Source organism: Tursiops truncatus, chromosome 2, assembly GCF_011762595.2.
Source record: "Tursiops truncatus isolate mTurTru1 chromosome 2, mTurTru1.mat.Y, whole genome shotgun sequence".
NCBI classification, from domain to species: domain Eukaryota; kingdom Metazoa; phylum Chordata; class Mammalia; order Artiodactyla; family Delphinidae; genus Tursiops; species Tursiops truncatus.
The window spans coordinates 334,158-570,574 of NC_047035.1; the positions used below are offsets into that span (position 1 = coordinate 334,158).

The 236,417-nt window shown below is 53.3% G+C and overlaps 1 protein-coding gene, 3 long non-coding RNA genes, 1 pseudogene and 5 gene segments (V, D, J or C); 9 read left to right on the forward strand and 1 right to left on the reverse strand.

The window, feature by feature from the left end:
• Positions 1-10,059: 10,059 nt before the first annotated feature.
• LOC141277910 (uncharacterized) lies at positions 10,060-10,348 on the forward strand. Its single transcript, XR_012329782.1, has 2 exons — positions 10,060-10,199; positions 10,284-10,348. It is a non-coding gene; the product is annotated as an uncharacterized lncRNA (long non-coding RNA).
• A 13,501-nt stretch (positions 10,349-23,849) lies between these two features.
• LOC141277912 (uncharacterized) lies at positions 23,850-24,100 on the forward strand. Its single transcript, XR_012329783.1, has 2 exons — positions 23,850-23,951; positions 24,036-24,100. It is a non-coding gene; the product is annotated as an uncharacterized lncRNA (long non-coding RNA).
• Positions 24,101-39,072: 14,972 nt separating this feature from the next.
• Positions 39,073-39,792, forward strand: LOC101331421 (eukaryotic translation initiation factor 3 subunit J-like; annotated as a pseudogene).
• Positions 39,793-41,600: 1,808 nt separating this feature from the next.
• LOC117310772 (uncharacterized) lies at positions 41,601-64,967 on the reverse strand. Its single transcript, XR_012329784.1, has 4 exons — positions 64,883-64,967; positions 64,068-64,487; positions 44,790-53,594; positions 41,601-43,608 (listed from the first exon to the last, which is right to left on the reverse strand). It is a non-coding gene; the product is annotated as an uncharacterized lncRNA (long non-coding RNA).
• Positions 64,968-96,757: 31,790 nt separating this feature from the next.
• Positions 96,758-224,734, forward strand: LOC101323839 (Ig alpha-1 chain C region; the record flags this gene model as incomplete). Its single annotated transcript, XM_073801787.1, has 4 exons — positions 96,758-97,004; positions 223,301-223,600; positions 223,794-224,120; positions 224,289-224,734. Coding segments are annotated over 4 exons (1,269 nt in total), but the record flags the coding sequence as incomplete, so codon positions are not given.
• On the forward strand, positions 97,422-210,226 carry LOC117311207 (immunoglobulin heavy constant epsilon-like). The segment is given in 6 exon segments: positions 97,422-97,490; positions 97,942-98,005; positions 208,534-208,833; positions 208,958-209,281; positions 209,371-209,694; positions 209,766-210,226. Coding segments are annotated over 6 exon segments (1,431 nt in total).
• On the forward strand, positions 98,477-108,541 carry LOC141278126 (immunoglobulin heavy constant mu-like). The segment is given in 8 exon segments: positions 98,477-98,484; positions 98,536-98,591; positions 104,117-104,440; positions 104,514-104,849; positions 105,092-105,409; positions 105,571-105,903; positions 108,073-108,188; positions 108,273-108,541. Coding segments are annotated over 8 exon segments (1,500 nt in total).
• Positions 109,744-120,532, forward strand: LOC141277911 (immunoglobulin heavy constant delta-like). The segment is given in 8 exon segments: positions 109,744-110,373; positions 112,355-112,672; positions 112,841-112,924; positions 114,454-114,519; positions 114,812-115,135; positions 115,324-115,656; positions 119,866-120,008; positions 120,235-120,532. Coding segments are annotated over 5 exon segments (840 nt in total).
• Positions 145,285-155,741, forward strand: LOC101337871 (Ig gamma chain C region-like). The segment is given in 7 exon segments: positions 145,285-145,380; positions 147,957-148,075; positions 153,822-153,895; positions 153,997-154,290; positions 154,622-154,708; positions 154,851-155,180; positions 155,265-155,741. Coding segments are annotated over 7 exon segments (1,335 nt in total).
• Positions 182,563-192,572, forward strand: LOC117311206 (immunoglobulin heavy constant gamma 4-like). The segment is given in 9 exon segments: positions 182,563-182,666; positions 183,203-183,344; positions 183,790-183,850; positions 187,589-187,882; positions 188,214-188,258; positions 188,394-188,723; positions 188,808-189,134; positions 190,576-190,709; positions 191,516-192,572. Coding segments are annotated over 9 exon segments (1,521 nt in total).
• Positions 224,735-236,417: the final 11,683 nt, after the last annotated feature.

Here is a 236,417-nt window from a genome sequence, read left to right on the forward strand (position 1 = left end):
AAGGACCTAGAAGAACTAAAAGATGAAACAAGCAACGAATGAACAACACAATAAATGAAATTAAAAATACTCTAGATGGGATCAATAGCAGAATAACTGAGGCAGAAGAACGGATAATTGACCTGGAAGATAAAATAGTGGAAATAACTACTGCAGAGCAGAATAAAGAAAAAAGAATGAAAAAGAATGAGGACAGTCTCAGAGACCTCTGGGACAACATAAATGCACCAACATTCGAATTATAGGGGTTCCAGAAGAAGAAGAGAAAAAGAAAGGGACTGAGAAAATATTTGAAGAGATTATAGTTGAAAACTTCCCTAATATGGGAAAGGAAATAGTTAATCAAGTCCAGGAAGCACAGAGAGTCCCATACAGGATAAATACAAGGAGAAATACGCCAAGACACATATTAATCAAACTGTCAAAAATAAATACAAAGAAAGCATATTAAAAGCAGCAAGGGAAAAAACAACAAATAACACATAAGGAATCCCCATAAGGTTAACAGCTGATCTTTCAGCAGAAACCCTACAAGCCAGAAGGGAGTGGCAGGACATACTGAAAGTGATGAAGGAGAAAAACCTGCACCAAGACTACTCTACCCAGCAAGGATCTCATTCAGATTTGATGGAGAAATTAAAACCTTTACAGACAAGCAAAAGCTGAGAGAGTTCAGCACCACCAAACCAGCTTTACAACAAATGCTAAAGGATCTTCTCTAGGCAAGAAACACAAGAGAAGGAAAAGACCTATAATAACGAACCCAAAACAATAAGAAAATGGGAATAGGAACATACATATCGATAATTACCTTAAATGTAAATGGACTAAATGCTCCCACCAAAAGACACAGATTAGCTGAATGGATACAAAAACAAGACCCTACATATGCTGTCTACAAGAGACCCACTTCAGACCTAGAGACACAAACAGACTAAAAGTAAGGGGATGGAAAAAGATATTCCATGCAAATGGGAACAAAAGAAAGCTGGAGTAGCAATTCTCATATCAGACAAAATAGACTTTAAAATAAGGACTATTAAAGAGACAAAGAAGGACACTACATAATGATCAAGGGATCGATCCAAGAAGAAGATATAACAATTGTAAATATTTATGCACCCAACATAGGAGCACCTCAATACATAAGGCAAATACTAACAGCCATAAAAGGGAAATTGACAGTAACACATCATAGTAGGGGACTTAAACACCCCACTTTCACCCATGGACAGATCATCCAAAATGAAAATAAATAAGGAAACACAAGCTTTAAATGATACATTAAACAAGATGGACTTAATTGATATTATAGGACACTCCATCCAAAAACAACAGAATACACATTTTTCTCAAGTGCTCACGGAACATTCTCCAGGATAGATCATATCTTGGGTCACAAATCAAGCCTTGGCAAATTTAAGAAAATTGAAATTGTATCAAGTATCTTTTCTGACCACAACGACATGAGACTAGATATCAATTACAGGAAAAGATCTGTAAAAAATACAAACACATGGAGGCTAAACAATACACTACTTAATAATGAAGTGATCACTGAAAATCAAAGAGGAAATCAAAAAATACCTAGAAACAAATGACAATGGAGACACAACGACCCAAAACCTGTGGGATGCAGCAAAAGCAGTTCTAAGGGGAAGTTTATAGCAATACAAGCCCACCTTAAGAAGCAGGAAACATCTAGAATAAACAACCTAACCTTGCACCTCACGCAATTAGAGAAAGAAGAAACAAAAAAACCCCAAAGCTAGCAGAAGGAAAGAAATCATAAAAATCAGATCAGAAATAAATGAAAAAAGAAATGAAGGAAACAATAGCAAAGATCAATGAAACTAAAAGCTGGTTCTTTGAGAAGATAAACAAAATAGATAAACCACTAGCCAGACTTATCAAGAAAAAAAGGGAGAAGACTCAAATCAATAGAATTAGAAATGAAAAAGGAGAGGTAACAACTGACACTGCAGAAATAAAAGAGATCATGAGAGATTACTACAAGCAACTCTATGCCAATAAAATGGACAATCTGGAAGAAATGGACAAATTCTTAGAAATGCACAACCTGCCAAGACTGAATCAGGAAGAAATAGAAAATATGAACAGACCAATCACAAGCACTGAAATTGAAACTGTGATTAAAAATCTTCCAACAAAGAAAAGCCCAGGACCAGATGGCTTCACAGGCGAATTCTATCAAACATTTAGAGAAGAGCTAACACCTATCCTTCTCAAACTCTTCCAAAATATAGCAGAGGGAGGAACACTCCCAAACTCATTCTACGAGGCCACCATCACCTTGATACCAAAACGAGCAAGGATGTCACAAAGAAAGAAAACTACAGACCAATATCACTGATGAACATAGATGCAAAAATCCTCAACAAAATACTAGCAAACAGAATCCAACAGCACATTAAAAGGATCATACACCATGATCAGGTGGGTTTGTTCCAGGAATGCAAGGATTCTTCAATATACGCAAATCTATCAATGTGATAAACCATATTAACAAACTGAAGGAGAAAAACCATATGATCATCTCAATAGATGCAGAGAAAGCTTTTGACAAAATTCAACACCCATTTATGATAAAAACCCTGCAGAAAGTAGGCATAGAGGGAACTTTCCTCAACATAATAAAGGCCATATACGACAAGCCCACAGCAAACATCATCCTCAATGGTGAAAAACTGAAAGCATTTCCACTAAGATCAGGAACAAGACAAGGGGGCCCACTCTCACCACTCTTATTCAACATAGTTTTGGAAGTTTTAGCCACAGCAATCAGAGAAGAGAAGGAAATAAAAGGAATCCAAATCGGAAAAGAAGAAGTAAAGCTGTCACTGTTTGCAGATGACATGATCCTATACATAGAGAATCCTAAAGATGCTACCAGAAAACTACTAGAGCTAATCAATGAATTTGGTAAAGTAGCAGGATACAAAATTAATGCACAGAAATCTCTGGCATTCCTATATACTAATGATGAAAAATCTGAAAGTGAAATCAAGAAAAACACTCCCATTTACCATTGCAACCAAAAAGAATAAAATATCTAGGAATAAACCTACCTAAGGAGACAAAAGACCTGTATGCAGAAAACTATAAGACACTGATGAAAGAAATTAAAGATGATTACAAATAGATGGAGACATATACCATGTTCTTGGATTGGAAGAATCAACATTGTGAAAATGACTCTACTACCCAAAGCAATCTATAGATTCAATGCCATCCCTATCAAACTACCACTGGCATTTTTCACAGAACTAGAACAAAAAATTTCGCAATTTGTATGGAAACACAAAAGACCCCGAATAGCCAAAGCAATCTTGAGAACAAAAAAAGGAACTGGAGGAATCAGGCTCCCTGACTTCAGACTATACTACAAAGCTACAGTTATCAAGACAGTATGGTACTGGCACAAAAACAGAAAGATAGATCAATGGAACAGGATAGAAAGCCCAGAGATAAACCCATGCACATATGGACACCTTATCTTTGATAAAGGTGGCAGGAATGTACAGTGGAAAAGGACAGCCTCTTCAATAAATGGTGCTGGGAAAACTGGACAGGTACATGTAAAAGAATGAAATTAGAACACTCCCTAACACCATACACAAAAATAAGCTCAAAATGGATTAAGGACCTCAAATATAAGCCAGAAACTATCAAACTATTAGAGGAAAACATAGGCAGAACACTCTATGACATAAATCACAGCAAGATTCTTTCTGACCCACCCCCTAGAGTAATGGAAATAAAAACAAAAATAAACAAATGGGACCTAATGAAACTTCAAAGCTTTTGCACAGCAAAGGAAACCATAAACAAGACCAAAAGACAACCCTCAGAATGGGAGAAAATATTTGCAAATGAAGCAACTGACAAAGGATTAATCTCCAAAATTTACAAGCAGCTCATGCAGCTCAATAACAAAAAAAACAAACAACCCAATCCAAAATGGGCAGAAGACCTAAATAGACATTTCTCCCAAAGAAGATATACAGACTGCCAACAAACACATGAAAGAATGCTCAACATCATTAATCATTAGAGAAATGCAAATCAAAACTACAATGAGATATCATCTCACACCAGTCAGAATGGCCATCATCAATAAATCTAGAAACAATAAATGCTGGAGAGGGTTGGAGAAAGGGAAACCCTCTTGCACTGCTGTGGGAATGTGAATTGGTTCAGCCACTATGGAGAACAGTATGGAGGTTCCTTAAAAAACTACAAATAGAACTACCATATGACCCAGCAATCCCACTACTGGGCATATACCCTGAGGAAAACGAAATTCAAAAAGAGTCATGTAACAAAATGTTCATCGCAGCTCTATTTACAATAGCCCGGAGATGGAAACAACCTAAGTGCCCATCATCGGATGAATGGATAAAGAAGATGTGGCACATATATACAATGGAATATTACTCAGCCATAAAAGAAACGAAATTGAGCTATTTGTAATGAGGTGGATAGACCTAGAGTCTGTCAACACAGTGAAGTAAGTCAGAAAGAAAAAGACAAATACAGTATGCTAACACATATATATGGAATTTAAGAAAAAAAAGTTCATGAAGAACCTAGGGGTAAGGCAGGAATAAAGACGCAGACCTCCTAGAGAACCGGACTTGAGGTTATGGGGAGGGGGGAAGGGTGAGCTGTGACGGGGCGAGAGAGAGTCATGGACATATACACACTAACAAACGTAGTAAGGTAGATAGCTAGTGGGAAGCAGCCGCATGGCACAGGGATATTGGCTCGGTGCTCTGTGACAGCCTGGAGTGGTGGGATAGGGAGGGTGGGAGGGAGGGAGACGCAAGAGGGAAGAGATATGGGAACATATGTATATGTATAACTGATTCACTTTGTTATAAAGCAGAAACTAACACACCATTGTAAAGTAATTATACCCCAATAAAGATGTTAAAAAATAAATAAATAAATAAATAAATAAATAAATAGACCCATGTCAAAACTATCCCAACAGATGTATTAAACAGTTGAACATACTCTTCCCTCCTCATTGTGGTATCTCAGCCCTGCCCTACTGTAGACAGCTGTCCCTGCCAGGATGCTGCCTGTTGACTTGCTGCTAACCTCTTGCATGAGAAGCATAAATATGCCGAGCAGCTCCGGATCCTCAGGGGGTCGCTGGGGAAAGATGCCAGTTAGAGGGGACGTGGGTGGGGGTGTTTCTACATGTGCCTCCTTGCTTCCAGGCCCAGTAGAATCCCTATACGCTTAGATCATACCTGCATCCTCCTTCTACTGCGCAGATTATTTTATGTAAAATATTCATCGTCAAAGCTATTACCAATAGACAAGTAGTTGGTAGGGAATGGTTGTAGTCAGGTGGATAATAACATGAATTTTCAAAAACGGCTGAAAACCAGTCTATGCTCCTTTCTTCACCACAGCTTCTCAAGGGAGCACTAAAATGCAGAAAATCACACATGTTCTCATTCCAGGAAAAGTCCTGCAGACCTACAGGCAGGCCCACCTCTTGTCCAGGAACCCCTGCAGGGGCAGCCAGGCCCAGGGTGAGAAGCCCAGGCCTGGATAGGAGGTCTCACTGTGTCCTGATGTGTGCTCTCCAGCACATCACCTAACAAATCCAGGCAGCTGTTTAGCTTCACGTCTGTTAGATGCAGCTGAACTGCCACCTGCAGCACATGCTTGGTGTGAAAATGGAGAAACAAAATAATAAAAGTTGCTCTGAGTATTGGGGCCCAGGGTAGGCCACCCCAAAGTGCACCTCCGTTGTATATTGATTGTTGTGAATTAAAGTGACTTAAGAAAGCGCCAAGACAGAGAGACAGTCCGACCTTCCTTTCTGTCCCCCTGAAGCAAGAAATTAATCTCTCACGTGAAAGGTGCTCTCCCTGCATCTGGAAGGAGGAGGACACCCTCATCACCAGAGATGGGAATTTGGGCCTGGAAGCCTCTATGAACAAACCATGTTCCTTCTTTAATGCACCACCCCGCCCCCAAACTCTGCTTAGGTTCTACTAATTGGGCACCAATAACATACATTTCTTTGTCCTGTCAATTCCTCAGAAGTATGGCATCTTTCTCTAACTATACAAAAGCTGCCTGCTTTGGTCACTTCTAGATCCATTTCGATGACACATCCATGCACATGATTAAAAGTTATTTTATATCCTGTCAATCTGTCTTTGTTAGTTTTATTATGAGTCCAGCCTCAGGAACTCAAGAGGGGCAGAGGAAGAGATTTCCCTCCTGACATGTCCAAGTTGTCTTCTGTTCAGCCTCACGCTGTACAACATCTTAGGATCCTCAGTCCTCACGGCTACTGTCACTCTGCTGACATCACCTTGCCAGGTGTGTTTTTCTGGCATCTATTTTCTGCATTTTCCATCTCACCATTCGATATTTCTTCCAAATCGGCGTGAGATTTCAGTGTCCATTGTCTGGATGTACAAAGTTTATTAGTCATTTCCCTATGAAAGGACCTCTTGGTCTTTTCCAAATTTTGGCAGATATGAATAATTCTCAGTGAGCATCGTGTGCAGGGTTCTCTCTGGACTAAAGTCTTATTGTCTTTCAGATACGTACAAAGGAGCACTACTGCTGAAACATAGATACGGGTATGTTTAGTATTGCAGGAAGCCCCTAAAATGTCTCCCAGGTGCACCCTGTTCTGCATCCCCACCAGCTGTGAATGGACCCCCTGCTGCTTCACATCCTGCAGGTGTTTAAGGTTCTCAGAGTCCTGATCTGATCCACTCTTGTAAGTTTTCAGGGATATGTCCTTGTTCGGAATGCCACTTCCCTGTGACATATGTTCTCCCACAGCCTTATTTGCAAACTCTTTGTCTTTTTGGTCAGGTGTCTGTTTAAGGATTTTAGCCATTTTTTAATCCTTTTGTTTCTTTCTTATTGTTGAGTTTAAGGCTTCTTGGAACATATTAGATAACACTCAGATATACTGGATATGTCTTTTGCAAATATTTTCTCCCAATCTCTAGCTTACCTCTGGGTAAATTTCAAATGTGTTTTTTTATGCTTCTCAAATATTACTTGTTGTGTTTCTATTACAATGAAAAGTGAAGTTAAACTTTCACTTCCTAAGCCATGGGAACTTCATGTGGGAACATATCACACTACACTCAACGTCTCATTCAGATACCACAAGGAGGGAATGAGAAAACAGAGGAGGGACTTCTTCAGAGATGCTCTTCTGGTAAAGAGAAATGTACCAACGTACCCTCCTTCCTGTGTTGCTGGTGAGAACTGTGCTGCGTGTCCACAGAGACACAGATCCTTGATGAGAGAGTGAGATTTCATCAGTTAGAATGACGGTTTCCTAACAATAAATTTTACCCGTGATGGATCTCAGTTTATGAATGACTGTAACTTGAATGATTCAATGGATTTAGCAATGGTTGAAAACAAAATCAATAACTTGAATTATTATTATTAATTTTAATTTATGTTGCCCCAGAGAAGAGTTTGACAATTACAATTTCAGTAACACATTTCCATAATTTTTACTTATGCCTGTTAAAATTTAGACAACATATTGTTTCATAATGAATGTTTCATCTACATCCCTCACATTTGAAACTGGATTCCAAGTGGACCTAGAAAATGAAATGTGAGGACAGCGAATGTCCCCACATTCAGTAACGTCTAAGGCAACAAATCAAACATCACACGAGGACGCTGCTGATTTCCAACTATAGTTCCCGCTTCTTCTTTGCCCAATGATTCAGGAAAGCTACTAAATGACCTAAACCCTCTGGTCCCAATGTTGCTGAAGCTCACACCTCATTCTGAGCTTATCCCCTCAAGAGTTTATAAGGTAAAACACAGAGACCATCAGAAGGACCTGTCCACAAGGTCCCCAAGAAGCCACCACCATCAGCCCTTCTCCCTCCCATCACGATGGTCAGGCCCTCTTGATGTGACCATCACTGGTAACCTGCAGAGCAAGATGACTGAAATCTCCCCACTACATTTCCCATCACCCACTGGGCATCTCTAATAGATATTCCCTCAAGCATTATCATATGATCCAGTCTCCAGACATAATTTCCTCCAATTATCTCCACAAAGGAAAAATAACTTTTTTAGTTCTGGTGACCTAACACATTTTTCCTATGGTTAAATGGACCCTAACAACACATCCCCACCCACTGAAACATAAAGACACCTGTTATATATCCTTCTATGTTAACACGAATTTGGATGGATCTCCTCTAATCCACCAGCTCAAGAAGGGCAGGTCAGATGCTAGGGCATCTGTACAAATGCAGGCCCTTCTTCCACCTGCTGAATAATGGGCTCATCTGGTTCCAGGTTTTAGATGCCATCGCTTCCGCTCCCCTATCCCACAGCGTATCAGCTCAATTTTCAGGTCCTGACAAAAGGGTCCAGACTTGTCCTGTGATTCTTGCCCATATCACTGTGGTTGGCTCTCCTATTATCAACATTCAAGCAGGCTGATTCTTTAGTATTTAATTTACTCTGCAAATATTATTGGAAAAGCTACAAGAAGTATAGTACTGTGTTCATGAAAGAGTATGGAGTAAATATCTTCTCACAGACGGCAGGCTCGACACCAGTCAGTGTACAGAAGAAATCACTGGGGTGAGAGAGAGGTGACCTGCCCCAGACCCACAGGTGTGGCCTCTCAGTGCAGGAGTGGAACCAGGGCTACATGTACAGGGTGTCAGTCAGAGATGGGGACTCACATTGGTCTTCCTGGTTCCCAGAAGAATTAACATCACTGATGACACTCATGTCAAAATCCAACACCCCTGGCAACCCCACTATAAATGTCAGACATACCATTACCATCGTGATCCCCAATTTACATCCTTGCAGACTGAAATGCAGTGGTGAGGCCAGATCCTCAGTGCCCACAGTGAAATGGGATGGAGCTGTGTTCTGCTCTCCAGCACCATTTACTGATGTGACCTCAGGCACAGTCCCAGGACTCACTGACCCAGGGACTCTGGAGAGCTGCTCTCAGGTGGACTTTTCAAAGGAACCCATTTCTGGAGGTGGGGCTTTCCTTTGACTATGACGCCCTCATACTCGGCAAGCCATTCACTGTGTAAGTTTACTTCCAAGAATCATGCATGTTCTCTTACCCAGTGCAGAGGGAAATGTGTTCCCTGAGCTCCAATGTCACTGGCTGTGACAGAGATAGAAATGAACACTTCTAGAAGGAGTGAGTCTGTGCACTGTGACCAGGTCAACTGCCCAGCATGTTGGAGTCCTGAGGAGCATCCAGGAGCTGTCTGTTCTTAGGCCTTGCTAGCCCTGGGGATTCCTCAACATCCACCCGCAAGGAGGGAGCTCTGAATTTCGCGGTGTTCCTGCAGACACTCAGCTGTGCACTGTAAACAGGCAGGTCAGGCTTCAGACCACGTCAGCAGTGCTGGGATCCATGACCATCTCAGCAAGAATGACTACCTTGCCCACAAAATAAACTGTGTGTATAGTTGTTAAGAGTAAATCCACCTCCAGAGCAAGTCTTGATAATATTTAAACTGTTTCAGGTGAAGAAATGTTCACCCAAATTAAGGGAAACACGAAGTCCATTGTGAATTATGATAAACATTTAATTTTACCTGACTTTGTCTGAATTCAATGTCATTATGACATGTATGGTTTGTCTCAAGTACTTGCGCATCCAGGAAATAAACAGGAGGTAATGCAGAAAGGAAAAAGCAAGAGTCTGCGTCTGACATCTTGGAGGACCCAGAATGTGTGATGGGTATTTATGTGAAATGTATGCCTCCACGGGACTAAAGTCTATCCCCAAACCTGCCGTTAATCCTTGAGCACAGCTGACTTCCTGACTAGCCCTTCAGCATCATTTCATTCCTGGACACAGAGACCCCAGGCACAGGGAGGGGACGCCAGGTGGGGGCTGAGTTCTCTGAGGGCACAGTCAGCACCCTCCTCAGGTGGAGCCCCAGAGACTGGGACCTCCCTTCACTACTTTCCGATTTTTATAGCCTGGTCCCTCCCGTATGCAAACATCCCCTTATGTCACAAGGTAAAAACAAAGTACCTGTTCACTTAAATTCGGGTTTCTCCTCATGATTGAAGAGAATTTCTGGGCTTCAGGAATCTCATCTGCAAGAAGATGAATCCACTGTGGTTCTTCCTCTTCCTGGTGTCAGCTCCCAGAGGTGAGTGTCTCAGGGGTTCACACGTGAACACATGGGGAAGCTGCATCTGAGCCCATGAGTCACCGTGGTTCTCTCTGTCCACAGGTGTCCTGTCCCAGGTGCAGCTGCAGGAGTCGGGACCCAGCCTGGTGAAGCCCTCACAGACCCTCTCCCTCACCTGCACTGTCTCTGGATTCTCATTAACCAGCAGTGCTGTAGCCTGGGTCCGGCAGGCTCCAGGAAAGGGGCTGGAGTGGGTTGGGATGATATATGGTGGTGGAAGTGCATATTATAACCCAACTCTTAAGTCCCGGCTCAGCATCACCAGGGACACCTCCAAGAGCCAAGTCTACTTATCGCTGAGCAGCCTGACAACTGAGGACACAGCCGTGTATTACTGTGCGAGAGACACAGTGAGGGGAAGTCAGTGTGAGCCCAGACACGAACCTCCCTGCACAGAGGCCCGTAACCACCAGGGGACGCAGAGGACCCACGAAGTGCAGGGCTGAGGCCTGGGGCAGCAGCAGATAAGGGCTGGGAGGAAATTCTTGTTAGAACTTGTGCTTTCCTCTTCCTGCCCAGGATCTCCACCAGAGACCCTGTTCTGTATCCTAATGTTTCATTGTTGTGGATTTTGCGGAGTCTGGAAAATTTTGTGTGCATGTACTTATTTTCTTAATTTTTATTTTTATTATAGTTGTGTATATATATATTCATATGCACAGACACATTTAATACTCAAGAATTAAGGTTGTTTTTCATTTCTTTATTTACCTTTTTCTCAAGGAGCTCAGAACAACCCTGCTGCTCACCATAATGTTCAATTTCGCCTGAAGCTCGTGAAACGTGTAAATATCCTGAGAGTGCACATGAGACTTTTAAACAGTATCAATTGTTGTTTTGCTTTTGTAGATGTGGAAGGAGAGACACACCGTCCTACTTTCAGGCAACCTGCACAAGCATTCTGAATTCTGCAGCAGGCAGTGTTACAGACTCTAACGCCAGAGTGCTCCAACACTGCACGTGCAATTATCCTCGTTATTCACAGATTCCAAATCTGCAAATTCATCTACTTCTAGCTTTTATGAGCACCCAAAATAAATACTGTCAATTTTGTGGTCATTCACGGACATTAACAACGTGGCCGGTTGTTTGAATCCCCCAACACACTCATACACACATAAACACACACACACACACACGCGCACACACACACACACACACACACACACACACACACACACACAGACACACATTCCCAGCTGAGGTCAGTCAAGGTGATGCTCTCTTTTCTTGTTTCAACTCCCGTCATGTAATTGAGCACTTTCTGGGGTCAAATTAGTGCCATGCTTTTCACATTTCTGTGATTCTTGGCGATTGTTTAAAGTAGTCCCAGGCATAGGGCTGAGGAACAGTCTAGTGTCCCTACGCACAAACGGCTGTGAGTGGACTTAGGGAAAATGTACATGAGACATCAGCTTCATTCAGGCCTGCCTTATATGGCCATGGGTGGTGAAATGATACTCACGTCTCCAATATGCAGCTCACCCAAAACCTGAAGACAAAATCGCTGCTGCATATGGGCTGCAGCCTTGGAAACTTGCCTTAATTCCAAATAGAGCCTGGCAAGTGGGGGCTTATGGTCAAAAATCCGGTGGGGTGGAGTGCACTCGAAATTATGAACAGAAGAATTAGAAGCCAAGGGGATTCTGGTTACATAGACTCAAAAGGATTCTTGCTAAAGGGAGACCAGGGTGGTCAGATACCGTGTGGGTGATAGGAGGTTTGATGGCTTTGATCAAATACTGCGGGTGATCAGAGTTCAAGGGTAGGGGATTCTCATTATTCTCACTTAGCAGGGCTCTTGACAAAACCTGGCCATGCACATATAAACACAGAAGCCCACAGGTCAAGACTACTTGAGAAGAGAATTACAAGGAGCCTGTTGGCTAAGGGGTGGTCAGGGGTCTTTGTCACACTTAAGAAGAGGAATAATGAACATACAAGTAAACCAGGGATGCACACAGACACACAGAGAAAAGACCATCTGAGGACTCAGTGAGAAGACGTCCATCTGTGAGCAAAGGAGAAAGGCCTGAGAAGGACCCAAACCTGCTGACACCATGACCTTAGACTTCTTGCCTCCAGGTCTGAGAGGAATCCATTGCTGTTGTTTAATCCACCCAGTCTGTTATTCTGTAAAGGCCACACTAGCCAACGAGTACACCTATAATATAGACGCAGATAGACATATATGGAAATGTAAGTATCGTATTGGAAAAGAAACATCACCCATTCTTCAGAGGTGACATGAAGCGGTGTCCACCCTGGATCTCAGCCAGCACCCTCCTCCACAGCCCTAGAGAAGGACCAGCCGGGACCATCTTTATATGGAGACGTGCTTCCACCTGCACATCACACCCAGGCTCAAGGGGAAAGCACAGCATCTGTGCTACTCAGAGTCAGGGTTCTAATCTTCACTGACATAGCTCTCTGAAAGTCAAAGCATTGATCAAAATGAACATGAAAATCTTCTGGTCATTCCTCCTCTTGCGGGCATCGCTCAGCTGTGAGCATCTCCTGGGTCTGAGGAAGGTGGAGTTATGGGGTGACATCTCTGAAGTGGGTGTCTCATTCTTTCTACTTCCCCAGGTGTCGTGTGCCAGGTGCCGGTGCAAGAATCGGGCCCAGGACTATGGAAGACCCTCTCCCTTACCCGCTCAGTCTCTGGATTCTCCATCACAAACAGTGCTGGCTGCTGGGACTGGATCCCTCAGCCCCCAGGGAAAGGGCTGAGGTCACTGGGGTGCTTTGGTTCTGGGAATAGCACAGCATACAAGATGTCTCTCCAGAAATGACTCTCCACCTCCAGAGACAGCTCACAAATTCAGTTTTCCCTGCAGCTCAGCTCCGTGATGACCTAGGACACAGCCCTGAGTTACTGTTCCAGTTGGTTCAGTGAGAAGTCAGGATGAGTCCAGACACGACCCTCCCTGCAGGGGGCGCTCCAACCACCAGTGGGCGCTCAGGGTCATCTGGAAACAAGAGGACCCATTTCAGGGCAGGTGCAGAGGTTGGGATGGAGGATTTCTCTCTCAGAAGCTGTGGTTTCTCCACTGGATCATTGCCACCCCTGGAAGCCTCATCCACAGTGATTCCAGGGAATTTTCTTGTCTCTAAACTTGAGACGTTTTTCATGGATTCAGGCTTGTCTGTCTTTCCCCATCTATCTTTGGAAGAGCTGCACAGATATATTTCTTCTTGAGACCTTTACTTGAAGATTAGGTTACTACTTTCTGTTATTAGTTGTCAAGTTTTTAATCGTTTAATGACATAAATAATTTTTACTGTTGAACTTTAAATCTGCTTTCCAGCATCAGATGGATTTCCAATTCCTCTCATCCTGACAACCTCTCCAGTCCTGTCTGATGCAATGCCTTTCACTTGAATAGTATGAGTCATGTTGATATTCGGAAATTGATGTCCATACAGCACTGCAGGCATTTTCTGCTCAGGGGACCTTTGGAAATGTCGGGACACAGGCTGGGCTGTAACATGTGGGCTTTGTTTCCTGTACCTTGTCATCTAGTGTGGACATTGATATTAGATAATTAGATAAAACAGAGAGATAGATAAAACGGAACAGAAACTAGTATATCCTAATTGTATGGAAAATAACCGTAAAAACTGACTACATAACCCATATTTAGGGAGTGGTAAAGGCTCGAAGGTGTAAAAATGATACAAGAAGCCGTATGAAGTTATTTGTATTAACGTAAATATTTTTAACTCTTTTGAAAATTCTTTTCTAGCTCACTCCTCAATCCCATGGTGAGTGTCTGGTTTTCTCTCTAAGAAATTGACAAATATCTTCCAATTGGCAGCCACTGGCATCCTTCCAGCAAGCGGATGAGGGCGTTTCACTCTACATCATCCCCAGTATTTTAATTTTTTTTTATTTTGTGCTTTCACTGTTGTAATAAGTGAGTAGCAGTATTTCATCGTCATGTTATTTTATGTTTCCTTAATGAAGAATCCTTTTAAAACCTTTATCTCTTCTATGTGTAGGTATCTTCAAATCACTGTACATTATTTTCATTATTTATTGCTGTCGTTGAGCTGTGAATTTGCTGTATATTCATGATACAAGTCTATATGATATGATACTAGAAAGCACATTCTCCAAGTCTGTGCCTAATTCCCTTATCAGTGAAGTTATTGCTACTGTTGCTATCGTTGTTTTCAGAACAGAATTTTTAATGGATACAGAAAAATTACAAATTTATATGATGAATGATGTTTGGTGTGTTATATCTAAAAATTCATCATGTAACTCAAGGGCACCCATAATTTCTGCCAGGTCCATACTCCAGGCCACTTTCAGGGATGGAGGGTTAAGTTCACCTTCTTGAAGGGAGGATGACCATCATGAGGTACCTGAAGTTATTCCTTAAGGGAGATTTATCCTACCTTCCCCATTAGATATATTTATTCAGTCTCTTTATATGAGTCTAGGTATTTGTTTCATAACTTGTGTTAAGGTTATATACTAAGGCATTTTCTTTGCTTCTGTAACTGTGACCACTTGTCAGCCATGAGGAGCTCTTTCAGATTGTCTCTTGTATCCACTTTACGGGCCCCCATCCATTTGTGTGAAGACTTCCTTACTTTCTGGTGCTACAAGAATCTGCAGGATAATCATGTGTATTCTCTTCTCTGGCCCTAGAATTAGCCATGCCTCAGCTGAGTTGTGGATCCTTTTCTGGAGACTAGTAATAGGAATCAGAAGATTGGGTATTAGGATACTAATGCTGGTGTCCTGTCTACTGGGAGCATTGGCTCTAGACCCTATAAGCTAAAAGACCTTGGAAATATATCTGTGTGCACTACTCCATGTATACACACACACGTCTGCAACTAGCTCTGTATCTCACCTTCTGACCTGTGTTAAGGTAAATGTGAGACAATTCTTACATCTCCAATCCTAGAGCAACATCACATGGTTGAATCTAGACTTTCCACCTTGCTTGTCTGTTCCTTTCCACCCAACAGTAAGAAACCTGTCTCCACCAATGCCATCCAGCTACTAATTGTTCAATTCCACATGCACGGTAGTAACTGAATGCTTAGCCTGACTCCTGATGGAAATACCATTATCCACCAGGCTCTACTGCTTACGTGCAGTGGCTTAGAACTTAGCCTTCAGACTCCACTCATTTCCAAAGTCATTTAGGTCAAAACCTATTTTCCCACCTCTTCAGCCATGTTAATTCATAGATTCACTATGATATTAGGTATCATGTATACAGTGTGCGTCGTTCCATCCTTCAGTCTCTGAACTTCTAAATGAAATTTATATTTATATTAAAAAGGTTCTCCTCTTACTGTATATATTTTGACAAATTCATAGTGCAATGATTCCACTACTGCAATTTCATTGAGAAGAATTTCACTATCCTTAAATATTGTCCATGTTTCACTTACCAAAAACCTTCTCCCAAATTCCTGCTAAATGCTCATCTGATTGGCTAATATATAGACCTGCCTTTTCCCAAATGTGAAATAGGGGAAATTGAACGTCTTCAGACCGATTTTTTAATTAGCAATATGCATTTAGGATTCCCTCATGTCCTTTCATGGTATAATAGTTTAATATTTACATTGCTGAAAACAATTCCACAGCATGGATACGTCACGCATTGTTTACGTACTAATTTTTGGAAGAACGTATTTGTGGCTTCCAATTTTTCTCAATTGTAAATAAAGAGACCACAATAATTCATGGGCAGTCAATGATGGAGCTCTACGTATCAAGACACTTATGTAAATATTATGAGCATGACTCCTGGGATCTTACATTACGCTCTGTCTAGGTGTGTGAGTGACTGCGCGGAGGAAGGGCTCTGATGCAGAGACCACTCAGCTGACCCAGGCATCGTACTGAAAGGAAGTCAGAGCCCAAGCAATGTCCACACGAGGTGGACCCAAGGCCAGCCCTCAGACCTGGCCGAGCCCCCAGCCTACAGTCAGGGTCACCCTTTCTTACACGTGAGTGTGCATCACAGGAGCAGGTCCTGTAGCTGAACTTGAGCCTTTCACAGCGACCCTGCATCGGGCAGGGTGGGCTTCTCCTCCAGTCCCTCCCTAAGCAGAGACAGTGAACAAAATAAAGAGCTGCTGTCAGTAGAAACTGTCAGGGGTTGTGGCAGGGTTTTGTCCGTCATTCAGCACCTGGAACATAATTATTCATTCCCCCGTGTGATCCTATTCCATATGTGGTAAGTATATGGCACAGTGGGACTGGATGAGGGGACAAAGGTCACACTGTGAGCGGAGATGCTATGAAACAGTGCAGATCCAAGTCCAGGGCCAAGGTCCTCCTCCCCAGGATGCAGGAGGACCTAAGAGCTCAGGCAGGAATCCTGCGCTGTCCCAGGTAGGAAGACACACCTGTGTGGATAGAGAGGTAACACCATCTGACTCACACTTTAGCAGGACCACGCTGACACTGGCGAGGTAGTTACTTAGGAGACGTTGGGACACTATTACACCCTAACCATACTCGACCATAAAGCATCCATTTCTAGTTTAATCTTGTAGTAGTTTTTATTCCATTCAGCAGCCTATGACAGGATTAACATTCTTATTCTTTGTTATTCTGTGAGCATTTGTCTCCCTCCAAGATTTAAATTTGCTGCTGTCTTCGTTCTATAATTATCTGATATATTGGTGAGATTTTGATAATGTGCAACTTGCCCCATTTTGAGGCTGTTTTAAGAACATTAAATAAGAAGCATTTTCTCAGCTTCTCATCTCTCTGCGTCTCCAAGACGAGTATCAGCTTTATCGTAACACCCAGACACTGGAAAGAGTTCCAATATCACACATCAGCTTAATAAATAATCCAATCATGCTATGATCATTCTTTCAATGCAACCTGTTATTAAAACCAAGGATTCTTGATGCACACAAAAACATGAGAGTATTCACAAATATTTGGGCTGACTAAAATAAGGCATAACAATAAATATATATATATATATATTTGTTTTCAAAATATGTTATGTTCCGATTTTTATAAATTCTAGAAAATGACAAGTAACCTGCAGTAACAAGGGAAGATCAACGGTGATGTGGGGACAGGATGGAAGATAAGAAGGGACAGGAAGGAGGAAACCCAGAAACTACTGAAAATAATGAGCGGAATTGATTTGTTCTCTCCTGATAATGCTGATGGCTCCGTCAGTATTCATCAGAGTGTTCATTCTGAGTGTGTGCGCTTTGTTACATGTCAAGAACCTCAATAAAGTAATTACAAATGAAGAAATGAATGACTTGGGAGGGAAGGAGTGAAGGGAAGATACTGAAACATAAGAGACTCTTGAAAATACTTCTCATCAACGCTGACCCCCTCCATATATTTTAGGTAAACACGAGAAGAGAGCAAAGTCATCATGACCTCATTACAGGAGGGGGATCTGCAAACCTCACCCGGAAACTCCAAATCTGTCCTCTAGTAGGTTCCAGGGAGCAGCCTGGCCCAGAGCTCAGGAGCAGATGCTGGATCTAACGGTCACCCCATGTTTCTCCTTGGACACTACACACACCCTCCATTACTCTGGGTGTAGTTTACACCTCTAACATGAGGGTAACAATGACAGCTACATCACGGGATGTGAGTGCATATGTAAGATGACATATGCCTCCTAAGGGTTTACTCTGGAACAATCACACAATGAAAGTTATATTTCCCAGTTGCTATCAACACCACAAAATCCAAGACTCTCACACCTGCTCTGAGACCCTGCCCTTTCTGAGGACATTCAACGACATAGCCTCTTATATACTAGAAGGTCATGCAAATAGGGTCCTTCCTCTGCTGATATAAAGCAGCCCCAGCCCTGACCCTGCAGCTCTGGGAGAGGAGCTCCAGCCCGGGATTTCCACGTGCCCAATTCGGGGTTCAGGACAGAACACTCACCATGGACTTTGGGCTGAGCTGGGTTGTCCTTGTGGCTATTTTACAAGGTAATTTATGGAGAGCAAGAGACACTGAGGATGTGAGTGGATGTGAGTGAGGGAATCAATGGATGTGTGACAGTCTCCTGACCAGGATGTCTCTGTGTTTGCAGGTGTCCAGTGTGAGGTGCAGCTGGTGGAGTCTGGGGGAGGCTTGGTGAAGCCTGGGGCGTCTCTGAGACTTTCCTGTGCCGCCTCTGGATTTACTTTTGATGATTATGCCATGAGCTGGGTCCGCCAGGCTCCAGGGAAGGGGCTGGAGTGGATCTCAGCTATTAGTTGGGATGGTGGTAGCACATACTATGCAAACTCTGTGAAGGGCCGATTCACCATCTCCAGAGACAACTCCAAGAACACGCTGTATCTGCAAATGAACAGCCTGAGATCTGAGGACACGGCCGTGTATTACTGTGCGAAAGATACACAGTGAGGGGAAGTCAGTGTGAGCCCAGACACAAACCTCCTTGCAGGGAGACAGGAGGGGGGATGCAGGGGGCACTCAGGACATACAAGTGTGTGGTTCAGCCCCAGGAGCAGGTGCAGATGGTAGTTAAGGGCTGCTTTCCTCTAAGGGTCTGGGGTTTCCTCTCCATATAGCAGTTTTCCCTGGGGAACCTCTCTGTACTCATCCATGGTTCTTCAGTTACACATTAAGTCTCTCAATTAGAAAGACTTTTCGAAATAGGGGAATAAATGTCATATATGAAAGGCAGAGACTTAAATTTATATGTTCAGGTTTTCCCTTGTCTAACTCTTGTCTAAATTGACCCGTTTCAAAATGATTCCAGCTGATGTGTAAAGAGTTAAACATATTCTTCCTTCCTCATTGTGGTATCTCAGCCCTGCCCTACTGTAGACAGCTGTCCCTGCCAGGATGCTGACTGTTGACTTGCTGCTAACCTCTTGCATGAGAAGCATAAGTGCGCTGAGCAGCCCCGGATCCTCAGGGGGTCGCTGGGAAAGATGCCAGTTAGAGGGACGTGGGTGGGGGTGTTTCTACATGTGTGCCTTGCTTCCAGGGCCAATAGAATCCCTATACGCTTAGATCATACCTGCATCCTGTTCTACTGCGCAGTTTATTTTATGTGAAATATTCATCGTCACAGCTATTACCAATAGACACATATGTAGTTGGTCGGGAAAGTTTACAGTCAGGTGGATAATAACATGAATTTTCACAAGCTGCTGAAAATAGATCTATTCTCCTTTCTTCACCACAGCATCTTACGTGAGCGCAAAAATGAAGGAAAATCACTCAGGTTCTCATTCCACGAAGAGTCCTGCAGACCTACAGGCAGGCCCACCTCTGTCCAGGAACCTTTGCAGGGGAGGCCAGATCCAGGGTGGAGAAGCCCAGGCCTCGACAGGAGGTCTCACTGTGTCCTGATGTGTGCTCTCCAGCACATCACGTGCCAATTCCAGGCTGCAGTTTAGCTTCACATCTGTAGGATTCAAGTAAATCATTACCTACATCACATGCTTGGTGTGCATATGTAGAAACAAAATAATAAAAGAGACCCTGAGTGTTGGCCCCCAGGGTAGGTCACCCGAAAATATGCCTCAAAGTGACTTAAGACAGAGCCAGTGCAGAGGGACATTCTGACCTTCCTCCCTGTCACCCTGAAGCCAGAAATAAACCTCCCATGTGAAAGGTGCTCTCCCAACATCTAGGCGTGGAAATGAAATCGTCCTTCATCTCATGCTTTCCACCTGCCATTTTTCTGTGGAAAAATATTTAGCCAAAGAATAAGTTTAATCAGAGAAGCGAGCAAATGCAGAAAGAAGGGAAAACTGTCCAACAAGACTAAATAATTATAGTTTGCTCATTAAGCAAATCAAGGACCTTTAGTTCCTCCTCAAGGGCTGCAGATAATATTCTTGTCCATGTCTCATGAGCCGTCTTATAGATACTGAAACTCCCACCAGGAGGAAGAAGTGAACTCCATGATGACCAGACTGTAGCCATGACATAAGCTGCCACAATTGCAAGAACTGGCCTCAAAGAAATGGGAACAAACCGACCCTGGACCTGAAGATTAACTCTACTTAAAACAATCAAGAGGAGGCTGATCAGACCACCACATGACCAACTGCAAGACGACTGTCACAGCTGACTCTGCCGTTTCTGCCCGTAGCCCCTCCTTCTGCCTATAAAAGCCCTTTCCCACAGATGCTCAGTGCGGGGTGGCCTTTGGAGAGAAGTCTGTCCCCCACCCCCGGGTGCAGCCAAAATAAAGCAAACTTTCCTTTCACCAACTTTGCCTCTTTATTGGCCTTTCAGCACCGAGCAGCCGGACGCTGCTTTCCTTTGCACGGGGACACTCTTATCACCAGGCATGGGGAATTCAGGCCTGGAAGCGTCTATGAACAAACCTTGTTCCTTCTTTTTTTTTTTTTTTTTTTTTTTTGCGGTACGCAGGCCTCTCACTGCTGTGGCCTCTCCTGCTGCGGAGCACAGGCTCCGGACGCGCAGGCTCAGCGGCCATGGCTCACGGCCCCAGCCGCTCCGCGGCATGTGGGATCTTCCCAGACTGGGGCACGAACCTGTGACCCCTGCATCGGCAGGCGGACTCCCAACCACTGCGCCACCAGGGAAGCCCAGAGCTCCGTTTTGTTAAAAGGCCCAGGGTGACTTCTTATTTTGGCAGGACCTGTTCTGAGGAGTGGCTGGAATCTTTGCATTATTGTCATCTTGTCTAGAAGACTGCTGTGTTCTAGAGAGAACACACTAAACAAGTTGGTTAAAAGAAGGCAGGGGTCAAAGATCAGTAAAAGAATTTTTGTAACCAGGGGCCCAAGTAGGAGTAAGAACCAGGTTATGTTTCAGAACATTTTTTGATGGTGGTCCAAGTACTGTCAACGCTTGGGTTACCCTGTCCAAAGTTAGAATGACCATATCGTAAAATAAATTTTACCCGTGACGGATCTGAGTTTATGAATGATTGTAACTCGAAACATTCAATGGATTTAGCAACGTTAAAAACACAATCAATACCTTGAATTTTTATTATTGATTTTAATATATTTTGCCCCAGAGAAGAGTTTGACAATTACAATTTCAGTAACACATTTCCGTAATTTTGACTTATAGCTCTTAAAAATTAGATACCACATTGTTTCATAATAAATGTTTCATCTACATCCCTCACATTTGAAACTGGATACCAAGTGGATCTAGAAGACGTAATGTGAGGACAGCGAATGTCTCTACATTCAGTAACATCTAAGGCAACAAACCTAACATCACATGAGGACGCCACTGATTTCCAAGTATAGTTCCTGCTTCTTCATTGCTCAATGATTCCAGCAAAGGTACAAAATGACCTAAACCATCTGGTCTCAATGTTCCTGAAGTCCACACCTCATTCTGAGCTTATACCCTCAAGATTTTATAAGGGAAAACACAGAGACCATCAGAAGGACCTGTCCACGTGGCCCCCATGAACCCACCACCATCAGCCCTTCTTCCTCCCATCACGATGGTCAGGCCCTTTTTCTGTGACCATCACTGGTAACCTGCAGAGCAATATGACTTAAGTCTCCCCACTTCATTTCCCATCATTTCCCATTTCCCATCACTGGGCGTCTCTAATGGATATTCCTTCCAGCATTACCATATGATCTGGTCTCCAGACATAATTCCTTCCAATTAGCTCCACAAAGGAAAAATAACTTTTTTTTAGTCCGGGTGCCCTAACACATTTTTCCTAGGGTTAAATAGACCCTAACAACACATCCCCACCCACTGAAACATAAAGACACCTGCTATATATCCTTCTATGTTAACATGAATTTGGCTGGATCTCCTCTAATCCACCAGCTCAAGAAGGGCAGGTCAGATGCTCGGGCATCTGTACAAATGCAGGCCCTTCTTCCACCTGCTGAATAATGGGCCCACCTGGTTCTAGGTTTTAGATGCCATCCCTTCCGCTCCCCTATCCCACAGCGTATCAGCTCAATTTTCAGGTCCTGACAACAGGGTCCAGACTTGTCCTGTGATTCTTCCCCATATCACTGTGGTTGGCTCTCCTATTATCAACATTCAAGGAGGCAGATTCTTTAGAATTTAATTTACTCTGCAAATATTATTGGAAAAGCTAGAAGAAGTATCGTACTCGGTTCATGAAATTATATGGAGTAAATATCTTCTCATAGACAGCAGGCTCGACATCAGTCAGTGTACAGGTGAAATCAGTGGGCTGAGGGAGAGCTGACCTGCACCAGACCCAAGGTGTGACCTCTCAGGGCAGGAGTGGAGCCAGGGCTACATGTACAGGGTGTCAGTCAGAGATGGGGACTCACATTGGTCTTTCTGGTTCCCAGGAGAGATAACATCACTCATGACACTCATGTCAACATTCAGCACCCCTGGCAACCCCACTATAAATTTCAGACATACCATTACCATCGTGATCCCCAGTTTACATCCTTGCAGACTGAAATGCAGATGGTGAGGCCACATCCTCAGTGCCCACAGTGAGATGCGACGGAACTGTGCTCTGCTCTCCAGCACCACTTACTGATGTGACCTCAGGCACAGTCCCAGGACTCACTGACCCAGGGACTCGGGAGAGCTGCTCTCAGGTGGACTTTTCAATGGAACCTGCTTCCTGAGGTGAGGACTTTCCTTTGACCATGACACCCTCATACTCTGCAAGCCATTCACTGTGAAGGTTTACTTCCAAGAATCATGCATGTTCTCTCACCCAGTGCAGTGGGAACTGTGTTCCCTGAGCTCCAATGTCACTGGCTGTGACAGAGTTAGAAATGAACACTTCTAGAAGGAGTGAGTCTGTGCACTGTGACCAGATCACCTGCCCAGCATGTTGGAGTCCTGAGGAGCTTCCAGGAGCTGTCTGTTCTAGACCTTGCTAGCCCTGGGGATTCCTCTACGTCCACCCGCAAGGAAGGGGCCCTGAAGCTCGCGGTGTTCCTGCAGACACTCAGTTGTGCACAGGAAACACGCAGCTCAGGCTACAGGCCATGTCAGCAGTGCTGGGATCCATGACCATCTCAGCAAGAATGACTACCTTATCCACAAAACACACTGTGTGTTTAGTTGTTAAGAGTAAATCCACCTCCAGAGCAACTCCTGATAATATTTAAACTGTTTCAGGTGAAGAAATGCTCACCCAAGTTAAGGGGAAAATGAGCTCTGTTGTAAATTATGATAAACATTTAATTTTACCTGACTTTGTCTGAATTCAATGTCATTATTACATGTATGGTTTGTCTCAAATACTTGCGCATCCAGGAAATAAACAGGAGGTAATGCAGAAAGGAAAAAGCAAGAGTCTGCGTCTGACATCTTGGAGGACCCAGAATGTGTGATGGGTATTTATGTGAAATGTATGCCTCCACGGGACTAAAGTCTATCCCCAAACCTGCCGTTAATCCTTGAGCACAGCTGACTTCCTGACTAGCCCTTCAGCATCATTTCATTCCTGGACACAGAGTCCCCAGGCACAGGGAGGGGACCCCAGGTGGGGCTGAGTTCTCTGAAGGCACAGTCAGCACCCTCCTCAGGTGGAGCCCCAGAGACTGGGACCTCCCTTCACTACTTTCCGATTTTTATAGCCTGGTCCCTCCCGTATGCAAACATTCCCTTATGTCACAAGGTAAAAACAAAGTACCTGTTCACTTAAATTCGGGTTTCTCCTCATGATTGAAGAGAATTTCTGGGCTTCAGGAATCTCATCTGCAAGAAGATGAATCCACTGTGGTTCTTCCTCTTCCTGGTGTCAGCTCCCAGAGGTGAGTTTCTCAGGGATTCAGACGTGAACACATGGGGAAGCTGCATCTGAGCCCATGAGTCACCGTGGTTCTCTCTGTCCACAGGTGTCCTGTCCCAGGTGCAGCTGCAGGAGTCGGGACCCAGCCTGGTGAAGCCCTCACAGACCCTCTCCCTCACCTGCACTGTCTCTGGATTCTCATTAAGCAGCTATGCTGTATCCTGGGTCCGACAGCCTCCAGGAAAGGGGCTGGAGTGGGTTGGTGTGATGGGTAGTGGTGGAAGCGCATATTATAACCCAACTCTTAAGTCCCGGCTCAGCATCACCAGGGACACCTCCAAGAGCCAAGTCTACTTATCGCTGAGCAGCCTGACAACTGAGGACACAGCCGTGTATTACTGTGCGAAAGACACAGTGAGGGGAAGTCAGTGTGAGCCCAGACACAAACCTCCCTGCACGGAGGTCCGTTACCACGAGGGGGCGTGCAGGATCCAACAAGTACAGGGCTGAGGCCTGTGGCAGGTGCAGAGAGGGGCTGGGAGGGAATTCTTGTTAGAACCTGTACTTTCCCCTTCCAGCCCAGGACCTCTACCAGAGACCCTGTTCTGTATCCTAATGTTTCATTGCTGTGGATTATGAAGTGTCTAGAAAGTTTTGTGTGCATGTACATATTTGCTTAATTTTTATTTTTATTATAGTTGTGTATATATATTCATATGCACAGACAAATATAATACTCAAGAGTTAAGGTTGTTTATCATTTCTTTATCTTTTTCTCAAAGGAGCTCAGAACAACCCTGTGGCTCACCATAATGTTCAATTTCAGCCTGAAGTTTGTGAAACGTGTAAATATCCTGACAATGCACATGAGATTTTTAAACCGTATTAATTGTTGATTTGTTTTTGTAGATGTGGAAGGAAGAGACACACCGTCCTGCTTTCAGGCAACCTGCACAAGCATTCTGAAGTCTGCAGCAGGCAGTGTTACAGACTCTAACGCCAGAGTGCTCCAATACTGCACGTGCAATTATCCTCGTTACTCACAGATTCCATAACTGCAAATTCACCTACTTCTGGCTTCTATGAGCACCCCAAAATAAATACTGTCATTTTGTGATCATTCACGGACATTAAGAATGTGGCTGGTTGTTTGAATCAGGCAACACACATGCACACACACACACACACACACACACACACACACACATTCCCAGCTGAGGTCAGTCATGGTGATGCTCTCTTTTCTTGTTTCAACTCCCGTCATGTAATTGAGAACTTTCTGGTGTCAAATTAGTGTCATGCTTTTCACATTTCTGTGATTCTTGGCGATTGTTTAAAGTAGTCCCAGGCATAGGGCTGAGGAACAGTCTAGTGTCCCTACGCACAAATGGCTGTGAGTGGACTTAGGGAAAATATACATGAGACATCAGCTTCATTCAGGCATGATTACATGGCCATGGGCTGTGGGATTGATATTCATGTATCCAATATAAATCTCATGCAGAACATGAAGACAAAACTCACTGCTGCATATGGGATGCAGCTTTGGAAACTTGGCCTTATTCCAAATACAGCACTTCAAGTGGGGGCTTATGGCCAAGAAAAGGGTGAGGTGGAGTGGACTGGAAATTATTAAGAGAAGAAATACAGGCTAAGGGAGACCTTAAGCTGTATTTACATAGACTCAAAAGGATTTTTGCCAAAGGCTGACCAGGGTGGTCCGATACCATGTGGGTGATAGGAGGTTTGATGGCTTTGGTCAAATACTGCGGGTGATCAGAGTTCAAGGGTAGGAGATTCTCATTATTCTCACTTAGCAGGGCTCTTGACAAAACCTGGCCATGCACATATAACCACAGAAGCCCACAGGTCAAGACTAGCTGAGAAGAGAATTACAAGCAGCCTGTTAGCTAAGGGGTGGTCAAGGGTCTTTGTCACACTTAAGAAGAGTAATAATGAACATACAAGTAAACCAGGGATGCACACAGACACACAGAGAAAAGACCATCGGAGGACTCAGTGAGAAGAGGTCCACCTGCAAGCAAAGGAGAAAGGCCTGAGAAGGACCCAAACCTGCTGACACCGTGACCTTAGACTTCTTGCCTCCAGGCCTGAGAGGACTCCATTGCTGTTGTTTAAGCTGCACAAACTGTTTTTCTGTAATGACCACATTAGCGGATTATACACAACTGATATAGACGCAGATAGACATACATGGAAATGTAAGTATCGTATTGGAAAAGAAACATCACTCATCCTCCAGGGATGACTTAATGATCATCCTCAGAAAGACGTGTAAGTGTCCAGTTTAACATTCTTTAGAATTCATAATAGAGTGCGGAATGATTTCTGGATAAATTAATGTCAGAAGTATTTCTTCATGAGACTTTTATTTGAAATTTAGGTCACTACCTACTCTTATTAGTTGTCAAGTTTTTAATTGTTTAAAGACATAAGTGATTCTTCTGTTGAACTTCAAATCTACTTCCAGCTTCAGATGGATTTCCAAGTTCTTTCAGCGTGAAAAATCTCCCCAGTCCTGTTTGATGCAATACCTTTCACTGCAATAGTATGAGTATTGTTTATATTTGGAATTTGTTGTCCATATAACACTGGAGTCATTTTCTTCCCTAGAGGACATTTGGAAATATCTGGACACGGGTTGGACTGTAACATTTGGGCTGTGCTCTCAGTACCTAGTTATCTAGTGGGTAAAGTCCATCCGTGCTGACACACATCCTACAATGCACACAACATTATGAGCCACATGCAAGTCCCCAGTAAAAATGGAGAGAATAACTCTTTTATCAAGGGAAAAGTGAGGTCGAAAGGGCCATAGAGAACTGAGTCCATGGTTTCTCTTTGGCTGAGTTCTTGCCAGAAAATTAGAGGTAAACTTTCTTCTTCTTGTTGGATTCTGAGATCGTCAAAGGGCATGAGAACCTCCCTTCTGTTAACCCAATTTTATTTGAGTTTTCTCTTCATTATTATTATTATTGTTGTCATTGTTTTTATTTTACTTTTTCCACTTTTTTTACAACTATCTTCTAATTTTAATCGGAGTTAAAGGTTGGACTAGACAATAACATTTGGAACCAATTAAATATAATTTTACCATTTTCTCTCCATGACTTGTTATAATTATCCCACCATGAGATAATGAATGTTATTGCAAAGAAAAGCTTATTTTTTACTTTCTAAATTTTATTGTTTTAATTAGTTATTTTTATTGAAGAATATTTGATTTATAATGGGTTAGTTTCAGGTGTACAGCAAACTGATTCAGTTATATATATATATATATATATATATATATATATATATATATATATTACAAAATATTATTACAAAATATTGTTACTTATTGCAAAATATTGAGAATGGTACCCTGTGATATATAGTAGGTCCTTGTTGATTATTTTATACATAGTAGTGTGTTTATGTTAATCCCAAATTCCTAATTTATCCCTCCCTCTCACCTTTCCCCTTTGGTAGCCATGAATTTTATTTTGAAGTCTCTGAGTCTGTGTCTGTTTTATAAATAAGTTCATTTATATCATTTTTTTAGAATCCATATATAAGTGATTTCACATGTTATTTGTCTTTCTCCATCTGACTTGCTAAACCTAGTATAATAATCTCTAAGTCTATCCACGTTGCTGCAAATGGCACTATTTCATTCTTTTTTTATGTCTGAGTAATATTCCATTGTAGGCATGCACCATATCTTCTTTATCCATTCATCTGTCAATGGACATTTAGGTTGCTTCCATGTTCTGGATATTGTAAATACTGCTGCAGTAAAAATTGGGGTGCATGTATCTTTTCGAATTATATTTTACTCTGTGTATATTCACAGAAGTGGGATTGCTGGATCATATGGTAGCTCTATTTTTACTTCTTTAAGGAACGTATATACTGTCCACCACAGTGGCTGTAGCTATTTACATTCCCACCGACAGTGTAGGAGGGTTCTTTTTCTACACACCACCTGCAGCATTTATTATTTGTAGCCGTTTTGATGACAGCTATTCTAACTGGTCTGAGGTGATGCCTCATTGTAGTTTTGATTTGCATTTCTCTAATAATTAACGATGCTGAGCATTATTTCATGTACATTTTGGCCATCTGTATATCTTCTTTAGAGAAATGTCTATTAAGTTTTCTGCCCATTTTTTGATTGTATTGTTTGTTTTTCTGATATTGAGCCTTATGATCTGTTTGTATACTTTGGAGATTAATCCCTTGGTTGTTGCATTGTTTGCAAATATTTTCTTCCATTCAGTAGATTTTCTTTTTTTTTCTTTCAATTTCCTTTGCTGTGCAAAAGCTTTTAACTTTAATTAGGTCCCAATTGTTTATTTTTGGTTTTATTGCCATTACTCTAGGAGACAAATGCAAAAAGATATGGCAGTTATGTCAAAGGATGTCTGCCAACGTTTTCTTCTGTTTCATAGTATGCATTTATACAATGGATACTATAAAACTCTTAGTATCCATTTATATATATTTATAGTACACATTTAGATATTTAATCCCTTTTGAGTTTGTTTTTGTGTATCGTGTTAGAGAATGTTCTAATTTCTTTCTTTTACATGAAGCTGCCAATTTCACATCACCACTTATTGAAGAGACTGTCTTTTCTCCATTGTATATTCTTGCTTCCTTTGTCATTGATTAATTGACCATATGTGTGTGGGTTTATCTCTGGACTTTTTATCCTGTTTCATTGAACTATATTTCTGTTGTTGTGCCAGTACCACACTCTTTTGATGACTGTAGTTCTGTAGTATAATCTAAAGCTAGGGAGCCTGATCCCTCTAGCTCCAATTAGCTTTCTCAATATTTCTTTGGCTATTTATTTGGGGTCTTTTGTGGTCCCATAGAAATTTTTTTTTAAATTTCTTCTAGTTCTTTGATAAATGTTAGTGGTAATCTGATTGGGATTGCATTTAATCTGTAGAATATGTTGCGTAGTATCCTCATTTGACAATATTGATTATTCCAATCAAAGAACATAGTATATCTTTCCATCTGTTTGTGTCATTTTTTATTTCTTTCAGCACCATCTTATAAATTTCAGAGTACAGACCTTTTCCCTCCTTAGGTAGGTTTATTCCTAGGTGTTTTTTTTTTCATGCCATAGTAAATGGAATTGTTTCCTTAATTTCACTTTCTGATCTTTGTTTTTAATGGGTAGAAATGCAACAGATTTCTGTGTATTAATTCAGTATCCTGCAACTTTACCAAATTCATTGAGAGTTCTAGTAGTTTTCTGGTAGCACCTTTAGGATTTTCTATGTATAGTATCCTGTCATCTGAAAACAGTGACAGTTTTACTTCTTTTCCAATTTGGATTTTTTTAAATTTCTTTTTCTTCTCTGATTGCCATGGCTAGGACCTCCAAAACTATGTTGAATAAGAGTGGTGAGAGTGGTCATTCTTGTCTTTTTCCTGATCTTAGTGGAAATGCTTTCAGTTTTTCACCATTGAGAATGATGTTTGCTGTGGGTTTGTCATATATGGCCTTTATTATGTTGAGGTAAATTGCCCATTTTCTGGAGTGTTTTTATCATAAATGGGTGTTGACATATACATGGAATCTAAAAAAAAAAATGGTCATGAAGAACCTAGGGGCAAGATGGGAATAAAGACACAGACCTACCGGAGAATGACTTGAGGATACGGGGAGGGGGAAGGGTAAGGTAGGACAAAGTGAGAGGGTGGCATGGACATATATACACTACCAAACGTAAAATAGATAGCTAGTGGGAAGCAGCCATGTAGCACGGGGAGATCAGCTCGGTGCTTTGTGACCACCTAGAGGGGTGAGATAGGGAGGGTGGGAGGGAGGGAGACACAACAGGGAAGAGATATGGGGACATATGTATATGTATAACTGATTCACTTTGTTATAAAGCAGAAACTAACACACCATTGTAAAGCAATTATATTCCAATAAATGTGTTTAATAAATAAATAAAATATGTGTTGAATTTTGTCAAAAGCTTTCTCTGCATTGATTGAGATGATCATATGGTTTTTATTCCTTAATTTGTTAATATGGTGCATCACATTGATTGATTTGTGTATATTGAAGAATACTTGCATTCCTGTGACAAACCCCACTTGATCATGGTGTATGATTCTTTTAATGTGTTGATGGATTCTGTTTGCTAGTATTCTGTTGAGGATTTTTGCATCTATGTTCATCAGTGATATTCGTCTGTAATTTTCTTTTTCTGTGATATTTTTGTATGGTTTTGGTATCAGGGTGATGGTGGCCTCGCAGAACCAATTTGGAAGTGTTCCTCCCTCTGCTATATTTTGGAAGAGTTTGAGAAGGATAGGTGTTAGCTCTTCTCAAAATGTTTGATAGAGTTTACCTGTGCAGCCATCGTGTCCTGGAATTTTGTTTGTTGGAAGATTTTTAATTACAGTTTCATTACTTGTGTTAGATCTGTTTATATTTTCTAATTTTTCAGGTCAGTCTTGGAAAATTGTTTGTTTCTGTGCTGTCTGTTGTGATTTCTCCTGTCTCATTTCTAATTTTATTGATTTGTGTCCTCTCCCTTTTTTTCTTGATGAGTCTGGCTAAATATTTATCAATTTTGTTTATTTCCTCAAAGAACCAACTTTTGGTTTCACTGATCTATGCTATTGTTTTCTTCATCTGTATTGCACATATTTCTGCTCTGATATTTATTATTTCTTTCCTTCTACTTACTTTGGTTTTCTTTGTTCTTTTTTCTTTAATTGCATTAAGTGCAAAGTTAGGTTGTTTACTTGAGATTTCTCTTGTTTCTTGAGGTAAGATTGTATTGCTATAAACTGATGAAAGAAATCAAAGACGACACAAACAGACGGAGAGATATACCATGTTCTTGGACTGGAAGAATCAATATTGTCAAAATGACTATACTACCCCAAGCAATCTACAGATTTAATGTAATCTCTAGTAAATTACTGAGGGCATTTTTCAAAAATTAGAACAAAACATTTTACAATCGGTATGGAAACACAAAAGACTCTGAATAGCCAAAGCGATCTTTAGAAACAAAAATGGAGCCAGAAGAATTAGCTTCCTGACTTCAGACTATACTACAAAGCTACAATGATCAAAACAGTATGGTACTGAGCACAAAAACAGAAATATAGATAAATGGAACAGGATAGAAAGCCCAGAGATAAACCCTCGCACCTATGGACACCTAATCTATGACAAAGTAGACAAGAATATACAGTGGAGAAAAGACAGTCTCTTCAATAAGTGGTGTTGGGAAAATTGGACAGCTACAGGCAAAAGAATGAAAGTGGAACACTCCCTAACACTGTATACAATAATAAACTCAAAATGGATCAAAGACCTAAATGTCAGGCCAGATACTATCAAACTCTTAGAGGAAAACATAGGCAGAACACACTTTGACATAAATCACAGCAAGATATTTTTTGATCCACATCCTAGAGTAATGAAAATTAAACAAAAATAAGCAAATGAGACCTCTTTAAACTTAAAAGACTTTGCAGAGCAAAGGAAACCATGAAAGAAACGAAAAGACAACCCAAAGAATGGGTTGAGAAAATATTTGCAAATGAAGCACCCGACAAGGAATTCATCTCCAAAATATTCAAACAGGCTTGTGCACCTCAATATTCAAAAAAAAAAATGCAAACGACCTAAATAAATAATGGGTGGAAGATCTACGTAAACTTTTATCTAAAAAAGACATACAAATGACCAAAAGTCACATGAAAAAAATGCTCAACATCACTAATTATTAGAGAAATGCAGATCAAATCTACAATGAGGTATCACCTCACAAAGGTCAGAATGGCTGTCTTCGCAAATCTACAAACAATAAAGGCTGGAGAGGGTGTGGAGAAAAGGGAACCCTCCTACACTCTTGGTGGGAATGTAAATTGATACAGTGACTAAGGAGAACAGGATGGAGGTTCCTTAAAGAACGAAAAATAGAATTACCATATGACCCAACAATCCCAGTCCTGGGCATATACTGAGAGAAAACCATAACTCAGAAAGATACATGCTCCCCAATATTCATTGCAGCACTATTTACAATAGCCAGGACATGGAAGCCACCTAAATGTCCATCAACAGAAGAATGGATAAAGAAGATGCGGTACATATATACAATGGAATATTGCTCAGCCATATAAAGGAACAAAATAATGCCATTTGCAGCAACATGGGTGGACATAGAGATTGTCATACTAAGTGAAGTAAGTCAGACAGAGAAAGCCAAGTATCACATGAAATCACTTATACGTGGAATCTAAAAAGAACAAAACAAAACAAAACAGGGTACATATGAATTTATTTACAAAACCAAAGTAGAATCATGGAAGTAGAAACAAATTTATGGTTACCAGGGATTAAGTGGGGGAGGGATAAATTGTGAGATTGGGATTGACATATACACACTACTATATATAAAATAGATAACTAATATGAACCTGATGTATAGCACAGGGAACTCTACTCAATAGTCTGTAATGGCCTATATGGGAAAAGAATCAAAAAAAAAAAAAAGAAAGAAAGAAAAGAGTGTATGTATATATATGTATAACTGATTCACTTGGTTGTACACGTGAAACTAATATAACATTGTAAATCAACTATATTCCAATAAAAATTAAACAAAAAATAGTGTAATCACTAATTCCGATTAGCAGCTATTCAAAAGTGAAATAAAAAACTAAGTTGCCATTATGGATATATAACCATCTGAGTCCTTAGAAAAATATAATGACAAATATATGTAAGTACATAATAATAGTAATAATAACAACAACAATAAAGTCATAAGAGATTTTGAGCTCTTAGTCAAACATTTTGGGTGGAAACTGTCCACTCTCTAAGGTCATCAGCGGGTTCTGAAGGTCATCAGCGGGTTCTGAAGGTCATCAGCTGGTTCTCAAGGTCATCAGCGGGTTCTGAAGGTCATCAGCGGGTTCTGAAGGTCTTACATCAGCAGTTTTCTAGCAAAGATCAGAGCTTCTACAACATCCCTGAGAATCTTCAGTTTGAGGGGCTCACCTGGGGAGCCTTCCAATTGTGTGGAATTATGAATTGATTCCTTAGTTACTGTGATCAGTTCAGTGTTTTTTTCCCCAAAAATACACATGCTGAAACCCAATGCCCAACATGATGGTATTGGGAGAAGTGCCCTTGGGGAAGGGCTTAGGTCGGGAGGGTGGAGACCTTCTGAGTGGGACCAGTGCCTTGTAAAGAGGACAGGGAAGCCCCCTGTCCCATGGCACCAGGGGAGGCATCAGGGAACAGTCAGCCATCTGGGTAGCAGTTTCTCTCCAGGAATCATGTCTTCCAGACCCTGATCTTGGACTTCTCAGACTACAGAAATATGAGAAATAAATGTCTATGGTTATAACCCACCCAGTCTATGGTACTTTGTTTGTGGTGCCAAATGGACTAAGGCAGCTGTGAAACAAATACCCAAATGTCCACACTCAGGAGGTTCACAGCTGTGTTTGTTGTTAAGAGTACCTGATATGGTCCCTCAATGAGGTTCAAGGGCAGTTTTTCTCTGATGTCTCTTTCAATAGATAAAATTAACTGGTTGAATATCCTAGAAGGCTATTGATTAGATGTAGTGAGCAGGCAGCCTTTGTCTTGGTGCCAGGAGTGGATGTTATACATGAATCCTTTCCATTATCTTGTGTGTCTGACTGCAATAGGGCAGGGATGGTATTGCAGGGACATGTCTCTAAATGCGTGGTCCTTCCAGTTACCACCTCACAGGGCGAAAATTGATTTTTCTTTGAGGTAGTTGATAATGATGTCACTAGTGCTGAGGGGGGGACCTTTGGCCAAGTTTTGGAAATTTTGGATAATTTTAATTTAAGGAGCTACTTTTCAACCTTTCCAGAAGACTGTGGATGGTGATGACTGTGTAGTACTGAGTCATAGTGACACCTTACAGGGTTGTTTTGTAAAGATTCCTGTAAGGTGAGCACCTCAGTCACTCGGTATGAATGTTGCTACACCACAAGTGGAACACAAATTCAAGAATCATTCTATGAACTCTAAGGGCTGTAGCCTTCTGGCAAGGAATTACTTCAAGAAAGCCAGAAATTAGACATAAAATAAATAAAATATATTCAAATTCCAGACTCTGGAGGCTGAGTTAAATCCATCTCAGTGCGTTCAAAGGGCCCTAGAGGGTTGTCTCTGTGTGCCTCCTTTACAGTTCCACAGGATTTCGTTGTTGGCTGCTTACACAGAACTGAGAAATTACCTTAGTTGTATTTTTTATGATTTTTGTGGGGTTTTTTGTTTGTTTGTTTTTAGTTTCCACATGTGTTGATTTAAGATAGTCACCAGTTTGTCTGTACTGAATTCATACTCCTTCAGATGGGGCATGTACCCACCACCTCTGACTCAAGAGGGGACTGGAACCCACTGTCATCTGATTGAAACAGCTAACCTGGTGTCTGGACTCTCTGGAGATCGGGTTCTATTGTCCCATCTCAGAAAGAATTCAGCCAGCGGCAAAGCTATAGGCAAAGTCTGAGTTAATTAGCATAGGATGCTTGTGAGAGACACAAGTGGGCAGCCAAGCCCAGAGAACAAAGAGGGCCACATTTTTTTTTTTTTTTTTTTTTTTTTTTTTTGCGGTACGCGGGCCACTCACTGTTGTGGCCTCTCCCATTGGGGAGCACAGGCTCCATATGCGCAGGTTCAGCAGCCATGGCTCACAGGCCCAGCCGCTCCACGGCATGTGGGATCTTCCCGGACCGGGGCACGAACCCTTGTCCTCTGCATCGGCAGGCGGACTCTCAACCACTGCGCCACCAGGGAAGCCCGAGGGCCACATTTTTATAATCAATGAAAAAGTGGGAGGGGTGAAGAAAACCTTCTTTGTCATTGTTGGGTAGACATCAAGTCTTACATCACCAATTCCTCCTTTAACCCTGTATGGTTTAACCCGGAAGGTCATGACACTATTTAAATCATATGTATATTAGCAGAAGGGCGGCAACATATACTAAAAATGGTAATTCATCTCAGGTTTCTGTAAAATGTCCCCTCTCACTTATATTTCTGTCCTGGCTACATGCAGACATGCTACTCTTCAAGGATTATTAACTCCCTGCCTTCATGTAACAAGATTCCGACCACACGTCTATTGTCTTGTGCTTTAACTATCAGGATTTGTGGCTTGAGTGTGTCTGGCACTTGGATGCGCCTGGTCTTCCTTCTGGGTAGAGCAGATTGTTGCTTGGTTACTGGATTCTTTTCTTGAGTGGTCATTAGCTTACAGACGTCTCCCAAACTCCTATAATTCCCTTTCTGTCTTTAATCCCCTCGTGAGATTTCTAAACTAATTGTTCAAGTACCCTACTCTATGCCTATCAGTACCATGTAGAGAAGATTAACAGAGAAGTTTAACTTATATTTATTTGAAAATATCCGATGTCACAAAATGTGAGATTGCAGATTACCTGAATGAAGTTGCTAACTCGAATTTTTCTATTATTTTTTACATAAAATCAATTTCTTATTTAAGACTGTATATCTTATGACTTTCTTGGATGCCTCCAGAATTTTTTTTTTTTTTTTTTTTTTTTTTTTCCACACTGCATGGCTTGTGGGATCTTAGTTCCCCAACCAGGAATCAAACCCAGGCCCTCGGCAGTGAGAGCGCAGGGTCCTAACCACTGAACCACCAGGGAATTCCCAGAGATTTATTTTTCAGGGTCTAGAAAAGTGAGAACAAGATTAAGGCCACTCTTGGGTAAATGATCTGCTACAGGATTATCTACAGCTTTCATAGTATCTAATTTTGCACTGCCTTCCCCTTTATATGCCAAGTCTCTAGGGTGTAGGCCTGTCTAAAAGTTCCTTACCCTGTTGTTCATCTGATGATGTTTCCAGCAGATGTGAGAGGACACCCTGCTTTGTTTTCAAAACAATCCAATACCTTGCGCTACTCCCCAAACCTATGTGTTTATTCTCTGGTCTTCGCCAATTGACAAGCTCTAGTAACCGCAGTAACTGCTATCATTTGGGTGGACTTTACATCAGATAGAGGAATATCTTCTAAAGCAAAGACTTTGCTAGTAATACTAATTCCTGGTTAATAATCTCAGTTTTAATGTTGAGGTATGGTCCATGAAAACATTACACCAGGTCAAGGTTATCGGTGAGAGAGCCTAACACATCTAAGGAATGTACAGAATTTTCCCTGCTGAAGATGAAACCATTGTGAGCACCATCTTGGTGGTCAGCCATGTCTCATGACTGTCTAATGCAACAAACGCTGACTTTGAGCTCAGTGGAACTTAGTGATTTTCAATTCACTTTTTATCTTAATGGCTTTAGATAATTATGTGAGGCTATTTCAGCAGATAGTGTAGGAAGACAGATTGAACTGAGTAAACAATGAGGAAAATCACAAACGAATGAAACAAGAGCCCAGATGTGAGTGTTTCCAGGCTTGGGAGATTCAACAGTTCATGTACCCAGAGAGGGGGTTTGAACAATCTTCCACATGGAACACGCACATGTCAGCTTCACCCCCAGTTGACCCACACCCCATATGGAGGTGGTGACAGCATTCCCAAGGCCACATGCAGACATGGAAAGGGACTGGGGGTAGGGGGATGACTCCTCCCCTAAATTAGCCCCTCGGGAACCAGGGGTGCCCCATGAGACACTCTCTCCTGCCTTCTGAGTAGAACTTTGTCACCAGGGACATGACCCAGCTCACCTATTGTACTTTTTGAATTCCAGCCTTTTGGGGAGAGGTTTGGAATCTGAGACTTTTATGTAAGAGTCTTGCTGTGACCTTCATCCCTGTCTTCCTATGTTCAGTTATGTCTGTCCAGGATCCTCTCACACTTAGTGACATTAGATTCCTCCTTTTACTAACAGGTCAAAGATGACCTCTGCTGGTACTTCTGGTTTCTGCATCAACAGGTAACACGTTTGGAAATGGTCATTTCCGTCCTTAAAGCAAGAAAATTCTGAATAAACTGAATACGAATAATCTCCCTGAACCTAACAGAGTCCTGACATTGCAGGGGAAACCCCCACCCCAAAACTAGAGAGGTGGGCATGTCCAGAATCCAGGTGAGATCTGCCCACCTGGAAGAGAAGCTGCTGGGGGAGCACCTATTGTTGAATAATTATGCAAGTCTGCAGGACCAGGGTGGACCAGTGTGAGGATGAAAATTTCTGGGGTCCACACTCCATAATTTGTGGGATTTAACCCCAGAAACATCCAAGTGCTCACAGTAAGGGTCCATATTTATCCCTTCATGACATCTGATAGAGGGAAGCAAAGACTAACAACCAAGAAATACTGAAACATACCCAGAACTTCCATCAGGCAGACCCTCCAGAGGAAGAACTATTCCACAAGCTTCTCCTAGGAGGTGAGTAGGAATTCTTGTCCTCTCCAGACCCAGGGAGGGGGCACAGCTATCAGGTTAAGAGATTAAAAAGGAATAGACAGGGGACACTGCAGCCTGGGAGGGAGTAGCGGCAGGGGATGAGCCACAACACTGGAGACCCTTATGGAGGTGGCAGCCCAGACTCAGTTCCACTGAACCACAGGTATTAAGCCTTAACAATGTAGAAAGCCCCCTCCTCACACATGACCCCCACCTCAGTGTCCTGGCAGTGGATTAACACCGAAAGATGCACGATGTGCAGACTCTCTCTGGGGAGGGGAACTAGTGATGCACCGAGACCACATCCAGGACACCAGAGCACTGGGGCTTCGGTACCTGCAGCTGGAGACCAGGCTCAGAGCACCTCACTCCTGGACCTCAGATTCCATTCTCTCTTGTGCCCTGATGGTCATGGCCAAAACCTCTGTCCTGCTCTTGGGTATTTGATATGTTCAGGAATACCTATGAAGACTTCACCAGAGACTCAGAACCAGAAAGGGAAGCAGGTTTGTCACAGGGACTTGGTGGAGTGGACGTGGTTGACTAAGTAGTGGGCCTGTCTCCCCATCAGATGCCAGGTCCTGAGGTCCTCGGGGCAGGTGGTCAGGAGGGGAGGTGACCAGCAGGATGGAGCCCAAGGATGGAGGCACCTGTGGCCGTCCTGGTGAAGAGGTGCCCTGCCAGGGTACAACTCACACAGCCGACCTAGCTCACCTGCCCAGCGCTGCCTCCTCGTGCAGGTGACCCCACAGGTGAGCATCACCTGAGCCGGGTGACAGGGGCTCTGCCTTCTCCTCCTTCGACCTCTCAGGGGTCTCCCCTCCACAGGTGCTGTCACTAGGGGACCCCCAGCTGCACTGCTTTGAGTTGTCCAGGGGGTGACTGAACTGGTTTCTGACAATGTGGGGCAAAGCCTGGTCCCTTCTTATGGGGCCCCTGCAGGGTTCCAGGTGCTGCAGAAACAGGCAAGCCCAATGTGTGTGCACCTTTCTTTGTCTACTTGCATTTGTTCTGTTTGTCAAGTCAAGTCACACACCTAGGCTTAGTGCCAGTGGGAGGGGCACAGCCCCTGTGCTAGATTCAGGGAAGAAAGACAAATTTGGGATCATTGCTGCCAACATCAGGCTGTGTGTGTGTGTGTGTGTGTGTGTGTGTGTGTGTGTGTTATTGGAATAGTAGAGGGTGAGTGGGCATTGAGCCCCATGATTTCTATGCTCAGCTATTCTCTGACATAATATTAGACCATAGGAGCCTCCAGGAGATGAGAGGCCCCCAAAGTCCTTGAGAGTGTCTGGACTCACTATAAGTGTCAACTGCATCAGTGCATCCACAGATCCAGGGAAGGGGCTCCCTGGTGTTTTCATAAAATGCTTGTTTGGGGTCTCCCTACGGAGTATGTGGATTTATTGAGGCTATTTCTAGAGATGATTAAAAATAATATGTTGTCTCTAAAAGAATATTCTGAAGGCAGAAAACAGCCATTTAATACTGGACTAGAGACGCTGGAAGGTAACTGCCCTGTGAGCCCAGGCAGGATCCTCCCCTGCAGGGTATGCGCTGGGCTGCAGGGGGCGCTCAGAACCACCCAGCACAGGGCTGCAGCCCAGGCGCGGGCGCAGAGGGGACGGGGGAGGGGTTTGCTCTCAAAGGCTGAGTCTCCTCTTTTCAATTAAAACAATAATTAGGCTCACACCCGGCTTGAGATGGCGGCGGCGGCGGCGGCGGGGGACTCCGACTCCTGGGACGCGGACACGTTCTCCGTGGAAGACCCGGTGCGGAAGGTGGGGGGCGGCGGCACCGCCGGCGGGGACCACTCGGAAGGCGAGGACGAGGACGAGGACGTCAAGTTAGAAGAACCTGGAGAACCTAGAGTGCTAACACCAGAGCAATTAGCAGATAAACTGCGGCTAAAGAAATTACAGGAAGAGTCAGACCTCGAAGTAGCGAAAGAAACTTTTGGTGTTAATAATACAGTTTATGGAATAGATGCTATGAACCCATCTTCAAGAGATGCCTTCACAGAGTTTGGAACGTTACAAAAAGATAAAATTGCACAATATGAAAAATCACTATATTATGCCAGTTTTTTGGAAGCCTTAGTTTGAGATGTGTGTATTTCATTGGAAATTGATGACTTGAAAAAGATTACCAATTCATTGACTGTACTTTGCAGTGGAAAACAGAAGCAAGAAAAGCAAAGCCAAAAAGCAGAAGAAAGGCGTGGTGCCCAGAGGGGGATTAAAGGCTACCATGAAAGACGGTCTGGCAGATCATGGTGGTTATGATGGAGGTTATGTACAAGACTATGAAGACTTCATGTGACATTTTATCTTCTCCTGGTGTCTTCTTTCACTTGCCCACAATCCCTTCAACATGTAGCACAACTTCCTTTCCTTTCAGTTCTGCCAAATGCTACAATCAGAAGTGCGGTATCTTTTGTGCTGGTTATTTAACCCCTTGACACTTAGGTGCTAACGTGCAAATGAGGGAGCTTGGAACTTGCTGCCAAGGGGTTAAAATTGGGAACCTCCATTGCTACTAAATCATAGTTTAAAAACACAGACCTAATAATGTTGTTGCTGCTATCTGATTCCATAGCAGCAGTCACTAAATTGGAAACAAAAGTTGCAACATGACAAAAAATTGTGTAGTATTTACCAGCACCATTCAGTAATACAGCCTTAACCATACCTCCTTGAACTACTTCATAACTTGTCAAGAAAAGCAGTCTGCTGCAAGGGCATGGGGTGTGCACCTAGTATTAAAATTGCTTTGTCTTAAAATTGAGCGTGAGAATATTAAAAATATATTGTGAAGAAGACTGCTTATCTCAGAGTGAAGATACTGCGGCTGAAAAGCACGAGTTTGATACTTAAAAATTAAATGACCAAAACCCTCCAACTTTGAAGCTGAAGAAGATAAACCTCTCCATTATTGCATTACCAAGTTGTGGAATCTCTTGGACGCATAGACTGTCTAGTTTCTATTTATCAGACTGTTCTACTGATGGAGTGCTTCAGATGGGGGAGGGAAGCTCCTCACCTGCTTTGTTTGCCTGATTTCAGTGTCTGAGAAACAAATCTCCTTTGTTCTCCGAGGCTGCAGTGGATAAGCTTTAATAGGGTTTTGGCATTTCCTTTCCTTTATAAAACGTGTTCAGCAAACTGCGCCACGTAACTACAGTTTGGTAAATTGTTATGTTAACAATTATGACATCCGCAATGTTTTTTTGTTTCGTTTTGTTTTTAACATAATTGGTTTACAATGGTGTGTTAGTTTCTGCTTTATAACAAAGTGAATCAGTTATACATATACATATGTTCCCATATCTCTTCCCTCTTGCGTCTCCCTCCCTCCCACCCTCCCTATTGGTATGCGGGCCTCTCACTGTCGTGGCCTCTCCCGTTGCGGAGCACAGGCTCCGGACGCGCAGGCTCAGCGGCCATGGCTCACGGGACCAGCCGCTCCGCGGCATGTGGGATCTTCCCGGCCCGGGGCACGAACCCGTGTCCCCTGCATCGGCAGGCAGACTCTCAACCACCGCGCCACCAGGGAAGCCCTGCAATGTTTTATAAAGCAACTAGTTTAATAAAGTCACTATTGTGAGGACTTAAATTTTGTGTTACCTCCTAAGAGATATTTTTGGAGAGTATAGAACAAAGCTTTTGGGACTAGAGTTCTCTGTATATTTATAAAGCCTGATCAGTGCTTGATGAGTAGACGCAGTTTTAAAACAAAAATGCTTTGCGAGGCCCTTAATAGTGTCTCCCGAGAGCAACGACGGTACGGGGCTGCCTCCCTCTTCTTGTTTATTTGGGGAAATTGCTTGGTTGTGTAGATACTAAGGCCTAATTAAGTACCTAGAAGAACTATTTATTTGGAGTAATTGAGCTTGTAACTCAGGTTGTGGCTGTAAGCAGAGATTGGGTGATCTTCTCTGTTATATATTTTCTTTTAAGCAATTTAACCAAATCTGTGGCTGGAGTCTTATTTTGAAACTGCCACAGAATAAAAAGTAGGGACAGAGCAAAAAATGTTTTAAATTTCTCTTACACAGGAAGTAGGAGCCTCAGTCAAAGCTCTGTAGACCACTAAGTGGAAGACAGGACCATCTAAATGATTTGAGGAATTAACCGAAAGCAGTGACTACACAGCAATAATTACAGCCAATAAAGATTGTTTTAAGGCAGACAAGGGCTAAGATTTCCTTAGCAGTAATAACGACATACACTGAATTTAAAATCTATTTTATTATACAGGTCAGTTTCTAATAAATGGAAATGTATCATCTGTTCCTTAGCTATGTAAATAATATTAAACTCCTTTGAAACTGGGGGAAGAAAACAATAATTAGTAGGACAAGGACTGCTGAAGTGTTTAATATTGGGTCCTATTGAAAACACTTACCTAACTCAATAAGACAATGAGAAGCAGGGCTTCAAGATATGTATGTATGTGTGTGTGTGTGTGTTTGTTTGCCTGTTTACCCAGTGGTTGCAGATTTTGGGGACACACTGATTCCAGAAATAGGATATTCAGACATGAAAGCCCAGAACAGGTTCAGGCGTCTGTGCCATTCAAAGGCTGGTTCACAATGAGGACCTTGTCCTAAGTGGGCGGGTCCCTCAGTGGGAGGAGCTCTGCCTGTACAGTGTTTACGAACATGGCAGGAGATGCATGTCCTCAAACGAGGGTGAGGATGTGGACTCTCAGCCTCCCACTAAGCATGGTTTAGGGGTCATCAGTCTGCTTCTTGTAAGATGGTCCATGTATTAAATACAAAATTTTCAGCTTCATGAATATGCAAATGAGCTGGTGTGTCCTAGGTTAAATATGGATGTTCCGAGCCCTGAGAACATCATCTAACAACCACACCCCTTCCTCCACAAGAACCCCAAGAGCACATCCCTCACCATGGACTGGGGCTGGAGAGTCCTCTTCCTGGTCACAGTGGCTACAGGTAAGGGGCTCCCTGGTCTCTGGGTTGAGGAGGGATCTAGGATCAGTGAAGGGACGTTCCACCTACTTCTGTCTCTTGTCCACGGCTGTCCACTCCCAGGTCCAGCTGGTGCAGTCTGGGGCTGAGCTGAGGACCTGGGGTATCAGGGAAGGTCTCCTGCAAGGTTTCTGGATATGCCTTCACCAGCTACGCTATGATCTGGCTGCCACATGCCCCTCAACAAGGGCTTGAGTGGATGGACAAATCTCCCCTAACGATGGTGACACAGGCTATGCACTATAGTTGAAGGGCAGAGAAGCCTTGACTGTGGACACTTCCACCAGCACAGCCGACATGGAGCTGAGCAGTCTGAGATCTGAGGACACAGCCATGTCTTACTATGCAAACATACAATGTGATAACCTGTATCCTGAGTGTTTCAGAAGCCTGAGGGACAGGGCAGCTGTGCTGGGACTGAGGAAACACAGGGATGATTGGATTAAAGCCTTCCAGAGAAAACGGGGTTAGAAACATGTGTTTACTGGTATAGGAGGGATGTTCCGTACAATAAACACCCTAAGCAAAATTTAGGGACTGCGGAGAAGCTCGAGTGAATAACGCAGGTACGAGCCTTTCCAGGAGGCTGTTGTGTGGACCTGAGTCTTTAAGTGACTTGGGGACCTAGCTGAGAGCAAACTGCTCCACCCCATGGGCAGTCCAGGTTTGTCTCCATGGAGAAGCGCTAACACGTGTTGCAGGTGCTTTAGCCACATTACACGCCCAGCCATGAGCGAGCGCTCCTGTGGCCCAGGTCCTCACCAGAGCCTGGTGCGTCCATGTTCTGCGTTCCAGCCTCTCAGCATGCAGTGGTACCTCACAGTTGTTGCAGCTTGCGGTCCCTGATGACATGTGACATGGCGCACCTTTCCAAGTGCTTATTTGCCATCTGTCCATCTTTCTTGGTGAGTTCAGAAATTCGGTCCACTTTTAATTGGCTTGCTTACTTTCTTTGGTTCAGTTATGAGTGTTCGTGTGCATTCACAGCACAAGTTCTTACCAAATATGCTATTTGAAAATATATTTTTCCAGTCTGTGGCTTGCCATTAGATTCCCTTAACAGGGGCTTTCAGAGAACAAATGTTTTTCATTGTGATGCTTTCTAATGTATCAATTCTTTCCCATGGATCGTGCTTTCGGTCTTATGTCTAAAAACTTGTTGACAAATTTAAGGACACCCAGAAGTTCTCCTAAGTTTCTGAGTGCAGGCCACCCTCAACGGGCAGGGTCGATGCTCCTTAACCTTGAAATGGAAGAATGGGGAACATGGAATTAGGTGGGATTCTTCTCTGGGGGAGATTGGTCTCTTCTCCTCCACATGCTTTATTCCTTCAATCATTTATTAATATCTGTATGGACTCTTGGATATTTATTCTGCACTTTGAATTAAAACTAAACAGAAGGGAGAGACCTTCAAGACGGCGGAGGAGTAAGACGCGGAGATCACCTTCCTCCCCACAGATACACCAGAAATACATCTACACGTGGAACAACTCCTACAGAACACCTACTGAACGCTGGCAGAAGACCTCCCAAAAGGCAAGAAACTTCCCACGTACCTGGGTAGGGCAAAAGGAAAAAGAATAAACAGAGACAAAAGAATAGGGACGGGCCCTGCACCAGTGGGAGGGAGCTGTGAAGGAGGAAAGGTTTCCACACACTAGAAGCCCCTTCGCGGGTGGAGACTGCGGGTGGCGGAGGGGGAGAGCTTCGAAGCCGCGGAGGAGAGCGCAGCAACAGGGGTGCGGAGGGCAAAGCGGAGAGATTCCCGCCCAGAGGATCTGCGCCGACCGGCACTCACCAGCCCGAGAGGCTTGTCTGCTCACCCGCCGGAGCGGGCGGGGCTGGGAGTTGAGGCTCGGGCTTCGGTCGGAGCGCAGGGAGAGGACTGGGGTTGGCGGCGTGAACACAGCCTGAAGGGTTTAGTGCGCCACGGCTAGCCGGGAGGGAGTCTGGGAAAATGTCTGGACCTGCCGAAGAGGCAAGTGACTTTTTCTTCCCTCTTTGTCTCCTGGGGCGTGAGGAGAGGAGATTAAGAGCGCCGCTTAAAGGAGCTCCAGAGACGGCGCGAGCTGCGGCTAACAGCGCGGACCCCAGAGACGGGCGGGAGACGCTAAGGCCGCTGCTGCCGCCACCAAGGGGCCTGTGTGCGAGCACAGGTCACTCTCCACACCTCCCTTCCGGGGAGCCTGTGCAGCCCGCCACTGCCAGGGTCCCGGGATCCAGGGACAACTTCCCCAGAAGAACGCACCGCGTGCCTCAGGCTGGTGCAACGTCACGCCGGCCTCTGCCGCCGCAGGCCCGCCCCGCCTCCATGCCCCTCCCTCCCTCCCCCCGGGCCTGAGTGAGCCGGAGCCCCCAAATCAGCGCCTCCTTTAACCCCGTCCTGTCTGAGCGAAGAACAGACGCCCTCAGGTGACCTACATGCAGAGGCGGGGCCAAATCCAAAGCTGATCCCTGGGAGCTGTGTGAACAAAGAAGAGAAAGGGAAATCCCTCCCAGCAGCCTCAGGAGCAGCGGATTAAATCTCCACAATCACCTTGATGTACCTGCATCTGTGGAATACATGAATAGACAAAGAACCACCCCTAATTAAGGAGGTGGCCTTTGGCAGCAACTGTACACATGGGGTTTGCTTTCTGCATCTAATTCCTTTCGGTTTTATGTTTATCTTAGTTTACTAGTTAGAGTTTATTATCATTGGTAGATTTGTTTATTGATTTGGTTGATCTCTTCCTTTTTATATATATAGATAGATAGATAGATTTTTTTTTCCTTTTTCTCTTTTTGTGAGTCTGTATCTGAATGCTTCTTTGTGTGACTTTATCTGTATAGCTTTGCTTTTACCATTTTCCCAGGGTTCTGTCTGTCCATTTTTGCTTGTTTGTTTTTTGGGCGTTTTTTTTGTATAGTTTTTAGCGCTTGTTATCATTGGTGTATTTGTGTTTTGGCTTGGTTGCTCTCTTCTTTCTTTCTTTTATTATTACTTTTTAATTTTTTAAATAATTTTTCTAATTTTTTATTTTAATAACTTTATTCTATTCTATTTGATTTTTTTCTTTCTTTCTTTCTTTCTTTCTCCCTGTTCTTCTGAGCTGTGTGTCTGACAGGTTCTTGGTGCTCCGGCCTAGTGTCAGGCCTGTGCCTCTAAGGTGGGAGAGCCGAGTTCAGGACATTGGTCCACCAGAGACCTTCCGGCTCCACATAATATCAAATGGAGAAACCTCTCCCAGAGATCTGCATCTCAACTCTAAGACCCAGCTCCACTCAATGACCATCAAGCTGCAGTCCTGGATGCCCCATGCGAAACAACTAGCAAGACAGGAACACAACTGCACCCATTAGCAGAGAGGCTGCCTAAAATTATAATAAGGTCACAGACACCCCAAAACACACCACTGGATGTGATCCTGCCCACCAGAAAGACAAGATTCAGCCTCATCCACCACAACACAGGCACCAGTCCCCTCCACCAGGAAGCCTACACAGTTCACTGAAACAACCTTAGCCACTGGGGCAGACACAAAAAACACTGGAAACTACAAACCTGTAGCCTGCAAAAAGGAGACCCCAAACACAGTAAGTTAACCAAAATGAGAAGACAGAGAAACACACATTAGATGAAGGAGCAAGGCAAAACCCCACCAGACCTAACAAATGAAGAGGTAATAGGCAGTCTACCTGAAAAAGAATTCAGAGTGATGATAGTAAAGATGATTCAAAATCTTGGAAATAGAATGGAGAAAATACAAGAAAAGTTTAATAAGGACCTAGAAGAACTAAAGAGCAAACAAACAATGATGAACAAACAATAAATAAAATTGAAAATTCTCTAAAAGGAATCAGTAGCAGAATAATTGAGGCAGAAGAACAGATAAGTGAGCTGGAAGCCAAAATAGTGGAAATAACTACTGCAGAGCAGAATAAAGAAAAAAGAATGAAAAGAATCGAGGACAGTCTCAGAGACCTCTAGAAAAACATTAAACACACCAACATTCGAATTATAGGGGTCCCAGAAGAAGAGAAAAAGAAAGGGACTGAGAAAATATTTGAAGAGATTATAGTTGAAAACTTCCCTAATATGGGAAAGGAAAGAGTCAAACAAGTCCAGGAAGTGCAGAGTGTCCCACACAGGATAAATCCAAGGAGAAACATGCCAAGACATATTAAATAAACTATCAAAAATTAAATACAAAGAAAAAATATTAAAAGCAGCAAGGGAAAAACAACAAATAACATACATGGGAATCCCCGTAAGGTTAACAGCTGATCTTTCAGCAGAAACTCTGCAAGCCAGAAGGGAGTGGCAGGACATATTTAAAGTGATGAAAAGGAAAAACCTACAACCAAGATTACTCTACCCAGCAAAGATCTCATTCAGATTTGATGGAGAAATTAAAACCTTTACAGACAAGCAAAAGCTAAGAGAACTCAGCACCACCAAAGCAGCTTTACAAAAAAATGGTAAAGGCAATCCTCTACACAGGAAACACAAGAGGAAGAAAAGACCTAAAACAACAAACCCAAAACAATGAAGAAAATGGTAATAGGAACATATGTATTGATAACTACCTTAAATGTAAATGGATCAAATGCTCCAACCAAAAGACACAGACTGGCTGAATGGATACAAAAACAAGACCCATATATATCCTGTCTACAAGAAACCCACTTCAGACCTAGGGACACATACAGACTGAAAGTGAGGGGCTGAAGGAAGATATTCCATGCAAATGGAAATCAAAAGAAAGCTGAAGTAGCAATTCTCATATCAGACAAAACAGACTTTAAATTAAAAACTATTACAAGAGACAAAGAAGGACATAACATAATCATCAAGGGATCAGTCCAAAAGAAGATATAACAATTGTAAATATTTATGCCCCCAACAGAGGAGCACCTCAATACTTAAGTGCTAACAGCCATAAAAGGGGAAATCAACAGTAACACAATCATAGTAGGGGACTTTAACACCCCACTTTCACCAATGGACAAGTCATCTAAAATGAAAATAAATAAGGAAACACAAACTTTAAATATACATTAAACAATATGGACTTAATTGATATTTATACGACATTCCATCCAGAAACAACAGAATACACATTTTTCTCAAGTGCTCATGGAACATTCCCCAGGATAGATCATATCTTGGGTCACAAATCAAGCCTTGGTAAATTTAACAAAATTGAAATCCTATGAAGTATCTTTTCCAACAAGAACACTATGAGACTAGATATCAATTATAGGAAAAAACATCTGTAAAAAATACAGATACATGGAAGCGAAACAATACACTACTAAATTAGCAAGAGATCACTGAGGAAATCAAAGAGGAAATCAAAAAATACCTAGGAACAAATGACAATGAAAACACGACAACCCAAAACCTATGGGATGCAGCAAAAGCAGTTCTAAGAGTGAAGTTTAGAGCAATACAATCTTACCTCAAGAAACATCTCAAATAAAAAACCTAACCTTACACCTAAAGCAATTAGAGATAGAAGAACAAAAAAACCCCCTAAGTTAGCAGAAGGAAAGAGATCATAAAGATCAGAGGAGAAATAAATGAAAAAGAAATGAAGGAAACAATAGCAAAGATCAGTAAAACTAAAAGCTGGTTCTTTGAGAAGATAAACAAAATTGATAAACCATTAGCCAGACTCACCAAGAAAAAAAGCGAGAAGACTCAAATCAATAGAATTAGAATTGAAAAAAGAGAAGTAACAACTGACACTGCAGAAATACAAAGGATCATGACAGATTACTACAAGCAACTATATGTCAATAAAATGTAAAACCTGGAAGAAATGGACAAATTATTAGAAAAGCAAAACCTTCCGAGACTGAACGAGGAAGAAATAAAATATATAAACAGACCAATCACAAGCATTGAAATTGAGACTGTGATTAAAAATCTTCCAACAAACAAAAGCCCAGGACCAGATGGCTTCACAGGCGAATTCTATCAAATGTTTAGAGAAGAGCTAATATCAATCCTTTTCAAACTCTTCCAAAATATAGCAGAGGGAGGAACACTCCCAAACTCATTCTACGAGGCCACCATCACCCTGATACCAAAACCAGACAAGATGTCACAAAGAAAGAAAACTACAGGCCAATATCACTGATGAACATAGATGCAAAAATCCTCAACAAAATACTAGCAAACAGAATCCAACAGCACATTGAAAGGATCATACACCATGATCAAGTGGAGTTTATCCCAGGAATGCAAGGATTCTTCAATATATGCAAATCAATCAATGTGATACACCATATTAACAAATTGAAGAAGAAAAACCATATGTTCATCTCAATAGATGCAGAAAAACTTTTGACAAAATTCAACACCCATTTATGATAAAACCCTCCAGAATGTAGGCATGGGGAAACTTACCTCAACATAATAAAGGCCATATATGACAAACCCACATCAAACATCATTCTCTATGGTGAAACACTGAAACCATTTCCTCTAAGATCAAGAACGAGACAAGGTTGTCCACTCTCACCACTATTATTCAACATAGTTTTGGAAGTTTTAGCCTCAGCAATCAGAGACGAAAAAGAAATAAAAGGAACCCAAATTGGAAAAGAAGAACTAAAGCTGTCACTGTTTGCAGGTGACATGATACTATACATAGAGAATCCTAAAGATGCTACCAGAAAACTACTAGAGCTAATCAATGAATTTGGTAAAGTAGCAGGGTACAAAATTAATGCACAGAAATCTCTTGTATTTCTATACACTAATGATGAAAAATCTGAAAGAGAAATTAAGGAAACACTCCCATTTACCACTGCAAAAAAAAGAATAAAATACCTAGGAATAAACCTACCTAAGGAGACAAAAGACTTGTATGCAGAAAACTATAAGACACTGATGAAAGAAATTAAAGATGATACAAACAGATGGAGAATCATGAATCAAATGAGTTGGAAGAATCAACATTGTGAAAATGACTCTACTACCCAAAGCAATCTACAGATTCAATGCAATCCCTATCAAATTACCAATGGCATTTTTCACAGAACTAGAATAAAAAATTTCACAATTTGTATGAAAACACAAAAGACCCTGAATAGCCAAACAATCTTGAGAAAGAAAAACGGAGCTGGAGGAATCAGGCTCCCAGACTTCAGACTATACTACAAAGCTACAGTAATCAAGACAGTATGGTATTGGCACAAAAATGGAAATATAGATCAATGGCACAGGATAGAAAGCCCAGAGATAAACCCCCGCACCTATAGTCACCTTATCTTTGATAAAGGAGGCAAAATATACAATGGAGAAAAGACAGCCTCTTCAATAAGTGGTGCTGAGAAAACTAGACAGCTACATGTAAAAGAATGAAATTAGAACACTCCCTAACACCATACACAAAAATAAGCTCAAAATGAATTAGAGATCTAAATGTAAGGCCGGACACTGTAAAATCTTAGAGGAAAACATAGGCAGAACACTCTATGACATACATCACAGCAAGATCCTTTTTGACCCACCTCCTACAGAAATGGAAATAAAAACAAAAATAAACAAATGGGACCTAATGAAACTTTAAAAAGTATTTGCACAGCAAAGGAAACCATAAACAAGACCAAAAAACAACCTCAGAATGGGAGAAAATATTTGCAAATGAAGCAACTGACAAAGGATTAATCTCCAAAATTTACAGGTAGCTCATGCAGCTCAATATCAAAAAAAAACAAGCAACCCAACCCAAAAATGGGCAGAAGACCTAAATAGACATTTCTCCAAGGAAGATATACAGACTGCCAACAGACACATGAAAGGATGCTCAACATCACTAATCATCAGAGAAATGCAAATCAAAACTACAATAAGGTATCACCTCACAACAGTCAGAATGGCCATCATCAAATCATCTACAAACAGCAAATGCTGGAGAGGGTGTGGAGAAAAGGGAACCCTCCTGCACTGTTGGTGAGAATGTAAATTGATACAGCCACTATGGAGAACAGTATGGACGTTCCTTAAAAAACTAAAAATAACTACCATAGACCCAGCAATCCCACTACTGGGCATATACCCTGAAAAAACTGTAATTCAAAAAGAGTCATGTACCACAATGTCATTGCAGCTCTATTTAAAATAGCCAGGACATGGAAGCAACCTATGTGTCCATCGACAGATGAATGGATAAAGAAGAAGTTGCACATATATACAATGGGATATTACTCAGCCATAAAAAGAAACGAAATTGAGTTATTTGTAGTAAGATGGATGGACCTAGAGTCTGTCATACAGAGTGAAGTAAGTCAGAAAGAGAAAGACAAATACCGTATGCTAACACATATATATGGAATCTAAAAAAAAGTTCTGAAGCACCTAGGGGCAGGACAAGAATAAAGATGCAGATGTAGAGAATGGACTTGTGGACATGGGAAGGGGGAAGGGTAAGCTGGGACGAAGTGAGAGAGTACCATTGACATATATACACTACCAAATGTAAAATAGATAGCTAGTGGGAAGCAGCCGCATAGCACAGGGAGATCATCTCGGTGCTTTGTGACCACCTAGAGGGGTGGGATAGGGAGGGTGGGAGGGAGACGCAAGAGGGGGGGGATATGGGGATATATGAATATTTATAGCTTATTCACTTTGTTATACAGCAGAAACTAACACACCATTGTAAAGCAATTATACTCCAATAAAGATGTTAAAAAAATAAAATTAAATTAAGAACTTGAGTAGTGTTAAAAAAAATTAAACACGACATTTTAATTTTGTTCCAATTTTTCCAGTCTTAGCCTGAAGCTGGCTAAACTTTGGGGTTGGCTCCTGTATCCTTTTGAAATTCCTCTGTGGTTTTGTGTTTTGGAAGATTCTTTAGGTTGTGGAACTGTGTACAAAAGATGCCCTAGCCTTGTCTTGCATGCTCCTTCTCCAAGCCCTGGAATTAGCCTTTTCTCTAATGAATTCTGTTTTCTTTGGTCATGGAATGTTATCAGAAACCAGGAGTTTGGTGATAGGTGTGCTCAACCTACTGGGCTATCATTACTTCTATGATGGCTTAGCTGACAGAGCAAGGAAATGCGTGTGTCCCGCCCCAGGTACACACAGGTGTCTACCAGTATTTCTGAACCGAGTCTTCTCTACCTATATGCAACTAAACTTGAGAACACAGCGGTGTGTCCAGCCCTAGCCCAAAGCCTCACGGACCTCTCTAGCCTTCCTCCCTGTCGTCTGGAACCTCTGGCCCAACAGCGAGAAGCCCGTACCAGGTGCCTCCCGGTACCTAGTGGTTGGGTCCCAGGATGCACATGCGGTGGTTCCGAGCAGTCAGCACGTGTCCACGTGGACACACTGAGGTCAGCATGGCAGCCCCAACAGACGCTCATCTACCATCACCCTTGCAAGCTCATGCGTTTGGAAAGTTACCTAGGATGCCACCGCCAGTACACTGTATCAAAATGTGTAATGTCAGTAGACAGGTTTTACAGTCTGTATTCCATCCTGAGATTCAGGATCTCCTAAATGATGTTTTAAATGGATGCGTTAAGGTTCACTCTTTATGCCATAAAGCTCTATGGCTTCTGACAAAGGCATCGTGTCGTGGGCCCACCGTTGCATATCATACAGAATAGTTTCACCCCCTTAAAAATCACCTGTGCTTCACCTGTTCAACACCCTTCCCCCAATTCCTGGATCCACTGACAGCATTATCTTAATTATAGTTTTGCCCTTTCCAGAGTGGCTTATAAATGAAGTCATACAGTATGTGGCCCTTTAAAACTGGATTCTTTCACTTGGCCATATGCATTTAAGGTTCATTCACACCATCCAGGGACACTCCAGAAAGGAAATGAAGAAAGTATTCCATTTAAAGTTGCATCTAAAAGAATTAAATGCCTAGGAATAAATTTAACGAAGGAGAGGAGAGACACATACACTGAAAACTACAAAACACAAAACATGAAAGGAAATTAAAGACACCCTAAATAAATGTAAAGACATCTGTGTTCACAGATAGAAAACTTTTTCATATTGTAGGGTGACAAGACTCCCCACAATAGTCATCCATATCTTCAGTGAGGGGTCGGAAGCCACTGCTTAAAGGGGGCAGGGCTTGCTTTCGGGGTGATGGGAGGGTTTGGGAACTAGAGAGAAGAGCACAGCATTGTGACACTAGATGCTATTCAGCTGCTCGGTGTAAAATGGTTAATTTCATGGTATGTGAAGTTCCCATCCATTAAAAAAAAAAAAGATTCATGGATGACTCTTCAGGTTCGACAGCTCATTCTTCCAGCACTCGAGAGTGTCCCCGTGCGTGTGTGGACCACAGAGAGCCCATTCATCCCCTGTGAAGGGACAGCTTCCTGCTTCCAGTTTCAGCCATTATGAATGAAGCTACTGCAAGCATTTGTGTGCAGCTCTGTGTGGACGTGGATTTTCAGTTCAGTCAGGTAGATACCTAGAAGCATGATTGCCGTTCGTAGTGTAAAACTACGTTAGCTTTATATGAAAATGTCGCACTGCCTTCCGAGGTGACTGTATCAACCTTCATTCCACCAGCCATGACGAGCTTTTCCATTGTCCTCCATACTGGTCAACAGTGGGCGTTGTGAGACTGGCGGATTTTAGCCATTCTAATAAGCCAGCAGCAGCGGGACTGGGGGTGGGCGGAGCTATCGAGGAGGGTCTGGATTTTCTCTGGTCCTGATGCTCTCAGACATGTTGACTCCAGGCCTGTGGGGACGGACCCTCACTCTCCTGAAAGGCCACTGCACCGTGACCCTTCACGGAAGGGGAGTGGGCCCACATAGAGCACAGGTTACAAGCACGGGGTTCCAGACCCTCCCGCTGAAGTCCAGCTCTTTCATGCATACGCCAGAGTGGACCGAGAGGCCCTTCCCGCCACAAAGGCCCCCTATCATGGTCCCAGGACAATCTCTGTCACCTCAATAGCAGCCCAGGGGGGAGGACAGAAGGATTACGAAGTCCCCTCTGCCTGAGGCACCTGCACGGAGCAGCCGCCCGAACTTCGGCAACTTGGGCGCGGGGCTGGTGCAGCATGCAGTGTCCATGGAGGCTGCACTGTCCTCATGTGCTGTGCTGCTGAAGCCGAAGGAGCTGGCTGGGGGTGGGGGTCCCCAGAGACCCTCACCCTCCTCTGCTCCAGCTCTGCCAGTGTCCAGAGAAAGGTTGGAGGTCAGGGGGCAGTGGGGCAGCATGGCCCACCCTGGCTTGCAGATTTGAACCTGTTAAAGAAAAAATGATTTGTGACACTTGTTGAAGATGGTAAGACAGACCTTATTCCAGGGAGAACATCACGACAGGTGGAGGGGCCACGCAATAGGGGTCCTGAGTGGGACCAGCTCCACATACAGCTTGGGCAGGTGGATACTGACAGCCAAGAAGCTGGTGGGGGTTGGTGGGTGGAAAGTTACTAAGAGGAAGCATCAGGGTAGTGGGCTCTGGCTAAACCGACCTCACAGGATTCCTGCTGAAGGTGAGACAGGGTGCTTGAACATGACCTGGGGGTGTCAGGGGCTGATGAACCTGGTCAGGTAGGAAGGTGATCAGATACTGATGTTGGGCAATTCCGATTGAGCTGACTCAGCAAGATTCCTGCCAAAATTGTACCATGTGGAAAGGAAGTCCAGAACAAGAATGCCGAAAGGAAGTCCAGTCCAGAATGTGGAAAGGAAGTCCAGAACCAGGCCCAGTTGAAAAAGAGCTCAGGGGACCCTGCGTGGAGTTTTGTGGAGGAGACAGTCTTTGTCAGCTCTCAGCTCTATGGCCAGTGGTTTCTGGCCCTGTGTCCCTTGGTGACAATCCCAGGGAGGGAGGGAGAGCCCAGAGGGCACAATCCCTGCCCAGGCAGCTGGCACCCCGTCTGAGAGGTCCCCTGAGAAATAGCCCCTGTCCCCCGAGTGGCCGCTCAGAGTCAGGCTGGGCGTGCCCCCCACATAGGTCACTTTGGATGATCTTGAGGCGAAGGTGATGGAGAACCAGCAGAGGCGGGGACAGCTCTTGACCCCCCCCCAACTGTCTAAACACAGAGCATCCCATCCCATGTTTGCAAATGATATTCAGTTATAAAAGAAATGCAGGTTTGTAAAGCCACCTCCGTACCAAGTGGAGAGCTTCTCAGGAGACAGCACCCGTTGCCCAGCAGACTCTGCCCCAGAGACAAGGCTTCGGCACATCTCCCGCCTCACCTCCCCAGAACCACTCCCCACCCAGAAGCCTTTTCCTTTAGCAGAGGGTGAGACCTCAGCCTCAGTGTCCTGGCTGCCTCTGCAAGGCTCATTTCTGTGTGAAACTCCCACACGTGGGTTGTGAATGGCCATTCACCCTCTAACCCCTCTTTGCACAGAGAGAAGGGGCATGTTCTAGGGCTTGTGCAAGTCTCTGTGCAGACTTTTCTTTAAAAAAAAAACTTTTTATTTTATATTGGAGTACAGTTGATTAACAATGTTGTGTTAGTTGGTGGGAACATAAATTGTAGCCACTATGGAGAACAGTATGAAGATTCCTTAAGAAACTAAAAATAGAGCTACCATAGGACGCAGAAATCCCACTCCTGGGCATATACCTGGAGAAAAACGTGGTCCGAAAGGATATATTCACCTCAATGTTCATTGCAGTGCTGTTTGCAATGGCCAAGACATGGAAGCAACCTCAATGTCCATCGAGAGAAGAATGTGCAGACTTTTCAAGGGCTGCATGGAAACCCGAGGTCCCGGGGCACTGAAATCATTTAATTTCTGCTGAGCCAGAAACCTTGTCTCCGATATAAAGAGGAAAATCCAGAGACTGCTCTTGCACGGTCAGGACAATCTCCCAGTGATACTATAGATGCTCTCACGCAAGTCTTTCCAAATAGCTTGCAGGGGAAGAAGAGGGAATAGGGCTTACAACTTGAGTCTCTGCAGAAACAGAGGTGTGACACTTGGATTAAGTCCAAGCCTATCCTCTTCTCTCAATAACCAGAGAGCCTCCCAAGCCCTCCAAAAGTACGCAGGTACTGTGAAAGCCAGAACATCGAAAAAACAATTGTCCTGCGTTCCGTCCTCATATGAGAATGCAAACTTGAAAATCAGTCTCCCTAGACACCAGCTCCTTCAGAGGGTCCATTTCTGCTCCTGAGGGACAATTTCCCACCAGTTGACAGGGGCAGCTGGTCCTCAGTTGCACCCCAGAACCCACCATCAAACTTGAAATAGAGGATTGGGAACTGGACGTCTTGACTGAGGGACCACGCCATGCGATCAGAGGACTTGTCTCTACCTGACACCTCTGGCTCCGATCCGGCTGTCGGGGTCTCTCGACCTGCAGATCTCAGCCACCCGGTACCGATCGGCCTTCTGAACACCCATCCCTACTTTGTAGCCCAGCAATCCTTGTAGGTAGACCTGTGCCGTGTAAATCAAATGCCGTCACACGGAAGGAGAAGAAAGCCCTCGTTCCTACTGTCCTTGAAGGAGACGCCCGCCTGGTCTCCGGCCTCACGGGTAGGCGGTGCCGGCGGCTGCGGAGCGCGGAGCCCAGCACACGCTGCCTGCACCGGGCCAGCCCCTCTCTGTGCAGAGCCAGGACGCGAACCCTGGCGACGCTTTCACAGCCGTGTTCTCGTCTTGACTTCCTCACCCGGTAACACCCCCGCCTGCCACCAAACACAGAGGGGGACTGAGCCAGACGGAATCACATCGTAAGGGCCCTGTACTCTCTTGCCGCGCCTCCCATCTCGAGACCCCCTCCAGGCGCCGTCCGCACCTCAGTTCCTGCTGCCGCAGCGAGCGGGCTTCCGGGAACAGCCCTGCGCGCTCGCCTTCGCTCCCGCGGCCCCAACGCGCAAGCTGCCTTCGCACTGGCGTTGGGAGCAAGACGGTCCCCACGGACTGGTCCACCTCCGGGTACCGGGGGTCCTGTCAATAGCGTACAGACCCTCGAAGCCGACTTAGACTCTGCAGCTTCCCCCAGGGTTCCACTCTCAGTCGGCGTGTGGCTGACAAGTTCCCCGGAACCAGACTGGGCAGGGTGGTCCTGGAGACCCCCTCCTTCTCCTGGGTCTCCAGCTGAAGGAGGCCATGAGCCCCTGGATCTGCCCTTCAGCAGGTGAGAACAGCTGGTACCTAGTAGGACACGGGGTGTCTCCGGGCACTCAAAGGCTCGCCCCAAGGCCTTGAGTCAATTTCGTCCTTCCCTGTCCCCACGAGAAAGCAGCCTTGTTGAGCTCTAGGGCTGGCTGGCTACTGCACCCGGGCCCCCTCCCTCTGCTGCTGTTGCCGATCTCCGGTACGCCCCACCCGAGACGCCCCCTCGGAGTCTCTTTCCTGACCCTCGAGGCTCTAACCCGCTCTGAAGCCTGAACCCCGGCAGGGTCCACACCCCAGCTCTCAGCTTACGCTTAAGGCTTGCCTTTCTGCATTGCCATGAAAATGAGGGCGTGGCCGCAGGTGTCCTGGGACAACCTCCGCCTCTCGGTATGTCCTGCGTCTCCCTCCCCACGTCCGTTAGGCCCGTGGCATCGGGCGGACCCTCTGCTAGCACCTCCACGACCACTGCCGTGAGCGGCCAGGCCTGGACCCTCCCCCGAGGCCGCCCCGCTCCCCTCTGTGCCCCCCACTCTGTGCCCGCTCCTGGGCAACGCCTCCCACGCCCACCTCTGCTCTCGGGGCGGGTGACCCAGGAGCAAGCCCCCCTGGCCCACGCCTCCATCCTCTTAGGTCCCCTTCACCCTCTTGATCCGCGACTCCCATCCCTACTGGGGAGAGAGACCCAGCCCCTTCCACAGGGCTCCTTGCAGCCACAGAAAGGGTCTCTCGGACACGCCTCCGTCAACCCCGACTTCTCTTTTGCAACCGCTAATGTAAACAACATTTGGGGGAAACATAATAGCCGGTTACGCAGGCCACAGGTCCCCACATGCACGTTCTCAGCACGCTCTCTGCCCCAGACCCCGAGCTCCCAGCCCTGGGGCTCACGCATTGGCAGAGGGAAGGCGACCACTGTTTACAGTCGCTGCAGACGTGCCTTTGGAGTCTGCCCTGCTGTGGGCCCATCCGGAAACCCCACGGGGCCCTGGCCTCTGCTGGTTCTCCTATCGCCCATGGGCGTGTGATGGCTGCCCTGTTACAGGCTGTTCAGCTCCTGCTAATGTTACTACAGTTCCCTCTCCAGCACATACTCGGGAGGCTGACACTGAGTCTCTAGGGGCCCAAGGAGCCGACAGGGCTGCTAAACACACAGCCAAGAATGGACCCCTATCCTTTCCCACCCAGTTCCAGAACCTGCCCGTATCCCTGACGGAGAGCACTGGTGAGCAGGCAGCTTCCCCACACGCTGAAAAGACAAGGGCGTACGTTCAGAAGGGTGGAAACAACGATCAGACGCATTACACCTGAGCCGAGGGTCTTCCTGTGGCTCCCTGTCTTCTGACGTTGTGTCTGGCACTTATCCTGAGCGTGGGGGACCCGTGCAAATGAGGAAGACAAAGAAGCTGTAAGACAGGGGGCTCTGCCTGGCACCCACAAATGATCACTGTCCACAAACCCCGGGCCACACTCTTTGCCAACACATGGCGTGTGAATCTGAGCACATCACTGCAGGAAGCCAGCCTGCATCAGGGAGCCCTCCTGGGCCTGCCCTGGCCCTGCGGCACTCCAGCTGGATCTCATAGACTGGCTCCAGCTTTATCCAAGACTCCCACCTTTGGGGGACGCTCTGATGCTGAGGGCCTGGACCGCGTGCCATCCAACTAACATGCGATGCCACGACGTGGTAAAGAAATGCACAACTGAGATTATTCCTTGACGGATTGGATCAGACCCAGGAATCATCCTACAGCAGAGATAAACCACTTGCTTCCATAAACTCTGGGGTACTCATTGGAACGTCCTACGCTACCATCCTCCATCATCAGGGTGACTGCAGCATTGCCATCTAGACCTAAAAGGGACTCAAGGAAACATCTGTCAAGAAAGTGGACTTAGGTCTTCCCTGGTGGCGCAGTGGTTGAGAGTCCGCCTGCCGATGCAGGGGACACGGGTTCGTGCCCTGGTCTGGGAAGATCCCACATGCCATGGAGCAGCTGGGCCCGTGAGCCATGGCCGCTGAGCCTGCGCGTCCAGAGCCTGTGCTCCGCAACGGGAGAGGCCACGGCAGTGAGAGGCCCGCGTACTGCAAAAAAATAAATAAATAAATATAAACAAGAAAGTGGACTTACATGGCCAGAATCACTGCCCTTGGCCCTTAAAAAAGTAAGGCTCCAAAGACGGAACATGGATCAACCCCCTTTGACATCGTTTTTCCAAAGGATTCTCTAAACCTTCACTCCTGGGTTCAGTGAACTTTATGGGGACTTAGGTGAACAAGCTGATGCTGTGAGTAGCCACATACAACGACTAACTCGTGTTGTCCTGAAGCAAATACTCTGCCAGGCATTTCTCCATCAAAGATGGATTTCTTCGGGATCAGCAGACAATTGCAATTTGGGGTCTGCAACCCCAGGGAGACAGGTTCAAGTCCGCAGGCGGCAAGGAAGGGCGAACTCTTTCGTGGAGGGGAAAGGAAGTCAGGAGGCCGGTAGCGTAGCTACCGTAGCTCACCCCTCAGCCCTGGTAACCAGCACGCTACTCTCTGCTTCTGCAGGTTGGATGTTTTCTGATCCCAGGTACGAGCGAGGTCTGCAGGATATGTCCTTCTCTGTCTGACCTATTTCACAAAGTATAATGCCCTCGGGGTCCATCCATGCTGTCGCAAACGGTAATACTTCCTTTTCACCGATGGAGAAGCTTCCATTGTGTGTGTCGACGTATTTTAATTCATCTTTATTCACTCATCGACAGAGACAAATTGTTTCGGTGCCTTGGCTATTGAGAACACTGTTGCAATGACTGTGGGGTGCTGACACCTCTTGTAGATGCTGGCTTCATCATCTTCACACATATACCCAGGAGCGGGCTTGCTAGATACTGAGAGGCTTTTAAGTTTACTTTTGGGAGGAGTCGCCCTATTGCTTGCAGCCCACTAGCATCTGCCACCTCTCCTCGTTTTGCTGACAGCCGTGCTAACAGGTGAGGTTCCCCCGATGCTGACTGATGTTGAGCACTTATTCATGTCCTGTTGGCCAACTGCCTGTCTTCTTTGGAAAGGTGTCTATTCGAGTCCTCTGCCTGCCTCTTTTGGAATAGCATCCCTTGTTTGCTTGTTTTGCTTTTGAGGAGTATGTCTTCTCTATTATATTTTGCATAGTAACCTCTTGTCAGACATATTTTTTGCAAATACTTTTCCCCATTCTGTAGGTTGCCTTTTTGTTTTGCTGATTCCCCCTTTGGCTGTGCAGAAGCTTTCTGTTTTGAGGCAGTCCCACTTGTTGGTATTTGCTTCTGTGGCTTACGCTTTTGGTGTCATGTCCGATGGCTTCACTGGTGAATTCCAGCAACATTTGAAGAGAATGAACGCCAAACCTCCTCAGACTCTTCCAAAAAATTGGAAAGGAGAGAACAGTCCCAAACTCATTTTATAAGCTGAGGGTACTCCAAGGAAACTGCTGATCAGTAGCCCCGATGAACACAGATGCAACAATTAACAAAACACCAGCAAACTGAATTCCACAGTACCTTAAAGATATTATACACTGTGACCAAATGGGATTGATTCCTGAGATGAAGAGATAGTTCAGCGTGTGGAAATCAACGAATGTAATACACCACATGAATAAAACTAAAGTCGAAAATCACATGACCGTTTCAATAGATGCAGAGAAAATGTTTGACAAAAGTTAACATTCCTTCACTATAAGAACACTCACCAAATTGGGTACAGAAGGAAAATACCTCAACAAAGTAAGGGGCGTACAAGACACAACCACAGCTAAGATCATACTCAATACTGAAAGGTTGAAAGCTTTTCCTCTAAGATCAGCTTCAAGACAGGGGTACCCACTCTCACCACCCCTATTCAACAGAGTATTGGGATTCAGTATCCCACAATCAGGCAACCAGACAAGAAAAAGAAATAAAAGGCATCCAGATTGGAAAGGAAGAAGTGAAACTGTTTCTGTTTGCTGACGGCACGAGCTTGCATGTAGAAAGTCCTAAAGACTCCAGCAAAGAAATACTGGAATGAATAAATGACATAATTAAAGCTTTGGGGCAAAAAAATAATCTACATACAAAAATTGGTTGCGTTTCTGTACACTCACAATGAACTTCCTAAGAAAGAATGAAAGAAAATCATTACTTTTACAGTAATATCAAAAACAATAAAACCCTTAGGAATAAACTTAATCAAGAAGTAAAACATCTAGATGCTGAAAACTATAAAACATTGAGGAGAGAACCTGAAGAAGACGCAAAAAAGTGGAGAGACACCCCACATTCATAAGTGTGAAGAGTCGGTACTCTCGTAACATCCTTACTACATAAAGCCATCTATGGATTCAATGTCATCCCTGTCCAAATTCCAGTGGGATTTTCAACAATGTCCAAAAAATTCCTAGCATTTGTACAGACCACAACGCCCCCCAAATAGCCAAAGCAATCTTGAGAAGGAACAAAATGCGAGGCATCACAGTTTTCAATTTCAAACTTACTACAAAGCTCAACTAATCAGAACAGTATGGTACTGCTATAAAAACAGACACAGACCAATGGAACAGAATGGAGAGCTCAGAAATACACCCACATATATATGGTCAGTGAATACTGGACAAGAACGTCAAGAATACTCAGTGTGGAAAGAATATTCCCTTGAACGAATGGTGTTGGGAAAACTGATATCCACTTCTCAGAGAATGAAATTAAATTAAATTAAACCCCTCTCTTACTCCATTCACGACAGTTAATTAAGGACTTAGGCATAGACTGGAAACACTCTCCTAGAAACACACAGGAGGAAAGTTCCTGGTTATCTTGGTGTAGGTTTTTTGGACACTGTTGGCCACAGACCGCAGGACCTGGAGAGTCGTCCGTCCAGACCCAGCAGAGGCTCTGTCATCCACACTCCGAGCCTGAACACACTGTGAACCCTGCCCTGGACTCCAGACACCTCTGCCCACTGTCCTGCTCCATCCCTGGCCAGAGCCAGCTCTAACCATCTGCCCGCACTACCATCTTCACATCACAGCCTCCATTCTTCCATGGAGACCTGGCTCGGTGGGCAGCTGGTGGGCGACCTTGTGCTGGGTCCTTCGCTGCCTGTGCCCAGCCTGTGGAATAATTAATCACCATAGCAATCACGGCTCCATGGGGATTCATGGTGAGGACCCAACAAAGTGACCCACAGGCACTGGGCGTGGTGTCCAGCCTGCACCGAGCACTCAGCCACGCAAGCCGTTCTTTTTAAATTACTGCCACCACATTCCCCACCCTGAGCATCCTTCGTCTGTTGCACCTGACATAACCCAAAGCTTCGGAAGCTGTGCACCCACCCCCAAGAGGGTCCATGCCTGTGGAGCCAAAGCCCAGCCTTGGGATTCACCCCAGCAGTCGCACCCCTCTAGCAGGACACAGGAGGACACAGCACACATCTTCAAGCTGGGGTCGACCTGCTCCTCTGGTCTTGCTTCACTGCGGTCCACAAGGCGGTGCTTCACCAGGCAGCCAGCAGCCAGCAGCCTGTCCATCCACCTGTGTCTACAGTGCTGTCCCTGAGACTCCGCCCCCGCTCCTGGGCTCTCCCGCCCCTCCCCCACCCACCCCCACCCAGCCCCCGCGCCCACTCCCACCCAGCAGGCTCTGCTCCTGGTGCCCTGGACACAGTGCGTGCTGGGAGGACCAAGCAGGCACAGAGCACAGTTGCTAGCACAGCACACTGACAGCGTCAATGACGTCTCCCGGAGCGTTCCTTTTCTAGCAATAAAACTTAACAAAAGCGACTCAGGAAGAAGTGGAAATCGTAATTAGAGCGCTAACCCTCAGGAAAGCATTCAGATTATCGGGTGTGTGACTACCTGCACAGGCCACTCCAGGCCCAGGTGGCTTTGGGGTGAGCTTTCAGACTTTCACAAAACTGGCCTCAGCCACGTGTATGAACCCTGCTCCAACGCCCCCAAAAGGAGGAACACGGGCTGGTTTACAGACCGGCCAATAGCCAGAGGTCATAAACGCAATTCTAGGAAGCTGAATTCTGTCCGGTTCATTGAACAGACTCAGACCAGACGTTAGGAACCACGTCTAGCTCATCCCAGCATTCAGGCAAATGATGGCCTGCAATCTTCCCAACGGAAAGTCCCCATCAGACAGAAGCCCTGCGGGCCCACGTGGACACCATGGGGGTCGCCCCTCTCCTCTCCACACTTGAGGTGACCCTGAAAAGTTGATGAGATAAATTTTGTATTTTAGACAGGGCAGGAAGACTTAAGCATGGTGTGTTCCCGACCCGTACTAGGCCCTCCACGAATGTGTGCATCTGCGTCACACCGTAGCCAGAGGTCCTCAAAGGCGGGCCTGCCTGCCCCCCGTAGAGACTGATTTTTCCTTTCTTCTGACGCTGGCAGTGCAACTTCGTAAGGAATAGCGTTCCTTCCCAGCTCTGTAGGGGTCACGGTGACCCGCTGCCCACTTTGTACGTGCTTCCCTGGGCTGTGCCTCCTTGGGGACCTTTATGTAAAATGCCGCATGTCATTCTGACGTACGATCCTTTGTCTCGAACATGTGCGTGACTGTGCCTTCCACTCCGAGCGAGCAGGGCCGTCCTCAGAGCGTCTGAGGATCTGCTTCCCCAGTGAGAATCCTCAGTTGGCTTGAATGAAGTTCCCTTTTTTCTTCTTAACTTGATAATTCCTTGAATTTTCATTGACAAAGTCCAGAGAACAACTCGGAGCCCCCCAGCTCTGAGCCCCACGGCCCATCGGGAGACACCCGGGCTCTGCTCCCCGAGGCCCCCCAGCTCTGAGCCCCACGGCCCATCGGGAGACACCCGGGCTCTGCTCCCCGAGGCCCCCCAGCTCTGAGCTCCACGGCCCATCGGGAGACACCCGGGCTCTGCTCCCCGAGGCCCCCCAGCTCTGAGCTCCACGGCCCATCGGGAGACACCCGGGCTCTGCTCCCCGAGGCCCCCCAGCTCTGAGCTCCACGGCCCATCGGGAGACACCCGGGCTCTGCTCCCCGAGGCCCCCCAGCTCTGAGCTCCACGGCCCATCTGGGAGACACCCGGGCTCTGCTCCCCGAGGCCCCCCAGCCAGCTGGGCAGAGGGGGCAGCTCACACCCTAGAGACGGCAGGTGGGACGATGACCCCGTGTCCATGTCTCGAGGACAGCTGGTGACACAGAACTCCCAGGGAGAGCCCGGAGCAGCTGTGGCCGTGGCAGCAAAGTCAGGTTCAGTCAGGCCCGGTTCAGGCCGGAGGCTCCCGGCGGGCCACCTTCTCCCGACGCCACCCACTGCGGGCGTGAGTGCCGAACCCCGACCTCACAGCATCACCTCCGAACCCCAGGAGAAAGCTGGCGACACTGTGCACCCAAGAGGAGGTTCTTTCCAAAGGGTCAGCCTGCCGGGCTGGGTTCCTGGTCAGTCCCTGACCTGCAGCCCCACACGATGCACGGGCGTCCTGAGTGCCTGCGGGCAGCAAACACAGGAGCCCACGTGGATGCTGGGCCGCGTCCAGCACATCCAGGGCCTAGCTCCCCCGCCCCCGCCCCAGACGTGAGGTCCCCGCCCCCTTGCAGCCTCACAGCACACCGACTCCCAGGTCTCACCGCAGGCAGAGAGCCCTAACTCACCACTGGCCCATCTCCTCGCGGCTCCCAGGGGCCCGCAGTGAGCAGCAGCTGCACTTCGCCCTCTGACTCCTTGACTCGCCCACCAGCGGCCACGCTGCTTTCCCGCCTGGAGCTCCCCAGCTGCCCCATGGAAATGAGAGGCAGAAGAGCGGGCGCCCAGCTCCTCGATCCTGCTGGCTGCTCGGTAAGCACAGCCGCTGGGAGGACCCGGCTCCTAACCAGGTGTGTCCCCCCCCGCCCCGAGAATGCAGGGGCGGCCCGGCACCAGTGGCAGAGAGCCTGGTGTTGAGATGCCTCTGTCATGCTTCCGCTGCACTGCATACCCACAGGGGTTGTCTGTCAGTGGTCCTGGCCGTGACCTTCCCCCAGAAGCGCTGGAGGCTCAGCCTTGCCAGTCCTCAGCTGCCCAACGCCCCTCAGCTGCAGAGAGAAACACGGAGCCCTCTGTGAGGGCGGAGTCCTGACCCATCCCTGCATCCTTGCCGGCTGGCGGGCACAGCAGCCTCATCGCATCTGCACGGCCACCCTTCCTGGTCCCTCACCAAAGCCCCTGGAGCCCCACCCCTGCTCTCCTGTGACACACTGGTCACCTCTGCTCACAGTGGGTGGACCCAGCTCTCCCCTGCTGTCAAGAGTGACTGAATAAAGGCCGTTTCCACCACTTTCACATTAAAGGCCGATGGACAGCAGCTGCATGAACGGCTGGCCGGGACAGTGAACGCGGAGCCCATGCTGTTGAGACCCCTCACAGGCCGGCCCTCAGGCCGAGCCCAGCCTGCCGTGGCTCAAAGGCTGCAGGCCAGGCCCTGACTCACCTGGACGTCCAGCCTCCTGGGGGGGCAGGTGCCCTCGTCAGGGGCCGTGAGGAACCCCAAGGAGGAAGAGCACCTCTCACTCGGAGCTGGGGGACAGCACTGCGGAAGGCTGATCTCCAGAGACACCCCAACCGACCGCGGAAACACCCACGTCACACCCGGGGAGGGGCCCCCGCGGCAGGTGCTGAGAGGCGGAGGGGGGACCACTCCATGCGCCCACAGACGGCAGACAGCCTCTCACATCCAGTCAGCTGTCCCTGGGCCCCAGTCGACCGACAGATGTCACAGGTTTGACCCCGAACCATCGGCAGCTTCCAGCAGATGCGAGACAAGGGCAAGGGGAGGCCAGACCCTCACTGGTCACACCGAGGACAGAGAAGCTCTCTGAGGGGGGCCCAGAGAGCAGGACGGACACAACCAGAGCACCCCTGAGCCAGGCAGACTGGCGGCCACATGGACCACGGTGGCCAGCAGGGTCGCCTGGGCTGGAGAGGGGGTGCCATGCAGGTTTGGGTCAGACCCTGCCCCCTGCTCACCCCCCAAACCCACCGGAAACGCAGGGTCCCCTCCTCAGAGCCGGCCCGAGCCAGCAAGGGCAGCCCCGGACACACGGCCGCGGGGGGAGGATTCTGAGGGGCGCGTGTCACCGTGATGGTACTGTAGTAGCGGTGACTGCTACACCCGCAGTGACACGGCCCTTGTCCGAAAGCCCCACCTGCACTCGCTCACAGGAAGTGGAGCTTGGCGCTGCGCCCCAGCGCCTGACCGGGAAGTCTCACCCATGGGGTCCGAAGGCAGAGGTGAAGGACACCGAGCAAGACGGAGGGGGTGGGGTGCGAGGGAGGGGGCTCAGCCTCGCTTCGTGCGGGAGTGCATGCGCAGACCCGGCCGGAGAGCACGGCAGGGGCACGGGAGGGGCACAGGAAGGGCACGGCAGGGGCACGGGAGGGGCACGGCAGGGGCACGGGAGGGCGGCCGTGAGGACAAAACACCTGCACGCTCTCCCTCCTCGGCGGTTACCACCTGCAGACACTGCCTGCATAAGGGGGGTTTAAACTGATGCAAATGTATTCTTAAAACTCAACGCCTAACGGTGCTGGAAATAGCACCAAGTCCGGGACCTGCAGCTTCTGCCCACTTCGGGGCCGGGGCCTGGGGCTCAGCCCACTACCAGGGGACACGGGAAGGGCCTGGGGCTCGGCCCACCTGCTGAGGCCCCTGAGCAGAGGCACCGCCGAGGCCCCTTATGTGGGGTCACCAAGGTCCAGATGAGGCAGCAGTTGCAGAGAGCACCCCCGGGGCCTGAGACTTAGGATGCCAGCAGGGCAGGGGTGCCAGTAAAGGGCCAGCCCTCCAGCCCCGGCCCCGGCCCCAGGCCCGGGCACCCCCAGCAGGTGGTGCTGGCACCCTCTCGATGCCCCTTGGTACTGAGGTGGGACCAGGTACAGAGCAGCGTCCACATTCCAGAGGGGACACCGCAGAACTCGCCAGAGCTTTCAGGCCTGGTGGCGATCAGTCACCCCTAGTCACCCCGGAATGGATGCCCAGAGGCCACTGACTCGGCCGTGCTCCAAGGCCTGGAGATGTGAGGACTCAGAAGGGATGCGTGGACTCAGGGAAGGAGGGCCCTGGGCCACCGCAGTGAATGTCTTCCCCCAGGAGCTCTGGACGCCCCGGTGGTCAGGGCAGGGGGAAGTGGGGCCCGAGAGGAGAGGCCACTGGGCACCCCTACACACCTGCTCTAGGTCCTGCTGCAACCAAAAGGCCTGAAGCTGCTCAGAGTTGCATCTGGGGACAGGCAGGCACACCTCGGACCCGGAGCCCCAGGGTTGGCGGCAGCAGGAACGACCCCTGTTTTGCTCCTGGCCTTCCTGGCAGGGAGTGGAGGGGGAGGCACCTGCTGGCCCCAGGGTTACCAAGGGCCCCAAGGTGACCCATACACCGTGTGCAGACAATTTGTCAACCCAGGAGACCGTCACAATGGGTTTGGCTTCCAAACCAGACGCTGACACCAGCTCACTCAGCAGGGCCCTGCCTCAGAGCCTCAGGATAGAGCTGGGCGTGGTCACTGACCACCGACGGGAGAGGCCTCCCACGTGCTCCCAGCAGGACACGTGCAGCGGCAAGACCGTCCCACAGCTTTCCGGGCCCCTGCTTCCACCTGACAGCCCCCCCGCCCGGCCCCCGGCAGCAGGGATTGGGAGAGGGTCTGTGGCACTGTGGTATAGCTACTGCTCGGGGTATTACTGTTATACCCACAGCATCACAGCACCCATCAGAAACCCCGCTGGGGAGCCCGAGCCATGGCCCTGTCCCCAGGATTTTGAATGGGGCCACATCACCATGGGTACCACGGCGACCACAGAGAAACAGCCTGTAACACAAACCCACTGGGGCGGAAGCACAGGGAAGGCCCCCAGCACCGCGCCCCCCTCACGCCACAGGCGGACTAGTCACCATCCCCTGGCTCCCATCCAAGCCCATCAGACCATGAAGCCACCCAGGTCTCAGCCAGACACGCTCCAAGGACTGCGACCCCGCTGGCCCTCCCAACACCAAGAAGGTCTCTCAAGGCCACTGTCCTGGCATCCGGCCAACAGCTTGGGCGCTTCCTCCCTGAGTCACCTGGGGGCCACAGCTGGAGACACAAAGACCCCACTCTGCAAGGACCCTGTGAGCCCCCAAGTCTGGGCAGGCGTGTCACAAGGGAGGGGCTGGCCTGGTGAGCTGGCACTGCCCCTGCCACTCAGAGACTGGGCCTCCTGGCCACACCACCTATGCCCACAGCACTGTGCGCCAACCTGCCCCACACCCCACTGCAGCCCACATCCGCACCACCTGCACCCCACTGCAGCCCACTCTCCACATGTTGCTCCGAGCAGGCTGGGCGCCCTGCCCTGTGGATACAGGAATATGGGCAGGGTCTCTCCCCTTCGGGGGCAGCTGATTGAATTTGGTTTTGGAGCCATTTCTTCCAGGAGAGTGGACCCACCTGCCCATGTCCCTGGGACTGGCCCGGCTAAACTGTCTACCCAGAGCCCAGCAGTGCTCCTGGCCTGGCACCTCCCCCTGCGGCCCACCCAGGACCCTCGCTGCACACGGGCACACAAGAAGCCCTCCAGAGGGGTCACCTCCCAGACACCCTCCCCCGCCCGTGCTCAGCCAGATTCAGGTGCAGACCACGAGCCTGTGTGAGACACCTGCAGGAGAGAGGCCGGCCCCCCACGAGCCTGCGTGAGACACCTGAGGAGAGGGGCCAGCCCCCCGCGAGCCTGTGTGAGACACCTGAGGAGAGGGGCCAGCCCCCCGCAAGCCTGTGTGAGACACCTGAGGAGAGGGGCCAGCCCCCTGCGAGCCTGCGTGAGACACCTGAGGAGAGGGGCCAGCCCCCCACAAGCCTGCGTGAGACACCTGAGGAGAGGAACCAGCCCCCCGCGAGCCTGTGTGAGACACCTGAGGAGAGGGGCCAGCCCCCAGGGCAGCCCCTCAGCCCAGTGCACCTGGACCCCTAAAAGGACTTGGGGTGCCCCCACTCCCGTGCGCCCACTCCACAGAGGCTTGCTTCTGCCCACGCCTTCAGTGGGGGGCACCGCGTCCTTCCTGGGGAGACGATGCAGACCACCCCCCGACCACGCTTGCAGGGGGTGCGGGTGGGAGGATGTGCTGGGCACCAGTGGAGACAGCCTGCCGGACACCTGCATCCGGGGCCTCCAGCAGGGAAGGGCCTGTGACCACAAGCAGGGCTTTTTGCCGAGGTCCCTGCTACTGTGATACTATGACGGATACCACAGCGACAGACGGGGCAGCAAAAACCCGCTGGTCGGGACAGCCGGGCCTCAAGGCCCAAGGGTCACAGCCCAGGCCTTCAGTGTCCAGCGCCACTCCTGGCTGGCTTGGCCCACGGGCCTGTGTCCAGGCACGGCAGCCGGAGGCTTCAAAGGGCTCTAGGCGACTACACTGACCCACAGAGCCACAAGCCCAGAGCCCAGCCAGCTGGCAGAAGCCCCCTGACTATCAACACCCGCACCCAAAGGAACCAGGAAGGACAGAGCTCACACCGGGCAAACCATCAGGTCAAGTTCCCAGTAGGCAGGACCCTAGATACCCTCCTGACTCTGCTGGGAGCTCAGAGAAACTGACAGGAGTGGACGCTGGAGCTGGGCCTGTACTCAGTTGCCTAGGAGCTCGCTGGTGAGCACAGTGGGTAGGGTTCAGGGCAGGTGGGAGCACCTTCCAGCCTGCTGCTGGTCCCGAGGCAGGTGGGTCCGCTTCCTGGCCTGGCCCAAGGGGGGTCCAGGGGCCTCTCCCTGGGAGCGGGGCTGTACAGGCTGCTAGTGTAGCCGAGTGTCTCCTGAGATCACGGCCAGGAGGTGCGCTGCACCGGAAGCCCGCCCAGAGCGAGCAGCCTCTGGGGAGAGCCCCTCGGAGGAGCCGGCCCACCTGCGTTTCCCTCTGAGCCCACAGCACGGCTGCCCGCCTGACCCCACAGGCCCTGCCAGGGCGCTTAAGCTGGGCTGGCCTCCCCACCCGCCAGGTTCCTGGTGCAGGGCGCTGTCCAGGGCCGCCCCTGCTCTGGGCCTCTGCTGCATTTCCTGCGGTCCCCCGGCCCATCCGCTGCAGGCTCTACGTCCAGGCTTCCCCAGTACGGCACCTCCGGCCTGCCCTTCTGGGCAGACTTTCCTGGAAGGGCGGCTGCAGGGACTTTTGTCACCGTGGGGGTGTGTCTCCGTGTCCCCTACGTGACTTACAGACATGGCAGCGAAGCTGGAGCCCAGACCCTCCAGAAGGGCAGCCCGAGTCAGACCATGTCACAGGCCCAGCCTGCTGGCCCTCAGGTGGCAGCAGGGGCACTAGGGACTGTCCCTCCCCCGGTGCCTATCTAGAGCCACGACTTTCCCCTACTGCCCAGCCCTGGGGCCTCCCTCTGCCCAGGCTGGGGGTACCCTGCTCCCCTGCCCACTGCCCCACCTCTGCTCCTGCGAACCAGACAGCTCCCCCCGACAGGACATGCTTCCCAAACCTCCCCATAAATGCAGGCGCGGTCCCGGGGGACAGCCCAGCCTCTCATGTGGCAAACACAGGGTCCCTCAGGGGCTGCCCGCCCCACCCAATGCCCCTCAGACCCTGCACGCAGGGCATCAGGACGCCACCTAGATGGCCACCCAAGCCCTGAGCCCAGCCGTGAGCCCCTCCAGCCCACCCCAGGCTCCCACAGGCAGAACGGGTCAGCCAGCGAGGAAGGAGGCTGGCAGCCCAGGCAGGCAGGTGGGGGCCAGGGCCCTGGCGGGACAGGGTGGGCTGTTGTGTGCGCCCCGCCCCAGGGCCGGGGCCCAGCCTCCCCTTCCGCCCGTCTGCCTGCCCCTCCTTCCCTCCAGATGCACCAGGGCGCCCTCCGTGGGGAGGGGAAGTTATGGAGGGTCTGGGAGGAGGGTCTCTCGTGGTGAGACTGCAGCCTGGGCACCACTGCTGCTGGCTGCACAGCCAGACCAGCCGGCGCCTCGGGGAGCTGAGGCCCGGTGGGGACCGTGCAGGACCCCTCCCCGCTGACCCCAGGGCACCGTCCTGCCGCCAAGGCCCAGCTCCCCTCACCCAGCACCTGGCAGGGTGGGTATGGGCGGAGTGGAGTGGCTGGGGCGGCTGGGGTGGGGAGGGGAGTCCAGCTGCAGATGCTACCCCGACCCAGGAGCAGGCTTGGGGGCGGGGGAGCGCAGAACTCTCTCACGGCGGGAGCGAGCCCTGCATCAGCCCTCTGACCCCTGCCCTCAGGAGTCCTCCCTCTGCCGGCGTGGTGACCGGCCAGCCGAGCGGCAGAACCCTGGCTTCAGGTCGGACCCCACGCCCCAAGGAGGCCCGGAGCCCGAAGGCTGCCAGCCCGGGGCTCGGGCAGCCGCTCAGGTCCGGGACGGCCACGCCTCGCGCCTGAAGAGGTGGCGTTCCGTGGCCGCAGGTGGGCAGGGGACAGGGGCATCTGCCTCAGAGTCCACCCCCCGTGGGCTCGTCCCGACGTGGACCAGGCTGAAAGCACCCAGGGGCTCCACGGGACACCACCCTGCAGCATACAAGACCAGCGGGGCGCTGAGCGCCCTGCAGCCAGGGGGTTTCTGCACCTGTCTGTGCCACGGTGGTATGGTTGTGGCTGGTACCACGGCAACACGCTCAGGGACAGAAACCCCCGCCCCCAAGTGGCCTGTTAGCAAGGAGCCTACCCTCTGGATGTGAGGCACAGCCCTGCCCTCCCGGCCAGCAGACACCCGCACACCCTCACCCTGCATTCGCAAGGGGCAGCAGCAGCCTGAGGAAGGGTCCTGGGCCCGGAGGTGGGCTGCCTGAGAGGAGACGCAGCGGGTCTCCCAGCAGCTTCCCGCCACAGGGCCCCTGGCAGAACGGAATCTGCGCGGGCCTGATGCAGGGGGGCCTCTGGATGGAGTTCACACTGCCTCGGGCCTGCAGGCGGAGTCCGCAGGCTCAGAGGCCCAGGCCCTCGGCCCCGCCCTGACAGGAGACCCCCCCAGCCCAGCCCAGCAGCGCACCCTTCATGGCAGAGGCCTCGAGGCCCAGAGTGCAGCCGGGGATATGCTGAGCAGCCCTGGGTCACGCTGGAGCTGATGGGAACGACACCGTGAGAGAAGCTGTGGCCAAACCGGCCCCCAGGCCTCCGGGGACCCAGGCCCAGGCCAGAGGGCAGAGGGCAGAGCGCAGCCGGCCAGGCGCTGTCCTCGGACCCTGGGGCGACTGCAGCACATGCCCCCCAGTGCCCCGTTCCGTGGTGAGGTCGGGGAGCTGGGCTAGTCCATGGGGTCCTGGACCTGTCCCCGCCCTCCCTCCCACCGTGGCTCCGGAGCCCCTGGCCAGAGCTGCCGAGGGTCACATCCTGCCACCACTGACCCCTCACAGACACCCCAGGAGACCCAGAGCCGGACTGGCCCCGTGCGTCCACCAGGACCACAGCCCTCCCACGCTCTGCCCGCTGCCCGGGGTCAGCAAGGGTGCCGGCTCACGGGGAGCAGACTTGGAGGACACCACCATGGGCTGGAGGCCAGCCAGCACTCAGGCCCCGTTTCAGAAAGTGGCCCCGGGAAGACCACCCCAGAAAGGGACCGCCCCGCCCTCCACGCACCCACAGCCGAGCCTCCGGGCCTCCCCTGGGTGGGGACCTTCCTCCAGGCGACGCCCTCCACAGAAGCCCCACAACACGGCCCCTCCCAGGTCCTCACGGGCCGCTGTCCCAGCCCTGGGGACTCAGCCATGCCAGGCAGCCGGGGTACCCCAGCCCACAGCAGGACCCCCAGAAGCCTGAGCCCACCGTGGGTCAGGGCAGGGTGGACCCTACATTCACAGGTGTGCCCACCTACCTGCGCCCCCCATCACCCCCGAGCCTGTCTCCAGGAGGGTCTGGAGCCCCCCTCATGGTGGGGCTCAGGGCAGCACTCACCGAGCTCCCCTCCTGGGTGAAGGCCGCGAGCCGGGCCCCAACGGCCAGCGCTGGTCACCGGTGGGAAGGCAACCTGAGGACAGCCAAGCCCCAGGCAGACTGTTCCCTGTGCGGCAGCCCACGCCCACCTGGCTGCCCGGCATGCAGGAAGCAGATAAACTCCGGGCCAGCTCAGGTGTCCGACCACAGAGCCCTTTCCTGCCCCCCGCTTCCTGCCCTGCCCCACCCGCGATACACACAGACCTGGGAGGTTCTCAGATAGTTTCAACATAGGGCTAGGATTGCCCTGAGCAGATTGCCCTGTTTTCCTTCATTCTTCGCTCTTCCATTTATTCGTCATCCCAGGGTGCCTGAGCGGGGCCTGGGGTGTGGCTGCAGGCAGGCACAGGCCACGCTGCAGTCTGCGCACTGGTGCAGCACAAGGCCATGAGCGGAGGCGCAGGGATGGCTTGGAGTGTGGGTCTCCCTGCCTGATCTGGTCTGGGGTCAGTCAGGGTGACTTCCTGGGGGAGGCGGCACTCTTAGCTACAGTTGGAGAGAAGGAGTATCTAGGACTTGGTGACAGGACAGAGGGATGCACAAGGACACGCCAGAGCTCTGCCTGCACAGATGGGCCCTGGGGAGGACGAGGAAACTCAGCTGGCAGCGCCAGAGGTTCACAGCTCCAAGACCCTACACTCAGCCAGAAAGAGTCCCCAGCAGGGCAGGGGCTCCTCAGACCAGAGCAAGCCCGTGCTCCTGACCCTGGGCGGTGGGAAGGGCCCGAGGGAGGACTGGGACCGCAGGGGGGACGCCTAAGCTTCCCCACACCCGCTCCGGGTCCCTAAGATCCGCACCGGAAAGATTGAATGCACCAGGATCACCCAGAATCTCCTCGAAATGCAAAAACAGATGCAGCATTCGGGCGGGGGCAGCCCGGGCGACCCTGAGCCGCTGGTCCACAGTGAAGGGGACTCCAGAGAGTCCTGGACGCACCTGGACAAGGACACACTGCTTGGACAGCGAGCGTGCCGGGAAGGTGGCTGTGGAGGGCACCATTCCCCACCCGCCCCAGCCAGCCACCGGGAGGTCCCCGCCACCCCCCAGAAGACGCGGCCCCCACCCAGACTTCACACCCCACAGCAAAGCCCCAAAATCTCCCTCCCTGGCCACACAACCATTCGCCTGGAACCGCACGCCGACCTCCCAGAAGTCCAGACAGTGACCCCCACCCGGAGGAGCCAGGGCACACGGCTGCCCCTTCCCTCCTGTCCGAGAGCCCCACCCTCCCTGGAAGCCACGGCCTCAGAGCAACACTCACAGTCACTCTCACACTCACATGCACGTGCACGCACACACACACAGACCCGCACACACGCTCACACGCGCATGCCAGTCGCCCGCCCCCTCCCTGGGCCCTGGAGGGTTGCTGCTCTGCTCTCCTCCCCGTCACCCACGTGTACGCCCTCAGGTCCTGGCCCCGTCTCGCCAGTGCTGTCCTCCTCTCCCTCTTGCCTGCCCCAGGCCAACATCTGGACCCCTCAGCACCCACCGCTCTGTTCCCAGAATCACTGTTTGCATCATCCGACCCTCGCCCGCCCACTCCCCTCTCTCCAGCTCCTTCCCTACAGCACCCGTGACCCTCAGCCATTCACCTTTACCCTCGCCACCCCTCACGTCCTCACTTTTCTCTCCCTGAACCCCCTCCACTGCCGCTCCCCTCCCTACCCCGGTCCTGGGGTCTCCCTGCCCAGAAAGGCCAACGCTACTCTCCCCACCGCCCCAGCTCAGCGTGGTCCACACCAGGGGTCCTCACCCCACCCACAGATCCTGCTCTGTCTGTCTCTGGGGCAGACTATCCTAGTGCCCACCCGATACCCGTCCTTCCCTCACCCTTCCCAATGCAGACCAGACTCCTTGGCAGCTAAGGGCAGCCACATGACCCTCGTCTTGATAGTGAGCTGCAACTGGGGTCCAAGGGTAGGGCTTCCAGAGTGTGGTTTGCTCTCTGCTCATCCTGGGATGCAGATGCAGCGTCTGGAGATGAGCAGCCCCTTTGCACACCAATGAAAGACAGCAGACCTAAAATATAGACACAACCTTGGTCCGCGATAGTGTTTTGAGATTCCTCTGTTGTCACACAGGAGGAATAAGCTCTATCTGGGTCTGCCAGAGTAGCAGGGTTCCTGCTTTGCCCACCCCGACTGAACCCCACTGAAGAGCTTCCCAGCCACCATCCCCACAGGAATTATACTTTACGTCCCATCCACCCTCCCCAGTCCCAGGCGGCCGTGCCTGTTTGCCCGGCTGAGGCCCTCTTCTAGTTGACCAGAATAATAGAAAAGGGTTCCCCACCCCTACCACCTCAGCCACAATGTGCTTGCGCGTGTGCAGGGCCCCAGGGAGGTCGCCCTTGCAGGCAGCCAACAAGGTCACAGCCACACCAGGCAAAAGATAACGTGATTCTGTGAGAGTACAGTAAGTCCCCTACATACGAACCTTCAAGCTGCGAACTTTCAAAGGCGGGAATGTGCGTTCTCATGTCCCATCACGTAAGTTAGCTCACGAGACTGGCATACGATGTCACGTGCGTGCATCCTCTAGAAGTGGTTGTGCTTTTGTGTACTTTACTGTATAGCACTGTATACAGTACAGTAGTACAGTATCCTTATTTCAAGCCCAGGATGTCTGGAAGCAAGCGTAAAGGCAGTATATAGCCAATTGTGTTAGTTGGGTACCTAGGCTAACTCTGTTGGACTTACAAACAAATTGGACTTACGAATGTGCTCTCGGAATGAAACTCGTTCGTATGTAGGGGACTTCCTGTCCTTGCAGATGCACACACCTGTTATCACCGTAACACAGAAACAAGGGTGGGCATCTATTTGAACTTATAGATTATGTGGTATTTGTTTCCTTTTTGTTAAATGAATGTTATTATTTAATCAAAACACTATGACTAGTGCCAATTAGTGGTACTAGCAGGACTAATTAAACAAATGGTATGTATAAAAACATAACAGTATTTTGTCACGTCTCTTCCGACCTCTGAGGTACCAGTTTATCGTAACACTTTTGTTTAACTCTCTAGAGCTTCATTTACATTTTGCAAGCTATATTAGTGTATGTTCTTAAGACACCTAAACGCAAGACTTTTTCAAAGCAGAAAGTAAATACGATAGGGTTAATTAGACAGATATTATGTACATTTAATAAAAATAACAAAGATGTGTTTCTGTCCCATGCTGACAATTTCACCCTCTCTGTTTCCTTTTCCCACAACATTTCTGTGCTGCCAGCCCCAGGGGACCCGCTTCTCTCTCTGCAGCACTAAGACTGCAGGTGGGCAGCCATCAGTCTCACGATGACTTGACCCTCCGCTGGTACACAGCTCAGTTGCCCCGATGCCCAGGGCACCCAGTGTGCTGACGACGTCTAGCCTCCTGGCCAAAGCGTCTGAGTGCGCAGCCCTCAGGTCCCGACTGGCTGGCATGGCAGGTCCTTGGAGCTGCAGAAACGGTTTCCAGCTCTTTGTGTCCAAGGCTAGCATTGGTGCCGACTGCCCATCGGCCAGGTCCTTTGCATTATAAACGCTTCGTGTTGGCTCCCTCCGTCTGCATGCCCATCGGGCATCTTCCCTAATTAGACCCCTAGAGCTTCTCAGAACAAATAGGTCTAAAGCACAGAGGTCCCTTGAACCTCTGAAATCCAAGTTGGATCCCAAATAAGTCATGGTTTTGGTAAAAGATTCTGGGACGTTCAAGTACATGAGCTGCAGACAAGTGACCCCTCCTGCTGCCCGCTAGGTCCCGGCCTCCATGGCATCTGCTCTCTGACCCCATCCCCCGTGGCAGGTGCCCTCTGTCCCCTCTACTCCCTCTCTCGTCCCCGATGCTGACCAGGCCATGCCTAGGACAGCACGTGCCCTCTTTCCTCTCTGCAGGCATCCCTGGTCCTCTGACTCTAATGCCATTTACAGGCTGATGAGTCCCAAAGAGAGAGCTCCAGCCCCGAAACTGGTGGACTGGACACCACACACCTACCCACTGTGCTCCCGGGCAGCCGGGGCAGAGCTCGCCATTCCCACTGCCGGCCGCCTTCTGAGGACCCGCACGGCTGTCTGCAAACAGACTGCCTGTCCACCCCACACCACCCAGCTCTTCATGACAGCACAAAGGGCCTTCCAAGTCACTCACCTGGCCGCCGGCCTCGGGTCCCTGCAGCGCCTCCTTTCTCAGAGAAAACCCCACACACCCTCCTAAGGCCCATCACGTGTCCTGCCCACACTGGCCACAGTGCTCTCACCTCTCCCAGAAAAGATCCTCCCGGGAGTGTGACACTGGACACTGGTCACACCACCTGCCAATTGCAGGGAGAGGCAGCCAGGAACCCAGAACCAGTATTCTGAGATGCAGCTCAAAACAACGTTTCAGAAATTGCTGAAAATCCCCAGAAAAAAAAACAACCAGAGCAATCCTAAACAAATGGATTTTATTGGAGTTACTTGACTTCAAAATAAGCCAAGCAAACACCTACACAGGATCAGACCACGCGTAAGAGGGGAACATTCTGGCACCACTTCTTTAAAAAAATGTATCAATGCCTAGAAAACCCTGTTGGAGAGAAAATATAATCCAAGACCCTTACGCCCAAAAAACTAGCAGCTAGCATTCAAATATACTTTCCACAGGCATGAACTTGGGAGATTGTCCCCTTCCCAACTGAATAAACTATATATATGTTCAGTTACAATAAAATATAATTTTATCTTCAGTAGTCTATATTGTACATATCGAATATATATGAATACGTGTATGTATACACATACATTCAATATTCAGTAAGTATAATGTAGACTATTTAAAATTAAAATTATTTATTTTAATAAAGACAAACATTATCCAACCAAGACAAAAATGGAGAGACTCTGACACAAAAGAAATAACCATTTCAAGTACAACTTAAGAGCCGGCACTGTGGTGTAAGGAAGGGAGAGGGCCGCTCGCGGCCTGGGCACACGAACCTGCCATCTCCACACACGGCAGCCGGGTCTGGGTGACCAGGCGCATTATAGCCTCTAGAGCAAGTGCTCGCAACAGCACGGAAGGAGCAAAGCCAGCGGGAAAGCGGAAGAGAGGCCCAGGTGTGGGGAGAGCTCTCGACAGTGGTGCAAACAGAGCCCGGGGGCCACGGCCATCCCCAGGACCACTGCATCCGAGCCTGAAGGAGCAGCAGGGTGTCCTGGGCTGGGCTCCCCAGAGCCCCCCACTCCTTGCCAGGGAGTGAGGCCAGAATGTGGGACCGGCCTGGCCTTGAGATCCACACCCCAGCCACAAGCAGCCTGTGCTCGGCATGGCACCTCCGGCTGCCGAGCAGGCCAGAGAAGGTGAGGAGGTGGGCTGAGTCACAGAAACCCCTGAGGGGCTCGAGACCTCCTCCAGGCCCACCTCCCCACACAGCAGTTTCCCCTTTCGTTCTCAGAATTTGTGCAAAAGCAAAATGTAGAATTTTTTAATGGAAACTTGCATTTTTTATGAAATTAGGAAAGCTGATATAACCCACAGAATCCAAAACGTATATTAAGGAGCAGAGATCACCTGACACTGTCAGAATGGCTATCATCAAAAAGGACCACAGGTAACAAGTGTTGGCGAGGGTGTGGAGAAAAGGGAGCCCTCGCACACCGTCGGTGGGAATGTAAACTGGTGCAGCTGCTGTAGAAAACAGTATGGACGTTCCTCGAAAAACTAAAAATAGAACTACCAAATGACCCAGCAACTCCATTTCTGGGTATTCATACAAAGAAAACAAAACTAACTTGAAAAGAGATCTGCACCCCAGTGTTCACAGCAGCACTATTCACAATAGCCAAGACATGGAAACAACCTAAATGTCCATCGACAGATGAATGGATAAAGAAGACGTGGTACGTATATATACAGTGAAATATTACTCAGCCATAAAAAAAACCTTATCTTTTGTGACAACATGGATGGACCTAGAGGGTTTTATGTGAAGTGAAATAAGTCAGAGAGAGAAAGACAAATACCACATGATCTCACTTATATGTGGAATCTAAAAAACACAAAACAAATGAACAAACATAATAAAATGAAAGAGACTCAGATACAGAGATCAAAAAGGTGGTTGCCAGAGGGAAGGGGAGTGCGGAGGAGGCCAAACAGGTGAAGGGGAGTTAGAGGTACAGACCTCCCGTTACACAATAAGTAAGTCAGCACAAGGAATATGGGCAGTAGTACTGTAATAAATAAATGGGCCCAAAGCAGCTGGCATCAGGCAGAGGCCACACAGGAGGAAGTACAGTGCTTCCCAGGAGTCGCCTTTCCGGGGGGATCTTCTCCAGCTCCCGTGTCCCACCCAGTATGTGGATGGAGCCAAGCGAGTGGGTTCCTTGGAAGGCCAAGCAGAGAGAGGCTTCATAGCCGGCAGCCAAGCAAGGAGACAGGAGGCAATGTGTTCAGCTTTGTCTCCGATCGCTTGTGAGACGTGGGGAGGGGGAGGGAAGGCGCTCGAAACAACCGGTGGAAAGTAAAGGTCAGTTTCACGGGTTCTCTGCACAGGTGTGGCCGCACTGCACGCTCTCTGTGGGTCCAGGTGCAATCTGGGGGTTACGTGAGCAGCCATGTGTCACGCGTGGTGGGTTTTCGGCCTGCGATGTCCAAAGTTCACCATCAGTCATCCTAGCCCCTCAGGATGCTCCGTCCGAGGGGCTGTCAGCAGATTTCCAGATCTGCGGTTTGCTTTCCCCCATGTTCTGCAAGCCAAGCTTGAAGGTCTCCCTTAATCACTTGGTTTCTACCTAAGGGCCTTGAGTGTTTAAGGCACAGGGCGTGGTTTTGAAACTGAGTCCCCCTAAAACCGATTAAGCTCTCTATCCAAAATATCGTTCCCTTTCTTGTCCAACACCTGCTCCCCTCAAGATTGATGAGTATCCAGAAAAAGCGGGATTAAAACCAAGCAGGACCCTGTGGGGCACTCCTGGATCCAAAACCCTCTGCGCCCCCATTTCTGGTTTGTAGGGAAAAGGCTTCAGACTCCTATGCCTTCCCTGAGCCCAAAAAGGCAGATTCAGTTACTAACCAGGGAAGTAAGAGAATGCAGGAACAAAGGAGGAACAGTCAGGAAACAACAGGGTCCTGGCTCCTCCTCCAGGGACACACAGAACGATATACCCTTGAGCTCTTCTGCAGGAACTAAGGCCCCCACCCAGGTGGAGGATGCTAACTCCACGCTGAGCACAGACTCCGGAACACCAGCCTGTTCCCTCACCACCAACGAATCAGAAGAAAGCCACACACCCTGCAGCCCTCCCCTAAATTTTGCCTATAAAAATGCTTCCCTGAGAACCACTGGGGACTTCGGGCTTTCTGAGCACGAGCCACCTCGTCTCCGTGCACGGCCCTGCAATAAACCTTTCTCTGCTCCAAACTCCAGTGTTTCAGTTTGCTTGGTCTTGCTGTGCGTTGGGCACACGAACTTGGGTTCGACGACAGTTTCAGGGCTAGTATTACCTTACTTCAGGATGGAGAGAATTGGAAAGAATTAATTTAGGCAGCATTCAAAATGACCAAATCATCCATAAGAGAGAAGACTGGCTGGTCCTGGATTTCTCAGCAGCCACATTCAGCACCATTGAGCCGTGAACAGTGCCTGAAGGATACTCAGGGGAGGGGGCGTCTAGGAGTTCATATATGCTGGTCTGTCCTCCAAGCATAAAGACCCCTGAAGATGTGGACACAACCCACAACACATCCAGCAGCAGATGAATGATACGGAAGCGGTGGCATGTGTGTGCAATGGAATACTATTCAGCTGCAAGAAAGAAGGACGTCCTGCCATTCGTGACAACATGGATGGACCTTGCAGGCATTATGCTGAGTGAGATGAGTCAGACAGAGAACGACAAATACTGTATGATCACCAATACGTGGCATTTTAAAAACCAAATTTGTAAAAACAGAGTAGAAATGTGGTTGCCAGGGACTGGGGGGTGGGGGAAATGGGGAGATGTTATTTAAGGTACAAACTTGCAACCAGTAGGTGAGTAAATCCAGGAGATCTAATACCCAGCGTAGAGATTATAGGCAACAATGATGTGTTATAGTTTTGAGGGTTGCTAAGAGACTGGATCTTAATTGTTCCCACCACAAAAAATAGCAATGAAAATTGTGGAGGAAAAATTAATTAGTCAATCTGAGAAAGAAGTGGAAATTTTTATTCGAGCCAAATTCAAGGATTATAACCCAGGAAGAGCATCTCAGAAAGCTCTGAGAACTGTTCTGCCCATTAGAAGTCAAGGCACAGTTCTATAATTTGTTGAGACAGAAGGCTGTACGTCAGATGATGTATTATTGACAGTTTACATAATCCAGATCTAAGCGGCATCCTGGTGAGTCATGTGACCCCTTACAAGATCAAGAAGGAATGTGACCATTGGAGGAGTTGTCTTGTCGGCGCTAGGAGAAAGTTCCTCTTCACGGTTGAGCAGGTATTCCTGCTGATGGGGGAGGGGGAGGTCTGGTCGACGCCTAACGCAGACACGCAATGCACGGTGCAGGAAGTGAGGAGGCCAAAGGGCAGAGTAGAGTTTTTATGTTCAAATTTTTCTTATCTTGCCATAAAATCTGAATTTTATTGCACATAATTATGTGAGGTGATAGAGGTGTTAGCTAAGACTATGGTGGCCTCATTTTGCAAACATGTAAATGTCTTGAATCCACACGTGTGGCCCTTAAACTTCCCACAGTGCTGCAAGTCAGTTACATCTCAGTAGGTTTCCATGACCCCTGCATGGTGCAGCCACCAGTGGAAAAGCTTCGGCCACCAAAGATGCCCAGAGAAGCTGGGGCCAAAGGACCTGCAGCGGGTACCCAGTGCAGTTTAACTCTGAAGTAGAGCAGAATGGAAACGCTCTGACAAGGCAGAAGGCTCACAGCTGTCAAGAACTGGGAGAAGGGAAAGGAACGTGGGCGTTAGAGGTCTTGTGAATTGTTGCCTCACTGCTAAGAGCCAGGCCTCAGACATCAGTAAAGTGAAACCATGGGCTAGCAGCCAAGCACGTGAGGCGGTGTAAACACGCACTGAGAACGTGGCCTCGCGGATTGGACCCACATGGTGGGAGGGGTGGGGAAAAGGGACGAAGAGGAGCCCACCCACTCACATGTCACATTTGTTGGGCACAGACCCGTGCGTGCCATCTGAGGAAGCAGCGCAGAGGACACCGGGGAGGTGGCCGCTGCACACACAGCAGCAAAGAAAGACAACTTGAAGCGCACAGCTGCTTTGGAAAATTTACAAAGAGAAAGCATGGGGACTTCCCTGGAGGTCCACTGGTAGAGAAGCCACCTTACAGTGCAGGGGATGAGGGTTCAATCCCTGGTCAGGGAACTAGGTTCCCACAAGCCGCCGGGCAACGGGGCCCATGTGCCACAACTACTGAGCTTGTGCGCCTCAACTACAGCCCACGCGCCACAACTAGAGAAGAGAAAACCCGCAAGCCACAACTAGAGAGAAGCCCGCACACCGCAACAAAAGATCCCACATGCCTCAACAAAGATCCTGGGTGCCGCAACTAAGACCCAATGCAGCCAGAAATACATAAAACAAATAAATAATAAATAAATCTTTAAAAAATACAAATAGAAAGCATGGCATAAAATGGTAAAACAGGATTGACACCAAACATATCCTTCTGTCTTATCAGTACATGTGAGTGGTCCTAACACGCCTATGAAAAGGAAGAGACATTCAAACTGGACCATCAAACAAAACCCAACTCTGATAGCACATGAGCATGCCACAAAAAATGAGAAAAGTTGGAAGACTTGAGTAAATGAATGCCAGGAAACTTCGGCTGTTTTCTCTGTGATAAAATGGAACGCTCCATGTCCTGGGCAGGTGACACTCCTTGGATCACCTCCTGCCTCTCAGGAGAGGAAGTCTGTCAGAAGCACCCCCGCTTTTGTACCAGGTCTTTCGCTTCCACTTTTAATTCCACAAGATGATGGAAAGCAGGACACTGTTATCTGTCTTTTTTAAAATATATAGTTGATTTACAACGTTGTGTTAATTTCTGCTGAACAGCGAAGTGATTCAGTTATACATAGATATACACTCTTTTTCACATTCTTTTCCAGTATGGTTTATCACAGGATACTGAATATAGTTCTCTGTGCTCTACAGTAGGACCTTGTTGTTTATCCATTCTATTATACTGGCTTGCATCTGCAAATCCCAAACTCCCACTCCATCCCTCCCCCACCTGCCCTCCCCCTTGGCAACCACAAGTCCTTCTCTATGTCTGTGAGTCTGTTTCTGTTTTGTAGATTAGTTGATTTGTGTCATATTTTAGATTCCACATATAAGTAATATTGTATGGTATTTGTCTTTCTCTTTCTGACTTATTTCACTTAGTATGATAATCTCTTAGTCCATCCATGTAGCTGCAAAGGCATTATTTCGTTCTTTTTGATGGCTGAGTAATATTCCAGAGTATACGTGTACTACATCTTCTTTATCCATTCATCTGTCAATGGACATTTAGGTTGCTTCCATGTCTTGGTTACTGTGAATAGTGCTGCTATGAACATAGGGGTGCATGTACCTTTTGGACTATAGTTTTGTCTGGATATATTACCAGGAGTGGGATTGCTGGATAATATGGTAACTCTATTTTAGGTTTTTTGAGGAACATCTATACTGTTTTCCATAGTGGCTGCACCAACTTACATTCCCACCAACAGTGTAGGAGGATCCCCTTTTCTCCACACCCTCTCCAGCATTTGCTATTTGTAGACTTTTTAATGATGGCCATTCAGACTGGTGTGAGGTAGGATCTCATTGTAGTTTTGATTTGCATTTCCCTAATAATTACCGATGTTGAGCATCTTTTCATGCGCCTGTTGGCCATCTGTATATCTTCTTTGGAGAAGTGTCTGTTTAGGCCTTCTGCCCATATTTTGATTCTGTTCTTTGTTTTTTTGGTTGTTGAATTGTATGGGCTGTTTCTATATTTTGGAAATTAAGCCCTTCTCAATCATATCATTTGCAAATATTTTCTCCCAGTCTGTATGTTGTCTTTTCATTTTGTTTACGGTTTCCTTTGCTGTGCAAAAGCTTGTAAGTTTTATTAGGTCCCATTTGTTTATTTTTGCTTTTATTTCTCTTATCTTGGGAGACTGACCTAAGAAAACGTTTGTACAATTTATGTCAGAGAATGTTTTGCCTGTGTTCTCTTCTAGGAGTTTTATGGTGTCATGTCTTATGTTTAAGTCTTTAAATCACTTTAAGTTTATCTTTGTGTATGGTGTAAGGGTGTATTCTAATTTCATTGATTTACATGCAGCTGTCCAGCTTTCACAGCACCACTTGCTGAAGAGACTGTCTTTTTTCCAATTATATGTTCTTGCCTCCTTTGTCAAAGACTAATTGACCATAGGTGTGTGAGTTTATTTCTGGGCTCTTTATCCTGTTCCTTTGATCCATATGTTTATTTTTGTGCCAATACCATGCTGTTTTGATTACTGTAGCTTTGTAATATTGTCTGAAGTCTGGAAGGGTTATGCCTCCTGCTTTGTTCTTTTTCCTCAGGACTGATTTGGCAATTCTGAGTCTTTTATGCTTCCATATAAATTTTACGATTATTGGTTCTAGTTCTGTGAAAAATGTCATGGGTAATTTGATAGGGATCCCATTAAATCTGTAGATTGCTTTTGTTAATATGGCCATTTGAACAATATTAATTCTTCCAATACAAGAGCGTGTGATTACTTTCCATTTCTTTGACTCATCTTAATTTCCTTTATTAATGTTTTATAGTTCTCAGCATATAAGTCTTTCACCTCCTTGGTCGGGTTTATTCCTAAGTATTTTATCTTTTTGGATGTGATTTTTAAAGGTATTGGTTTTTTTTTACATTCCCTTTCTAATATTTCATTGTTAGCATAAAGAAATGCAGGCAACTTCTATATGTTAATCTTGTATCCTGCTACTTTGCTGATTTCGTTATGAGTTCTAGTAGTTTTTGTGTGGAGTCTTTAGGGTTTTCTATATATAATATTATGTCATCTGCATATAATGACAATTTTTCCCCTTCCCTTCCATATTTGGATACATTTTATTAATTTTTCTTATTTGATTGCTGTAGCTAGGACTTCCAATACTACGTTGAAGAGAAGTGGTGAGAGTGGGCACCCTTGTCTCATTCCATATTTTAGTGGGAAGGCTTTTAGCTTTTCACCGTTGAGTATTATATTGGCTGTGGTTTTGTCATAGATAGCTTTTATTACGTTGAGATGTGTTCCCTCTATACCCACTTCTGTAAAATTGTTTGTCATGAATGGATGTTGAATTTTATCAAATGCTTTTTCTGCGTCTATTGAGATGATCATGTGGTTTTGTCATTTCTTTTGTTGATGTGGTGTATTACATTAATTGATTTGTGTGTGTTGAGCCATCCTTGTGAACTTGGGATGAATCCCACTTGGTTGTGGTGTATGCTCTTTTTTATGTGTTGCTGGATTTGGTTTGCTAATATTTTGTTAAGAATTTTTGCATCCTTATTCATCAAAGATATTGGCCTCTAATTGTCTTTTTATGTAGTGTCTTCATCTGGTTTTGGTATCAATGACTTTGGGAGTGTTCCCTCCTATTCAATCTTTTGAAAGAGATTGAGAAGAATTGGTATAATTTCTTCTTTGTGTGTTTGGTAAAATTCACCTGTGAAGCCATCTGGTCCTGGACTTTTGTTTGTAGGGAGTTTTTTTTTTTTAATTAGCAATTCTATTTCAAATCTAGTAATTGGTGTGTTCAAATTATCTATTTCTTCTTGATTCAGTTTTGGTAGGTCATATGTTTCTAGAAAATTGTCCATTTTTTCTACGTTGTCCAATTTCTTGGCATATAATTTTTCATAGTATTCTCTTCTGGTTTTTTGTATTTCTGCAGTATCAGTAGTGATTTCTCCTCTTTCATTCCTTTTTTTTAACATCTTTATTGGAGTATAATTTCTTTACATTTTTATGTTAGTTTCTGCTGTATAACAAATTGAATCAGCTATACATACACATATATCCCCTCCTTCTTGCATCTCCCTCCCACCCTCCCTATCCCACCCCTCTAGGTGGTCACAAAGCACCGAGCTGATCCCCCTGTGCTATGTGGCTACTTCCCACTAGCTATCTATTTTACATTTGGTAGTCTATATATGTCATTGCCACTCTCTCACTTTGCCTCAGCTTACCCTTCCCACTACCCATGTCCTCAAGTCCATTCCCTACACCTGCGTCTTTATTCCTGTCCTTCCCCTGGGTTCTTGAGAAACTTTTTTTTTAAATTCCATACATATGTGTTAGCAGACGATATTTGTTTTTCTCTTTCAGATTTACTTCACTCCGTATGACAGACTCTAGGTCCATCCACACCACTACAAATAACTCAATTTCATTTATTTTTATGGCTGAGAAATATTCCACTGTATATATGTGCCACATCTTCTTTATCCATTCATCTGTCAATGGACACATAGTTTGCTTCCATGTCCTGGGTATTGTAAGTAGGGCTGCAATGAACATTGTGGTACGTGACTGTATTTGAATTATGGTTTTCTCAGGATATATGCCCAGTAGTGGGATTGCTGTGTCATATGGTAGTTCTATTTTTAGTTTTCAAAGGAACATCCATACTGTTCTCCATAGTGGCTGTATCAATTTACATTCCCACCAACAGTGCAAGAGGGTACTTTTTTCTCCACACCCTCTCCAGCATTTATTGTTTCTAGATTTTTTGATGATGGCCACTCTGACCAGAGTGAGGTGATACCTCATTGTAGTTTTGATTTGTATTTCTCTAATGATTAGTGATATTGAGTATTCTTTCATGTGTTTGTTGGCAATCTGTATATCTTCTTTGGAGAAATGTCTATTCAGGTCTTCTGCCCATTTATGGATTGGGTTGAGTTTTTTTTTTATAGTGAGCCGCATGAGCTGCTTGTAAATTTTGGAGATTAATCCTGTGTCAGTTGCTTCATTTGCAAATATTTTCTCCCACTCTGAGGGTTGCCTTTTTGTGTTGTTTATGGTTTCCTTTACTGTGCAAAATCTTTTAAGTTTCATTAGATCCCATTTGTTTATTTTTGTTTTTATTTCCATTTCTCTAGGAGGTGGGTCAAAAAGGATCTTGCTGTGATTTATGTCATAGAGTGTTCTGCTTATGTTTTCCTCTAAGAGTTTTATAGTGTCCGGCCTTACGTTTAGGTATTTAATCCATTTTAAGTGTATTTTTGAATATGGTGTTAGGGAGGGTTCTAATTTCATTCTTTCACATGTAGCTGTCCAGTTTTCCCAGCACCACTTATTGAGGCTGTCTTTTCTCAATTGTATATTCTTGCCTCCTTTATCAAAGGTAAGGTGACCATAGGTGTGTGGGTTTATCTCTGGGTTTTCTATAGTGTTCCATTGATCTGTATTTCTGTTTTTGTGCCGGTACCATACTGTCTTGATTACTGTAGCTTTGTAGTATAGTCTGAGGTCAGGGAGCCTGATTCCTCCAGCTCCGTTTTTCTTTCTCAAGATTGCTTTGGCTATTCGGGGTCTTTTGTGTTTCCATACAAATTGTGAACGTTTTTGTTCTAGTTCTGTGAAAAATGCCAGTGGTAGTTTGATAGGGATTGCATTGAATCTGTAGATTGCTTTGGATAGTATAGTCATTTTCACAATGTTGATTCTGCCAATCCGAGAACATGGTATATCTCTCCATCTGTTTCTACCATCTTTCATTTCTTTCATCAGTGCCTTATAGTTTTCTGCATACAGGTCTTTTGTCTCCTTAGGTATGTTTATTCCTAGGTATTTTATTCTTTTTGTTGCAATGGTAAACGGGAGTGTTTCCTTAATTTCTCTTTCAGGTTTTTCATCATTAGTGTATAGGAATGCAAGAGATTTCTGTGCATTAATTTTGTATCCTGCTACTTTGCCAAATTCATTGATTAGTTCTAGTAGTTTTCTGGTAGCATCTTTAGGATTCTCTATATATAGCATCATGACATCTGCAAACAGTGACAATTTTACTTCTTCTTTTCTGATTCGGATTCCTTTTATTTCTTTTTCGTCTCTGATTGCTGTGGTTAAAACTTCCAAAACTGGGCTTCCCTGGTGGTGCAGTGGTTGAGGGTCCGCCTGCTGATGCAGGGGACACAGGTTTGTGCCCCAGTCCGGGAAGATCCCACATGCCGCAGAGCAGCTGGGCCCATTAGCCATGGCCGCTGAGCCTGTGCGTCCGGAGCCTGTGCTCCACAGCAGGAGAGGCCACAACAGTGAGAGGCCCGCATTCAGCAAAAAAAAAAAAAAAAAAAAAAAACTTCCAAAACTGTGTTGAATAATAGTGGTGAGAGTGGACAACCTTGTCTTCTTCCTGATCTTAGAGGAAATGGTTTCAGCTTTTCACCGTTGTGAACGATGTTGGCTGTGGGTTTGTCGTATATGGTTTGTTTGTTCTTCTTTTTCTAATTCTCTTAGGTGGTAAGTTAGGTTGTTTATTTGAGGCTTTACTTGTTTATTGAAGAAGGTCTGTATCGCTCTAAACTTCTCTTTAAGAACTGCTTTTGCTGCATCCCATAGATTTTGTATGCCTCTGCTTTCATTGCATTTGTCTCAAGGTATCTTTCAATTTCCTCTTTGATTTCATTGTTGACCCACTGGTTTTTTAGTAACTTGTTGTTTTGTTTCCACATAATCATTTTTTTTCTCATTTCTTTTCCTGTCGTTGATTTCTAGTTTCATGCTGCTGTGGTCAGAGAAGATACATGAAATAATTTCTATACTCTTAAATTTGTTGAGCCTTGTTTTGTGCCCTAGTATATGATCAATCCTAAAGAATGTTCCACGTGCACTTGAAAAGAATGTTTATTCTGGTTTTTCTGGATGTAATGTCCTGATAATATTAATTAAGTCTAACAGTTTTATTGTATCATTTTGGATCTCTGTTGCTTTATTGATTCTCTGTCTAGAAGATCTGTCCATTGATGTGAGTAGGGTGTTAAATTCTCCTACTATTATTCTGTTCCCATTGATTTCTCCCTTTATGTCTGTTAGCATTTGTTTTATGTATTTAGGTGCTCTTATATTAGGGGCATATATGTTGATGAGTGTAATATCCTCTTCTTGTATTGATCCTTTTATCATTATATAGTGTCCTTCTTTATCTTTCTTTATGGCCTATGTTTTAAAGTCGATTTTGTCTGATATGAGTATTGCAATCCCCACTTTCTTGTCATTTCCTTTTGCATGAAATATCATTTTCCATCCTTCTCTTTCAATCTATGTGTGTCCTTTGCCCTAAAGTGGGTCTCTGGTAGACAGCATATTGTTGGATTTTGGTTTTGTAATCCAATCTGCCACTCTATGTCTTTTGATTGGAGCAGTTAATCCATCGACATTTAAGGTTATTTTTGATAGATATGTATTTATGGCCATTTTAAACTTCATTTTCCAGTTGATTCTATATTTCTTCTTTGTTCCTTTTTTTTCTTTTTGTCTTCCCTTTTGTGGTTTAATGATTTCCCTTTATATTATGCTTGTGTTCTCTTCTTTTTGGTTTTTGTGAACCTACTGTGTGGTTTTGACTTGTGGTTGCCCTGTTTTTCAAATATGTTAACCCCTTCTTATATCTACTTTCTTTAGACTGATATTTATGTAGGCTCAAACAACTTCTTTTAAAAAAAAATCTGCATTTTCTTACTCTCCTCCTCCATATTTTATGGTTTTTGTTTTGTTTTGTTTTGTTTTTTTGCGGTACGCGGGCCTCTCACTGTTGTGGCCTCTCCCATTGCAGAGCACAGTCTCCAGACGCGCAGGTTCAGCAGCCATGGCTCACGGGCCCAGCCGCTCCACGGCATGTGGGATCTTCCTGGACCAGGGCATGAACCCATGTCCCCTGCATCAGCAGGCAGACTCTCAACCACTGCGCCACCAGGGAAGCCCCATATTTTATGATTTTGATGTCCTCTTTTACATTTTCATACTTATCATTTTGCTGTTCATTGTGGTTATCATTGCTTTCACAAAAATTTTTTGATTTTTTAATCTGTATACTTGCTTAAATAATTTGCTTTCCAATTGTGATTTTTCTCTTTCCTATAGCTTCTTACTTCTTTTCTATTTAGAGAAGGTCTTTCAATATTTCTTTTAGGATAGGATTAGTATTGCTGTATTCTTTTAGTTTTTCCTTGTCTGGGAAATACTTTACCTCTCTTTCTATTCTAAATAATCTTGCTGGGTAAAGTATCTTAGGTTGCAGGTTTTTCCCTTTCAGAACTTTGAATATAACTTGCCACTCCCTTCTGGCCTGCAGTGTTTCTGTAGAGAAATCAGCTGATAGCCTCATGGGGGTTCCCTCATAATTAACTCTTTGTTCTTCTCTTACTGCCTTAGAATCATCTCTGTATCTTTAACTTTTGTCATTTTAATTATATCTTGGTGTAGGTCTGTTTGTTTTCATCTTGTTTGGAACCCTCTGTGCATCCTGTATCTGGATGTCTGTTTCCTGCTTTAGGTTTGGGAATTTCTCAGCCATAATTTCTTCAAACACATTCTCGGTCCCCTTTTCTCTTTCTTCTCCTTCTGGAATCCCTATTATGTGTAGATTGGCCTGCTTACATTATCCCATATGTCTCTTATATTGCTTTCATTCTTTTCATTTGGCTTTCTGTCTGCTGATTTGGTTGGGTAATTTCCACTATTCTGTCCTCCAGGTCACTTATTCTTTCTTCTGCATTATTCATTCTGCTCTTCCTTGCCTTGAGCTCAACTTTCATCTCAGCAAATGAATTTTCTAATTTTTTTTGGCTTCACCTTTTAGTTTCTAGTTCCTTTTTACAGTAATCTGCATTTCTGTCAATAGCCTTTCTTAATTCCTTCAGTATTTTCATTGCTGACTTTTTGAACTTGGTGTCTGTTAGACTGAAGAAGTCTGTTTCATTGTTTGTTCCTCCAAGGGAATTCTCTTGGTCTTTTACCTGAGAGTGGTTCCTCTGCTTCATTTGCCTTATATTTCTCTTACTCTGTGAGTTTAGGAGAAACAATTATCTACTGTAGTCTTGGAGGGCTATATATGTGGGGGCGTCTCTGTGTAGCTTGTGTGGGCTTAATATTTTTTGGTACAAGGGCTGTTTTTAGTGTGGATACCTGCCACCTCTTTCCTCAGTGAGTGTTGGCTATTTTCTCCTTGATAGGAAGTGTGACTGGTGTTGTGGTGACCAAAGCCTGCACTGGATGTTGAGCAGGGCTTCCTGTTTTTGCTCTGTGGTTGTCCCAGCCCTGTTGGGGGAAGGGCCTTCTCCCTAGTTGTTGGAGTAGAAGCCCCAAGATCTGTTTCTGAGCTGCAGTCTAAGGTAGGAGGTATTGGAGTGTGCCCACTGCGAGAGGAGCCGCTGAGTATTTCTCCACTGGAGCTGTCCACCAGTAGTGTGCTCTGTGGTGTCACCTGTCACCTGTTGTGATGGCTCACAAAGTACACTGTTGCTGGCACTGCGCTTGGCCCCACCTCAACTGTGGGGATGCCAGCAATCAGCCCTGGGGTCGCTTAGGCATTGTTTTCATAAGGTCACCAGCACAGATCCACTGAAGTCAGGTCCCAGGACCACAGTGGTCATGCACCTGGACCCACTGTGAGTGTTATGGAGGCAGCTCAGACCCAGACCCGGCCCAGCCCCCATGTGCATGTGCCCAGAAAGCCCACAGCTGCTAAGGCCAGACCCACCCCAGCCGTGGGAACACCTGTTGTCTGCCTACAGGCACCGAGTTTACAAAGCTGGTGGTGGTGGTAAAGTCACAGCTCACACAGCCACGGGAAGAGGTTTCAGCCCTGCTTCCTACATCGTGCAGCCCCTGGGGTTCACCTCTGTGAGGGGGCAACCTGTTGGCACACACTCCTGGAGCCCACTGAGGTGGCGTCCTGTCTAGTGCATGGAGAAAGAGGCTGCTATGGAATATCCCGCCCCACTCTTCCCTTCACGTCCCACTTAACAATGGTACTTAGCTTCTATGGCAGACCCAGTCTTCTTCCGCATACACCCTGGTTGCAGCCGTACCACACTCCAGCCCCCTCAGGCTGTCTCCACACAGCCAACACCAGTCCTCTCCCCAGGTCTGACCTCCGAAGCCTAACCTTCAGCATCCAGCCCCTGCCTATACCAACAGAAGTACGTCTCAGACTGGGACACCCAGAGCAATGGCAAGTTCTGTCTGTACAGGTCTCCCTCTGTTCTGCCTGCCACAAACCAGTTGCTGCACTCTCCTCCAAACCTCTGAAGCACCCCCCCACTACCTGCCAGCTGATCTCACTGGTGAGGGGTCTTCCCAGGGTGTGGGAACCTTTCCTCTTTCACAGCTCCTTCCCAGGGGTGCAGGTCACATCCCGCTTCCTCTTTTTTTCTCTTCTTTTATTCTACCCGGTTATGTGGAGGTCTTTCTTGTCCTTTCATGTGTCTGAGGTCTTCTTCCAGTGCTCAGTAAAGTGTTCTGTGAGAATTGTTCCATATGTAGGTGGTTTTGATGTATCTGTAGGAGGAGGTGAGCTCCACATTCTTCTACTCCACCATCTTGATTCCCTCTTTGTTATCCGTCTTTTTATAGACGAGGGAACTCAAGTCTCAGGGCATTTATGTGAGTTTTCCAGGGGAAGGCTGTAGTAAATGTGGACCTGGAGTTGACTGTGACTCTGCAGACACAGAAGTCCTGATCCTTCCTGCTGCAAGAGGAGTGGGTCGGGTCCACGCACTGCAGGGGCTGCAGGGAATTGGTGTGGCTCAGAGCAGATGCAGCACCACCAGCAGAAAAGCAACTCACCATATGTGGGCTAACTGCAGTGAGTCAGTGATGGAGGGGGCGGCGCATTTGGATATGAAGGCCAGCACATCATCAGGCCTTCAGAGGGGGCTCTTCCTGTTCTGGAATCTGAGGGAGCCATGTTTCCTGGTTCTGTTCATCCCTAGACCTCATCCACAGAAAAGCCACTTTCTCCAGCACAGTGTGGGTGCCAGAACCAACGGTCATTGGGAGCCTTCCAAGAATTCCAAGGGCGATGTGCTCTTCTCCCTTCCTTTCACCTTCAGCTGGAAATTTACGATGGCAGGGGTCTGTGGGAACAATGTGGAAGGAGTTCATGGCAGGAAAGAACCTCAAACTCCAAGTCAAGAAAGCCCTAAGGAGAAAAGCTGGCAAACTGCCGCAGACATGCATAAGGCTTGGCAGTGCCAACAAATGCATGCAAGCAAATGCACGCAGCGATGTAGGGCCATCTGTCGGGCACCTCTCCCTGTCCTGTATGGTGAGGGGGATTGCCTGACACCCTTGGCCCCACCTAAGGCTATGGATGCCCCCTCTGGGGACTGTTGGCCAAGCACTGACCTTGACCTGATGTACTGTAACCTTAGGGCAAAGGAGGGGTGAAGGGGCTGTCATGATCCCTGAGACTTTGTTGAAGATCCAGGTCACTGTACTGAAGGGACAGGCATGTCCCTCTGTCAAAGGCATGCTGCCATCAGGATCTGAACCCCAGGAGCTCCTGCGCCCATCACTGAAAACCCACTGACGTTGCTCACCCCCTTTCCTGTGGCAGCTCCCAGGGGCAACCAGCCTGTGCCAGGCAGAAAGAAGAGGCTAAAATGAGGTGCTCGTAGAGCAGCTCAACCTCCCCAGATCTCCCAGAGGAGGGTGTTCCCGGGTGCAGGGACTGCACAGTCAGGGGAGGCTGTGGACGCAGCATCGTTCTTGACATGGAGGTGTGGGAGCAGCCGGGGCTTCTCTTCTTGCATAAAAGGCCAGGCTGCAATGAGAGTGCATTTGTTCCTGCCCTTCCTTCCTGCCGCAGGTGCTGTGGGAGCCCTTCATGCTTCTAACCATGGCAGCAACTCTGCAGTCATGAGGGAACGGCCAAGACATCCTCAGAGACACAGCCCGCCACCCCCGTGTCCTCAGCACTGAGCAAGTTCCCACCCCAGCTCCTCGTTCTGTGGGGAGGCCAGCCAGCTTTGGTTGTCCTGTTGAAGATCAGGCCTGCTGTCCCCTGTAGCTGGAGGTGTCCTTCCCGTAGAGTGTGGTGACACTCCCAGTCAGTGTCCTCCTCCCAGGACCGTGGGGGAACTTAGGAGACTTCTCAAAACTTTAACCACGCCCCCCACTGCCTCTTCTGGGTTGTAGGGGTGGAGGGGGGAACAGGCCAGCAGGCACTAGAATCTTTTGTTCATTTTTTGACTACTGCCTTTTGAAATTTATAGCATGTGTTGGTGTCCCCCCACACTTATTAAAAAATTTTTGTAAGTTGTTACCTTTTTCTCTGGTTTTTACCCTTTTTTGCTCATGTCCTTGGGTATTAAAAGAGGTAATTCCTGTTTCTTTTCCTTTTTTTTAAGATGTTTCTTTTATGTGGACAATGTTTAAAGTCTTTATTGAATTTGTTATAATGTTGCTTCTGTTTTATGTTTGTTCTTTTGGCCGTGAGGCATGTGGGATCTTAGCTCCCCAACCAGGGATCAAACACGCACCCCCTTCACATTGGAAGGTGAAGTCTTAACCACTGGACCGCCAGGGAAATCCCCCTGTTTCTTTTCCCTTTGGTAACAGCTTGCAACTCTTGATTTGTTGGCTGAAGCAACCGCGTGCCCTTGTATGCCTTCTGAACTGATCAATGAAGCACCAAGCACTTTTTCCTCTCGTGTTTTTGCCCATAAGGACCTTCCTTCTGGAGCAAAATGTCCAGAGACCAGTTCCCCAAGGGTGGAGGCCGTCAGAAGCCGAATCTCAGATACAAAGCACTCCCCGCACAAACGTGAGGAAGGTCCTCCTCACTTGCCAAAGTGCACCCGCATTCTGGCCATCTGGTCTACCACAGTGCCAGCTCTAGGAAAACAGGACCCTGGAGTGGGATTAGCTCACCAAGGCTGCAGGGCCATGGAGAGCCCTGGGCCCAGCCGCAGCCCCCGCCCTTAAGCAAGGCCTCCAATCACCCAAGCACATGTCATCTCTGACTTCTCCATCTCCTGGACACTGTGGTCCAGACGTTCAAGGAGCACAGGGAATGTGGTTCCCACCTGCCTCCCGCCGCGGACATCAAGGCCAAGAGCCATCTGTAGCTCACTGGCTATTTACTGAGGTAATTGCATGGATGTGTCCTGACTCTAATGAGGCAGCTGAGTGACCAGGGCACCCTGGCCTCAGGGGTCCAGTCCTCAGCTTGACTGCAACTCCTGCTCAGGACAGCCCAGCTGTCCTGGGAGATGCCAGCCCAGCTGTCCTGGGAGATACCTTCCCAGCCACCTGCTCCAGAGTGGGGTGGGGGCACCTTATGGGACACAGCTGTGGGCAGAAGCTGGGAGGCTGACTCAGCATGGCCAATGGGCCCAGTTCTGGCCACCCCATTACAGAGACCCAGACGCCTCACCTGGCACTCGCTGGGACACACACCTGTAACACACATGTCCTTTCTCTGGCACATGCTTGAAGTGGGTGGGGGCAGGAGCAGCATCCCAGGACTTGGCCATGGGATGCTATAGCAGGAGCCCAGCCTGGGCATGAGCACAGCCAGCCATGTGGCCTGCAGGCTCCAGACCCACCACTGCTGCCCTGACCCAAGTTCTGCACACCATTGCCAGGAAGGGGGGCCGGGGCAGCCTTTCTCTGAAGGGCTCGAAAAGCTCTGCCGAAGCCAGATCCTGCCAACCTGGGGGCCAAGGGGACATGCCAGCCCCCAAGGGCAGAGCTGCACTCTCCACAGGGCACACGATAGTGCAGACTGGCTGATCCTCTGCTGTGCTGGAGAGACAGGGCCCGGGCTGGGTGGGGCCTGAGACACGGGGCTGGAGGAGAGGGGCTGGCAGGGCACGGTGGGCACCTCCCCTCCCCCAGGCAAAAAACCAGATGGCTGGAAGGCCAGAGCAGACATTTCCTGGAGGGCCGGGCACAGTCCCACCCCCCATTTCCTTAAAGGGAGATCAGAGGCCCTGGAGCACAGGGAGAGACTCTCAAAAAGGCTCCCCATCCTTCAGCCTCTTTGCTGAGCACACAGGCCACCTTTAAATCAGGCTACATCCAACCACCTGCCATTCTCCTCCAGGCACAGGGCCCAGCCTCTGGGTCTTGGGGTCAGCTGGACACACACACACACACACACACACACACACACACACACACACACAGACTTCCCCACATGCTATCCACTGACGCCTCCCACAGCAAGCCTCCAGGGCATCATCACCCCCTCCCAGTTCCCAGCCATGTCTGTGCCCTTCTGTCCACCCCTGGCAGTGGTCCATGGGCGAGCACGCCCACCACACTTACACCTGGCCTCTGGGCACCTGTGAGCATCTCCCCTCCGTGAGGGCCCACACTTGGCACACCTGTGGGTCCTGGCACCCCAGCCCCAGGTTCAACGCTGCTGAGTGCAGGCCTCCTCTTCCCCTCCCCTGGGACCCCCCAGGGTTCACGCAGCTCTGGGAGGGGGAATCCACTCCTTTAGACCATCATGCCCCTCCCCTCGCACCCTCCCTCCAGCCAGGGCCATCAAAAGAGCTGAGACCCTCCCCGAGGACCAGCAGCCGGGGGACATGGCAGGGATCCGACCGTGTGGGCACACAGTGGTCCAGCATCAGCACAGCCCCAGCCCCCCTGGAGCCCCGTTACCACAGAGGGCAGCGAAAGTCCTCACAGTGCTAACAAGGGGGCTGCTGCCAGCGCCACAGCTGCGACCAGAGAGACCCTGACAGACCCCCAGGGCACGCCGGCAGGAGCCAGCCACCTTGCGGTCAGCAACGGCCCAGGACCCCGCCCACTGCCATGGCAGGGCTTTCTCCACCTGAGAACCTAGGTCCAGTGCAGGCGGGCGCGAGACAGCCTTGAATATGCTCTCATTTCTAAAAGAAAAAGGAAACCACGCAGGCAGCCTTCAACACTTGCAGGATTATTAGCAGAGCGGCAAATAATCTGTAACCAGCCCAGGAATGAGTGTGGGGACTGGTGGGCAGGGGTCTCCCGTGGGCCCTGTGGCTGACCTGCCCCAGCTCCACCTCGCCCGCTGCCCGCCCTTGGGGCTCTGGCCGAGCCAAGAACCACAGTGCTAGCTGGGGCCACGGTGACCGACAACTTTACAAAACCCCTGGGCAGAGAGGCCCCAGGGCAGCTGGGTCCTCGCCCTGAGGGCTCACAGTTGGGTGCACAGGGGGGGCGGGTAGGGAGCCCGAAGAAGGAGTGTCACATGTGCCACCTGGGAAGGTGAAGGGACTTTCCAGGAGGGCACGAGATGGGACGCATTCCAGGCAAGGGACTGGGCCCCTGAGGCCTGGGGAAGGGGTACCGGGTTGAGGGGAGCCCAGCTGGGAATTGAGGAGGTCTGGGCGGCCCTGAGCCTCCGAGCAGCAGGCTGCACAGAAGGCCAAAGGGAAAACGTGACCTCGTGGGAGCAAAGCAAGTCAGGGGTCTGGAGGATGTCCAGTCCCAGACCACGGGGTTCTGGCGGGAGGGTGCTTGCAGGGGCAGGGGCTGGGCGGTCTCTTCAAGCAGGGAGCAGACCTTCCAGCTCCTGGGGGCTCCCTGGGGAGCCTGGGTGCAGGTCTCTGGGCCCCCCAGCACGGGGCCAGCTCACTGTGCCTATATGCTAACTTTGACCTCTGGGGCCAGGGGACCCCGGTCACCGTCTCCTCGGGTGAGGGTCCCCCACGGCTGCTCCGCCTGAGCCGTGGGCCAGGTCCCTGGGGTCTGTGGCTGCACCACCACTGCCTGTGGTCCCATTCGGGACCAGGCCTGGGAGCTGACAGAGCCCCTGGAGGTGAGCCAGCTGAGAGCTGGGCCGAGAGGCCCTGGGACAGGGGCGGCTGGGAGGGAGGAGCCCTGAGCAGAGCTTCCCCAGGGCCGGGGCCTGTGTGCATCAGGGCGACCAGAACCGCTTCAGCGCTTGGGGCCAGGGCACCCAGGCCACCATCTCCTCGGGTGAGATGGCTCTCTGCCTCCTCTGTCCTGGGCCAGGGGAAAACCTCCAGAGAGTCCTTGACCCGTGTGGGACGCTCGGGGGTCCCCGGGGGGAGGCTGCTCCTGAGGCCATCTGCCTCCCCGTCCTGCGGAAATGGGACCTCTGCTGGTGGAACAGTCTGGACGGAGCGAGTTCTGCGCCCGGGGCCGCAGAGACCTGGGGGTAGGGCTTCGGGTGGGACCAGGAGGCTGCCAGGGGCTTGGGTTTTTGTACACCTCCCAACGGGGCCCATGGCATTGTGACCACTGGATACCTGGGGCCAGGGGCTCCTGGTCACCGTCTCCTCAGGTGAGTCCTCACCAGCCCTCCTGCCTCACTTTCTCTGAGACTTTTTTGCTGCATTTGGGGGGAAAACGAGGCTGTCTGGGTCTCAGGTCTAGAGGGCCTGGGGGGCTCGGAAAGAGGGCTGAGGGGGCCCAGGCTCACCCCAGCAGGGAGCAGAGGTTCCAGACGCCCTCTCTGGATGGGCTCTGCAGCCAGAGCTTTCCCTGGGGGTCTCAGCCACCCGGGGGCTCTGGGCTCCCAAGGTCCCCAGCCCTGCCGCCACAGTAGGCGCTGTGCGAGGTGGCCCGGCGGTCTTGGCCACCAGTTATTGCTCGGGGTCCCGGCATAGTTGTCACAGTGTGACAACTGGTATGACCCCTGGGGCCAGGGGCTCCTGGTCACCGTCTCCTCAGGTGAGTCCTCAGCCCCTCCACACTTCCACCGCACTTGGGGAGACCCGTGGTGTCAGGGTCTCAATGTCAGAGGCGCGGGGCACTTTTGAGGACCGGAAAGGGAGCCAGGGAGAGGGTCCCCATAAAAGGGGCCCAGAGATGGACCTCCCTGCCCCAAGGACGCTGCAGTGCAGGGACAGCCAAGGCAGCTCCTTTGGCTGGTCTGGCCATTTGATTCAAGCATCACCGCGTCACCAGGGGCTTCCGTCAGCTTTCTGGGGCAGGCGGCTGGCTGTTTGATGTTGATTGGACTTCTGAGTTTGAGTTAAGGATTCGTGATTCGTGGTCAGGCAGCCTAGGCGGGCAGTGGTCTGGCTTCTGGGCGCCAGGCTGGGATGTGGGGTCTCCGGGTCAGCCTGGAGGGGGCAGGGCCATCAGAGGGTTCTGGGGCCCTCCGGATAAGTGACTCGGACCGTCGGCTCCCCGGGCGCCATGGGGCCGTGCCGGGCCCCCGAGGTTTTTGTGAGGTGAAGCTGGAGATCCCACCACAGTGATTACTGCGGTATAGACGCCTGGGGCCAAGGGATCGATGTCACCGTCTCCTCAGGTAAGAATGGCCCCTCCAGGGCCTTTATTTTCTGCTCCTGTCTCTGGGGTTTCTGGGCATCGCCGTCTGGTCCTCAGGACGTGTCTGTGTCCGCCGGGGGACTGGGCAGACTGGCCAGGAGGGGACCAGGACCAGGCGCCCTAGGGATTTCAGAGCCTCTGGATTTTCTGATGTCTTTCAAAAATCGGAATACTGCCGGCATTCAAGAGGCGGCTGCAGGCGGGAAGGGCCACCTGTGGGGGAGTCCCAGGACCCCCTCGGCGGCAGGACAGTTTGGTCTATGGCAAGAGATAATTTGGCTGCTACAATCATAGAGTCAGTTGAGGACTGTGCCTTGATGATTGTGTTTCTAGAAGCACAGGAATGCCACATGTGGAAGGCATAGTGAAATGTCCTCTTCAGATATGAGGTGTGCTCTGCGCTAGATTGTACTTCAAATTCTTTATTGGTTAGGATTAGAATTGTCTGGGTGAGGATGGACGTGTAGTGTCCCGATCTTGGTGAGAGCGGGGTGCCCCAGCCCCCCGAAAGGAAGAGCCTGGGGAGGTTACAGGTACCGGGCTTTGTGGGGACACTTGCTAAGAGAAAGATACATGTTCATCGTAAGAGGCACGCTTACGAAATACTAAAAGGCAGGATATGCTTCAAGGGGGTCCTGATGATCAGGAAAATTGTGACTTTAGAATGTGAGAGACTGTTAATGTATTTTAAATTTTATCATTCAATTAACAACTGTGAATCCTGTCTTTGGGGAGTTGATAGGGGTGCAAGTTTGGCCGAGGAGTAGTAACTCGGTACTGTCGGCCCCCTGCCCTGTTTCAAGGCTGAGTTTTGGCAACAATAAATTCGGCTTATTTTTTTAATTAATTGGTGGTGCTGAGTTAGTCAAGATGGCCGCGTGTGGGGCTGGCCCCCTGCAGCAGGTGGCAGGAAGCAGATGAGCCGAGAGTCTATTTCAGGAAGCAAGAAAACACAGTTGGTACATTTTTAGCTCATGGCCACCAAGGTGTGGTTTGGTGAGGGTGTTGCGCGGCCCACAAAACTGAAAATGTTCCACTGAACACAACAACACCTGGAAAATTTGCATTTCTAAATTAAGGCAAAGATGTTGACAGAAACTAGAAGGTTCCCCTTTTCACTATTTGAATCGATTTCAGTTTTAGCTTATCAACTGCTCGTTTATATTCCTTTTCAGAGTAAACATTTAAGAAAGTAAATAGTCTTAGGTGCATTTTATCAATGCATTCGTATAATGTTCTAATGGGTATTCCTTCAAGGTAATTAATCCCAAAGCATCCTCCGATGCCCTGAAGCACTGTTTTCACTATGAGTGTGCCCACAGTCTTTAGCCGGTCGATTTTCTCTTCGTGACTAAGAAACACTCTGGTATTCTGATACGGTTGCCCTCCTTTCAGTATTTTTCGAGACCACTTTGCAGGTATCCAGCTCAGGACAGATTTTAGGAGAAATGTGTGCATTCGTCATGAAGTATCTCAGTAACCACGTTGGTTGGTGGATTGAGGAGACGCAGGCGGGTGTGAGTCCGGAAGGACTCAGGACGCTTTGGAAGGGCCGTCTCTGTTCTGAGTCATCGGCCCAGCCAGCATCTTAGTGGAAGGAGCTCCCGTGGAGGGTCCGAGAGCGGGTGCCCCCAGGCCCGCCGTGGCTGGGGGCCTCCTGGGACCGCCCGGAGCAGGGGATGGCAGTCCTGGCTTCTGCCGCCGGCCAGTGGGCTAGTGGTGAATCAGCCGTTTTTAAGGGATTTGGAGGAATTCTTCCAGGCCAAAGACCCCCCGGGACTTGCCCGTGACCGGGAGCCTGGAAAGGTAAGAGGAAGGCTGCCAGCGCCGCCGGATGTGCTGCTCCGGGAAATCTGTATGAAACGGTTTTGTTTTCGCTCGAAGGGGAATCAGTCTTTGACTACTGCCTGTGTGGGCCCGGGTGCTTCACACACCAGGGCACCCCTTACCGTGTCCTCGCTTAAGCGGGAAAGGCGGCTCTGGGTTTTAGATCGTTGCTGTGCACTGGAAAGCAGCCTCCGCAGAGCTTTGGGATAAAGAGCACAGCTGTGCGCGGCAACTCACATAAAATGCGTTTCCCGTCATTGTTAATGAGGATTTTTCCTGGAGGGGATTTTGTCAAGTCGGACTCATTTGAGACTCGGGAGTGAGAGGAACTGGGGCCACGGGCACGTGCCCGGGAAGGCCAAGGCGCCGAGGGAAGCGTCCCCGAGGCTCTCCTCTCCCCGGAGAAGCCACGCTGCCCATTCCAGAGAGGCTGGGACCGTCCTTCTGATGAGGGCAAATGCGCCTAGGCTCTTGCAAGATGCTTTAGGGAATGTAAAGTCGCCAGCAAGCATTATCCCAGGGAGCCGAGGAAGGTGGTGGCTGACACTGCTGGGAGCCGAAGCCGGCCGGGCCCGGGGCAGGCACGGAGGAATCGGGTGCCCAGTGGGAAGGGGAGGGCAGGGACTCCGGGGAGAGGAGAGAGCAAGGGGCACAAAGGGACCTGACCCCGGGCCCAGCCCAGCTGTGCGGGATTCCTGGACCGGGTGCCTTAGCCGAGGCAAGTGGGTCTGGTGCTTTCTGGCTAGAACCACTGGGCTTTCAGGGCTGTGCAGGGCTACCCTGGGCTGCCCATAGCAGGCCTGAGCTGAGCTGGACAAAACCGGACTGAACCGGGCTTTCGGAGCTGAGCTGGATTGGACTGAGCTGAGCCGGGCTTAGTGGGGCTGAGTGGGGCTGAACTGGGCTGAGCTGAGCTGGGCTGGGCTGCGCTGAGGTGGTCTGAACTGGACTGAACTGGGCTGAACTGGTCTGAGCTGGGCTAAGCCGGGCTGAGCTGAGGTGGATTGGACTGAGCTGAGCCTGGTTTAACGGGTGTGAGTGGGGCTGAGCTGGGCCGAGCTGAGCTGGGCTGGGCTGGGCTGAGCTGGGCTGGGCTGAGATGAGCTGAGCTGGGCTGGGCTGAGCTGGGCTGAGCTGGGCCGAGCTGGGCTGGGCTGAGCTGAGCTGGGCTGTGCTGGGCTAAGCTGGGCTGAGCTGAGCTGGGCTGTGCTGAGCTGGGCTGAGCCGGGCTGAGCCGGGCTGAGCCGAGCTGGGCTGAGCTGGGCTGAGCTGGTCTGGGCTGGGCTGAGCTGGTCTGGGCTGGGCTGAGCTGGGGTGAGCTGGTCTGGGCTGAGCTGAGCTGGGTTGAGCTGGGCTGTCTGGGCTGAGCTGAGCTGAGCTGGGCTGAGCTGAGCTGAGCTGAGCTGGGCTGGGCTGTGCTGAGCTCTGCTGAGCTGGGCTGTGCTGAGCTGAGCTGAGCTGGGCTGAGCTGGGCTGAGCTGAGCTGGGCTGGGCTGAGCTGAGCTGGGCTGGGCTGAGCTGGGCTGAGCTGGGCTGTGCTGAGCTGAGCTGGGCTGAGCTGGGCTGTGCTGGGCTGAGCTGAGCTGGGCTGGGCTGAGCTGAGCTGGGCTGGGCTGGGCTGAGCTGGGCTGAGCTGAGCTGGGCTGGGCTGAGCTGAGCTGGGCTGGGCTGGGCTGAGCTAAGCTGGGCTGAGCTGGGCTGGGCTGTGCTGAGCTGGACTGAGCTGGGCTGGGCTGAGCTGAGCTGGGCTGGGCTGTGCTGAGCTGAGCTGGGCTGGGCTGGGCTGGGCTGAGCTGGGCTGAGCTGAGCTGGACTGAGCTGGGCTGAGCTGAGCTGAGCTGGACTGAGCTGGGCTGGGCTGAGCTGGACTGAGCTGGGCTGGGCTGAGCTGGGCTGAGCTGGGCTGGGCTGAGCTGAGCTGGGCTGAGCTGGGCTGGGCTGAGCTGGGCTGAGCTGGGCTGGGCTGAGCTGAGCTGAGCTGAGCTGGGCTGGGCTGAGCTGAGCTGAGCTGAGCTGGGCTGGGCTGTGCTGGGCTGGGATTTGCTGAGCTGGGCTGAGCTGGGCTGAGTTGAGCTGGGCTGAGCTGGGCTGTGCTAAGCTGGGCTGAGCTGGGCTGAGCTGGGCTGGGCTGAGCTGGGCTGGGCTGAGCTGGGCTGAGCTGGGCTGGGCTGGGCTGGGCTGAGCTGAGCTGAGCTGAGCTGAGCTGGGCTGTGCTGAGCTGGGCTGAGCTGGGCTGAGCTGAGCTGGGCTGAGCTGGGCTGTGCTGAGCTGTGCTGAGCTGGGCTGAGCTGGGCTGGGCTGAGCTGGGCTGGGCTGAGCTGGGCTGAGCTGGGCTGGGCTGGGCTGGGCTGAGCTGAGCTGAGCTGAGCTGAGCTGGGCTGTGCTGAGCTGGGCTGAGCTGGGCTGAGTTGAGCTGGGCTGAGCTGGGCTGTGCTAAGCTGGGCTGAGCTGGGCTGAGCTGGGCTGGGCTGAGCTGTGCTGAGCTGGGCTGAGCTGGGCTGAGCTGGGCTGTGCTGGGCTGGGCTGGGCTGGGCTGAGCTGAGCTGTGCTGAGCTGAGCTGGGCTGTGCTGAGCTGTGCTGTGCTGGGCTGAGCTGGGCTGAGCTGTGCTGTGCTGAGCTGGGCTGTGCCGAGCTGGGCTGAGCTGGGCTGAGCTGAGCTGGGCTGTGCTAAGCTGTGCTGAGCTGGCCTAAGCTGGGCTGAGCTGAGCTGAGCTGAGCTGGGCTGAGCTGGGCTGAGCTGGCCTGGGCTGGCCTGGGCTGAGCTGAGCTGGGCTGAGCTGGGCTGAGCTGGGCTGTGCTGAGCTGGGCTGAACTGAGCTGAGCTGGGCTGAGCTGGGCTGTGCTGAGCTGGGCTGAGCCGGGCTGAGCCGAGCTGGGCTGAGCTGGGCTGTGCTGAGCTGGGCTGGGCTGAGCTGGGCTGAGCTGGGCTGAGCTGGGCTGAGCCGGGCTGAGCTGAACAGGGCTGAGCTGGGATGAGCTGGGCTGAGCTCGTCTGGGCTGAGCTGAGCTGGGCTGGGCTGAGCCCGGCTGAGCTGGGCCGATCGGGGCTTAGCTGGATGGGCTGAGCCGAGCTGATCCAGGCTGAACTGGATGAGCTGAGCTGGGCTGAAATGGGTTGAGCTGGGTTGATTTGCACTGAACTGGGCTGAACGGGGCTGAGCTGGGCTGAGCTGGGCTGAGATGGGCTGAGCCGGGCTGAGCTGAGCTGAGCTGGATGGGCTGAGCTGGGCTGAACTGGGTTGAGCTGGGTTGAACTGCACTGAACTGGGCTGAGCGGGGCTGGGCTAACCAAGGGGGACTGAGATGGGTCCCGCAGAAGTGGACTGGCTGGGCTGGCTCGACTTGGACGAGCTGCTTTGGGAGGGTTTAACCTCAGCTGAGCCCTGGGAGTCACGCCGGGCCGTCCTGGCTGCTCTGGGCCGACCTCAGTGACCTGCTTGTGCTGAGGACCGGTGGAGTTGAGTCTGCATCATCCTCACCGATGACCTTCAGACCCTCCCTCCGACCCCAGACCCCCAGCCTGGGCCCAGTGTGGCTGAGCCAGGGGCAGTGAGGCCGCGCCGGCTCCACTGTCCCAGAGGGAAGGCGGGACCACCCGGACCCCCGACCTACCAGCAGGGCGCGAGAGACACTTCTCACGCCCCCTTTCTCTTTTGTCCTCTCTCTCGGGTCCTCAGGGAGCCCGTCTCCCCCGATTCTCTTCCCCCTGGTCTCCTGCGTGAACTCCCTGTCTGATGAGAACCCGGTGGCCCTGGGCTGCCTGGCCCGGGACTTCTTGCCCAGCTCCATCAGCTTCTCCTGGAGCTACAGTAACAGCACCAGCATCAGCAGCCTGAACATCCACAGCTTCCCGGCCGTCCTGCAGGAGGGCAAGTACGCGGCCTCCTCCCAGGTTCTCCTGCCTTTCTCAAGCATCCCCCAGGGCTCCGAAGAGCACCTGCTGTGCAGAGTCAAGCACCCCAATGGCGACCAGTCCCTGTCAGTGCCTGTCCATGTCCCAGGTGAGCCGGGCTCCTCCCGCGGCCGGGGGCGGGGTCAGGCCAGGCGCAGCTGACGCCTTGTCCTTCTCTGCAGAATCGGGAAATGGCATGCCACCCAACGTCGTTGTCTTCATGCCCCCCCGAGACGCTTTCTCCGGCAACCCCCAGCGCACGTCCAGGCTCATCTGCCAGGCCACAGACTTCAGACCCAAGCAGATCTCCTTTTCCTGGTTTCGTGACGGAAAGCGGGTGGTGTCTGGCATCAGCGAAGGCCCAGTGGAGACTGTACAGTCCTCGCCCGTGACCTTCAGGACCTACAGCATGCTGACCATCACGGAGAGCGAGTGGCTCAGCCAGAGCGTGTTCACCTGTGAGGTGAAACACAGCGAGTGGATCATCCAGAAGAACGTGTCCTCTGTGTGCGGCTCCCGTGAGTGCAGCCCCCGGGCTGGGTGGGGACCCTCACACAGGTCTGCATACACCGCTCCCGACGTGCCAGCAGCGTCCTGAGCCTTGGCTTCTCAGAGCGGCCCAGGGCAGGGAGGGGCTGTGTGCGGGACAGCTGGGGGGACCCTGGGCTCACGAGGGACGCAGCCAGCTCGGCGCCTGCTCTTTGGGCCGCACTGTTCCTCCGCCTGATTTCACTCCAACCAACTCTCTTCCCACCTCCAGCCCTGTCCCCCGACATCAGGATCTTCACCATCCCCCCGTCCTTCGCTGGCATCTTCCTCACCAAGTCAGCCAAGCTTTCCTGCCTGGTCACAGACCTGACCACCTATGACAGCCTGAGCATCTCCTGGACCCGCCAGAATGGCGAGGCCCTGCAGACCCACACCAACGTCTCCGAGAGCCACGCCAATGGCACATTCAGCGCCGTGGGTGAGGCCTCTGTCTGCGTAGAGGAATGGGAGTCTGGAGAAAGGTTCACGTGCACGGTGACCCACACAGACCTGCCCTCGCCACTGAAGCGCGACATCTCCAGGCCCACAGGTGAGCCTGCACTGGCCTCCTTCCCTCCGCCCCGGGCTCTCCCACGGCTTCTGGGGTCTGAGGACAACGAGGCGGGACCAGGAGAACCCCTGCGCTCCCCGTCGTCCAGGACGGATCCCTCTCGCCCACGACCCGATCTCACCACCGTGTCTCCCCCACAGAGGTCGCCAAGCACATGCCGTCCGTGTACGTGCTGCCACCAACACGGGAACAGCTGAGCCTGCGGGAGTCCGCCTCCGTCACCTGCCTGGTGAAGGGCTTCTCGCCCGCAGACGTGTTTGTGCAGTGGCTGCAGAAGGGGCAGCCCATGTCCTCCGACAAGTACGTGACCAGTGCCCCGGCGCCCGAGCCCCAGGTCCCTGGCGCCTACTTCGTGTACAGCATCCTGACGGTGAGCGAAGAGGACTGGAACAGCGGGGAGACCTACACCTGCGTCGTGGGCCACGAGGCCCTGCCCCACATGGTGACCGAGAGGACCGTGGACAAGTCCACCGGTAAACCCACCCTGTACAACGTGTCACTGGTCATGTCCGACACGGCCAGCACCTGCTACTGACCACCCGGCCGCCCGCTCAGGCCGGGGCCAGAGCCCCTGGGTGACCGTCGCTGTGTGTGTGCATGCGTGCGTGCAAACTAACCATGTCAGTGGGTGAGATGTTGCATTTTATAAAAATTAGAAATAAAAAGATCCGTTCAAAAGACGCTGGTTGTGAGTGAGCGGTGCTCTCCCCGCAGGGGCCATGGCTGTGCTGCCCCCCCCAGCAGACCGCCCTCCCCCACCGCCCTCGCCCCCGCCTCTGCACGGGCCTCCGACCCACCCCTGGAAGCCCTGGTGCCCCTTGCAGAATGCTCCCAGCAAGCCAAGCCTATACTCACTGCTCCTCTAGCTGCTTCTACAGCTACACCGGGGGCACACGGGCGTGCAACACGTGCATGCGCATGCACGCACACAGCCACATACATACACGCAGAGACACACATGCATGTGGGCACGCACACAGAGAGACACGCGTGTGCGCGGACACACAGGCAGGCACACACATGGACAGAGACATGGATGCACGTGACACAGACACATATGTGATGGACACGGCACACACACAAAGACATGGACACATGCACACGTGGACACACAGAGACCTACACAGATACACAGGTACACGCACGCACGCGCGCACAGTCACAGCACACATAGGCACGTGCACATGGGCTCACACACAGACACACCTGCATGCTCGTGGACAAGTCGTGGGCACGCAGACACACGCTGAGACATGCACACACAGACATATGGACACACACACACCGATGTGCTGTGCACACACACGGCACACGCACAGGCTTGCACACACGGACACAGATGCCGACCCTCGCACAGCCGTCACCACTCGGTGCCTCTTGGCAGACGCGCCCGCCCCCGCCGGCGGTGTTCCTCTGCACCACTCTGGCTGCCGGGCGTCGCGCCCAAGCTCTGCTTGTCCTTCTGTCTCAGCTTGGGGGTGTGTCCACGGGCCGGCCCATCCTGGACTCCTGCCATGGCCACCGTCCCCAGCCCCAGGGTAGCGGGCTCCAAGGCCCACCATGGCCCGGCCAGCTGCAGTTCCTCAGGATGGCGCGGGCCCATGCCCCGGAGGGGTGCCTCTCCCACTCCCGGTCCAGGCCCTTGTGAGGGCGGCAGCGCCCCCATCCCCTCCCGCTGTGAAGAGGCAGCGGGAGGCTATCCCAGGAGGGGCCTCCTTGGAGTAGGAAGCTGCAGGGGCCCTGTCTGCAAACACTGGCCTGGAAATGGTGGGCACAGAGCCGGGTGGGCAGGGAGGGGAGCGGGGGCCGAGCAGGTCTCCTGGGTCCAGCTCACCACCGCCCCTCCAGGCTGCCTCCCGACCCTCCTGGGCTCCTGGCCCTTTAGGGGCCTGAGCCCCAGAGGACCCCAGGGTCTCTCAGTGCGGGGGCTGCAGACCCCACAGAATGTCCTCTGCCTGTCGTCCTAATGTCTCCCTCCCTGGGGGCTCAGGGTCTGTCTGGCCCCTTGGTCCCCCAGCCTTGAGTGCTGGTGGGGCAGACAAGCCAGCCAGCGCCCCACACAGCCTCTCCCGTGTGCCATTGGCCCCAAGAAGGAGAGGGAGGGAGGCTGGAAGGATGGGCCTCTCAGCACAGACAGCTGCCTGCCCCCGGGGCTGATCCTCACTGGCCGCGGGGCCCACCCCAAACCGCAGGGGACAGGACGCCCACCCCCTGCCTCTCAGCCCCAAGTGGCCCTACGACCTCCAGGGGAGTCCAGGACACCGGGGGCCACTCCACCGGCCCTGGCACGGGCCGCACCCCGTGCGTACTGTGCTGCTCGGTCGTGCTCTCTGCCACCCCAGGTCTCCTGGGACAAGGTGCTTGGGGTCGCCTCTCTGCTCAGCTTTGGCCACGCCCTGCGCCTGCCCGGCCCGGATCGGGTGGTCAGTGGCCTGCCGTGCCTGCCCGAGACCCCGCCTGGCAAGCCCAGGAGCTCCCAGCCCCACAGCAGGGCTGGCGCGGGAGAGCACGTGCCCTCCTGCCCGCCCGCCTGCTTCTGCCATGCCCCCAGCGCTCCCGGTGGCCGCACGGCCGAGGGGCAGCCAGGGTGGGCCCTGCGGGCGTTGCGGCCGAGCTGACCCACTGTGCCATGTCTCCTGCAGAGGGCGAAGTGAGCGCCGAGGAAGAAGGCTTCGAGAACCTCAACACCATGGCCTCCACCTTCATCGTCCTCTTCCTCCTGGGCCTCTTCTACAGCACCACAGTCACCCTGTTCAAGGTGGGCTGCCTGGCCGTGAGGAGCGGGTGGCACACAACCCCCTGGGACCCCCACCCCCACTCACATGGTCTCTGTCGCCTGCAGGTGAAGTGACGGCCAGCCAAGGACATGGGGCACCAGAGACGGAACGAGAGGGGAGCCGCCTTGGGGCCAGGGGGTTGCGTGGCTTGTCCACTTGTACTGAAATCTTCCCCGTGTCCCTCTCCAGCTTCGAGCTCTAAGCAACCGGCTTCTCCCGACGTGGCCAAATGCCGTGGCCAAGCATGGAGCCCGCAGCCGTGGGCTGTGCCCGGCCCTGCTTTGCAATGTCTCGCTTGTGGCCTTGAAATAAATACGTACATTTTACCTTGTGACGCTGCTTCCTCGTGAAGGGTTTTCCTCAAGCCATACTCCTGTGTGCTGTGTATCTCGAGAGCTGACCCCAATTCCAAAGGGCTCTTTGGAAAGGGCCGTGCGTCTCCTCCCAGGCCCATAGGGGACGTGCCGGGCTGGGTCTCAGGGCTGTTCCAGAGGAAGAAAGACAGCTGAGCTGGAGAGGACCCCCGGCCTGGTCTCCCAGCGCAGCCTGAGCTGGGGCCCCTGTGTGCGTCAGCGGGGACGCCGCTACGAGCCCCGCGTGAGGCCTTGTCACTCTGTCTCTGTTCCTAGCAAGCCCAGCCACAGGAGGGCTTGTCCGACCTTGGGAGTGCCTGGTGTGTGCGGGTGGGACTCAGGAGGGGCGCCCGGCACGTGTGCAGCCACCGTGTGCTCTGCAGGAGCGCGGGCCCTCACCCACTGCCCAGCAGACAGTGACGGAGCTCGGAAGCGGGCGCAGAGGTCTCGGGTGAAACGGCCGGGAGAGACACAGAGGAAAGGCCCAGAAAGGGGGACAGCTGGCAGGAGGTAGGGGAGCCAGGGATTAGTGCTCGGAGAAGGGAGCTGAGCCAGGCGATGCAGAGAAGTCCGGGCCAGCTGTGGCAGCAGGCGGTGGGACAGGAGAGGAGGCACAGGGACCAGAGGAGGTGGCCCAGGTGAGGGCGGTCTGGGAGCCATCTCCCCTGGGAGGCAATTTCAGGGTGCTGGGGGCCCACAGGGGTGGCAGGGGCTTGAAGAGGCGACTGCCTAAGAGAGCTGGCAGTGGACACGGGTCCCCAGAGAAACCCTTCCCCTGGCAGTGGGCTCCCGGTGCATATTTCTGATTAAACGGTGCCCTTTGCAGCCCACCCTGTCAGGCTGTGGGACATTCAATGAGGGGTCCCACAGAGCACAGCCACCCCCAGTGGGGATGGGGGGGTTCTCATGCAGGCCACGGGGCTGACAGCTCAGGACAGCACCTGTAGGAGTGTCTGAGGGCTGTCACAACAAAGAACCACAGGCCAGGCTTAAACAACACAAGTTCATTCTCTCACAGCCTAGAGGCTGGAAGCAAGATCAAGGTGCCGGCAGGGCTGGTCCTTCCGAGGCTGTGAGAGGATCCGTTCAGTGCTCCTGGGGTTGCCAGCTCCTACTTCCTATTTGAACTATTTGAATCGATTTCAGTTTTAGCTTATCAACTGCTCGTTTATATTCATTTTCAGAGTAAACATTTAAGAAAGTAAATAGTCTTAGGTGCATTTTATCAATGCATTCGTATAATGTTCTAATGGGTATTCCTTCAAGGTAATTAATCCCAAAGCATCCTCCGATGCCCTGAAGCACTGTTTTCACTATGAGTGTGCCCACAGTCTTTAGCCGGTCGATTTTCTCTTCGTGACTAAGAAACACTCTGGTATTCTGATACGGTTGCCCTCCTTTCAGTATTTTTCGAGACCACTTTGCAGGTATCCAGCTCAGGACAGATTTTAGGAGAAATGTGTGCATTCGTCATGAAGTATCTCAGTAACCACGTTGGTTGGTGGATTGAGGAGACGCAGGCGGGTGTGAGTCCGGAAGGACTCAGGACGCTTTGGAAGGGCCGTCTCTGTTCTGAGTCATCGGCCCAGCCAGCATCTTAGTGGAAGGAGCTCCCGTGGAGGGTCCGAGAGCGGGTGCCCCCAGGCCCGCCGTGGCTGGGGGCCTCCTGGGACCGCCCGGAGCAGGGGATGGCAGTCCTGGCTTCTGCCGCCGGCCAGTGGGCTAGTGGAGTCAGCCGTTTTTAAGGGATTTGGAGGAATTCTTCCAGGCCAAAGACCCCCCGGGACTTGCCCGTGACCGGGAGCCTGGAAAGGTAAGAGGAAGGCTGCCAGCGCCGCCGGATGTGCTGCTCCGGGAAATCTGTATGAAACGGTTTTGTTTTCGCTCGAAGGGGAATCAGTCTTTGACTACTGCCTGTGTGGGCCCGGGTGCTTCACACACCAGGGCACCCCTTACCGTGTCCTCGCTTAAGCGGGAAAGGCGGCTCTGGGTTTTAGATCGTTGCTGTGCACTGGAAAGCAGCCTCCGCAGAGCTTTGGGATAAAGAGCACAGCTGTGCGCGGCAACTCACATAAAATGCGTTTCCCGTCATTGTTAATGAGGATTTTTCCTGGAGGGGATTTTGTCAAGTCGGACTCATTTGAGACTCGGGAGTGAGAGGAACTGGGGCCACGGGCACGTGCCCGGGAAGGCCAAGGCGCCGAGGGAAGCGTCCCCGAGGCTCTCCTCTCCCCGGAGAAGCCACGCTCCCCATTCCAGAGAGGCTGGGACCGTCCTTCTGATGAGGGCAAATGCGCCTAGGCTCTTGCGAGATGCTTTAGGGAGTGTAAAGTCGCCAGCAAGCATTATCCCAGGGAGCCGAGGAAGGTGGTGGCTGACACTGCTGGGAGCCGAAGCCGGCCGGGCCCGGGGCAGGCACGGAGGAATCGGGTGCCCAGTGGGAAGGGGAGGGCAGGGACTCCGGGGAGAGGAGAGAGCAAGGGGCACAAAGGGACCTGACCCCGGGCCCAGCCCAGCTGTGCGGGATTCCTGGACCGGGTGCCTTAGCCAAGGCAAGTGGGTCTGGTGCTTTCTGGCTAGAACCACTGGGCTTTCAGGGCTGTGCAGGGCTACCCTGGGCTGCCCATAGCAGGCCTGAGCTGAGCTGGACAAAACCGGACTGAACCGGGCTTTCTGAGCTGAGCTGGATTGGACTGAGCTGAGCCGGGCTGAGTGGGGCTGAACTGGACTGAACTGGGCTGAGCTGCTCTGAGCTGGGCTAAGCCGGGCTGAGCTGAGGTGGATTGGACTGAGCTGAGCCTGGTTTAACGGGTGTGAGTGGGGCTGAGCTGGGCCGAGCTGAGCTGGGCTGGGCTGGGCTGAGCTGGGCTGGGCTGAGCTGAGCTGGGCTGGGCTGAGCTGAGCTGAGCTGTGCTGAGCTGTGCTGTGCTGAGCTGAGCTGGGCTGGGCTGGGCTGGGCTGGGCTGAGCTGGGCTGAGTTGGGCTGAGCTGGGCTGGGCTGAGCTGGGCTGAGCTGGGCTGGGCTGAGCTGGGCTGAGCTGGGCTGGGCTGAGCTGAGCTGAGCTGGACTGAGCTGAGCTGGGCTGAGCTGGGCTGAGCCAGGCTGAACTGGATGAGCTGAGCTGGGCTGGGCTGGGTTGAGCTGAGTTGAGCTGAGCTGGGTTGAACTGCACTGAACTGGGCTGAGCGGGGCTGGGCTGAGCTGGTCTGGGCTGAGCTGAGCTGTGCTGAGCTGGGCTATGCTGAGCTGGGCTGGGCTGGGCTGAGCTGGGCTGAGTTGGGCTGAGCTGGGCTGGGCTGAGCTGGGCTGAGCTGGGCTAAGCTGAGCTGAACTGGGTTGAGCTGGGTTGATTTACACTGAACTGGGCTGAGCGGAGCTGAACTGGGCTGAGCGGGGCTGGGCTAACCAATGGGGACTGAGATGGGTCCCGCAGAAGTGGACTGGCTGGGCTGGCTCGACTTGGACGAGCTGCTTTGGGAGGGTTTAACCTCCGCTGAGCCCTGGGAGTCACGCTGGGCCGTCCTGGCTGCTCTGGGCCGACCTCAGTGACCTGCTTGTGCTGAGGACCGGTGGAGCTGAGTCTGCATCATCCTCACCGATGACCTTCAGACCCTCCCTCCGACCCCAGACCCCCAGCCTGGGCCCAGTGTAGCTGAGCCAGGGGCAGTGAGGCCGCGCCGGCTCCACTGTCCCAGAGGGAAGGCGGGTCGCCCGAACCCCCGACCTACCGGCAGGGCACGAGAGACACTTCTCACGCCCCCTTTCTCTTTTGTCCTCTCTCTCGGGTCCTCAGGGAGCCCGTCTGCCCCGATTCTCTTCCCCCTGGTCTCCTGCGTGAACTCCCAGTCTGATGAGAACCCGGTGGCCCTGGGCTGCCTGGCCCGGGACTTCTTGCCCAGCTCCATCAGCTTCTCCTGGAGCTACAGTAACAACACCGGCATCAGCAGCCTGAACATCCACAGCTTCCCGGCCGTCCTGCGGGAGGGCAAGTACGCGGCCTCCTCCCAGGTGCTCCTGCCTTTCTCAAGCATCCCCCAGGGCTCCAAAGAGCACCTGCTGTGCAGCGTCAAGCACCCCAACGGCGACCGGTCCCTGTCAGTGCGTGTCCCAGGTGAGCCGGGCTCCTCCCGCGGCCGGGGGCGGGGTCAGGCCAGGCGCATCCCCACTACATCACCCTGCTCGCCCCCCACCCCCTGCCCTTCCTGTTCACCTTGCGGCCCCTCCCCCCAGTACACACTGCACTCTGACCCTCACCTGCTCACTGCTTCCCTGATTTCAGCATCGAAGCAGACTCCAAACCACTTGGTGTCCTCTGTGACGTCCCAGTTAGTGGACTTCACCCTAACCACTCCAAGGATCACAGGTCAGCAGCCCCCGTCCACGCACACCCCCACCTGCCTGCCCGGCCCCCAGCTGCCTCCCTCTGGCAGCCCTCCATGACTTCTCCCATGAGTCCTTAAGTCACAGCCTGAGCCAGGAAGTCAGGGCACTGACCTGAGGGGTACCTACTGCAGAGACCACCTCAGGTCCCCGTGTGGCCATCAGCCCCTCATGAATGTGGTCAGGTCACAACGTGAGGGGCACTGTGAGAGGGAGAGCCCACAGGCCAGCTCCAGGCTCACCTGGCCCAGCAGACCCGCTGACCGTGAGCTCGCCGTGGAGCCTCACACGGGCACACATTCCCAAGGCAGCCAGGAGTATGGAACTGAGCCCCGAGACCCTCACAGAAGCAGGGTGCCACCCACAGGGCCGGGGAGCCGTGGCAGCTGGCAAAAGCCGACCTCACCCCCAGTTCCACCCGGCTCCAGGCTCTCTGAGTGCTGGGGGCCTGGCTGGGGCCCAGGGTCACACCTCACCCTGTCTGCCACCCTGGGAAGCGTGTCCTCGCTCTGAGAAGGGCAGAAACCACTGGAGGTGTGCTGGTCACACAGAGAATGGCAGCCCCCTCGCCGGCCCTCTGGAGTGCTAGTGCAGCTCCAAGCAGAGGACAGCGGCCGCGACCCGAGGTGGCATCTCCGTGGGGGCCCTGCCCAGCTCATTGATCAAGACGCTCACACCCCAGGGCAGAATCTGCTCCCGCCGTGCGTGTCCCCCAGGCTCGGGGTGGCCTGGTTGGGCACACAGGGCGTGGGGAATCAGGAGATAGTTCAGTCCTCCAGATGAGAAGGTCACCGCGGCAGGGCTGTGCACACCCACAACCCTCCCAGCGTGTGTCAGCACTCAGCCCCAGCCGTGATTCCTGCAGCCGGACCATCCACCCGGCAGCCTTGGTGGGTAGAGGGCGGAGCTTCAAGAGGACAGGCTGGGCCCTCCTGTTCTGGGGCCGGACCGCCCTCCCATGGAAGATGACCCACCTGGGGCCTAAGGTGTGCTGACCGCACGAGCCAAGCCCTCCGAAAAGGGAGGGCCCCCTGACCCAGACGCTGCCCGGCTCTCGCACGGCCCACAGGCCAGATGCGGCCCAAAGCCTGATCTCTACAGCCTAGGACTGGCCTTTCCAGTTCTAGAGGGATGGACCAGGAGGAGGAGGGCAAGAGGACAGACAGAAACCCCGTGCAGCTGCAAAGCCTAAAGATATTTGCTCTCTGGCCCTTGACAGAAAAGTTGGCTGACCCCTGGGCTGTCGCAATTTATGGCCCAATAACTTACTGGTCACCATCACCCTAAACTGTCGAGGTGGCTGTCTTGGGGACGGTCCTTGAGCACTGAGCACAGGTACTCGTGACCAGCAGCAGACAGCCAGGGTCCCGCCAGAGCCTGGAGGTGTACTCGGGGAGGGCTGATGGAGACGACCCCCAGAGGGTGGGAAGGGGGCCGGCAGTGCGGGCAGGCCACAGCGCCAGCCGTCTGTGGAGCTGGGAGGAGACCCTGACTCACCCCGTTCCCCCACAGTGCTGTCCACCAGTCGCACCCAGACAGAAGCCCGGATGCCAGAAAATCCAAAGGACCCCTGCAGAGGTCAGTCCTTGGGGCAACCAAGTGTGGGGGTGGGGAGAAGGGTGGAGAACTTTCAGCGGCCGAGAGAGCCTGCCTGCAAGCGAGACCCCAGCCCGGCTGTGGGCAACGGGAGGTCACCGGCCCACTGCCCTTCTGAAAGCAGCAAGGGCCGGTGGCTCTGGGGAGAGGGCAGGCCTGGGGCTGGGCGGTGACTAAAGACACCAGGAGCTGCTGGCCACCCCTCGACCCCGCTCCCATCCACTGCGCCAGGGACCACCACACACCCTTGCCAACCTGTCCCTGTCCCCTGCAGAGTGCCGGAACCACACCCAGCCCCCCAGGGTCTACCTGCTGCGCCCTCCCCTGCAGGGCCTGTGGCTCCAGGCTCAGGCCACCTTCACCTGCCTGGCGGTGGGAGGCGACCTGCAGGCAGCCCGCTTGTCCTGGGAGGTGGATGGGAAGCCCCACAGCGGGCACACGGAGGAGGAGCCCAAAGAACACACCAACGGGTCCTGGAGCCAGAGCAGCCACCTGCCCCTGCCCAGGGCCTTGTGGGCCAACGGGGCGTCCGTCACCTGCACGCTGAGTGGCCCTGGCCTGCGGTCCCCGGTCACTCTGGCAGCACAGAGAGAACACGGTGAGGGCGGCTCCCAGGCCGGGGAGACAGGGCAGCCGCGGGCCCCCTGCGCCCCACACCGCAGCCAGCAGCGCCCCTGGCCACCTCCTTCCACCAGGGGACCCCGGGGGGTGGGACCCAGCGTCCCCTGGCCGCCTGGCTTCTCCCGATGCCCCCGGCCCAAAGCGTGACCGGGCTTCTCGCTACAGAGGCCTTGGCGCCCAGCAAGCCTGCCGTCCGCGTCCTGACGGCGCCCAGTCCACTGCCCGCTGCCGAGGCAGCCACCTGGCTCCTGTGCGAGGTGTCCAACTTCTCACCGCTGGGCATCCTCCTCGCCTGGCTGGAGGGGCAGCGCGAGGTGGACCCTTCTTGGTCCGCCACGGCGCACCCCGCAGCCCAGCCTGGGAACTCCTCGTTCCGCACCTGGAGCGTCCTGCGCGTCCCCGCCTTCCCGGGCCGTGCGGCTGCCACCTACACCTGTGTGGTCAGGCACGAGGCCTCCCGGACGCTGCTCAGCGCCAGCTGGAACCTGGACACTGGTGGTGAGTCACGCGGGCTGGGGGCTTCCATCCGAGCCGGTGGCAGACGCTGGGCCGGGGCGGAGGGGCAGCCCCGGAGGAGCCGGGCAGCGGGGACCAGGCTGCTGCGCGTCTGGAGTGCACGCCTCCCTGCCCTGGGGGCTCTGGGTGCCCTGGAAGCTGCCCCATCAGGCCCGGCCCCGTGTCCACACACCATGTGCTGGCCCAGGAAGGGTGGGAGGTGGGCCCCCACCCCAGTCCCCGAGGAGCAGCCATCTCCCTCCAAGGTGCACCCACCTCTGGGTGCAGAGCAGGGCCTCCCCTGGGCTGGGTGTGAGGGTGATCACCCCAGACAGCGGCCCCCCGGGGGCGTCCAAGCCTCCCCAGCCCCCAAGACCTCCGCCCATCCGGGAGCACGGTCAGCACCTGGGAAGCCAGATATGCCCGGAAGCGGGGGCTGGGTTAGGGCACCCAAGGGAGTCAGACCGGCACACACCCACGGCAGGCCCTGACCACACGCCACTCAGAGGGGAAGAGTGGACAGACAGCGCCAGAGAAGAGGCTGTAGTGGGGGCCCAGGGACAGTGGTGGGCACCCTGGGCCGGGCAGGAGCTGTAGCAGGGGCCCAGGCCCCAGGCCACCCGATAGGAGCCAGGCAGAGGAAGGTGTTGGCAGCTGGGGGGCCCGAGTCGGCAAGGCGAGGGGGACAGGAAGGCTCCTGCTGTACTGGGGTCGGGCACCTTGCCTACGGCCCTGGCCCTCGCCAGGGGCACCCTTCAGAGTGGAGGAGACGCCCGGACAGCAGCCCTCACACAGACGGGCCTGGCAGCAGCGGCCTCCTGGTGGGCAGTGCCCCCGCTGGCCCTGCAGGGTCCCCCGGAGAGCGGCTGCACCCCCGGCCCACCTACCTGTGCCCCAGCAGGTGTCCTCCTGAAGTGCCCGCCTGGGGCACAGCCCGATTCACAGCACTGCCCCTCCCCATCCAGGCGCCGTCTGTGCTGGGCCACCTGTCACGGCTCACGCCCCTCTGGCCTGTCTGTTCCTGGGTCACTGAAATGGCCTCCTGCCCCTGCCCCTCTCTCTTCCCCTGGGCAGACGGGCCCCCAGGCACAGCGCAGGCTCTCCGTGGTCTCATGTCCCAGGAGACCCTGGACCGGGCACCTTCAGAGCCTTGACCCACACCTCCCACAGGGGCCAGAAATATGTCCACCCGCCAGGGCCACACACTCTGGAGACAGGGTGGGCGGCAGAGGCGGCAGGAGGCCTGGCCAGTCCGCAGGGCCCCCTGGGAGTGAGGGGAAGAAAGGCCTCGTCCAGGAGGCCACGGCCCGCACCATCTCGCCCCGGGTCTGAGCCGGCAGGCAGCTGGGCCTTCCCTGCCCCGACCCCTCCTCCCGACCAGTGGAGGGCAGCCAGGACGGCTCCCTGCTTAAGGCAGCCTCGGCCACCCTCTCCTCAGCCCCTGCACAGCCTGGATTGCAGCCTCTCTCTTCGCTGGGCCAGCTGCATGCCCCCCGAGTCGTGGCTTGCTGCCTCGACGGGTCCTGCTGCTTTCCTCCAAGGACCCAGGGTCCCCGGTCCCCCATCCGTAGGCCACGCCATCCCCCGCCGCTCTAGGGTCAGCCCACCACCGTCCGCCTCTTCCCAAAGGAGGGGAGACTTGCAGCGTGCTCAGCCTAGGCCAGCACCTGTGGTCCTCGTTATTGTTACAAAACGGCAGCTGGAACGCTGCCTCCCACGGGGCGCCTCGCCTCTCCCTCCTGGCCTGCTCTGCGGCCCCAGCACTCCTCAGCCATGCGTCCCATCCCCCAAAGTGAAGCCAAGGGACCTCGGCCCTCCGCCACCCTCGCAGCCAGGCAGCCCCCCAACTCCTGAATACCTCGAGTCCTCACGCCTCTCTCTGTTGACCCCACCCCAGACCTCCGCGCTCCCTGCCGGTCTCGCTGCCAGCGTCGCCCCCTCCACAGCCCATCCTTCACTCAGCAGCCAAGGTGATCTTTAAACATCCATCGAGGTTCTGCTTCCACTTAGGGTGCAGAAGCTAGTGAGATGGCCACTCACGCGGCGACAGGACAACGTCGAGTAAACAGTAGAAATCAGATTTATTTAAGGCCTCTGAAGAGCTGAGGACTCAGCGTCCAACTGACCCAGATCCCTGGGCCAGAGGAGGCTGCTGGCCACTGTATCCTCATCCCAGACAGGCGGACAAGAGGCCTGGGCAGCCATGAGAGGAGAGGGACGCGAGGGAATCTGCCGAGGTGTAGCGTCTGTGTGGGCTGGCCTGGGGAGTGGGAATACAGATGGGCCCCAGACAAACCTCCCCCACCCGCCGCTTCCCCCACCCAGGACTTCTGCTGAGTGAGCAGTGTCTGGGAGCAGAGCGAGGCAAGAGATCTCCAGCCTTGGACGAGGCTTAGACCCCAAAGCCCCACTGGAGGGGCCTGACCCCACCAAACATTCAGACCCAGGAGCCAGCGATCCTGCTACCCAGCCCAGCTCAACTCCTGGTGAAAACAATGAGCCCCTCACCCTCCCCGCCCAACAGAGGAGGTGTGTGCCCACTTCATGGAAAATACACATGGATAATCTACCTCAGGCTCCCTGTCTGTCTGTGCACAACGTCCACACGCAATCAAAATCTCCTAGGCATGCACATAAGCGAAAACCTTCACGCGTCATCAAGATTTAAACTAGCAAATAGAATCAGCCCCACAGGTGACCCAGATGTGGGGACTGGAAGCAATGCCAGTCACGTCGCCCCTTGGCTCAAGCTCTTTTCATGGCTTCTTTTGCCCTAAGGAAAACTTCCAGATCCTGACCCTGTCAGGACAGGACAGAAACCCTGTCCCAGGGCTGCCCGCTGACACATTCCTGCCCCACTCCAGAGGGGTGAATGGGCATGACCTCTCTCACCTGCAATTCTTCCCAACGCTGCTTCCCCCACCCCAAATCTTTCCCACCTTCTCATCCCGCCAACTTCTGCTTATCATTCACACGAGCTCTCTTGTGTAACTGAGAAGACATCCCTGACGCCAGGGCTGGGTCATGGGGCATCTGGTACACCTGGCCTTTAACTGGATGGAGCAGGTCCATGGGAACCTGTCGTCATGTTTACCCATCTCACTGACCCCCGGCCTGCTCACCCCTGCATTCCATGTGTGTAGAACAGGCTCCTTCAAGTTTTCTGTGGCAAAGGGCTGCTGCCTTTTAAATTTTTTCCAATGAATCATGGACCAATACCTTTGCAGAATACAATATGAACTAATTACTAGAAATCTGAGACAAACAGAAACCAAGATGTGCTGATTTTTTATTATTAGATTCAACAGACTGCTATAAAAATTTCCAATGCACACAATTTCCACACCTATTTCCTGTGCCCTGTGACCAGTGGTTCCCGGCCAGTACCACGTACAGACCCCACTTCCGGTAACTCTGGTCAAGCACGAGGAAGACCCTCAATAAACATTCATGGAATGAACGACTAGGAAAGTCCGGGGCATGAGATGGGTCCCGGGACCCAGTACTTCCTACCTGCCCCCGGGGTCTCCCTCCGGACTTTGGGGCGCTTTCCGCACAAGTGTGTTAACCTGGGCTCGGACGCTAGCAAGTTCCTCTCATCCTGCCTTGCACCCCAACCACTCCAACTCCAGCAGGAATGACTTTTTGATATTCAAACTTGGCCTTCACATGCCCTTGCTTAAAGCCCTTTGTTCTCAGGATAAAGTCACCAGCAGGGCCCAGCCCCAGCCCCACTCTGGCCTCATCTCCCGCCGCTTGGCCCCAGGTCCCCGCTGCAGGCACACGGAGCTCCCGTCCACTTTTCCGGGTCAGGCTCTCTTGAGACAGGGCACTCTTCATGCTGTTCCTCCTGCTTGGACGCTGTTCCCAGCTCTCTCTGCCTGGCTGGCACCATCTTATCTTTCACCCTGTCACAGAGCTGCCACTTCTGAGGGAGGCTCTCGTGGTCCAGCCTGGCCGGGCCGGGCCCCCTGTGTCCACATTGGTGTCAGTGCCCCCCACGCGCTGCACCCAGTCACGCTGGCATGAACTGAGCTGTGAGTCAGTTTGGTTCCAGACCGTCAGCCCCACCAGGCACAGTGACCCGGCGGGCCCTGCAGAGCGCCAGCGGCCAGCGCGGCCCGGCAGGGAGCAGGCCGTTTGCATGTGCGCGTTGGGGGCCCACCGTGTGCCGGCGCAGGCGTGGTCTCAGCGGCACTGGCGCTTCCCCAGGTCTGGCCACCCTGCCCCCGCGGAGCCAGGACGAGAGCGGTGACGACTACTCAGAGCTGGAGGACACGGGCCGCCTGTGGCTCACCTTCGTGGCCCTCTTCCTTGTCACTCTGCTCTACGGCGGCTTCGTCACCTTCATCAAGGTAGGGTGGCCCAGGCAGCCGGCGCCCCGTGAGCAGGGAGCCCGGCAGGGCGGCTCCCCTCCCTCCACCCACAGCCCTAGCATAGGACAGGCATTTGGACCTGCGCTCGTGGGGGTCAGAGAGGTGGGGTCCCTGACTCAGCTGGGCGGGGGGGCCCTGACCTGGGGGCCTGCACCCTGTCCTCTGGGACCCCGCCGCCTTCCTGACCCTGGGGCTCTTGCTGCAGGTGAAGTAGTCCCAGAGAGCTGGTGCCGGCACTGCAGCGGGGGAAGCTTGGCCTCCACGCCGCCCACTGCTGCCAGAGGGCAGGACTCCACCCTGTGCACAGAGGCCTCCAGCCCCACCCCTGACCCCCACTCACTCTCCTCTGCCCACGGCAGAGCCCAGCCCCCGACACAGAGAGGAGGGCATCATGATACAGGGAGGTGGGTGGCTCCCCCAGCTGGCCCTGAGCCAGCGGTCCTGACTGTGGCCCCCTTACCTTCCCGCCCACCGTCCAGCCCCATAAACAGCTTTGGCTCACGTCACCTGCCTCCTGTTTCTGCGTCCCAGCGTTTCGGGTATCCCCAGGTCAGAGAACCCAGAAGGCTGAGGGCAAACATCCGAGGACGGGGGCCGGCAGGGTCAGGGCATGCATCGGGGAGCTGCCGCGACAAGGAAGCTGGGAGAGCTCCCTGCACCAAAGGCCCTGCTGCCCACACCAGACATGTGCCCGTCCACACAGGCAGGCACACGTGCACACATGCATGCACTCTTCACACACATGAGCATTGTGCGCCTACACATGCAGTGCACACGTGGGTCTGCACCCTGCAAGCACAAGCACACGCACGTGTGCAAACACATGCAAAAGCAAGGGCATATGCACGTGGGCACACGTGTGCGGGTCTGCAGCCACGCACACACACGGATTCACACTCACACACAGGCACACGTGTGCTCATGCAGCGCACACACGCACACGCACGGGAGACAGCACTGAGTGGTGGTGGCGGGAGCAGCTGGGCGCACAGAGCCGCCCTCACCATCTGCACGGCTCGGGCAGCCCCCGAGCCCTCCATGCATCCACCCCTCCGTCAGACGCGGCGACAGCACCCCTCACGCAGGGCGGGCTGGGGAGTAGACAAAGTGCTGCCCCACAGGGCTTGGAGAAGACGCTGGTCCTGCCCAGCACCTGGTCACTCCCCGCCACTGCCTGGAGTCCCCGCGGCAGGCGAGGGGGTGGACCTGGCCCCGATCAGCCCAGGCTTTCTCGCCCCACCAGGAGGGGCGGCCAGCGTGGCGGACACCTGCCCGGCTGCCAGCCTCGGGCATGTCCTCCCTGCTTCCCCACCCGCGGACCAGGGCGGGGGTGAGGGGTCGGTGCCGAGGCCGTGCCCTCCCTGGCCGGTCTGCGTGTCGGGCGTCATGTTCTCGCCCCCCTCGCTGGCTCCTGGACACCACGCTGCCGGCTTCCCCTTGTCACTGGTTGTGCCCTGCAGCCCCCAACCCAGCCTGTCGCCCCACAGCATTTGTCCACGGCTGGCATTCCTCTCTTGTCCCCAAATGTGGACCTCATTCCACATGTTGGCGCTGGAAGTCAACAACACGTCTCACCCTCAACACACCTGCCACCAAACATCTGGCTGGTGGGCTGAACACGGTCCTGAAGATGTCCTGATCCCTGAAGCCTGTGAGTGGGGACTGTGCAGATGACTACGCCCGGGACCCTGAGATGCGCGAGGGTCCTAGCCTCTCGGCCCAGCGTCATCACCAGGTCCTCACGAGGGGGAGGCACGGGGGGCCTGGCACAAAGAGGAAGGGCCTGTGACACAGAGGCAGGGCCGGCTACCCTGCCGGCTTCGAAGACGGAGGACAGGGCCACGGGCCAAGGGATGCCGCTCGGGCGGCTGGAAAAGGCCAGGAGCAGGCCCTCCCCGCGCAGCCCTGCCCTCACTTGCTCGAGGCCCAGTGAGACTGTTTCAGACGTCTGGCCTGCAGACCGTGAGCAGACACGTGTTTGTGGTAATTTGCTGCAGCCGCAAGAACTAAGACACCGACAGTCCCTCCAGACCAGCCCATCCCCAGCATCCTCCCCGTCCCAGCCAAGGGTGCCCCGCCATGCCAGCGGCTTGGGTGCAAACTCTGGGAATTGACTCCCTTCTTTCTCTGCAGCCTGCCCCAGTCGAGCAGCAGACCTGTGCTCTGCCTGCCACACCCATCCAGGAAGCCTCATTTCCCACACTGGCCGGCCCGCCACCTTGGCCAGGGCAGTCGCCATGCCTGCAGGCTCCTTGGTGGCATTCTCTGCACCCCCTTGCCTTCTGCAGCCTTCTCAGCCCAGCAGCGAGGGCAGCCCTGTCTCGAGATCTTGGATGAGGCCTCAGCTGGTCCACAGCCCGAAAGGGCCTCACATTTGATTAGAAATTCACCTGCAGGTCCTGGGGTCCTCGTGGTGGCCCCGCCCTGCCCCAGCCTCCCGTCCCTCCACCCCACCTGCCCCCTCCTCCGGGCAGGGCCTCCCCACTGGCTGTCCCCTCGAAGAGACCTCTTCCCAGGCTCTGGAGGGTCCCTCCCTCACCCCCTTCAAGTCTTTGCATGAAGCCCACCCCATCTGCCCTAATGAGAACGGCACCACACCCATCCCCCTTCCCTGCCGAGGTCTCTTCTTTGGCCCTTCTGGCACGTTCTACGGCTCACGTACTCATGACACTAGCTGGCTGTTTCTTTGTCCTCACCCAGAAAGTTTACCCCAGAGCACAGGGTTTTCCCTTGCTCCCTGAACAAAGCCCGCGTGCAGGAGGTGCCGACAGACATTCACTGAGGGGATGGAGACCGGGGCTGCCCCTGGCACAGAGCAAGTCCCAAGGTCACAGGTGGACCGGATGGAGCGGCCCCAAAGTAACTTCCCTTCTGAGATCGACCCCTCGCCCCCTCTCTCCCACCTCAGTAAATGAACACCTGCCAAAAAGACACCTCAGGGTCATCTCCAGACGACTCCCGCTCACCCGCTCCCTGGCCCGCAGCCAGGGCGGTCTTTCAAAACTCGCATCTGTCCCGGCAGCCCCAGCCCAAATCCAGTGATGGGCTCCTGTCACACCAAGAATGAAATCAAAACTTCCACGCCTCACCCGGCTGACCCAGACCGGCCAAGCCACCCTGCCCCACGCCCGTGTCCCACTTTCACAGCACCTCCCCACCTCTGGGGCCCCTGGTGCTGCCTTATCTCCAGCCTGGACAGCCCGGATGGTACAGCCCCGGCGTGCACAGCAGCTAAGCAATGTGTGAAGGAAGGGAGGGGCAGTCTGGCTGGTGGGGTGAGAGGCCTCAGAGCCACCAAGGAGGGCACGCACGTGGGCCCCCAGCCGACCTCTCCACAGAAGGCCCCTGTGTGGCCACAGCATCTCCCGGCTGCCCCCAGGCCCGCGCTCCAGGCTCCCCGCCCTGCCCTGGGGTTTGCGCCGTGGGACCCACCCACAGGCCCTGGGAGGCCAGAAGGGCTGTCAGCACCAAAGCCTACAGCCGCGATCCCCTGAGCATGGTGGGTGCTGGTCTGGGCCAGGGGGTCTGCACTTGAGCTTCCTTCTGTCCAGGAAACACTTCCACGAAAAGCCCCAAAATAAGGCATGAAGTGCGCTGTCACCCACAAACGTCCCTGCACCCCGCCTAGCGGCCGAGCTCCCCTGACCGCAGCCAGCCCTCAGCCCTCGGCGCCTGCCAGGTGGACTCCGCACACTTTCACCCAGTTCTTCAACAGAAAAACCCAGCGAGCCGCCTGTCCGCAGACTTCCCCTTTTTATCTTAAATAACCATCAGTCTACCTCTGTCACTCCAGAGGCCTCTCTGCAGGAGGCATGTGACAGCCCTGGGGCCCCGGGCTCGGCCATTTCCCCCGACAAGGCTGTGTTTGTGGCCTTCCTGGCACCGCAGCCCCGGCCGCCACTCAGCCCTGTGACATGCAGCCGAGGGCCGTATTCCCCCCTTGCTCTGCAGCTCACCCGAGTCCCCGCAGCCCCACCTGCCTGGACACCCTCCTCCCAGGGCAGAAACATCTGTTTCCAGTTGTGGTAACAAACAGCACACATCCGCCCTCCCATACTTAAATCAAGGCCTGACAATCCTGGCCCCGTGGTGTGGGATTCACTTCCCAGCCCCTGCCTGGGGCCCAACTGCCCGCCCCTCCCTTGGTGCTTGGGGAAAAGGGTCTCCGCCATTCCTGCTCCCCAAGGCTTGGGAATGAAGCCTCCCCAGACCTGGGCAGAAACCAGGCTGTGCTCTCCAGCCACGGCCCATGTCTGTTCCTGGCCCACAGCAGGCCCTTGTTTGTTGAGTTTATTCTAGAAGACATATGACCAGGACAAGACCTCAAAAGAGTTGGGAGATGGAAAGAGCAAAGAGACAGGACACCTGCTCTCACCGTCAGGACAAAAGCAAAGTCAGGACCAGCATTTGATGCAAATCAAAACTCAGACCAGAGGAAATTATGGGAAATTATTTATGCTCTGCCAGGGTGAATAGGCGTTTTCTCAGAATGACACCACAGCCAGGAACTTTAAAAATAATATTGATAGATTTGCCTACAGAAAGAAAAAATTTTAATCTATGAGGATAAAATCACAATAAACAAAGCTAAATACTATGGGAGAGAGAGCAGCTGAAGTATATAACATGCAAAAGAGTCTGTATCAGTCAGGTTCTTCAGAGAATAAATATACGAGATAGAGAGATACATGTACATGCGTATATTGATCTTCAGATAGCGGGGAAGAGAGAGTCTAAGGAATTGGGTCCTGTGATTGTCAAGATTTGGAGAGTCCAAAACCTGTAGGGTGGGCCAGCAGCCCAGAGACCCAGGGAAGAGTTGATGCCACAGTTTGAGTCCAGAGGCAAATCCCCTCTCCCTCAGGGAACCTCGAGCTTTTCCTCTTAAGGCCTTCACCTGATTAGATGAGGCCCACCCATGTAGGACAATCTGCTTTATGCAACATCTACTGATTTAATGTTAATCCCATTTTCAAATACCTTCACCGTTTGGACTAGTGTTTGACCAAATATCTGGGTCCTGTGGCCGAGTCAAGTTAATCCATAAAATTAATATTCACAGAGTCCAACTAAATGAACGTTGAAAAAAACGTGAATGGGACAAACTTCAAGGAAAAGTTTTCAGCAGAAGGGGAGATCATTTCCAGCGAGTTGTAAACAACAAATAACCAATAAAACACGGGAAATTGTCAAAAGTCACAGGTAATCAAAGAAAAGCGACTATCAACAGCAGACCATGCGTCAGGTGGCAACTATTCAAGCTGACCCACTGCGTGCCACACAGGTGTTAAGGTGGAGACACACACGTGTGACTGCACATGGCACCACTGTCCTGATGGGGGAGAATGATATAATTAGAAACTGATCAACGCCCTACGAAGGGCAAGGTAGCCAGGCAAGGACGGGCACCTCAGTGCCTGGCGTGGTCTGAGAGGATGCACGGTCTGCATGGGGTTGGGGAGGTGCATCCTCGCAGAAGGAGCAGAAGGTAAAAAGTTCCAGGGGCAGAAATGGCTTGGCAAGTTCAAGGAGCAGTGGGAAGGCCAGCGGGGCTGCGTGAGCAGATGGAAGTCTGGGGAGAAGGAGGTCAGGAGACAGAGCAGGGCTGACCTCAGGGGCCATGCCAGCCCTGTCTGAGCTCCAGGCTTTATGCTGGGTCGATGGGAAGCCCCAGGAGGCATCTGGGGGGGGGGGGCGGCGCTTTTCAATCTTGCACTGGACAGCAGGCTGTGCAGGAGGGAGGGTGGAAGCCAAGAGGTCCTGAAGGGAGGGGGTGTGCACCGAGAGAAGCACTCAGATCACACACGTGTCTAGAGAAGGCTGAGGGCCTGTGGAGATAGATGGCCCCAGGGCCTCCTGCATCACAGCATCGATGCAGCCAGGACTTAGGGGCTTGGGAAGCACTCAGAGGCGGAGGACCCAACTGGGGACCAGCACGTGGCAGGGTCGGCGCCCAGGACTGGCGGGGACACCACGAGGGGTGCCGTGTGGAGGGAGAGCTGCACTGCATCCCTGCTCCTGAAGGGTCTGGGCAGAGGCTGAGGGGATCCAGGTGGCCTCCCAAGAGCAGTCTCAATGGCGAGGTGGCAGGGACCTGGCTAGACTGGGCTCCAGACCTAAGAGCAGGGTCCACCAGCGCGGTCCAGCCAGCCCCACTCTCCCCGAACACATAGCCGACCTGTAAAGCTCAACACCTGTTGGGCCACAGGTAAACTGCAAAATATTAAAGGCACAGTGTCAAGTTCTCTGACAGCACTGCAAATGAGAAAGACATCCAGGACAAAAGGATAATTGAACTCCACATGTCTCGTGGGTCAAATCAGAAGAGAAATCCATGGCCTTAAATGTCTGGAAAGGAGAAAGCACTGAATTAATAAAGAGTCCAAGTTTTAAAGTTGGGAAAAGAGCAGCAAAGTAAACACAAAGGAAGAAGGAAGTAGATAATAAACATATAAACAAAAAAATCAATGAAATATAAGAAGCGAAGCAACAAAGAGGGACAACAAATCCAAAATTGTTTCTTAAAAGGGACAGACCTCTGAGGAAACTAGACAAGAATAAAAGAGAGATGGCAAAAAACAAAAATAAAAATATATGTAATAGGGCTTCCCTGGTGGCGCAGTGGTTGAGGGTCCGCCTGCCGATGCAGGGGACACAGGTTCGTGCCCCAGTCCGGGAAGGTCCCACATGCCGCGGAGCGGCTGGGCCCGTGAGCCATGACTGCTGAGCCTGCGTGTCCGGAGCCTGTGCTCCACAACGGGAGAGGTCACAACAGTGAGAGGCCCACGTAACGCAAAAAAAAAAAAAAATTGTAATAAAAAGAGGGACTGGGACTTGCTGGTGGTGCATGGTTAAGAATATGCCTGCCAATGCAGGGGACACAGGTTCAAGCCATGGAAGATTCCCACATGCCGTGGGGCAACTAAGCCCATGTACCACAACTACTGAGCCTGTACTCTAGAGCCCGCGAGCAACAACTACTGAGCCCACGTGCCATGACTACTGGAGCCCACGTGCCCTAGAGCCCACGTGTAGCAACTATTAAGCCCGTGTACTGCAACTACTGAAGCCCACGTACCTAGAGCCCGTGCTCCGCAACAAGAGAAGCCACCGCAACAAGAAGCCCATGCACTGCAACGATGAGTAACCACTGCTCGCCGCAACTAGAGAAAGCCTGCGTGCAGCAATGAAGACCCAACACAGCCAAAAATAAATTTAATTTTTTTAAATATATTAAAAAAGAGGGGTTAAAATTAGTTATTGATTAAAAAAAGTAGTAAGAGGATATAATAAATAAATGTATTGCACTAATATTTAGATAAAATTTTAAAATACTAGAAAAGTATCTTATCAAAAATGACTCAACAGAAAAGCTCAATAGTACTATATTAATTAAATAAGTTGAAGTAGTTTAAAATCTTTTCAAATAAAAATACCAGGGCCATGTTTCATCAAATTTTAAAAAAATCATTCAAATTTTATAGAAACTCGCAAAAAGTGAAAAAGCGGGAATAATGCCCAATTCATTCTACAAGTCAATGTAACCTTAATCCAGAGCCAGACAAGGATAGCATGGGAAAGAAAGTTGCGGGACGGTCTCCTTCATGAAACAGATACAAATATTCCAAAGAAAATATTAGCAAATAATTTTGCTCCTTATAAAAAACAGATAATTCACCATGACCCAGTCAGGTTTATCTCAAAAAGACAAGGATAGTTTAACATTACAAAATCTATCATTGTCATTCAAAGCACTAACATATTAAAGGAGAGAAAATTTAAGATCATCTCAAAAGTACAGGAAAAAAAAGTTGAAAGAATTTAACACTCTTTTATGATATAAAACTTTTGGCAAATTAAAAATGCAATGGAATTCTTTGGCCTGACAAGGTTTAGCTACCAAAAACCTTTAAATATTTTTTCTTAAAGAGAATTTGTTGGAAGCAACATTGTACTAGAGGTCTTGGTGGATTCAGCAAGACCAAAAATATGTTAAAGCATGATAACTTTCTAAGTAGAAAAAAATGCAGAATATACAAAACTAATAACTATTAAAAATAACAGGAGAGCTTCAAGATGGCGGAAGAGTAAGACGCGAGATCACCTTCCTCCCCACAGATAACACCAGAAATATATCTACACGTGGAACAACTCCTACAGAACACCTACTGAACGCTGGCAGAAGACCTCAGACCTCCCAAAAGGCAAGAAACTCTCCACGTACCTGGGTAGGACAAAAGAAAAAAGAATAAACAGAAACAAAAGAATAGGGACGGGCCCTGCACCAGCGGGAGGGAGCCGTGAAGGAGGAAAGGATTCCACACACCAGAAGCCCCTTCGCGGGCGGAGACTGCAGGTGGCGGAGGGGGAGAGCTTCGAAGCCGCGGAGGAGAGCACAGCCACAGGGGTGCGGAGGGCAAAGCGGAGAGATTCCCGCACAGGCTCGGTGCCGACCGGCACTCACCAGCTCGAGAGGCTTGTCTGCTCACCTGCTGGGGCGGGCGGGGCTGGGAGCTGAGGCTCGGGCTTCGGTCGGAGCGCAGGGAGAGGACGGGGGTTGGCGGCGTGAGCACAGCCTGCAGGGGGTTAGTGCACCACGGCTGGCCGGGAGGGAGTCCGGGGAGAAGTCTGGACCTGCCGAAGAGGCAAGTGACTTTTTCTTCCCTCTTTGTTTCCTGGTGCGCGAGGAGAGGGGATTAAGAGTGCTGCTTAAAGGAGCTCCAGAGACAGGCGTGAGCCGCGGCTAACAGCGCAGACCCCAGAGACAAGCATGAGACGCTAAGGCTGCTGCTGCCGCCACCAAGAAGCCTGTGTGTGAGAACAGGTCACTATCCACACCCCCCTTCCGGGGAGCCTGTGCAGCCCGCCGCTGCCAGGGTCCTGGGATCCAGGGACAACTTCCCCAGGAGAATGCACGGCGCGCCTCAGGCTGGTGCAACGTCACACCGGCCTCTGCCGCCGCAGGCCAGCCCCGCATCTGCACCCCTCCCTCCCCCCGGCCTGAGTGAGCCGGAGCCCCCAAATCAGCGGCTCCTTTAACCCCGTCCTGTTTGAGCGAAGAACAGACGCCCTCCGGCGACCTACACGCAGAGGCAGAGCCACATTCAAAACTAAACCCTGGGAGCTGTGCAAAGAAGAGAAAGGGAAATCTCTCCCAGCAGCCTCAGAAGCAGCGGATTAAAGCTCCACAATCAACTTGATGTACCTGCATCTGTGGAATACATGAATAGACAACGGATCATCCCAAATTGAGGAGGTGGATTTTGGGAGCAACGATATATATTTTTTTCCCTTTTCCTCTTTTTGTGAGTGTGCATGTGTATGCTTCTGTCTGTGATTTTGTCTGTATAGCTTTGCTTTCACCATTTGCCCTAGGGTTCTGTCTGTCCGTTTTTTGTTTTTATTTAAAGAATTTTTTTCTTAAGAATTATTTTTTATTTTACTAACTTCATTTTATTTTATCTTCTTCTTTCTTTCTTTTTTCCTCCCTTTCATTCTGAGCCATGTGGAGGACAGGCTCTTGGTGCTCCAACCAGGAGTCAGTGCTGTGCCTCTGAGGTGGGAGGGCCAACTTCAGGACACTAGTCCACAAGAGACCTCCCAGCTCCACGTAATATCAAACGGTGAAAATCTCCCAGAGATCTCCATCTCAACACCAGCACCCAGCTTCACTCAACGACCAGCAAGCTACAGTGCTGGACACCCTATGCCAAACAAGTAGCAAGACAGGAACACAACCCCACCCATTAGCAGAGAGGCTGCCTAAAATCGTAACAAGTCCACAGACACCCCAAAACACACCACCAGACGTGGACCCGCCCACCAGAAAGACAAGATCCAGCCTCATCCACCAGAACACAGGCACTAGTCCCCTCCACCAGGAAGCCTACACAACCCACTGAACCAACCTTAGCCACTGGGGACAGACACCAAAAACAATGGGAACTACGAACCTGCACCCTGCAAAAAGGAGACCCCAAACACAGTAAGTTAACCAAAATGAGAAGACAAAGAAACACACATCAGATGAAGGAGCGAGATAAAAACCCACCAGACCTAACAAATGAAGAGGAAATAGGCAGTCTACCTGAAAAAGAATTCAGAATAATGATAGTAAAGATGATCCAAAATCTTGGAAATAGAATAGAGAAAATGCAAGAAACATTTAACAAGGACCTAGAAGAACTAAAGAGCAAATAAACAGTGATGAACGACACAATAAATGAAATTTAAAATTCTCTAGAAGGGAACAATAGCAGAATAACTGCGGCAGAAGAACCGATAAGTGACCTGGAAGATAAAATAGTGGAAATAACTACTGCAGTGCAGTATAAAGGAAAAAGATTGAAAAGAATTGAGGACAGTCTCAGAGACCTCTGGGACAATATTAAATGCAACAACATTCGAATTATAGGGGTCCCAGAAGAAGAAAAGAAAGAGAAAGGGACTGAGAAAATATTTGAAGAGATTATAGTTGAAAACTTCCCTAATATGGGAAAGGAAATAGTCAATCAAGTCCAGGAAGCACAGAGAGTCCCATACAGGATAAATCCAAGGAGAAATATGCCAAGACACATATTAATCAAACTATCAAAAATTAAAGACAAAGAACAAATATTAAAAGCAGCAAGGGAAAAACAACAAATAACACATAAGGGAATCCCCATAAGGTTAACAGCTGATCTTTCAGCAGAAACTCTGCAAGCCAGAAGGGAGTGGCAGGACATATTTAAAGTGATGAAGGAGAAAAACCTACAACCAAGATTACTCTACCCAGCAAGGATCTCATTCAGATTTGATGGAGAAATTAAAACCTTTACAGACAAGCAAAAGCTAAGAGAATTCAGCACCACCAAAGCAGCTTTACAAAAAATGCTAAAGGAACTTCTCTAGGCAGGAAACACAAGAGAAGGAAAAGACCTAAAATGATAAACCCAAAACAATTAAGAAAATGGTAATAGGAACATGCATATTGATAATTACCTTAAATGTAAATGTTTTAAATGCTTCAACCAAAAGACATAGATTGGCTGAATGGATACAAAAACAAAACCTGTATATATGCTGTCTACAAGAGACCCACTTCAGACCTAGGGACACATACAGACTGAAAGTGAGGGAATGGAAAAAGATATTCCATGCAAATGGAAATCGAAAGAAAGCTGGAGTAGCAATTCTCATATCAGACAAGGTAGACTTTAAAACAAAGACTATTAGAAGAGACAAAGAAGGACACTACATAATGATCAAGGGATCAATCCAAGAAGAAGATATAACAATTGTAAATATTTATGCACCCAACATAGGAGCACCTCAATACATAGGCAAATGCTAACAACCATAAAAGGGGATATCGACAGTAACACATTCGTAGTAGGGGACTTTAACACCCCACTTTCACCAATGGACACATAATGCAAAATGAAAATAAATAAGGAAACACAAGCTTTCAGTGATATGTTAAACGAGATGGACTTAATTGATTTTTATAGGACATTCCATCCCAAAACAACAGAATACACATTTTTCTCAAGTGCTCATGAAACATTCTCCAGGATAGATCATATCTTGGGTCACAAATCAAGCCTCGGTAAATTTAAGAAAATTGAAATCATATCAAGTATCTTTTCTGACCACAACGCTATGAGACTAGATATCAATTACAGGAAAAATCTGTAAGAAATACAAACACATGGAGGCTAAACAACACACTACTTAATAACCAAGAGATCACTGAAGAAATCAAAGAGGAAATCAAAAAATACCTAGAAACAAATGACAATTAAAACAGGATGACCCAAAACCAATGGGATGCAGCAAAAGCAGTTCTAAGAGGGAAGCTCTAGCAATACAATCCTACCTTAAGAAACAAGAAATATCTCAAATAAACAACCTAACCTTACAGCTAAAGCAATTAGAGAAAGAAGAACAAAAAACCCCCAAAGTTAGCAGAAGGAAAGAAATCATAAAGATCAGATCAGAAATAAATGAAAAAGAAATGAAGGAAACAATAGCAAAGATCAGTAAAACTAAAAGCTGGTTCTTGGAGAAGATAAACAAAGTTGATAAACCATTAGCCAGACTTATCAAGAAAAAAAGGGAGAAGACTCAAATCAATAGAATTAGAAATGAAAAAGGAGAAGTAACAACTGACACTGCAGAAATACAAAGGATCATGAGAGATTACTACAAGCAACTGTATGCCAATAAAATGGACAACCTGGAATAAATGGACAAATTCTTAGAAATGCACAACCTGCCGAGGCTGAACCAGGAAGAAATAGAAAATATGAGCAGACCAATCACAAGCACTGAAATTGAAACTGTGATTAAAAATCTTCGAACAAACAAAAGCCCAGGACCAGATGGCTTCACAGGTTAATTCTATCAAATATTTAGAGGAGAGCTAACACCTATCCTTCTCAAACTCTTCCAAAATATAGCAGAGGGAGGAACACTCCCTAACTCATTCTACGAGGCCACCATCACCCTGATACCAAAACCAGACAAAGATGTCACAAAGAAAGAAAACTACAGGCCAATATCACTGATGAACATAGATGCAAAAATCCTCAACAAAATACTAGCAAACAGAATCCAACAGCACATTAAAAGGATCATACACTATGATCAAGTGGGGTTTATCCCAGGAATGCAAGGATTCCCCAATATACGCAAATCAATCAACGTGATACACCATATTGACAAATTGAAGGAGAAAACCCATATGATCATCTCAATAGATGCAGAGAAAACTTTCGACAAAATTCAACACTGATTCATAATAAAACCCCTCCAGAAAGTAGGCATAGAGGGAACTTTCCTCAACATAATACAGGCCATATATGACACACCCACAGCCAACATCATCCTCAATGGTGAAAAACTGATACCATTTCCACTAAGATCAGGAGCAAGACAAGGTTTCCCACTCTCACCACTATCATTCAACATAGTTTTGGAAGTTTTAGCCAGAGCAATCAGAGAAGAAAAAGAAATAAAAGGAATCCAAATCGGAAAAGAAGTAAAGCTGTCACTGTTTGCAGATGACATGATACTATTCATAGAGAATCCTAAAGATGCTACCAGAAAACTACAAGAGCTAATCAATGAATTTGGTAAAGTAGCAGGGTACAAAATTAATGCACAGAAATCTCTTGCATTCCTATACAGTAATGATGAAAAATCTGAAACTGAAATTAAGAAAACACTCCCATTTACCATTGCAACAAAAAGACCAAAATATCTAGGAATAAACCTACCTAAGGAGACAAAAGACCTGTATGCAGAAAATTATAAGACACTGATGAAAGAAATTAAAGATGATACAAACAGATGGAGAGATATACCATGTTCTTCGATTGGAAGAATCAACATTGTGAAAATGACTCTACTATCCAAAGCAATCTACAGATTCAATGCAATCCCTGTCAAACTACCACTGGCATTTTTCACAGCACTAGAACAAAAAATTTCACAATTTGTATGGAAACACAGAAGACCCCGAATAGCCAAAGCAATCTTGAGAAAGAAAAACGGAGTTGGAGGAATCAGGCTCCCTGACTTCAGACTATACTACAAAGCTACATTAATCAAGACAGTATAGTACTGGCACAGAAACAGAAATATAGATGAATGGAACAGAATAGAAATCCCAGAGATAAACCCACGCACATATGGTCACCTTATCTTTGATAAAGGAGGTAAGAATATATAGTGGAGAAAAGACAGCCTCTTCAATAAATGGTGCTGGGAAAACTGGACAGCTACATGGAAAAGAATGAAATTAGAACACTCCCTAACACCATACACAAAAATAAACTCAAAGTGGATTAAAGACCTAAATGTAAGGCCGGACATCATGAAATTCTTAGAGGAAAACATAGGCAGAACACTCTATGGCGTAAATCACAGCAAGATCCTTTTTGACCCACCTCCTAGAGAAATGGAAATAAAAACAAAAATAAACAAATGGGACCTAATGAAACTTAAAAGCTTTTGCACAGCAAAGGAACCCAAAAACAAGATGAAAAGACAACCTTCAGAATGGGAGAAAATATTTGCAAATGAAGCAACTGACAAAGGATTAATCTCTAAAATATACAAGCAGCTCATGCAGCTCAATATCAAAAAAACAAACAACCCAATCCAAAAATGGGCAGAAGACCTAAATAGACATTTCTCCTAAGAATATATACAGATTGCTGACAAACACGTGAAAATATGCTCAGCATCACTAATCATTAGAGAAATGTAAATCAAAACTACAATGAGGTATCACCTGACACCAGTCAGAATGGCCATCCTCTAAAAATCTGCAAACAATAAATGCTGGAGAAGTTGTGGAGAAAAGGAACCTTCTTGCACTGTTGGTTGGAATGTAAATTGGTACAGCCACTATGGAGAACAGTTTGGAGGTTCCTTAAAAAACTTAAAATAGAACTACCATATGACCCAGCAATCGCACTACTGGGCATATACCCTGAGAAAACCATAATTCCAAAAGAGTCATGTACCACAATGTTCATGGCAGCACTATTTACAATAGCCAGGACATGGAAGCAACCTAAGTGTCCATTGACAGATGAGTGGATAAAGAAGATGTGGCACATATATACAATGGAATATTACTCAGCCATAAAAAGAAATAAAACTGAGTTGTTTGTAGTGAGGTGGATGGACCTAGAGACTGTCATACAGAGTGAAGTAAATCAGAAAGAGAAAAACAAATACTGTATGCTAACACATATATATGGAATCTTAAAAAAAAAAAATTCTGAAGAACCTAGGGGCAGGACAGGAATAGAGACACAGATGTAGAGAATGGACTTGAGGACATGGGGAGGGGGAAGGGTACACTGGGATGAAGTGAGAGAATGGCATGGACTTATATATACTACCAAATGTAAAAGAGATAGCTAGTGGGAAGCAGCTGCATGGCACAGGGAGATCAGCTGGGTGCTCTGTGACCACCTAGAGGGGTGGGATAGGGAGGGGTGAGAGGGAGGCCAAGAGGGTGGAGATATTGGGATATATGTATATGTATAGCTGATTCACTTTGTTATAAAGCAGAAACTAACACACCATTGTAAAACAATTATACTCCAATAAAGTTGTTTTAAAATATCCCAATTACATTTTTTTCAGAAAATTTTTTTAAACCCATCCTAAAATCTATACGGAATCTCAAAGGACCCCCAAATGGTGAGAATGATCATGAAAAATAAGGACAAAGTTTTAGGACTCACACTTCCTAATTTCAAAACTTACTACAAAGCTACAGTAATCAAACCAGTGTGGTACTGGCATAAAGACAGACATAGCCCAATGGACTAAAATATGGTCCAGAAATATACCCTCACATATATGATCTAATGATTGTTGACAAGGGTGCCAAGAGCATACAATTGGGAAAAGACAATCTTTTCAACAAATGGTACTGGGAAACTGGATATTCACATGCAAGAGAATGAAGTTGGACCCTTGTCTAATACTGTGTACAAAAACTAACTGAAAATGGATCAGACTTAAATGTAGGACTTTAAACTATAAAACTCTTAGAGGAAAACATAGGGCAAAAGCGTCACAACATTAAAATTGACAGTGATTTCTTGGATATGACACCAAAAGTATAGGCAACAGGGCTTCCCTGGTGGCGCAGTCGTTGAGAGTCCGCCTGCCGATACAGGGGACACAGGTTCGTGCCCCGGTCCAGGAGGATCCCACATGCCACGGAGCAGCTGGGCCCGTGAGCCATGGCCACTGAGCCTGCGCGTCCGGAGCCTGTGCTCTGCAACAAGAGAGACCACAGCAGTGAGAGGCCCGCGTACCAAAAAAAAAAAAAAGTATAGGCAACAAAAGAAAAGAAGAGACAAATTAGACTTCATGAAAATTTTTAAATTTCATGCATCAAAAGACACTATCCCCATATGTATACATATAGCTGATTCACTTTTTTATAAAGCAGAAACTAACACAAAATTGTAAAGCAATTATACTCCAATAAAGATGTTAAAATAAAAAAAGAGGGCTTCCCTGGTGGCGCGGCGGTTGGGAGTCCGCCTGCCGATGCAGGGGACACGGGTTCGTGCCCCGGTCCGGGAGGATCCCACGTGCCGCGGAACGGCTGGGCCCGTGAGCCATGGCCGCTGGGCCTGCGGGTCCGGAGGCTGTGCTCCGCAGCGGGAAGAGGCCGCAGCGGCGAGAGGCCCGCGTACCGTAAAAAAAAAAAAAAAAAAAAAGACATTATCCACAGAATAAAAAGGCAGCCCATAGAATGGGAGAAAACATTTGCAAATTCCTGATAAGGAATTAATACCCAGAATATACAGAGAACTCCTAAAATTCAACAACAAAGAAATAACTAACCTGATGCAAAAATGGGCAAAGGACTTGAATTAACATTTCTCCAAAGGAAATATATAAATGGCCAACAAGCACATGGAAAGGTGCTCAGTATCACAAATCATTAGAGAAATGCAAATCCAAACAACAATGTGATACCACCTCACACACACACACATAGCTATTAGAACAGCTATGATTTTTTAAAAAACAGAAAATAACAAATGTTGGCAAGGATATGGAGAAACTGGAACCCTTGTGCACTGTTGGTGAGAATGTAAAATGGCATAGCTGCTGTGCAAAACAGCTTGGAAGTTCTTCAAAAAATTTAAAAAAGAACTACATATGATCCAGCAATTTCACTTCTGGGTATATACCCAAAAGAATTGAAAGCAGGGTCTTGAAGAGATACTTTTATACCCATGTTCACAGCAACATTATTCACAATAGCTAAAATGTGGAAGCAACTTAAATGTCCATGGATGGATGAATGGATAAGCAAAATGTGGTATATACAGACAATAGAATATTATCCCCCTTAAAAAGGAAAGAAATTGTGACATACGTTACAACTTGGATGAACCTTGATGACATTATGCTAAGTGAAATATTAGTCACAAAAAGATAAATACTGTATGATTCCACTTATATTTAGGTACTTAGAGTTGTCTAATTCACAGAAAGAGAAAGTGGAACGGTGGTTACCAGGTGGGAGGTGGGGGGAGAATAGGGGATTATTGTTTAATGGGGATAGAATTTTGGTTTTACAAGATGAAAAGAGTGATGGGGATGGGTGATGGGGATGGCTGCACAATATTATGAATGAATTTAACATCATTGTACACGTTGAACTGTACATAGGGTTTAACATGGTAAATTTTGCTATGTGTATTTTACGACAGTTTTTTTTTTTTTTAATTTTAAGTAGAGGAAAGCAAGAGAAAACTAACCCATAAAGAAACTGAAACCCTTCAGGAAAATCTGGAGCCTGTGTCTCTCTCACACCTGTGACCCTCAGGATGGAGCTGCACTTCTGCCTGGCCCAGGACTCAGACAACCTGAAGGGTATCTGCGGGGCTGCAGAAGCAGTTTCTCCACACTAACAAAGTGAGTGTGCAGGTCAGTGACAAGACGCATGGGCCTTGGCTGCACTGGGGCTCTGCACCAGCCTTCCAGGACTGCTGCTTCATGCTTGCTTTCCAAAAACTGTAAACTTTTTAAGACCAACCCTAATCTAGGGGGACACACAGGGAAGGGAAGTCTAAGAAATCCAGTTAGAGCTTAGAAACTTGACACAGACCAAAACCACCACAAACCACTCCTTGTCAACCACTTTGGACCACTTTTAGTTTCCAAATTAGAAAAAGAAAAAGCAATATTATCTTCCACCTAATCCAGTGAAATTATCTCGCATTCGACTTAAAACTTGCCTCCAGAAAGAGGAGATGAAGTCCAACATATCAGTTTAAATATCTTTGGGGGATGTTCATTTCTCTTCTTGATGAATAACACTCAACTTTGGGTATCCTGCATCTTATACACTGTGATACAGTAAATCACCACTAACACATCTTATGTCAGATGGTAGGGGAGTGGGAGGGTGGAAAAAAGAAAAGAATTGGTTAAGGGAGGAGGAGATGGAGATGGTGGGGTAGGAGGACCCTAAGCTCCCCTCCCACCACGAGCACATCAAAGTCACATGTACGTGTAGAGCAGTTCTCACTGAAGACTCACTGGAGGCTGGCGGGATGTATAACCAAGGCTGCAAGGAAGGTCCACACGGAGTCAGGTAGGAAAGGAAGAGGAGCGACTGGGTCGGGAACCACTCCTTAGAGGGACACAGAAGAGGCGGAAGCTTGTACAGTCTTGGAGACCCTCCCTGAGGAGTGAGCACTTCAAGCCACATGTTGGGCTCCCCAGCCCTGGGGTCCACCACCAGGAATATGAGTCCCCTTAGCTGGTTTGAAAACCAGTGGGACTAAGAAGAGGGCTGTAAGAAGCCTAGACTCTGCTCATGCAGAGCACGCACACACCTGCTTACTCCTGGGAACAAGGTGGAGGGAGGAGACTGGAAACATCCAGGGCTCTGGCCAGTTTCCAGCGACAGCCCCACTGCAGGCCCCGCCCGCACTGGGCACATGCTCCAGCCTCTCTTGCTTTGGCGCAGCTCCCCACTAGGGCGAAGGCTGCTGTTGCCAAGGAGGGAGTGGGGTTGGGGGGACAGGGCCGGCTCCGCATCTGAAGGGGCTGAGAACGGCCACTGCTCGCACTTGTGGAGGTGGTGGACTGGGAGCTGTGTCGGGTCTGCTGGGGTGCAAGGGCTGTCCCAGCGCACACCCTGGCCCACAACGGGCACCCACTCTGGCCCCTCTTGTCCCAGCTCTGCTCTCCTTGAGGTGAAGGTGCCATTGCTGGGAAGGGGGAGAGTGCGCCCTTAGAGAGACCAGAACCAGATCAGACCCGACCCTCAGGGCTTCTGCCTCAGCAACTTGAGACCTGACCCTTCCCCAGTAGGGGGTTGATGACCCCTGAATAAAGGAGAAGCTCTGGCTCACACCTGGCTTGGGCTCCAGCCCCTCCATCTCCAGCCTCACCACCTACCAAGGTGGTAGCTGCCAGCACACCCTGGGAGCAGATATGACCGGTGCTCACATCAGAGCCAGCTCTCCCACCAAAGGCTCTGGGCACACACAGACCGCATAGGGACACTCCCACACAAGGACACCCCTTCCAGACCAGGAAAGGTGACTGCTTCACCTAATCACATAGATACAGAGAAACTTAAGCAAAATTAAAAGACAGAGTAACTGGTCTCAATTGAAAGAGCAAGAGAAAACCCCTGAAAAAACAGCTAATGAAACAAATAAACAATGTACCAAAGAATTCAAAGCATTAGTCATAAGAATGTTAACTGAACTTGGGAGAATCAACTATACTTTAATTTTAATATATTTATATTAATATATTTATATATAGGTACAAATTTCACATCAGAATAAGGAACCATCTTAGAATTCCGCCTACCCTACTCAGGATCAATCTGTTCTTCTCATGGTCCATGCATGCATGACTCCAAGAACTTGGGCCGTCAGGTTACAAAAATGGACATGGTTTACACCCTAAGACACATGAGGTCATGGGACGATGGTCCAGAATGCTTTCTTAATCTGAAACTACCTCACATAAGGCTACTTTGCTGTGCACGATGCTGCATTTTCCACATCAGACGATGGCTGTGCCATGTTTGTACCCAAGGCCTTCGAGGCTGCTGTCCGTGGTGCTGACTTGGTCCAGCCGTCTGTTTACGCCACTGTCCATGGTTCTGCTTTTGTTTTTCTGCACAGCATAATGATATTTTTTAAAAAACAGACTTTGTTCTTTTAGAATAGTTTTAGGTTAACAGATAAATTGAGCAGGAAATACAGAGAGTTCCCTATACTCCAGTGCACCCCACATACACCCACAGTCTCACCTATTATTAATATGTTGAATCAGTGTGCTCTATTTGTTATAAATGATGAACCAATATTAATATATTAATATATTATTATTAACTGAAGTCTATAGTTAACATTATGGTGTTACAGTAGTTACTTTATGTGTACAACTCTATGAGTTTTGACAAATGCACAATGTCATTTGCATCCAGAGGCCCCCAGGCTACTGTCCATGGAACTGCCTTGGTCAGATATGCTGTTTAAGCTGCAGACCATGTAGCCACAAATTCAGCATCATACAGTATAATTTTACTGCCCTGATGATCCCCTGTACTTCACCTATTCATTCCTCACCCCTCCCCTGCAAGTGCCTGGCTACCAATGATCTTTCTTCTGTCTGTATAGAGGTGCCTTTCTGAAAATCATACAGTTAGAATCACACAGCATGTAGCCTTCTCCAATTGGCTTCTTTTACTTAGCAATATGCATTTAAGATTCCTCCATGTGTTTTTGTGGCTTGATAGCTTATTTATTTTTTATTAACTTCTTTTTTAACAGCTTTATGGAGGTATAATTGATATATAAAATACCTGCATGTATTTAATGTATACATGAGTTTGGACACATGCATACACCTATGAAACCATCACTACAATCAAGGTAACAGACATATCCATTACCTCTAAAAGTTTCCTTGTGCCTTTGGGTTTATTGTTTTGGAGGTGTGTGTGTGTGTGTGTGTGTAGAACACTTAACATGAGATCTTCTCTCTAAAAAATGTTGAGGTGCACAGTGCAGTGTTGTTACCTCAGGTACTATATCGTATAGCAGATCCTAGAACTTAACTCATTTTGCATTTCTGAAACTTTATACCCATTGAACAGCAAAGGAATCAAAAACTATCACCACAAAAAAAAATCAATGAAACACAGGGACTTCCCTGGCAGTCCAGTGGTTAAGACTCCCTGCTTCCAGTGCAGGGGGCGCAGGTTCAATCCCTGGTCAGGGAACTAAGATCCTGCATGCAGTGTGATGCAGCCCAAAAAAAAAAAATCAATGAAACACAAAGTAAGGGAACAAGAAAGAAAAAGAGGAACAAAATAACTACAAGATAGAGAGAAAACTATTAACAAAATGGTGATAGTAGGCATTTTCCTACCAATAATTACTTTTAAAGTAAATGGTTAAATTATCCAGTCAAAAGATATAGGGTGGCTGAATGGAGGAAAAACAAGACCCAGCTATGTGCTGTCCACAAGAGACTCACTTTAGATTTAAACACACACATGGGCTGAAAGTGAAGGGATGGAAAACAGTGTTCCGTGAAAATGGTAAACAAAAGAAAGCTGGGACGGGCACATTTAGCCAAAACAGACTCTAAAGTCAAAAACAGTCACAGAGACTAAGAAGGACATTATACAATGATGAAAGGATCGATTCAACAGAAACAGATAGCTCATTTCTCTTTATTGCAAAATACTATCCCATTGTCTGGATGTACCACACTATTAATCCAGCTCACCTACTGAGGGACATGTTGGTTGCTTCCAAGTTTGGGCAATTATGAGCACAGCATCTATAAACATTTATCAACTATAAACATCTGTGTGCAGGTTTTGAGGAGGACATAAGTTTTCAGCCATTTGGATAAATATCTAGCAGTGCAGTTGTCGGTTTGTATGGTAAGATTATGTGTAGATTTTTAAGAAACTGCCAAAGTGGCTTCCAAACTGGCTGCGCCATGCTGCGCTCCACCAAGAGTGGGTGAGCGTTCCCGCGGCTCCACCTCCTCTCCAGCGTTTGGAACTGTCAGGGTGTTTGTTCCTTGTTTCCAGATTTCCACCATTTTAAAGCTGTGTAGTGGTATGTCACTGCTGTTTAAATTCGCAGTCTCTAATGACATGTGATATGGAGCATCTTGTCATGTACTTATCTGTGTCTGTATGTCTCCTGCGGTGAGAGGTCTGCTCAGATCTTTTGCTCATGTTTAAATCGGGTTGTTTGTTTCCTCACTGTTGGATTTTAACAGTGCTCTGCACATTTTGGACACAGCTGCGTGTTTTGCATGTTTCTAGACATCTGTGGCTTGTGTTTTCATTCTCTTGACTGTCTTTCGCAGGCAGACACTTTTCATTTTAAGTAAGTTCAGCTAATGAATTTTTCTTTTTCATGAAGTGTGCTTTTGGTGTTGTATCTAAAATCTCATTGCCAACACCATGATCACCTAGATTTTCTGCTATTTTCTAGAAGTTCCATAGTTTTATGTTTTATATTTAGGTCAATGAGTTAATTTTGTGACTGCTGTTAAGTTTACACTTAGGTTCATTTTGTGCATGTGGACATCCAGATGTTTCAGCACCATCTGTTGAAAAGACTACCCCTTCTCCATCAAATTACCTTTGCTCCAGTCCACTTGGAGGTGGACCTGGGTGGGGAGAGGTCACCCCTTACCTGAGCTCCTTAGGTGATTCTAGAATGTTCTGTCGCTGAGGGGGACATGCAATCAGATGGCCTAAGCTATGCGAAGAAAAATTATTTCTAACAGAATTCTGCACCCAAACTGATAATAAAATGTAAGGGTAGAATAAAGACATTCTCAGACATGTGGGATCTCAAAAACCTTTCCCTCCAGACATCCTCTCTCAGCAAGCCAAAGCGGACGGCCCTCAGATCTGAGCTCTCCACGTCAGCTCCCCTGGGTCTCCAGCCTGAGGGCCGCCCTGCACATTGTGGATTACCATCATGTGAGCCACGGCCTTATAGTAAATCTCCTTCTAGATACAGATGAGACAGAGACAGAGACAGACACAGGTACAGACATAGGTGCATCCTATTGATTCTGTTTCCCTGGAGACTAATATGTCCTGAGACACAATGGAGTTTTCTTCCAACGCAAAGGAACCAACTGACTCCAGAGAGGATGGGAGGGCAGGTCCAATGCACTTAGCAGCAGTCCTGAAGAGGGGGTCAAAGTTGCACTGGAAAGCCAGATGGAGAGCCCAGCACCAAGGCCTGATTAAGTCTAAAGGCCATGTTTCCATACGTACAATGTGAGAATGCTAAGTTCTAAGCATTGGGTCCGTTCTGTTCCCTGGCGGCATTTTTCTTTCTAAATGGTGCGTAAAGTAATAGAGCACCGCGCAAGGCACTGCATCTTGGATATGAAGGACGATGGGTGTCACAAACCTGCTGAAAAGTGGGGCGGGCACTTGTAATCTGCAGTGGGTGCCCACCAGGCACACGAGCTTCTCGAGAAGGTGGCCTCCATGTGGTCCTGCTATGGGCAGCCGGAGCCCTTCTCCACCTTTAGAGACAAAATGTAGAGACTCCCCCTAGGAAAGAATCCTTTCTCTAGGATTCTTTCTCTAGGAAAGAATACTGTGTTACCGGGGCTCTTGCACTTGGCTCGGCTGTGAAGGTGAGTCCCGCCGTCGGGAGGAATGTGGCAACCTTCCACGCTTGAGGCAGGGGAAGGGGACCAATCAACGCCCCACGCCCACGCCCAGACACAAAGGTCACAGCCAAGGGGCTGCGCTCTCCTCCTGGTCACCGCTGGTCCTGCACCGCGACACGTGTCACTGTCTTCACGGCAGCTGCGCCGTCTTGGGGAAGGGCTCACACATCGCGGAGCCACTGTCCTAACAACAGTGCCACGCCTGACAAATTCCAGCTCAGTTAGCTGGGCGGGAGCCTCCACCAGGCGATGGCGAGTGCTCTGAAGTCATCAGACAACAAACCTCAGCGTGCAGAGTCGTCTGTGAGCCCCCGGGGAGGGGTTAACCCACATTCTCTCCCGGAACCTCCCCCGGCCACTGCTCCTTCAGTCCTCGGGAGCCCCTCCCACGCCCACACCTTCCTTCCCAGTGAGCTGCGGGCCCCCTCTGCACCAGGAGAGAGCCCCCACCCCCAGGGAGCCGGGGGAGCAAGACCCAGGCAGCAGCATCTGGCCAACCTTTGGCCCATTCCACCTGCAGCTGCTGCCGCTGGGCGCGCAAGAACACAAGCGCCGAGTCTCCTTCTGTAAATGCGCAACCGCCCTGCTTGCGCCTGCACGTCTACGGGTCCCACCGCGGACTCAGCAGCCTCGCTGCTCCAGGACAGAGCCCACCCACCGTGCGGCTGCCATCGCCCACCAAGCAGCCTGCTTGCGTGTCCTGGCGGGTCTCAGCCCAGGGTGGACTCTGCCGCGGGGGCCGCTGCCCCATCGTGGGAGGCGGGGTGCAGCGGGGGTCGGGGAACCAGGCCTAACTCTGCCTCGGCCGCATCCACGTGACGGGCGGAGGGGCCGGCCCAACGGGGTGCTAACGGCACCCTGGTCGTCAAACTCTACAGGGATGGGGCGGGGACGGGGTTTTCTGATTCTCAAGACTCTGGGTGCAGCCCAGCGGGAGCCCCAGGAGCCGGCGCCCACCCACGCTTAGTGGATTGAGAGCAGTCGAGAAGGACGCAGTGGGGGGAGTGCTTGCTGACACGGGTGTGGGCCGAACGTGGGGAGCCCCAGATGTGCCCCTCTGAGGTAAGAATTATTCTGAGCCATGGGCAAGTTAAAAAGCAAACAAGAAAAAACCCTCGCCTCCCACCTTCCACCGGGAGGGGCAGGGCGATTCCTCAGGGCGCAGCAGGCCCTTATCAGCCCGTCACCACTGGAGGGTGTTCAGGTTAAGCCCGACTCATGCCTCCCCACACCCGCATCTGCCTTCCCATGTACCCGGGCCCAGGAGCTCAAAGTCCCCTTCCTCTGTCTTGTCACCTGTCTGGAACAGCGCCAACCTTCCTGCCGGGACATACCCTGAGCTCCGTGTGCACGCGCGCGCGTTCTTAAATTTCTGGCCGCTCCCTCTGGGTGACCTGTCAGGTCACGATGGTCCAATGCCTATTAGAAGGAAAGAGAAAGTACTTTAGGAAGCCAGTCAGCCATGAAAAGGTCAAGGAAGTGACCCAAGAGAAAGAAGAAAACGCAGCTCTTCATGATGCCTTGTGGAGGTGTTTAGAAAGTTTACTAACAGAGGCCCCTTCACTCCTGAGGGGCAATCCCTGCTGGGACAACATTTCATCAGCCAGCCTGCCCCTGATATCAGGCAAAACCCCAAAAGTCACAGTTAGGCCCACAAACCCCTATGCACCAGCTCGCAGAGGTGGTCTTGTGGGTATTTAATAATCAAGATCAACCGGAGGGGGGAGAAAGAACTCAGCATGAGTAGAGGCATGTCAGAGCTCAAGCTCAGCTGATAGCCCAGCTGTCAGCCACGTTTTGCAAACTCGGGAGAACCCAAAGGACACAAGAAAGTTCAACCATCAGTCCGGAAGTAAGACCAGAAAAGGGGAATGCTTCAAATGCAAGCCGACTGGCCATTGGGCCCATGAATGCCAGAAGGAGACCCCAGGCCATGCCCAGTCTGCAAGCAGACGGGTCAGCAGAGTGGGACTGCCCTCGGTCCCGAAGGGGAAGGGGGGTTCCTGCTCCTGGGACGGCCATGCTGGGTGACGGAGTCAGCCCGGGGATTCTGGCAGCTCCCCCCAACGAGATGTCCATCTCCATCAAGGGGCCCCGGGCGTCCTTGACGTGGCAGGTAGCAAGATCGACTTTTTAGTCCATACGGGAGCCTCTTACTCTGTCCTGATTTCTCACACTGGCCTCTTTCCTCTAAAAGCTGCACTGTAACTGGTGTCGACGGAAAGCCCCTCACCCGTTACTTCACTGGGCCTCTCGTTTGCCGGCTTCAACAGCCTTTGAGCTCGCATGCCTTTCTGCTTGTCCCCGAAAGCCCCAGCCCACTGCTGGGGAGAGAGCTTCTGGGATCCCTTGGGGCCATATTATGAGTAGGAGACCCTGAGCAACCCCTTATTTTGACCCTAACTGAGGCTAATGAGAAGAGGGAGCTAGATCCTATCCCTAAGCACATCTCTGCAGATACGGTGACCCCTGAGAAGGCCATCAACGTGCTAGCTGCTGCCCAAGGGGGAATGTGCGCCATGTTAAAGGAACAACGCTGGTTTTGGGTAAACCAAACAGGTCAAGTCCAAAAAGGTACTCAGGGCTTCTTATCTGAGGCCTCTCACTCAGGGAGCAGGCAGCCCAGGGGTGGCTCTCACCTGGCCCTTGTTCTCTCAGTTCCTTCCACTCATAGGACCTTGAACCTCTATCTTTCCTCTTCTCCTCTTTGGCCCATGTCTGTTTATCCTCTTAGAAAGATTTGTCTCCTCTAGATTATGGCAATTCCATGTGAAGATGATGGGATGCAGGGATTCCAGCCGCTCCCTGAAACAGATCCTGTCAGGGTGGCAGCGGAACTCAGCCTGGGGCCCCGTAACAAGGCAGGCGAGAGTTCTGTGGCCCCAGTTAGGCAGGGTCCATGAGCCCAATACCAGCCCGAAGAAGCTACAGAAGAGGGGCCATCGCCCTGTATCCTGCCAATAAAGGCTTCTTGGGCCCACACATCTCAGGGGCGATTTGAGGCAGGAGACAGACGAGCCCAGCACAGGAATCAGTTCAACCTCTGTCTCCTAACTTTTCCTAGTAAAATTCATTAAAGAATCCCTTGCCACCTGAGCACACCTTGAGGAGGTGCCTGTGGTCCCTGGGGAGCAGGAGGTTCCCCACCCCGAGGACGTGGACAAGGGGCCAGAGGGAAGGGGACAGAGGGCAGCTCTGGGCCCCGAGGACCCAAGTGTCCAGCCAGGCTCCGCCTCAAGAGTCCTTCAATTCCCACTGAGACCCCGGTTCAGGCTCCACCACGCCTGCACCACTGGCCTCCAGCCCAGACTCACCGCCCCTCCCCACATGAAGGTAAAGGCAACAGTCCCCATCCCCGTGGGCAAACCCTGAGGGGCTCATTCAGTGGTCAGTGCAGGAGGCCGCAGGAACACAGCTGCACAAGCACCAGGGTGGAGGCCGGCATCAGCCTCCTGGGGCCCCAGTCACCACCCAGCCGTCCACCCACTGAGCTCACGCAGACAGGCCAGTCCTCAGGCCCCATCCCGCCAGCCTGCCCGGACGTCCCGATGAATAAGCGATAGTTGTCTGGGGCTGGCCGCCACCGTCCTCGAGAAGAAAGCTGGGAGCCGCGCAGGCAGGAGCCACAGGCACCAGGGAGAGGGCCGGCTGGCCAAGCACAGTGGTGGGCATGGGCTGAGCCTCCTCCTGAGGGTAAAGAGCTGGAGAAGCCCACCCACAAGGGGCTCTGAAGTCCCATGGAAACGGGGCAGAGCACATGTGACACAGGGCAGGACTCCTTCATATACGAAGAGCACTCGGCAACCAATGACAAGAAAGAAATGTGAGCAGTGGGTCCTGCACTGTAAGGAAAAACCGAGTGGCCAATAACAGGAAGAAAAGGTTTCAATTATTAGGAAAGGTAAAATAAGGAGGAAACTAGGGGCAGTGAGTGACCTTCTTGGCCTCTTAGGGCCTGTGAGCAGTTAAGACCATTCTTCAGGGCCCGGTGGCCTCCTTCCCAGCATACGAGTGCCCAGACTCTGTTGACAGGAGAGTCCACTTGCGGCAAAGGCCCTTCTGAGAGCCGCCATCTGCGCTGGGAGACCAGGCGTCCCAAGGACTCCGACACGGACCATGCAGCCTGCTAAGGTCGGGCATAGAAAACCCAGGATTGGGCAACTCTGAGGCTTGTCCAGAGAGCCTGAGTGTTTGGTTCCAATAGAACATGAGAGGGGCAGTAGAGCACTTCACACAAGGTCAAGGGCGCAGCCCTGCTCTGCTCTGCCCCCTCACACCGACACTCCCTGGGGATCTGCTCCGGAGGCGGGCAGGATGTCCTGGGGATCTGTGCTGGGGGAGGTGGCTGTGGTGCCCATCAGAGTTCAGAGGCCCAGAGGGCTCAGGCGAGGGGCCTATTACCCAGGGTGCTGTGGGCCGAGCAGACATATTCCCTCAGGAGGGTGGAGCCGTGATGGCCGGGGTTCCCACTCTGTCCCCTGGGTCCCTGGGCCCCACTCACCACACCACAAACACCAAAATAATGCATCTCTGTGGCATCTGGACTTCCCCAGGCCCTCTGAGACAGAAAACACCAAAAGAAAAGGGAACTTCAGGAAGCAAGCCATGCCGCTGGGTTTCAGTCCTGTTCTTAGTATTTGCAGGGTTGTGGACAAGGAGTTCACACTTCCAGGAACTGGTTACCAGTCCTAGGAAGCAGGGCTGCAGACACAGAGCACAGCCCTGAAGAGCCACATCTGCCTGGGGCCAGAGCAGGGAGGGGGCGTGGAGCCCTGGGCTGCAGGGGAGCGAGGCCAGCAACCCAAGCCTTGGTGAGTGGGGTCTGAGAGGACCAGGGCAGGCAGTGGAATGGAGCCACGGAGGGAAGACTGGCCTCGGGGACCCACAGAGCGGCGGGAGCAGCCCAGCGGGCACGGGGAAGGCGGGCTGCCCAGGGCTCACGTGCTGCCCAGGGCAGGGACTAGGGAGCCCAGGCAGGGGCGTGTCCACACCAACAGGGCTGGAAACACAGGGGCGGCAGAGCTCGGTGGGGCTGCTTGGCCTTCGAGGACCGTGATGGGCTGGGGGACGGGAGCCTCAGGGCTTCGCTCAGCCAGATGTACTGCAGGCACAGGGCTGGGCTGGGGCTGAGGACGAGGCCAGGATGGACAGGTGGCTCTGAGCGAGGACAGAGGGAGGACGCTGGCTAGCACAGGGGAAGGAAAGCCCCCCCCATGGCGGGGGGCTGAGGGTCCGGTCCAGGACAGTGGGGCCGGCTTGAGTCTCAGGGCAGTGGCAGGCAGGGTGGCGGTGGGCTCTGGGCTGGGGCCGGGGCCCAGGACAGCAGGAGCGCCGGGAGCACAGCAGGCAGGGCTGGCCTGGGCTCCTGTGTGCCCCGAGCTGGCCGCACAGGGGAGGGGCTGAGCACGCAGCTGCACAGGCTACAAAGGGGCAGGGGAAGCCAGGGCCTGAGGGCCGGGAGCAGGGGCTGGGGGCCGGGAGCGGGGAGGCAGAGGGCAGGTGACCCGGCAACTGGAGGGAGAAACGACCAGAGCAGGATGCCGGGGTGGTGGGAGAAAGAGGGTGAAGCTCGGAAGGCCAGGAGCTCCTCTGGGAGGGGCCCACGGTGCGACAGGGGCTCTGCCAGGGGAGAGGGGTTGAACACAGGGTGGGCACCTAGCGACTCCAGGGAACAGAGCTCAGCCCTGGGAACGAAAGGAGGCAGGAGGGAAGCTGCACTAGGGTGAGGGCTCGGGGATGGGCCAGAGGGGCAGGGGTGCTGAGGGCCAGAGCTCCAGGGACAAGTGGCAGGGAGGCAGCAGGTGAGCAGGGGGCTGGGAGGGCAGGGGGCTGCCTGGGAGCTTTGGGGGAGCAGGTAGAGCTAGTGTAGGTGAACCTGGGGCAGGGAGGGCAGGGGGCTGTCCGGGAGCTTTTGGGGAGCAGGTAGAGCTAGTGTAGGTGAGCCTGGGGCTGGGGGGGTAGGGGGCTGCCCGAGAGCTTTGGGGGAGCAGGTAGAGCTAGTGTAGGTGAACCTGGGGCAGGGAGGGCAGGGGGCTGCCCGGGAGCTTTGGGGGAGCAGGTAGAGCTAGTGTAGGTGAGCCTGGGGCAGGGAGGGCAGGGGGCTGCCCGGGAGCTTTGGGGGAGCAGGTAGAGCTAGTGTAGGTGACCTGGGGCTGGGAGGGCAGGGGGCTGCCTGGGAGCTTTGGGGGAGCAGGTAGAGCTAGTATAGGTGACCTGGGGCTGGGAGGGCAGGGGGCTGCCTGGGAGCTTTGGGGGAGCAGGTAGAGCTAGTGTAGGTGAACCTGGGGCAGGGAGGGCAGGGGGCTGCCCGGGAGCTTTGGGGGAGCAGGTAGAGCTAGTGTAGGTGAACCTGGGGCAGGGAGGGCAGGGGGCTGCCTGGGAGCTTTGGGGGAGCAGGTAGAGCTAGTGTAGGTGACCTGGGGCTGGGAGGGCAGGGGACTGCCTGGGAGCTTTGGGGGAGCAGGTAGAGCTAGTGTAGGTGAACCTGGGGCAGGGAGGGCAGGGGGCTGCCCGGGAGCTTTGGGGGAGCAGGTAGAGCTGGTGTAGGTGAGCCTGGGGCTGGGGGGGTAGGGGGCTGCCCGAGAGCTTTGGGGGAGCAGGTAGAGCTAGTGTAGGTGAACCTGGGGCTGGGAGGGCAGGGGGCTGCCCGGGAGCTTTGGGGGAGCAGGTAGAGCTAGTGTAGGTGACCTGGGGCTGGGAGGGCAGGGGGCTGCCCGGGAGCTTTTGGGGAGCAGGTAGAGCTAGTGTAGGTGACCTGGGGCTGGGAGGGCAGGGGGCTGCCTGGGAGCTTTGGGGGAGCAGGTAGAGCTACTGTAGGTGAACCTGGGGCAGGGAGGGCAGGGGGCTGCCCGGGAGCTTTGGGGGAGCAGGTAGAGCTAGTGTAGGTGAGCCTGGGGCTGGGGGGGTAGGGGGCTGCCCGAGAGCTTTGGGGGAGCAGGTAGAGCTAGTGTAGGTGAACCTGGGGCTGGGAGGGCAGGGGGCTGCCCGGGAGCTTTAGGGGAGCAGGTAGAGCTAGTGTAGGTGACCTGGGGCTGTGGGGGCAGGGGGCTGCCTGGGAGCTTTGGGGGAGCAGGTAGAGCTAGTGTAGGTGAACCTGGGGCAGGGAGGGCAGGGGGCTGCCCGGGAGCTTTGGGGGAGCAGGTAGAGCTAGTGTAGGTGACCTGGGGCTGGGAGGGCAGGGGGCTGCCTGGGAGCTTTGGGGGAGCAGGTAGAGCTAGTGTAGGTGACCTGGGGCTGGGAGGGGAGGGGACTGCCTGGGAGCTTTGGGGGAGCAGGTAGAGCTAGTGTCGGTGAACCTGGGGCAGGGAGGGCAGGGGGCTGCCCGGGAGCTTTGGGGGAGCAGGTAGAGCTGGTGTAGGTGAGCCTGGGGCTGGGGGGGTAGGGGGCTGCCCGAGAGCTTTGGGAGAGCAGGTAGAGCTAGTGTAGGTGAACCTGGGGCTGGGAGGGCAGGGGGCTGCCTGGGAGCTTTGGGGGAGCAGGTAGAGCTAGTGTAGGTGAACCTGGGGCAGGGAGGGCAGGGGGCTGCCCGGGAGCTTTGGGGGAGCAGGTAGAGCTGGTGTAGGTGAGCCTGGGGCTGGGGGGGGTAGGGGGCTGCCCGAGAGCTTTGGGGGAGCAGGTAGAGCTAGTGTAGGTGAACCTGGGGCTGGGAGGGCAGGGGGCTGCCCGGGAGCTTTGGGGGAGCAGGTAGAGCTAGTGTAGGTGACCTGGGGCTGTGGGGGCAGGGGGCTGCCTGGGAGCTTTGGGGGAGCAGGTAGAACTAGTGTAGGTGAACCTGGGGCAGGGAGGGCAGGGGGCTGCCCGGGAGCTTTGGGAGAGCAGGTAGAGCTGGTGTAGGTGAGCCTGGGGCTGGGGGGGTAGGGGGCTGCCCGAGAGCTTTGGGGGAGCAGGTAGAGCTAGTGTAGGTGAACCTGGGGCTGGGAGGGCAGGGGGCTGCCCGGGAGCTTTGGGGGAGCAGGTAGAGCTAGTGTAGGTGACCTGGGGCTGGGGGGGCAGGGGGCTGCCTGGGAGCTTTGGGGGAGCAGGTAGAACTAGTGTAGGTGAACCTGGGGCAGGGAGGGCAGGGGGCTGCCCGGGAGCTTTGGGGGAGCAGGTAGAGCTAGTGTAGGTGATCTGGGGCTGGGAGGGCAGGGGGCTGCCTGTGAGCTTTGGGGGAGCAGGTAGAGCTAGTGTAGGGGAGCCTGGGGCTGGAGGGCAGGGCGCCAGGGGCTGCCTCAGGGCTTCTGGGGAGCAGGTAGAGCTAGTGTAGCTGAGCCTTGGGCTGGGAGTGCAGGGGCCTTCCTGGGAGCTTTTGGGGAGCAGGTAGAGCTTCTGCAGGTGAGTACGGGGCTGGGAACGTAGGGGGCTTCCTAGTAGCATTGGGGGAGCAGGTAGAGCTAGTGTAGGTGAGCCTGGGGCTGGGAGGGCAGGGGGCTGCCCTGGAGCTTTGGCGGAACAGGTAGAGCTTCTGCAGGTGAGCACGGGGCTGGGAGAGCACGGGGCTGCCTGGGAGCTTTGGGGGAGCAGGTAGAGCTAGTGTAGGTGAGCCTGGGGCTGCGGGGGTAGGGGGCTGCCCGAGAGCTTTGGGGGAGCAGGTAGAGCTAGTGTAGGTGAACCTGGGGCTGGGAGGGCAGGGGGCTGCCCGGGATCTTTGGGGGAGCAGGTAGAGCTAGTGTAGGTGACCTGGGGCTGGGGGGGCAGGGGGCTGCCTGTGAGCTTTGGGGGAGCAGATAGAGCTTCTGTAGGTGAACACAGGGCTGGGAGTGTAGGGGGCTTCCCAGGAGCCTTGGTGGAGCAGGTAGAGCTAATGCAGGTGAGCCTGGGTCTGGGAGGGCAGGGGGCTGCCCATGAGTTTTGGGGGAGCAGGGAGAGCTTCTGCAGGTGAGCCCGGATCCAGGATGGCAGGGGGCTGCCTGGGAGCTTTGGGGGAGCCGGTAGAGCTAGTGTAGCTGAGCCTGGGACTGGGTGGGCAGGGGGCTGCCCGGGAGCTTTGGGGAACCAGGTAGAGCTAGTGTAGGTGACCTGGGGCTGGGAGGGCAGGGGGCTGCCTGGGAGCTTTGGGGGAGCAGGTAGAGCTTGTGCAGGTGAGCCTGGGCCTGGGAGGGCAGTGGGCTGCCCGAGAGCATGAGGGAGCAGGTAGAGTTTCTGCAGCTGAGCATGGTGGGTGGAAGGGTAAGGGGCTGCCCCAGGAGCTTTGGGGTAGCAGGTATGCCTTGTGCAGGTGAACAGGAGCCTGGGAGGGGATGGGACTGCCCTGGGAGCTTTGGGGAGCAGGGAGAGCTTGTGCAGGTGAGCAGGGGTTTGGGAGGACAGGGACCTGCCCAGGACCTCAGCAGACCAGGTACTGGGGTGAGCAGGTGAGTAGGCAAGTGTCATAGGGTGCAGGGACCGTTGGTGCTGTGGGCCCAGCGCTCCAGGGACAGTAGGCAGTCCGACGCCAGCTGAGCAGATGACATGAGGGTACAGCATCCCTGAGCTGAGCCCAGAGACCTGAGCCTAGGGGACTGGCAGGGCAGGACGCAGGGCAGCTGGCAGTGGGGGCAGAGCAGGGAGTCCTACAGGAGAGCGGGCTGGGGGCCCCCCTGGGGTGTGCGGAGGGCCCAGGGCAGGAGAGAAGGGACGCAAGGGCAGGGACGACTCAGGCCTGAGACGGTGAACCGGAGCTCAGATGGGCAGAGGCTAGACACTCGATGGACAGGAAGCCCGGGCTCAGCTGAGGGGCCAGGATGAGGGGTGGAGGCAGGTGAGGGAGCATCTAGAGGAGGGGAACCTGAGTGCCCTGAGAAAGGAGAGCAGCCTTTCCGCTGGAGCTCAGGGGGCTGGTAAGGCCGGGCGCAGGGGGCTACCCCAAGAACTCAGGGGAGCAGGCGGGGTTGTGCAGGGCAGCAGGGGGCTGCGAGGGCAGGGGCTGCCCACGAGCCCTGGGGTCAGGGGACGAGGGCCTGAGCTAAAGGTGCTTTGGTCTGGTGGGAGGGGCCAGGCGGACGGCAAGGCCGGGTGGAGAGAGGACCATGGGAGGGAAGGTCTCTGGGGCTGAAGGGGCACGGGCGACCCTGAGGGGACCCAATGGGCCGCAGTTCTTGTACCCAGGGTCCCAACCCTGTTCCAGGAGACTGTAGGAGCTGGGACAGGAGGGGTGAATGTGCAGAAGTGAGGTGGGGTTGACAGGGCAGTGGACCTGGCAGAGGGGAAACGAGGGGCTCTTTAGGGGCTCAGACGGGTCTGCATACCTGGGCTGCGCAGAGCAGGGTCAGAGGGGACAGGTCCAGCCGGGGAATGGGGCTTGGGGTGCCAGCACCCTGCAGGAGGAGAAGGCCAGGGGCAGTGCAAGGCTCCCGGGGATGCCAATGGGCAGAGTGATCCAGAACACACAGGCCCTGGGTGGCAAAGAGCAGGCCAGGACAAGGGGACAGGAGCAGAGCAGGGTAGTGGGCTCAGGGAGCAGTAGCCACTGGTCAGGGCTCAGACCGAGGGCCTGATCAGGCCAGACACCCACAGGAGGGTAGGGACCCCGGGGATCTGTTAGACCCTGGGCTCAGTGGTCACCCAGCACTGGCCCCCAGCTGTGTCTGGGGCCCACAGCTGCAGACGCAGGGACCTGGGGTGGGAGACAGCCATGCTGGGCCGCTGGTCTTCAGACTCGCTGGAAGCACAAGGTCACTGGGCTCAGCAATGGCCCAGGCCTGCACGCCTGATGCCCTGCCTGGACCCTCGCAGGGGTGAGGCCCTGGCAGTCACACGGCCTCCTCCCTCACAGTCTCCGTCAAGGCCCCGGAAGTCTACACTCTGGATTCCAGCTGTGGGAGCACAACCGGCTCCACAGTGGTCGTGGGCTGCCTGGTCTCGAGCTACATCCCTGAGCCAGTGACCGTGACCTGGAACCCGGGCGCCCAACCCAGTGACGTGCACACCTTCCCATCCGTCCGAGGGTCCTCGGGGCTGTACTCTCTCAGCAGCACTGTGACTGTGCCTGCCAGCACCCCGTCCGGCAAGACCTTCACCTGCAACGTAGCCCACCCGGCCAGCAGCACCAAGGTGGACAAGCGCATCGGTGAGAGGACGGGCCGCAGGGAGGGTGTCCACTACGAGACAGGCCCGGGGTCAGCCCTCCCACCTGAACGGACCGCACACCAGGGATGGTGAATCCCACCCAGGGTGTCACAGGAGGCCTGTCTCTCTCCCTCACCTGAAGGCCTCCCAGGCTCAGGGAGGGGGTCCTCTGGGCGTTTCCACCAGGTCCAGGGTGGGCACAGGCTGGACGCCTCCCCCAGCCCCTGGGGCCACAGAGTGGGCACAGGTCTCACCTGCCAAAACCTGCCCCTGCCCTAAGCCCAGCCCCAGGCCGTCCCCAACCCCGGTAACCTCCAGTCTGTTCTCTGCAGAGTTCAAGGGCTCCACAACTCACCCATGCCCCAAGTGTCCCGAATGCCACAAGTGTCCCGAATGCCAACAGTGTCCCAAATGTCCACGTAAGTCAGCCGGCCTCATCCTACGCACCTCGGGGGTGGACCTCGCCCAGGCGTGGCCTTGGGGCTTGGGGGAAGGGGATGGATGGGTGCCCAAGAGGAGGTCTACCCAGGGGCTGACTCCCTACCGTGTCTCCCCAACCAGCCCCTGAGCTCCCAGGAGGACCGTCCGTCTTCATCTTCCCCCCGAAACCCAGGGACACCCTCACAATATCCCAAACTCCCGAGGTCACCTGCGTTGTGGTTGACGTGGGCCACGAGGACCCCGATGTCACGTTCTCCTGGTATGTGGACGATGTAGAGGTGCGTACGGCCAAGACGAAGCCAAGGGAGGAGCAGTTCAACAGCACCTACCGTGTGGTCAGCGCCCTGCCCATCCAGCACCAGGACTGGCTGAAGGGAAAGGAGTTCAAGTGCAAGGTCAACAACAAAGGCCTCCCGGCCCCCATCGAGAGGACCATCTCCAAGGCCAAAGGTGGGTCAGGTAGACGGGCGCAGGAGGGTCCCTGGGGGCCAAGAGCAGTGACCATCGTGCTAACAGCCATACCTCTCCCCACAGGGCAGCCCCGGGAGCCGCAGGTGTACGTACTGGCCCCAGCGCGGGAAGAGCTGGCCAAGAGCTCGGTCAGCGTCAGCATAACCTGCATGGTCACCGACTTCTACCCGAGCGACATCGACGTGGAGTGGCAGAGAAACGGGCAGCCGGAGCAAGAGGAAAACTATGGCACGACCCCACCCCAGCTGGAGGCCAACGGGTCCTTCTTCCTGTACAGCAAGCTCAGGGTGGACAAGAAGAGCTGGCAGCGGGGAGACACCTACACGTGTGTAGTGTTGCACGAGGCTCTACACAATCACAACACGCAGAAGTCCATCACCCAGTCTTCGGGTAAATGAGCCCCACGGCATTGTTGCCCCAGCGAGCCCTCCCTCCCCTTGGGCTCTCAGGGTCCAGCGAGGACGCCTGAGCCCCAGCCCTGTGTACATGCCTCCCGGGCGCCATGAAATAAAGCGCCCAGCGCCGCCCTGGGACCCGCAACGCTGTCATGGTTCTTTCCGAGCAGAGCCCTGGGGCACGCGGGCCTGCATGGGGCAGGGGGGGCCCGGCTCTGGGTCACAGTTTGTCACCACCAGTGTGGGAGAGCTGACCCCCTCAGGGCCGGACCCAAGTGTGCGGGCCTGCGCAGGCCGCTTGGGGGCTGCCCGAGGCCGGGGAGGGCCCCTCCCGGAGGGGACAGCTGCTCCGGCCGCCCTCCACCCCGCAGCTGCTGGGGCTGGAGTGTGTGCCCGGAATGGGAGAAGCCCACCAGAGACCCTCAGGAGAATGAGTGCCCACTTCTTCCCGCCCCTGTTCCAGCCCAAGCTGTGGGACACTGGCCGTCCTCGTCCCCACATTCCTGTCCCCGGCTCCAGAGTCCGCGTGCTGGCTCTCTGCCCTCACGGGGGCCACACACAGCCCGGGGTGGGGGGACGGCCCTGCTGCACTGTCAGGCACGGGAGATCAGGACCCCCGCCCCTCAGGCCAGGTGGCTCTGCCCTGCTTGTCCCTGCCAGGGGCCAGGCCTGTGCACTCGTGGGGACACGCATCCCTGTGCCCACAAGGGGCAGAGGCAAGCAGCCCTGAGTGCCCAGGGAGGGACCCTCCATACGCACCCGTGGACACTGAGCCCAGAGCCATTGAAAACAAGCCCCCCACTGAGCCACACCAGCCGGCACACCACCGCCTTCATCCACATGCACTCACCTGCCCGCGCACACACGTGTGCAGTGCACCCACCACAACACCCACATGCGTGCACACACGCGGGCCTTGCACACGGGCCCTCCCACAGGGCAGCCGCACAGACGCACACCCGACCACAGAGCTGGGTCTCATGGGCCCTCACCGTAGACCCCAGGCTGGTCCCCACCCTCCAACGCCCACGGGACAGAGACCAGCACTGTGCTGCCCCTTCCCTGGGCCAGGGCCCACAGCCCACGCGCTCTGCTGACACTCCCGCCCTCCGGGTCTGGCCCCCAGCGGGAGAGGCGGCCGGGGCCTGAGCCACTGTCCTGCGGGGGGTCCGGGCACCCTCCCCGCAAGCACCCCAGCTCAGCGCACAGCACAGGGTAGGGAGCAGGACCCACTGGCCAGGCCAAGACGGGGGCCCAGGCTGGAGGAATGGGGGGCTGGGGCCGGTGCTCAGCGGCTGTCCTCAGGTGCCTCTGGCCCGGCCCACCGGGGCATCCCGCCACCACCGCGCCACACTGGGAGCTGCGCTGCGAGGCCCCATGAGCCCAGCCCTGCCCCCGGGGGCAGGCACAGCACTGACCCCACCCTCCCTGTGCAGAGCTGCTGCTAGAGGAGGAGACCTGTGCTGATGCCCAAGACGGGGAGCTGGACGGGCTGTGGACGACCATCTCCATCTTCATCACCCTCTTCCTGCTCAGCGTGTGCTACAGCGCCACCGTGACGCTCTTCAAGGTGGGCGGGCCGGCCCCGCGGCGCCCTCGCTGTCCCCGCTGTGTCTCCTCCTGGCCCCCGGCCCCTCACTGTCCCTCAAGTCCCCTCACTGTCCCCTCACAGACCCTCACTGTCCTTCACTGCCCCTCACTGTCCCCTCACTGCCCCTCACTGTCCCTCACGGTCCCTCACTGTCCCCTCACAGTCCCTCACTGTCCCTCACTGTCCCTCACGGGCCCTCACTGTCCGTCATGGGCCCTCACTGCCCCTCACTGTCCCTCACTGTCCGTCACGGGCCCTCACTGTCCGTCACGGGCCCTCACTGTGCCTCACTGTCCCCTCACAGTCCCTCACAGTCCCTCACTGTCCCTCACTGTCCCTCACGGGCCCTCACTGTCACTCACGGGCCCTCACTGTCCCTCACTGTCCCCTCACAGTCCCTCACGGTGCCTCATTGCCCCTCACGGGCCCTCATTGTCCCTCACTGTCCCTCACTGTCCCACACTGTCCCTCACTGTCCCTCAAGTCCCCTCACTGTCCCCTCACAGACCCTTCACCTTCCCTGACTGTCCCTCACTGTCCCTCACTGTCCCTCATGGCCCCTCACTGTCCCTCACTATCCCTCACTGTCCCCTCACTGTCCTTCACTGTCCCTCACGGTCCCTCACGGTCCCTCACTGTCCTTCACTATCCCTCACTGTCCCCTCACTGTCCCTCACTGTCCCCTCACAGACCCTCACTGTCCTTCACTATCCCTCACTGTCCCCTCACTGTCCCTCACTGTCCCTCACGGTCCCTCACTGTCCCTCACAGTCCCTCACTGTCCCTCACTGTCCCTCACGGTCCCTCACTGTCCCTCAAGGGCCCTCACTGTCCCCTCACAGTCCCTCACTGTCCTTCACTGTCCCTCACTGTCCCCTCACTGCCCCTCACTGTCCCTCACGGTCCCTCACTGTCCCCTCACAGTCCCTCACTGTCCCTCACTGTCCCTCACGGGCCCTCACTGTCCCTCAAGGGCCCTCACTGCCCCTCACTGTCCCTCACTGTCCCTCAAGGGCCCTCACTGTCCCTCACTGTCCGTCACGGGCCCTCACTGTCCCTCACTGTCCCCTCACAGTCCCTCACAGTCCCTCACTGTCCCTCACTGTCCCTCACGGGCCCTCACTGTCACTCACTGTCCCTCACTGTCCCTCACTGTCCCCTCATAGTCCCTCACGGTGTCTCACTGCCCCTCACGGGCCCTCATTTTGTCCCTCACTGTCCCTCACTGTCCCACACTGTCCCTCACTGTCCCTCAAGTCCCCTCACTGTCCCCTCACAGACCCTTCACCTTCCCTGACTGTCCCTCACTGTCCCTCACTGTCCCTCATGGCCCCTCACTGTCCCTCACTATCCCTCAGTGTCCCCTCACTGTCCTTCACTGTCCCTCACGGTCCCTCACGATCCCTCACTGTCCTTCACTATCCCTCACTGTCCCCTCACTGTCCCTCACTGTCCCTCACGGTCCCTCACTGTCCCTCACAGTCCCTCACTGCCCCTCACTGTCCCTCACGGTCCCTCACTGTCCCTCACTGTCCCTCAAGGGCCCTCACTGTCCTTCACTGTCCCTCAAGGGCCCTCACTGTCCCTCACTGTCCCCTCACAGTCCCTCACAGTCCCTCACTGTCCCTCACTGTCCCTCACGGGCCCTCACTGTCACTCACTGTCCCTCACTGTCCCCTCATAGTCCCTCACTGTCCCTCACTGTCCCCTCACAGTCCCTCACGGTCCCTCACTGCCCCTCACGGGCCCTCACTGTCCCTCACTGTCCCTCACTGTCCCACACTGTCCCCTCACAGTCCCTCACTGTCCCTCACTCTCCCCTCACTGTCCCTCACTGTCCTTCACTGCCCCTCACGGGCCCTCACTGTCCTTCACGGTCCCTCACGGTCCCTCACTGTCCTGCACTGTCCCTCACTGTCCCTCACTGTCCCCTCACAGTCCCTCACTGTCCCTCACTGTCCCTAATGGGCCCTCACTGTCCCCTCACTGTCCCGCACTGTCCCGCACTGTCCCTCACTGTCCCCTCACTGTCCCTCACTGTTCTTCACTGTCCCCTCACTGTCCCTCACTGTCCCTAACAGGCCCTCACTCTCCCTCACGGGCCCTCACTCTCCCTCACTGTCCCTCACTGTCCCCTCACTGTCCCTCACTGTCCATCACTGTCCCCTACTGTCCCTCACTGTCCCTCACTCTCCCACACTGTCCCCATCATGGCCTCCTGTCCCCCCGGAACTCCTCGCTGTCCGTCAGCCCGGGGAATGGGGACAGGCCCTGGGGGGCGGCCCGGGTGGTTTCCAGCCTGCGCTCACTCCCGCTGCCCCTCAGGTGAAGTGGATCTTCTCGTCGGTGGTGGAGCTGAAGCGGACGATTGTCCCCGACTACAGGAACATGATCGGACAGGGTGCCTAGCGCTCGCTACGGGCTGCGTCCTGGGCTGCCCCTGACCTATAGGACCACGTCTACCCCCTGTACCGCTCAGCCTGCGCCAGGCCTCTCCTCCGCCCGCTGACCTCGCCAGCCTCTGAGCTCACGAGCACCCTCACCTGCACCCCCGGCCTCTGGCCTCGTGGCCACCACAACCTGCCCCCCACCCCACTCACAGACCCGAGGGGACCGCAGGTGATGCCCAGCCTGAGCTGATGTCCCCGCAGGACACCTCCGGGACGCCAGGGACCACCGGGAACACCCGGGTCGGCGTGGGGGTCCCCCTCGAACAGGAGGAGGCCGGCATCTGGGCCTCTGCACAGGGCCTGGCCCCTGCATCTTGTCCCGGCCGAGCTCCAGACGCAGGGTCCCCGGGAGGAGGGCCTGTGCCAGATGCTGGAGGGGAGCCGCCCGCCTCTCCCAGCAGGAGAGCTTCTGCAGGTGCCGCTAACGGTCCCTCAGGTCACCTCCACCGAGGACGCTGCTCAGAGCAAGGCCTGGGCCCGAGGCCGCTGCAGGAGCCCCAGCGCGGGAGGCGGTGAGGTCCAGCCAGACCGGCCTCCCGGGGAGCACGCTGTTGACCTGGTGCCCCGCGGGCTGAGCTGGAGGGGCTCCCGGAAAAGAGGGCAGAAGACGCGGCCAGCCCATCCTGCAGCCAAAGGCCTGAGGCACGTACAGCAGGAGCTCCGCCTGCACCGGGGTGGGGGTGAGAGACGCGACGCACGTAGGGCCAGCCTCGGACCCCGGGCCCCCGCCTCAGGGCCCGGTACCAGCTCTCCGGTCTCTGCGGAAAAGCGCAGTCAGCATGCGCGTGTGGTGGAGCTGCTCCCGGACTGGAGAGAAGGGCCCCGTGATCGCAGCTCGGGAGGCTTTTCTCCTTTCTGAACATGGGGCCCGTCGATGCTCTTCGCTGTGTCTTCATTTTGTTACGACAATAAAGCGTTCTTTACAGTCGCCTAGCTCGCTGAGAAGTCTCCCTGGGTTGACACGCCGCCTACCCTCGGGAAATCCACAGCCAGTCTCCCCCATGCCACCACCCAAGCCTGGGGTTCCCACCTGGCCTGTGGGTGCAGGGGCGAGCCAGGGGCCTGGGGGAGCCATGGGGAAGCCGCACGTGTTGGGTGTGTCTGCACAGGCGGCTGTAACAGACACCACAGGGGGCCTTTGACCACAGACGTCACTGTCTGACACCCTGGAGGCTGGAATCCCAGATCCTGGAGGTGCAGGGCTGGCTTCTCCCGAGGCCTGGCTCCGTGCCGCGTAGACGCCGTCTTCTCCGTGTCCTCACGTGGTCGTCCCTCTGTGCGTGTCTCTGTCCTAATGTCCTCCTCTTTTAAGGACGCCGGGCAGACTGGATTAGGACCCACCCTAGAGACCCCAGTTTACATCACCACATCTTTACAGACCCCATCTCCAAATACAGTTACATTCTGAGGTCCTGGGAGTCCGGGCTTCAAAGCTGGAATTTGGGGACACAATTCAGCCCAAAACAGCCGAGCTGGGTGCGAGAAAGGAGGACCGGGGGGACGCCAGGACCCCAGGCCAGGAGGGGCAGCGGTGGGGAGGGGCTGCCAAAGGGGAGCAGAGCCAGACCCGGCTCACCGCTCAGGACAGACGGCAGTGAGAAGGACCGCAGGAGGGGAGGGGGTCGGGTGGCACTGAGCTCAGCTGGCTGCACAGAGGTGACCAGTGTGTCACAGCAGAAGCAGGAGTGGGGCTCCAGGGGCTCTGGTGAGGGACCAGGAAGGGTGGCCGTGCAGAGGCGATGAGGCCGCTGTGCCCGCCGGCCGGCCGGCAAGGATGCAGGGATGGGTCAGGACTCCGCCCTCACGGAGACCAGGGACCCATCCCTCCTGGTGACTCCACCTCAGAGGAGACACACCCCTCCCAGAGGGCAGAGTCGGGATCCACAGCTGTCAGCCCTTCTCAGTAAAACCTCCAAAACAGTGGGCCGGGGTCTGGGTCGGGTGCTGGCCGTGCTGGGCGCCCTCAGGCCGGCGTTTCAGGGGGCTGGCTCATCCCGGGGACGCAGCCTTGGGCTGCTGGAAGCCACACTTGTGTTTGTTGCAGCCTTTCAGGGCAAGGGGACTAGCAGGACAGCCCCCCAGACCGGCAGCCGGAGTCTGCTCAGCAGGGACGCTGCACCCCAAGGCCGTCCGATGTGCCGGTGCAGCTTCCTGTGGGGGGACAGAGACAGACAGAGGCAGAGACAGAGAGAATGGTATGCAGGGAAGGGACTGCATCGCTCAGCGGTCCCTGCACCAAACGGGGAGGCCGGGAGGGGCGGCAAACAGGATGGCCGAGGGGTGCACAGCAGTGTCCGGGAGAACACCTGGCCCTCGGGGACCCTGCCAGCACGCTGGGCACGCCGGCACAGGACCCCCTCTGCCTGCTGGGCTCCATGGGGGCTCCCGGTGACGGACCTGGGGGTCAGCCCACACCCTGCGTTTCCCTCCCGCGAAACATGTGACCGAGAAGCTGAAGTTGCCTGAGGGCAGCACCGCCTGCCCAGCCCTGGGCCCTGCCCCTCACTTCCATCCCCCAGACCAACGAGCAGCCGCTAGCCGGCCCGCCCCGCACGAACGCCAGGGTGGTCACACGAGGGCCGGCCCCACGGCCTCCTAGCTGAACCCCGTCCCTGGCACGGCTGCCTCTGGGCCCCTGGAGAACTGCCCCACACTGGGCCCCAGGGCTCCCACCCTCCCCCCCCAGCAGTGCCACACCACACGGCATCCCTCACCTCTCCACGCCCCCCGAGCACCCCGAAGACAGTGGCCGACGCCTGCCCTTGAGCCCCTCGGGCTGCGCCTGTGTGCGCCTGAGATGAGCCTCCCGCTGCGTCCTGACCCCTAGCGCCCCCCAGACCATGAGCTCCACACACACCTGTCAGTGCCGCACCTCACCACCACACACCTCCATCTGTGTCTTACACACACACACGGGCGCCCAGAGGTTCCAGCCTAGCCCCAAGGTCGAAGGCAACAGGGGGCCCGCCTATCACAGCCCCACACCACCCCACTTTGGGGCAAGTCCCAGAAGAGCATCTGTTCCCTCCACAGAGAGACCTGGGCTGGGCGTGGGTGCTGACCACCCCAGGCTTCTCCCAGGCCCCTGGGCTCGGGCCCACACCGGTTCTGACTGAGCAACCCCTGAAACACAGCGACGGCCTTGAGCCCATGGCCCAGCCCACGCTGGAGCCCAGAGCCAGATCTAGGACTCAGAGTCCCCACCAGCCCGATCCAGCGTCTGAGCCCAGCCCAGCCGAGCCAAGGGCTCACTCCCCAGGCTCAGTCCCGCCCTCAGTGCCCCCAGGGCCAAGTGCGCTGCCCCCCATGCCCTGCTCCTGTCCCCTGCCCACCCTCCCTGCTGTCCACCCCCAGGCCCCGTTCGTGCAGAATGAGGATGCAGAGAAGACCTTCTGGGGAAGGTCCAGGGGAGTTTCCAGGGCTGCAGGCAGGGCCCTAGGCTGTGAGGCAGGGTCCCACAGCAGAAGGCGCTTCCCAAGGGGTCCGCAGTGTGACCACAGCAGCCCTGCAGCACCCACCCACATCCCCCGTGCCCTCGTCCTGACGTAGGAGATAGATGGGCTCCAGGCTGAGCAGCTGCAACCACTCTCCTGCTGACACTTCGAGATGATTGGCCAGAAACCACCTGGAACACCGTCCGCATGTAAGCACCCTAAGCCGCCCCTGCGGCACAGGACGCACTGCAAGTTCCCCGTGTGCTCCTCCACTCTGACCTTCCTCCTAGCAAACACTGTCTCTATTTCACAATCTTGGTCTCTTTCCTAAATTATTTCTTCAAAGAAGCAAGACAGAAGTCCATCTTCCAGCTGATCCACTGCCAGAATCAAGTCGACCCCTCCTCTTTACTTTTCCTTTTAAAGTTCCTTAAAGTAAAGAATCCCTTGCCACCTGAGCACACCTTGGGGAGGTGCCTGTGGTCCCTGGGGAGCAGGAGGTTCCCCCACTCCAGAGGATGTGGACAAGGGGCCAGAAGGAAGGGGGCAGAGGGCAGCTCTGGGCCCCGAGGACCCAAGTGTCCAGCCAGGCTCCGCCTCAAGAGTCCTTCAATTCCCACTGAGACCCCGGTTCAGGCTCCACCACGCCTGCACCACTGGCCTCCAGCCCAGACTCACCGCCCCTCCCCACATGAAGGTAAAGGCAACAGTCCCCATCCCCGTGGGCAAACTCTGAGGGGCTCATTCAGTGGTCAGTGCAGGAGGCCGCAGGAACACAGCTGCACAAGCACCAGGGTGGAGGCCGGCATCAGCCTCCTGGGGCCCCAGTCACCACCCAGCCGTCCACCCACTGAGCTCACGCAGACAGGCCAGTCCTCAGGCCCCATCCCGCCAGCCTGCCCAGACGTCCTGATGAACAAGCAATAGCTGTCTGGGGCTGGCCGCCACCGTCCTCGAGAAGAAAGCTGGGAGCCGCGCAGGCAGGAGCCACGGGCACCAGGGAGAGGGCCGGCTGGCCAAGCACAGTGGTGGGCATGGGCTGAGCCTCCTCCTGAGGGTAAAGAGCTGGAGAAGCCCACCCACAAGGGGCTCTGAAGTCCCGTGGAAACGGGGCAGAGCACATGTGACACAGGGCAGGACTCCTTCATATACGAAGAGCACTCGGCAACCAATGACAAGAAAGAAATGTGAGCAGTGGGTCCTGCACTGTAAGGAAAAACCGGGTGGCCAATAACAGGAAGAAAAGGTTTCAATTATTTATTAGGAAAGGTAAAATAAGGAGGAAACTAGGGGCAGTGAGTGACCTTCTTGGCCTCTGAGGGCCTGTGAGCAGTTAAGACCATTCTTCAGGGCCCGGTGGCCTCCTTCCCAGCATACGAGTGCCCAGACTCTGTTGACAGGAGAGTCCACTTGCGGCAAAGGCCCTTCTGAGAGCCGCCATCTGCGCTGGGAGACCAGGCGTCCCATGAACTCCGACACGGACCATGCAGCCTGCTGGGGTCGGGCATAGAAAACCCAGGATTGGGCAACTCTGAGGCTTGTCCAGAGAGCCCGAGTGTTTGGTTCCAATAGAACATGAGAGGGGCAGTAGAGCACTTCACACAAGGTCAAGGGCGCAGCCCTGCTCTGCTCTGCCCCCTCACACCGACACTCCCTGGGGATCTGCTCCGGAGGCGGGCAGGATGCCCTGGCGATCTGGGCTGGGAGGGAGGGGAGATGCACTGTAATGTAAGCTGGATGCGGAGAGGTGCACTGGGGATCTGTGCTGGGGCAGGGGAGGGGGGATGCACGGGATAAATCCCAAGGGGGCCTCATGAACATTCTCATTCACAAGACACTAAGGCCAGGGCTGTGGTGGGATACTCAATTTACACCTGTACCTGGCCAACCATATATAAAGATGGAACTCTGACCCAAGAATGAAGCCAACAGCCCAGGACACCCAGCCACCATCACAGGATCCAGCCCAGGAAGCAGTCTGCTCCCTCCATGCTACCCTAAACCCAACCCTCCACGCTAGACCTGCAGGAAGTCAGACCTCCATCTCTAGTGACAGCCCAGGAAGCCCTACAACCGCCCTGTGACATCCCCCACAATGGCCTGGCTTGATCAGTAACCCACGGCGTCCATGGTCTTTGTTCTCGCTTCTGACTGAGGACTAACTGGACAAAACCGGACGTGTCCCAGCCATCGCAGGGGTGCCTGCGTCTTGTTGGCCGTCCAGCTTCCCCAGCCCCGCAGCCCCCATCAGGACACCAGAGGCACTCTTTTTCCTATAAAGAAGCCTTCTATACACAGAAAATATTTTAACATGCTAACACACACATGATATAATCAGTATGTTATAGGCCCTTACGTGGGCGGAGTGTTCTATGTCTCTAGTAACAATGAAGCCACATGCGCATAAACAAGCCTCAAAGCCACCCACTCTCCTGCTGCCCGAGTCGCGGCCCAGCCAGCTGGGCACGCCTCCCTGGCTGCAGCAGCTCAGATAAACAGCCTCTGCTTTTCCCGTTACAACGTTTCCAGTGTTTAGGAGACACAAGGTCTCGTGACAATAGCTCAGGGTCACAGTGACAGCCCCAAATGCATCCCGAGACCTGGACACAACAGGGACAAAGGTGAAGCTGGCGTTCAGGCCTGGGCAGGGAGGTGATCGCCCATGGAAATGAGCAGAGAAGGGGTTGGCAGGACAGCCACGAGGCCAGAGCAGCACCATGGCAGGTAGCGCCGTGCTTGACAGCTGTGCTCGACCACAGTGCTCTACCACGCAGACGTGGATGCTGACAGAGGGTCTCGCCCTCCTCTTCCTCACAGGACCGGTCACACAGCCGGGCCTGCAGGCACCCTGAAGGGCACCCAAACCACAACACGAGGAGTGTCGGGGCATTTCTTTTTTTTTTTTTTTTTGAAATATAGCTGATTTACAATGCTGTGTTCGTTTCAGTTGTACGGCAAAATGATTCAATTATACATATACATGTATCTATTCCAGATTCTTTTCCCTTATAGGTTATTATCTATTCTATATAGAGTAGTGTGTATATGTGAATCCCAAACTCCTAATTTATCCCTCCCCTCCCCTCTCCCCTTTGGTATCCATACGTTTGTTTTCTGTGTCTGTGAAGTCTATAACTGTTTTGTATGTAAGTTCATTTGTATCATTTCTTTTAGATTCCACATATGAGTGATACCATATGATATTTGTCTTTCTCTGTCTGACTAACTTCACTTAGTATGGTAACCTGTAGGCCCATCCATGTTGCTGCAAATGGCATTATTTCATTCTTTATTATAGCTGAGTAATATTCCTTTGTATATATGTACCACATCTTCTTTATCCATTCATCTGTCGATCGGCATTTAGGTTGCTTCCGTGTCCTGGCTATTGTAAACAGTGTTGCAATGAAAACTGTGGTGCGTGTATCTTTTTGAATTATGGTTTTCCTGGACATATCCCCAGGAGTGGGATTGCTGGATCATATGGTAGCTCTATTTTTAGGTTTTTCCATACTGTTCTCCATAGTGGCTGTATCAATTTTCATTCCCACCAACAGTGTAGGAGGGTTCCCTTTTCTCCACACCCTCTCTAGCATTATTGTTTGTATAGTTTTGGATGATGGCCGTTCTGACCGGTGAGAGGTGGTACCTCATTGTGCTTTGATTTTGCATTTTTCTAATAATTAGGAATGTGGAGCATCTTTTCATGTGCCTTTTGGCCATCTGTACGTCTTCTTTGGATAAATGTCTATTTAGATACTCTGCTCATTTTTCTATTGGGTTGTTTGTTTGTTCTTTATATTGAGCCATATGAGCTGTATATACATCTTGGAGATTAATTTCTTATTGGTTGCATGGTTTGCAAATATTTGCTCCCCATCTGTAGGTTATCTTTTTGTTTTGTTTATGGTTTTCCATTGCTGTGCAAAAGCTTTTCAGTTTAATTAGGTCCCATTTGTTTATTTTTGTTTTTATTTCCATTACTCTAGGAGGTGGGTCAAAAAAATCTTGCTGTGATTTATGTCAAAGAGTGTTCTGCCTATGTTTTCCCCTAGGAGTTTTCTAGTACCCAGCTTCACACTTACGTCTTTAATCCATTTTGAGTTTATTTTTGTCCGTGGTGTTAGAGAATTTTCTAATTTCATTTTTTTACATGTAGCTGTCCAGTTTCCCAGTACCACTTATTGAAGAGACTGTCTTTTCTCCACTGTATATTCTTGCCTCCTTTGTCATAGATTAATTGACCGTAGGTGTGTGGGTTTATTTCTGGGCTGTCTATCCTGTTCCATTGAGCTATATTTCTGGTTTTGTGCCAGTACCATACTGTTTTGATGACTGTAGCTTTGTAGTATAGTCTGAAGTCAGAGAGCCCGATTGCTCCAGCTCCATTTTTCTTTCTTAAGATTCCTTTGGCTATTCAGGGTCTTTTCTGTCTCCATACAATTTTTTAAATTTTTGGTTCTAGTTCTATGAAAGATGCCATTGGTAATTTGATAGGGATTGCATTGAATCTGTAGATTACCTTGGGTAGAACAGTCATTTTTACAATGTTGATTCTTCCAATCCAAGAACATGGTATATCTCTCCATCTGTTTGTGTCATCTTTGATTTCTTTCACCAGTGTCTTATAGTTTTCGGAGTACAGGTCTTTTGTCTCCTTAGGTAGGTTTATTCCTAGGTATTTTATTCTTTTTGGTATGATAGTAAATGGGAGTGTTTCTTTAATTTCTCTTTCTGATCTTTCGTTGTTAGTGTATAGAAATGCAACAGATTTCTGTGTATTAATTTTGTATCCAGCAACATTACCGAATTCATTGATGAGCTCTAGTAGCTTTCTGGTACTGTCTTGAGGATTTTCTATGCATAGTATCATGTCATCCGCAAATAGTGACAGTTTTACTTCTTCTTTTCCAATTTGGATTCCTTTTATTTCTTTTTCTTCTCTGATTGCTGTGGCTATGACTTCCAAAACTATGTTGAATAAAAGTGGTGAGAGTGGACATCCATGTCTTGTTCCTGATCTTAGAGGAAATGCTTTCAGCTTTTCACCATTGAGAATGATGTTAGCTGTGGGTTTGTCACATGTGGACTTTATCATGTTGAGGGACATTTCTTTGAAACTCTGAGTGAGTGTTCCCGTCCAAGGTCTGAGGAGCAACCTCTTGGGGCAGAAGATCATGAGCTTCCTTGGGCCCCCTGAGCCTCAGCGACCATCTCACCTGATAGCACTTTGCCTGCTCTTGTTACAATTTTATACACGTTTGGTTTCCTGGGTGACATCAATTCCCGCCTGAAAGGCCTCCAGGGGCTTGTGTTTTCTGGATTCAACCTGGACTTGCCCAGCAATAAGTAAAAAGTTCTTCTGGAAGCAGAACTTCAACGGTGGAACGGGCACCATGTCTCTGCCCTGCAAGTAGCAACCATCACGATCCCGGGACAGTGGGCGTGAGATCCGGGCACATGGAGGCCACACCAGCACCTGGAGAGAAAAGGTGTGGGTGTGTCCTCCGCAACAACAGAAGGAAGTGCCAAATAGAGAGGTGAGCAGGGGTGGGCCCAGGAGACTCAGTTGCAACAGGTCGGGTCAAGTCAGGATTGAGCCAGGTCATGGGCAGGTTTTTTCCAGACTCTTCATTAATGCAGAGTTAAGCAGAGCTTACATAGATCCATGTGTTTTGTGGGCAACACCAGGGAGTTGTGAGTGCAGCTTGCAGAGCCAGTGACTGACTGTCCAGATGGTGACACCGATCCTGTTCCACATCTAATGGCTTCTCCTACAATGTTCACTCCCTCTGGTGTTGTCAGACTTCCTGTTTTAGCCTTTGGGCTGAAATCCATCTCAGCAAGAAGATGCACATGCTTATCAGAGAGGGTCCTAGGACTGGTCAGATGTGGGAAAATAAGCGAGATAATTGGCCAGAGGAGAACAAAGACCTGAAAGGACTGTCCAGTGTAAGTGATTTAAATCACTTTTTATGGCTCTCCTCATTAGGGAGGACGCCCACACCCTTCCTCTTCAGGTGTGTATTTCTGCCTTGCTTCTGTCTTAAATAAATAAACTACTTCTCTATGAGCTCTCCCTCATGTTGTGCTGTGTCTCAGACAATAAACTTTCTACCTCTTTTCATAGTTTTTCCTCCTTGAAACACTCTTGCTTTCAGAGGGTGCAAGAACCAGGGCAACTTTGTTTCTAGCCTCTAGCCCTGCTGGACTAGCAGCTAGGATTCCTGGTTTTCATCCAGGATACCCAGGTACAATTCCTGGGCAGGGAACTAAGATCCTGCCTCAGGACCACTCACTGGTATCTCTCCAAAACCCGGAAGTTCAAGGTAAACTGCGGGTCTCGTCCAAACTGCTGGCTGGAGACTCCTGACTTTCACTGTCTCTCCCATGCTTCTCTGATTTTCTTTCCCACCTTACTTGCACAGCAAGGTTTCTTTTTTACCTAATACTTTAACACCCGCTTCAGGAAGGACTCACTGCACCCTCGCCGCAGGCAAGCCCACTGTTGTCAGTGTCAGATAAAATCCTCAAGTCCTGACCCCCACGGCACTTTCCAGAGTGGCCACCTGCAGTTCCTCCAGGAGTTCCCCCTTCACTCCAGGCCTTGGAAGCCCATACACCGCGATGCTCAGCCTATTAGTCTGGCCACGTTCAAGCAGGCCGCAGTGCTCAGTCTCAAGGATAGACAACAGATCCCCACCCACCACCACCAGAAACATCATGGCAACTGCTCTACACTGGTCCAAATGTCCTCTCCAGGTAATAAAGGAGGACACCTTGTGCAAGGTACCAAGGATGACCAGAGACATCTTGTTAGAAATCAGTGGGGGAAGGAGCAGAGTCAAGATGGAGGTGGGGGAATACGCAGAGTTAGCATCTCCCCACAACAAGGGCTCCTGCCAGCAGCTTCTGGGGGACTGTGAGCCCCAAGGAGACGGGAGGAACCCCAGAGTGAACCGGTAGGATGGACGTAGGGGGACCGAGGAGGGAGGAGAAGTGGAGGCCAGACAGGCTTGGCGCCCCTGAGGTGGGGGAGATCAGGAGAGGCAGGCGGGAGGGGCTCTCCGGGAAGAGGAAGACGGGAGAGGAGCGGAGAGCGCTCGCCTGGCCCACTCGGCCGGGGAGCCTGCTGAGCTCCCAGGTGAGCTCCCCTGCCCTCCAAAGCCCCCTCCAGGCCGCGTGGGTCCTGGGGGCACAGGAGGGAGGCCGGGGGATCAGGAGAGGCAGGCGGGAGGGGCCATCCAGGAGGAGCAGGACAGGAGAGGAGGGCGATTGCCCCGCCCACTCAGGCCCAGGAAGCCTGCTGGGCTCCCAGGCGAGGCCCCTGCCCTCTGAGACCAGGGGTGGGGAGCACACCTGGGCCCCTTCTGTTCCTTGAGCCTAAGCCCCACCTCCCACAGCCCCCAGGGCGTTTTCCAGCCCCGTGGGTCCTGAGCATTGGCCCCGCCCACCACCCAAACCTCGCCCCTGCTTAGGCCCTGCCCTCCACAGCCAAGGTCTCCCCCACCTTCTTTTTTTCCCCTCCTCCTCTTGTTTACTATTGTGGTACTGTTGTACCTTCCAGTTGTTGATTCATCTATATTTTTATTGTTATATTCTTCCCAACATATCTGTTAGTTTCCTAGCCTAATTTTATTTTTTACTTTGTTATTGTTTTTGTTGTTGTTGTTGTTGTTTCATTTTTTGCTGCCCCAGGTGGCTTGCGGGATCTTGGTACACAAGGCTGGGGTCAGGCCAAAGCTCCTGCAGTGGGAGCCCCGTGTCAGAACCACTGGACTAACAGAGAACCTCAGACCCCAGGAAATATTCATCGGAGTGAGGTCTCACGGAGTTCCTCATCTCAGCACCAAGACCCAGCTCTACCCAATAGCCTACGAACTCCAGTGTTGGAAGCCTCAGGCCAAACAACCAGTAAGAAAGGAACACAATCCCACTCATTAAAAAAAAAAAAGAGAGACGGCAAAAGGATATGTTACAGATGAAGGAGCAAGGTAACAACCTACAAGACCAAATAAATGAAGAGGAAATAGACAGTCTACCTGAAAAAGAATTCAGAGTGATGATAGTAAAGATGATCCAGAATCTCAGAAATAGAATGGAAGCACAGATTGAGAAAATACAAGAAGTATTTAACAAAGATCTAGAAGAACTAAAGAACAAACAAACAGAGATGAACAACACAATAACTGAAATGAAAAATACACTAGAAGGAATCAATAACAGAATAACTGAGGCAGAAGAACGAATAAGTGAGCTGGAAGACAAAATGGTGGAAAGAACTGCCAAGGAGCAGAATAAAGAGAAAAGAATGAAAAGAATAGAAGACAGTCTCAGAGACCTCTGGGACAACACTAAACACACCAACATTCAAATCATAGGGGTCCCAGAAGAAGAAGAGAAAAAGAAAGGGTCTGAGAAAATATTTGAAGAGATTATAGTTGAATAGTTCCCTAACTTGGGAAAGGAAATAGTCACCCAAGTCCAGGAGGCACAGAGAGTCTCATACAGGATAAACCCTGGAGAAACACACCAAGACACATATTAAGCAAACAAACAAAAATTAAATTCAAGGAAAAAATATTAAGGGAAAAACAAAAAATAATATACAAAGGAATCCCCATAAGGTTATCAACTGATTTTTCAGTGGAAACTCTGCAGGCCGGAAAAGAGTAGCAGGATATACTTAAAGTGATGAAAGAGAAAAACCTGCAACCAAGATTACTCTACCCAGCAAGGATCTCATTCAGATTCAATGGAGAAGTCAAAAGCTTTTCAGATAAGCAAAAGTTAAGAGAATTCAGCACCACCAACCAGCTTTACAACAAATGCTAAAGAAACTTCTCTAAGCGGGAAACACAAGAGAAGAAAAAGATGCACAAAAACAAACCCAAGGGCTTCCCTGGTGGTGCAGTGGTTGAGAGTCCACCTGCCGATGCAGGGGACACGGTTCGTGCCCCAGTCTGGGGGGATACCACATGCCGCAGAGCGGCTGCACCCGTGAGCCATGGCCGCTGGGCCTGCGCATCCAGAGCCTGTGCTCTGCAACGGGAGAGGCCTGCGTACCAAAAAAAAAAAAAAAAAAAAAAAACACAATTAAGAAAATGGTAATAGGAACATACATATTGATAATAACCTTGAATGTAAATGGATTAAATGCCCCAACCAAAAGCCACAGACTGGCTGAACGGATACAAAAACAAGACCCTTATATATGCTGTCTACAAGAGACCCACTTCAGACCCAGGGACACACACAGACTGGAAGTGAAGGGATGGAAAAAAATTCCATGCAAATGCAAATCAAAAGAAAGCTGGAGTAGCATACTCATATCAGATAAAATAGACTTTAAAATAAAGACTGTTAAAAGAGATAAGGAGGGACACTACATAATGATCAAAGGATCAATCCAAGAGGAAGAAATAACGATTATAAGTGTTTATGCACCCAATATAGGAGCACCTCAATACATAAAGCAAATAATAACAACCATGAAAGGAGAAATCGACAGTAACACAATAATAGTAGGGGACTTTAACACCCCACTTACACCAACGGACAGATCATCCAAACAGAAAATACATAAGAAAACACAAGCTTTAACTGACACAATAGACCAGATCGATCTGTTTCATATTTATAGAACATTCCACCCAAAAGTGGCAGAATACACTTTCTTCTCAAGTGCACATGGAACATTCTCCAGGATAGATCACATCTTGGGTCACAAATCAAGACTCATAACATTTAAGAAAATTGAAATTGTATCAAGCATCTTTTCTGACCACAATACTATGAGATGGGAAATCAATTACAAGAAAAAAACTGTAAAAAAAAACCCATAAATACATGGAAGCTAAACAGTGCACTACTAAATAACCAAGAGATTGCTGAAGAACTCAAAGAAGAAAGTTTTAAAATACATAGAAACAAATGACAATGAAAAGAAGATGACCCAAAACCTATGGGACGCAGCAAAAGCAGTTCTAAGAGGGAGGTTTATAGCAATACAATCTCACCTCAAGAAACAAGAAAAATCTCAAATAAACAATCTAACCCTGCACTTAAAACAACTAGAGAAAGAAGAACAAAGAAAACCCAAAGTCAGTAGAAGGAAAGAAATCATAAAGATCAGAGCAGAAATGAAGAAGACAATAGCAAAGATCAATAAAACTAAAAGCTGGTTCTTTGAGAAGATAAACGAAATTGATAAACCCTTAGCCAGACTCATCAAGAAAAAAAGGGAGAGGATGCAAATCAATAAAATTAGAAATGAAAAAGGAGAAATCACAACTGACACTGCAGAAGTACAAAGGATTATAAGAGACTACTACAAACAACTATATGCCAATAAAATGGACCACCTCGAAGAAATGGACAAATTCTTGGAAAGTTACAATTTTCCAAGACTGAGCCAGAAAGAATTAGAAAATATAAACAGACCTATCACAAGTAATGAAATTGAAACTGTAATTAAAAATCTTCCAACAGCAACAAAAAAAATCTTCCAACAAAAAAAAGTCCAGGACCAGATGGCTTCACAGGCGAATTCTATCAACATTTAGAGAAGAGCTAACAGCCATCCTTCTCAAACTCTTCCAAAAAATTGCAGAGGGAGAAACACTCCCAAATTCATTCTACAAGGCCACCATCACCCTGATACCAAAACCAGAGAAGGATGTCACAAAGAAAGAAAACTACAGGCCAATATCACTGATGAACATAGATGCAAAAATCCTCGACAAAATACTAGCAAACAGAATCCAACAGCACATTAAAAGGATCATACACCATGATCAAGTGGGGTTTATTCCAGGAATGCAAGGATTCTTCAATGTACGCAAATCGATCAATGTGATACACCATATTAACAAATTAAGGAATAAAAACCACATGATCATCTCATTAGATGCAAAAAAAAGCTTTTGACAAAATTCAACACCAATTTATGATAAAAACTCTCAAGAAAATGTGCATAGAGGGAACCTACCTCAACATAATAAAGGCCATATATGACAAACCCACAGCAAACACCAATCTCAATGGTGAAAACCTGAAAGCATTTCCTCTAAGATCAGGAAAAAGACAAGGATGTCCACTCCCGCCACTCTTATCCAACATAGTTTTAGAAGTCCTAGCCACAGCAATCAGAGAAGAAAAAGAAACAAAAGGAATACAAATTGGAAAAAAAGAAGTAAAACTGTCATTATTTGCAGATGACATGATACTATACGTAGAGAATCCTAAAGATGCCACCAGAAAACTACTAGAACTAATCAATGAATTTGTTAAAGTAGCAGGAAACAAAATTAATGCACAGAAATCTCTGGCATTCCTATACACCAACAATGAGAAGTCAGAAAGAGAAATTAAGGAAACACTCCCATTTACCATTGCAACAAAAAGAATAAAATACCTAGGAATAAGCCTGCCTAAGAGACGAAAGACTTGTACTTGGAAAACTATAAAACACTGATGAAAGAAATCAAAGATGACATAAACAGATGGAGAAATATACCACATTCTTGGATTGGAACAATCAACATTGTGAAAATGACTGTACTACTCAAAGCAATCTACAGATTCAATGCAATCCATATCAAACTACCAATGGCGTTCTTCACAGAATTAGAACAAAAAATTTTACGGTTTTTATGGAAACACAAAAGACCCCGAATAGCCAAAGCAATCTTGAGAAGGAAAACCGGAGTTGGAGGAATCAGGCTCCCCAACTTCAAACTATACCACAAAGCTACAGTAATCAAGACAAGTATGGTGCTGACACAAAAACAGAAATATAGATCAATGGCACAGGACAGAATGTCCAGAGATAAACCCATGCACATATGGGCACCTAATTTACGACAAAGGAGGCAAGCATATACAGTGGAGAAAAGGCAGCCTCTTCACTAAGTGGGGCTGGAAAACTGGACAGGTACATGCAAAAGAATGAAATTAGAACACTCCCTAATACCGTACACAAACATAAACTCAAAATGGATTAAAGACCTAAATGTAAGACCAGACACTATAAAACTCTTAGAGGAAAACATAGGAAAAACACCCTTTGACATAAATCACAGCAAGATCTTTTTTGACCCACCTCCTAGAGTAATGGAAATAAAAACAAAAATAAACACATGGGACCTAATGAAGCTTAAAAGCTTTTGCACAGCAAAGGAAACCATAAACAAGACAAGACAACACTCAGAATGGGAAAAAATATTTGCAAATGAAACAGAAAAGGATTAATCTCCAAAATATACAAACAGCTCATGGAGCTCAATATCAAAAAATCAAACAACCCAGTTAAAAAATGGGCAGAAGACCTAAATAGACATTTCACCAAGGAAGACATACAGATGGCCAAGAGGCACATGAAAAGATGCTCAACATCACTAATTATTCGAGAAATGCAAATCAAAACTACAATGAGGTGTCACCTGATGCCAATCAGACTGGCCATTATCAAGAAAATCTAGAAACAATAAATGCTGCAGAGGGTGTGGAGAAAAGGGAACACTCTTGCACTGCTGGTGGGAACGGGAATTGGTACAGCCACTATGGAGAACAGTATGGAGGTTCCTTAAAAAACTACAACTAGAACTACCATATGACCCAGCAATCCCACTACTGGGCACATACCCTGAGAAAACCATAATTCAAAAGAGTCATGTACCACAATGTTCATTGCAGCTCTATTTAGAATAGCCAGGACATGGAAACAACCTAAACGTCCATCAACAGCTGAATGGATAAAGAAGAAGTTGCACATATATACAATGGAATATTACTCAGCCATAAAAAGAAACGAAATTGAGGTATTTGTAGTGAGGTGGATGGACCTAGAGTCTGTCATACAGAGTGAAGTAAGTCAGAAAGAGAAAAGCAAATACCGTATGCTAACACATATATAGAGAATCTAAAAAAAAAAATGGTTCTGATGGACACAGTTTCAGGGTATGAATAAAGAGGTAGATGTAGAGAATGGACCTGATGACATGGGGTGGGAGGGCGAAGCTGGGGCGAAGTGAGAGTAGCATCAACATGTATACACTACCGAGTGTAAAACAGTTAGCTGGTGGGAAGCAGAAGCATAGCACACGGAGATCAACTCGGTGCTCTGCGATGACCTAGAGGGGTGGGATAGGGAGGGTGGGAGGGAGGCTTAAGAGGGAGGGGATATGGGGACGTGTGTATGCATATGGCTGGTTCACTTTGTTGTGCGACAGAAACTAACACAGTGTTGTGGAGTAATTATACTCCAGTAAAGGTCTATTTAAAAAAAAAAAAAACAGAACAGAAATCAGTGGGGGAGTAGAGGACACTCCACATCCCATTAGCACTGAGGTCAAAGGAAATCCAGACACTCTGAGTCCCCTTCCGGCGCCTCCTACTAATGTTTCCAGGATGCTGGACTTCATTTCTAGGAGCACTGTTCTCGGTTGCAGGCTATTCAACATGGGAGGATCCCCTTTCTAAGCCAGATGGGCTGAGAAAGGGGAAGCTTAGGTTTTGCTGTAACACTGCCTGGCCTTTATATAAGTTGGGGGTTGGGAAAATGGCCTAAAATGTGTCTCTTACAGTTAGATCTTTTTGCCACAGGATGGCAAAATGTACTGAGGTTCCCTATGTTCAGGCCTTTATGGCCCTTTATCATAACCCTGCTCAATGTGGCTCCTATAATCGAACGCCTGAGAAATCAAAAAAAAAAACAACTCTCCTGACATTCTAAACGATCCTCTTTTAACCACCACCACCCTGCACCCAGCTCTCAGGGGGGAAACCAAGCTTCTCCCACTCATGCAAATTCCCTCCAGATTCTTCGGTCAAACTAAGACCCCCACCTCCCCAGAGGGACAACCCCTGATGGGACAGTGTATCAGTCAGCCTGCCCCTGTTATTAGGGCCAATTTGAGCAATATTTGGTCTATATTTTAGCTATGAAACTATGACTACAGAAAAAGAAAGACGATTTTTTTGACACTGGATGGACACAATATTCTTTAGACTCCGGAGAAAGTTGGTTAAGGTAAAACTCATTTGAAATTACAAAACTGGTTCTTTTTGCATGTGCAGTTAGAGAAAGCTAGCTTGTTAAAACACTTTTTTTCAGAATTCTGACCCTGAGAGAACAAAAATATGCCTAGGGGAAAACTTGAAATTAACTCTTATGCTGTCCTTGAAATACAGACCTAGCCCACTTTGCCTGAGACTTCGGCCTTGGATTAATTAGTAGAACTTCAAGCCAAGAAAAAGAAAGAGAGAGACAAAGAGGCATTTAAACCTCAAGTGGAAACTATGAGATCTCTGTCTGGATGTATTTATGCCTCAGTTACGTGTCTTTGTCTTTGGACAATATCGCGGAGGTTAATTTGTAAATGAGCTCTATTTACTTGGCTTTTTTTTTTTTTTTTTTTTTTTGCGGTACACGGGCCCTCACTGCTGTGGCCTCTCCCGTCGCGGAGCACAGGCTCAGTGGCCATGGCTCACAGGCCCAGCCACTCCGCGACATGTGGTATCTTCCCGGACCGGGGCACAAACCCGTGTCCCCTACATCGGCAGGCGGACTCCCAACCACTGCGCCACCAGGGAAGCCCTACTTGGCTTTTTAAAAGTAAGCACTTACAAATCAAGCAATTCTAAATAGAAGAGGTACTAAGCTAAATAAATTTCAGGTTCACATGACCTGGGAAATATTCAGTGTTGAATCTCTTACAACGTTTGTACACTTTGGAAATAATTATGTTTCGGTTTTTCCAGATTTTTGGCAACTTGAAACTTTAGAGCTTTGCTAAATCAGGTCAAATGAGAAGAACTCATTAAAGGTCTAAATCATTTTTAAGATAAAATACTGGAATATTGATTGCTGAACAAATCTAAATTTACCTTTTGTCTTCTTACAAGAGGGGAACTAAAGATGTTTCGCTTTATTAGACACATGCCTTGTACCACACTGAGAAAAGAAATTGTGCTTTGTGAAAGTGCATGTTTTTAGAGGTTATGGAATACGTTCTTAAGGTCACTAATCAGAAAATGCCAACATGACAAACAGTTCACAATTGCTTTCGTCTTGGTTTTCACTAGAGATTAAGGTTTTTAGGGGTTAAAAATTATAATACATCATTAAAGCTACTAAAAGGATAAGGGAGGGACTTCCCTGGTGGCACGGCGGATGAGACTCTGCGCTCCCAATGCAAGGGGCCTGGGTTCGATCCCTGGTCAGGGAGCTAGATCCCACATGCATGTCACAACTAAGAGTTCAAATGCCACAACTAAGGAGCCTGCCTGCTGCAACCAAGACCCCACACAACCAAATAAACAAATAAATAAATATTCAAAAAAAAAGGATAAGGGAAACATTTCGGTGTGTGAAGCAAGTAGAATATATGTTGTCAGTGATAGAAGACAAGAAGACTGGAATTTGGTTTTCTCTCTCTGTTAAGAGAACAAAGTTTCCTTGGAAAGCTGCCCTTGGTGACAGATTGTATGAATTTATTTGACTTTAAGTGATTTATATTTGCTTTTAAAATCTTTTGTCACTTTGGTTGAGTAAATAAGAATTATTTCACAATGACCTATGATTCTATTTGACTAAGTGTTTTAAAACTTTTTGATATTTTTAACAAACTTCCCAAGAGTCAAATTCTAATTAAAGTTCTTCTGACCTCCAGCTAACTTTGAGGTGCTTCAGAGGGCCCCTGGAGCATCTGCAAAAATATATATTGAACTAACTGGGATTATTTGACAGATTCAATTACAGGAGAAACATTGTCAAATAAAAGGTAATAATAACAGAATCTGTAAAGATTATGGCACGTGCAGACAAAGTTCATTCCCCTTCTACAAAAAGATTAACCCCTCATTGTCAGACTTCTGCCATCCTGATGTCCTTGTAGCATGGCAGTGGTCTACTCCAAAATCAGAGAAATTGAAATGGGTCAACAGTAACTGTAAGTTAAACAGTCAGGGCTATGGGGAATCCAAGATGGCTGGCTGCTTGGCTCCTCCCGGCTCCCTGGCAAGCCTCATTTTTTATTTGATGGGTTAAAGCCTTCGCTGGCTGCAAGGCTGATGCCCTCACAATGAAAAAGGAAATGGTTAGAAAATGTGTTTTCCACTGGGGGTACACTTTCTATAATCTCCAGTGATCAAGGCACCCACTTCACTGGACAAATCATACAAGCCTTAACCAAAAACCTTACAAATTTCTTAAAATTATCACTGTCACTATCACCCTCAACCATCAGGCAAGGTCAATAAAACTAATGGAAAAACTGGACTCAAACAAAACCAAAACTAATTACATGGGATCCAACGAACTGCTAACTAGGATTATAATTTTTATGACTTTTGTCTGACATCTTACTGGCTTCTAATCTTTGTTTTTCAGATATAGAGAAGCCCTTCTCCTCAAGCTACTTACGGTTCACAGCAATTAGGTGATTTACACCTGTGGGGAAAATGAAAACGTTTTTCTTTTCTCTCTGCCTTGTCCCTCCAGAAATGGCAGACACTTGGTTATGAGCAGACTTGTCAGGTAAATTAAAGAAAGACTGTCTCCTGACGTGTACAGGAATCTCCAAATATTTGGGGGACCTCTAGAAGAGAGAGATCCACCAGGCAAAATGTGACGGCAGGACATTGGCATGGCTTCCTTGGCCTTGAGGGGCCTTTTGTGAATTTAGTCTGGACTCCTTCTGAGGAATTACACCAGAGTCAGTATGGAGGAGCCTATGTGGTCAATGGGCCAGACTTATTTTAAAAACAAATTAGTCTTGAGTTGGCTGTGTTTAGTGGAGATGAGGGTACTTTAGGGGGGGAAGAAAAAGAGGATTATGTTTCACTAAATATTAAATTCTAGATTTGTTAACTAAGGTGTTTACTAAAACCCGCTTCCCAGATGGTCCCTTGATGTTATGTTATATTGCTACAAGATTTAATTAAATTATTAAGAGGACACTCTAAGTTTGTTTCTGAAGCTTAACTTCTGTAATCAGTCTTTGGATAAAGATCTCCACTATCTACAAACAGGAGATTAACACCAGGCTATGGTCATTTAAGTTTAAAGGAACCAGCCTAGTAATACTAGAAAAAACAGACTAAGTGAGGCAACCTGGGGATATACTGGGCTGCACCTAATGAGAGTTCTTGACCTACCTTCTTACTTATGACCTTACTAATAAGTACTGCTAGCTATTTTATTTTTATTGCCTGTTTTACAAAATCATTCTTTCTTACATTACCAAATGTGTGACTGAGCCTCTGATAAGATGATAATATAGAGTCCCATATGAGGTCAATGATTGTAATGGTGTAACTCTAGGTATGGGAAGAAACACAAAGAGGGAAGAGTTTCCTGGACCATAAGAGACTAGGGAGACAGGTGGTCCAGAGACTTTGGGCTACTGTTAATAAGGCCTACTCCAGTGACAGCACATTGAGTGGCCTGTCAAATAAATCTTTGCCAGAACTGGGAATGAGCATTCTAGCGCTGTAGGACGAAATGGTCATGAAATGCCCCCCAAACCTTGGTCAGATCCATGACCATGAAGGGACCCTGCCAGCTGGAGACTGGCGCTTGTTGCCTGCCTCTGCCAGGATTAAATCATGAGCCATTACGGCTGCCAACCGTCAACAGCCCCTGCATGTAGTTCAAGGTGGAGCTCAGGAAAGAGGCACTCTGTGCTCTGGGAGAAACTGACGGAACAGGCCTTCAGATAGATGTTCCCAGGTAAGGATTTTTAAGAACCAAAATTCTTGCATCTTCTCATACTAGAAAAACACTAAAGTCATTAATGGTGACAACTGTTTGGGCTGTTAAGGAAAAAACTACAATTAAAGGTCAAGATGGAAGAACTGTGGTTCAGACATCCAAGGTAATACTAGGTGACACTATGGGTGTGATTTCAGACATCCGTGTATTGCTGAGAACTTAAGTTTTATGAGCTGTGTCAGATGTGAGGCCATCAGCTATTCTCAAGACAACACCAGCTGGCAGCTGGTAACTGCAACCTTACGTCTGCAAGGTCTCCTCTCGTACCTGCTACATTTTAGACAATGAAATTGCTTTAGATCAGATGGTAACAAGATGAAAAACATGTATGATGACAAATTATGTGTTAATACCACACTAAGCTTTAAAACCCACTTAGATAAAACCAGATAAGTGGCCACCTGGCTACAAGTATCTTCGAAATGCCAGGTCCAGACTGGTTTTCAGACTTATTCTCCTGAAAAGAAAGGAGATCGATTTTGTCTATTAACATTCAGGTTGCCCAACTACTTCTAACTGGGTCTGTTACACCTGCATCAATCACAATGGGCTAATAAAAAAGACGTTGTGGCCAAAAGACCAAAACAGAAGTAGTATTGTAAGAAATTCAATACAGACTTTAAAAATAGTCCACATCAGAAAAAAAAAACTTTTAAAAAAACGTATATAACCATGCCAGATGCTCCATTCCTTTGGACAGGGCAACCCAAGCGCTGACACTGCCTGGACCACCAGCAAAAGCTGCTGTGAAACATAACCTGGTTCTTACTCCTCCTTGGGCCCCTGGTTACAATAATTCCTTTACTGATCTTTGACCCCTGCCTTCTTTTAACCAACTTGTTTAGTGTGTTCTCTCTAGAACACAGCAGTCTTCTAGACAAGATGACAATAATGCAAAGATTCCAGCCACTCCTCAGAACAGGTCCTGCCAAAATAACAACAGAAGTCACCCTGGGGTCCCTTAACAAAACGGAGCTCTGGGCTTCCCTGCAAAAAAAAAGAAAAAGAATGGAGCAAGAGCTCCATGACCCCCAGCTAGGTGGCATCTGCGAGCCCCATGCCAGCCTGAAGAAGCTGCAGAAGACAGACGTTCACCCTTCATCTTCCCAATAAAATATCACGTGGTTCACGTCTCTCAGGGGAGATTTGGGGTAAGAGGCAGATGGGCCCCTGGGCTGAGTCGCTGGAGCGTGCCAGCAGAGGAAACTGGAGCTCTGTTTTCCCTGACACTCCAAGGACAAAGTCAGTGGCAGGAGCTGAGCCCTGCTGGAGTAAAGAGATAAGACGACCACGTCTATCGCTCCTGAGGTCAGGGAAAGCTCCCCGACTGCACATGCGCAGGAAGCCTCCTCGGGGGTCAAAAAGGGAGGGTGTGCCAGCCCATAATGTGTTGTCAAACTTCCCGCTAGCCTTTGCATTGGAATCTTTTTTTTTTTTTTACGGTACACGGGCCTTTCACTGTTGTGCCCTCTCCCGTTGCGGGGCACAGGCTCCGGACGCGCAGGCTCAGCGGCCATGACTCACGGGCCCAGCCGCTCCGCGGCATGTGGGATCTTCCCAGACCGGGGCACGAACCCGTGTCCCCTGCATCGGCAGGCGGACTCTCAACCACTGCGCCACCAGGGAAGCCCGCGTTGGAATCTTTCTTGTCAAAAAGATATAGACTTGTCAGGAGGGCCCTAGGGCAGGTCAGATGTGGGTAAAGAGGCGAGGTAATGGGCCAGAGGAAGACAGAGATCCGGGAGAGCCGCTCTGTACAGACGAGCCGAGCACCCCTTCACTTCTCATCAGGGAGGACGCCCACACCCTCTCTCTCCAGGTGAGTATTTCTGCCTCCTCCTGTCTTCAATAAGCTACTTCTCTAGCCCACATGTTGTGCTGTGCTTCTAATAAGAAACTTTATACCTGCTTTTTAGTTTTTGCCTCCTTGAAACATTCTTGCTTTCAAACAGGGCAAGAGCCAGGGCAACTTACCTTCTAGCCTCCGGCCCCTGGTGGTCTAGCAGCTAGGATTCCTGGCTTTCATCCAGGATACCCGGGTTCGATTCCTGGGCAGGGAACTAAGTTCCCGCCTCAGGACCGCTCACTGCTGTCTCTCCGAGAACAAGACCTCCACCCATGGCACTTCCGGGTTGGGGGCTACAGTGTCTCTCAGGATCCCCAATCCCAGACTAATGCTGAAGGTACGGGACAGCCCAGGGGGTGCCCACAGGGTATGAGGGTCAGTGTCCCCCAAAGATGGGACGACCAGTCTCAGCCCACACACAGCAGTGGACAGGCTGCACGCTCTCTCTCACCTAGAGGGCCATTTTCGGGCCCCAGTGACCATCGTGAACTCTGTCCCCCGGGGAACAGCTGTGGCCGGAATAACAACTGCCCGCTGACCGTGCACGTTACACTGGCCTTTGGTCAGATATCAAGGCCCACGGATGGAGCCACGGAGAGGAGGAGGGAAGAGGTGGAAGACAGAGGTCTGGAGGGGAGGTCATCCCGGCAGGTAGGCAGGACGAGGCAGGGGCTGGGCTGCAGGCTGCGCCCAACCACACACTCTCCAGGGTCAGGAGAGGTGCCCACCAGGGTAGGGACACCCAGAGGGCTCAAGCGAGGGCTGCGGTGGGCAAACCAAACACAATCCCTGCAGAAGGTGGAAAGCCACGACAGCTGGGGTGCGCACCCTGTCCCCTGGGTCCACCACACCCCACACACCCACAAGAGACACTCCGGCTGCATCTGGACTCCCCCAGGCCCTCTGAGACAGAAACCACCCAGAAGAAAAGGGAACTTCAGGAAGCAAGTCGTGCCACACGGTTTCAATCCACTTCTTAATATTTGCAGGGTTGTGGGCAAGGAGTTCACACTTCCAGGAACTGGTTACCAGTCCTAGGAAGCAGGGCTGCAGACACAGAGCACAGCCCTGAAGAGCCACATCTGCCTGGGGCCAGAGCAGGGAGGGGGCGTGGAGCCCTGGGCTGCAGGGGAGCGAGGCCAGCAACCCAAGCCTTGGTGAGTGGGGTCTGAGAGGACCAGGGCAGGCAGTGGAATGGAGCCACGGAGGGAAGACTGGCCTCGGGGACCCACAGAGCGGCGGGAGCAGCCCAGCGGGCACAAGGAAGGCGGGCTGCCCAGGGCTCACGTGCTGCCCAGGGCAGGGACTAGGGAGCCCAGGCAGGGGCGTGTCCACACCAACAGGGCTGGAAACACAGGGGCGGCAGAGCTCGGTGGGGCTGCTTGGCCTTCGAGGACCATGATGGGCTGGGGGACGGGAGCCTCAGGGCTTCGCTCAGCCAGATGTACTGCAGGCACAGGGCTGGGCTGGGGCTGAGGACGAGGCCAGGATGGACAGGTGGCTCTGAGCGAGGACAGAGGGAGGACGCGGGCTAGCACAGGGGAAGGAAAGCCCCCCCCCATGGCGGGGGGCTGAGGGTCCGGTCCAGGACAGTGGGGCCTGCTTGAGTCCCAGGGCAGTGGCAGGCGGGGTGGCGGTGGGCTCTGGGCTGGGGCCGGGACCCAGGACAGCGGGAGCGCCGGGAGCACAGCAGGCAGGGCTGGCCTGGGCTCCTGTGTGCCCCGAGCTGGCCGCACAGGGGAGGGGCTGAGCACGCAGCTGCACAGGCTACAAAGGGGCAGGGGAAGCCAGGGCCTGAGGGCCGGGAGCAGGGGCTGGGGGCCGGGAGCGGGGAGGCAGAGGGCAGGTGACCCGGCAACTGGAGGGAGAAACGACCAGAGCAGGATGCCGGGGTGGTGGGAGAAAGAGGGTGAAGCTCGGAAGGCCAGGAGCTCCTCTGGGAGGGGCCCACGGTGCGACAGGGGCTCTGCCAGGGGAGAGGGGTTGAACACAGGGTGGGCACCTAGCGACTCCAGGGAACAGAGCTCAGCCCTGGGAACGAAAGGAGGCAGGAGGGAAGCTGCACTAGGGTGAGGGCTCGGGGATGGGCCAGAGGGGCAGGTGTGCTGAGGGCCAGAGCTCCAGGGACAAGTGGCAGGGAGGCAGCAGGTGAGCAGGGGGCTGGGAGGGCTGGGGGCTCCCTGGGAACATTGGGGGAGCAGGTAGAGCTAGTGTAGGTGACCTGAGCCTGGGAGGGCAGCGCCCTGCCTGGGAGCTTTTGGGGAGCAGGTAGAGCTAGTGTAGGTGAACCTGGGGCAGGGAGGGCAGGGGGTTGCCTGGGAGCTTTGGGGGAGCAGGTAGAGCTAGTGTAGGTGACCTGGGGCAGGGAGGACAGGGGGCTGCCCGGGAGTTTTGGGGGAGCAGGTAGAGCTTGTGCAGGTGAGCCTGGGGCTGGGAGGGCAGGGGGCTGCCTGGGAGCTTTGGGGAACCAGGTAGAGCTTGTGCAGGTGAGCCTGGAGCTGGAAGGGCAGGGGGCTGCCAGGGAGTTTTGGGGGAGCAGATAGAGCTTGTGCAGGTGAGCCTGGAGCTGGGAGGGCTGGGGGCTCCCTGGGAACGTTGGGGGAGCAGGTAGAGCTAATGCAGGTGAGCCTGGGTCTGGGAGGACAAGGGGCTGCCCGGGAGCTTTGGGGGAGCAGGTAGAGCTTGTGCAGGTGAGCCTGGGGCTGGGAGGGCAGGGGGCCGCCTGGGAACTTTTGGGGAGCAGGTAGAGCTTGTGCAGGTGAGCCTGGGGCTGGGAGGGCAGGGGGCCGCCTGGGAACTTTTGGGGAGCAGGTAGAGCTTGTGCAGGTGAGCCTGGGGCTGGGAGAGCTGGGGGCTCCCTGGGAACGTTGGGGGAGCAGGTGGAGCTTGTGCAGGTGAGCCTGGGCCTTGGAGCACAGGGGGCTGCCTGGGAGCTTTGGGGAACCAGGTAGAGCTAGTGTAGGAGAGCCTGGGGCTGGAGGGCAGGGCGCCAGGGGCTGCCTCCGGGGTTCTGGGGAGCAGGTAGAGCTTGTGCAGGTGAACACGGGGCTGGGAGTGTAGGGGGCTTCCCAGGAGCCTTGGCGGAGCAGGTAACGCTAATGCAGGTGAGCCTGGGTCTGGGAGGGCAGTGGGCTGCCCGAGAGCATGAGGAAGCAGGTAGAGTTTCTGCAGCTGAGCATGGTGGGTGGAAGGGTAAGGGGCTGCCCCAGGAGCTTTGGGGTAGCAGGTACGCCTTGTGCAGGTGAACAGGAGACTGGGAGGGGATGGGACTGCCCTGGGAGCTTTGGGGAGCAGGTAGAGCTTGGGCAGGTGAGCAGAGGGCTGTGATGGCAGGGTGCTGCCTGGGAGCTTAGAGGGAGCAGGTGGCACTGTGCAGGTGAGCACAGAGTTGGGAGTGTGGGGGGCTGTCCCGGGACTTTTGGGGGAGCAGCAGAGCTTGTGCAGGTGAGCAGGGGTTTGGGAGGACAGGGACCTGCCCAGGACCTCAGCAGACCAGGTACTGGGGTGAGCAGGTGAGTAGGCAAGTGTCATAGGGTGCAGGGACCGTTGGTGCTGTGGGCCCAGCGCTCCAGGGACAGTAGGCAGTCCGACGCCAGCTGAGCAGATGACATGAGGGTACAGCATCCCTGAGCTGAGCCCAGAGACCTGAGCCTAGGGGACTGGCAGGGCAGGACGCAGGGCAGCTGGCAGTGGGGGCAGAGCAGGGAGTCCTACAGGAGAGCGGGCTGGGGGCCCCCCTGGGGTGTGCGGAGGGCCCAGGGCAGGAGAGAAGGGACGCAAGGGCAGGGACGACTCAGGCCTGAGACGGTGAACCGGAGCTCAGATGGGCAGAGGCTAGACACTCGATGGACAGGAAGCCCGGGCTCAGCTGAGGGGCCAGGATGAGGGGTGGAGGCAGGTGAGGGAGCATCTAGAGGAGGGGAACCTGAGTGCCCTGAGAAAGGAGAGCAGCCTTTCCGCTGGAGCTCAGGGGGCTGGTAAGGCCGGGCGCAGGGGGCTACCCCAAGAACTCAGGGGAGCAGGCGGGGTTGTGCAGGGCAGCAGGGGGCTGCGAGGGCAGGGGCTGCCCACGAGCCCTGGGGTCAGGGGACGAGGGCCTGAGCTAAAGGTGCTTTGGTCTGGTGGGAGGGGCCAGGCGGACGGCAAGGCCGGGTGGAGAGAGGACCATGGGAGGGAAGGTCTCTGAGGCTGAAGGGGCAGGGGCATGACTGCGTGGACCTGATGGGCTGCAATTCATGGGCCCAAGGTCCCCAGTTTTCCAGGCGCCTGTTGGGGCTTGAGACAGGAGGGTACGACGTGCCAAAGCGAGGTGGGGTTGACAGGGCAGTGGACCTGGCTGAGGGCGTAGGAAGGGCCCTTCAGGGCTCCGAAGGGGCTGCATACCTGGGCTGCGCAGAGCAGGGTCAGAGGGGACAGGTCCAGCCGGGGAATGGGGCTTGGGGTGCCAGCACCCTGAAAATGGCGAGGGGCAGTGCAAGGCTCCCGGGGATGCCAATGGGCAGAGTGATCCAGAACACACAGGCCCTGGGTGGCAAAGAGCAGGCCAGGACAAGGGGACAGGAGCAGAGCAGGGCAGTGGGCTCAGGGAGCAGTAGCCACTGGTCAGGGCTCAGACCGGGGGCCTGATCAGACCAGACACCCACAGGAGGACTGGGGCCCCTGGGACTTTAATCCAGGTGGTCACCCAGCCCTGACTGGGCTGCTGAGTCCAGGACCCACAGCTGCGAAGGCAGAGAACCGCAGTGGCAGAGACCATGCCAGGCCGCATCTCTTCAGACTCTCTGGAAGCACATAGTCTCTGGGCTCAACGGTGCCCCAGGCCTGGACACCTGATGCCCTGCCTGGACCCTTGCAGGGGTGAGGCCCTGGCAGTCACACGGCCTCCTCTCTCACAGCTTCCGCCACGGCCCCGGAAGTCTACGCTCTGTCTCCCAGCTGTGGGGACACACCTAGTGCCACAGTGGTCGTGGGCTGCCTGGTCTCGCGCTACATCCCTGAGCCAGTGACCGTGACCTGGAACTCGGGCATCCTACCCAGCAGCGTGCACACCTTCCCATCCGTCCGAGGGTCCTCGGGGCTGTACTCTCTCAGCAGCACTGTGACCGTGCCTGCCAGCACCTCGTCCGGCAAGACCTTCACCTGCAACGTAGCCCACCCGGCCAGCAGCACCAAGGTGGACAAGCGCATCGGTGAGAGGACGGGCCGCAGGGAGGGTGTCCACTACGAGACAGGCCCGGGGTCAGCCCTCCCACCTGAACGGACCGCACACCAGGGATGGTGAATCCCACCCAGGGTGTCACGGGAGGCCTGTCTCTCTCCCTCACCTGAAGGCCTCCCAGGCTCAGGGAGGGGGTCCTCTGGGCGTTTCCACCAGGTCCAGGGTGGGCACAGGCTGGACGCCTCCCCCAGCCCCTGGGGCCACAGAGTGGGCACAGGTCTCACCTGCCAAAACCTGCCCCTGCCCTAAGCCCAGCCCCAGGCCGTCCCCAACCCCGGTAACCTCCAGTCTGTTCTCTGCAGAAATCAACGGCCCAAACCCCTGTTCCAGGTGTCCCAAATGTCCACGTAAGTCAGCCGGCCTCACCCTCCACCCCTTGGAGGTTGACCTTGACCAACCGTGGCACTGGGGGGGAGGGATGGATGGGTGCCCAAGAGGAGGTCCACCCAGGGGCTGACCCCCCACCATGTCTCCCCGACCAGCCTGTGAGCTCCCAGGAGGACCGTCCGTCTTCATCTTCCCCCCGAAACCCAGGGACATCCTCACAATGTCCCGAAAACCGGAAGTCTCCTGCATGGTGGTGGATGTGAGCAAGGAGGACACCGATGTCCAGTTCTCCTGGTATGTGGACGATGTAGAGGTGCACACGGCCAAGACAAAGCCAAGGGAGCAGCAGTTCAACAGCACCTACCGTGTGGTCAGCGCCCTGCCCATCCAGCACCAGGACTGGCTGAAGGGAAAGGAGTTCAAGTGCAAGGTCAACAACAAAGGCCTCCCGGCCCCCATCGAGAGGACCATCTCCAAGGCCAAAGGTGGGTCAGGTGGACGGGCGCAGGAGGGTGCCTGGGGGCCAAGAGCAGTGACCATCGTGCTAACAGCCATACCTCTCCCCACAGGGCAGCCCCGGGAGCCGCAGGTGTACGTACTGGGCCCAGCGCAGGAAGAGCTGGCCAAGAACTCGGTCAGCGTCAGCATAACCTGCATGGTCACCGACTTCTACCCGAGCGACATCGATGTGGAGTGGCAGAGAAACGGGCAGCCGGAGCCAGAGGGCAACTATGGCACGACCCCACCCCAGCTGGAGGCCAACGGGTCCTTCTTCCTGTACAGCAAGCTCAGGGCGGACAAGAAGAGCTGGCAGCGGGGAGACACCTACACGTGTGTAGTGTTGCACGAGGCTCTACGCAATCACAACACGCAGAAGTTCATCACCCAGTCTTCGGGTAAATGAGCCCCACGGCATTGTTGCCCCAGCGAGCCCTCCCTCCCCTTGGGCTCTCAGGGTCCAGCGAGGACGCCTGAGCCCCAGCCCTGTGTACATGCCTCCCGGGCGCCATGAAATAAAGCGCCCAGCGCCGCCCTGGGACCCGCAACGCTGTCATGGTTCTTTCCGAGCAGAGCCCTGGGGCACGCGGGCCTGCATGGGGCAGGGGGGGCCCGGCTCTGGGTCACAGTTTGTCACCACCAGTGTGGGAGAGCTGACCCCCTCAGGGCCGGACCCAAGTGTGCGGGCCTGCGCAGGCCGCTTGGGGGCTGCCCGAGGCCGGGGAGGGCCCCTCCCGGAGGGGACAGCTGCTCCGGCCGCCCTCCACCCCGCAGCTGCTGGGGCTGGAGTGTGTGCCCGGAATGGGAGAAGCCCACCAGAGACCCTCAGGAGAATGAGTGCCCACTTCTTCCCGCCCCTGTTCCAGCCCAAGCTGTGGGACACTGGCCGTCCTCGTCCCCACATTCCTGTCCCCGGCTCCAGAGTCCGCGTGCTGGCTCTCTGCCCTCACGGGGGCCACACACAGCCCGGGGTGGGGGGACGGCCCTGCTGCACTGTCAGGCACGGGAGATCAGGACCCCCGCCCCTCAGGCCAGGTGGCTCTGCCCTGCTTGTCCCTGCCAGGGGCCAGGCCTGTGCACTCGTGGGGACACGCATCCCTGTGCCCACAAGGGGCAGAGGCAAGCAGCCCTGAGTGCCCAGGGAGGGACCCTCCATACGCACCCGTGGACACTGAGCCCAGAGCCATTGAAAACAAGCCCCCCACTGAGCCACACCAGCCGGCACACCACCGCCTTCATCCACATGCACTCACCTGCCCGCGCACACACGTGTGCAGTGCACCCACCACAACACCCACATGCGTGCACACACGCGGGCCTTGCACACGGGCCCTCCCACAGGGCAGCCGCACAGACGCACACCCGACCACAGAGCTGGGTCTCATGAGCCCTCACCGTAGACCCCAGGCTGGTCCCCACCCTCCAACGCCCACAGGACAGGGACCAGCACTGTGCTGCCCCTTCCCTGGGCCAGGGCCCACAGCCCACGCGCTCTGCTGACACTCCCGCCCTCCGGGTCTGGCCCCCAGCGGGAGAGGCGGCCGGGGCCTGAGCCACTGTCCTGCGGGGGGTCCGGGCACCCTCCCCGCAAGCACCCCAGCTCAGCGCACAGCACAGGGTAGGGAGCAGGACCCACTGGCCAGGCCAAGACGGGGGCCCAGGCTGGAGGAATGGGGGGCTGGGGCCGGTGCTCAGCGGCTGTCCTCAGGTGCCTCTGGCCCGGCCCACCGGGGCATCCCGCCACCACCGCGCCACACTGGGAGCTGCGCTGCGAGGCCCCATGAGCCCAGCCCTGCCCCCGGGGGCAGGCACAGCACTGACCCCACCCTCCCTGTGCAGAGCTGCTGCTAGAGGAGGAGACCTGTGCTGATGCCCAAGACGGGGAGCTGGACGGGCTGTGGACGACCATCTCCATCTTCATCACCCTCTTCCTGCTCAGCGTGTGCTACAGCGCCACCGTGACGCTCTTCAAGGTGGGCGGGCCGGCCCCGCGGCGCCCTCGCTGTCCCCGCTGTGTCTCCTCCTGGCCCCCGGCCCCTCACTGTCCCTCAAGTCCCCTCACTGTCCCCTCACAGACCCTCACTGTCCTTCACTGCCCCTCACTGTCCCCTCACTGCCCCTCACTGTCCCTCAAGTCCCCTCACTGTCCCCTCACAGTCCCTCACTGTCCCTCACTGTCCCTCACGGGCCCTCACTGTCCCTCAAGTCCCCTCACTGTCCCCTCACAGACCCTCACTGTCCCCTCACAGTCCCCTCACAGACCCTTCACCTTCCCTGACTGTCCCTCACTGTCCTTCACTGTCCCTCATGGCCCCTCACTGTCCCTCACTATCCCTCACTGTCCCCTCACTGTCCTTCACTGTCCCTCACGGTCCCTCACTGTCCCCTCACAGTCCCTCACTGTCCCCTCACAGTCCCCTCACAGTCCCTCACTGTCCTTCACTGCCCCCACGGGCCCTCACTGTCCCTCACTGTTCTTCACTGTCCCCTCACTGTCCCTCACTGTCCCTAACGGGCCCTCACTCTCCCTCACTCTCCCTCACGGGCCCTCACTCTCCCTCACTGTCCCTCACTGTCCCCTCACTGTCCCTCACTGTCCATCACTGTCCCCTACTGTCCCTCACTGTCCCTCCCTGTCCCTCACTCTCCCACACTGTCCCCATCATGGCCTCCTGTCCCCCCGGAACTCCTCGCTGTCCGTCGGCCCAGGGAATGGGGACAGGCCCTGCGGGGCGGCCCGGGTGGTTTCCAGCCTGTGCTCACTCCCGCTGCCCCTCAGGTGAAGTGGATCTTCTCGTCGGTGGTGGAGCTGAAGCGGACGATTGTCCCCGACTACAGGAACATGATCGGACAGGGTGCCTAGCGCTCGCTACGGGCTGCGTCCTGGGCTGCCCCTGACCTATAGGACCACGTCTACCCCCCTGTACCGCTCAGCCTGCGCCAGGCCTCTCCTCCGCCCGCTGACCTCGCCAGCCTCTGAGCTCACGAGCACCCTCACCTGCACCCCCGGCCTCTGGCCTCGTGGCCACCACAACCTGCCCCCCACCCCACTCACAGACCCGAGGGGACCGCAGGTGATGCCCAGCCTGAGCTGATGTCCCCGCAGGACACCTCCGGGACGCCAGGGACCACCGGGAACGCCCGGGTCGGCGTGGGGGTCCCCCTCGAACAGGAGGAGGAGGCCGGCGTCTGGGCCTCTGCACAGGGCCTGGCCCCTGCATCTTGTCCCGGCCGAGCTCCAGACGCAGGGTCCCCGGGAGGAGGGCCTGTGCCAGATGCTGGAGGGGAGCCGCCCGCCTCTCCCAGCAGGAGAGCTTCTGCAGGTGCCGCTAACGGTCCCTCAGGTCACCTCCACCGAGGACGCTGCTCAGAGCAAGGCCTGGGCCCGAGGCCGCTGCAGGAGCCCCAGCGCGGGAGGCGGTGAGGTCCAGCCAGACCGGCCTCCCGGGGAGCACGCTGTTGACCTGGTGCCCCGCGGGCTGAGCTGGAGGGGCTCCCGGAAAAGAGGGCAGAAGACGCGGCCAGCCCATCCTGCAGCCAAAGGCCTGAGGCACGTACAGCAGGAGCTCCGCCTGCACCGGGGTGGGGGTGAGAGACGCAACGCACGTAGGGCCAGCCTCGGACCCCGGGCCCCCGCCTCAGGGCCCGGTACCAGCTCTCCGGTCTCTGCGGAAAAGCGCAGTCAGCATGCGCGTGTGGTGGAGCTGCTCCCGGACTGGAGAGAAGGGCCCCGTGATCGCAGCTCGGGAGGCTTTTCTCCTTTCTGAACATGGGGCCCGTCGATGCTCTTCGCTGTGTCTTCATTTTGTTACGACAATAAAGCGTTCTTTACAGTCGCCTAGCTCGCTGAGAAGTCTCCCTGGGTTGACACGCCGCCTACCCTCGGGAAATCCACAGCCAGTCTCCCCCATGCCACCACCCAAGCCTGGGGTTCCCACCTGGCCTGTGGGTGCAGGGGCGAGCCAGGGGCCTGGGGGAGCCATGGGGAAGCCGCACGTGTTGGGTGTGTCTGCACAGGCGGCTGTAACAGACACCACAGGGGGCCTTTGACCACAGACGTCACTGTCTGACACCCTGGAGGCTGGAATCCCAGATCCTGGAGGTGCAGGGCTGGCTTCTCCCGAGGCCTGGCTCCGTGCCGCGTAGACGCCGTCTTCTCCGTGTCCTCACGTGGTCGTCCCTCTGTGCGTGTCTCTGTCCTAATGTCCTCCTCTTTTAAGGACGCCGGGCAGACTGGATTAGGACCCACCCTAGAGACCCCAGTTTACATCACCACATCTTTACAGACCCCATCTCCAAATACAGTTACATTCTGAGGTCCTGGGAGTCCGGGCTTCAAAGCTGGAATTTGGGGACACAATTCAGCCCAAAACAGCCGAGCTGGGTGCGAGAAAGGAGGACCGGGGGGACGCCAGGACCCCAGGCCAGGAGGGGCAGCGGTGGGGAGGGGCTGCCAAAGGGGAGCAGAGCCAGACCCGGCTCACCGCTCAGGACAGACGGCAGTGAGAAGGACTGCAGGAGGGGAGGGGGTCGGGTGGCACTGAGCTCAGCTGGCTGCACAGAGGTGACCAGTGTGTCACAGCAGAAGCAGGAGTGGGGCTCCAGGGGCTCTGGTGAGGGACCAGGAAGGGTGGCCGTGCAGAGGCGATGAGGCCGCTGTGCCCGCCGGCCGGCCGGCAAGGATGCAGGGATGGGTCAGGACTCCGCCCTCACGGAGACCAGGGACCCATCCCTCCTGGTGACTCCACCTCAGAGGAGACACACCCCTCCCAGAGGGCAGAGTCGGGATCCACAGCTGTCAGCCCTTCTCAGTAAAACCTCCAAAACAGTGGGCCGGGGTCTGGGTCGGGTGCTGGCCGTGCTGGGCGCCCTCAGGCCGGCGTTTCAGGGGGCTGGCTCATCCCGGGGACGCAGCCTTGGGCTGCTGGAAGCCACACTTGTGTTTGTTGCAGCCTTTCAGGGCAAGGGGACTAGCAGGACAGCCCCCCAGACCGGCAGCCGGAGTCTGCTCAGCAGGGACGCTGCACCCCAAGGCCGTCCGATGTGCCGGTGCAGCTTCCTGTGGGGGGACAGAGACAGACAGAGGCAGAGACAGAGAGAATGGTATGCAGGGAAGGGACTGCATCGCTCAGCGGTCCCTGCACCAAACGGGGAGGCCGGGAGGGGCGGCAAACAGGATGGCCGAGGGGTGCACAGCAGTGTCCGGGAGAACACCCGGACTGAATATCTCCCCCAAAATTCATACACTGAAGCCCTAAGCCTCTAATATGATGCCATTAGGAGTGGGCTTTGGGGAGTTGATGAGGTCATCAGGGTGATCCCTTGTGATGGGATTAGTGTCCCTGTAGGGACCCTATAGAGCTTCAGTCCTTCTCTATGGTAGGACACAGCAGGGAGACGCCATCTGTGAACCAGGAAGCGGCCCTCACCAGACACCGAATCTGCCGGCTCCGTGGCCTTGGACTTCAAGCCCCCAGAGCAGTGAGGGCAAGTGTCTGCCCTCCATACATGTGTGGTGCCTCGGTGGACAGCCGGACGAACTGAGACAGGAAACCCCTGGCCAGGTGGCCCCCACCCCAGGACCCAGGTGGGCTGGCAGAGCAGCGGCAGGGCTGGTGAGATGCGGGAAGTACCCGCCACCGTGGGGCGTAGGCACGTGAGACCCCTGGCGCGCGCGTGCTGCTGACGCCCCCACGTGTTCTCAGCTTGCATGGGGCGGGCCTGGGGGCGGGCCTGGGGACGGGCCAGGCCAGGGCCGGGGGTCGTGTGGAACTCTGCTGGGCTCTGTCCCAGTCCACGGGCTCCTGGCACTGCTGCTGCCACGTCACCAGGCCCGCCCAGAGTCACAGGGACAGTCAGCCTGTGGGGGAGGGCACGGGGAGAGCAGCCTGGCCTCCCCAAAGAGGCTCTTACGGGCACCCCCAGACGTGGCTGAGTCGCAGCACGAGGGAGGGACCAGCCTGGGCACCCGTCTCGCTGTCATCCCTGTGGATCCGTCAGGCTGCTCTCCAGGCTGGGATCACCATTGCAAAGTCACAGCCAGGGCCTGCCCGGCCCCGGCCCCACCCGGCACGGATGTGGGCAGGGGCTGGGGCCGGGGCTGGGGGCCATAGGTGGAGGAGTTGGTCACAGCATCAGCCTGACTTGGGGCTGGGTGACAACCCCCCACTGCCACCCCTAGGGTCTTTTCAAATGCAGGCTGCAGAGGGCCAGGCCCGGGGAGAGGCCAGTGGGGGCTGTAGAGCTCGCCCACAGCCAGGTGTGGGGAGAGCGAGACCAGGCAAGGGGCCGGCAGCGTGAGTGATACAGACAGACCCAGGAGGGCACAGTGCACAGGACGAGGTGGCGTACCAGCCGTCAGGCAGCTGGCTCTGGGCTCCCCAAGTGTGTCTTCATCCTGGGGGTACGTCGATGACTGTCCCCACCACTCACGGCCCACCCTCTGTGCTTCTGTCCACTGTGCAGACCACCACTGCTCCGTCCCTCTGCCCTGACGTTGGCAAGTTCCAGAAGGCACCTGCTCCTTTGTCCTGGATTCCGAACAGAGAAGCCCAGACAAACTGCAGCCAACGCGGCAGCGAGAGAGAAATAGACCCTGACGTCGCAGCCTGTTCACCTGGGGGCTGTGGTCACAGGGCACCCTAGTGAAATCTGGCTGATACAGCCACCCTCAAATGCCACTGAGTGAAGTAAACTCAACAACAAGCACAAATGTAATAACCACATGTGATGTGCACACGGTGTCCTGACTTTTACAGGGTTTTCAGAGACTATTAGTCAGGGTTCTCAAGAGAAACAGAACCAATAGAACATAGATGACAGATAGATATAGATAGATAGATGATAGATAGATGATGGATAGATAGATAGATAGATAGATGATGGATAATACATACAGACATATGATATAGCTGTATATGTACATATGTACACCTATAGATAGAGCTAAAATTCAGCTAAAGATAGACATGGATATAGAGGACATACATATATCGACATATAGAGACAACAAGATTTCTTTCAAGGAACTGGCTCTCATGTTTGTGCGGGGCTGCCTGGCACTTCTGGAATCTGTGGGGCAGCCCAGCGCGCTGGAAGCTCAGGCGGGAGTAGGTGCTGCTGTCTTGAGGCAGAATTCCTTCCTCTCCAGGAAGTCTCAGTTTTGTTAAGTCCTTCCCTGGTTGGATGAGGCCCGCCCGCATCATGCAGGGTCATCTCATTTACTTGGAGCCCACTGGCTGTCGATGTTAACCACATCTACAAAATACCTTCACAGCAACGCCCCGACTAATGTCCGAACACACGGCCCAGCTGAGTGGGTCTATGACTCTGACCCTCGCAGAGACTTCCTCTCCTTTCATACTCACAATGCCCCAAGAGGCGGGGGTCACTGTCACGATCTTACCATTGAAGCCCCTGTCTGAGAGGACACCCTGCCTCTGGGGAGGATGCCAGGTCTTCATCTATGTCTTCTGATGTTCTTTCCACTGCCCACACTACCTCTTAGAGAGACTCGACAACACCCTCCTCATCTGATTCCTGCCCTCGGGGACAGGCTGTCTGATGACATCCCTCCAGCCTGGAGATGTTTGGAGAGACAGAAGCCCTGGAAGTCCTGTGAAGGGGCATCCATTGATCTACCGGACAACTACTCACCCGATGGCAACTCTGTCATCATCGCTGGACACTGAGCACCCCGTGATGAATAACACAGATGTGGCCTCTGGCCTCAAGGACAGTAGGGAGCAGGGCAAAAGCAGGTCTCCAGTAAGTCATCCCACAAACGATGATGTACGGACCATCATGATAAGTGCTATGAATGGAAAGCTGGAGCACGAGGCCCTACAACAGAAGCAACAGCCCAGTCTCGGGGCCAGGGTGAACTCCCCGGGGGGAGCACCCTGAAGCGGAGCCCTGGAGGAGTGGCGTGGCTGCCTCGGGTCTGCTTGTCAACACCTGGTCTCCTGCCCTCCTGGCCACAGAACTTCTGGACCCAGGATACGTGGGGCCAGGTGGGAGCAGATGTCAGTGACATGATAGGTTTCAAAACATGGTCTGATGATGACGCTCACACAGATACATAAAGAACACATCTCACAATTTTATTTAACTCAATTAATGGTTTACACCCACTTCAAAGTAGAATTCAAAGTACTACATGTATATAGTTGAATCAAGGATACTGAAGTGAGTTTATACATGGGAGGCGGAGAAGAATCAATCGTCGTTCCAAAAAAAGAGAATTTGCATTGCCATCAATTATCCATGGCTTACAGAGTTGTGAAGTAGCTCAAAGATAATGAAAATCATAGAACCCGTAGAATCAGATAACCCTGAAGGGTGTGTAAGACAATGCCTTGCTCTCCACCGAAGACACAAGAAGTAACCCTTTGGTCCATTTCCAAGTCTTTCACAATTTCTCCTATTAACATATACAACTCACAGAAACAGATCCAGAATATATAGCGAACTCCTGCAAATCAATCAGAAAAATCAAACAATTCGGTAGAGAAGTGGTAAAGAGAATTGAACAGATGTTTCACAAAAGATGTCCAAAGAGCCCTCAAACATTTGAAAGGAACCAGACTGGTTACGAGGGAAATGAAAATGAAAAACCACATCAGAGAAAGTAGTTCTGACTCCACCACAGGTGAGGCAGCTTGGGCCAGACTAATCCCTTGCAAATAGCAATTATAAGCCCTGGGGGGTGGGGGGGAGCTGTTTTAAAAGAGGAGTTGAAGGCACTGGGGAATGACCGAAAGCAAGCAGACACTGGAGAAAATGATCCCCTTGAAAGATTTCTCTGAGGATGTACCCCTACCAGGCACCAGGTGCAGCTAGAATATGAACAAGAATAGCAGTCACACTGGCTCGAGGGGTCAGATCATGGGATGCAGGGCTACATTGCAAGGGCAGCTGGAAATTAAGGGGAGATGTCCATAAAAGGAGGGAGCCACAGAAGGGGAACCCCCAAATTCTGTATGTACACTCTGCTCAAATCCTTGACTGTCCCCTTACCTGTGCATGTGTAGGGGAAACTCCAGAGGGCCGGGGAAAAACCACAAGCAGGAGGCTGAAAGAACTGAGGAGACGTTAGCTACTGCCAACCACAGAAATAATACCATGGCAGACAGATTTTGGAATCCAGTCAAGCAGACTGCCTCCTGACAAAAAAATCAATACTTCTCTGAGGAAGAGTACAAAATCCGTAGTCTGGATCATACTTCATCCACCACACCCAGCGCACATTCAAAAATTACTAAATGTGCAAAGAAATAAGAAAATGTGACCCATGGTCAAAATACAAAATAGTCAATGGAGAATGATCCAAGGATGACCCAGACACAGACCCAATTATGACAAGGACTTTAAAGCAGCTATTATAAATATGTTCAGAGATCTTAAAGGAAAATATGCTCATAATGAGTGACTAGATAACCTCTACAGAAAATTTTAAACTATCTACAAGAACCAAATAAAAATTCTAGAACTAGAAAGTACAATTCTGAGTTTTTTAAGTCACTTGATGAGCTTAACAGCAGATTGGAGAAGGCATAAGAAAGGTCAGAAAACTACATTTCAATATAGAGACATTCTATATTTATTATAGATATTCTAATGTATTATGTGTGTAAAATATATTTATATATAATATATAGATTATATATAATATCTATATATTTTATATATCAATAAAATGTTCTTTTAATCCAATCCAAAGAACAGAAAGAAAAATATTGAAAAAAAAGAAAAGAGACTCAATGTCCTATGAGACACTATGAAACATTTGAAAATACGTAAAATTTTGGAGTCCCAGAAAGGGACAAGAGATAGAATAGGGCAGGAAAAGTCTTTGAAGAGATAAAAAGCAAAATTTCCCAATGTGATGAAAATATCAATTTACAGATTTAAGAAGCTCAGCCAGTTCCTAACCATAAATACAACATGATGTGCCATGCTGAGACACACTGTGCAAACTGATGAAGACCAAAGGTGAAGGAGGTGTCTTGATAGCAGCCAGAGAAAGAACACGGACATACAGGGAACAAACTACATCTGGCTTCTCATCGGGAAAAATGGTGACCAGGAAGCAATAGAAGGGGGGGGTTTCAACCCAGAATTCTACATCCAGAGAAAATGTCGCTCCAAAATGAATATGTAATAGACATTTTTAGATACACAAAAACCGAGGGAGTGCATTTCCAAGAGACCTGCAGTAAAGGAAAAGCTAACAGAGAATCTTTGTGCTGAAAGGAAATGACACCAAATGGAAACTCTGATTTACAGGATAGAAAGGCGAGCATCAGAGATGGCAAATATGCAAGTGCAAAAACTAATCTTTTTTCTCTTAGTTTCTTAAAAAGATAATCGATTGTTTAAAGTAAAAATTATTAACAGTGTGTTGTGGGGTTTATAATAGGTACAGATGCAACATATATGACAGTAGCACAAAAGATGAGTTCATAAATGAAACTCTACTTTCTCAAGGCTCTAATGACTTATGTGAGGTAGTCAAATATTGAATCTAAGTTCATTGTGATGACTTCAGGATGCACATTATATTCACTGAATCCATATGCAAAGAGGCTTATCTAAAAAGTCGACAGAGGGGCTTCCCTGGTGGCGCAGTGGTTGAGAATCTGCCTGCCAATGAAGGGGACACGGGTTCGAGACCTGGTCTGGGAAGATCCCACATGCCACGGGGCAATTGGGCCCGTGAGCCACAACTACTGAGCCTGCGCGTCTGGAGACTGTGCTCCACACCAAGACAGGCCGCGACAGTGAGAGGCCCACGCACCGCGATGAAGAGTGGCCCCTGCTCGCCACAACTAGAGAAAGCCCTCGCACAGAAATGAAGACCCAGCACAGCCAAAAATAAATAAATAAAAATAAATAAATTTATAAAAAGTTGACAGAGAAATTTTTTTTTAAAAAGGAAATCCTAGGGCTTCCCAGTGGTTGAGAGTCCGTCTGCTGATGCAGGGGACACAGGTTTGTGCCCTGGTCCGGGAAGATCCCACATGCCATGGAGCAGCTGGGCCCGTGAGCCACGGCCACTGAGCCTGTGCGTCCGGAGCCTGTGCTCCGCGACGGGAGAAGCCACAACAGTGAGGGGCCCGCGTACCGCAAAAAAAAAAAAAAAAAAACGAAAGAAAAGAAAAAGGAAATCCTAGATCACACGTTGTTTCAGTTGTCATGCCTCTTTCGTTTCCTTTATTTTTTTTATACATTTATTTATTTACTTATATTTGGCTGCGTTGGGTCTTCATTGCTATGCATGGGCCTTCTCTTCATTGCTACGTGTGGGATTTCTCAAGCAGGGTTTACTCTTCATTGTGGTGCACGGGTGTCTCATTGCGGTGGCTTCTCTTGTTGCGGAGCACAGGCTCTAGGTGATCAGACTTCAGTAGTTGTGGTGCATGGACCCTAGAGTGCAGTCTCAGTAGCTGTGGCACATGGGCTTAGTTGCTCTGTGGCATGAGGGATCGTCCCGGACCAGGGATTGAACCCACGTCCCCTGCATTGACAGGCCGATTCTTAACCACTGAGCCACCAGGGAAGTCACCAGAGAAGTTAGAATGGAATAAGTACTTAAAGTACTTACTAAGTACTAAGTATTAACTAATAAGTACTAAGAAGTACTTATTAACCCAAAAGAATGTAGGAAAGAAGGAATAAAGCTACAGTGAACACACTTGATAGCCAAACTTTAAGAGGTGTTCCCATAAGATTAGGGACACAGCAAGGACGCCTGTCGCTTCTGCCACACTGTTTTGCAGTGCTTTACAGATATGTGCTTACCTATTTGTGGATTGTGAAATCAAATCAGACAGTTACAGCCAGCTCTTTTTAATAAACAAAGAAAAAAAGTCTATGCATTGTACATAACAAGGGTAAATATTTTCATGAAAATTTTGTTTCAGTTACATAAATAAATATACATAATATATGTTACATATAAATAATGTGTGTATGTGAATTAGATTATAATATAAGACACCTTTTTTACAAGGATTGTGGTCAAAACAGTTTGGAAAATGTTTATTTAATAGATTATTGGAGGTCCTGGCCAACGCTACGTGACAAGAAAAAGAAACAGGGCTCTTAGGATTGAAAGGAAAGATGTGAAGGCGGTATTATTTGCAGAAGATGTGATCATTTCCAAGGAAAAGCCAACACAATCAGCAGACAAACTGTTAGAACTAACAAGAAAATCGGGGCAATTTCCATGCAAGACCAACTTACCAAAAGCAGCTGTGTTCCTCTATGTCAGCAAAAACCTACTAGAAAATGTAACAGAAAGCCAGGCACAAGTCACAGCAATGGGAGGAATAACCTGGGAAAGAATGCCCAAGACCTCTGAGAAAAAAATTGAACTCTATTCAAGGACATAAAAGAAATCTGAATGGCTGGAGAGATACACTGGTCAAGGAAGGAATGACATGTTAGATTAAAGTGTCATCTATCTCCCAGACTAAGAAATACAGTGTACTCCCAACCAAAATTCCAGCTGGGTTGGTTTTGTTCGTTTCTTTGTTTGTTTGTGAGATCCATTTACAGCTTAGCCCATTTTGAAAAATGAAAGCACAGGATGAGGGGTTTCAGGGGGACTGTCCCCCTGAATGTTAACACATACACAAAACCATCACTGAAAATGACGGTACTCATGCACAGACTACCAGACCCAAGGAATAGGAGAGCACTCAGAAACAGCCTGGTCATTCCTAGGAACTTGGACTGCAATGAGTGTGGCGCCTTCAGGCAGCGGGAAAGCTTCTGAGATGGGTGGGAAACTGGCTTCTTCTGTGGAGAACTTCAACCTGGGTTTCTACTCCACACCATATGCACGGTGAGTGGTGATGGAGCCTGCTGGGATCAAACACTTACATCTGAAAGGCTAACTTTAAATATAGCTGAAAGGAAATGGACCAGCAAGGCTGGCGGAGCACAGGAACAGCAACAGCCTGGTGGGATGTATGCCCACCCAGAACTTCAGAATGTGACCTTGTCTGGATATAGGGTCTCTGAAAATGTAATTAGGTTAAGGACCTTGGGATTAGATCACACTAGATTTCAGAAGCATTGTAAGTCCAGTGACTTATAACAGGAGAAGATGACACACAGGGCAGATGGCCATGTGAAGATGGAGGAAGGATTGGAGTGATGTCAATAGCCAGCAGGGGCTGGAAGAGGCAGGAAGGACCCTGCCCTGGAGCCTTCAGGGCAGCTTGGCACTGCCAACACCTTGTTTTTGGATTTCTTGCCTTCCAGAATGTGAGAGTCCATTTCTGTGGTTTTAAGCCACTAAGTTTGTGGGCCTTTGTGACTGCAGCCGCAGGAAGCTCACATGGCAGCCTCCAAACGTGCAAGCTGCAGGGTAAAGAGCTGATGAACCTGCCACGTGGAAATGAAGAATTTCTGTTAAAGGAGGACTCAACAAGCAGCATTAGCAACCAGGGCAGTGACCAGGAGAAGTTTATCCCAAGGTTAAAACTAGCAAGGGGCAAGCCCCTAGAGATGACTGCCTTGCAAATTCCCAGGAAATCACCAAGAAAATCTTCAGAAAGCAGGATGAGATCAGAGACAGACGTCCAAATGTCTCCCAAGTCTCTGAAGAGATATTCCAGCTCATTAGTAATGGGAGCATTTAAATTAGGAGACAACGCACTGCACACTTCAGAGAGTGTAATGACAGCATCCTTGCTGGAAAGGCAGGCACGGAGCTGGAGAAGCGGGGCCTCCCTGGGGTGGAGGACGTCTGGAGGCCTGGGTGGTGGTGGGCCAGCCCCAAGAGGCAGCAGGCAGCAGTGGAGCCAGGCCTGGCCTGGGGGAAGGAAGCCGGGGAGGGGGGATTGAAGCATCTTTGGGCCCATGTTGGGGCCACAACCAAGGGCAACAAGGGGGTCAGCTGGTCTCACTGTCCAGGAGAACTCTGGGGCCTGGCCCCCACCATGGGTACCGAGGGCAGTGAGCCCCTGGTTGAGTCTGAGGGATCTGGAGGCTAGCGCTGCCGCCCATTTAGTGTCCTGGTCAGGAAATGTCAAAGAAACCATCTGCAGCTTGGCCTTCCCTCCAAGCAATCCACTGGCCGGAGCCAGCATTGGCCCCCGGCTACCCCACAGGCCCTTACACGGAGGCCCAGCCTCAGAGGGACCTCACACTGCCTTGGCTGAAGGCCCACCTATCCCAGGCTGTCTGGCCAGGTCCCATCTAACTTCCTGCAGCTGAGCAGGCGCAGGAGCGAGTCTCCTCCAGCACCGAGGGACACACCCCCCTACCCTCCCTGCCCCTGCGCCGGCAGCCCAGTGGCTCCTGGGGTGCTGGGGTAGAGCTGGGGGAGGGGCCGGCTGGGCACGAGGCCTCAGCCTTGAACGCCCACAGCTGGGCAGGAAACGCAGGGGTGCCGGGCCAAGCCCCCAGCCCCACACACTCACACCGTACAGGCCGCAGGGCCAGGTACCACCTGGCAGAAGACTCCCCGGTGGGGCTCTGCCTGCCTTGTGGTTTCTCTCAGAACCTTGAGTCCTTCCAGGGAACTCGGCCTTCCCCCTGCACCTGCCATGCAGCATCTGTCCCTGGGGCCAAGGGTGGGGCGGGACAGACCAGGACAATCTGTCCTGGGGGCCTCGGGGCCCTGGCTCTGCACACGGGGCCCCTCCCCAGCCATCCAGCAGCCCCTCTTGGGTCTTCCAAGAGGCCCGGACACTCCTCTGAGTGTGCAGGCCTGACAGCTCATCTCTGCACAGCCTCCCTGCATGCAGACCAGCGGCCCTGGGTGTCCTGGGCCCAGGGGACGTGGTCCTGCTGTCTCCCTCTCCACAAAGACTGCATGTCACCTCCCAGGAGTCCATGCTGATGAGCTAGCTTGCAAGTTCTCGTGGCCTCCCCTTGTGTGCATCTGGGCCTTTGGGGGGTTCCAGAGACACACCGGCCTGCAGGACACGTCCACAGCATGGAGGCAAGGCCAAGACTCAGCACATCATCTGGCTCAGCACATGTCAGTGGAGCGTCGATGGTAGACTGGCTGCCCCGACAGACCAGAGTCGAATGCCGTGGGCACCTCTACGAAGGCCGCTCTGTGGTCCCCACACCTTGATGGACAGCAGCAGCACAGGGTGGCATGGTACCCCCCAGGGTCCGGTGGCTGCAGAGGTCTCGCCGAGCCACTGGCCAAGCTCACAGCCATGTCCCACCTCCCGACAGGCCCCTGCCAGCCCTTGCCGGCCACGCAGCCCAGTCGCAGCCCCGATGGGAGCCCAGCTGCAGGACAGCGATCGGGAGGCTGGCTCGCAGACAGCGGGTGAGACTGTCGGCCAGCAGGGTGCCCAGGAAGCCACCAGAGGACCAGCACCTGCCTACACCCAGCTGGACCCACAGCCTCTCACACTCGTACCCAGGGCCGCCCCACCAGGCCGGCCCCCAGACCGCTGCTCAGAAAGCCCCGCACTCCGCCGCAGGCACCTAGGCCACGCGGGCCTCAACTTCTCAAGCACAAAACGGCCAGGACCGTCCCTCGAGGGCTGCCTCGGGGGCAGTGGTGGTGGTGCCTGGTGCCCTCTCCCTTCCCGGGCCATCGTAGTGACCACAGTGTGTGCCGGCTGCTCACCAAGTCAGCCCGTGGCATCGAGGGAGAGGTCACGAGCCGGGTGGCAGAGGCCGGGAAGAGGCCACAGAGAGGAGCCTCACCTGAGACCGGCCGTCACTGGGTCGACTTCCCGAGAACAGAGAGAGAGAAGGGAACTTCCAGGGCTGTCGAGGCCCCTGGGGGTTCCCACCCCATTTTTAGCTGAGAGCACTGAGGCAGAGCTCGCCCCCCTGCCCCGCCCTGCCCCAGGCTCTATCGTCTGGGCATAAAAATAACAGCAATGCTTCCTAACGATTCACCTCATCTGGGAGCCTACCCTGAGAGCCTGCAGACGGCCACCACTGGCCAGATGGGCCACACCAGCCACGGGCACCTGACAGAAGACCCCAGCCCCTCAGGCACCCCGCTGCTGGAGCTGCCCAGACCACTGCTGGGAGAAGACACCTGGACTGCCCACCCAGCGGGGACCAAGCTTCTGAGTCACTGCTTGCCTTGCAGCTGTCCCTTCCCTGCATGGGGACACAGGGAAGTAAGAGAACGCTCGAAGCCGACCTGGAGAAGACCAAGGAGCCGAGAATCTCAGACAGGTCAGGGCCAGGGCAAGAATCACACACAGGGCATGGACCTCGGGCTGAGCGTGGGTCTGCCTACAACCAGTAAAAACGGTGATGGCCAGCCCAGGGTCGGGGGAAGCAGCGGGTCTCAGTCCCTAGGCCGGCCAACATGGCAGGCAGGCCTGGGCCCACATCGTCTGGCCTGAGCTGGGCTGGCCTGAGCCAGCCTGACTAGGGTAGGCCAGGCAGGGCTGGGCTGGGCCAAGTTTGGCTTGAGTGGATGGAGTTATGTGGAGGCAGATGAGCTATCCCAGCCTCAGCTGGGCCACACTGGCCAGAAGGGCTGTCCCCAGCCATGTGGGACCGTGCACTGAGCTAAAGTGAGCTGGGCTGTCGTGGGCCAGGCTGCTGCGGTTAGACAGGGAGGGAGCAGGCTGCCCCAGCTGAGCAGAGCTCAGGACTCAGCCTTCCTAGCCTGGCTCAGCTGGGCTGTCCTCAGGTGAACTAGGCAGGCCTGGACTCTGCTGGACTGAGCTGGGCTGTCAGAAGAAACTGGGCTTAGCTGAGTGGGGCCCGACTTGCGTACTTGGGTGGGATAAAAGGGGCAATCTGGGCTCACCTGGGCTGAATGCACTGGGCTGGGCTCTTCTCTGCTGAGCTTGCCTACCCCAGAGGGGTGGGGCAGAGCTAAAGTTGGCTGGGCTGAGCTGAGCTGGTCTGAACTAGGCTGAGATGGGCTGAGCTGGGTTAAACTGGGCTGAACTGGGCTGAGCTGGTCTGAACTGAGATTAACTGGGATGAGCAGGGATGAACTGGGTTGAACTGGGCTTGGTTGAGCTGGGCTGAACTGGGTGGAACTGGGCTGAGCTGAGCTGAACTGGGCTGAGCTGGGCTGAACTGGGCTGAACTGAGCTGAACTGGGCTGAACTGGGTTAGGCATGGCTGGGCTGAGCTGGGCTGAGCTGGGCTGGGCTGAGCTGGGCTGAGCTGGGCTGGGCTGGGCTGGGCTGAGCTGAGCTGGGCTGGGCTGAACTGGGTTAGGCATGGCTGGGCTGAGCTGGGCTGAGCTGAGCTGGGCTGAGCTGGGCTGAGCTGAGCTGGGCTGAGCTGGGCTGAGCTGGGCTGGGCTGAGCTGGGCTGAGCTGGGCTGAGCTGGGCTGGGCTGAGCTGGGCTGAGCTGGGCTGAGCTGGGATGGGCTGGGCTGAGCTGGGCTGGGCTGTGCTGAGCTGGGCTGAGCTGGGTGGGGCTGAGCTGAGCTGGGCTGGGCTGAACTGGGTTAGGCATGGCTGGGCTGAGCTGGGCTGAGCTGGGCTGGGCTGAGCTGGGATGGGCTGGGCTGGGCTGAGCTGAGGTGAGCTGGGCTGAGCTGGGCTGAGCTGGGATGGGCTGGGCTGAGCTGGGCTGGGCTGTGCTGAGCTGGGCTGAGCTGGGCTGGGCTGAGCTGGGCTGAGCTGAGGTGAGCTGGGCTGAGCTGGGCTGAGCTGGGCTGAGCTGGGATGGGCTGGGCTGAGCTGGGCTGGGCTGAACTGGGTTAGGCATGGCTGGGCTGAGCTGGGCTGAGCTGGGCTGGGCTGAGCTGGGATGGGCTGGGCTGGGCTGAGCTGAGGTGAGCTGGGCTGAGCTGGGCTGAGCTGGGATGGGCTGGGCTGAGCTGGGCTGGGCTGTGCTGAGCTGGGCTGAGCTGGGCTGGGCTGAGCTGGGCTGAGCTGAGGTGAGCTGGGCTGAGCTGGGCTGAGCTGGGCTGAGCTGGGCTGGGCTGTGCTGAGCTGGGCTGAGCTGGGTGGGGCTGAGCTGAGCTGGGCTGGGCTGAACTGGGTTAGGCATGGCTGGGCTGAGCTGGGCTGAGCTGGGCTGGGCTGAGCTGGGATGGGCTGGGCTGGGCTGAGCTGAGGTGAGCTGGGCTGAGCTGGGCTGAGCTGGGATGGGCTGGGCTGAGCTGGGGTGGGCTGGGCTGTGCTGAGCTGGGCTGAGCTGGGCTGGGCTGAGCTGGGCTGAGCTGAGGTGAGCTGGGCTGAGCTGGGCTGAGCTGGGCTGAGCTGGGATGGGCTGGGCTGAGCTGGGCTGGGCTGTGCTGAGCTGGGCTGAGCTGGGCGGGGCTGAGCTGAGCTGGGCTGGGCTGAACTGGGTTAGGCATGGCTGGGCTGAGCTGGGCTGAGCTGGGCTGGGCTGAGCTGGGCTGGGCTGAGCTGAGCTGGGCTGGACTGAGCTGAGTAGGGCTACATTGGGCTGAGCTGGGCTGGACTGGGCTGGGCTGAGCTGGATTAACTGGGTGGAGTGGGCTGTGGGGTCATCCTGTCCAGCTTTGCTCAGTCAGCTAAACTGAACTAAAATGAACCACGTGGACGCAGCTCAGATGAGCTGTTTTGCTTGAGATGGGACGTCAGGGGCTGAAGCAGGCCAGGCTGGATCAAGACAGGCTGCTCTGGGCTGAGCTGGGGTGAACTGGGATGAACTGGGCTGAGCTGGCTTGAAATGTGCAGGACCCGTTAGGGGTGCTGGGCTGTACGCGCGAGCTGCTTTGTCTCAGCTGGTCTCAGCTGTCCTGACACACGGTCATCTGGGCTGTGCTCAGCTGGGCTAGCCGGCAGAATAGAGGAAGGTGGAAGAGCCGAGCTGGGATGCAGGGCTGGGATGGGCTGGGGGCTGGAGCTCCAAGGCCAGGGAACGTGCAGACCGGCCTGGCAGCCAGAGGAGCCTGAGAAGGGCTGAGGAGGGCTCTGAGGGGCCTCTGTCCTCTCTCCATGGGGCCTGGAATCGGGCTCCCCTGGGGGGTCAGCAGGGCAGGTAGAGCACCAGCGGGCCTGGGCTGGTCAGCCGAAGGATGGGGTGAAGGGGCAGCCATGGCAAAGCAGCTCAGGGACCTGAAGGCTGACCCACGGCTGCAGGCAGCAGGGGTCCAGTGGGTGGCAGGTGGACCCGCCCACAGCAGGCCCACAGGGACTTTGGAGTGGGGCAGGGACACAAGGCGATTCCTGGGAAGTGGGGTCCTGTGGGTCCAGGCCCTTATGAGGTCTTTGGTTTGGAGCAGAAGGGCAAGCTCGATGGTTCCTGGGGGTCTCCCTGATCCCCGATGGGGGTCTGAGTTAGGGTCAGGAGTGGGAAAGCAGCTTGGTGATCCTGGGGGTCTCTGTGTCCCAGGCCTGTGTTCCCAGGGCTATGGGTGGGGCAGAGGGGACAGACTGGTGGCTACTGAGGTTCTCAGGGTCCCTGATCTCCAATGGGAGTCTATGAGTGGGGGCAGAAGAGTAGCCTGGTAACTCCTGGGCCTGGGGGGTTTCTCCCTGGGTCCCCGGGTGCCAACAGAGGGCTATGGGCTCTGAACCTCCACCTCAGGGAGTGGGTTAGCGCCTCCACTCAGGAGCCCCGTGTCCACCCACTTGGGGCTGAGGGCAGGAGTCCTGGCCAAGGGCAGTGACAGCCACTGCTCCTGCAGGGGCACAAGGATTCACTGGAGGGCGTCCCTAGTAGAATCAGGAGATGAGGAAAAGACCCAGGAGGAGCCATCTGTCCCCCAAAGCTGGAACACAGTCCCGGTGTTCCCTGCACTGGACCTCCCCACCTCCACCCCACAGCCCACCCTCCAAAGCCAGCAGTTAGCCTGGCACATACAGGTGACAGTCCCGAGGCCAGCACTGACCGCTGTTCTGTCCCCACAGCCTCCATCCACGGCCCATCTGTCTACCCCTTGCGTTCCTGTTGCAAAAGTGCTACCAATACCACCTCTGTGACGCTGGGCTGCCTGGCCACGGGCTACTTCCCGGGCCCAGTGACCATGACCTGGGACACAGCGTCCCTGAACAGGAGCACGCTGACCTTCCCTGCCATCCAAAACTTGAACTCCAGCCTCTACACCACCAGCAGCCAGGTGACACTCTCGGGCGAGTGGTCCAAGCAGAAGCTCACCTGCAGCGTGGCCCACGCTGCGTCCAACACCACCACCACCAAGGCCGTCACTGGTGAGCCAGGCCTGGGCAGCCCACGAGACAGCCAGAGGGGGAGGGGAGGCTGGGCGGGAGGGACAGGGAGGAAGGGCTGGGGGCTCAGAGAGGCCAGCCCCACTCCTGCTGCCTCTGCCGCCAGGGTGCACCAAGAGCTTCACCGACCCCACCGTGAAGCTCTTTTACTCCTCCTGCGACCCCCGTGGCGACACCCATACCACCATCCAGCTCCTGTGCTTCATCTCCGGCTACACCCCAGGCAAAATCAAGGTCACCTGGTTGGTGGACGGGCGTGAGGCCACAGACGTGTTCCCACACACCGGCCCCGAAAAGGTGGAGGGCAAACTGGCCTCCACCTACAGCGAGCTCAACATCACGCAGGGCCAGTGGGTGTCCCAACTCACCTACACCTGCCGGGTCACCTATTATGGCTTCAACTACGACAACCACGCCCGCAGGTGCACAGGTATGGCCCTCGCCCACGCCAACACCCAGCCGCTGGGGATTCAGAGAGGAGGGCAGACTCAGCCTCACTCAGCCCCTTCCCACACACAGCCGAGTCCGAGCCCCGTGGCGTGAGCGCCTACCTGAGCCCACCCACGCCCCTCGACCTGTACATCAACAAGTCACCCAAGATCACCTGCCTGGTGGTGGACCTGGCCAGCAAAAAGGACGTTGTACTGACCTGGTCCAGGGAGAACAAAGATCTAGTGCCTTCAGACTCGCTCGTCTTCAAGGATGAGTTCAACGGGACGGTCACCGTCACGTCCACCCTGCTGGTGGACGTCAGTGACTGGCTCAAGGGCGACACCTACTACTGCAAAGTGACCCACCCACACCTACCCAAGGAGATCCTGCGCTCCATCTCCAAGGGCCCTGGTGAGCCGCAGGCTGAGGGGAGGTGGGCGGCCCCCCAGGTGGAGCCTGGCTGACCGCACACCTGTCTGCAGGCAGGCGCATGGTTCCCGAGGTCTACGTGTTCCCGCCACCCAAGGAGGAGCTCAACACCAAGGGCGAGGTCACCCTCACCTGCCTGATCCAGAACTTCTTCCCTGCGGACATCTCCGTGCAGTGGCTGCGGAACGACGCCCTGATGCAGGCGGACCAGCACACCATCACGAGGCCCCACAAGGTCCGCAGCCCCAACCCCGACTTCTCCGCCTACTTCATCTACAGCCACCTGGTGGTCAGGCGGGCCGACTGGGAGCAGAAGAGCACATTCACCTGCCAAGTGGTGCACGAGGCGCTGCCCGACTCAAGGACGTTCAAGAGATCGACGTCCATCAACCTTGGTAAATGATGCCTGACCTCCCCCCTCTCCTCATCCCAGGGCTCCATCCTGCTGGGGCAGGGGAGGGGGCCAGCCAGACCTCCCGTCCATTGTCAATAAACACTCCAGTGCCTGCTCAGAGCCCTGGGCGTGCCCATCCTTGGGGAGCTGTGGGGCAGGGAGCGGTGTCTTGGCACAGAGGAAAGGGAGGCACGGGGTGGGGGCCAGGGCTGAGGCGCGTCTCCATCCAGCATCGCCGTCTGTGTCAGAGGGCCTCCCCGCCACCCCACTGTGGACTCTACCCAGTCAAAGGAGCTCTAAGAGCCCGAGAGTAGTCCTAGGGGAGGGACCACAGAGACCCCAGCCTCTCCTGGAGCTCCCGGAGGCCTCAGCCTCCACCCCCAGCCTCCTGCCAGCCCCTCTGGACACAGACAAGCCCCCAGGCTCCCAAGTCCAGCTGCACACACAGGCCCTCCAGGTAGAGAAATGGGCCGAGTCAGACCCCCACACTGGCACCAACACGCAGGTCCCTCCACTGTCACCTCCTGGGCACAGATGGGCCAACCCTGCACAGGGGCCCGTGCAGAGCCCACTCCTCTGACCCCTGCCTTCTGACCCCCAGCCTACCTGCGTGGCCACATGCAGGGTCGGGCCAGGGTCGGCACCCAGGGTCCTCATCTTGCCGCTCAGGCTCACTCCACCCTGAATCGGTCCAGGGAAGCACCCAGCCCTCGCACGCACCCTCACACTGTCATGCCCACTGGTGCCAGGGCTCCGCACGCACCCAAGTCACACGGCACTGCCAGCCGCTGGTAGCATCTCACACACACTCACAGGTGGCCTCCTGAGGCCCGCCCTAGCTCCCAGGCCACTCCCAAACCCTTCGCCGTCATACCGGGGCCCCTGGACCCACCCATCGCCCCACATGGCTTCCTCGTGCAGCCAAGCCCTCCCCGTCAGCTGCACCCCACAGATGGACAGTTGGACACGCAGACACACACTGATGCACATGGACACACACACGGACACAGACACATGAGGACAGAGACATGAACACACACAGATACACATGCTGATACAATGAACAGACACACATGGACAGACACACTGACACACATGGACACAGATATACACGAACACATATGGACACAGACACTGATACACATGGACAGACACATGGACACACAGACATGAACACACAGACACACACAGACACATGGACACACGCATGGATACCCACAGACATATGGACACAGGCGCAAAGAGACACATGCGCGTGGACACACACAGACACACGCATGGACACATACTGATACACATGGACAGACACTCTGACACACACAGACATGGATATACACAGACACGTATGGACACAGACACACGGGGACACAGACATGAACCCACACACATGAATACAGATACACATACTGACACACGTGGACACACACGTGGACACACACGGACAGACACACTCATGGACAGCACACAGGCACCCACCACATCCACACAGAAAGCAGCACATGCACAGCCCACACCCTGAACACGAGCCCAGAGCAGAGGCCGTGCTGGGGAAGGAAGGGGGCCAGCCCCAGGACAGGAGGAGCAAGGGGCCAGGGGCAGCTCTGGGCTCCCGCACACTGGGCAAGATCCGTGCAGCCGGGCCCAGCCCTCGGGGCACCCACTGCAATGATCTGATGACCCTAGGGGCCCTCCCGGGTCCAGACCCCCTCCTGAGGGCTCCAGGCAGGGAGGCCAGCCTCTGCTCTTCAAGGGCCCCTCTGGTTGGCGAGAATGGAGCCGAGCAGGAACGGGGCCCAGGGGGCCAGACTGGGTGGCCACAGGCCATGCAGTGGGTGGACGTGGGTGCTCCCCAGGCCGGGGGCCCCCGCCTGCCACGGGGCAGGGAGCGGGGTGGGGCAGAGCTGGAGCTGAGGTGAGGGGCCCGCGGGGCTGAGAGGGGCGACCAGCCGTCAGGAGAAAAGCCGGAGAAACGGTGGCGGAGAAACGGTGGCAGAGATAACGCCAGCCACCCGCGAGTGGAGGGACAGCAGAGGGCAGGGGAGCAGCGCCGCCCCACACAGCCGCCGGCCAGCTCGGGGCTTCCAACCCCCCACCCTCCAGGTCCGGCTGGTGGCTCTGGGCAGTCGCAGAGGGGCCAGACGGAGGGACTGCCCAGGACCAGGGCGCCAGGCCCAGTCCCTCAACTCCCTAAGGCTGGCCAGGCCTGTCCCCCGTCGGACCCCGAGGCCAGGGGGCTGACCGGCTGGCACCCGCAGAGCTGGCCCTGGAGGACCTGTGTACAGAGGAGGCCGAGAGTGGCGAGCTGGAGGGGACGCAGACCGGCCTCCTAACCTTCGTGGCGCTCTTCCTGCTTAGCGTGAGCTATGGCGCTGCCGTCACCCTCTGCAAGGTGGGCACGGACGCCCCGTCCCAGGGCGGGGCGCCCAACAGAGGGAGAGCCTCGGCTGGGCACAGAGTCCCTCACGCACGCCGTCCTCCAGGTGAAGTGGGTCCTGGCTGCTGTCCTGCAGAAGCAGCCGCAGGCTTCCGGCGACTACAGGAACGCCGCACAGCCCTGCCTTTCCCCTCGTGTGAGCGTCCCCGAGGCTGCCAGTTCGACCCTGGGCCAGAGGAAGGAGCAGACCAGCCCCCAAGGGGCCAGAGCCAGGGGCCCAGCGTCCAGCACACGGGCGCCAAGAGGCCCCAGCTCAGCCCCAAGGTCGAAGGCAACAGGGGGCCCGCCTTACACAGCCCCACACCACCCCACTTTGGGGCAAGTCCCAGAAGAGCATCTGTTCCCTCCACAGAGAGACCTGGGCTGGGCGTGGGTGCTGACCACCCCAGGCTTCTCCCAGGCCCCTGGGCTCGGGCCCACACCGGTTCTGACTGAACAACCCCTGAAACACAGCGACGGCCTTGAGCCCATGGCCCAGCCCACGCTGGAGCCCAGAGCCAGATCTAGGACTCAGAGTCCCCACCAGCCCGATCCAGCGTCTGAGTCCAGCCCAGCCGAGCCAAGGGCTCACTCCCCAGGCTCAGTCCCGCCCTCAGTGCCCCCAGGGCCAAGTGCGCTGCCCCCCATGCCCTGCTCCTGTCCCCTGCCCACCCTCCCTGCTGTCCACCCCCAGGCCCCGTTCGTGCAGAATGAGGATGCAGAGAAGACCTTCTGGGGAAGGTCCAGGGGAGTTTCCAGGGCTGCAGGCAGGGCCCTAGGCTGTGAGGCAGGGTCCCACAGCAGAAGGCGCTTCCCAAGGGGTCCGCAGTGTGGCCAAATCAGCCCTGCAGCACCCACCCACATCCCCCATGCCCTCGTTCGACCTCTCTCCTAACTTTTCCTAGTAAAGTTCAATAAAGAATCCCATGCCAGGGGCTTCCCTGGTGGCGCAGTCGTTGAGAGTCCGCCTGCCAATGCGGGGGATACAGGTTCGTGCCCCAGTCCGGGAGGATCCCACACGCCGCGGAGCGACTGGGCCCGTGAGCCATGGCCGCTGGGCCTGCACGTCCAGAGTCTGTGCTCCACAGCGGGAGAGGATGCAGCAGAGAGAGGCCCACGTACCGCAAAAGAAAAAAAAATCCCATGCCAGGGCTTCCCTGGTGGCACAGTGGTTAAGAGTCCGCCTGCCAAGGCACGGGACACGGGTTCATGCCCCGGTCCGGGAAGATCCCACATGCCGCGGAGCGGCTGGGCCCATGAGCCATGGCCGCTGAGCCTGCGCGTCCAGAGCCTGTGCCCCACAACAGGAGAGGCCAGAACAGTGAGAGGACCGCGTACCGCAAAAAAAAAAAGAATCCCTTGCCACCTGAGCACACCTTGGGGAAGTGCCTGTGGTCCCTGGGGAGCAGGAGGTGCCCCCCGCCGAGGACGTGGACAAGGGGCCAGAGGGAAGGGGGCAGAGGCCCGCTCTGGGCCCCAAGGACCCAAGTGTCCAGCCAGGCTCCGCCTCAAGAGTCCTTCAATGCCCACTGAGACCCTGGTTCAGGCTCCACCACGCCTGCACCACTGGCCTCCAGCCCAGACTCACCGCCCCTCCCCACACGAAGGTAAAGGCAACAGTCCCACTCCCCGTGGGCAAACCCTGAGGGGCTCATTCAGTGGTCAGTGCAGGAGGCCGCAGGAACACAGCGGCACAAGCACCAGGGTGGAGGCCGGCATCAGCCTCCTGGGGTCCCAGTCACCACCCAGCCGTCCACCCACTGAGCTCACACAGACAGGCCAGTCCTCAGGCCCCATCCCGCCAGCCTGCCCAGACGTCCTGATGAACAAGCGATAGCTGTCTGGGGCTGGTCGCCACCGTCCTCGAGAAGAAAGCTGGGAGCCACGCAGGCAGGAGCCACGGGCACCAGGGAGAGGGCCGGCTGACCAAGCACAGTGGTGGGCATGGGCTGAGCCTCCTCCTGAGGGTAAAAAGCTGGAGAAGCCCACCCACAAGGGGCTCTGAAGTCCCATGGAAACGGGGCAGAGCACATGTGACACAGGGCAGGACTCCTTCATATACAAAGAGCACTCGGCAACCAATGACAAGAAAGAAATGTGAGCAGTGGGTCCTGCACTGTAAGGAAAAACCGGGTGGCCAGTAACAGGAAGAAAAGGTTTCAATTATTAGGAAAGGTAAAATAAGGAGGAAACTAGGGGCAGTGAGTGACCTTCTTGGCCTCTTAGGGCCTGTGAGCAGTTAAGACCATTCTTCAGGGCCCAGTGGCCTCCTTCCCAGCATACAAGTGCCCAGACTCTGTTGACAGGAGAGTCCACTTGTGGCGAAGGCCCTTCAGAGAGCTTCCATCTGCACTGGGAGACCAGGCATCCCGCGGACTCCGACATGGACCGTGCAGCCTGTGGAGGTCGGGCATAGAAAACCCAGAACTGGGCAATTCTGAGGCTTGTCCAGAGAGCCCAAGTGTTTGGTTCAAATAGAACATGAGAGGAGCAGTAGAGCACTTCACACAAGGTCAAGGGCACAGCCCTGCTCTGCTCTGCCCCCTCACACTGACACTCACACACTCACACCTGCACAGACTCGCACACAGTTTCCAGAAACCAGGCCCCAAGACCGGCCCCCACCTGCATGGCTCTCTCAAGCCGAGGTCCAGGGGCCTTCCTCCCATTTCCTGAGCTGGGAGCCCCCAGGGGCAGAGCTGAGTGTCCCCTTTCTCTGACTTGCACCCCGGATCATGAGACCACCCATGGAATCCAGAGCAAGGGCAACAAGGGCTCAGCCCACGCGGGCCCCTGAAAGCTGGGCGTCGTCACACACGGACAACGCGCATCTTCCCCAAGTCGGGAAGAAAGGTGGTGAAGCAGGAGACAGATGGGCCCCTGGGCTGAGCCGCTGGAGCGTGCCAACAGAGGAAGCTGGAGCTCTGTTTTCCCTGACACTCCAAGGACAAAGTCAGTGGCAGGAGCTGAGCCCTGCTGGAGTAAAGAGATAAGACGACCACGTCTATCGCTCCTGAGGTCAGGGAAAGCTCCCCGACTGCACATGCGCAGGAAGCCTCCTCGGGGGTCAAAAAGGGAGGGCGTGCCAGCCCATAATGTGTTGTCAAACTTCCCGCTAGCCTTTGCATTGGAATCTTTTTTTTTTTTTTTTGTGGTACGTGGGCCTCTCACTGCTGTGGCCTCTCCCGTTGCGGGGCACAGGCTCCGGACGCGCAGGCTCAGCGGCCATGGCTCACGGGCCCAGCCGCTCCGCGGCATGTGGTATCTTCCCGGACCGGGGCACGAACCCGTGTCCCCTGCATCGGCAGGCGGACTCTCAACCACTGCGCCACCAGCGAAGCCTGCGTTGGAATCTTTCTTGTCAAAAAGATACAAACTTGTCAGGAGGGCCCTAGGGCAGGTCAGATGTGGGAAAAGAGGCGAGGTAATGGGCCAGAGGAAGACAGAGATCCAGGAGAGCCGCTCTGTACAGACGAGCCGAGCACCCCTTCACTTCTCATCAGGGAGGACGCCCACACCCTCTCTCTCCAGGTGAGTATTTCTGCCTCCTCCTGTCTTCAATAGGTTACTTCCCTAGCCCACATGTTGTGCTGTGCTTCTATAGCTAGTGGGAAGCAGCCGCATAGCACAGGGAGATCAGCTCGGTGCTTTGTGACCGCCTGGAGGGGTGGGATAGAGAGGGTGGGAGGGAGGGAGACGCAAGAGGGAAGAGATATGGGAACATGTGTATATGTATAATTGATTCACCTTGTTATGCAGCAGAAACTAACACACCATTGTAAAGCAATTATACCCCCATAAAGATGTTAAAAAAAAAAAGAAACTTTATACCTGCTTTGTAGTTTTTGCCTCCGTGAAACATTCTTGCTTTCAAACAGGGCAAGAGCCAGGGCAACTTTCCTTCTAGCCTCTGGCCCCTGGTGGTCTAGCAGCTAGGATTCCTGGCTTTCATCCAGGATACCCAGGTTCGATTCCTGGGCAGGGAACTAAGATCCCACTTCAGGATCGCTCACTTCTGTCTCTCTGAGAACAGGGGCTGGCACAGTGGGAGCACAGCCCAAGAGCAGGCCCGCAGAGAAAAGCAGGACGCATCCCAGCCAGCCAGCCGGGCTCCCAGGAGCCCTGCCGCATGCACCCTCCCAGCAGCAGGGCCCCACCTTCTCGGGCTCCCCTCCGCCCCTCCTCCTCTTTCTTCTTCATCAACCCACCACAGAGGGCGGAATGGTGCCCCCAGGCCCAGAAGTTATGTCCACGTCCTAAGCCCTGGAACCCGTGAAGGTGATCCTGTTCGGACAAAGGGTCTTTGCATATGCGATTGAAGTTAAGGATCTTAAGATGAGATTGTCCAGGTGGCCCTAAATCCAGTGAGAAGCGTCCTTACAAGGGACAGAGGAGGAGAGATCAGACTCAGGGCAGGAGGTCATATGAGGGCAGAGGCAGAGATTGGGTGATGCCTGGGACACCTGGGGCCACCAGAGGCTGGGGGCAGGAAGGACCCTCCCCTGAAGCTGCTGACGGGAGCAGGGCCCTGGGACACCTGGATCTCGGCCGTCTGGCTACAGAGTGCGAGACTGAGTTTCTGTTGGTTCAAGCCCCTCAGTGTGAGGTCCTTCGTCGCGGCCCCAGGACACTCACCACCAGCCAGTCGGCCTTGGCCAAGCCGAGGCCCCTCCTCCTTCCGAAGAAGCCCGGGGAGGACTCGCCCCGTCCCGGCTCTTCCCTCCCAACTGGACCCGCGCTCAGCAAGCCACTGACTCCCAGAGGTGCTCATCGGTCTTAACAAGAGTGTCCACTCGGGCTCAGGCCCTTCCCCCAACCGCTGCGACCGTCAGGTCATGCCAGACCCCACATCCGTCCGCCTCAAGTCCTAGCTCTTCTTTCTGCCCCACATTCCGCACCCGTCTGTGCCCACAGCAGGGCATTGCTGTCTGCGTGGGGGACACCGGCCTCAGGAGAGAGCGGCCTCCGGTCCCACACCCCCCTCTGCTTCCTCCACTCCCGCCAGGCACTGCCCCAGCACTCACCCCGAGTCCCACGCCTCCAGCTCCCTCGGGGCGGCTCCAGGGGACACCGAGGCTTCAGACCCCCGGAAGGGGCAGGGCCCCGGGACCTCACGGGCCGGCAAGAGGAGGGATCCTCAGGGCCAATCAACCACGACGCAGGAGCCGCTGGTGCTCGTGAGAGCGGTGGGCGTGGGGTGGCCCGGAGTCCAGCAGCCCAGGAGGAAGTGCCCCTCGTGGCCGATGCTGTGAGTGTGCCAGGGTCCGTGATAAAACCCCAGAAGTCCCTTGACCGACCAGGTGTGTCTGCCCACCTGGTGCCCTGCCCCAGGCCCCCCTTCCTCCCTCCATCTCCCCCTCCCAGCCCACCTGCCCCAACTCCCTTCCTGGGCCCACCCCACCCCCAGGGAAATGCTGATCTCCCCCCGCCACCTGCCTGCAACTCTCCCCGCAATGGTGTCCTTCCCGGGAGGGGACCATAGGTGCCTGTGTGTAGCTCCAGAACCTTCTGGTGTGAAGAAATGAATGAACATGTAAAAGCAGGTGCAGGCCCCACGGCCCCTCGTGTGCCCGGGCAGGGACCACCTCCTGAGGGGCACCAGGGAGGGCCGAGCAGCTGGGCAGCCGGCAGGGCCCGTGGGTCGGAGAACCCCGGGCAGGAATTGGGTGGATGCAGGCGGGGGCAGGCCCTCAGCCACCCCGACCACAGGACTCCAGGCTCCACGCGGGGGGGCCCACACCCCTGTCCAGCTTCAGTCGAGGGCCCCACTGCTGCTGAGGCTGGTGGAGGAGGGGGTGGCTCCCCCACCCTCACAGCCGCCCTGTGGCCTGAAGGTCTATGGGGCCTGCTCACTGCGGTCACTCTGGCGAGGCTGTCCCTTGGGGCTTCCGCCCTGCCGGCCTGTGAAGCGTCCCCTGCGGCCCTCACTTCACCCGCACCTCGGGGACTATTTCTCCCTCAGGAACCCTAAGCCCCTGACTCTGTCTACTTCGGCCTCTGCTTCTCTGCACCTCGGCCACCAGCCCAGCCCCGTGGGCGCCCCGTGGAGACACACGCCACCACGGCACCCACCTGCACACACAGGGCCTCAGGCCAGGGCCAGGCTCCTGGGGGTCCCACAGCCCAGGCCACACACACCTGGTACCACCACAGCCAGACCACAGACCAGACATGACGTGGAGGCACGCGGCCGCAACTGGCGGGACAGGAAGTGGGTGAGTGACCCCCAGCTGTGGGCCAGACACCGTCACGCAGCCCCTTCCCAGCATCGGCCTCACCTCACAGCGCAAATGGCCCAGAGCGGGGCAGGGGTCGGCTGAGACCATACGGCCATCAGCGGACTGGACGAGGCCTCGTTCTCCCTCCCCACTCCAGCGCCTCTGGGCAGGTGGGCACAGGGACCAGCAGGGCATGGCCACACGGCCAAAAGGCGTGGGCCTCTCCCAGCTGTGTTGGACCCGCCGGCAGCCTTGAGCAGGTGGGTCCCAGAAGCTGATCAGGCCTCATCTCCTCCACAGCCAGGCCATGCTACAGACTCCTGGGGCGGGAGGATGGAGGAGAGGTACCAATACAGAGACAAGAGGGAGAAAGGCAGATGGCCATTGACCCAGAAGACACAGATCAGGGTGCTGTACACATGGACTGGGCTGGGCTGGGCTGGGCTGAGCTGAGCTCGGCTGTGCTGAGCTGGGCTCGGTAGAATGGGCTGAACTGGGCTGAGCTGCACTGAACTGGGCTGAGCTGGGTTGAACTGGGCTGAGCTGGGTTGAACTGGGCTGAACTGGGCTTAGCTGAGCTGGGCTGAGCTGGGCTGGGCTGAGCTGGGCTGAGCTGGGCTGAGCTGGGCTGGGCTGAGCTGGGATGGGCTGGGCTGGGCTGAGCTGAGGTGAGCTGGGCTGAGCTGGGCTGAGCTGGGATGGGCTGGGCTGAGCTGGGCTGAGCTGGGATGGGCTGGGCTGAGCTGGGCTGGGCTGTGCTGAGCTGAGCTGAGCTGGGCTGAGCTGGGCTGGGCTGAGCTGAGCTGAGCTGGGCTGGGCTGAGCTGGGCTGGGCTGTGCTGAGCTGGGCTGAGCTGGGCTGAGCTGAGCTGAGCTGGGCTGAGCTGGGCTGGGTTGAACTGGGCTGAACTGGGCCGGGCTGGGCTGAGCTGAGCTGAACTGGGCTTAGCTGAGCTGAGCTGGGTTGAACTGGGATGAACTGGGCTGAGCTGGGCTGAACAGGGTTGAACTGGGCTGAACTGGGCCGGGCTGGGCTGAGCTGAGCTGAACTGGGCTTAGCTGAGCTGAGCTGGGTTGAACTGGGATGAACTGGGCTGAGCTGGGCTGAACTGGCCTGAGCTGGGCTGAGCTGAGCTGGGCTGGGTTGAGCTGGGCTGAGCTGAGCTGGGCTGGGTTGAGCTGGGCTGAGCTGGGCTGAGCTGGGTTGAACTGAGCTGAGCTGGGCTGGGCTGGGCTGAGCTGGGCTGAGCTGGGCTGAGCTGGGCTGGGCTGAGCTGGGCTGGGCTGTGCTGAGCTGGGCTGAGCTGGGCTGAGCTGTGCTGAGCTGGGCTGAGGTGAGCTGAGCTGAGCTGGGCTGAGCTGAGCTGGGCTGAGCTGGGCTGGGCTGAGCTGGGCTGGGCTGAGCTGAGCTGAGCTGAGCTGAGCTGGGCTGGACTGGGCTGGGCTGGGCTGGGCTGAGCTGGGCTGGGCTGGGCTGAGCTGAGCTGGGCTGGACTGGGCTGAGCTGGGCTGAGCTGAGCTGAGCTGGGCTGGACTGGGCTGAGCTGGGCTGGGCTGAGGTGAGCTGGGCTGGGCTGGACTGGGCTGAGCTGGGCTGGGCTGAGCTGAGCTGGGCTGAGCTGGGCTGGACTGGGCTGAGCTGAGCTGAGCTGGGCTGGACTGGGCTGAGCTGGGCTGGGCTGGGCTGAGGTGAGCTGGGCTGAGCTGGGCTGAGCTGAGCTGAGCTGGGCTGGACTGGGCTGAGCTGGGCTGAGCTGAGCTGAGCTGAGCTGGCTGGACTGGGCTGAGCTGGGCTGAGCTGAGCTGGGCTGGACTGGGCTGAGCTGGGCTGAGCTGAGCTGGGCTGGGCTGGGCTGAGCTGGGCTGGGCTGGGCTGGGCTGGGCTGGACTGGGCTGGACTGGGCTGAGCAGGGCTGAGCTGAGCTGCGCTGAACTGGCCTGAGCTGGGCTGAGCTGGGCTGAGCTGGGCTGGGCTGAGCTGGGCTGGGCTGTGCTGAGCTGGGCTGAGCTGGGCTGAGCTGTGCTAAGCTGGGCTGAGCTGAGCTGGGCTGAGCTGGGCTGAGCTGAGCTGGGCTGAGCTGGGCTGGGCTGAGCTGGGCTGGGCTGGGCTGAGCTGAGCTGAGCTGAGCTGGGCTGGACTGGGCTGTGCTGGGCTGGGCTGAGCTGGGCTGGGCTGGGCTGAGCTGGGCTGGACTGGGCTGAGCTGGGCTGGGCTGAGGTGAGCTGGGCTGAGCTGGGCTGGGCTGAGCTGAGCTGGGATGGGCTGGGCTGAACTGGGCTGAGCTGAGCTGGGCTGGGCTGAGCTGGCCTGGACTGGGCTGAGCTGAGCTGGGCTGAGCTGGGCTGAGCTGGGCTGCGCTGAGCTGGGCTGAGCTGGACTGAGCTGGGCTGGGCTGAGCTGAGCTGGGCAGAACTGGCCTGAGCTGGACTGAACTGGGCTGGCCTGGGCTGGGCTGAGCTGGGCTGGGCTGAGCTGAGCTGGGCTGAGCTGAGCTGGGCTGGGCTGGGCTGAGCTGAGCTGGGCTGGGCTGGGCTGAGGTGAGCTGGGCTGGGCTGAGCTGAGCTGGGCTGAACTGGAATGGGCTGAGCTGGGCTGGGCTGAGCTGAGCTGGGCTGAACTGGGCTGGGCTGAGCTGGGATGGGCTGGGCTGAGCTGAGCTGGGCTGGGCTGAGCTGGGCTGGACTGGGCTGAGCTGAGCTGGACTGGGCTGAGCTGAGCTGGACTGGGCTGGGCTGAGCTGAGTTGGGCTGAGCTGGACTGAGCTGGGCTGGGCTGAGCTGAGCTGGGTTGAACTGGGCTGAGCTGGACTGAACTGGGCTGGCCTGGGCTGGGCTGTGCTGGGCTGAGCTCAGCTGGGCTGTGCTGAGCTGAGCTGAGCTGAGCTGGGCTGAACTGGGCTGGGCTGGGCTGAGCTGAGCTGGGCTGGGCTGGGCTGAGCTGAGCTGGACTGAGCTGAGCTGGGCTGGGCTGAGCTGGGCTGTGCTGAGCTGAGCTGGGCTGAACTGGGCTGGGCTGTGCTGAGCTGAGCTGGGCTGGGCTGGGCTGAGCTGAGCTGGACTGAGCTGAGCTGGGCTGGGCTGAGCTGGGTTGTGTTGAGCTGAGCTGGGCTGAACTGGGCTGGGCTGGGCTGAACTGGGCTGGGCTGGGCTGAGCTGAGCTGAGCTGAGCTGGGCTGGGCTGGGCTGAGCTGAGCTGGGCTGAACTGGGCTGAGCTGGGCTGAGCTGGGCTGGGCTGGGCTGGGCTGAGCTGGGCTGTGAGCTGGCCTGGGCTGAACTGGGCTGGGCTGGGCTGAACTGGGCTGAGCTGGGCTGAGCTGGGCTGGGCTGGGCTGAGCTGAGCTGAGATGGGCTGAACTGGGCTGAACTGGGCTGGGCTGGGCTGAACTGGGCTGAGCTGGGCTGAGCTGGGCTGAGGTGAGCTGGGCTGGGCTGAACTGGGCTGGGCTGGGCTGAACTGGGCTGAGCTGGGCTGAGCTGGGCTGGGCTGAGCTGGGCTGGACTGGGCTGAGCTGAGCTGGGCTGAGCTGGGCTGGGCTGAGCTGGGTTGGACTGGGCTGAGCTGGGCTGGACTGGGTTGAAATGGCTTGAACTGAGTTGTGCTGGGCCGAGCTCAGTTGAACTAGGCTGAGCTTGGTTGAAATGAGCTGGGCTGGGCCAGGCTGGGCTGAACTGTGGTGGACTGGGTTAGTGCCTGAGGTGAACAGGGGACAGTGGGTTGAGCATGGTCACCCCCAGAGCCCTGGTTTCCAGCCAGACAGCCCCCTCTGTTTCTCGGGGGCACACAGGGCCATGCAGCCTCAGGGTGCAAATGTGGTGCTCCCCTCTCCCCTCACCAGTTGACCGGAAGGGAACTGTGAAAGGTCAAGGGCAGACCGTGCCCTCTGTAGCCCAGCTGTCCAGGGGGCATCCCAGAAGGACTGATTTGGAACTGGGCCTCCAGCCTAAAGTTCCCCATAGTCCATGGAAGTCAACTGCTAGTTTAGGAGGATGGGTGCAGGGGCGGGGGGTGCTTTGTAGCGGGAGATGTTTGGACTGGGACTTTTACCCAGGAAGTGGGAGGGGGGACATAGAATTCTCAGGCCCCCTCTCCTCCCCAGCTTGAGCCCCAGGACAGACAAACTGGCCCCCATGCAGACTCAGCTTCAAGCCCAGGCTTCTCTGTCTTTTCTCTGCCCTCTCTCTGGGCCCATTTCTCACGATACCCCACACCCTGGGGAAGGGCATGACCGTGCCCACTGCACAGAGGGCAGCTGAGGCTCCGACAGTACACACAGACTCAGCTGGTCAGTGGGAGAGCCGTGTGCAGCAGCCAGGCCTCACGTCTGAGGAGCGTGTGTGGTCCACATGCTCAGAGTCCCAAGGAGCGCGTTCAGAAATGGCTCAGCTGGACTCAGGTGGCCACTGCCGACCCCGGGTGCGCCGCGTGCAGGCTGCGTGACCTTGGGGCAGTCACTGACTCTCTGTGTGTTAAGGAAACGCAGGCGTCGTCCTGCCCTCATGGGGCCGTGTCAGGCGTCTGGTCAGCATGAAGGCTGCCATCTCACAACACACCATGTGTTTCAGTGCCTGAAACCAGCCCCAGACTCTTCCCACTGAGCCTAAGGAGCGGAAACTCAGCCGGGCAGGTGGTCATTGCCTGCCTGGTCCAGGGCTTCTTCCCGTCAGCACCGCCGAAGGTGACCTGGAGCCAGAGCGGCGAGGGCGTGTCCATCAGGAACTTCCCCCCTGCTCAGGCCGAGGGCCTGTACACCATGAGCAGCCAGCTGACCTTGCCAGCCAACCAGTGCCCAGAGGGCAAGTCTGTGAAATGCCAAGTGCAGCACCTCTCCAAATCCATCCAGACCGTGGACGTGCCCTGCCAAGGTCAGAGGGCAGGCTGGGGCGGGTCCCCCATGGTGTCACCCTGACCCAGCTCCCTGACTGCATCCCTGTGGGCACTCCCCTCAGACAAGAGGTGGCTGAGGCCCGGCGGGTGGCCAAGAGGGGCCTGGGCCGGGGATGGAGGCCAGGGAAGCGGACGGAGGGGCTCGCTGACCTGCTCTGGCTTCTCTCTCAGTTCCAACTGTGCAGTGTTCGTGCGGAAAGGCCAGCCTGTCCCTGCACCCACCGGCCCTTGAGGACTTGCTCCTGGGCTCCAATGCCAGCCTCACGTGTACGCTGAGTGGCCTGAGAGACCCCAAGGGCGCCACCTTCACCTGGAACCCGACAGGTGGGAAGAACGCCATCCAGGAGCCGCCCAAGCCTGACTCCTGCGGCTGCTTCAGCGTGTCCAGTGTCCTGCCGGGCTGCGCCGATCCCTGGAAGAACAGACAGTCCTTCTCCTGCACCGCCACCCACCCCGAGTCCAAGGGCTCACTAACCGCCACCATCACGAAACCCTCAGGTGGGCCCTGACCCGCGAGTGGGCGGCTGGGCACTACACAGTGCGCGAGGTGCACTCCTGAACCCACTCCACCCTCCAGCTCCCGCCCACCCCCCACACGGGTTGCCCAGGGGGCAGGGGGCACTCTCCTCCCTGCCCAGACCCCTGACCCTGCTCTCTGCCCTCCAGTGAACACATTCCGGCCAGAGGTCCACCTGCTGCCGCCGCCGTCGGAGGAGCTGGCCCTCAATGAGATGGTGACGCTGACGTGCCTGGTGCGAGGTTTCAGCCCCAAGGATGTGCTGGTGCGGTGGCTGCAGGGCAACCAGGAGCTGCCCCGCGAGAAGTACCTGACCTGGAGGTCCCTGCCTGAGCCCAACCAGAGTGTCCCCACCTTCGCCGTGACCAGCGTGCTGCGCGTGGATGCCGAGGCCTGGAAGCAGGGGGAGTCCTTCTCCTGCATGGTGGGCCACGAGGCCCTGCCCCTGGCCTTCACCCAGAAGACCATCGACCGCCTGGCGGGTAAACCCACCCACGTGAATGTGTCCGTGGTCATGTCGGAGGTGGACGGCGTCTGCTACTGAGCCGTGCCCCCGCCCCACCCGCCCCTTGAATAAACTCCATGCTCGCCTGAAGCAGCTCTGCGCTTCCCTCCGGCTGCCTATCTGTCCGTGCTCGGGGTCTGCACACGCCAGGAGGGGGCAGGACCCAGGAGGAAAGAGCAGCTGCTGCCCCGACTTTCTCTAGGCCTTGGTTTCCCCTCAGCCTGACGCCGGACGTGCCTTCATGGCTGTGCGCAAGTGTGAGCACAGGAGTGAGCGTCGAACTGGGGCCGAGATGTGCGAGACAGGCACAGCCTCCTGGGTCCTGAGAAGAGTGGCCCCACGATGGTTCCCAGGGGCAGGTGACTTGGTCACTTGTATTTCAGGAAACTGCCTCTAGGGGCAGCCGGGAGGCGTGAGCGAGGGAGAGGGGAGCCTGGCGGCCAGAGAACGGGCTGGTGCCGTCACGCAGAGGGGGGCACAGGAGGAGTGGCGAGGGCAGAGGGCTGGATTCCAGGGGCCCTCTGTGGGCACAGCGCACAGAAGTGCAGGACGGCCCCACTGACCGCACGGAAAGGGGGCCCCCCCACCTGGGTACAGCCTTCCCCACCCCACATCCCACTGCTCTGCACATGTACACAGGGGTGCGCACACACATGCACACGTACTCTCATATGTGTTCGTGGTCATGCACGCGGGCACACGTACACACACACACACACACACACACACACACACACACACGTCTGAGCCCTGCAGGTGCAGGAAGTTGACAGCCCAGAACCAGCTCCAGGAAGGCAAGAGGAGTCCTCACCCAAGCTCCCAGAGGGTTTTCCCCAGGCCCAGACCTGCTGCCTCAGGTCCCTCCAGGCCTCAGGCCTCCCTGTGTACCCAGCTGGGCACAGTTCAGGGATCAATTGGAGAGACCCCTCTCAGGCATCACCTGCTCCCCACTTGGTCTGCAAATTCAAGTCTCCCATGCATTCCTGAGCCCCAAACCATAGACGGGGTGGGGGGCTGGGGTGGAGAGGGGTTAGAGACAGCTATCACCCAGGGCCCCTAGACAGCTTCTGCTTGGAGCTCCTGGCAGGAGGGAAGGTCAGGGAGACCGAACCTAGAAGGACAGTCCCGTGACCACCATGGGACACCTGCACAAGGGCTCCCACAAGGGGGCAGCGGGGCCCCTGCTCTTGTTTAGACACCTTCTGGGGCTTCCCAGGGGACCTAGCCTTCTGGCTGCCTCTCTCTGCTTCCAGGGCCAAGGTGGGGTGGACACCCCTGCCCACCCTGGCCACTGCTCCCCTCTTAAGGGTCCAGTCACCAAAGGGCAATGGGGGGAGCAATGGATTAATTGGGGAAGTGCTGCCACAGAGAAGGTGGTCCAGCCACCAAGGGACCAGGACCTGCCCACAGGAGGAGCTTTCTAAAGAGAGGGGGAGGCAGAAGAGACAGTAGATGAGGGTGGAGCCAGCAGACGGACAGCACAGACAGGTGGATGGGTCACAGAACATATGATGGATGGAAAGATGGACAGACAGGTGGATGGGTGGGTGGATGGATGGACGGATGGACAAATGGGCAAACAGATGGACAGGTGGATGGGTGGATGGATGGATGGACGGATGGATGGACAGGTGGATGGATGGATGGATGGATGAACGGATGGTCGAAGAGACAGATAGATGGATGAACAGATGGACAGATGGAAGGACAGAGAAGTGGATGGATGGACCGAAGGACAGATGGGGGGTGGATGGATGAATGAATGGAAGGATGGGTGAGTGAACAGGTGGATGGATGAATGAGTAGATGGACGGATGGATAGATCGGTAGGTGATTGAATGGTTACATGGATGGATGGATGGATGGACGAATGATTGGATGTGTCAGCATATAACAAGCTGGTCCAAACCCCATTTAACATGGGAGGTCTATGCCCTGGGACCCTGAAGACAGCAAGGTTGCCTGTGTTGGTGGCTCTCACCTGGGCCTTTCTCATGCTCCTTGTAGCTTATCAGCCACTTCCTGGGACAGCAACAGAGCCCCTTGGTCTTGTCCATCTGGCCCTTGGCACAAGGAACCACAGACCCAGACCTATGTCTCGACCTGGAGCACCCTGAGGGTGGGCATGTCTGATCTTCTCTGGTCCCATCCAGGGCCCAGGCCAAGAAGGTCCAAGAGCAAGGGCTTGCTGAGTTCACAAGTAGGGCTGGGATCCAGGAGGCCTTGGGCTTGAGCTCTCCTTGCAGCAGCAGAGACGGTGCCCACCCTCCTGCCCTGCCATGTCCCTCTCTCTCTCTGAGGTGCCCTGAGACCCCCAGAGATAGGAGTCCTGAGGGTGCCTCAAGAGATGCAAAGTCCAGCCCCTTCCCTGGGCACCTGCTCTCTCACCTTCCAGGAGGCAGCCTCAGACCTGAGACAGGGCACCCGCACTGCCAGCGTCCCCACCCCGAGAGCTCCCGGCGGGGAGGGCACCGGCTCGACCCGCACTCACGCAGACCCGAGCCTCGCAGGCCTGCTGTGTCTTACAGATCACCGGGACCCGCTGCCCTGGCTGGTGCTGGACCTGCCGTGGGAGGGCCCCGAGGAGGACGGCCCGGAAGCCAGCCTGTGGCCCGCCACCATCACCCTGCTCGCCCTCTTCCTGTTAAGCCTCTTCTACAGCACGGCACTGACTGTGACTAGCGTCCGGGGCCCGCCTGGCAGCCGAGGGGGTCCCCAGTACTGACCAGGAGCCAGCCGGGCACAGGTGGGAGATGCACAGACGGGGGTGGATGGATGAAGGAGAAGGTCCAGCAGCTGGCTGAGGGGGGCAGGAGGGCCCGGCTCCAACACAGCTCCCCTGTCCCTCCTGATGAGGGTCTGGCCTACAGAGAGGCGGCCCCCCCACAGACCCCGAGGGCTTGGGCAGGCCTAGGGGCAGAGCACGGATGTGTCAGGGCATCAGATTCCCTGGGTGCGGCTGCCACGGGATTCCACCCAGTCTATGGGAGCCAGGCCATGGTGGGGAAGGACCACTGGCAAGGACGCTACCCACCTCTGGAGGCCCCCAGGCCTGACACCTCTCGTGTTTGCAGGGAGGAAACATGAGGAGCCTCCTGAGAGCCCAGCTGGATGCCAGAACTCAGCGCTGCTCAGAAGCCATGCGCGCACCCACAAAGGCCCTCCTGGTGCAATAAATGATCCCAAAGGCAGAAGTTCTCAAACTCTGAATGAGGGGAGGGGGAGGAGAGGGGCAGAGGCTCTGAAGACAAGGATGCTGGCCCCATAGCCCACGGCAGGGTCTCAGGCGTCTGGATGCGGGCCCCTTGCCTAGAACTCATCAGCTGGTCCTGTGGTCTTGCAGGCTCACGGCAAGTGCTGGGTTTCACAAAAGAGAAAGCGAAGCAAGTCCTCTCACTGGGCCCTGGGCCTGACAACTGAGCCCTGGTCCGGACCACTGGGCCCTGGTCCTGATCACAGGGCCCTGGTCCTGATCACTGGGCCCTGGGCCAGACCACTGGGCCCTGGTCCTGATCACGGGGCCCTGGCCCTGCTCACTGGATCCTGGTCCTGACCACTGGGCCCTGGTCCTGACCACTGGGCCCTGGGCCTGATCACGGGGCCCTGGTCCTGACCACTGGGCCCTGGTCATGACCACTGGGCCCTGGGCCTGACCACTGAGCCCTGGTCCTGACCACGGGGCCCTGGTCCTGATCACAGAGCACTGGGCCTGACCACTGGGCCCTGGTCCTGATCACGGGGCCCTGGTCCTCACCACTGGGTCCTGGTCTTGATCACAGAGCGCTGGGCCTGACCACTGGGCCCTGGTCCTGACCACTGGGCCCTGGGCCTGACCACTGAGCCCTGGTCCTGACCACGGGGCCCTGGTCCTGATCACAGAGCACTGGGCCTGATCACTGGGCCCTGGTCCTGATCACAGGGCCCTGGTCCTCACCACTGGGTCCTGGTCTTGATCACAGAGCGCTGGGCCTGACCACTGGGCCCTGGTCCTGATCACGGGGCCCTGGTCCTGACCACTGAGCCCTGGTCCTGATCACTGGATCCTGGTCCTGACCACTGGGCACTGGTTGTGATCACTGAGTTCTGGTCCTGATCACTGAGTCCTGGTCCTGACCACTGAGCCCTGGTCCTGATCACTGGATCCTGGTCCTGACCACTGGGCCCTGGTCCTGATCACTGGGTCCTGGTCCTGACCACTGGGCCCTGGTCCTGATCACAGAGCGCTGGGCCTGACCACTGGTCCCTTGTCCTGATCACGGGGCCCTGGTCCTGACAACTGGGCCCTGGTCCTGACAACTGGGCCCTGGTTCTGATCACTGAGCCCTGGTCCTGATCGCCAGGTCCTGGTCCTGATCACTGAGCCCTGGTTCTGATCACTGAGTCCTGGTTCTGATCACTGGGCCCTGGTCCTGATCACTGGGTCCTGGTCCTGATCACTGAGTCCTGGTTCTGATCACTGGATCCTGGTCCTGACCACGGGGCCCTGGTCCTGATCACTGGGCCCTGGGCCTGACCACTGGGCCCTGGTCCTGATCACAGGGCCCTGGCCCTGCTCACTGGGTCCTGGTCCTGACCACTGGGCCCTGGTCCTGATCACGGGGCCCTGGTCCTGATCACTGAGTCCTGGTCCAAATCACTGGGTCCTGGTCCTGATCACTGGACCCTGGTCCTGATCACTGAGTCCTGGTCCTGATCACTGGATCCTGGTCTTGATCACTGAGTCCTGGTCCTGACAACGGGGCCCTGGTCCTGACCACTGCGCCCTGGTCCTGATCACTGGGTCCTGGTCCTGATCACTGGGTCCTGGTCCTGACAACTGGGTCCTGATCCTGATCACTGAGCCCTGGTCCTGATCACTGGGTCCTGGTCCTGATCACTGGGTCCTGGTCCTGACAACTGGGCCCTGGTTCTGATCACTGGGTCCTGGTCCTGGCAACTGGGCCCTGGTCCTGATCACCGGGTCCTGGTCCTGATCACTGAGTCCTGGTCCTGATCACCGGGCCCTGGTCCTGATCACTGAGTCCTGGTCCTGATCTCTGAGTTCTGGTCCTGATCACAGAGCCCTGGTCCTGATCACTGAGTCCTGGTCCTGATCTCTGAGTTCTGGTCCTGATCACAGAGCCCTGGTCCTGATCACGGAGTCCTGGTCCTGATCACTGAGTTCTGGTCCTGATCACAGAGCCCTGGTTCTGATCACTGAGTCCTGGTCCTGATCACTGAGTTCTGGTCCTGACCACTGGGTCCTGGTCCTGACAACTGGGCCCTGGTCCTGATCACTGGGTCCTGGTCCTGATCACTGGGTCCTGGTCCTGATCACGGGGCCCTGGTCCTGATCACTGGACCCTGGTCCTGACCACTGAGCCCTGGTCCTGATCACTGGATCCTGGTCCAAATCACTGGGTCCTGGTCCTGATCACTGAGTCCTGGTCCTGACAACTGTGCCCTGGTCCTGATCACTGAGTCCTGGTCCTGATCACTGAGTTCTGAGTCCTGGTCCTGATCACTGGGCCCTGATCCTGATCACTGGGCACTGGTTGTGATCACTGGGTCCTGGTCCTGATCACTGGGTCCTGGTCCTGATCACTGGATCCTGGTCCTGACAACTGGTCCCTGGTCCTGATCACTGAGTCCTGGTCCTGACAACGGGGCCCTGGTCCTGATCACTGGGCCCTGGGCCTGATCACTGAGCCCTGGTCCTGATCACTGGATCCTGGTCCTGATCACTGGGTCCTGGTCCTGATCACTGGGCCCTGGTCCTGATCACTGGGCACTGGTTGTGATCACTGGGTCCTGGTCCTGATCATTGAGTCCTGGTCCTGATCACTGGGTCCTGGTCCTGACCACTGGGTCCTGGTCCTGATCATTGAGTCCTGGTCCTGATCACTGGGCCCTGGTCCTGATCACTGAGTCCTGGTCCTGATCACTGAGTTCTGGTCCTGATCACTGAGTCCTGGTCCAGATCACTGGGTCCTGGTCCTGATAACTGAGCCCTGGTCCTGATCACTGGGTCCTGGTCCTGATCACTGGGCCCTGGTCCTGACCACTGAGCCCTGGTCCTGATCACTGGGCCCTGGTCCTAAAAACTGTGTCCTCTCCTCTCTCAGCCAGGCCCTCATATTCTGTCCATTCATCCTGGAGCCCTCATTCTTTGGCTTCATCACTTTATCTTAGATCCTGAGTCCTGTTCCCACCCCAGTGGTCCTGAGTCCTGACCCTCATAAGAAGTTACACACAGAGGAAGGAGAGCCTCCCAGGGGCCCCAAGACCCTCTTGGTCTGAGCACTGGATGGAGAATGAGGTGATGCCTCATCACCTGGCTTCCTCCCTTCCAGTACCCATAGCTGTTTGTAGATGCCAGGCCAACTTCATGGCAAGAAAATTGGCCCAGGGCCCAGGCTGCATGAGCCAGACCCCAGTACATTGGGGTCACCAGTCACATGGTTACCAGAAGGGGAGGCCTTGGGTGCCGGAGTGTAGGCAGGATGGGGGACGCAATGGTGTTTGTGTTCTCTTGTTTTTCTCTTTCTTCTCAAGCCTCCTGCGCCTCGTCACCTGCTGAAACACCCAAAATAGCCCTACGGGAGGCTGAGTCATTGCGAGCACAGGCTAGCCCAGGTGTCCCAGCCAGACTGCTGTTCTGAGAACCATGTCCCAAAACAGAGACCTAGCCACTTGGCCCTGGGGCCTGGCAAGTGGCCAAGGCCCAGGAGAGCCCTTTGGGGGCAGTAAGTTCCCCGAGACCTGCAGAGGGCCCTAGCCCCCACGCCGTACCAGCCCACAGCAGCCTAGGTCAGCCAGGATCTTCCCAAGGTCAGCTGGGATCACCCTGAATAGCCAACGTCAGCCTAGGATCAGCCAGTGTAACTAGCGTCAGTCCAGGGTCATCCAGGATCAGCCAGGGTCAACCAAGGTCAGGCTTTAGAGAGCCCAAGGTCAGCCAGGATTAGGCAAAGTTCAACCTGGCTCTGCCAGGGTGAGCAGTGTCAACAGGGTCAGCTCAGAGTCAGCCAAGGTCAGGCCAGGGTCAGCGTAGGTTCTACCAGGGTCTGCACAGGTTATCCTGGCATCCACCCAGGTTGGCCAGCAGGGCTCTTGCCAGCTACAGGACCCTTCAGGGTGCTGCTCCCATGTTGGCTGCGCCCGCGACAGAGCCAGGCCCAGGTGGGGAGCTGGCGTCATAGGGTCCAGCAATGACTTCGCATGGCCCTGACCCCATGCACCCTGTCCCTCCTCTTCCCCTATGCCAGGCCCCACAGCCAGGGGCAGGCTGCAGGCACCGCCCTGGGACCCCAGCAGCTTCCCCCTGGGCCACGGGCCAGGACAGGAACAGCCTACAGGTCTCACGGCTGGACCCACGTCCCACACACAGGGACACGGAGGGATTAGCAAGGGGAGACAGCACCAGGGTCAGCGACAGGGACAGGGCTGGGAGAGACAGAGACAGGGAGAGATGGGGCAGGGAGAGACAAGGGGAGACATGAGACCTGGACAGAGAGAGAAACACGGAGACACAGAGGTGCAGAGAGGACAGATCAAGGAGATAAAGTGATGCAGAGAGAAAGAAAGGGCCGTGAGCTGGGCACAGGCATCTGTGCAAGCCCCTCACACACTCACACCCACACTCACACCCACACACCTACACCCACACCCTGCTCCCGACAGAGACACGCACACAGGAGAGCCCTGACCACACAGACCTCCTCACCCCACACCCACACTCACACTCACACCCACACACCCTGCTCCCGACAGAGACACGCATACAGGAGAGCCCTGACCACACAGACCTCCTCACCCCACACCCACACTCACACACCTACACCCACACTCACACCCACACCCACACTCACAGTCACATCCACACTCACACCCACACTCACACCCTGCTCCCGACAGAGACACGTATCCAGGAGAGCCCTGACCACACAGACCTCCTCACCCCACACTCACACCCACACACCTACACTCACACCCTGCTCCCGACAGAGACACGCATACAGGAGAGCCCTGACCACACAGACCTCCTCACCCCACACCCACACCCACACACCTACACTCACACCCTGCTCCCGACAGAGACACGTATACAGGAGAGCCCTGACCACACAGACCTCCTCACCCCACACTCACACCCACACTCACACACTCACACCCACACTCACACACTCACACCCACACTCACATCCACACTCACACCCACACACCTACACCCACACTCACACCCACACTCACACCCACACTCACACTCACACCCACACACCCACACCCACACTCACACCCACACTCACACTCACACCCACACTCACACCCACACACCTACACCCACACTCACACACCTACACACACTCACACCCACACACTCACACCCACTCTCACACACTCACACCCACACTCACACACTCACACCCACACTCCTCCCTCCAGGCCCTTGGGGCTCAGGGAGCCCCACTGAGGCTCTCTCAGGCCCGGCCACTTCCTTTGGGGCCGAGAACCTGCCCAGGTGTCTGCATCCACCGGCCCCACTGCTCACCCGCCATGTGCCCCCGTCCTGCCTCGGGGATCCCATCTGGGAGGTGGGCACATGCCCTCCGCTCGGGGAAGGCCCCCACACACACGGTGCAGGAGCCCAGGGGCACAGGTCAGCTGGCAGCTGGGAGAGGCCGAGTGAGCCCTGGGTCAGAGCCGGGGGCCTGAGTGCAGGTGGGGGCAGAGCGGCTCGGGGACCCACCTGCGCCTCCGGGGTCTGACCCCCGAGGTCTCTGGGATCCCCTCGGCCCTCCGCCCTGTGTGCTGGCGCCGTGCTTGCCAGAGCAGGCCTCCAGGCCTTGGCGAGAAACCCGCAGGCCTGTCTGGGCCCTGAGCACGGGGCTGGCAGAAGGGCCAGCGCCCAGGGGAGCCGGGAGGTGCTGGGACTCTGGGGCACTGGGACCCCAGCCCTGGGGCTCAGGCCTGGGGCTGGTGCAGGGTCCCCCTCGAGGGGCTGACAGCCAGGGGCTCTGGGCCGGCTGCCCTTGGAGCCGGTGCTCAGAAGCCAGCAGAGCACGGCAGCCAGCACAGCTCAGCCTGAGGACAACGGTGGTGCTGCGAGGCCAACAGGACGGGGGCTGGGGGCAACTTCCAGGTGGCGGGGGTGCCCTGGAGGGGCCTGTGCAGGGCCGGTGTCCGTGGGAGGCTCTGGCCGAGGCTCATCCTGCCCTGGCCCGGGAGCAGCCGGGCGGGATGGGGAATGAGGGCAGAGGAGCAGTGAGGTGGGGGCGACAGGGCCGGGCGGGGGGCTGGGGGGTGATGGTTTGCTCTGACTGAGCCCAGCTGCAGGGTGGCTGCTGCGTGGGGAACAGACCTGGGGTCTGAGTCGGGGTGGGGACACCAGGGTGAAGGCTGCGTGTCCAGGTGGGAGCCTCGGGGCCTCGGGGTGGGGGTCCAGATGGGGGTCCAGGTGGAGGCGGGAGCCCTGGGGTGAGGGGTGGCAGGGCTGGGAGGGAGTTTGTTGGCAGAGAGGAGCACTTCCACCCTGCTGACTAGAGGTATTTCAAACACACACGGCAGCCGGGAGAGCTGTCTCTGCAGGCCTCCCATTGCACGTGTGTCAACATCGCACACGTGCCTGTGTCCCTCCGCCCGCGCCCCGTGTCGCTCAGCACTTTCCAGGGTCCATCTGAAAACCCTTGCTGAGGAAGGCGAGGGGTCTGGGTCGCGGTGCACTCAGGCTTTTCCACCTGAACGCAGGCCCTGACACCCCACGTCTCACCTGTAAACCTCAACCCGAGTCTCCAAGGCCCGGAGGCTCTGGCGGCTCCTAACTGCTCAGTGTCACCCCGGCCACTCAAAATCTCCCACGCTGAGTCCTGCATCCTTGGTGGTCCCACTCGGACCCTTGCCACTGCCCTGTGGCTCCGGGTGTCAGGGCCACTCCAGCTCCTCGGACCCTCGGGCCCTCTGGGGGAACGCTCTGGAGCCACGGGTGTGGGCGTCAGGACCGTGACCGTCCCTGCCCAGCCCGGCCCCAGCCTCACCCACCAGAGCCGCAAACTCCAGAGGGTAGCCCTGTCCGCCACTGGCCTCAGGACTGTGTCTCATTAGGGATCACAGGTGGGGGCTCCCACCCCTTCTTTCCCTTCTTCATGGGTCAGCTGGAACCTTCCAAAAGGAGAAGCTCCCTCATCTACTGCCTGAAGATCGTGGAGCACAGATCACTGAGGAGTGGGTGCAGGTTCTCACGTCCTCCCCTTATGCACCAGCTCAAGACAGGGAGAAACGCGGACGGGGAGAAAGAGATGGACAGAGAGGGAGAGACAGAGACAGAGGGATAGGGGACACAGAGATGGAGAGATAGGGGACAAGAGACAGAAACAGAGAGAGAAAGAGACATAGAGACACAGAGAGACAGAGAGATAGACAGAGACACAGGCGGAGAGGGACAGAGAGACACAGAAACATAGAGATAGAGAGAGAACAAGAGACAGGAGAGAAAGAGATAGAGATACAGAAAGACAGAGACACAGAGAGATAGAGAGACACAGAGAGAGAGACAGAGAGGGAGAGACAGAGATGAACAGAGAGGGAGAGAGACAGACATAAAGACATAGAGAGAGAGACAAAGAGACACAGAAACAGACACACAGAGAGAGGGAGTGGGAGAGAGAGACACACACACAGAGACAGAGAGACACAGAGACAGAAAGATACAGAGAGACAGAGAGAAAACAAGAGACAGAAACAGAGACAAAGAGATACACAGAGAGAGACAGAGACAGAGAGGTAGAGATAGACAGACAGACACAGAGAGACAGACAGAGAGAAATAAATAGACATAGGACATAAAAACAGAGAGAGACAGAGACAGAGAGACACACTGAGAGAAAGAGAGAGACAGAAACAAAGAGAAATACAGAGGAACAGAGAGAGAACCAGAGAGAGACAGAGACAGGGAGAGACCTGGGTGTCAGGAGAAGGGGACGGGGGCGAGTCTGAGAGCGGTGGACACAGAGGCTGCAGGGGAGACGCGTGTGGACAGTAGGATGAGGACGGGGCAGGGCAGGGTCATGGGAGGGGCAGGTCGATGGGGCTCGGCGGCTGTGGCCACCCTGGGGTCCCATGGGCTCTCGGGGGGGGCTGCCCGGCCAGGGGGGTGGCCAGCGTCTGGGCCACAGGGCCGCTCTCCTCTGCACGCTCCCGCCCCCAGTGCTGGGGCCTGAGGGTCGCCCCGTGGGGGACCGGGTCACAGAGGTGTAGGCAAGCTGAGAGCAATTGTATTTCACTCGATCGCCGTGCGCAGGGCGGCCACTGGCCCAGGTGGGCCCGGCGGCTCGGCCCCCCGATCCCCGAGGCCTAGGCCAACCCGCCACACCGGGGGAGCTGCAGGTGGGTGGTCGGCACAAGCTATTTCGGGAAACATCCTCAGAGGCTGAGAGACTTGTTTTTCGGTGTGGAGCAAACAGCCATTTGCATGTGCCCTCCGGGGCCAAGTTTGCCCCAAATGAGTAACCTGGGGAGAAACTGAGCAGGCCTCGCACCTGCCTGTGGGGAGCGAGGGGGTGGGGGGTGGGGAAGCAGGCCCAGGTCACGGCCTGGCCTCGGGGCCCAGAGACCCTGACGAGGCAGCCCCCAGGCCGCCAACGGCCCTGCCAGCACAGCGCTGAGTGCACAGGCTGGGCCCCCACGGAAGCCCCCAGCAGCCCCCCAGGCAGGTCCCTCCCCAGAGGAAAATGTGAGGCTCAGGGTCCTGCTCGGCCCCTTGTGCCCTTGGCCAGCTAGGACGCAGCACCCAGGGGCC